General features: G+C 45.6%; 21 protein-coding genes and 4 long non-coding RNA genes across 97 annotated transcripts in view; 12 read left to right on the top strand and 13 right to left on the bottom strand.

Moving 5' to 3' along the window:
- Positions 1-1,410: 1,410 nt before the first annotated feature.
- On the bottom strand, positions 1,411-13,690 carry LOC111939990 (G protein-activated inward rectifier potassium channel 1-like). Its single transcript, XM_086863978.1, has 3 exons — positions 11,959-13,690; positions 5,375-5,591; positions 1,411-3,504 (listed from the first exon to the last, which is right to left on the bottom strand). The coding sequence occupies exons 1-3, from the start codon at positions 12,607-12,609 to the stop codon at positions 2,933-2,935; spliced, it is 1,440 nt and encodes a 479-aa protein (XP_086720104.1). The 5' UTR covers positions 12,610-13,690; the 3' UTR covers positions 1,411-2,932.
- Positions 13,691-17,278: 3,588 nt separating this feature from the next.
- Positions 17,279-40,191, top strand: MPP3 (MAGUK p55 scaffold protein 3). Of its 10 annotated transcripts, none has more exons than XM_086863984.1 (19): positions 17,279-17,500; positions 20,300-20,404; positions 21,633-21,751; positions 22,230-22,307; positions 24,279-24,359; positions 24,889-25,029; positions 25,952-26,033; positions 26,845-26,930; positions 28,355-28,429; positions 29,388-29,584; positions 31,190-31,254; positions 32,415-32,435; positions 34,162-34,203; positions 34,654-34,818; positions 35,513-35,593; positions 35,892-35,985; positions 36,724-36,832; positions 37,646-37,765; positions 38,686-40,191. In XM_086863984.1, the coding sequence occupies exons 2-19, from the start codon at positions 20,380-20,382 to the stop codon at positions 38,866-38,868; spliced, it is 1,764 nt and encodes a 587-aa protein (XP_086720110.1). In that variant the 5' UTR covers positions 17,279-17,500; positions 20,300-20,379; the 3' UTR covers positions 38,869-40,191. The 10 variants fall into 10 exon arrangements, with proteins under 10 accessions (XP_086720110.1, XP_086720113.1, XP_086720115.1 ...); XM_086863987.1 differs by having other exon boundaries at positions 38,689-40,191; XM_086863989.1 differs by having other exon boundaries at positions 36,724-36,805.
- Positions 40,192-40,610: 419 nt separating this feature from the next.
- Positions 40,611-46,803, bottom strand: LOC111945714 (ras-related protein Rab-18-B-like). Of its 2 annotated transcripts, none has more exons than XM_086864004.1 (7): positions 46,660-46,803; positions 46,537-46,592; positions 46,333-46,394; positions 44,747-44,819; positions 43,667-43,785; positions 42,731-42,797; positions 40,611-41,911 (listed from the first exon to the last, which is right to left on the bottom strand). In XM_086864004.1, exons 1-7 carry the CDS (start codon positions 46,722-46,724, stop codon positions 41,736-41,738), a joined length of 618 nt encoding a protein of 205 aa, XP_086720130.1. In that variant the 5' UTR covers positions 46,725-46,803; the 3' UTR covers positions 40,611-41,735. The 2 variants fall into 2 exon arrangements, with proteins under 2 accessions (XP_086720130.1, XP_086720131.1); XM_086864005.1 differs by having other exon boundaries at positions 46,666-46,802.
- A 15-nt stretch (positions 46,804-46,818) lies between these two features.
- On the top strand, positions 46,819-60,480 carry DUSP3 (dual specificity phosphatase 3). 2 transcript variants are annotated; one of them, XM_086864006.1, is made up of 3 exons: positions 46,819-47,019; positions 51,932-52,158; positions 56,306-60,480. In XM_086864006.1, exons 1-3 carry the CDS (start codon positions 46,898-46,900, stop codon positions 56,509-56,511), a joined length of 555 nt encoding a protein of 184 aa, XP_086720132.1. In that variant the 5' UTR covers positions 46,819-46,897; the 3' UTR covers positions 56,512-60,480. The 2 variants fall into 2 exon arrangements, with proteins under 2 accessions (XP_086720132.1, XP_086720134.1); XM_086864008.1 differs by having other exon boundaries at positions 46,825-46,990.
- A 1,462-nt stretch (positions 60,481-61,942) lies between these two features.
- Positions 61,943-68,352, top strand: SOST (sclerostin). Its single transcript, XM_023942501.2, has 2 exons — positions 61,943-64,840; positions 67,931-68,352. The coding sequence occupies exons 1-2, from the start codon at positions 64,621-64,623 to the stop codon at positions 68,350-68,352; spliced, it is 642 nt and encodes a 213-aa protein (XP_023798269.1). The 5' UTR covers positions 61,943-64,620.
- Positions 64,893-114,520, bottom strand: LOC111939939 (uncharacterized). 3 transcript variants are annotated; one of them, XR_015279452.1, is made up of 4 exons: positions 86,930-88,043; positions 83,892-84,162; positions 76,021-76,185; positions 64,893-71,115 (listed from the first exon to the last, which is right to left on the bottom strand). It is a non-coding gene; the product is annotated as an uncharacterized LOC111939939 (long non-coding RNA). The 3 variants fall into 3 exon arrangements; XR_015279453.1 differs by lacking the exons at positions 64,893-71,115; positions 86,930-88,043 and adding exons at positions 95,325-95,428; positions 114,323-114,520 and having other exon boundaries at positions 71,684-76,185; XR_015279451.1 differs by lacking the exon at positions 64,893-71,115 and adding an exon at positions 79,315-79,416 and having other exon boundaries at positions 71,880-76,185.
- On the top strand, positions 87,039-95,976 carry MEOX1 (mesenchyme homeobox 1). Its single transcript, XM_023942435.2, has 3 exons — positions 87,039-89,716; positions 93,675-93,847; positions 94,660-95,976. Exons 1-3 carry the CDS (start codon positions 89,263-89,265, stop codon positions 94,780-94,782), a joined length of 750 nt encoding a protein of 249 aa, XP_023798203.1. The 5' UTR covers positions 87,039-89,262; the 3' UTR covers positions 94,783-95,976.
- ETV4 (ETS variant transcription factor 4) lies at positions 113,921-127,497 on the top strand. 5 transcript variants are annotated; one of them, XM_086863998.1, is made up of 12 exons: positions 113,921-114,355; positions 114,429-114,525; positions 114,644-114,691; positions 118,107-118,160; positions 119,855-119,966; positions 120,471-120,617; positions 120,890-121,131; positions 122,953-123,027; positions 123,125-123,223; positions 123,555-123,727; positions 124,708-124,809; positions 125,451-127,497. In XM_086863998.1, the coding sequence occupies exons 1-12, from the start codon at positions 114,311-114,313 to the stop codon at positions 125,670-125,672; spliced, it is 1,416 nt and encodes a 471-aa protein (XP_086720124.1). In that variant the 5' UTR covers positions 113,921-114,310; the 3' UTR covers positions 125,673-127,497. The 5 variants fall into 5 exon arrangements, with proteins under 5 accessions (XP_086720124.1, XP_086720120.1, XP_086720121.1 ...); XM_086863994.1 differs by having other exon boundaries at positions 113,938-114,355; positions 123,125-123,193; XM_086863995.1 differs by having other exon boundaries at positions 113,938-114,355; positions 123,125-123,193; positions 123,558-123,727.
- A 2,178-nt stretch (positions 127,498-129,675) lies between these two features.
- Positions 129,676-144,613, bottom strand: DHX8 (DEAH-box helicase 8). Its single transcript, XM_023942600.2, has 23 exons — positions 144,100-144,613; positions 143,019-143,104; positions 142,351-142,423; positions 141,936-142,021; positions 141,202-141,311; positions 140,799-141,110; positions 140,363-140,507; positions 139,716-139,919; positions 139,300-139,387; positions 138,880-138,977; positions 138,244-138,391; positions 137,741-137,922; positions 137,145-137,339; positions 136,763-136,948; positions 136,070-136,280; positions 135,560-135,741; positions 134,761-134,901; positions 134,371-134,526; positions 133,451-133,588; positions 132,909-133,037; positions 131,895-132,091; positions 131,574-131,753; positions 129,676-131,083 (listed from the first exon to the last, which is right to left on the bottom strand). Exons 1-23 carry the CDS (start codon positions 144,209-144,211, stop codon positions 130,864-130,866), a joined length of 3,579 nt encoding a protein of 1,192 aa, XP_023798368.2. The 5' UTR covers positions 144,212-144,613; the 3' UTR covers positions 129,676-130,863.
- A 464-nt stretch (positions 144,614-145,077) lies between these two features.
- Positions 145,078-163,769, bottom strand: NBR1 (NBR1 autophagy cargo receptor). Of its 40 annotated transcripts, none has more exons than XM_023942609.2 (21): positions 163,288-163,769; positions 161,024-161,086; positions 159,700-159,718; positions 159,298-159,320; positions 158,298-158,492; positions 157,707-157,781; positions 156,429-156,646; positions 155,255-155,419; positions 154,579-154,785; positions 153,767-153,926; positions 152,965-153,252; positions 152,389-152,541; positions 151,851-151,926; positions 151,421-151,531; positions 150,434-150,616; positions 150,178-150,312; positions 149,500-149,860; positions 149,121-149,218; positions 148,525-148,594; positions 147,713-147,818; positions 145,078-147,318 (listed from the first exon to the last, which is right to left on the bottom strand). In XM_023942609.2, exons 1-21 carry the CDS (start codon positions 163,567-163,569, stop codon positions 147,148-147,150), a joined length of 3,159 nt encoding a protein of 1,052 aa, XP_023798377.2. In that variant the 5' UTR covers positions 163,570-163,769; the 3' UTR covers positions 145,078-147,147. The 40 variants fall into 40 exon arrangements, with proteins under 40 accessions (XP_023798377.2, XP_023798376.2, XP_086720087.1 ...); XM_023942608.2 differs by having other exon boundaries at positions 145,078-147,321; positions 163,288-163,738; XM_086863961.1 differs by having other exon boundaries at positions 163,099-163,544.
- LOC147649176 (uncharacterized) lies at positions 155,399-157,810 on the top strand. The gene is made up of 2 exons (XR_015279454.1): positions 155,399-155,495; positions 156,258-157,810. It is a non-coding gene; the product is annotated as an uncharacterized LOC147649176 (long non-coding RNA).
- BRCA1 (BRCA1 DNA repair associated) lies at positions 163,710-183,665 on the top strand. Of its 8 annotated transcripts, none has more exons than XM_023942664.2 (22): positions 163,710-164,315; positions 164,544-164,643; positions 165,088-165,141; positions 165,481-165,561; positions 166,101-166,189; positions 167,078-167,223; positions 168,059-168,161; positions 169,068-169,113; positions 169,580-169,722; positions 170,175-173,507; positions 174,138-174,223; positions 175,752-175,930; positions 176,112-176,278; positions 176,758-177,080; positions 177,719-177,806; positions 178,177-178,254; positions 178,730-178,770; positions 179,403-179,486; positions 179,869-179,923; positions 181,116-181,189; positions 181,587-181,647; positions 182,655-183,665. In XM_023942664.2, the coding sequence occupies exons 2-22, from the start codon at positions 164,564-164,566 to the stop codon at positions 182,756-182,758; spliced, it is 5,415 nt and encodes a 1,804-aa protein (XP_023798432.2). In that variant the 5' UTR covers positions 163,710-164,315; positions 164,544-164,563; the 3' UTR covers positions 182,759-183,665. The 8 variants fall into 8 exon arrangements, with proteins under 8 accessions (XP_023798432.2, XP_023798437.2, XP_023798434.2 ...); XM_023942669.2 differs by having other exon boundaries at positions 163,718-164,315; positions 168,062-168,161; XM_023942666.2 differs by having other exon boundaries at positions 163,726-164,302.
- A 1,935-nt stretch (positions 183,666-185,600) lies between these two features.
- On the top strand, positions 185,601-190,083 carry LOC147649177 (uncharacterized). The gene is made up of 2 exons (XR_015279455.1): positions 185,601-187,185; positions 188,224-190,083. It is a non-coding gene; the product is annotated as an uncharacterized LOC147649177 (long non-coding RNA).
- A 10,764-nt stretch (positions 190,084-200,847) lies between these two features.
- On the bottom strand, positions 200,848-216,716 carry RND2 (Rho family GTPase 2). The gene is made up of 5 exons (XM_086864377.1): positions 216,556-216,716; positions 216,380-216,467; positions 206,208-206,317; positions 203,015-203,149; positions 200,848-202,270 (listed from the first exon to the last, which is right to left on the bottom strand). Exons 1-5 carry the CDS (start codon positions 216,655-216,657, stop codon positions 202,022-202,024), a joined length of 684 nt encoding a protein of 227 aa, XP_086720503.1. The 5' UTR covers positions 216,658-216,716; the 3' UTR covers positions 200,848-202,021.
- A 7,666-nt stretch (positions 216,717-224,382) lies between these two features.
- Positions 224,383-232,711, top strand: VAT1 (vesicle amine transport 1). Its single transcript, XM_086864376.1, has 6 exons — positions 224,383-224,816; positions 225,700-225,907; positions 226,228-226,398; positions 226,486-226,575; positions 227,496-227,737; positions 228,600-232,711. The coding sequence occupies exons 1-6, from the start codon at positions 224,490-224,492 to the stop codon at positions 228,699-228,701; spliced, it is 1,140 nt and encodes a 379-aa protein (XP_086720502.1). The 5' UTR covers positions 224,383-224,489; the 3' UTR covers positions 228,702-232,711.
- A 903-nt stretch (positions 232,712-233,614) lies between these two features.
- LOC111940074 (uncharacterized) lies at positions 233,615-239,245 on the bottom strand. Its single transcript, XM_023942631.2, has 5 exons — positions 238,817-239,245; positions 238,466-238,569; positions 234,687-237,551; positions 234,147-234,355; positions 233,615-233,694 (listed from the first exon to the last, which is right to left on the bottom strand). The coding sequence occupies exons 1-5, from the start codon at positions 238,992-238,994 to the stop codon at positions 233,625-233,627; spliced, it is 3,426 nt and encodes a 1,141-aa protein (XP_023798399.2). The 5' UTR covers positions 238,995-239,245; the 3' UTR covers positions 233,615-233,624.
- Positions 239,246-239,253: 8 nt separating this feature from the next.
- IFI35 (interferon induced protein 35) lies at positions 239,254-242,341 on the bottom strand. Of its 2 annotated transcripts, none has more exons than XM_023947659.2 (9): positions 242,187-242,341; positions 242,005-242,097; positions 241,599-241,748; positions 241,182-241,283; positions 240,724-240,868; positions 240,377-240,507; positions 240,015-240,204; positions 239,649-239,755; positions 239,254-239,527 (listed from the first exon to the last, which is right to left on the bottom strand). In XM_023947659.2, exons 1-9 carry the CDS (start codon positions 242,199-242,201, stop codon positions 239,336-239,338), a joined length of 1,125 nt encoding a protein of 374 aa, XP_023803427.1. In that variant the 5' UTR covers positions 242,202-242,341; the 3' UTR covers positions 239,254-239,335. The 2 variants fall into 2 exon arrangements, with proteins under 2 accessions (XP_023803427.1, XP_023803428.1); XM_023947660.2 differs by having other exon boundaries at positions 241,188-241,283; positions 242,187-242,340.
- On the top strand, positions 239,711-243,307 carry LOC147649178 (uncharacterized). Its single transcript, XR_015279512.1, has 2 exons — positions 239,711-239,796; positions 239,927-243,307. It is a non-coding gene; the product is annotated as an uncharacterized LOC147649178 (long non-coding RNA).
- Positions 243,279-245,745, bottom strand: RPL27 (ribosomal protein L27). The gene is made up of 5 exons (XM_086864378.1): positions 245,459-245,745; positions 245,277-245,359; positions 244,744-244,913; positions 244,065-244,175; positions 243,279-243,369 (listed from the first exon to the last, which is right to left on the bottom strand). The coding sequence occupies exons 1-5, from the start codon at positions 245,625-245,627 to the stop codon at positions 243,321-243,323; spliced, it is 582 nt and encodes a 193-aa protein (XP_086720504.1). The 5' UTR covers positions 245,628-245,745; the 3' UTR covers positions 243,279-243,320.
- Positions 245,746-245,755: 10 nt separating this feature from the next.
- RUNDC1 (RUN domain containing 1) lies at positions 245,756-249,810 on the bottom strand. The gene is made up of 5 exons (XM_023948432.2): positions 249,377-249,810; positions 248,585-248,743; positions 248,119-248,317; positions 247,766-247,855; positions 245,756-247,255 (listed from the first exon to the last, which is right to left on the bottom strand). Exons 1-5 carry the CDS (start codon positions 249,764-249,766, stop codon positions 246,390-246,392), a joined length of 1,704 nt encoding a protein of 567 aa, XP_023804200.2. The 5' UTR covers positions 249,767-249,810; the 3' UTR covers positions 245,756-246,389.
- Positions 249,811-249,923: 113 nt separating this feature from the next.
- PTGES3L (prostaglandin E synthase 3 like) lies at positions 249,924-252,084 on the top strand. The gene is given in 8 exon segments (XM_086864404.1): positions 249,924-250,011; positions 250,390-250,503; positions 250,625-250,691; positions 250,978-251,076; positions 251,409-251,463; positions 251,466-251,498; positions 251,602-251,655; positions 251,885-252,084. Coding segments are annotated over 7 exon segments (423 nt in total). The 5' UTR covers positions 249,924-250,003; the 3' UTR covers positions 251,649-251,655; positions 251,885-252,084.
- Positions 252,085-252,176: 92 nt separating this feature from the next.
- Positions 252,177-259,288, top strand: AARSD1 (alanyl-tRNA synthetase domain containing 1). Of its 7 annotated transcripts, none has more exons than XR_015279517.1 (14): positions 252,177-252,337; positions 252,403-252,525; positions 252,599-252,758; positions 253,169-253,226; positions 253,581-253,737; positions 253,828-253,944; positions 254,552-254,682; positions 254,852-254,918; positions 255,106-255,197; positions 255,660-255,714; positions 256,260-256,354; positions 256,478-256,628; positions 257,142-257,255; positions 258,098-258,221. XR_015279517.1 is itself a non-coding variant. In XM_086864390.1 (13 exons), the coding sequence occupies exons 1-12, from the start codon at positions 252,299-252,301 to the stop codon at positions 256,611-256,613; spliced, it is 1,230 nt and encodes a 409-aa protein (XP_086720516.1). In that variant the 5' UTR covers positions 252,177-252,298; the 3' UTR covers positions 256,614-256,628; positions 257,194-259,288. The 7 variants fall into 7 exon arrangements, 4 of the variants coding, with proteins under 4 accessions (XP_086720516.1, XP_086720517.1, XP_086720518.1 ...); XR_015279519.1 differs by having other exon boundaries at positions 257,176-257,255; XR_015279518.1 differs by having other exon boundaries at positions 257,194-257,255.
- On the bottom strand, positions 258,175-263,598 carry G6PC1 (glucose-6-phosphatase catalytic subunit 1). The gene is made up of 5 exons (XM_023942715.2): positions 260,716-263,598; positions 260,112-260,221; positions 259,698-259,806; positions 259,374-259,489; positions 258,175-259,285 (listed from the first exon to the last, which is right to left on the bottom strand). Exons 1-5 carry the CDS (start codon positions 260,943-260,945, stop codon positions 258,774-258,776), a joined length of 1,077 nt encoding a protein of 358 aa, XP_023798483.1. The 5' UTR covers positions 260,946-263,598; the 3' UTR covers positions 258,175-258,773.
- Positions 263,599-263,987: 389 nt separating this feature from the next.
- On the bottom strand, positions 263,988-267,990 carry LOC111940130 (amine oxidase copper containing 3). Of its 2 annotated transcripts, none has more exons than XR_015279515.1 (4): positions 266,228-267,941; positions 265,539-266,129; positions 265,046-265,175; positions 263,988-264,900 (listed from the first exon to the last, which is right to left on the bottom strand). XR_015279515.1 is itself a non-coding variant. In XM_086864386.1 (4 exons), exons 1-4 carry the CDS (start codon positions 267,795-267,797, stop codon positions 264,598-264,600), a joined length of 2,289 nt encoding a protein of 762 aa, XP_086720512.1. In that variant the 5' UTR covers positions 267,798-267,990; the 3' UTR covers positions 263,988-264,597. The 2 variants fall into 2 exon arrangements, 1 of the variants encoding a protein (XP_086720512.1); XM_086864386.1 differs by having other exon boundaries at positions 265,844-266,129; positions 266,228-267,990.
- Positions 267,991-268,814: 824 nt separating this feature from the next.
- LOC111940132 (amine oxidase [copper-containing] 3-like) overlaps positions 268,815-272,891 on the bottom strand; it is a 10,107-nt gene continuing 6,030 nt past the window's right edge. The window contains exons 1-4 of one of the 2 annotated variants that reach the window (XM_086864387.1): positions 271,525-272,891; positions 270,297-270,582; positions 269,952-270,081; positions 268,815-269,420 (exon numbers count right to left, since the gene is read on the bottom strand). The exon at positions 271,525-272,891 is cut by the window's right edge and continues 1,383 nt beyond it. In XM_086864387.1, the coding sequence (XP_086720513.1) occupies positions 269,136-269,420; positions 269,952-270,081; positions 270,297-270,582; positions 271,525-272,891 (2,068 nt within the window). In that variant the 3' untranslated portion in view covers positions 268,815-269,135. The remainder of the gene's footprint in view (positions 269,421-269,951; positions 270,082-270,296; positions 270,583-271,524) is intronic. The other variant, XM_086864388.1, reaches the window with a different exon arrangement.

The following is a 272,891-nucleotide window of genomic DNA, read 5'->3' on the forward strand; positions in this document are numbered from 1 at the left end:
GTGCCTCAATGTTTCCCTACACTGAGCATCTTTATCACTTTCTCTGAAGAAGCCACATCTCCATGCTAAGGCTGGAGAGCAAACGCTGGGTTATCTTCCAGGTAAAGTTAAAATATACCAGCATCTCCTCAGTGTCGAGTGTTTTCAGAGTCTTCTCATTCTGCTACTGAGGCTGTACATGCAAGGCTGAGATCTCTGTCACCCTGAGAAGGTCCATGTGCCATTCCAAAAGCTCTATACAGCACCATCTGTTCAAGAGCCAATCAGCTCCCCAAAGCAGAGCAAAGAAAGGCAAGAAAGGGGCAGGCAAGTCACAGTGGGGGATGGATAGGCAAGGCAAGGCAAGGGTGGTCAGGCAGGGCAAGGCAAGGAAAAAGAAGGGAGGGGTAGGCAAGGCAAGGCAAGGGAGGTTAAGGCAAAGATAGGCAAGGGAACTGTATGGAAGGCAGGTGAAGCATGGGTAGGGAAGGCAAGACAAAGAAAATTTTATCTGGAAACAAAAGAGAAGAAAACACTTGCTGTGTTTCACATTCACATTGAAGGATTTCAACAACACCATGAAAAAGAGCTATGAGCTTTTCTTTTAATGTACTGTCACATTCTTTCAATCATGCACAGCTTCTGAACCAAAATTAACTGTATCAAGTGTAAATACTGGTCACAAAATGCACCCTCTCAATAACCTATTGCTGTCTCTGCCTTTAACTCACATCCTGGAAAAAGCAGGACACCCCATGGAGTTGTGCACCTCCTGCTCAGATGCATGAACCATCACATCCTTTCACTCTTGCAGAGCCCAGATTCAAAAGTGGTACCTTCATTTTCCCCTTGCAGCTAACAAACTGCGTCACACATCAGTCTTACAGAGTGCATTACAAATTTAAGAACACTCAGCACATGGCCCCACAGAAAATGTTATAGAAGAAAGGGGCTTCCCTGGAATCCACCTTTAATTTTGCAGCCTATAAACTGCACAGCCAACAAATGACTCACCTGTGTTCCCAGCTCTATGCAGGATCAGTGTCCAAGAGCCAGGATCCAGAACTGAACTCCTTTCATTAACTACTCCCACAAGAACGGTGCCAGGAAAAAAAAATCTTGGCTTTTTCCTGGGCACTGTCAGCATCCATCAAAACAACCACATGATGGAGGTGTGGGCTTGCAAAAGAAGGAACACATGCAGCCCAGCTCAAAACCACCTCAAGGGAAGAGCCAAGTGGAAAATGTCCCTGCTCTCAAAGTAACTGTGTCAGGATACAAGGATTTCCCTGATCTTCCCCTTCCAAGTGAAAACTCCTATTTTCACCACACTGAAACAGCAACACAATCCCACTGCACTAATAGATGGGGCCTCATCTCCTGGAGCTTCTCCGCTGTCAACACACACATGCACATTCCAGTAAAGAATTCTTGAGACCCAAGGTGGATGTAATTTTATTTTATATTAATTTTGGCAGTTCTGGAGAGTAGGGAGAATCATCATCATTTAAGACTTTATGCTGTCATCTAAATACTCCATACAAATACAGCTGATAAATGAAAATACAGATTTTAGCACATATATATTGTTGAAATTCGTGTTGACAACAGATAAACAACAACAAACAGCACATCTTATCCCTGCATAAAATAGCATTTTCCAGTTTCACACTGAAGACAGATCAAAAGCAAGAAATAGAGAGCTCTGCAAGCCAAGCTATTCCTAGCTTGGATACATCACTTTACCATCAAGGAATGCTTTGCCAAACAACATGGCCACTGCCACCCCTTTAAATTTGACTGACTTTTGTCCATGTAACAAGAGCAGAATTTGATCCTTCTCTTAGAAAGTGCTTTGCTAATGCTCTGGTGATGAACACCCCACTGAACACTGTTTACAAAACACCAGGGTGTGTTTATAATTACTACCAACCAGGAAAGGAAAAGCCTCTCTCACAGACAGAGGTGGATTGAGCTGAATAGCAATAAATATCAAATCTACCAAATTACTGAGTCATATATAAATGGAGAAGGCAAATGTACCAAAATGAAAATCAGCAACATCAAAAGACTACAATCCATTAGTAAAACTCTGAGATGTGTAATGATGGAGCATTATTTAGCATTTTGCCTTTATTTATTTACTTACAATGTCTCCAAACTGCAATTTCAGGTAGTTGCAGTATTAAACATGCCATGAAGCTGAGCTACCATCTGAAGTTTCCTTCACAGTGAGTGGTGATATGGTCATTAAAATTCAGCATGTGATCCACCAAATCAAATGCTGAGGTCTAATTTTGGACAGGATAAATGATCCTCATGTTTACGAGAGCTCATGTGGGTCAAATGACCCAAATGGTTATTGCACACTGCATCCTGTACCTGAATGATCATGGATGAGATGTTGGGAGCACAGAGGGAGTGTGCCACAGTCACTGGGAAAGAAGGATGCACCAGGAAGGTCTCTTTCCAACGGGGTCACTGAGAACTGGACTAGGACTGAGCAGTGTCACATTTTCCTCTTGTGTTCTGTACATCAGGAGCAGTCTGGGATCTGAGCTGCACAAAACCAGCTTTCAGCTGCTGTTACACCCTTCTAGGTTTCATCTCTGAACATTTCACTCTGTGATAAGCATCTGATCCTTGCTTTGTGAAAAATAAGCTGCACATATGGAAGACAGCGGAGATTTGCAATGAGCATGCTGATAAACATCATCAGGGTAGGAATCTCTTTGGCATGAGGGGTAACCTTCCTGCCCCTCAAAGTCCTGTTATGCTACCTAAATTGGATCTGTACAGAACAATTATACAGAAAGGATCATTCTTCCTGAAAGAAGCAAAGCCAAGTTGTGACTTTACTGTGGAACAACTCTTTCAGGGCAGCAGTCTCCAATGCATTTATCATCAACTCCTGTTTCTTCAGCTCTTAAAAGAAGTGATCAGGGTTCATTTTTCAAAGTTTGGCAGGAAAATTATCTTCCAATTTCACCTCCAGAGCACCCATACCTGGAAAATCCTTTTGTAACTCGAGCTCGCTGTTAGACTGAGTCAGAGCCTTGGCATTTATTTTTAAGGCTTTAAGCTGCATCCTGTTATCACTGTCTTCACCATCAGAGATGGGACTTATTTCTTGAATTTTCAAGAGATCTCCAGTACTGGAAGTCTTCTCTGTGTTACTGGAACTCATTCTCAGGGCTCTTGGTGGAAGGCCTTCCTTCCTCGAGCTGATCTTCTGAAGTTTAGCAGGGAGCTTGTTCTTCTCTCCTGTAATATCAGCACAGTCGAGCGGACAAGCCTGTTCTCTTCTGGTTTTCTTTTCAAAAGGGCTGTTCAAGAGAATTGACTGGGACAGGTTTTCTTCTTGCTCTTTAACACTGTAAGGAGGAGTGGGGACTTCGAACGTGGCGTGAAACTGAGAATAATCGACACGGAAAAAGCCATCTTCCAGAGACATTACTGGGAGGAACCTGTGACCCCAAAGGACTTCATCTTCTGTGTACGAGGTCCTGGCTTGGCACGTCATTCCTGTGGAAATGGACAGGAGAATGGCATTCCAATGTGAGCAAGGAAACTGCACATGGGACAAAAAATACATGACAAGGCTGACAGATAAAAATCAGTGGCAGCCAGAAAGCAAATAATTTTAGGGATTATAAAATGGGGAATTGTTCCTAGACAATCTTCTGACAGTCAACAGAGTGCCTCTAATTGACTGACTAGATTTTTAAGCAAATATTACAGATTTGCAACCAAGCCAAAGCAAAATGTAAAATTAAAACAGTATTAGCTTGTGTGCTGGTTTCAACTGAGACAGCTTTCATTTTCTTCACCATGACTAGTACTGGAAGCCTACAATTAGGTCATCCCAAAGCTTCCCTTTTCCAGGCTGAACAATCCCAATTCAGCCTTGAAAGAATAAGTAATACTGTTTTTTGGGAGAAAGAACTATTGCTTGGCAGAGGTTTACAGAATCCTTTGGCAATGATCAGGTGTTGGAGGAGACAATGCCAAATAAAAAAGGTAATTTTGCATTTCTTCTGTAGGCTGTGTTACTTTTTCTCCCAACAGTATGTCAAGACAAAAGCTGTGCAGAGACACTGAAGCTCTTTCATGCTCAGACACAGGTGGCATTATAAAGTCATTGGAGATTTTGTTCCACTTAGTGCAAAATACATCATTAGTAGCATTTAAATGTGTGAACTCTCAGCTAAAATATGTTCTAGCCAAGCTGGAAAATCTGTTACCATCTCACCACAACAGCACCCACAGTCATTTATACAAATATCCCAGGTGAGCAGAACTTTAAGACTTCCTGTCATGGTAGTCTCCAGAGGCAGAATCAGAAGTCAGTAAGCCCAAATTCTGATTTGCTCTCTAGTTACTGCCACATGGATTCTCAAGTGTAAAATGTCTCCCTTTAAATATCCAGACAGGTAATTGCATTAAGGGAGGTGATGAATTCATGCTTATCTCACATAAATGCTTCAGTTGCAGGGTAAGATGCCATGCTTCTGCAGGGATGCCATGCCATCCTCTGCAGGGATCTAAAGATGCCATACTCAATGTGAAAGAGCATTCTGCCCCAGTGGATTGTGTATTTGTTTAGGGCCAGCCTAGTGGAGAGCAATCAGACAGGGATGACTGCACATGGCTGCACCAAAGGGACACCACTTCTCCAAGGCAGGCATGAGGTAGCTGCTAATCTTGCAGAAAGGACAAGAAAGCTCTCTGATTAATCAAAGTTTAACAAATCCTCAAAAGAAGGAAGAACATCAGAATGCTGATGAGCATACTGAATGATTTGGACTTTAATGGTACTCATGGATCATTGATGAAGAGCTCCTTGTATAACTGGAACCCATTTTCATGGGATTCATAAAAGAACTGAGTCCTCAAAACAAACCACCACAAGATCAGCTGTCATCTGGACAACACCATACCCAAATTTAAAAAAGAAACAAAACCCTTCTCATATTTGCCAATAACCATGTATGCCTACAACCTTTGTGACTATGAGGTCTGAATTTATGCTGTAAAACTGGATTTCTTATTCTGAATTCAATTCAGTGCAAATTAAGCTGAAAGGAATTTTGCAGCACTGGCAACTTTTAAGGTTCAACTTCCTTTCAGAGTGGTGGTCCTTAGAACAGAAGCCTCATAAGAGTGTTGAGCTGTTCCACAAAGACTGGCAGGCCGTGTTTCTTGCTGGCCACTTTGGGAATTGGCAATGCAGAGTCCTGTGGGGAAGGGAGGTCTCTATTGGCTGGGAAGAGCCACTGAAACTCTGCAGCATATGGCAGAATATGCTGGAGCATCCAGGACTAACAGCTGCCTTGCTAAAAATATCAGCACTGAAAACAAAGACTAAAAATCAGAGCATGCAGATATGTCTTACCGGTAGTCTCAACGATTCCTTCCAGGATGACAACTATTTCAAATTGCTCACTCCTCAGTGATCTTTGTGAGAGACAGAAAAAGGGGCTCTCTGAGTTAATTTCATGACAGATGGTTAAAGGGGAAACTAAAAACAGCTGATCAGCCCCAGTTCCAAATCCAACATCCAGTTCACACTGGTCTAGTGGCAGAAATTCTCCCTCTGGTGTCTGTCTGGACTAAAGAGAAAAAGATGATTTAGTAATCACTGTGTGAGGCAAAACATAAAATCAATGCAATAAAATTTAAACCTGCCTCTTCAAACACATTATCAGCTACATGTATTAGGTCTGCAGGCTTCATAATGGAGATGTAAGTAATGCTAAATACTGTGAGGCTGCTGGTCAAGACCAATTTTGACTTTTCTTATTATGCCAGTAGATCTCATCACCACCTACAGACTTTACTGTGACACACACACACACATAAATATATAAATATATATATTTATACACTTACAAAAATGTCATGTACCACACACTACATGCCTTGTAATGGATGCTCAACATGAATATCCTGTGGCAAAAGTTCCTGTTAACGAGATCAAACTCTGCAAGCCGGGCACATTTTATTCTGTTGTTTGAATTCACGTTCCATTAGTTTTGTATGTTACTAAGTTTTGTTTGGCAGACACTGTGATGTATTAACTCAAAGGTAAACACCACAGCAATTGTACAGCACATCTGGTAAGTGGCATTTTCACAAAACCACCTGAATTTATACTGATGATGCTATCATCCCTTGCATGTACCACCTACTGCATATTATCCTTAACAATTATTATTAAGCTGAGTGCCTCATTTTCTTCCCATCATTTCATGGGTCTAATAAAAATACTGATATGGTAGCTTCTCTCTACCCCATAGGGGTCCTGGTATTCAAATTTTCCTGGTATTCAAAGTCTAACTAAAAGTTACATCAGTTGGCCAGGCAGCTCCTCACCTGATTGCTTTGAAGGTCTCTAGTGGAAATTACCCACCAAAATCAGAAGCTGTATAAAATTAGCAGCTGATATAAATCCTATTTAAAATCTTTTCTTCTTATTGTTTGATTAAAAAGCACTTAACTCTTCAAGAAGATGACTACTGATTATAAAGAAGTACATATTATTATAAGTTATACTATCATAAATGAATAAATAAACAGTTTTAATTGTGTTTGTGCATTTGTATTGACAAATGTACTGGTTCCACTGCTTGGAAACATTGTTCACTGAAAGCAAGCCAAAGGCAGGAGGTTTTGCCATCAACTTGGATCTGTGTTCTTTTAAGAAAGTTTCTGTCTTTAAAGAAAATCCCCAAGCAAATAGTCTATCTTCATATTGTCCTCACATGTACCTTAGAAATGCTGACTTTGTAACTGTCTGATATTTACTGGAGATTACAAAACCAGCTAGGCAGCAGCTGGAGTACAGCTCATTATTAAATACTATCCAGGATTTCATCTATGTGCTACATGTTTGTTTTGCCACTGAGGAAGAAAAATCCTTATTGTCTAAATAACAAAGTTCTCCCCTGCACAGGAGGACAAGAGTCAATTTCTCCTTTACTGATGAAGACAAATACCAGCTGATTGTGTGTGAAAGCATTTTCACAAATTATTTATGATTTGAAACATAAAAGTGCTGTGAGATAAAAGCCATCAACACTGCTGCTACGTACCAGTCATGACAGTCTCTGTTATATGCAAAGGTGGAATCAGCCTCCTACAAAACCATCTTTTCTCTTTTCCTGAGGCAAGCTGCAGAGCTAAGCTGCAGACTACAGCACTGCTTTTGTTGCCTGGCTGCTGCTCTTGCAGTGGGTGCACAAACTGATTGCCCAGGTATGATCTTTGCTCCAAAGCTGTATGAACCAACATCTAAATCTCAAATTGTCCCAAAGCTTCATCAAATACATTTACCTAGACAAAAAATGTGCACTTTTGCACAAGCTGTTGCCTGACTGACTGAAGAACTGTTTGATCTACACACCATTTTTCTTTGTGGAAGAGTCTTCGATCAAATCCATTCAATAGTAAACAAATCCAGCGAGGATGATTAGAGGGAACAGATCTGGGAGAAAGCAGAAGGTTGTGTTTGAGGTATTCAGTAGCTTACATACAGGATTGATTTATGCAGGGCATGGAGGATTTTTTAAAAAATTGTTTGTTGAATAAAAAATAAGTTAACCTGAATGAAGAGAGCTTAATAGCCCCAATAGGTTCAGCCTCCTAGCCAGTGACCTTTGTTTTACATATACAGCTTTACTCAAAGGATCACAAAACAAGACAGAAAACTATAAAATAACTCTGGAAAGAACATTTGTGATTCTTTGTTTTGACCATCCACATAACACAAAGAAAAGTAAAGTTCACAAGAATAATACATGTTGAACAAGGGCACAATTACACGCCCTAGCTTGCAATTTAAATGTGGTCAGATGGATAATCTATGAAGGAATCAGAGAATTTCTCCAAAAGATAAATTTTCACATCTAAGGAGGAAAAAAAAAAAAATCTTGTGTCTTTAACTTTCTGCCACTGGATCTTTGTTTTGTTTTTTATTACAAGGCAAACTTCCACTGCATCACCACTTAGTCTATTTTAGTGTCTGAACAAATACATCATGCTCTTCAAATATTCACTCCTATCCTTTATTCATTCTCTTTGTTTTTCTAAACCTGATTTGTGCATAAACATGCATATTTCCCTTTAACTGGACTTGATGCAATTATATTATTATTAACCCTCTGTCCATTCACTCATTAGGGAACTCACATAATTATGTTTTGATATCCAGGTGGACTAATTAAGCACTGCAGCAGAAAAAGTTGGATTCAAAAGATGCAGCACCATCAAGCTTAACACTGCAGCACATTGTAGAGAAATGTATAAATCTAGAAAATGCTAAACATGCTCATTGCTCCTCCCCCACTCAGACTATCAGCTTGCAAGAAGTGTTTTTATATTTTATATTACTGGAATAATATGATCTTGTTACTTTGATATGATTGTTGAAGATTTGTGTGGAGTTTTTCAGCTGTGACACTATACCTGGAGCTCTACCATACATAATTCCTAGCATCACTGCTACTTTTTATTTTAGTCTGGTTGCCCCATACTGTAAATATGACCTGTGTGAGCTGGGCTTGTTCAGAACAGAGAAAAGGAGGCGTAGAGGGGATCTAACAGAAACATTTCAAAACCTGAGAGGAACCTGATCAAGAAGACAGAACCAGGCTTTTCACAGAGGTACCTGACAGAAATGAGAGACAACAGGTATAAACTTAAACAAGGGAAGTTTGGATCGGGTTGGATTGAAGAAAAACATTTTCATCATGAGGACAGTTAAGCAGCAGAAAAGCTTGCCCAGAAAGGCTGTGAGGGTTTTTTTTCCCTAGAGATTTCCAAAACCATAATGGAAAAAGCCCAGAGTAACCTGGTCTGATCTCCTAGCTCACCATACTTTCAGCAGAAGGTTGGACCACAAACTTCCTCAAGTTCCTTCCAATCTGAACAATTCTGTAATATTAAAAAAATTATTTTTTTGCACTTTCTGCCCTACTTATCAGCTTAGTGAAATCACAATATAATGGGTCTTCTTACTTATTTCCAGTCCCTGTCACCTGCCATCTCCAAACTTCCTGTTACAATTTTTTTTTTGCTTATTCAAAGCTGTTAATAAGCACAGCCTAAAGAACAGGTGCCTGCTGGTTCTAACCCAAAGCTCACTGCCTCTGGGGCTATCATGCTTCACAACTGTATTCTTAAAACTATTGTTAGCACCTGTTAAAAACAGGCTATGATGATTTTACATTCCTCAACTTTCTGAATCAAAATGTCCTATACTAGCGGAAACACTGTATAGATTACTTTACACACCAACACTATCCTGTTTATCAGTGACATATGCAATCACATTAAGAGAAGGTACAAATATGTATTGTGATTGAGTTTTATAAAAGCAATATTGATTGCCATACCGGTGGCCGCTGCCTTAGGCACACTATAAAGGTCCAGGAATCAACAGGCAGAAAAATACAGTTCACTGTGACATTAAAAAGTCCAGGACCTGAAGTAGCACATTTTCAGAAGCTAATTCCAAATAGTTTTGTTGGTTTTTTTTCTATTTCTTGCCCCAGGATTTTGGTTTTTCCAGCTTCTCTAGCACTCAATGTAAACTAGAAAGACTTGGGTTTCTGGAAAAGATTTTGCTGAAACACACACAATCTTGTAACTTTTCCAAACTCCTCACAACTCAGTCCAAAAAGAGCCTCAGACTTTTGCATGATATCCCTTTGCCATGCTGCTGCACAGCCCCTGGACCCAAAGAAAAGGCAGCCCAGTGTGGCAGCACCATTGTGTTCTACTGAATGTATCAGGGCATGAATCACACTGTGAGTAAATGCTATTCAGAAAAACTCAGTGTACTTTACAAAGGTAAATCCTCAGAGCTCCACTGGTCTGAGCAAAACACCCCATTCACTACTAAATAGATCTCCTAGCTCAAGTACAAAAACGTGATGTGTTTCTTCACTGTGACACCAGTACAAAAGACAATTCTGGCTACCTGGTCAGGTGCAGGAGAAGTGTAGCAAGGTCAGCTGCTAGAAGCACTGCAGGGAAGTACAGAGACCAAAGCCCAAACCACAAAAAGGATTTGCTGTAGACAGCAAGTAAATTTTGGCACATTCACTGGAAGTTTACAGGACACACAAAGCTACTCCAAAGCAGCTGATAGAAATCACCAAAGGCTCCTAGAATGGTGTGTCCAGTTCAGTGACAAGGATTTACAGAAAGACACAGGAACTAATACCACGCCTTTCAGTGAGGACTGAGGGGGCAGCTACTGCACTTTCAATTTTAAATCTTCTTCTGTTCATACCTTGTGTTTGTCAAAGGTCACAAAACATCTTGAAATACAACACATGGACATGATGATCATACAAAAAAAAAAAAATCAAGAATTTGCTCACTGACTTATTGTCTGGCTTACAAAACAGCTATCCTAAGACACAATGGTCATGCAGGTCCCTCAAATGTCCTTCAGTTTTCTGTCCCAATCATCTGATTACCAGCATTGTGTGGCAATAGAATTGTCAGCAGAAAGGACATCAGGTTGTGTATTTGGTGTCTTATTTCAAAAGAAAATTAGTTGCCTTCTCTGTAAAAGCAGAAGGTGACCCCACTTTTATTCCACTTTGATCTACATTCCATTTTGAATGATAGACTTAAATATTTAGATTAGAGGAGATTTCTGCTAGAAAACAACAAAAACTGTGATTCAGCTGGCTTTCCAATTCCTACAAAAATTGCTCCAGTATAATTCCTCACAGCTTGTTCCCATATATATATATATATATATAAATATATATATATATACACACAATTTATTTTTAAATCTTAGCAAATTCTCCATTTTAAGTGTTATTCTGTAGCAAGGAAAGTTAACAGCTCAGTCTGGCATTCGGCACAGAACAGAAGGAAAAGAACCTTTCACATTTACCTACTGCTTCATGCTTGTTTATGGAGATTATTAAAAAGGCCAGAGAGAATTACCAGACAGAGAACAGAACATTTATAACAGTCAAATATGATATCCTGAAATGAATGTCATCACTGGGATCCAGCTTCTAACAGCTGAGGAGTTTCACAGATCTCAGCAAGCATAAACTCCTGACAAGTCACAGCTGCTGTGAGATTGCTTAGTCTTGTTCAGTGTTTTCCTTCATTCTACTCCAGCCCAATTTATCTTCTGGACTTTTGTGACTGCCAAACTCTTTGGTCCTGATAAATTTTTTTGGTTGGTTGTTTTGGGTTTTTTTTTGTTTTGATTTTTGTTTAATTTTTGTTTGTTTATTTTGTTTTGGTGGGCGAGTTTATTTTGTTTTTGTTTTGGGGGGATTGCTGTTTTGGGTTTTGGGGTTTTTTTTATGATCTCCCTTGAATTCCAATTTTCTTGCATTCTGAATTATACTGGCCATTGTCAGTGATTAATAAACAGATACTGGTGACAACCAAAGGGTGTTTCCACTGAAGCATCTATACAATCTCTCTGAAATGCTGTGAGGTCACTAGCTGGAACACTGGGATAAGGGACTGCAAGTTAAAGCTCACCAAGTTCCCCAAGAAGAGGAGATCAAGGTTGACCTTTATCCTAGTTTAATACCACCACAATTCCTTATTCCCAGCCATCATCTATAAAGCAGCACGCCTTAGCACCCCTCCTTGCAGCTGTCCTGCATCCTGACACAGGCATCCATCCCGAGCAAAGCGGCTTTCTGCCAGCCTCACAATCCACTGAAATTCCCCTGGGAGCGCATTTCAGTCTGATCAGACGCTTTTCCCCTACGCCTGCTTGGCTCTTTCATGGCTCCTGCTGCGGACAGCTCCTCCAAAACCTTCCACGGTCTTTCACAGCGCTCCTCACTCACATCCTCTCACCCTGCCGGGCCGGGCAGAGCTGCAGCAGCAGCAGCAGCAGCAGCAGCAGCAGGGGGAAGCCCCCCGCCAGCTGTGCCCACCCCTGCCCGTGTCACCTGTGCCACCCAGTGTCACCAGGCTCACCTTGATCAGCTTGCAGCGGATCTGGGCGGACACCATGTGGCTGTTGCGGAGGTTGCCCACACGAAACATGAGGCAGAGCTTGGCATCCCGCTGCGAGATGACGGCGGCACGGCTGAACATGAGGGTCTCAGCTCGCTTCTTGGGCTGCGACATCTTGATGAACATGCAGCCGATGAGGAACGCATCGACCACGGAGCCCAGCAGCGACTGGAAGAGGAACAGCACGATGCCCTCGGGACAGCGCTCCGTAATGTAGCGGTGCCCGTAGCCGATGGTGGCCTCGGTCTCTACGAAGAAGAGGAAGGCGGAAGGGAAGTTGTACACGTTGGCCACACACGGGCTGTAGGTGTCACCGTGCGCCTGGTGCAGGTCACCGCGCAGGTAGGCGATGCCCCACCACATGGAGGCCATCACCAGCCAGGCCACCGTGTAGGTCAGCAGGAAGATGAGCAGGTTCCAGCGCCACTTGAGGTCCACCAGCGTGGTGAAGAAGTCGGAGAGGTAGCGGCTGCTCTCGCCGCCCAGGTTCCCGTGCTGCACATTGCAGCGCCCGTTCTTGTCCACGAAGCGCTGCCGCTCTCTGCGGGCGCTGCAGCGAGCGAGGCCCACGGCCTGGTACTCGTCCCCGAACTTCCTCCGCACGGCTGACATGCCGCCGGCTGCCCGGGGGCTCGGCGGGCACGCCGGGGATGAGCCGCCAGCCCCCGGGGCTCGGGGAGCACCGGGATATCCGCCCGAGGAGCCGGAGCGGTGCTGCCCGATCGTCAGCAGGGCAGGGAAGGGCCGGCAGGGACCGGGGCAGCCGCGACCTGAGCGGGCGCAGCACGGCAGGACCGAGCAGCCGGCGGGGAGAGCCGGGCTGGGGACACGGAGAGCCGGGCTGGGCTGGGGCGGAGTGAGCGGGGCTGGGGCGGGGAGAACCGGGCTGGGCTGGGGCGGAGCTCGGGGCGGGGAGAGTCGGGCTGGGGCTGGAGCTGGGGGCTGGGGCTGGGGCTGGAGCTGGAGCTGGGGGCTGGGGGCTGGGGGCTGGAGCTGGAGCTGGAGCTGGAGCTGGGGCTGGGGCTGGGGCTGGGGCTGGGGCTGGGGCTGGGGGCTGGGGGCTGGGGCTGGAGGCTGGGGGCTGGGGGCTGGGGCTGGAGCTGGGGCTGGGGGCTGGAGCTGGGGGCTGGAGACTGGGGACTGGGGGCTGGGGCTGGAGCTGGGGGCTGGGGGCTGGAGCTGGGGGCTGGAGGAGGGGCTGGGGCTGTAGCTGGGGGCTGGGGTTTGGGGCTGGAGGCTGGAGCTGGGGGCTGGAGCTGGAGGCTGGGGGCTGGGGCTGGAGCTGGGGCTGGGGCTGGAGCTGGGGGCTGGGGGCTGGAGGAGGGGCTGGGGCTGGAGCTGGGGGCTGGGGCTGGGGCTGGAGCTGGGGCTGGAGGCTGGAGCTGGGGGCTGGAGCTGGAGGCTGGAGCTGGGGGCTGGAGCTGGGGCTGGGGCTGGAGCTGGGGGCTGGGGGCTGGAGCTGGGGATGGGGACTGGGGGCTGGGGGCTGGAGCTGGGGGCTGGAGCTGGGGCTGGGGGCTGGAGCTGGGGGCTGGAGCTGGGGGCTGGAGGCTGGAGCTGAGGCTGGATCTGGGGGCTGGAGCTGGGGGCTGGAGGTGGGGCGAGCCGGGGCTCGGGGGTCCCAGAGCCGGGGGAGTCTGGCCGAGCCCCGCGGGTTCCGGCTGTCAGGGCGGCGGGGCCCGAAGGGGACACAGCGGTGGGTCCGGGCATGGATCGCCGGCGGCTTTTTCGGCTTTTTGCTGCCAGCCGTGTGCCATCGACGCCTCGTTCCGCCTCTGGGACCCTCGGGGAGAGGCCGAGGGGTCGCCGTGCACAGGTCGGGTCACCCCAGAGCCCGGCAGCGCAGTTCGGCTGCCCTGGGTGACAGTAACAATGTCACACCGAGCCCTCCGCTGGCAGGAGGAATTTGAAAGGGAAATCGTGAGGTAGGTCGTCTCTTGCACGAAGAAATGCAAACGTGCTACTCTTCAGTCCGCATTTCACGTAAAATAAGTATTCCAAGTAAATCATAGCCTTTACCATAGTGAAGCCTTGTCCATCGGATTAGGTTGTAATTGTGTCTAGGCACTCCTGCTTAACACAGAGAAACTGTTCCAAAGACCCTTTCCTAGAAGCTTAAGCGACTACAATGCAGCTCTCCTGTTTTTGGTGGACATATTAAACCAGTAATGTTAAATTTTAAAGGTATTACAAGCTCAAAGTGGGGCTATGCTGCCGATTTTCTCCTCCACCACATTTATTATTTTTAACGTCTCTCAAAAATAATTTGTATTTTAATTCTCAGCTGTAGATGAACAGTATTATCATTCAGGTCAGTCATTTCAACTCCTGATTTTCAACAGAGCATTGTCACTACAAAACCGTAGCCTCCAGTTACTGAGATTTTAGATGAGTCTGCAATAGATGGCAACTTTGTTTTGCTTCAGTCCTAGACTGGGAATGGAACAAAGTATTCATCTGCCTGAAGTTTAACCTCAGTATTTTCACCAAATGCTAAAGCATAAACAAGCACTTTTAAATATATATGGAGAGGGTAATATTTTGGGGTTTATTTGCTCTCAGTGGCATAAATCCCAGTTTAACTAGGCTCCTTTCAGACAAGCTGAACAAAGCTGATGGAGTTTACCAAGAGATTAAGGGTTATATTCATTAAAGGCCATGGGTACCACAGTTAAACTTGAATCTTTAAGCTCCTGCAAAGCTCCCTGCCCACAGTGGAGATTAGCATGTTTTTGAGGAATGCTTCTGCATTTTGCCTTGCTCTCACTGCAGTTTGTACTTCATACAGTCACTCAAACCTGATGGAATCATCCCCTCCCCTCTCCTCCCCTCCCCTCCCCTCCTTTTTGTTAACTTGTAAAATATAAAGTGGAAGTTGTCACAATTTTAAAAAGTTAAATGATACAAAAAACAGCAACTTGCTCGATTTTCTTCTGGTAACTGCAGCAGACTGGTAAAGTATTACTAGCTGGTAAAAAACTACTGGTTTTGTAATGATAAACTTTTAATTGAAGAAAGCAGCTGATCCTGTATGCATTTAGTAATATTGCAAAACCACCCATGGTAAAACCTTAAACCATCTGCAGTGAAGAACTCAAGTGTCAAGAAGTAGAACTGGCAACTTCAAGAAGAAATAACAGTTATTTGTGTACTATGACTTAAGAAATTTTATTCATACATGAATTTTTACAGATTAAATGAAAAGTTATTTAACAATGATCAAAGCTGCCTGGTGACAAGTTTCTATACGTCTTTGTCACTCTGTTTTGATAAATTTAGCAGGTTTCCCATACTTTTACAGTCACAGCAGTGATTGATGCAGATGAAAGCACCTCCAGCTTGGGAGATGGAAAGCATTATTTTCTTTCACATTATTCTTTGTTTGGGTGAATCTTAGAATACTGGGAATCATTTCTACTTTGTCTGTATTAATGGAATTTATCACATAGTGATGCATCACTTATGAATAACTTTGCAGAAAATAATATTTACTTATACATTAAATTCTGTAGAGCACAAAATCACGTTTAGTGAATACTTTGATAAATAGCTTGGTTATTCTTTTCAGAGTAACATTCTGTGCTGCAGACTACTCTTCATATAAATACATATTTTTAAAGGATGTCTTACTCCTAATAGCTTTGCTGTGCAATGTAGCTATACTTTTAAATTATTGCTTAGTATTGCATCTGATAAGTGAATAATAGATTGTCTTATCCTTACTGCTGTGGACTTCTGAGGTTTGAATAGGTAGAGTATTCTGCAAGCTAAAACTCATCTGTTCCTAGCCTGTTTCCTAAATCATACCATTTCTTTTCTTGGAAAAAAAAATCCCAACCTACCTCTGCAGAGTCTAGCAGATCTTCTGCTGTTGTCAGGAAAATTAATCCACAGACACCAGAGGTTTATGTCCAAAAAAGGAGACAGAGAAGTACTTTTACTTTATTCAAATAAAGGGAGAGGCCATGGGGCATTTCCCTGGGGTCTCTCAAATTTTTGGAGGGTGCAGCCTCCATTTTATCCCAATTTCCTGGCCACTTGTCCCTCTCTCTTTCCCCATTAGCTGAGCTATTTGAGAGGTACAGACTTCCTGGAATGCCTGATACCTAATATTCCCCTCTAATGTATAACCCTCCTTCTTCATTTTTAGTTATTATGCAATTTATTGTTTTTCCCCATTGTTTCTTTCATCTTTCAATATACAATTTAATTTATCAGCAAACCTACAGTTTGTTTATAAAGGCAAATATCTTTTTTCCATTCATCAATCAGTGGAATCCTTTCCATGGTTTCTTTCATCTCCCAGTGCTAGTTTTATTTACCAGCAGACCCACAGCTTCTTTGTAAAGACAAATCTGTCATTCCTCTCACTGTGATTTTTAGTAACCCTCCTTTTCTGTCTGTCCATTTGCTACCCCCTTCACTGAGTGCAGATTTTTGTTTCCACCTTTAAGGCCTGGATGCCTTCTAGAGCATGTCCTGCCATCTGTCCTGTGCTGTCAGCTTCTGCTCCCTTGATTCCTGGGCACCAAACACCCACCAGCGCAATTTGCCACAGGTTGTTTTTGTGCACACTTCAAATCCCCCTAAAAAAAAAATCGGAAACTCTCTGCAGCATCCGCTGAGTCTTCATGCACAGCACACCTGGCAAAAGCCAGCTGGGGCACCAGAGGCTGTGAACACACTGGGTGCTGAGAGGAAAGATGTGTGCTAACGTCTTCACAACCAATTTGATGGGGGAAGGTTTGGGTGTTAAGGTCTCTGCAAACTTTGGGCAGCAGGTTTGTTACAGAGCACACACAGCTTGGCTCCTGAGATAAACAGAGCTCTGCACAAGGCTGGTCATCTGAACTCTGGGGTGAAATGCCAGGTTCAAGGGGGGATAATGGGGTAGGAGGTTCGGGAAGGCTGCACTTTCCTGGTACCTCAGCAATGGGGAAAGGAAGGGGCAACGTGCGCCTGGGGGTTTGGGATTAAACAGAGACTGGGATAAAAGGGACCCTCAGAGAGCCCGAGAGAGAAAAACCCGCGGGTATGTGCCCCGGTGGACTCTCTCCCGTTATTCGGATGAAGCTGAAGGACTCCTCTGTCTCCTTTTTTGGACCTAAACCTTTGGCATTTTGGATTTTCCTGCCAGTCCCCGAGGGTGACTCCAACAAGGGGTCTCTGGAGGCCGGGCCGAGGCAGCGCCCAGGTCCACCCGGAGCTCCCCCGGCAAAGCCGCGGCCGGAGCCGCCAGCTCTGGGGCGAATCCCCGGAGCGGAGCTGGCAGGCGCTGACCGTGACGGGGCGCTGTCACCCCGATCGCTGCGAACCGCCGCCCCGGGACGATCCAGCCGCCCCCCAGGCCACGGCAGCTCGGAGGAGGGAGGCAGCGAGGGAGGCGTGCGTGGAGCGGCTCTGAGGGCGCATGAGCGAGGCGCGCATCAGCCTGCGGACAGCTCCGCGCCCGGCCGGGGTAGCGTCCAGCGCCGCAGGAGCCCAGCCCGGACCGCTCCCGCAGGTAACGGCGGCGGGGGCAGCGCCGGGCCCGGGGCGCGGGGCTGCACGGGCGGGCGGGCGGGCGGCGCCATTTTGCGGCTCATCGGGCCGGGCTCCGGTGCCGCCTTGGAGGCGTGAGGGAGGCCGCGGGTGTGCTGGGCGTGCCTGGCGCTCGGTCCGAGGTTAGCGCCCGAGGCCGTCCCTGGGGGATGTGGGCCCGGAGGGTGCTCGGGAAGCAGGTCGGGCAGGGCTGTCTCGCTGCTGGTGTGCGGGAGCTCGGGGCCGGAGATGCCTCGCTCCATAGGCGGTGGAGCTGTGAGGAGGTGTGGGCCCGCAGGTATCGCCTCCGGCAGAGTCGGCGGGAGCCGGGCTCGGTGGAGCTCGCATAAAGCTCTCTCGGGGGTGGGACAGCCCTTGGCGGGGTTTGCTCTGGCCGCGGGGTGTCAGGCGGGTCCCTGCATGGCCCGGGGGGTGCCCGCCGAGCCCCCGAGCGCTGGGCCGGGAGCTGCCCCCTGACCTGGGCGCTCGGAGCAAGAGCCCGGCCCCGCGGTGCCCAGCAGGGAACGATGTGCGGTTTTAGCCATGCTTCGTTCAGCCAGCAGAGTCGTGGCTTTTTCCGTGCTAGGTACGGTACCCTGCGATAGAGCTTCCCTCCGGTTTAGACAGGAGAAAGGCTGTGTGGCCATCAGCAATCACCTATGGCCCCATTAGCATCCTGAAGTGTTTTCTGACCTAATTGCTAGGGCGATGTGAAATGGTAAACAGCAGTTGCTTTCTGAAAGCAGCTAGAGCTTTGAATGATACAATCTACATTACAGAAGCTTTATGTTGTAAACATGTGAATCACGATAGGTTTGTTCTGCAAATTAATGGGGATATGTCATATTATGCTTCTGTTTCATCTCCTGCTTTGACCCCATGGCGAGCAAAAGTTCAGTTTATTTAGCTCTTTCCGAGTATTAACAGACCTTTTTCTAGGTAAGAAAGGTGCTTCAGGCATTCAGTCTTGGGAGCAGCTGGGCAAGGATATGTTTGAAAAATGAATTAAGGTTTAGATAGATATTTTTAAAGAGGAAAAGTGTATTTGAGCCTATTGGTACTATAATGATGAGAGAACAGATTCATGGTTTTGAGACCCATCTTACAGAATATCACATGCTGGGGTTGATTTTAATACCTCTGAGAGCCAGCCCTAGGTATGGAATGCTTTTCATTCTTTGGAGTGTTCATTCCAGGCAGTTCTGTGTAATGGGATTTTTACAGAGCATGGAAGATGCCTCTAGGGGAAACCTCCATTTTGATTGCTGTGCCTAACTCGACTAATTCTGCTGCTCCTGAGTTGGCTGTCAGGTTTTTAAGATGCTGAAATGTGTGTTTTCAAGATTCCTGTGTGGGCTGTTTTTTTTTACTAAGAATCTGGAAAACAACTTGGCTTTTCGTGGGGTTTGTTGCTAAATGGCTTTGACTGTAGGAAACGCACATTGATGCGAAGATGAAGCATGCAATTAAAGTTCTATTTCTTAATAATTTGAGAAGATATAAATATGTGTCAAATGAAATGCTTTAGTCAAGGAACCAAAGCAGTTGAATGAATGGCCCATAAATTTCTTTTGGCATGAAGTGTGTGTTTGTGAGTGAAATGTTTATTTCTTCTAAGGAAAAGGTAATAAGAGTGTCTAAATGAAGGTATGATATATATAATGCACTGGTGTACAATCCATTGATTAGAGTGACATTTCAACACTCAATTTATTTACTTAGAGAACTCCAGTTATGTTTTGATGCCCAGATGGATTAATTAAATATTTAATTAATTGTAGTGGTAGAGAATACAGGGTGTAAAACAGAGGTGACTGTTGAGCTTAATATTTCACTATGTTGTAGAGAAACTCGGGAATCTAGAATATTCTCAGTAAGTAAATGCTAGTTTGCCATGCAATACTATGGTATTTTCAGGCAGCTAATCTCAAGAAAATTTGATCTGGAAGACCATCAGACTTGTTTCAATCAAAATATCAGAGACCTGTCTACAAATAAAAACACAAGGAGCATCCTTTTTTGTATTCAGCAAAGAGTTGGAGTATGTGTGCTGTTAAGGAAGTTTATTTTTATGCAGGTATTAGTCCAATGAATTTTATAAGCATGAACAAGATTGTAAGTGCCCTGAAACACAATGTTTCATCTTGGACTGGCAATTATACACATAGATTCAGTTTTGGTTTTTTTTAAATTTAAAAGAAAAAAAATTACTCTGGAGTAATTTGCTCTCAGTGATGAGAGAAATCTGTAAGAGAAATATCTAAAGCAATTTCTGAGCACTGGGAGTAGCTTTATTTTTTATAACATGCTTAGTACCTGTAACCAAGGTTGGTAGAGTGACAGTCCTGCCAGCTGTAAGGAGCTGCATGTAACTGTGGCATGGTCTTCATCAGAACCCTAGGGACCTGGACATTTCTTTGAGATGTGCTTTTAGGAAGGCCCAGGACATCTTGTGATGTGGCATCTTCCTTCATGCTCTATTTCTGCATGTGAAGTTTTCCAGTGCTTTTAGACATCCTTTCTCTTCTGTTTTTTCAGACAGTTATCCAGACCTGTTAAAACTGCCTCTCTTGACAGATACTCTCTTTAGCCTCAGCTTTATCCAAGATACAATATGGTTATTACATAACCTAATATTTTTCATTTTGTTACTTGCATAGCAGAATAACTGCAGAATTCTGCTTGATTCAGTTTAAGCTGAAAACTTGAAAAACTGCTATTTTTAAATGCCTGATATTTTTCTTGCATGCTTGAGCTTAGGTGTTATGTTTGTTTATTTCAGGACTACCTTTGAATCACAGTCCAGAAAGAAGAAACAATCCAGTTGGTTTTAGTTGAATTTTTGTCTCTAAGAACAAAGCCATGCCAGTGCTTTCGGAGGACTCAGGTAACTCAAATGAATGCTTTCAACAGAGCAGTGACTGAAATCTAATCATAGGTGTTTCACACATAAAATTAATTCAAATTGGAGTAAAATGTAATAGAATTTAAATCACTCAACTGGAGTTTTTTAGCAATTACCTACAAGAAGGAAGGTGGAGTGTAAAAGGTGAACATTAATAAAGTTTGTGAGGAAACAGTTTCCTAAGAACCCTAGAGCACCTGAATCTATTTGGATAGACCTGAATCTATTCTGATAGGCTCCTGTAGGCAAAGTTGGACCTCTCAATATTAAAGATCAGCCCATATACATTTTCTGCTTGCTGTGTCATTTCTTAATATTTTCTGAACAGGGGTTTGTAAGGTTTATTAATCCTTTTAACTTAAAATAAGTGACTTTGTTCAAGGCAGCTTTGCCAGCTTCCCCAGTATGCTGCCCAGGGGAAAGTCAGAGATATTAAATGATACTTAGGGTTAAAGTAGGAGTGAGTTTGAGCCTTCTGGATCAAAATCCACTCTAAGGTTAATAGAGAGAATAGCCACAGGAATAGATTTAAAAACCCCTCCCTCCCTTTTTTTTTTCTTTTTTCTTTTCATATTTTGTTTTGGTCTTGTCTTCCCAGATATTGTTCACTAGGAGAAATCTGGTATTTTTCTGGCTCTGTGTACTGCAAGATTTGGATATTGGTGATTTAAATACTTTTTAGAAAACTAGCCACAGGCCTTGATTCCACCACAATGGAAATCTACACCTGTCCTTTCTTCCTCTGGTCAGACCTGGCTTCTTACAGGTGCCTCAGAGGCAGAAGGGGCTGGATGACACTTGTGAGCAAAGTTACAGGGGAAGTAGAGCTGCTACCTGTGCAACAAAGAAGATTGTTCAGTCATTTTGAGAGTCTGCTGTGGCACTAAAAATTCAATTTGTAAGAGGGAAACAAAGGGTTCTGGAAACAAAGTGTAATAAACATGAAGTGGGAAACATGAAAGATTTTTTTTTTTTAAATATATATTGCTTTGTTAGCTTTTGCCTTAATATGACGCTGTGTTTGCCACTTATGGAATGTTGCAAAGTTTATAAATAAACACAAGATAAACACAAGATCAACACCATTCTCTGCAAACTTGGTGATCACCAATGTGGTGCCCAAGTAACTGTAGTGGCTGTTAAGTCTGCAGTAGGTCCTGTGAGAAATGCTGTGTGCAATATTTTTGTTCTGTCCTGAATCTAAATTTAGGATTGCATGAAACTTTGGCCCTTTTGACATCTCAGCTAAGACCTGATTCAAATCACAAAGAGGAAATGGGATTCCTTAGGGATGTCTTCAGTGAAAGGAGTCTCAGCTACCTCATGAAGGTAAAAGTTCATATTTATTTATGTGCATTCTCCTTACAATTTACTTTTTCTCTGTTCCCTTGATTTATCAACCATTTGCTTTGCCAAACTTTTTTAAAGAATTCTGTACCAACCAAAGCATATGTGTGTTTAAGAACAAACAATAATTTTGGACAATTAGCATATTTTGTTCAGAAATATTTTTTTCTGCTCTTCTTGCAAAAATGAGGATACAGTAGCCTTGTAGCTAAAAAGTAGTATGAAATGGCTGCATTTTTTCCATTATGCTCCTAAAGTCTTTACAGATTTTCTGACTGTCTGAAACTACCATGAGCAAAAAGAAAGCTAAAAGACTCATAAACAAAACAAAAATAACCCTAATAGAGAATATTTTTCTCAGATAAATTACATGCCTTAAATAGAAAAGTATTTCAATGTAGGTATATTTAGAAAGTTTTGTGTCTCTCTGTAGAAATATCCCTGAATAATCTTTTTTCAGATTCATGAAAAACTGCGTCATTATGAAAGACAGAGTCCAACTCCTGTTTTACATAGTGCAGCAGGATTAGTTGAAGATGTGAGTAAAAATTTCTTGTCTTGTAATTTTCCTATTATTTAAGCCTGCTTTTCTAACAAATCAAAGCTTTGCAATTGTACTGTATGTGAACATACTTCTCATCTTCCCCAACTGTCTTTGTAATCTGTTTGCCATGATTAATCAGGGAAATGAGAGCTCAAAAATACCGAGTCATTGAATGTCTAGTGAAGATAGACACATTCAGGTAGAAGGAAAGGATATTATTAATGACCTTCCTAAGGGAGAGGCTGCAAAAAGCATTCAGACCTGTCTTGGCAATAGGCTATCCCAGCTGTGCATTCAATCTTGTATTCAGACTTAAAAGCATTACAACCCAGGCAGCATTGCCGTTGACACAGAGTGGTTTGGGTCAGAGGGACCTTGAAAAGTGATCTGAGGCAGGCTCACTTTTCCCTAGATCAGATTGCTCATAGCCCTCTTTATCCTGATTTTTGAGCATTCTCAATGGTGGAGCATCCCAAACTTCTCTTGGCTGCTTTGTTTCCAGCAGCTGTTTCCAGCATTTCATCATGCAGATGTTCTAGCATGATGAACCTTCTTCATAAAAAAAATTATTCCTTATATCCTATCTAAATCTGCTCTTTTTCAGTTTAAAACTGCTGGCCCGTGTCCTGTCACTGCAGGCTTTGGTAAAGAGCTTTTCTGTCTATTGTAAGCCTCCTTTATGTGCTGAATGACAGCAGTAAAATCTCTCCCAGGCCCTCTCTTCTCCAAGCTGAACAATCCCAACTGCTTCATCCTGTCCTAGGAGAGGTGTTCAGCCCTCTGAACATTTTCATGATCCTCTTGTGGATGCACTAGAACAGGTCTGGGGCCTCTGGAGCTGTGCTCACTGTGCTCTCGGTGATGGGGTCATCTCCCCTGACCTGCTGGCCCTGCTTCTCTTTGTGAGGTGTGGGATACAGTTGACTTTTGACTGCAAGCACACGTTGCCATCATGTATCTGATGTTTCATCTACCAGGATCCTCAGGTCTTTCTCCTGAGAGCTGCTCTCAATCAGTTTATCCCCCAGTCTGTTCACAGAGCAGAGTTGTGTCTTAGATTTGTGACACGATGCCATGTGTCTGTGAAGTGAAATTTACTCTGCATTTGCTGGCTCTTTACATGCACCTACCATAGTGTAGGAAGGGGCAGAGGAAGGTTTGGGAGCTGGAATATCTCCCTTTTCCAAGTCAGGAGACCCCAGTGTCTCACCTTAACATGCAGAACATCCCCTCTCCCTGTTCCCACACGCAGTGTACCACCTCCACAAAAGTTTCAGCATTGCTACCTGTCAAGTCAAATAAAATTTCCATCTTCAGAATAGCAGAGAAGCTTTTTATAGAACTATATGACTTGCCTGTTTAGAACTCTTAACAGGTAAGGAAATCTCTTTTGCCTTATCCCATTTTCCCTTCCTTCTCTCTCCCCTGCTTTCTCTCTACTCCCACCCACTCTGCCCAGTGCAGAAGTGCCTCCATTATTTCTCTAATCTTTTGTTTAAAATGCTGAGACTCCAGGGCATACTTTGGTATCCAGGTTTTGCAGGGGAACAAGGGAAGTTGTGTTGCACGTTCCGCACAGGTAATACTAGATGATTGCAGGAAGGTTTAAAGTCTTTTATCAAATAGTACAAGCACAAGAGTCTTGTTTCAGGTATCATTTGCCTATTCTATATGGAATTTAAAATTTCAGAACTTGCTCCTGAAATTATATTGATAGAATAACTCTTAAAATGTATGTTTAGGGACTGTGATTCCTAATGTTGTCTTTTGTGCTATCTGATAAAAATAGCTGAAGAAACTTTGGTTTCTTTCAGGCTTTGTGTACTATGGGCTGGGGTCAGTTTTGATTTGTGCACACTACTTTGATGGATGATAGATGTTAGCAAACACTCACAAGAAATGTAAATACGTGATCTTGTTTGGTGGACTCCTTTAATTTTGAGGTTGTAAATTTTTATTTTAAAGGTAATAGAAGAGTTGCAGACAGCACCAGTGAATAATGAAGAAAAAGAGCTGCTTCAGCTGCTGTCAACACCACATCTCAGGGTAAAAACCACATTGGGGACTTTAATGAGACGCCTTTGCAGAATTGTAATAGAACATTTTGTAACAGAAAAGTTACACAGAAGCCTCCTTAGGAGAAAGGAAAAGCCTTCTGCAAACTTCAGTTCCAAAGGGATTTCCTGCACAGACCTTAGGAAGTGAAGGAAATTGAAAAGAGACAGCTTTCCTGCATAATGCACCATGCTGTCTTCCATTCCTCCCTTCCTTACTGTTTTCGGGACCAGAAAAGGAGACTTGCTTTCCATAGTCCCCTTAAGGTTTTTTTGGCTGAGCTTTGTTCTTGCCTGTATTTATTTTAAATATTGCCATATACCAGTATGAATTTTATGTATATGTATATATACCAGTATGTAGTTTATATGATGGGTAAGGTGATTGCTAAATCTTTTTTGGAGGATTTGTGGTGAGGGCAGAAAGGAGGAGGTTTAATTTTTCTATAATACTGGAATCATGAGAATGGGAATTGTAGTATTACTCCATTACATAACTGTCTTTTATTTCCTTTATGCAGGCAATGCTTGTAGTACATGACACTGTAGCACAGAAGAACTTTGACCCAGCTCTTCCACCTCTACCTGATAATTTTGATGATGATGATTTTGATGAGGAATCAGTGAAAATTGTTCGGCTAGTGAAAAATAAAGAACCCCTGGTACATATTAGATCACCCATCTCTACTCATAAAACTTTATAGTGGAAGAGTGTTATTGTGAGTATGGAGGAGATACCTGAAGATATCATCAAGTGGGCTTCAGAAACTTGGAGTGTACTGAAGCTTGTAAAGTAACAAAAATAATTTGGTAAATGATAAATGCACCTTCACAATTTTGCATTTAGGTGCTTTATGGGCTTAGTTTACAATCCCAGTTAGCACAGGAAACACAGTGAAGAAACTGTATGTTGAAGCAGTTATACTGATTATATGTATTAATTCTTTTCATACATTCAATGACTTAATGTATTCACTTGCATGAAGTCAGTGATGTATGGTGAGAGTATATCTGATACCTGTATATAGGCATTATATTGTTAGGGTCCTAATTTTATACAAATGGAAATGGAAGAACAGATTTCCTAAGGAAAAACAGTTGTATTGGGAAAGAAATCTGCTTTTTGTGTATCACTGTAGTAGAAGGGAGCAGTGACTGAATTCCTGATTAAAGCTTTGTGCCAGCAGAGGTAGGAGGAGGGAAAAAAATCTAATTACTTGGCTTTTGTTGGTTTTACATATAAAAATGCTGTCTGTTTTATATAAAGATTCAGAAAAGAAGGAGAAAGAATTTGTTACAATAAGCTCTTTTGCACGCTTGAGTGACTTTGATGACCACAATAATGCAGGAAGTGTAAGAACTTAGAAAAGTCAGCAGAAAGGAAGGTGGGTGCACCTTCCCATAATCACTTGGTATGAGCAAAACTTCATTAATGGTGGAAATCGTCAAGGAAAAAGAGGAAATCTGTAGAACAAATTAATTCCAGTTTAAAAGACATAATAGCATAAACATTATTTCACTGGTTGCTGAATTCAGGGCAAATTTCTTACATTTTTTTGGGGTGGGGGGTATGTTTTATTTCAGGGAGCTACCATTAGAAGAGATGAACATACAGGGGCTGTGATTGTAGCAAGGATCATGAGAGGTGGTGCAGCTGATCGCAGTGGTATGATTGCAGTAGTACATTTCTGAAGTTGCATTTGTAAACCTCTGAAATTTCCTAAGCATGCTCTTAGCATTTCTGTATTTCATCAGTGATCTGTTAATCTAATTACATATGTTTTTTATTAAAATGACCATTAGGAAAAAATGAAAACAGAGATGGAAGAAGTATATTTGAGCTTTGGAGGAAAGCAAAGAATGTTTTTTACCTTTAATCTAATAGCTTGGTTTATTCAGTGTATCATGTGTTGTTTTCTGTTTGCTTTACTGAGAAATTATTTAATGTCAGTTAACAGTAGCTATATATATGACAAGTACAGCATTTCTTATTGAACTGAACAAACAAACATAAATCTTGTAGAACCTCTTCATGGCTTGTTAAAAAAAAAAAAAAATTAGTCTATCATTCTTTCTGTGAGTGTGAAGTATTGATCTGTCAGTTGACAGACATGTCATTCCTGCCCTTACAGTCAGCAGCATGTCTCCTGACTTCATAAGATTTGGTCATACTCATGAAATTATTCCAGTTTTGCATACTTAATACTGATCCAAATAGTGATTTTCCAGAGTACCTTGCCACAAGTTGCCAGTCTGCATGCTGTTCTCCTTTGAGACTGCACTGCACGGGAAAAAAGTGCCAGAAGGAATAAAGGCTGTGAGGCACATTTCCAACTAAGGCACTTGGCTTTGGTACTAAATCCATCAGTCTGGATGAGGGAGGAGAGGAAGTACCTGCTAATGACTTAGGCTGGACATCAGTGGAGAAGTGCTTTCCAGTCTCTAGACCTATTTTAATTTACTTACCATCTTTCCAGGTCTTGTCCATGTTGGAGATGAACTAAGAGAAGTCAATGGTATTACTGTGCTTCACAAACGACCAGAAGAAATAAGTCAGATTTTGGTCTGCACTGATTTTCATTTCAAGATCTTTTCTGTTTGGTGATCTAGTAATTACAGTAGATGATGAAATTTAACCATGAGTTTAAAATCTAGATGCAATCCCTGCTTGTCTTTGCATTAAGAGTTTTTCTTCTCCCAGTGGATTAGTCTTCTCCTTTTGACTTCAGAAACTTCTGCGAACTGGATTGGTACCAAGTAAGATACAAATACAAAGTTAACATGTTGCTCTGTCAAGAACTTCCCTTTAATGCTTTGTTTATGACAAGCAAACTGCAAATTATAAATACATTCCTAGAAGATGATTCATAATGTGGTATGTTAGGAAGCTGAAGAGAGTCTTGTCCATGTGTTCAGTAGAGCTGTCAGTCTGTTCTTTACCAGCAGCTTCCTGGTGACATGAGCAGCTCCTTGCTTCAAGCTTCTCTAACATGAATATCCACAAATCTTGGTAGAAAGTGTTGTGGCTTTTAAGCTTCTTTATCTCTGACTTCCCTCTTGTGGCGTGGTTCCCCCTTGTCTTGGTGTGGAGTTAGGGACGGAGACTGCCATCAATTCCATCACCTAATTTCAGTTTAGATCAAATAATTCCAAGTAATGCCAATGACTGCTTTTAACATGGGGGGGGGGCAAGGGTGTCAAAACCAGTTTGAAATAGTGTGTAAAGTTTTATCGTGGGGATATTGAGATGCTATTTATCTGTCCTGTGTAATTTCTAATTACATATGTCCCATGTGAGCTAATGCCTGAAGTGTAACACTTTCCTTTTTGTGGTTTATTTCTTGAAGAAAAGCTACAAATGTTTGTCTGTGTTTGCTTTTTCATCCATGCAGAATTGCAGGCTTCTCTACAACACAGTTCATCTCATGCAAAATAAGGCATCTAAAACATAAGATAAACCCATTCTAGATTTCTGAAGGACCTAGAAGTGCTTTTTAATTTACTGTAACTAATAATTGTAATTTTCTAGCAAAGATTTCTAGAGTGAAAGTAGGTGTTTATTTTGTAGATTCTTACATTTCACTAACAAGTTAGCCACTCTATGGAGTAATCATTTTTCAGTGCAGCACTTTAAAATCATTAGCCTGCAAAAATTTAAGTCAGTGTTGTACTAAAAGCCACAGAAGTATTTACTGTCCTGTGAACTGTAGCATAGGAATTAATGCAATTGCTAAAAGCAAACAAAGGAATTTTAATGCAGGTCTTAATATGTTTTAGCCAAGTAGCTGCTGTGGATGTCTCCATGGGCAAAACACTGTTGTAGAGTCATGGAACATCCTGATATTCTCTGTAATGCAGTTAAATAGTGGATTAGCTTGGCCTATTAGAGTTCTGAGAAGGAGACAGCTACTAGCCCCTTAACTTGAATAGTCTGCATTGTATCCTTGTCCTTCTTTCAAAGTAAAAAACCATTTTTGTTTTTCTCAGGCTCAGTCTCGAGGGTCAATAACATTAAAGATAATTCCAGCCATCAAAGAAGAAGATCGTCTGAAAGACAGCAAGGTATGCAGCTGAAATAGAGGCACATCTTTACATCCCTGTAAATGCAGCATTCCTGCTGCTCCAGTGGAAGTGCCACAGACACATAATTGAGCTACAAAGAGGAGAGTGGATTCTTGTGCAGTACCCTTCTCTTCAGCAGAATTACTTGCATGACTCTTCTGCTCTCCATCTTGGCACATGTTCTTTTATAACATTTCTGAAATCCTGCCTCTTCTTTTTTCACTTGTGTAATTAAATTTAGTGTTCTGCTGTTTCCTCTCACCATGGCAGCTGCAATCTGTCCATTATCTCTGGGCATTTTGCCACTCACTTGAGTGAAAATGGACCTCTCTACAAACAGAGCTGCATTCACCATGTGATGCCATCAGCCCACTTCATCTGCCCTACCTGATCAGCAGTAACTTAGTGCTGGACTGGTCCCTCATAGGATTCCTCTGGATTCTCTGCTTCCCTGCTTTTGCTTGCTGAACTTTTCCTTGAAGCTCACAAATCACTTTCTGAAGTGGTTCTGCTGTTATGTGTTAAATAGTGTTAATATACAAATCCAAAGTTGAATAGTAGATCTTGATGCATTCAAGGAACATTTTAAGGACAGTCTTTACAACTAGGCAACTTTGCCATAAATCCATTTTTATTGTTTTCTTGCTCCTAATTTTTTTTCCAACCGTTCCTGTATTGGTTTTTGTATTTAATATAGATTGTGATCTGTGTTTCTTGGAACTTTGGTCTTTTGAGTCTCATGTTCCACAATTATGATATATAATTACTGGGTATGTGCTGGGAAGTTAATTTAGTTTTCTGCATAAGCTGCTAGGTGTCTGGATTTTTAAAGTGCTTGAAGGAGGGATAAAGTGTATGTATAGTTAGCAGTGTTAGCACTGGGGAAAGCCTTTCAAGGGCAGATATTTGAAATTCCAGACAGGACAAGAAGAAATGACACATTAACTTTCTTTTAAAGGTGTTTATGAGGGCTCTTTTCTGCTATAACCCCAAAGAAGACAAAGCCATTCCTTGCCAGGAGGCTGGGCTGCCATTCAAAAGACGACACGTGCTGGAAGTTGTAAGTCAAGATGATCCCACGTGGTGGCAAGCCAAGCGTGTTGGGGATACCAACCTCAGAGCAGGCTTGATCCCCTCAAAACAGTTTCAAGAAAGGTTTGTCAGCAAAGATTACAGAAAATGTTTGTCTTCCACATGTATATAGTGTCACTATATTGATATATTGATTTTGTGCTGGGGTTTTTCCACAGAAAATAAAGGGCATGGTCATGCCAGGGTAAATACAGCTGCTCAGGGGAAAGTGCTAAAAAGCTTCACCTTCTCCAATGATATAATAAACTTTTTAGTTTGATTTGGGTGTTTTGCCATTTTCTTAAAGCTTTGTAACACAAGGACAGACACACTTGCTAAACAAATATGTATGAAATGAAATGCAGAATATCAGTCTCTTAACCATCTTGGCTTATGGAGACACTGTATTTCACAGGCTTGTACTTCCACAGGATTTACTGTAATTATTTTGAATTTATGCACATAATACCTGATCTTTCTTTTGGCTCCTAAGAGAGTGTTTACCTTGGACTGAGATACCTTCTAGAGCTTGAAGATTCTGTGTTTTCACAGAAAGATATGTGTAGCTTCTAAAGCAAAATATCCCTCAGTTGTTGTCTTTACAGTACAGAAGTCCTATATTTGAGAAGGAATCTGTTTTAAGCTACTGGTCTCACTTTGTGATTCTTACTGCAAATCACTATAAATGTCTTCTTTGGATTGTAGGTGTTACAGAGGGGGTACCTAACACTTGAACAGGGCTGATGCTGTTGCTGGCCTGCATGATTTCCATAAGGTTTCTAATTGAGGTCTTGGCTCCACTGCATGAAAGCTCCTTTGAAACATTAGGCAAATTCTGCCTCAGCAGCAGTTTCCTTCTTCCTGGTCATGCATATATGTCAAAAAATGCTGCTGCAGTGCTGCACTGCAGTCTTTTCCATTTTTGAGACGTTGTAAACATGTAAAAAGATGTACATGTAAACATGTGAAAGGCAGGAATATAGAAATTGTTTCAGTGTCTTTCCCCTGAGTGCCTGTGTAAATGCCTGAGCAGCATCTTATGTCTGTTATAAATATTGCAAAAAAAAAACCACTTGGAAAGAAATTGTGGCTTCAATTGCCAACAGCAAGGGGTTTCTTGAGGGTTTGATTTTTGTGCTGGATTGTTGGGGTGGTTTTGGTGTTGGGTTTTTGGTGGGAGGTGTTGAGCAAATAGGAATTGTGATCTGGTTTGTGATTTTAACACTTAAGAAAATTTCACATGATACTCTGTTCTTACATTACCACACAAGTTGGGTGGCTTGGTTTGTTTACTAGTAAATAACAGAGAACTTCAAACTGATCTGGAAGAAGGTGGGTGATTTCTATGTGTGCATAGCTGCAGTGAGTGCTTTGGACAAAGGTTAACTGGTTTTCTTAATGTTGCAAAGGAAGATCATGTGGGCAAAAGGGAAATAGAAAAAAACTGTATTGATTAACCTATTGATTTCTGTGCTCTGGTATATGAAAGCATAAAATGTTTTAGAATCTTCATTCCCTTACCAGTAACAACCTAAGTCATACTTTTAAATAGTTGATTCAGAGACATTTTAAATTTTTTAAGAAAAAGCATGGTTTCATTCTTTATTTTCTATGCTATGTGTATAACATGCTATAAATTCTCTATGATTTTGAGTTTACATATCTAAAATACAATTATTTTCTATTCAGGCGACTGACTTACAGGAGAACAGCAGGCACTCTGCAGAATGCCAGAACTCTGAAGAAACCATTATGTAAGTCTGTTCTGTTCTTTCAATGATGTTTTCATTGATACTAAGGTCTCAGTATTTTTCTGTTATTTCAATAATGATGTGTTTGAGTGTATTTCACCACTGATAGATAATTGGAATACAATCTGCCATTGGTTGATATGCATGGACACAAGCTGCCACGGGGGAGGATTTGGGTTTGAGCTTTATCCAGTGTTGCTAGTGCTTGTTGTTTTAAAAAATCATAGCTATCCCTCTCTTCCTGCTCTCAAGAACATGAGGCCTTTCATATTCTGATGCCTTAAAATTTGCTAGTGTTCACACTTTTTCTGTAGTTTGGAACTTGGAAGCTGCAAAAATAACCCAATGCATACTTCTCAAAATTCTTATATGAGTGCGTGAAGCTACTCTAAACTCATGAAAATAAAGTGTAGCTTTAAGGAGGATAAAAATCACTGGAGCTGGAAATACAATCCGTATTTCAGGCTTAATGTTAGAGAGCTGGTATTAAGTCGACTTGAGAGTGATTGTTGTTTACAGCTCTGAAGTCTCTGTCACTGAATTATTCACAAAACATCTGCTTGTTAAGGGATTGTTAGTAAGTGCTGGAAAACTGAAGATGTTGTGATTACCCCAAAATGTGTTTCTGTTGCTCTTGGGTGCTTCAGCACAGGCACTGTTGGTGTGGGGGGAAGCCTGTGTGCAGCCAGGATTGTGCCACCCTCATGTAGACAAGGATCATGGAAATGGTCCCTTTTGAGTATTAGAAGTGAATTTCTGCCTTTGGTGCATGATGAGATACAGATATTCTCATGCTACAAGGAGGGAGGATGCTCAATCAAGTTATAAAATAGCATTACTGATTTAAATGAAGCTTTTCCAAATTAGTTTCCATTACATTCATATTAGGAGATGTGTAATGAGGAGTGCTGCTTAAGCTTTATCTCAGATGTTTTCAAAACAATTAAGCTGATAACTGGTTTTAATAACTACATTTCAGCCCAGAATTCTTTCATTCTTCAGTTGATAAGGAGGGTATTGTATTGCAGTACTTCTTTTAAGATAGGAAAGCCTGTTAAGCAAATTAAATCAAAAGAACCTTCCTTTCCATTTGCTCTAATTTTGCTCAATTATTTGTCCATCTGTTAATATCATCCCAACTCTGCCTTTCATGCTAACTATAGATGATCAGTCTTCTGACAAAGGTAGGTGCTCTCCTAACTCACTTTCTGTCTGAATATGAACAGCCAATGTATTTTCTAATACTGCTATGATTCCAAAGGGAACAATAGATATATTGTTCCTGGGAGTTTTTCTTTGTGAATTATTATTTAAATCAATATAATTCAGATTGATGACTTAAATAATGGTAACTTCCAAATTTCCTTCCAATTCAAGAGAAAAGATTTATATTCTGAGATGTGTTTACATGTTCTGTATGTTTCTGAGTGAGGTTCAAAGACTTGCAAGTTAAATGCAGTCTTTGTATCTGGTATGTTTAAAAAATAAAGAAATATTGGGGTTTAACATTTTAGGGCACCATTTCAGTCCTAAGTGATTTGTCTTCATTGTTCATTTGGACTGTTTTCTGTGTTACTTTAATTATGAGCAACTCTCTTGGGCTTATGCAGTTTTTGTCATGTGCAAGCTGCCTTTCCAAATATCAGGTATTCCCTGTTGAATTCTATATGCTGTGATTTTTTGTTTTCCACATTACAGTTGCTTGTTGATATTCATATTCCAAGCATTAATATACCATCAACTTTGATGAAAGTAATAATCATATTCTGTAATTAGAGTATAGCATTCATGGCCAGCTGTCAAAGCACAAGTCTGAAAGAGCCTGCCTTGAGCAGCAGAAATAAACAAACAGAACAGCTCTGATCTTAGCTGTGGATTGATGTTTCTGTTTTTTCAAAATGTAGACAGATTGTTTTGGGAGTACACATTGACATTGCATGATTACACACCTGCATGCAACTATTCATTAAAAACAAAGCCCTCTCTTGACTGGCACCTTTGGTGAAAGGTATAAATGCTATATATTTTTGCTTATGATTTGGTTTATCCCATACACCACCACCTCAAAATGAGTAGAGTTCTGTAAATATTGCAAGGGCACAGGTGCCTAAATGTTAACAAACTAGGCATCCCTCTTTCAGGAAGTATGAGAACTCAGTATTTTTCTTAGGATTGCAGTGTATTTTTTTGCAGATAAGTATCATGGTTTTATTATGCACACTTTTATGGGCCTTGGGGGTGGTTCTAATTTGAAGAGGGACAGGTTGGGGGCTTTTAATATCTTATTTTACATATATGCATATAACCAAAGAAATGAAATTGACAAATCTAAACCACTACAGCATCAGATCTTTATTTTTTTAATAAAGAATTAACAAGCAATGATAATTTACCTTGGTCAAAATGAAGGGGGTTAGAGTTCATCTTTATCATTTCTGATCCCCCTTTTTCAAGCCCACATGATAATGAAATATCAGAAGAGGCAACTTCCTTGCATAATCATACTCATTTATAAAGGTCTTAACTTAAAAAAAGAGCTCTGTGTTTGTGGAGACTTCTTTTTTACTTAAGCCTGAGTATCATACTTTTACCAGCAGCACTAATCAAATGTCATGAATACTGAAAAGCATCAATTCTGGGCACTGTAAATACCAAGATATAAAATCCTCTAGTTCAATATCAAAGTCAAGGATTTTTTCAAATATAAACCACTAGCCAAGGCAAGTATTTTTTTGGTATCAGCAATGATTATGTAAAAAATGGATGTGCAAACAATGCAGGATATAAAATTTCTTTCCTTGCCAATGAGGCAGACTTGTATCACACACATTGTCTAAGATATTTCCTTCCTCCCTCTCACTCTCCTTTCCCTGTGCCCTACCCCCCACTTCCTTGCTTTTTAATTTACAGAGGACTGTGACTGTGAAGGATATTTCAATGGACACTACATAGGTGAGTAACCAAAACACTGCACCTCTTCCCTAGCACACCCACCACAAAAAACCCAGATCCAAAATGAAAACAAAACAACCCCACCAAATAACCCCCCAAAAAAACCCCACCTCCACATTAAAAAATTAAAGCTGGACTATTTAAATTAATTCCCCATACATTCATAAACTGTAATCATAAATAGCTTCTCTTTGAAGAGGCATAATCTGACTTTGGCATAACCAATACTTGGCAGTTAAAGTTGTGTGAGAGGGATTTTAGTATAGATGGGGTGTTAGGTTTCCTGTCCCATATGCAAACATTTCTCCTATAATCTGAGCACATATGCACTGATTTGATCATAAAATTTGTGGGAATAACTCACATTTGAAGACATTAACTTGTAGCTGAACAAGCTGGAACACCTGGATAAGTGGGGACATGTCAACGTATCTTGTGTTTTCTGCACAGCTGGTTTACGCAGGAGCTTCAGGTTAAGTCGTAAAGAGAAGGAAAACAATGTAAATGAAGGCAAGCAAGCAGAGCAGGCAGATGGAGCAGAGCTCCTGACGTATGAAGAAGTCACCAAATATCAGCAGCAGCCTGGTGAGCAGCAGAGGCTGGTGGTTTTGATTGGTAAGATACCCAGTTGGTTCAAAATTTTTCACATTTCTCCCTGTTCCCTTACCCTGCACTTCCAGAGGCTTTTTTTAGGTGTTTGGTTCAGGGGGTTTTGTGGTTCTGGAGTTTTCTTAAAAAAATATTTTTCTGGTTTTTGTCAGAACTGACTCTTTTATTTTAAATTGCATTAAAAAACAAAAGAGGAAAAAAAACAAAACAAGGAATCAAACTCACCAAATCCTTCTAAAAATAGTGATGCAGGACTATTTCTGATTTTTCTGATTCACTTTCCTTTGGTTTTCACTCCAGTGTTTACTTAGGCTGTCAGAACTGTTGATGAAGAGGCAGAGGCTAGAATTATCTAACAAGATTTTGCATGCAATTTTAATTTTAATTATCAGCCTTGTGCTAAGCCAGTTTCTCAGGATGCCCTAAAATTCAAAGGTATCTCCTAGAACCGACTGCTAAGATCACAGATTTTCTGATTCAGTGTCTGCCAGGTGATTGTCCAGCAGTTGTTCAAATAATTAAATTTGTTCCTGATGATGTTCTTCAAAGCAGAATATGGCAGAGCAAGTCATGAGTTCTCTCATGAAGAGGTTTCTGCAAGCACACTCCTGAATCATATTATTTATGTGAAACTGTTCTATTTATTTTCTGCTGTATTTCATTTCACACAGAAATCTATCAGTCAGTTTTATTTTAATAGGTTGTTTGGGGGCCAAATTAAGTGAGCTGAAGCAAAAAGTTGTGTCAGAGAACCCCCAGGAGTATGGTGTTGCAGTTCCACGTGAGTAAAATTTACTGACTTGTGTTTGTTGCATCTTTATTCCATAAATGCTGTCTAATGAATATCATTCCACCTGCACTAATGATAATTTGTGTTCTGACTATTGATTATATGCATATTTTGAAGTACTTCAATTTTTTTTTCTCATTGTAATATGCTGTGTTTATATTTTGTTCATTTGAATTTGCCACTGTGTAACTTTCTTGTTTGAGGTTGTGAAAATGTGACTGGAACTAAGTAGAGAGAACGTTTGCAAAGACTGATACATCTCCCATGTCTTGCTTCCCTTCTCTTCTAGACACAACAAGGTCAAGGAAAAGTCATGAGAGAGAGGGAGTAGAATACAATTTTGTTTCTAAGCAATCCTTTGAGACAGATGTGCAGCAAAACAAGTGAGTTAATTTTAAAATACTGGTATAATTTACTATTTAAAAATATTGCTTGTTCACTTTTACATCACATGAATACCAAAATCAGGTGACAAGTTGGACAAGGTATATTAGGAGGATTCATCTTTCTAAGTAAAAACCTCTTTATTGAGTCTGGACTCGTGGAGCAAACTCAAACATTTAGCTGGAAGCAATTAAGGAATAACATTAATTGGAGGATCCTGAGTTAGAATTGAAACCTGCATAAGTCTTAAAATTGGTGAAAGTGACAGATACTTAGTTGGGCCTGCTAACTCTCAGTTTAATATGATGGGTAAATGTTTTATTCCCCAATCTCCTTGAAAGTGTGTGGTAGAGTGAACCTGTGGTTATACCAGACTTTCTATGAGCTCAAGCATGTTTCCTCGAAGTTCAGATCTTTACTAGTCTCCCAAAAGATGGGAGAATTTCAGTCCATTTCCTTGCCAGCTTTGTTCTATTTTCTGTAAAAGATATCCTTTCTCCTTCCCCTTTTTGTCAGTAGTGCTGATGAGCTATTAGTGATACATGAAGAATTGCTACTAAGCAAGGAAGGGAAAAAACCATGGAAAAAATGAAATTCCTACCCACACACCCCTGGTTTTCTGCCCCTCTCCTCCCTCTTTGACTGCTGTGACTTCAGAAAACAGCTATCAACTGTTCTAAGTTAAATATTCTTCAAATTTTTTGTAGCTGGTATTTAAAACTGTATTGACTTTTTAGATTTGTGGAACACGGAGAATACAAGGAAAACTTGTATGGTACAAGTCTGGAAGCAATCCGGTCTGTGATGGCCAAAAAGAAGGTTTGTTTGGTGGATGTGGTACCTGAAGTAAGTTCTGCAGCTTATTTTAAAGAATGCAAATATGATTTACTGCTGCCTGAGCAGAATAGGGCTCTTGGGGAAGCAGTGCAGTGGTTCCAGTTCCTACATGTCCAGCTGGGACAGCCTGGATGTCTCTTCAGGAGTCCTCACTGTGGGACTTTCCCTCGCTGTAGGACTGATGTGCATGCCTGGCCCAGCCTGCTCAAGAGAGAATACTTGGAAAAACGTTGCTTTTTTCATTCTGGTTCTGATTTTAAAAACGCTGGCCATAGCACACCCAAAAGGCTCTCATTTGTAGGATCTCAAAGATACAGTACCAGTTTTTGGGTGCAGATACAGAATAACATCATCAATCACCCCAGGGCAGGAGCATTGCAAGCAGTGCCAATAGACCTGCTCTTCATACTCCATGCCTTGAGTTAATATTTGAAATTTTGATCCAGATTTTGTAACTGAGCTAGGAGAAGACTTGTGGTACTACCTCAGATGAATTCTAAGTTTAAAATTTGCAGTGTTTGGCTGCTTAGGTGAAGCAAACCATAACTTGCCCATGAAGTCAGGTTTTTTTTATACTTTCCTCAATATTTTTTGCCCCTTGTAATCAGTGCTTTTCAAGCCATGCTCCATGCACTCTGCTGTGCCAGCCAGGACACTGGCAGGAGCCTTTGTTTGAAGAGCAAAAGATTTCTGGGGTCACATGTGTAGGACACAGGACTTCACAGCACAGTGTGTCAGCCTGTACTAGTGAAACTACTGAAACCAGTTTGAGTCTGTCATGTAGCAAAAATAAATCTGATAACAAAAATCTTCTGTTCACAGGCAGTAAAGCATTTGAGGACTCCTGAGTTTAAGCCTTATGTTATCTTTGTGAAGCCTCTCATTTCAGAAAAGAAAAAACATGTAAAATCTCACATGTCAGAAGAAATCTCATCCCCCCTTGTAAGTATTCCAGCTTCTAATCTCTTCTTTTTAGACATGAAAGGAGTATTTGGGCTAGCATTTCTAGTAAATGAAGGATCTCCTCTTTTATAGCAAGAGTTAAAGTGGGGCAATAAGTAGGTCCTGTAGCCTTTCAGATGGAACTTCAGAATGGAATTTTTGATTCCTTGCATACTCAAGTCTTAAAGTCACATGAAGCCGAATGCCAGTCTTCCATATGGATCTGGGTACCTCATCAAGGCTGCAGCCAGGAGAAGCTGCTGCTGAGCTCAGATAAACCAGCAATCATTACATTTCTGATGAGCAGCCCCATCAGATGGTGATGGCAGCTATTTCTTATATCCCCAAAGTGACACCCCCACCAGTGTCAGCCAGCATTTCAGTGGTGTGCACACAAAACCCAGTGTGTGGATGTCTGATGAGGATCAAACCTGGATCAGCTGCAGATTGCTGATGTGTAAATCTGAACAGAGTGCATAAATGTCATTGCTTTGGGTAACCTGAACTCTAAATGTATATGTTACAGAACTTAGTTCACTTGGTAAGTTTTTGTGTAAGCCCTCAAAAATACTGAACTTGGGATAGTGTGTGCAGCATTCCTTTTCAGCTTTTGAGGATATGCTTCCCATATCTTGGGTTAGGCAGCAACTCTAACTACATAAAATGAACTATAACAATTTTTTGTCCCTTCTGTAACATATTTTCCCCCCTTCCCTGAGGCCTCTTGCATTTTTTGGAACAGCTGCCAGTAGCATAATGCTCCGTGATCTCAGTTTTAATATCTTCAATACCTTTTCCTAATGGTAGCAGCTTTTGTTACATGTTCTCAGAGTGATGACTCATTGTGCTAAGATACTTTAAAATGCTAGCAACCAGAAGGACATGCTGTAAATTTCACACCAACATGTTGTGTTGATCAGCAGGATGAAGAACAGCAAGAAATTATTAATTCAGCAGCATTCATTGAAGAGCACTATGGCCATTTAATTGACACTGTACTGGTGAAAGAAGATCTCCAGAGTGCTTGTAACGAGCTGAAAACTGTTTTAGATAAACTAAACAAGGATTCATTTTGGGTGCCAGTCAGCTGGGTTAGGTCATAGCTTGTTACCATGTTTAAGGGAAAGACTGTATAAAAATGCTTTGTAAATACATGAATTAGAAAAGGGAAGTATGTTGAATTTGCTTCAGAACTGCTGGTGTTACCTAGAAGGCAATAAATAAAGACTGTATGAGGAAAGACTAAACAAAGTCACAAGCTGACACTGCCTTTTTGAGTCAGAATTTTGAATAGCAGCTGTCATTTAGAAGTCAATACTCAGGCTAAATAAGCCAGTCCAGTCTTCTACTGATCTTTAGACTGGAAATAGTGCATTTTGTTAGACTGATGTTTCACAGAGGCTCCCACACACCCAAAGTATTTTGTGCTGGGACACTGACAAGATGGAAGCTTTGACCTTTGGCCACAATTCTAGCCACAAATTTTGTGACTGGAGTTAAAACCTCAGAGTACCTGTTGGGAACAAGCTCCTTTAGCTGGGTGGGAAATGTTCTTTGGAGAGTGGTAACACCATGCCAACTACTCAGAAGTTCAGCTGGCTGGCTGGCCAGCAAAACATGCTGCCCTTCACACAGAAGCATTAATTGCAAATCCTTCCCAGTTTGGCACTAAGAACTAGGTCAGCTGTAGAAGGGGTTTTTTTATGTCCATCACATTTCCCAGTACTCCAAGTTGTCTTGCACAGGTCACAGGTGTGAGTCTGCTCATCCACAGCTTATGCCCACTTTCCCAGTCACAAAAACAACCTGTGAGTGTACCTGTATGACTGGCCAGCTCATAAAACAGAGATTTTTATAGTGTATGTGAAAACAACTGCATATGGTTCTAAAATAGGAGTTTAGAAGCTTTGTTTCTGCAAACATCTTTGCCTGTGCTAGCTGGTGGGGACACAGCCTTGACACCAATGGAACAGCTCCAAAAAGGGCACTAAAAGGAGGAGCTGCAGCTCAAAATCATCATCCTTCCAGCATTTATGGCTTCTGTTCCAAATCTGGTAAAGGTTTGCAGAGCATCTAATTGGCCTGAAGAAGAAAACTGTTAGACGACCTTGTATATATTTGAGGAGACTTGAATATACAATATTTTTGAGTGGGTCTTAGGAAGATGTAGAGCTGATTCTGGAAGTAGCTGTGCTTTAGACTTGGGGGATTTAAGGGGAGAGCATTGTACAGGTGCATGTTAGCTGTAACTAGAATTCCTGTTTTCACTTGCCTGCTGAGGTCTGATGTTTCCTGTGTATTGTGCCCTTTAAACAAGACCTTTTGGTGTACCAGTCTTGTTCCTCATATCTAACAGTAAAATGTTATTCTTGTTCCATGACATTTAGCAGAACTAAAAGTTGCATATTAAAAGCACATTTCTTACATACCAGTGTCACTGAATCTACATTATGTCAAGCCTAAAACGTTGTGTAGAAGAGTCACCCCCATCCATCTTCTCCACCCCCATCCATCCTCTCCAAATGGCAACTTTCATGTATGGTCCTGCCCAGGGGAATTTAGGTTCTGCTCCTAGTGCTACAAGAACAAGAACTGTTCCCAGTCAGGTCCCTGCACTTGTCAGTGCTGCAGCCTGGTGGCACAAGGACTCCTCCACCTGCAGTGGGCTGGCAGCTCTGCAACCACGTGCCAGCACACCCCCCCAAAAAGGGATTTGGCTTCTTACAGAGACAATTTGTGACAGATGTACCTTAATCTTATGAAAAGATGAGTGAAATATTAAAAAAACTATTTCAGAAACAGCATTTCAAACTAAGCCATTTTACGAAAATAATAAATGGCCAGATTGATCTCAGCCTCGGTCTGTATTTCAGGTTACAAACAGATTTTTATAGTCTGCAAGACATAAACATATTTACAAGATTCAGTTAAGTTAAAAAGGTAAGGGTCAGAATTTATTTAAAACAAGGTTGCTATCATAACATCTTAAAATATTTTGCATGACTAGTAGTAAATAAAGTTGTATGTTTGCTTCATGATCTAACATAGTCTAACAGTAGAAACATGCATTAACAAGCAAGGCACAAGTTACATACCCTTTAAATTTTCAGTTATTTTAATGTAAGTTAGCAAAATATAATATTGCCATTTTAGAAGTGTAAAAGACGAAAAGGTAACTTCATAGTGGGATTGGTGGAGGACAGAGTCACTCTAATGGAATGTCTCCCATAGGCAGCACATTTTCTATGAAAGTTTAATCACTGGTTGCTGGAAGAGGATGAGGGTGTGGTTTGCTGAGAACCACAGTGACTGCCAGCCCACAGCCACGGAGTGATGAGGGAATTTCATCCCTGATCCTCAGTGCAAACAGCACAGGGTCACCCACAGTGTCTGCACAGGAAGCAGGGGGATTTCCTGACAAGTGTTAAAAGACACATCCTCTTCATGGCAAGCCTAAAATTAACTAGTAACACATTATTGTCTGAGGACAATAATTTTGACTTTTTAAAACCATCCAAAGCCAGGAAGCTATGTCCACTGCTCAGGGTAACTCCTGATGAGTAACTGCATTAAGGCAACTCAAAGCCTCCCATGCCAGAAGGGAAGAGAAGGTTCTCAGTAATGATCCAGAATTGAATACCACCTTATTTATGCTAAGGCAGGAATTCCAGCAAAAGTCCATGCTAAATGTCACACAGCAAGAGCACAATACTCTAAGCAGCACTATGACTTAATAGTAAAAAATCTGAGCTACCAGAAAAATACCTGCAAACAGCAGTTGTGCAAAAGGGAAGGAGAAACTGTATTTTGTTAACAAATAAAAATGTATTTTGCTAATGAGTTTGTGTTTTGGATCTGCACAACTGATGGCACATCAAACACGGTACAGAGTGGTGCTGGGAATCCCATCCCCGCCCCTTTTTTTTTTTTCCATGTTCCCTCCAGTCAGGCAGAGCAGCCACCTGTACATTTAAGTAAGTGGACAGTGGGCAGCACACAAGCCTTTATCCTTCCGTGCTGAAGATTCCATGAGCTGGACTCCCTTCTTCGCTGTGTTCTTATCCCAAAGATCTGGAGTCTGCAGGATCTTCATGACCAGTTCCTCAAAGGCATGTTGCACTCCATCCTGTGTCTTGGCACTGGTCTCTGGAGGAAGGGGGAAAAAATTATTTTCTCTTATTTGCAGGGAGTATATTCCACTTAGTAAAGAATTTATTTTGGGAGCAGAGAGAAGATGGGAGTTTTTAAATGAGTGAACCTCCTCTTCATTCTCTCTTAAAGGTTAAAAAAACACTTAACTCATCCCAGTCTGAAGAATCACATTTTTCCACTTAGAAAGAAATCCATGGTTCCCTATTTTCTCCATAATGGAGAAAAAGAAATTATTCTCAGGTTTTGACAGTAAATCTAGAAGATAATTATTCCATAACAAAGCTGAGAAATAAAGAATACAGAGGGAATTGCATGTTGTCCCTTATGTACTTCGGTTTCTCCTAGAAATCTTTCCAAGAAACTTTCGCTTTAGAAACTCAGTGTGTTCCCCACCTTTGTATCTTCACATTGTACATTTTATTGTTGCTGTAAGAACATTGTCTTTTATGCAACAGAAACCTGGAAATGAAAGATCAGCCAGGGTTCTTGCAGACCCTGGAATTCCAGTAAGAAATTCAGTCTTCAGGGCTCTAAATTAAAATATCCTGCTAGTTTCAAGAGAATATAAAATTCATGCCTGTACAGTATACACAATAAATCTGTTTCAGAGAAAAGTGCTTCCAGTTGTAGTCAGTGCAGAAGCTGAAACCTACATCCTGAATATGAATTACAGCAAAAGGAACCCACATTAATTAGGTATTAAAAAAAAAAAAAGGTAGCAACCCATCAACCTGAAATACAATTGTACATTCATGCTTGGCAATACCAAAATAAAGATTTGAATACAGAAGTTTTAGCCCCAGAGGTGCATACCTATAAAAAGCAGTGAGTGTTTTCTAGCAAGCTGGAGCCCTTCTTTTCTCTCTACTTCACGGTCAGGCTGCAGAGACAAATGAAGGATAAGCTACATTTGCCACTTTAAAAAAGTACCCAGAAAAGCAGCAGTGCAGAAATGAGGTTTTGCTGAAAGGAAAAAAATGTGTAAAAATGTAAGAAATGTGTCATCAACTGGATTTTCCCACTCTATAGCTCACTGCCAGGCTGGCTGTCAGGGGGTTAAACTGAACAGCAGCAACATCTAAGCACAGAATCACAGAATGTCCTGAGCTGGAAGGGACCCACCAGGATCAGCAAAGTCCAGCACAACCCCAAGAACCACAGCCTGTGCCAAATCAGCAGGAAATAAATGTGTTGCTGTGCTCTCAATCAACCAGAAGATCCACACCAGAAAGGCCTATGAAAGGTTCTGAAACTGGGCACACTGGGAAGGGGCAGAGCAGAACCCAGCCCAGGAGAGCCACACTGAAAGCAAGAGCAAAGCACCTCACTATGGAACAGGCACCTAAACGTGCCAGAACAGCCCAGGAACAACAAGCAGCACCTCACAGCCACAGGGATGCACACTCTACATCCACCCAGAGCTGAGCTCCTCTTCCCCACCACTGTCAGTCTGCTCAGAAAGCAAGCAGCAGCCGTGCTGCAGTTAGGTTCAGTGTCAGACAGGTTTTGGGCAGAGTCTTGAACCATCTTAAAGGAATATCATCAACTGCATCTCTCTAGGAAAGCTTCTATTAAAATCTTTAACAATATCTGCTTCTAAACTGATAGAAGTGGAGCCTTCCCAGCTCAGCAGCTGAGTAAATTACCTCCTGGCACAAGAGCTGTGTTACAGCACTTACCTCACATTTACACACTGGGATGAATAAATAATTCAGGGAAGAATGCAAAAGGATGCATTCCCAAACTGACCTTATCGGTTTTATTGCCAACCAACATTTTCACAGTGCTGCTGTTGGTGGTGTACATTTCCAGCTCACTCAGCCAGCTTCCTAGTCCTGTGAAAGTGTCTTTTCTTGTAACATCATACACTGAGAACAGAGGAAAAGGAGCTTAACAGCTGTAGAGTCTTGGACAGCGTTTCCTTCATTGTGGCAGAACTTAGTCCACGCTTCCTAACTACTGCCTGGAAAAAATAAAAGGTACTAGGGAGCTACAGAAACAGGCACCAACCATACACTGCTCCCAGAGCTGGAACACACTGGGCTGTGCTCACCCAAATCACTCCAGGATTACAGAACACAAGAACCTCTGCGAGTTAAAATCAGATTTACCAACAGAAACATTCTACCTGTTGGTAGTGCTGAGTTGGGCCACACAGAGTATTTTTAAAAGTGTTTTAAAATGTATTTTGTCACCTAATTTTCTGTATAAGTACATGCACACATTGCTGCTAAAAGCATGGACTGAGTTAAAAGCTACTTTTGGGTGCTGGTAACTTAATAACTGCATTTATATGAATCACTAAGGTTTAAAAATCATAGAAAGAATATTTTGTACAGCAAAGTTAAGGTTAGCCTTCTCAAACCCTGAAAGGAAGAATCCCTTTGTTTTCCAATTGCTGTTGTCACACAGAAAGGGCCTAGCCAGGCTCTGTGTACAAACTTCAGTCTTACTATAATCACAATAATCACATCAATAGTTTCTGGGAACAAAAGAAGTAAAAACATCACGAGGAAAAGAACACAACACAACCCATGATTAGCCTTATTACCAGAAAACCACCCAAGTAATAACTACAAAGCTTATAATTCATCCACTCAACAGCTTGCAGCATGACATCTCTTTTTAATTTAAAATATTTTGAAGCAGTGTATTTCCTGCCAGTGGTTTTGTACATTCAGTGTTTGAGCTAATAAGCAGTAATGTTATAAAAACCATAATTATTCCTCTGATTATTTTCAATAACCTCCTTTTGCATTGATATGCACATTTAGGAGGAATAAAGACCAGAATTTCTGTAATCACGCTTGTCTTCCATTTATTTCATACCTAAAACTACTCCTTGAGCTCCTCGGTAGAAACTGGGAGTCAGTGTTCTGAAACGTTCCTGTCCTGCTGTATCCTACAGAGAGAGGGGGGAAAAACCCCAAACATACAACATCAAATACATTTAAAACAAAAAAAAAAAAGATATTTTAAACTAAACAAGATGAGCAAATTTAAAAATTTTCTGAGCAGTAAGGCTACATGAAACATTAAGATGCAAGAATGAGGAAAGCAGTCAGAAAACAACAGCAGAAAATGGTTAAGCATGGAGAGGACTTGAGTGAAAGTAAAAAGGATAAACAGACACTTGTAACAGAAAAGTAAAAAGGACTTTACAGAAATACATCAAAGGCAAGCAGCCACACAGATGGGTTTAAAACCAGCTGAACTGAATGAGATGGGGAATAACTGATTTTCCAGTGACAGACTCTGCAGGAAGGGAGAGGTTCCAAACATCTCCCTCTGCTCCTTTACCACTTTACCACAGTTAGAAAAGTTAGAAAGAACTACTGCAAGACTACAAACCTAAGTAGGCAAGAAATTTAAGATCAGTAGTTTTATTCAATTATTACTGCAGTATGTCTATCTTAAACTCATGAATAAGTAAGAATAAGCAAGGTACTAAGTACAATATGAAATTCAAAAAGACCCTCAAAACAAACTATAAGGAGGCAACAAATCACACAATTATTTTTTTTGGAAAAAAATTTATTTCCTTTTTTGTACATCTCACAGTTGACAGACTAACAGTTATATTGTAATTTATTTATTCTTTGTTTAAAAAAAAAGAAACTAGAACTGGGAATATACTTACCTAATTCAGTTCATTGTTACTAGGGATTGTATTTTAGTCCCAATTACTTAATTAGTAAGGGCATTTTCTTTCTCAAATACCTATGACCATACACATAAAATCTCTCCTTACTAAGGTTCTTTCATTCTGCTTAGAAGAATTAAATGTTTGTTTTATATTACAAATAATCCTGATCACACAGCTGCAATCTGATTTCAGTCTGCAGAGGCTGAAAATACAGCATCAGGAAGTTCAGGACAAATACTTGAGTTTGTCAGTAAGTCTAAATCAACCTTTAAATAGTTCAAGAACAGGTTTGTGGGATTTTTTTGCATGATTTTAACCAAAATAAAGCATCACACAGAGCTCCTATCCATCCCCTACGGGCAATCACCCGGCTCATTACCCAGAGCATCACCTTTCTCTGCTTTTATCCATTTCTGTGCTCCTGGCTCACACAGGCAGGGCATGCTCACTTCTCCCACATGCTGACATCTCCAAAGCTCAACACTTCCCAGAGCCTGAGAAAGCGCAGCAAAGATCACTCGGAGCCTCTCCTGGAACTGAAGGAAGTCTCAAACCTGGACAGAAGGAGCTTTTAGAAGTGTTTTTGTTTGCCTGCAACTACTGCTGTACCAGCTTTGCAGCCGAAGTATACAATCAAAACATGCGGCAGACTTTACAAAGAGAGAGGAGGAGCCGGAAAAGAGAGGGAAGAAACCACAACAAGGAGCTCTTGAAGACTGCACATCTCTCAAAACCCAACATACCCCCATCGGTCTGCAACAAGACCTACCCATATGGCCAGCTGCACTGCACGGCCCTCCACCACCATTTTCTTCACCTTAAAATCAATACCTAAGACGGAAGAAGGGGAGGCTCGTCAGAAGGAACTGTCGAACGCCTGCCCTGGCGGCCGCCTCCCGCCTCCTCGCACGGCTCCGGGGCCCAGCGAGGCCGGGCTGAGGCCGGGCTGAGGCCGGGCTCACTCCGGGCTCACCGACGGTGGGTGTCAGGCGCGGCTCGAACGCGCCGTCCGTGAAGCGCCGCAGGAGGCTGTGGGGAGAGAAGGCGGGCTCAGCCCGGGGCTGCGGCCCCCAGCCCCGCCCGGCCCGGCCAGCACCTGGACTTCCCCACGGCGCTGTCTCCGACCAGCAGCAGCTTCAGCGTGAGGCCCGCGGGCTCCATCCCGCCCCGCCGGGGCCGCGCTCCCGGAGCAGCGCCCGCTCCTCTCGGCGCTCCGGCCCCGGCAGCTGACGCGGCCCCGCCTCTGAGGCGGCCCCGGGGCCGGGCGGGGCGGGAGCGGCCCGGGCTGGAGCCGCAGCGCCGAGGGGCTCCCGGCTGGCGGCGGAGGCCCGGCCATGGCCGATTATCAGATCTCGGTGGAGGAGCTGAACGATCTCCTGTCTAATGAGAGCGGCTGCTACAGCCTGCCCAGCGCGCACAGCAACGAGGTGGTGCCGCGCATCCACGTGGGGAACGCGTGAGTGCGCCGGAGCGGGGCCCGGACGGGGGCTCGGAGCGGGCCGGGCCGGGCCGGGGCCGGGTTCCGGAGGGCAGAGGGGCCGGGCCGGGCTGGGAGCGGTGTCCGGAGGGCAGAGGGGGCCGGGGGCGGTATCCTGAGGGCAGAGGGGCCGGGCCGGGCCGGGGGCGGGTTCCGGAGGGCAGAGGGGGCTGGAGCAGTGTCCTGAGGGCAGAGAGGCCGGGCCGGGCCGTGAGGGGCAGGGCGGTCACCGAGCAGCTCCCGGTGCTTCCAGCCAGGCTGCAGGACGGGATCTGCTGGATCTCAGCGGGCCCTGTGGGATTTATTTTTTGCATCACGTCATGGTTTCAGTTATCTGTTACTGTCCTGTCCTGCTGATTCTCCTTCCCCTTTTTAGTCCATCTCTGTACATTTCTTCCCTGCGATATTGGTGATTCTTTTTGTTGACTGACGTTTTTTATATTTTATACGTGTGGTATACTGGATCCCTATTCTTGTTTTAGGTTTGTACCTCCTAAAGAAGTACAGGTCAAGATCATAGGTTGTCACTAACTTCTGAGCCAAACCAAATGATATTTGTTACTGCCAGTGGATGCAGGACATGCACATCCAGAGATGGGACTAAAATCATTCTCTCCGTAGCCAGATGGTGTCTGACAGCCACCATCTCCTTCATATTTGTAGCAGTTACCTGGAAAAAAGGAAGTCATAGCTTGCAAGTTGATTTACACAGTAAATAACTTAAAAATAACTTTGAAGGTAGTTAGCTACTACAGAGTTGTTTCCATTGTTCGGTAATTTATTTTAATTATAGGGTATGGACTTTAATATGTTCAAATTCAAGGGTGTCTAAGAACAGATAATGCATGTATAAGTTGCGCAGTGGAAAGTCTCTGTCTAGTGGAAATCTTGACCATTGAGAAGGACTTTTTATGTAGTAAGTGATAAAAAACATGTGTAGTGCAGGTTTTAGCATAAGAACAGTTCTGCTGCTAGTTGGACAAACAGAAAACATGCAGTTGTATTGTCACTGTTTTTAAAAGAATGCTGAAAAATTCTGGAGGGCAGCTAGAAGTAAGAAATAACTTTGTGGCTGAAAAAAATCATTTCACAATTGGAGCAGATAATCTTAATTTGTCAAGACTTAAGAGGCAATAATATCTTTGAAGCATCCACAGAGAGTTAAGGTAATGCTGAGGTCTAGTTGAATAGATGGATTTCCATTAAGATTTGGTCACTGCATGGTGAACTTCAATATTCTCAAACTGGAAATAATATTAATTCCTAAGAAGATTTTTCAATCAAGGGGAGTTGTGGTACATACTGCATTGTAAGTAGTGTTTGCTGTATTAGTCATTCTGAAACAATACAAATCTTGAACATAATTTCAAGCTTCATGTCCTGCTTTTGTACATTTGTTGTGTGCAATATAGGGTCACGTTTTGGATGACAAGCAACAGAGGTTTTATTACAACAAAAATTCACAGAGCAGCCAGAGTAGGGGGATTGGAATGCCAATACATGATGTAAAAGGAATAGAATTTGAACAGGAGCTCACAGGAAAAAATTCAAACCTCTGAGTGAGATTCAGAAACTTCTGTTGGTTACCTCTAGGATATTTTGCACAGGGATGCTGCTGTCTCTCCTTAAGAGTAATTCATCTTTAGACAAAAATGACAACATAGAGACATTGAGGCTGATGAGATTAAATTGGGTCATAGTGTAGAGTAACAGTTTATCCATCAAGTGACTTCAAGTTGCAGGCAGAGCCAAAGTCATCAATCTTTCAGGCAATACATGAAAATCAAAATTAGTGAAAATGCAGAGATAAAATGATAAAATACTTGGAAAATGAGGGGTTTCTATATTACCATAAGCAATTCTAACCTCATAAAAAGATTCAAAAAGATTTGTGAAGTAAAAATGTAATATCCCTAAAACAAGAATTGTATAGGTGATAGACTAGCACAATTATATATTTTTCAAACAATAGCAAAATAACAATTTGGCATGCACTGCAAGTGCACATCATTTTGTGTTTCTGTATAAATGGAGATGTATTTCAGTGTAACATCTTCATCTGGCCAGAAGGGTTGGACAGAATTCATTTTTATCAGGGTTACAGGTGACATAAAGATAGGGACAAGAGGGAGAAGTCAGTGGAGGGTGGGAGGCTTTTTATCCAGAGCACCCATTCTTGTTAAAACCAGTGTTTTGCCTGAAAATGAGTAGGTTTAGATTTCTGAACTGATGACTTAGGGAATTTGTAGGGCTTTTCCCAGATGCTTGGAAACCTGTAACAATTCTGACCATATCTCCAGAACTGTATTTGGTAAAAATGTTCTGGTTTTGAATACCCAATCTTACTTTTTCTGTATGCTTTAATGTATGTGGGTAACCCATGAAGCAATTCTTTGTTCTTAATGTGCTGGAATTGCAGATGTGTTGTAAGGAGTACGAAGGGCACTCTCAAAATTCATGTTAACTTCAGTGATTGTAAAGGGAACTGTTGGTAAGGAAACAATTTTGCATGGGCAGGACAGTGCAAATTAAAATGTGTTCATAGGCTGGCATTTTTTGCCATTAAAAGTTTGGTTTATTTGCTTATAATTCCATGTGCCAATAGTTCATAGCCTCCTGTATCCTTAATTGCTGATGAATGGTTCTCCAAAACCTGGGTTTTGTGGCTGGTAAAATAATACATCTCTGTTCAGAAGAAACACTTCTTACTGGTGTTACTCACAGGACAAGAAACTCTAAATCTTCCATATTGAGAATGGACAAGATTCTGGAGTTTTTCTCTGGCTTTTCAGGAACCAGGTGAAGCTGATGTTAGCATCTCTGCTATTTGAAGGAGCTAGCATTTCAACATCCAACATGATGCAGCTGGAATGAAATGTTAAGGATGAGAGAGATCCAAGGACTGTTTGGAAAAGGAGAAACAAATGGCATACAAATTCTCTCTTTTTCACCTCTAGCTGTGTAAGAAAATTGTCTGTAAAATCTGCAAAAATCATTCACTGAGAATGAGTTTGCCTCCAGGGAAGCTAGTCTGTTGCCAGATTCAGCCATGATTTCAGGATGGGAGTTCCTGTTGATGCCGGACAGCCAGATATATGCTGATCTATATAATATTAATTAAACCATATTCTCACCCTACTAAGCATAGGAACTCACTGCTGAATTAACACTTTCTGGTTTGGCCTTGCTCTGTAGGATTTTTGTGTTGAAAGCAGAATTCTCCAGACACTGAAACTTCTCCCCTGGCACAGCTGATGTCCTGCCAGATGGAAAATCTGTCAGCATTTGTTTGGGTAATGAAGTCTTACAAATATTTGGTTCATTGCCATAGTTGCTTGGCACAGACAGCAGAAAATGTACAAGCTTCAGTCATGCATAAGTCTTCATCTGCTTACACTAGAATTTAAGGGGTGTGGAGTCATCAGGAAGAAAGGAATTCTCAAGATATTCATGGCCTTGAATTACATCAAAATTGTGAGTGAATGGACTCAGTGATTCATATAGATGTAAACTGACTAATTTGGGTGTTTATTTTAAGTTTTTAGATTAAGTGTCCAGCCAAAAGCCCTGGATGCATTCCACCTCACAGAAACTTGTCCAAAATGGTACTGCACAAATGCTTATCTGGACTTCAGCTTAATATTAAGAGTTCTTGTATTTGCAATTTATGAGTTGAGCTGTAGGGAGATTTTTGAAAAATATTTCTGTTCCCATATCCATTTAGACACATACTGAAAGCTGTTTTTAAAAACAATCTGTCTAGGCTACCTCTTTTCACAAAATGTGTAGGAACTGAGTTAACCTTCAGCCAAAGCTTTCTGTCACATTCTGCAAATGTTGACCAGTGGGGCTTCAATTTACTAGGAGACCACGCAGTGTGATAAAACATGCAGGTTTTATTTCTTCCCAGGAAATTGACAGAAGTATTGCAACTGCCATATGGAAATAATCAGACTCAGAATGAAAAGTAGTGGATTTATGGCAAAAAGGAGTCAATGATCTCCTGATTATTACTTAAGGGTTGGCTCCTCTCACTATAGATTGCGTTCTAGGGCACGAGCAGAGATTTGTGCATGGTCAGCTGTGTTACTAAGCAGATGGGTTGTTTGCCATAGTGCATCCTGGAGCTTTTATCAAAGCTTATGGCATTATTACTGGATCTAATTAATTATCATCATCAAGCTTGAAAGGCATGATTGGTAGCATCCAGCTCAATTGTTCATTAATAGGGTAGGTCACTCTTTTAGCCACCTAAAGATGGAAACTCCTGGTTTTGCTACAATTATTGGTAAAACTGAAGGGCTATAGGACTACACCTCTTAGTGACCCTCAGATGAGTCTTCTGAAGATGCAGTAACATTTATCAGTTACTTTCTTCCTGTGACCTGATAAGAAGTCAATGCTGTTTCACAGTGCTTAAAATTGCCCCCCAAAATGTCAGTTTGGCTGGACTGCCTGCTGAAGTAGCAAGTGCTGCTTATCAAGTTCTGCAACACTGGTACCTGACAGCAGAGGCTTTTTATAACTGTTTTTATGTGGATAATGGTTAATTTTAGAAGTTAATGTGTTATTGTCTCCAGTTATTTTCCTACTTTGGTCAGAATTTTATGTTCAGAAAGTTACTGTTTTATCCCCTTGGAGGATCTAAGAGATGCAGATTCACTTTCATGTGTGCTTTCCTCAGTCATCAGCCAAGAAAGCAGCATTCTCACAAATAGTGACCATGGCTCTGAATATTTGTGTGAATTTATAACCTGTAGCTAATTCACTTCTGGGCACAGTATATTTGGCATCTATTAACAGAAAAATCAAAGGGTTTGGTTATCAATACCTAAATACTGAAATGATTCACCAAATTCTAATCGTTTTCTTGACACTTTCTGTCATGCAGGTTCATAGCCAAGAACATTATGAGGCTGCAGCGTCTGGGGATAACCCATGTTCTGAATGCAGCAGAGGGGAAATCATTCATGCATGTGAACACTAATGCAGAGTTCTATGAAGGCACAGGCATCAGATACCATGGCATTAAAGCTAACGATACACAGGAATTTAACCTCAGTCGCTATTTTGAGGAGGCAGCTGATTTTATTGAGAAAGCCCTTTCCCAGAAGGATGGTAAGGCAAACTGAAATACCTTTCTACCGTGTTTTCTGTGCACTGCATATGTTTCTTAGCAATTTTCTGTTTAAAATGGTTCTTTGCTCATATTGTAAACAGAACAACCGAGTGAAAAATTCAGATAAAGGCCCTGAATCAATGATACAATACACATAAGACAAAAGATACACAGTAAAACAGCTCAGTCTTGTGTTTATACACGGAGGGATCCAGTACATGGCAGAGGGAAGTCTGTCACTGTAGGAGTGACTTTGAAATGGGAAACAGCTGCTGCATCTTATTATAGTTTCTTTCTGGGAGGAGATGTTTTTATTTTTCCTTAGAAATGTTAAATCACATCCAAAATATTTTTTAAAAAATAAGTTAAGGGTCTAAAAGTTGTTTAAGGGCATTAGAAATAACAGTTTAAAGGCAGAAGTGATACAAGTAATACAGATACTGAAGAGTAATCATATAGCCTGTTACATGGGTTTTTTTCTAAATGTGCAGTAAGACTAGAGACTGTCACCCTACAGTTTTTATTACATTAAGTCCTTACATTATTTTATGTGTTGATTGCCTCTTTTATTTCCTAGGATTGCAGGAAAGTTGAAGGTCATATTTGCAATGTTGTTTATTGCCACATTTCTCTGTAGTGTGTTTCCTCAGAGCAGAAGTCCTAGGACACAGTGCAGTGGGACAGATGGTGTTTGTGTTGTCTAACTATTTCAACATTCCACTTATTTCTACACATGCTTAATTTCTTTCTTGCTTCGTGACTGAGCATTGAATGGGAGGAATGAGAATTCCCACAACTGAAAAAGTTGTTTCTCTGAAATAGGCAAAGGGGTACTGGAGCTGTGATGTGGGCTTTGACAGATGGAAATAAATTCTACATCCAGTTTGGTGCAGTATGAAAAATTCTAAAAATTAAATACACCTCTTGCAGTTAGCATTGTGAGTCACTGAAACAGGCTGCAAGAGGAGAGAAGGGTTTGCTGTGCCATGACTGTACCTGCTCACTTTAATCTCAATAGTTTCAGGGTCAGTAAATTCAAAGTCAGTCTGAATTTGCAGCACTTCCATTTGCTGATTCTTTCAGTCTTAGTAGTTGTCTACCACACCCACCCCTGTTTTTTTAGTGTGGTAAACAAAGAGGAGCTTTGGAGCTGGGTGATGTTGGAGCCAGTTTTAAGATTAACTGGTTACTGCAAATTGTTTGTTTTGTGTTGAAGTGTAGAGTAAGGATAGTGAAGAGGAACATAATAGTATTCTCCTTCAATTTCATTTTAGTGTTGCAATGCATGAAGTTCTGGAGGGCAGGTCTGGTATCCTGCAGGTCTGGAAGGCAGCCCCTCAGACACTGCCTTTCACAGAGAAAGGCTAGAAACCATTTTGCTTCTGACCATTTGCTGAAGAGTCAACTCTCTTCCATGTATATAATCAAGAATCTAAATTTTGCTAACTTACAGGCTCTCAAGAAATGTTGACAATTAATTGTTTTAGCTCTTTTACCATGCTAGTGATTTGCCTTGAGCTAAGAAGCTTTTGCTGTTTAAGGCAAATGTGGTAACAGGATTTCTGTTGGTGTGATTCAAAGCAAGTTGTGGTTATGATAAGAGTATGTGGGTATGGTTCAGCTGTTTCCTTGTCTCAAAAAACAATTTACTCTGGAGAGCAGACTGGGGCTACATGTCCCACTGCATTTGGGAAGGAGAAAATTCCTGTGTCTGGTAAAACAGATCAAAGAGGAAGAAGGTGAGAAACAGTAAAATCAGGATAGATTTCTCCAAGGGGGCAGTGGCCTGCTTTTTTATTTCTGGATACCTCGCTGTAGGATTTACCCATGTGGTGGCTTAACCTTGGCTGGATACCAAGTGCCCACCAAGCCATGCCAGCACATCCCCTCCTCAGCTGGACAGGGGAGAAAAGTAAAACAAAAGGCTCCAGAGTCAAGATAAGGACAGGGAGATAACCCAGCAATTACCATCACAGGCAAAAGAGACTGAGCTTGGGGAAGTTAATTTCACTTAATACCAATCAAATTAGAGTAGGGGAATGAGTAACAAAACCAAACCTCAAAAGACCTTCCCTCTACCCCTCCTTCTTTTCAATTTCAGCTTAATTCCCTATTTTCTCTACCTCCTCATGCCAAGCAGCACAAGGGGACAGGCACAAGGCCAGTGGCAGCTCCTGGTGAGGTCCGGTGGGGACAGGAGCAGGGACAAGTACCTCTGGGAGAGGGAGCAGGGCCTGTGCTCCAGCTGGAGCAGGGGGAGGTGAAGGCAGGTCCTGAAGGAGTCCTGGCCTCCTGGAAGTTCCCATAGTGGGGCTCTTTATCTTTAGCCCAGTGTGGCATGTTGACAGTGGCTGGGGAGAGCTCTGTTCTCGGGTTCTGTTCTGTGGTGGTTCCCTTTGGGACAGGTGGGTCCCCCAGGGCTCAGAGCTTTCTCTGAGTCTGCTCTTGTGTCCAGAGATCCAAGCCCCAGTGCCTAGGCCTCACCCCCAGTTATTGGAGTAGCAAAAACACTCGCTCGCGGTGAGAGACTTCTCCAGGGTCAAGCTGTTCAAGTATAAGCGATTTATTATAAGAGTAAAAGGAGGGGAGACCCGTGTCCGCCACCAGCCTTGGCGTCCACGTGGTCCGGGGGAGGGGAGAGAGACCAGGTAGAGCAGGGATGGTGAGGTTGGAAGGGAGAGGGAGGGAGTAAGAGAGCAACAGAGGGAAAGAGCAGGGAAGGCGAGAGGGGTAGGAGCAGGGAGAAGGGGCTGAGAGTTAAGAGGGGGAAGAGGGGAGAGGGGTAAAGGGAGGAGGGAAGAGAGAAGAGTAAAGAGGTAAGAGGTAAGAGTAAAAAGTAAAGAGAAAGAGAGCGAAGTTCTTGTTACAATCCAATATATCTTTTTCTATCGTGAATATTCTAATTACCAGAAACCAATCACCATGAGACACACCCACTAAAGAATTTACATACAACCTATGGGCTTCCCTATATTAACATACAGTGTTGCATTTTATACTCTACAGAGCTTTACAAGTTCTTTCCTTGCTTCTTTACTTTCGGACTCTTCTTATCAGCAGAAGGACATTGTTTTATCAATAGGGATTCTCCTCTAGCTGGCTAGGCTATTGTTCTTTGGTTAACCAGTACTCAGTATCCTATAACTCAAAGCAGGCTTTCATTTCTACTTTGATTCTAGCCTTCATATTTTCACAATCTAGTGCCAAACAATCACATTCATAAGGTTTCCCTGTTTCACCTTCCCCAACACCCAGTGGTTTCCACAACTCCATCATGGCCCTAGTGGAGAGGAGCTCCAGCCTTACCTGCAGCCTGTGAACCAGGGCTTGGGGTGCTCAAGGCCCAGAGGTGCTACCACTATCACTGTTGGCTTTGGCAAATCCTTGGATCCAGCTGGCTCTGGCCCTTTTGGACACAGGGGAAGCCTCTGGCATCTTCTCACAAAAGGCACCCCTGTGCCCCCCACCACTACCAAAATGTTGCCATGCAAACGCAATACACCCACCTAACATGTAGAATGAGTTCCCTAATCAATCAGCTGGAAGAATTTTATTGGTGCTGACAAACAGCTTGGTTAGCAATTTCTGCCTCTTGTCTCTGCAGAGTAGGCAGCTTCATCTACCTGAGTGTTAATGTGGCTTCATAAACAGCCAGAGAAATGGCCAGGTGTGATGCAGCATGGAGTTAGTGCAGCAGTTGGCAGCAATGCAGCTGAAAGGCTGGATATCTTTGAGGAGATGCAGTACATGGCAAACAGCATATTTGTTTTCCATGTATTTTAAACTTCATTTATTTGTGCTCTTTGGTACTGGTCATCTTCAGGGGCAAAGCTTGTCAAAACCACCAAAGGCAGGAAAAGTACAGTAAATAGACATAGTTTGACTCTTGTGATATAGTAGCAAATATGTTTCAGTGCAATTGTTTGACTTGCAACCCATTGTTTTTTAAATTTTGCATTACCCTTGGTCACAGCCTGTGCAGCTCCTAACAGAGCGAACAGCGCCTTTCTTCCAACTCCAGCGTGTCTCCTGTAGCATTTGGAACTCACACTTCTCGAGCTGTGAAAGGACTAATACTAATACAGTTCCTATCCTAGTTATTTCATACTGCTTTTCAGCTGTGTATTCCACCCTGTGTCCCTGCAGGACAGGTGTTGGTGCACTGCCGGGAGGGCTACAGCCGCTCACCCACGCTGGTCATCGCGTACCTGATGCTGCGGCAGCGCATGGACGTGCGGAGCGCGCTCTGCGCCGTGCGGCAGAAGCGAGAGATCGGCCCCAATGATGGCTTCCTGAGGCAGCTCTGCCAGCTCAACGAGCGGCTCCTGAAGGAGGGCAAGCTCAAGCCCTAGGACACAGCACTGCAGTGTTGCTTTTTAAGTTTCTCAGACCTTTAGAGGATGCTTTAGAGACCCAAATTGCAACCACCAGGCTAAAGCGAAACAGAATTCCTGCTTGTCTAGTGAACGTATCCTTCTTGAACTCTGTGACTGTCTGTCAAGATGGTACAAAATTGTGTCACTGTTTGGAGCTGTTGCCATAAAGAGATGTTTTTAGAGTGATAACTCCAGTGATAACAGCTGTCTTCACACATATTTCAGAGCCCCTGCAGACTCCATAGCATACGTGGTTTGCATTGACATTGAATGTGATTCATTTAAGCTTTGTCTTTAATCCCACCAGAGCACCAGTTCCCAAAAGCCCCAACACATCTCTTCACTCACTCTTAGCAGGAGCACTGTAATTTCTAAAGCTTCTTTTTCATGCACACAGGTGCCTAAAGTTTGAATGTAGGAGCTTCAAGGAATGGGAAGCATATATACAATTGCACAGATGCATTCACTTGGAAAATGAAGTGCATGCAGCATTTCATGTGGATTTATGCAATACACAGTGTGATAGTAAAGCCATTCAGAGCCCATGCTTCATGCACACTGTGTTTCCAAGAATAGTTTTTTATCTCTTGCTGTTACAATGGACGTTAAATGGTCTATTATTAAATGCTCTTTTATTTTTATTTTGAAAGCATACTAGAAAAAAATGCCAAGCGCAAATGCTGAGGGAAGAACTTGAACAAGGAAGAAATATTAGTCTTTAGAAGTGCTTGTGGTGGATGTATAATTAAGTCCTAAGTATACTAAATATAATGGCTTTCAAAGCTTGTATGGAATTACAGTGTCTTTATCTCTTCTTTACTATCACTGTTCAGTAACACAAAGTGGAATGACCACACAAGCAGATTCCTTCCAGCAGAGGTGTGCTTACAAAGCAGTTTGCAGAAGAACACTCTTGACTTCTTGGATTGCTTGCATGATATCATTAACTAGAAATGAGCATTGTAATGTACCACACTGTGTAGGAAATATTTACACTATATTCAAATAAATGATGTCTTGATGCTGTTTACTACAGATGAAATGAGTCATTGCAGTGTTGGGAGAGGGAGCTTTGTTTGCACTGTGCCTGACTTGGTGTTTAAATGTGTACCTGTGAGTTACAGCACTGTGTTAATGCAAATAATCTCCCACTGCAAAATGGGTTGGTTAAACCATCAGAAACCAGAGTGACTGTTCCATTCTCACCTATGCTTTGATGTAGTTCCAGGATGAAACACAGTGTTTTAAACATAAACACTGTATTGGTAACACATGTGATCCCAGATGTAGTTTTGTCTACTCAGTTTAGTAATCAGGAATCACAAAGGACACGCATGCATTGTTGTACTCCTGTTGTTGGGGTTCTGTGGTTTGGAGATGTGGGAGTGGAGGCTCTGTACAGCAAGGTAACATTCTTGGAGTTAAACTCCAGAGGTGAGTTTAACTTGAGCTTGAGCTCCAGTCTTACTGTTTTTCCTTCCACAGGATGGAACTGCCACATCAAGGAGCCTTTTCTCTGTTGTGTGCTTCAGGTGATGGTTGAGGAACATTCTACATGGTATCCCTGTCACATCTCCAGAGTCACTCAGTATCCAGTGCTTGCTTTGAATCAGGATGGTTCAGTAGTAATAAGCTGTAGTCAATTCCAGTAATTACATACCTGTCTGCTTTCTCCCACTGATCCATTTAATGAGGGGTAGATTAATTGCTTCTTCAAAATTCCTAGTTACTAATTTAATGTTATGTGAAATAGGAGTAGTGGCTTTAGAAATAGGAATATTGGCCTTACCTTTTCTACAGTGCTGACATTTCATACTGCAATCTAATTTATAAACTACCCTTTAAAAATTTTTATTTTAAACATAGATTTTTTTTTTTGTCTTGTCTCACACCATGTACTCAACACCTATTTGCACTATAAGGAAGAAAAGGGAAATTCATGTGGATGCACTTTATCTTTCACCTGTTACTTGGAAGTCAAAATTCCAGTCCATGAAAGAGCTAAGAAACCATTAGACCTTTGTTACTCTTGAGTAGATTGTAAGAAAGCTGGAATTTGTCATATTGGAACCAGAAAGGTTTATTAAAATTGAGTCTGTTTACTTTATGGTGATGTTTCTGTATTTGTAAGCATCAAGAAATACTGAAAATCAAAACAGAGGGGAATGTGATCTTACATTGAAGATATTTTTTTGCTTCATGGGACACTGGTGACTCTTATGGTAACTGGCCCATTTGTCTTGGTAGAACAAAACTGATTTTGCAAATGTTTTGTAATATGAGGGTGGAGAGGCAGAAGTAAGACAACATAAATTTGTTTTAAAAGTGAGACAGTATATCATATTTAAAATTACTGATAGGCAACTCAGCAATGAAACCATTTCTGCTTTTAGAGCAGACTAAAAATAGTTAAAATGTCAGATCACTGCTCCATTAATAGATCATACCCTTCCTCTCAGTCTTGCTCCAACTACAGCCATGTTGCAAGTTCCTCTGCACATTTTATCTGGCCAGGAAGATCTTGTATGCCTCTAATCCACAATTATATTCTCTGTATTTCTAAATTTCTCTTCCTGATTGTAGAAGGAAAGATTGTATAAAACATGGGGATGAGAGCTTCCTTTCCATGTAATATGAAATTGAGAATGTATTGGAAGAAATAGAACTTCTTATTCCTCTGAAATTGCTGAGCACCTGCACTTTGCTGTGAGATCTTCCTTAAAAGAATGCTAATTTAGGGAGATACATTTTAAAAGAACTGTTTGTTGCAAACAGCAACACTCTACTTCTGAAGCTGAAACTTCCTGGCCACAGCTGAAATAGTGTAATCAGGAATTACATTAATATGTTTATATTAATATGAATTGCAGTGTGGTAGATTTTGTGTGGGTAGCGTGTGGAGAAGCGATATGCATCTCTCATGGAACAAAGATGCCAAGTCTAGCCCAATGAAAGAAAATGCAACAGCTTAGGTTTTTTTGTACTTAAGAGTTAGTGAAGTTAGAGAGGATGGGAAAAGATGAAAAACTACTCATATTTTACAACAAGGAAGAAAGATGAAAGTCCAGATGGACAAAATGATGATCCATGTAAAATTCACCCACTCACACTGAACTAAATTTTTCTTAGCTGATGAATAAGTATAGAAAAGAAGTCTGTAACTAAAAATTAAGATAGAAAGCAAAAATAAGATTTTGTAGTTCTTTCTTCATCCTTTGGTCGTGCAGTGAGACTACAGCATAGATAGGGGTTGTACCTGGCATGGAGCTCTGCACCACAGATACTGCCAGAAAGACTTCATGAGAGAATGGTGCTCTGCTGAAAAGTGAACGTTGCATGAAGTTATTTCAAACTTGAAATTAATGGCATCTGAATGCAGAACTAGCAGCCACAAAACATTGTATTGTAATTCCATTTTTGGGTGTTAAGCCTGTATTAAAATTGGACATCCTTTTCTAATTATGATTGGTGATGTGAGAATTCATCTTCTTAAATGGCCTTGGAGGTGAAAGGCACCATGTATAATAATAATGAATGTTTCTGAGTTGAAAAATTTGTGTCAAATACATCTTCCTCCTCCTCAGCAAAGAACAGCAGAAAGAATATTAGCAATGTTTATTTTCATCATTTAGATATTTCATTGAGCTGCCTTCTGTTGTCCAGAACTAATCAAATCTCTGATGTCAGAAGCAGAAGCAGGACTTTTTACCTTCTTTTATTTTTTATATTAGCTCTGCTAGTTTACTATGATGTTTTTAGCACAGAGAGACTATCTAGTGGTGTCTTTCTTAGTTTAGCACAGAAGTTTTTTTTCTAAAATTACTTTCTGGGCTTCAGCAATGAGTACAACTAGAAATAGAACAAACCTGAGAGGTGTCTCTTAAGGATTTGCTGGTGAGAATTAGTGTCCCATTAATGTTTTCTGCAAATAAATCCTGGAAATTATCAAGTGTTGGTTGTGTTTTTTAATTTTAGTTCCTGTATGCCGGTGTTGCTGGCTGGCTGACCCACCAGATGGAGCTGTAGGCTTGTTATTCCTCCCTGGAGAGACATCTCAGAATCCCTGAACTGTGCTGTGGTGTGGATCCAGTGTATTCTCACTGAAAAAGACAAGCCACCAGAATGATTTAGCAGTCTCTGGTAGGAGAATAAGAATCCATTTATTTTGGCTTCTTGCAGGAGATCACATCACAGCATTCAGCCTGTTGTATTCACTCGGTAGTATGTGACATTGCAAAATTCTTCTGAGACAGCTGAAAGATGATTGGGAAAGGCTGCATCATGGAAAATAAACAAAGAAAGAAACAAACAAACAGCTGTTTAAGAAGCAAAATTGTGTCAAAAACAATTCCTGGGCAGCGTGTGAAGTTTGAGGGATTGTCCACAGCTGCACCTGTACAGCTTCGGGCTTGGATGCTGAGCAGACCCCTTTGGCCCAGGTGTGGGCAGAGTGAGCACCTGAAGCTGGAAGTGACAACAGATTTCAGAAACTGGTTTAGTTTATCTCCTTGCATTGTAGTGTTGCAGTGGCAGCATTTCAGCTGCTCAGATGCCTGAGTTCAGGAAGCAGCAGCAATGGATTCATTAGCAAAGGCTAAGTACAAGATGCCAATTAACTCCTTGAACCTGCTCCCCTGATGTCTCTGATTCCTTCTTAGAGCACTGGGTTGGGCTGAGGTAGGGTTAACTTTATTCCCAGGGTGTTTTGTGTTTGTTCTGAGCACAGTAATGACCTTCCAGAGATGTTTTTGTTACTGCTGAGTAGGGCTGACATAGAGCTGAGACCTTTTCTGCTGGGGAGGGGCTGGGGGTGGGAAAATGGGGGAGACACCTTGAGACAGCTGTACCCAAGGGACCAAATGGATCTTCCAGACCATTTGGCACCATGCTCAGCATGTACAGCCTGGGGTGGTGGTGTTATTCCTCCCCAGTACCAGCTCCACAGGGTGGGTCCTGCTCTCCCAGAGGTGGCTGAACACAACGACTGCCCACAGGAGGAATTCACTCCTCTCTGCTTTGCTTGCATGTGTGGCTTTTGCTTTTCCTATTGGAATGTCTTTATCTCATCCCATGAGCTTTTACCCTTGGGATTCTGTCCCCAGTCCCAGTGGATTTGGCTCCTGGCTGTGGGCAAACCACAACACGTGGCTGAGGATGAAATTTTTCAGCTCAGAGAAGGGAAGAGCAGCTCAGCTCTGCATATAAGGGGTATCAGTCCCACCCTGGTAGTGAGGGTTCATTCTGAGAACACTCTATCCTTGATAACTCTTTTTGGTTTTTTCCTGTGCTTCATTAACAGTACAAAAATCTAATTTTTTAGGAAGACTGCAGCACAGACCATGTCTGCTTTGCTGCAGAAAGGACTGTGAGCAGGCAAGCAGCTACAATGTGTGAAAGAATGTTTTTGTAGTTAAGGAATCTGAATGTCTGAGATTTGGGTTCATTCCTGGCATCTATTAGGCTGCCTCCCAGTTTATGGACAGAAATTTTAAGCCACAGGCTAAATATAGCTTCTGGTTTTTTCATTCAGAAATTGTTTTGGTGTTATTTCTCCAAGTGGGTTATACAGATAAATGTTAAAACAATTAATACAAGGGATTGATTGTTTATGTACTTGAGAGAAGCAACATCAAGGAGATTTTTATGTTTTATGTGACAGTTGATCACTCTAAACGAGGTTCTCCCCAGTAGGCCCACACTGACAATGGGAGCTTCTGGAAATATTCTTTAGGCAGATATTACATGAAAAGAAAATAACAGAAACTGAGTTTTGAATACATACAATTTGGATACATACAATTCTGAAGGCATTTAAATAGGGGGGTAAAGAGGTAGCAAGGATTAATTGATTACCAGCACTCAGCTTTTCTCTACTCTCCTGCTCTGCTTTTCAGCTGTACTCTGAGCTGCCACAAGCTCTGATGTCACTTTGGCCAAGGGCTCTATTGGAGAACACCCACACATCGTGGTATTCCTATCTGACAAAAATAACACCAAAATTTTGTTTAGTTCCTGGTCCTTCAAGTCCTCCACGACTCTAAGCCAAAAATACATTTACTACATGTAGGTAAGCAAAATTATGCTTAGAAGAACATTTGCAATGGCTGGAAGTTTGGTTTCCTGTGTTTGTGAGACCATCATTAACTGCTCTGACAAAAGGAGGAAGCTAATGAAGGATAATCAGTGCCACTAATGATGATGATGATGATGATGATGATAGAGAAAAAATAATCAGCATATTGGAGGCAAATGATTTGACAACAGCCTGTATTAAAGAATGCATTAAGAATATATCCTGACTGAGGAGAAAAAGTCTTGTGGAAAGAAAGTAGTATGCTGTATTCCTCCATAAAAACAGAGTAATTTCTGGGATGGTTGGATGCCTAAGGTGTGGGCTGGAGGAAAGGAGGAAGGTGAACTGACAGCAAGGGCACACTGTAGTATGAAACAATTGATTTCTTTTAGACATTCCTTGGATTATTTGGAAAGGAGAGCACTTCTGACAATGCTAATTTCTAATTTTTGGATGAGCAAAAGACTAGGAAGGAAAGCACCTTAAAATACATTTCAGACAGCAGTGTTTCAGGAAAGGAGCATTGCAGAGAGCAGCTGTGCTGAAGCTCACTCAGCACCACGGTGCCCTGCTGGGTGTATCAGTGTGTGTGGGGATGAAGGGGTGAAATGTCACCAGGTCATTGCTGCTGTTCAGCATCCAGGGCACACCAAGGGACACCACACCTAAACATTAAATTTGGTGACACCTCTTTTCTGTACCCATTCCATGCCAGAATGGAATGGAAACCATTCTGAGTCTTACAGTCATAGGAGAAAGTCAGACTGAATCATTTTTAGATCTCTTCTACAGGAAATATTTTCATGAGGAAGTCTGTGACAAGCATGGCAGTGACACATGTGTCCCTGTGCTGCTTTAAGAAAATGTTTTGTTTGCAGGAGCTGTGACAAGCTCAGTGTGGTATCTTAACCTTCCTAAAGGCTGAGATGCTTTCTGATTAAGGAATTTAGCCTAACATCATTTGCAAATCACTTGAAAGTGTATGTGACTTTGAGATACAGAAATTCTGATATTTTCACCACTATCATCTTGGTTTTGGAAGGAAAAATACCACAGATGAGATTTTGAAACATGATGCATTAATACATCTTAGGCATAAATGCCCTAGACCTAAAGTCATCATTTTTCTCTTTTTGTTGGTTATGTCATGGCTGGAAATCAGTCTGGCCAAGTTCTTGTGTTTGAAATGAGCAAATGTCCTGTATTCAACACTTCACAGAATGGCAGCAGAAACAGTAGTTTGCAATGAATTAAAAGCAAATGCAAACATGTGTTAGGTGGGTTTTCCAAAGAGTTAAAAAGAAAGAAAGAGCACATCAAAAATTATGATGTACAACATTCTGGCTGTTTAACCTAAAAACATATTCCAAGCAAACTATTTTTAAGGAAAAGTAAACACAATGACTTCTCATATTGAAATGAAGCTCTTCCCTACTTCTTCCAGTATATTTGAGAAACAAAATGTAGAGCTCTTCGTTTTGGAAAGGGGAGATAAAAAGCTACCCTAACCCTAATCATTGCCCTGCAGAGACTGAACTACTGAGCTACAGTTTCTAGATTTATTTACTTTATACAGCAAAGAGAAGAGGAATAACAACAATGTAAAAAGTCTGAAAAACCTTTGGAAAACACAACAGCCAAAGTTTCAAATATGGATGGAGGCAGAAGCAGGTTTTAATCACAATTGTTAGGAAAAAACTGCAGAAAGGCTTGTCAGGTTGCAATTCATTGTTGTCTTGTCTATCACCATTTGTTGCCAGGCTCAAAAATTAGGTAGAGATGAGAGGTTTTTTGTATAAAAGTTGTAGAATATTGTCACTAACCCACCCCCACACACCCATTTTATTTCACACTGACAAAAGCTGAGATGAATGAGTTGTCTGGCCCTTCCCACTTTGTATAGTCATTGGCTGGCTTGGTTCTAAAAGGGATTTTAAAAAGGGGAATAATGTGCCTTTGCCTGGGATCTGAGAGTGTCAGGGTGCTGAAAAGCTGGTTTGTGAGCTGCCACCATGCAGATCTCTTGGGCTGTGTGCGCTGTCTGTGTCGTGACACAAATCACATTTCAGTCTGTGCAAGGGTGGCAGATGTTTAAAAATGATGCTACAGAAATCATTCCTGAGATCACTGAAAATACAGAAACCCCGATGGAGCCGACTTTCAGCAACAACAACACAATGAATCAGGCAAAACATGGAGGAAGACACATACAACAAGCTCCAGAGCTGAACGGTAAGAAAAATATCATTATTACCATTTTGGATCATAACAATTTATAAAATAATGCTTGTTTTCATATATATTTGTTTATTAACACTTTTAGGTGTGGCCCAACTGCCTTAAGTGATAGGGATTTACATCTACTGTTGAAGAAATTTGAATATAAACATAAGAAAAAAAAAGTTGGAGTTTACTGATGCAAACATCATCTCTCTGCCCAGCTGCTCTCTGCAGATGACTCCAATACATAAAACCTGTAGTAGATATTACTTAACACTGCTCTGTGTTTTCTGAGGAAATACCACAAGTTATCTTTCCCTCTTTACTATTAGGATGGGGGAATGGGTTGACAATGAAGACAATAATATAAATTCATAATATTTAGAAACATCCACACCAGTTGTGACTAAGCTCACACATCAAAATTGGCACATTGAGGTTGTGTTCAGCTAAATGAGAGAAGTGTGATGTACACTGCCCTTTGCTGACAGACAGATCTTCAGTCAGGTTCCAGCAGCCAAAAATGCTTCAAGATACATTACCACTGCACTTGACCAAATATCTAAATTTAACAGTGATGCAAGACACCAGCCTTTTGAGAACACAGAAGATGGAAGGCTAACACCAGACAAAGGTAGCTTTAAAAAAGTTTTCCACTGGAAAACAGGGCAAGCTTGGTCCTGCAGACACACAGCATAAAGCACAGAGCAACACAGCCACAGATCAAATTTAGAATTTCCACTGTTGTGCACTGCAGATCTTAGCCAGCCTGCTTTTCCTAGGGACAACTGGAAGGCAATTGTGAATTTCTGCTGCTGCTGTCATTAAGGCATTTAAAACCATAGGGTTAACAATATTTTAAAAGAAAGGAAAAAAAGTTAATGCCTTTGAGAGTGTGATCTTAAAAGATTCTTAAATTATTTTAAGGTTCTTAAAGGATTTTAAAAGGTCCTTAAATTCCTAAACAGAGGGGAAGCACTCTGTTCCTCCCAGGCAGCCCCAGCAACCACCAGGTCAGAGCAGGTTGGGTTTTTTGGCACATGTGAATACCTTCCTTTTTTAGCCTCTTACTGCTCTGACATCAGCTGGGAACCTGCCCCACTGATTTGTGCATATTTTTCAAAGTGGAAAACACATTAACTTAAGAAATCAAAGGCTGAAGGAGACTGGGTAGTTGTTTAAAATACACAATGGTCTTGCATACTTGTTTAGGCATCTTTAAGGAATCAAAATTATGATCCAAAGTGGCCAGACATTTCTGGAACATTTGCACCAGACTATGGGTGATTTTGCACCTGTACATTTACAGAGCAGGACATAAATGCACATAATATCACCTGTATATATCACCAGCAAGTGCCTGGATATTTAACTGTCTGAGCATTATAGAGGTACAATACATCTTATCCAACACATCTTTTTATTTACAGACAGACATCATTTTCTTAGATGCTTAGGGAACTTAGTGTTACACTAAAGTGCACATGGAATTCAGTTGACAGGATTTTTGTCACGGCTGACAAAGGTTGCTTAATTTCATTAATGCAGAACTTCAGACTTTTAAAAAATGAAATCTTGTTAGCTGTGCTTTGAAAAATATATGCATACTTTGACAAATATAAATGTGAGCACTGAAAATCATGTTTCTGTACTTCACAGGAAAACCAAAAATTGAAGTATCTGTACAAATACTGTTCTGTCATTAAAGATTCAGGGTCAGAATTCTCTTTTGCTGAACTAAACCTTATACACAGTGGGGAGAATGGGCCTAACAGACACAGCCTTCTCTGTGAGCTGACCTCTGAAGGCTTTTACCACAAGTTCTGTTCATGAGTTAAAAGTGCCCTTTTGACTAAGAGAATAACATTAATGTATTTATCTAGATGAAGTTATTTGATAAACACTTAAAAATCAAATTTTGTGTCTTCCCAACAAGTCAATTAACCAAAGATGTCATTTGGGAAAAGAGACACTTCTGGGAAAAGTTCCTACAACTGGAAAGTTTCTAAGTACTTAATGCTAAGAAATTTTACATTTTCTAATGCTTCATTTGCCTCTAGTTATCCATTGAGAAAAAGGAGAGGAAAAAATCTGTAAGGTTCCTCATAGCCAGAAGATGCCTCTAGCTCTCTGAGGGGGATATGTGGGACATGTGGAATTACCACAGAGAGTAGGAAATTTGGAAAAGCTGGTGCTTGAATGGTGGGAATTCCTTAGTGCTGTTATTACCTGTGATTTCTTTAATCTGGAACACATTATGCAAGCTAAAAATCACTTAAGGAACACTTTTGTTGTTGCAGAAGAATTTAAATCTGAATTAAACATCTAAAGTCAATAGAATTAAACTAGAGCAGTGGGGCAAGGTGTTGCCCACAGGTAAATTAAGCCAGAATATTGTCAAATATTCCCAGCTGCTGCTGGGGCTGAACTCCAGAAGCTCCATTTCCCCCCTGCACAGCACTGACATGAAATGTACCTGGTGGATTTTATTCACCAGATTGTACATTGTTATTCAAGGGTCCTACAACTGGAGTAGCTGAATAGTCAGGAGCTGCATGAGTGAGCCTTTTGAGGTATTTCTCTTGAAAACCTTCTGTTCAAGACATTCAGAGAGAGATCTGCTACAGGAACTGTCGTGGTTTGACACTGGCACAACACCAGGCACCCATGAAAGCCACTCACTCAACTGTTCCCTGCCCCAGCTGGGCAGAGGAGAGAAAAATTAACAAAAAATAATCAATCAGATTATAGCATATATGGTCTGATAAGAGAATGAGATAAACTGAGCTGGAGATACCCCTTGGCGGTTTATGAACTAAGAACCAGGAGAAAAACACTCCAAGGGTAAAACAGGCTTGGCTCAGAGGTACAAAGTGACTTTATTACTAACAAAATCAGAGGAGGATAATGAGAAGTAAAATAAATTCTTAAAAACACCTTTATTCCCCCAAGCCTTTCCTCCTTCCCACCGACAGCGCAGGGAACCGGGGTGTGGGGGGTTTGGTGGCTGCTTTCTCAAAGCTGGCCCAGAAGGCAGGCAGGAATGAAGGAATTAACAGGAATGGAGGAATTAACAGCAGTTAATGTGTTCCCTGTCCACAGATGCCTCCGAGTTCAGCTGCAGGGAGATGCGCACCACGCGCTATGTGACAGACGGACCATGCCGCAGCCTGAAGCCGGTCAAGGAGTTGCTGTGCTCGGGCCAGTGCGAGCCCTCGCACCTCCTGCCCAACTCCATCGGCAGGGCCAAGTGGTGGAGGCACAGCTCCCTGGATTATCGCTGCATCCCCGCTCACACCCGCACCCAGCGCATCCTCATGGCCTGTCCCCAGCAGGAGACTCGGACTTACAAATTCCGAGCAGCCACGTCCTGCAAGTGCAAGCGCTACACTCGCTACCACAACCAGTCCGAGCTCAAGGACTTCGGCAAGGAAACCCCCCGGCCCCAGAAGAACAAGAAGCCCCATCTCTCCAGAGCCAGGAGCGGCAAATCCAACCAGCACGAGCTGGAAAATGCTTATTAGGAGGTGGCTCTGGGTGACACGGACTAGCAGCTCTGGATGTTTTCTGAACCATCAAAAGGCACTCAGAGGCCACAGCACGATGTTCTGACTGCAGTAGGTTCCAATTCCTTCTGCTAAGCTGGGTCAAAGGCTCACATAGGCAAAAATCTATCAGATTATAGCATTTATGATCTGATAAGAGGATGACAGAAAGCGAGCTGGAGGGAGCTGCAGGTGCCCCTTGGAGGTCCTTGGAGTTTGTGTGTCCTGTACGAGTAGGAAGGCAAAGTGAAGCTGTTGTGGTGACAATCACGCTTTGCTAGAAACCCCTCCACTCACTTTATGTGAAAAGAATATTGAGATTCCTTTCCCAGACAACGATGCAGGACAATTAGGGAAACACCAGGAGAGTTAGCACTCTCCAAAGGAGCCGTAGAAAGTTAGGGGTAGCAGGGATTTCAGGTTATGGTGAATTAAATCAAATTGTTGGAAAATTAACACACTATCAGATGTCCTCGTGCGCCAGGTGTTTCCTCTCGAACACAGAAATCAAAATATGACACTAGTGTTCTCAAAACAGAAGTAAAAGTGTGACAAATCTATTTCATACTTTTAATTAAAAGATTATGGGGTCGACAAATTCAAAACTGAGATTTGGCAAGTAAAACCGTATTGATTTAGGAACAATGCTTTGTTTGAGCAATTCAATAAATTCTTCTAAGTGGAGCAGATTTATGAAAAAGATGCTCCTCTCAAGCTAGATAACCTCTCTGATGATTGTCCTGTAAACAGCTAACATTATACCTAGTTTAACATAGAAGATACTGATTATTCCTTATTTCCTAGAACACATTTGACTTTAATATCAGCTTAGATACGTCCATTTACATTTTCTAGTCTGTAGTTTGGGTTATCTGGCCACACACTCTGTAGCACAACAACTGTGCAAGCCAAGCTCTGTGAGAAAGGTGGTGGTTCTGCATTAAAAGTGAGCCTCTGCTGAGTCATTAATTCCTCTAGAAAAGTCTTTAGGATATGCAGCTTTGATAAGTCTTTAGTTTGGCAGCGACTTTCCTTTGCTTAGCTTCTCAACACTCAGACTAATGTTTGTGTTTTTACATTAAAGAATACTGTTAGAAAGTGAATTGTCACATACTGCATATGTCTTGTAGAATTTATGCTGAAATAATATAAACTGTGGAAATTTGCAATGTTGATAGATTTTTCAGTTATTTTATGTGGGACCAGAATCTAGAGAGAAAAGGTATCATTTCAGAGAATGAATTACGTATTTATTTTTTTTTCCCAGAAATTATTTATGCAATGTTTTAACTTGTAGAGAATGAGAAGTAATACTGCTTTTAAAATATTTGTCTGTTATTTTTAATTTTAAATACACTGTTAATAAAGTAGAAATAATGATTAATTATAGAAAGACTCATTGATTTTCAGCTACACTATAAAGCTGATTTCCTGCAAAGCCAGGGATTTACAGGGATTTACAGTCAAGTCCAGTTTCTGTGATCAGAAGTGTTAAGGTCCTTAATTCTAACAACCTACACATCCCTAAAGAAACTCCACCCTGGAACTCCCTGCCTCATGGAAAAGGTCTTCCTGGGCAGATGAGTAGCTCAGAATTATTTCTGTATTCTCATTTCTGCTCCCCCTGAACATTTCCTGATTTGCATGATCACAACCAGATAAAGCCACCAAAGAAAACAATAAATCTGTGAACTCTCAATCAAGAGTTCTTGATTGAAATCTGATTGCTTCAGATTTTTTTAATTAAAAAAAAAAATATTAAAGTAAGTGTGGAATCCCCTTGCAAGTGCTGCTAAGCAACAGTAAAATTTTTTTACAGTTCAGTATTGTAGACCTATGCTCATTTTCATTTAGTCTTTAAGAAACATTTTCCAATAAAGTCAGAGAAAACTGAGCTTGGGCTGCACACAGCATGCAGGACTTTCAGTACAGATGTAAAGGTGAGCAGCTTTTTCAAGTCAACCAGTATTTAAGTTGTCCTTTCCTTACGATGACTTGATACATCAGATAAAAACCCAAAATAAACCATTTCACAACTGCAACAACATTTTCCAGACTTATCTTTGGCTTCATGAATTTGACACTTGGGGTTTAATTTTCAGAATTCAGTTTGAGCACCTGCAAGCCCTGCTGAAGTGAGAAAAGCAGTTCAGTTCTCTGGAAAGCTGTTCCACAGTTTCTCAAGCATCTAAAGTCAATGAAATATTGTTTTTTAAATATTGATTGTGATTAGCCAGTGAAAGAGACTTGCTTCATTTCATCTCAGTCTTCATCCTGGGTTTCAGGCAACTTAGAAGCATCAGGCCTGCTTCAGGTGTACCAGTAATGTTTTTCTCCCAAATATCTCACCTAAAAGAGGTCCTTTTAGCCCAAAAAACATGTTGTCCCATACAGTTCTTGTCTACCAAAAGTGCCAATGTTAATTAGCACTGCTGTTAACCTGCCACTCAGAATCTTGCATTTTTCTGACTCACAATGTAAGGATTTGTTCTTTGCAAGTTATAAACGCTTTTACAAGAATCCCAGTGGCTGAAGAGTCCTGGGGCATTTTTACTGCTGTATTTCCTCTCAACACCCATCCTGTTTGCAGTGATTTCTCATTGGTTTTACCACAGGTTAAAAGTGGATGATATGAGCAGTCTGCAGATATGATTGGTCTTCTGTAATCTTACTCCACTCCAACCACCACTTTTGCAATTTATGTTGTCAGCAGAGGGATAGGAAATAGTGTTTTGCTCACAGCTGGAAAAATCAAAATATGGGATGTTTCAGAGGTAGACTGCCACATTCTCCTCCACCCCCACACCCATGTGGCTTCTTTTCAGACAGAGAATTTGGGATTGTTTATTTATTTATTTATTTATTTATTTTCCCAATCACCCTTTATTTTGTTAACCTCTAATATAGATGTGCATAATCTGAGAGGAGGTAGCATCCCTAACTGTAGGTTTCAGAAAGTGTCTGTAGGAAATTTGAGTTTCTCTTTTACACAAAATTATATACTTTCAGTTCTTTTCAAAGAATGGACAGTGACCTGCTGTGTGCTCCTTCTACAAAAGCATTAGATAGTTTTACTTTGAAATCATAAATTCTTCAAACGAGAGTCAATGTCTGCATTGTCATTTTTGCAATAAAACAGCACAACTGTGCATCATTTAGGTGCTGCTGAGGTATAAACAGTAACAGGTCACTGCTTTTACCTTCCCTTGGCTGGAGCCAGCTGCCTGTCAGAACTAGCAATGCCATAATGGACAGACCACAGAAAAGCAATCAAATCGCTTTTTTCAGACAGAATTCATGATTTCTCCAATTCTGCTTTCCCACTCTGCTCATTTTTATTCCCAACAATTTGTGTAGACTGTAGCACATTCTCTACAATACACTCACTGGCTTAAAATAGTCACTGTGCTTATTTCATTTCTTTTTCTGGCAAAAATACAATTCTGCTATTATTCAGTGAAAAATAAACCCACCAGCTGAAGAAGGTACCCACAAGGCCCCAAAGATTTTGCACAAGGTTCATCTTTTTAATTAGAAATTTCTCAATAAAGAGAATAACTTTGTCCAGTGAAGTCCTAGGCCCAGAATACACATCACATGTGTGTTCTGCAAGTGTGGTTGAGAAAGTCAGCATTGTGAAATACGGAAGGAATAAACATGTATTTTTTTAGCCATATGACATCAACTTATAATTAGCTTGTTTCACTCAAATTAGTGTAGCATATGGGCACACAGAACAACTTTTCTATAATAAACAGCCTTGAAAGCCTTAAATTATCATATAACATATTTATATGTAGCTGGAATTTGGATTGAGCATGCTGTGCAGCTGTAACCTGAAATTTGATAAAATGGAACTCCCCTTGACAGGCCAGTAATGGAAGTTCACTTCTAAAATAACTCAGCATTTAAAATAAAGCCAGCACAAATTGCAGAACTTGCAGCACATGCAGCCAACGTAATTTAGTTACACAAAACAGTGCAGCTGCTCTCCTTGCAGTCCTAGAGCCATCAAAGGACAATTCAAGTCCAAGTTTTTTCAAAGGATTGACATTTTTCTTCCCAGAATTGTGGAAACAGTTTTTATCACTGAATGTTAGAGAGTCAAGCAGCAGAGTTCCATGGACAAGGCTCATGATGCCTTGTTGCCATTTCACTAAATTGGGAATATGGGGCTTTGCTGCATTTTTTTATATTATTCACCAAAATGAATTTTACTCTGGGCAGAGTAAAACAAACACAGCGTGTCTCAAGAGCAAAGGGGGGAAGTAATGCTGATTCTTCTGTCTCTGTAAACCATTTCTTATGCTGCATCCTGAACTTTCTTTCAATCCTAAAAGCTTTCACTGTTCTTTTATGAGAACGAGTTCTCACTATAAAAAGAGGACAATAAAACTAATCAGTAAAACCTGAATAGAGGTAAAACTCATCAGCACATGCCCTGCTAATTCTGCAACATAACAAACACAAAGAGAACCTTTAAAACACTTCACCCTTACCACATCCCAGTGTACAGATAACTGAACACTTCCAGGGATGGGGCAGCCACAGTTTTTCTGGGCAACCTGTTCCAGTGCCTCACCACCCTCACAGTAAAGAATTTCTTCCTAAAATCTAACCCTCTTCCAGTTTAAAACCACTGTCCCTCCATCTGTCCCCTGAGTCCCTGATGAAGAGGGCTGCCCATGTTTCCTGTAGACCCTATTTAGGTGTTGGAAGTCTGCTCTAAGTTCTTCTGGAGCCATAAACATCCATTTTAACCCTCCCAGGTGAGGCAGTGTGTGATGTGCCCCATATTGGCCACTCAGATTACAGCTGATACCAGTGGGCCTGTCATGACACCTGGGAACTCGCCCTTTAGATGGAAATTGGGAATCTTCTTATGAACTTGAGAACACATTGGTCTGTTCATGGTGTCCAGAAGGGTAATACCACCATTTTCATCTCAAAGGGGAGTAACCCCAAATCCTTGACTGAGTTACAAATCCAAAGTCATGCATCTCCCCCCTGAAGGCTCCCACATCAGGCTGTTTGGAGCATTAACCCCAAGGCTCAAGCTTTCTAGTTCATGTCTTTCCAGGCAATTTAAATATACTCTCAAACCAAGGAATAACAGGGCATTTATTTCATGGTTATCAAGCCCCTAAATTAAACAGACATCATTATCACTCCACCAACAATTTAATGCTTGCAGCATGAGGTTATTTCAATTAAGAAAACAACTCAGCTCTGGCTAAATAAATAAGTGATGTCATTCTGCATTCAGGCCTCCAGATTCTTTGGTGTAAAAACTTCCCTTAGGAGAGGTTTTGGGACACGGTGGCTCCTCTGAGACTATTTACATCTCTCAATTTCTCTAATCTCTTCTTCCTTCCTTCCTCCCGTCTATTTCCTTCCCTTTCACTAAAAACTGGCCAGTATTTAACTCTAATGCTTCCAGTCTGCCCAACATGCTTTTAGAATTGGGTGGTTGTTGGTTTCTTGTTTTGTTGGGTTTTTTTTATAACCAGAAATAAGGCTTAATTTAAGGTAATTACTTTCCCATTTGGAGAGTTTTGCTATTTGCAGGGCCTTATTTTTTTCCCCTAGTCAAATTAGCAGGAGAAGTTACTTTTAAAAGTGATAGTTTTCTCCTAAAATTGTTCTTGAGATTAAGGGTAGCGCTCAAAACCCAAAACTTCTCACTCATGTTGAATTTCTGCATGTCTAGAAACAAAAGTAGTGCTATCAGGAAATTATTGAGGGGAGGAAGAGGACAAACAACACCATAGACTTCCAGTGAAAATATATGTGTATTTAAGCCTGATCACCAATTAGTATGGGCTTCCAAATAAATTAATCTTCAAATCAGAGAGGTGTCCAGACTCCTTCTAGGAGTCAAAAATGGGCCAATTGGAAAAGATACTTTTCTCTAGAACTGTTTCTTTTCAGTAACATCTCTAATATGGCATTGAGAAGTCAGAAACAGTCATAAGGATTGAATTTCCACTTGCAGTGGAACAACAGGACTTTGTGGAATGAAAAGTGTTAATAAATGCAAATATTCAATGGAGCATTGTCCACTAATAGAAGTAAGTGAATAGGACATCCTTAGTGGGAAAACTGGCATAATTTCAGAATCCAAGCATCACACCCTCAGACAGATCCCTTTCTTCTGTTTGGAGTGTTGTCTGTCTAACTTGTAAGGATTTTAACTAGTTCTTCATTATTTTGGGGGTTTGGAACCTCAAAGGGGGCATTGGATGTGTGCAACTGGTTTGTAGCACAGTCTGAGCGGCAGTTTGCATGTGAGCAATAAACTCAGCCCATATCCAATTTACTTTTAAGCTACACAGCCCTCAAATCTGTAATTCTGGTCTGGTCAGCAGTGCCATCACCCTGTATTTACTGAAAAACACCACTATTATTTTGAAATATGTGTTACATATAGACATGCCAATGGACCTTGAATTTACAAACAGTGGAAATATAAATTCTAATATATATTTAGAGTGTAGATAGAATGGCACAGGCCAAAGGACATTCATGCAAACATTTTTTATGGGTGGTCTTTAGGGAAATGATAGTTATGGCAAAATTTATTTGGACCTGGCTCTTCAGGGAGACATCACACACAAGTCTGGTGAAAGGCTGATCCATAAAACTTTTTAAAAAAAAACAAAAAAAAAAAAACCCAAAAACCTAACTAAGAGGAAAGTCATGCCCAAGAGATAACTGTAACTGATATGGGTTTCTGTGGAGCTGTACTGATTTTTGATATCTGGCTCCTAAGACAGTATTTAAAGGACAATCACCCAGATTGCATTTCTGTAGTTTAAAAAAAGATCTTCTATGTAAGAAAGGCCAAAAAAGCCATACAAATCAGCCAGAATAAAAACATTTAGCAGTAATAACAGAAGGATTCTTCATATCTGCAGCCCATGGCAATTTAAAATTAGTTAATTTTTAAAAATTTCACTCTGAGTTACTGGGCAGTATACAGACACACTTAGCTCCAAGTAGCACATACATAAAAGATATGGATGTGAAAGAAATAAATGGAAGTAGAATAGAATAAATGTATTGCAATTGTGTGGCAATGTATTTGTTAAGGAAGAAAAGCAGGTGGAATATTAGCAAGGCAAATCAGAAAAGTTTAAATGGATCTGAGTTACAAAGTCCATTTTGTTTGACTGACTAAAGCCTTGAGTCCTGTGCATGCTTGGTTTTGCATCTTAAATTACAATAACTGGCAAGAAAAGAAATTGGGTTTTGTCTTTGATCCTCAGTTAAAGCAGACTGAGAAAATCCCTTCATAATTGGTTAATAGTTCATGGGGCTAAAATTGTTGTTGTAGCACAATCTGTGGGAACAACACAGGAGAAACATTTCCTGCAGAAAGAATGCTGAAGTTTAATTACTACACATCACATGAGGGAGAATTTCAATTTTTAGGGCCCTGTGTTCAGGCAGTTACTAGGTAGCCAGCTTGTAGTGGAATATTGATGCTTTAGTCTAATCTCTGCTGTGCCAGAGAACAGTGGAGGGGCCTCATTCTCATGATGGGGTAGGAGGAATGCTACACATTTCTTAGGTCTTATCATCATGTACATTGCTATGCCAGGCAGTTTAATTAATAACTGTCGACATCTTGTCATTTATCATTACCCAAACAGGAGGGAAGGACCCTTCCATGTGCATGCTGTACAAATAAATTAAAGTTGTCTCCCCCAGTCTCACGGGTTTGCTGCTGTCACTCACTCGTGTTGTCCTTCCTGCAGTTCAAAGAATTGCATCTTATCTTGCTCCCAGGACTGGGCAGCTATTTATGTCCTGTAAAACAAAAGCACATGCAAGTCTGGTGGATAATCAACCAGCAATATTGCTGGGGAGAATTAAATTATTGAGTTCACCAGAAAACATTTACCACTATATTTTAAATGTACAACAAGTAACATTCTTCCATGAGAAATGTGGAAACACTGCAGTCAGATCATGATGTCAAAATAAGCTTTTTCACTGACTTCAAAGGTCATCAGAGCAATTTCTTATTTTCATATTACAAAGCTAAATACTAATTAGTCCAGTGTAAGTAAATTGCTCATCTTTCTTTGGAATCACATGCAGCATGTAGGAACACTCAGAATGGCTCTGGGTACTATGCAATATTTTGTTTCCAACAGCAAAGCCTAAAAATCTTCCTCTCTATGAATGCTTTGATTCTTAATAGCAATTTGCAAGAAAAAACAATTCCAACTGAAATGAAAGAGGTAGTGTGATAGAGACACTTCCAAACACAATCCACTTTTGGTAAATAAAAATAAAAAGTTTATTAGACGTACTCTTTCGTCAGGGACACAGCATGCCAGGGACGGCACACAGGAAAACAGGAGCCCACAGATATTATTATTTAAATTATTTAAGTTTAAAAAAAAACCCCAAACTGAACTCTATTTACTCTGTACAATACACTGAATTGTGAGAAATTTTCATGTCAGATTGTGATTGCAGGCAGAGCTCCCTGTGTCTGTCCAAGACAAATGATGGAGCATCTCTGTGTTCTGGCTGACGGATGGAGCTGCCTCATGCGTGGCCCTTGAAGGGCAGCAGGAAGGGATGGACTCCTGCAGGGACTGCCAGAACCTCCCAGGCAGAGAAAGGCTGCTGGCTACCTTTAAAGAATCATATTAATCTGCAGCTCTCTAAGGTATTTGTTGAAGCCACCAGGATGATTCAGGGCACACTTTGATCAGGAAAGCAGTTAAGACAATTGTGGCATATGGCAGTGTGACCCTGTAAGGTGTCCCAGCTCTGTCCCTTAGACTGACCCTACGTGCAGGAGAGCTGCTGCAGCACTGGGAAATATCTCTTTCAAATTTCATGAAGAGAAGTCATGCACAAACATCAACACACAGATAAGTGCAAACAAGAAAACAGTGCACCAGAGCTTGTGAGATCCTCTTGTATAAAATGTCCCAGGGACAAAAAGCAACAGGCATGAGATGGACCAAAGGAAAGAGACCTTTCACGTGGCAGCCTGAGCGGAAGCCCATGGCAGACCTAAGGCTCAGGTGTCAAAGAGCTGAACTGTGAGTGCATTTTAATAATGAGAGATGTGGTAATTCTGGCCCCTTCTGGCTGCAGTAAATTGCTCTGTTTGGCTGGAGCCAAGCTGAAATAGCACGTTGGGCATGCATCAGGAAATTACCTCAGAATATACGAAGCCTCAGGCTCTAGGTGATAAGTAAGGACCCAACAAATTAATCTCATCATCTGCATTCATCTTTGGATGCTGCTCTGTGCCAGGCCACAGTGTGTGGGCTGGGGCCTATTTTTTTTCATTTGTCTAACTTAAATTGGCAGTTTGAGTTACTATGATACAAATGTTCTATTCTGTGCTGTCTGCATGGTAGATTGTTCTTACTGAAATAGGAAGAATTATCATGTCATATTTTACAGCCATGAGGACAAATTATTATGAGCCTTCTTTTGTCAACATAAATTATGCAAGTCTGGTGAAGGGAATTTATGGACATCCTCAGTCTCTTTTCCTACAATGGCAAGTATTTTTGTTAATAATTGTAATTTAATTATTTATTAAGCCATTCAGAATCCACTCACTTCTACAGCCTATCTCTGAACTGCATTCCTCACTGTATTATTAAGGCCTTTCAAGATCAAAAATCACATCTGAGTGAAATGGAAAAAAAGAGTTGCCTTAGACTCATGACTGGAACTTAGGTATTCTTTTTAAAAAACAAAAGAAAGAAAAAAAACCCCACATTTCTTCATATTACTTTATAGAGAACAATCCACCCTTCATTTCAAATAATCCATTTCTTCTTCCAAAATATGTCAGTAAATTTTACTGTCCTCTGTATGCTTCAGTGGCAGAAGCATAGGACTCTCCCTTTTTTCCCTGACACATACAGTGACTCTATTGCAGACAGAAGGAGGACAGGCAAACCCTTCTTTTACCTATATTCTATATTTCTTGTGTTCATTTTAGAGATAGCAAATGGAGGATTTGGGTGTTTTCTCCAAACCTATTATTTATCCTGAAAACTTAATGCTTTAAGGCACAGGAAGACCAATTTGTGTGCATTTTTTAGACTCTGATAAATTAATGAATATGTGCTCAAGACACAAAGACCCCACAGATTACTGTGAGAAATAATCCTTTTACTGCAATATCAGTCCTTAATGATTATTTTCTAATCCTTGGCACATAATAAAAATCATTACAATAATCAGAGGAGAATATATGTAATACATTTCATTTTCTAGCTCTTTCTCTTTGTTCTGCACACAGTAGGTAACAATCTATTTAGTAACTCATCCCTGAATGGTGGTTATGCATGACAGGTGCACCAAAAGTTAATTTTCTGTTTGTCTCTACTTTCTAGAAAGGGGGAAATTATTCCTCTTAAAAAAAAAAGATTAAATCTAAGGCATGCACAATGGGAGTACAAGTGCTTTTTACTGGTACAAACACATGAATATTTCTATTGTAAGACTCTATTTGTTTAGTTTCTTCTACCCTTTATATTTGGTAATGGATTTTTACTTCACAAAACTGCTGAAACAAATGCCTCTCAAATAAGAACACCCTGCTGGTATAAGCCCAGGGAAGGAGGCTTCCAGGCAAAAGTCTGTGGCAGATGACACAGAAGAAAAGAAGGGGTTTTCTTGTGCCAGTGTTGTATTGCAGGAGAGAGAGTTTGTGGCAGAATTCTGTCTGAAACATCCCTCAATATCTTACTCTGGTATGAAAGCCACAGTGTCTGTATAGCTCTGCTTTGGACAAATACAGAATTTCCTGCCTTCCACACTGAACTGGAGTCCTTAGATATGCTAACTGCCTAAGAAGAAACAGTAGCAGAGAGCAAATTCCAAAAGAGAAAGACTCTGTGCAGCATTAACTCTGTTGGAAACCTAGGAGATTGGAAAATGTACCATTACCTATCATAATTCAGGCAAAACCCCAACCTCACAGTCATCTGAAGGCCTAGGACTGACTCCTGTGGTGAGAAGATGATCTTTGGGGAGAGGCAATTCTCACTCCTGCAAACACAGATCCAAAGTTGGTCAAGGTATGAGAACTAACAAATAGAAGATGATTTTTTTCTTCTATGGTTAAAAGAAGTTTAACATTTTAAACTAGGGACAATTCTTCATGTTCTGAAAGAAATTCCATGTGTTCATGCATATTTGGATGGTTAAACAAATTGAAGCATAAAATGTTCACTATTTCTGTACACTGGGTGAGGCAAAGCTACTAACTTAAAAGTTTATTTTTAAAGTGGCCCTTAAAATCTATACACACTAGAATTTAGTCCATGATCCACTACTGATGATACATAAACCAAATTGACTTCTAGATGGCCTTCCAATGTTAAAGTGATAATGAAGGGGGATAGTTATTCCATCTCTGAAAGTCCAAAGCTCTGTGGCACAGATTTCTACACTTTGGCTACAAGGCCAGAGACAAATGCAATGTTGTAAGGAAAGAGGACAGAGAAGGTCAGAAACTGATTCATTCCTTAGCCTGTACAAGAGCATAACACTTCAAAATTGTCACTGAAATAATGATTGCAGCTATAGGGACTAGAATTCAAATATTAGGAAAACAACTTTGTTTTCTAATTCTCTGGGCAAGGGAAGAATTCAGGCTTAGCTTATGCTTGTACCCTTTTGTTTACACTTCTGTTTGCTGAAATACCCTGCACCAGCCTTGTACTGGTGTGTCTTGGTCATCTGCCAGTCACCCACTGGGGGTCACCATGACATCTCAGAAAACACCAAACTGATGAATTCACAAAGTTTGCTCCTTGCTCCAGGATCATGTTGGTAGAAAACTCTATCCTCTGCCTTGTTCCTCCTGTTGGCTCAGCTCCTGGGAGGGGACCAGGAGAGCCAGAGGCTGGGGACACTCCCTCAGGGCTGCTTCTCTTGAGTGACAACCCAGCCAGTTTGGCTTCAGCAAAAATTTCTGCCTTCAAACCCTAATTACTGTGCTGGCACAGCACTCTGAGTGGTTTTTCTAATTGTTTGTATTTATTTGCAAAGTCTCTACTGCACAGGGTCCTGTGATAAATATAATTCCACTCATGGCTAATTCGATGCTTTTTTGGGGGTAGAAGGGAGAGTAATTTCATGGTAAACCATAATTACTAGTACAAGAAGTACCTTAATTACCAATCCAATCTGAGGGAGTAGCTGAGGCTTGAATCAGCCTAATTAAAATTCTACTTGTTCATAATAAATAAGTGGCAATTACTAATTAGACCTAGCCTACAGTATTCTAAAAGCGTGAATTTAATGTCAGTTTGTGTTTAATTTTGGCCATTTCCTACTTGCTCTGAAATGACAGCCCAGCACAGAACTGAACAGAGCAGATATCTGAGGCCTTTAAGTCTTCTCCTGCTGTTGGCTTCTAGTGGCAGAACAGACAACTTGATAAGGCAATTTATCACTGTTGAGTGCTGAGCTCCTGAACATCTAATTCCAGCTGTAGGTGTAACACAGACACCTCCAGCTATATGGTGGAAATCATGGGAAAATCCTTTTAGCTTTCAGGTCCCTGTTTCCCACCTTTTCTGATGAAACCACATTCATTTGCATGTTAAAAATGTCTTATGATTTGGGTCATTCATGGCTAGAAACCAGGGTTTCTGATTGCTGCCAAATAAAAAGAGGAATATAATTACAATATCCTGATAGCTTGGCTCCAGCTGTTTATCAAATATGTATTTAATCACAAGCACAAATCACATTCTGCCTGCAAGGAGGCTGAAAGGGGCAGCCTCTCCTCCCAGGCCCCAGGGACAGGACAGCAGGATACAGCCTTAAGCTGCACCAGGGCAGGTCTAGGCTGGACATGAGGGAGAATTTCTTCACAGAAAGGGTGATTAGACCTTGGAAGCCCAGGGATGTGGTGGAATCACCATCCCTGGATGTGTTTAAGGAAGGCCTGGACGTGGCACTCTGCTGTGCTTTAGCTGATGAGGTGCTGTTGGGTCCTAGGCTGGACTCAGAGGCCTTTTCCACCCTCACTGATTCTGTGCTAGCAGAAGTGTATCTCCCACTCTTCTTCCCACATTTTAATGACCTACAGAACTGAGATACTTCTGTAGGCCTGAAACAACACCAGCAAACATAAACAAAGCATCACAAAAGTATTTCTTCCATGGTTTCCCCTCTTATTTTTTTTTCTAAGAACTCACTAGTTGGTAATGGGAATATTATGTTAGACCTACAAACACATTCTAACTTGTGGTTGATACATGTGTTCAGCAGATTTGACAATTAGAACATTATAGTAATAAAAATTCAGTCAAAGATTTTTCATTTCCAGTGAGCCTTACCAGTCTACTGATCTTTATCACTAATGGGGAACTGAGGATTTGTTAATTACAGCATGCACAGGTGCAGCAGCTTTGTATCTTGAAGTGTTCCCTAAAAACACATGGGTAAGGAGCAACAGTGGGAATCAGAACAGGAATCCTGTGGCATCAACCTGATCTTGCAGGGCTCTCTCTGATGAGTGAGGGTGATGTTAACCAGCCAGACTGACTGGCCAAGGGACAAATATCCAACTCAAACCCAAATGCCAGGGTGTTTCAATCTGTCAGGAGCCCCATATCCTCCTAGCTACAGCTGGTCACATGTAATACAGACTTTGGAATCAGTAGCTCCTCTTTACCCCATTTTTAGCTTTTTTCCTTTTGTTTTTTTTCCAATTTTGAGTCCTTCAGAAATAAATAGAATTCCTTGGGTTTTTGGGTTTTTTTTTTTTTTAGATCAGCTTCTGTTCTCATAGCTTCTGGGCAAATACTTCCTTATTTGCTAGAGGGCTTAAGGCCCTGGGAACCCAGCAAGGGGGAAGTGGAGGAGCTGCTCACACTCTTTCTTACCAAGCTAAAAATCACTTTTTCTATCAATCAAACCCTACATGAGGCCTCCTCCAACTTACAAGCTCCTCACCTTTGTGCCATGATCCTGCCAGTCACTGTCATGGCAACCACAGAGACCATTCCAGCTAAAGAAACTGCTAATTTCTGGGGGGGAGACACTTGCTTGATATTTTAAAAAATAAAACATCCACTAGAAAAAATTTACCTTTTTTTTGTTTGGTTTTTTTTTTTTTTTTTTTTTGTTAATCATGCATGGAACTAAAAAGAACTCAAGAAAATGTGAAAATCAAATTTTTTCTCCGTAAACCATAACTGTTGCATCCTGAGTCACAGCAGGAACCATGGTGCCTCACTGTCTTTGAGCACCAAACCACAGGAGTGACTGTCACAGTCACCTTCTAGCACAGAATTCTGTTCCTCACACACATTTCTCCAACAATAGCAACAGCCCAATGACCAGAGGAAAATTAACATCTCCCCTTACCCCCAGACAACAATCTGGCAAAAACACTTCTAATTTGCTGCAGGGCCCTGCGTTGTATAAGTTATAAAATAAAACCAAATGAGGAAAGAGCCACAAGGCAAGGACTACAACCAGGGAGAGGGGAAGCATAAATTCAGCAAACCTTGGAAGAGCCTTGTCCCTGCACCCAAAGGCCCCACAAGGCTCAGGGAGTCTGGATCTGCCCCTACTCCTGAGCTTGCCCTTGTTCTATCACAAAAAGGAGTCTCCAAAATTCTCTTTTCATAAATCCTGAGTTGTCCTGTCTGAAGCCAGGATTTCCCTCCTCCTCTGCCATTAGCTGCAGTGTGGGGTGTCTGACCTCGTGTGCTTCTCAGCATTGGCCTTTCCTACAAGAACTGCCCCAGCTGGGAATTCATCAACAGCCCCCTGTGCCCAGGCGTGGGCTTCCTTCACACGAAGGGGCTCCTCGCTGGTTTCTCTTGCCCCTCAGCTGGAAGCTCCATCATGAAGGTTGGGCAAGCAAATCCTTTCCAAGGGGTGTGGAACAGACTATGGAAAATCCATGGGAATTCACAGATTCACCAAGCAGTGGACATGTGATGCAATTCAGGTGGTTTTTGTTTTGGTTTTTTTAAATTATTTTTTATGTAAACCAAAAGAATAATGGAGGTCCTTGAGAAAGCATCTTCACACTTTTAGCCTTTTACTGTTTTATTTTATTTTATTTTATTTTATTTTATTTTATTTTATTTTATTTTATTTTATTTTATTTTATTTTATTATTTATTTCTAAGTGGAAGGAGGGGAGGGGGAAGGCACTGTTTCCTTTATACCTCAGACACAACTTCCCAGTTTTTTATTTTGCCAGAATTGCAGGTAGACATCTCCACCTCGTGGTGTGAAAACAAAGCACCCTTTGAAAATTTCTAAATTGCTATTTCATGCAAAGGCAGCAGGCTAAAATGATTTCTGTAAATTATTTTCCAAAGCAAACTGTGCTCGTGAGCACACTTACACAAAAATTCAGGGAGGAAAAAGGTTTTATAGACTATTGGCTACATATAAACCAAGGAGTTTATATATGATAATGAATGATTATCATATATAAGGTGATATGATGATGAATCATGTAACATGAGGATGCTGCATTCACTTACCCTTTCTGTATGCAAAGATCCATATGCTGCACATCAGGAACAGTTTTCTGTAGCCTTGGAACCTCGTGGAGGACAGATCATCAGGTAATGCAGCAATGAAAATTTGGTTCAAGGCTTAGGCTACAGAGAAGCACCTCGAGGGAGGCCAGCACATAACCTCTGCTCTCAAAACCTCCATCCCTCAGGACCTCTATTTCCAGGACAGAAGCTGACAGTAAATTCACTTCTCATGGGCTGCATATCTTACAGTGTTCCAAAACCAGTGAAATTCCTGCAATGAAAAGAGAACCATAGTTACATTTCATTTAAAAATGTACCAATAGAGGGAGATACTCCACCATAGCAATTAGTTCCTTCACAGCAGAACTTCCTGGAAAAGAGAATTTACACTGAACAGAAACAGGTCATTGTTGTTCTAGTTCTAAGGTGTAATGCAACACAGTGTTCTGTGATTTCAGCATTCCCTAAGAAAATGGCACCTGACTGAACTTTAATTACTAGACAGAATCACATAGGACACCTTTTATATTGGAATTTACTCTGATCTCTTCAAAACATTCTGTGACTACATTCCACATAATAATAACTTAATGAATGTTTTTATAATTTAGGCAAAAAAAAAAAAAATCATTTACAGTCAACAATTCTGGCTCCTCTAAAAGTCCTTTACAAAATTTTCATTTAATTTGCCTTTAATTGCCTTTAATTAAACTAGCTCCACTGAAGGAGATCAAAGAGCACAATGGTAAAGGCAGTGGCAAAGGGTGATCTCAAGAGAAGTAGTGCAGACCTCTTGGCACTGAAGTGGAAGAAATGTAGAAGTTTATCACTTGTCAGATAATCCTACAAATTTATTTATTAGAATCTCAAGAAACATATGGGATTCTTAATACAGCAAAAATTCAAAATGAAAATGTTGCATTCTGATCTGCCTCAAAATATATGAACCACAAGCTGAATTCTAAGTGTAGATTTGTTAATCCATATCCACAAAAAATGGTTTAAAAGGCTGAGTGTTCTGTTCCTCTCTGTTCCTTGGGGATGCATGATTCCTGTTTCATGTCATCTGATGAAAAGAACAGAAAAGTTTTGCAACCTGCCAAAAGCTGAGCTAATTTTGTGTTTTTCAAACTATCTGCCAGTCAAACTCTGTGTTCCTTTGCTGAACTTACAAAATATTCTTGCTTCAAGAGAAAGTTTCTGCTGCCTTGGACCTTGTTAAGGACATTCAGCTCTCCATGAAATAGCTACAATAGCATGCATAACATAAAGACAGGAGTCATTAAAAAAAAAGATGATTTATCAAAATTTTTGGCAAATGGTCTTTCCTGTCTTAAGGATTAATGTTGTAGCTGAGACACTATTTACTTTTATGACCTTTCAAGGGAGGGATATTCCTCATCTTTACACGGTACTGGGCCTCAAATCCACAAAAAGAACTTCAAGAGGAGAGACAAGCAAGGAATACAGAAGTTGTGTCTAGATTTGCAAGCCAAGATCTTTGCTCCTTTAGCACACAGCTGCTGAAAAAACAGAACATGCTTTGCTGCCTGTAATTTTTAAATTTCACTCAATATTATAAATATATTTCTATTTGCATTCATACTCACTTCTTAACAGTAGAGAGAAACCAAAAGACAATGTTTTAAACAAATAGTGTAAAAAAAATCCCAATTAAGTGGGAAGATAGCCAAGGTACATGAAAAACATGTATGCATCTGCCCATCCTAGAATTTATTGTGTCTAATTTCCCAATTTCAATGACAGCAGGACCTTTTGATTTTTTGTTTTGGTTTGGTTTTTTTTAGGGTTTCATGTCAATTTTTTAGGAACAAAACATTATGTAACATTAAAGCAGCTTCCAGCTAGTATTTTTTTCTTTTATTATTTCTGCAAACTTAAAGTTGACCCCCTCTTTCTTCTGCTTTTTGCTTCTACTGCTCTCTGTCCTAAGATAAATTATCATGTAAGTGTCTCTTACACTTCTTGATGTTTCCTCTACCTGAAGCAGGATTTCTCTTTTTTTTTCTTCACTACTGTGAAGTCATCATATTTAATTAATCCCGGAAATATTGACTTAGTGCTAAGGGAAACATTATCATTAAATTAGAAATGCTGGTGGTGGTGATGCCAGCTGCAGAGCAAGGCAGACACTCCGGCTCAGCACGTTTTAGGTAAAAGTCTTTGGAGCCAAAAGCATTATTTACTCACTTAACTTCAGATATTCATTATATGACTGCAGATGGAGGAACTGGTTGTTTGGCATCTTCTCTTCAACACTATTTCTCTGACATTACATATAAATTTGTGCTTCAAAATTCCCTACAAATTGATTGAAAACTTGTTCTTAGAAGTTTAGGGAGAAGAGAGATAAAGGTATCATACAACTGTGATATCACTGTTACAAAATAGCCGCTTTTTAATTTATTTCTTTTTAAGAAGGAACGCAGACTTCCTCTCTAAATCTTCACCTTCAAATTATCAAAAATTTAATACTGATTTCCTGCAAATACAGGCCTTTTAAACTCGACTAATCTGTCATATGAAATTACATCAAAATGCAAGTTAACACTTCATGACATTTTGTGCAATATCTGATGTCTTTTAATAGTACTCTTTAATCACGTGGCTCTTTACCTTGGGTTGGTAGGAGATAAATTTTCCTTTCTAGGTACACTGCCTCTATTAGTCTAAACTTTACACTTCTTCTATTCTTTTATTCTTCCAGAAAGATTGAGAACACTATTGAAATGTTCAATATGATAGATGCTTGCCAGATCCTCCCCAGCTCTCCCAGTGCTGGAGCTCTCCCTTCTCCCCTCACTCCTCTCTCCCTTCTCCTCTCTCCCTTCTCCCTTCTCTCCTCTCCTCCACAGGTTCTTGCTGTGGTTGTCCTTGTCCCTTCTCCAGCTCTCCTGCCCTCTGCTGTCTCTGCTCCTCACCTGCGGAGATCACAGAATGGACAGATAAAAACCTCCAAGATAAATCTCTGTCTCACCGCCTTCAGCTGCTTACGGCAGCGCCCCTCACAAACCCACCTCCATCCGTGCCATTTTTCCCATGCGTTTTTCAGTGCTTGACCGCAGAGATGTTGACTTTACGAAGGTTAAAGGTGGCTGCCTCAGCCAACAAACGGGGTTTAGCGGGAGGGATGGCTGCTGTTGTTTCAGGAGTGAAGTGTCACGGAGGTGCCGCGGCCCCCGCTGAGGCGCGAGTGACAGCGGCAGCTGCCCGGGCTGCGGAGCCCCGCGGGACCTCAGGGTTCCCACGTCGGGAAAAGCCACCCCGGTCCTTTTCCCACAGCTGAAGCTGCAGGAACAGCGGGGAGAGCTCCCTCAGAAATCGGGGCCCGAGCAGCCTAAACTGGAACTGGATGTGCGGGGGCTCAGGCAGGCCCTGCTCGGGCCTGAGGGGATTCCTGGGTGCAGGCCGAAAGCTGATCCTGACCCCGGTGAGCCTGAGGGACAATCCTGCTTTCTCTTCTATCCCTGCAAGGACAAATGTCTGCTGATTAAATAGATCTTTTTATAGACTGAAAACCAGAGTTAGTCTGAATTCATGCAAACACCGAGTAAGTGTTTCACTTTACAGTATATTCACTGTAAGTGAAGCGTTATACATATGACAACACACACACAGAGTATAAATTAAATATTCTGCATTGGCAAAACCTTCTGGACTCTGACTTAGATTCTGCCAGTGCCTGAGACATTTGCAGCATTCACAAATTCATCATAGCCTGGCCTGCCAGAAAAAGAGCAATCTGAGGGTCTTCCTTCTGCCTGTGAATATGAAATGCTTTTAAATGTTTACTGTTTAATGAAACGGAGCAACTGATTTAAGTATTTAGGTGAGTTCTTCCTAGAGAATGAATTAGCTATCAGATATTGAGTATTCTGCATGAAAAATTAGATTCCTGTGATAGAAAGGAATTCAATGTTCTTGTTCAGAAGGATCTAAACTAAAATCATTTGATTTCCTGGAAAAGGCCAAGTTCTAAAAACCAACAGATATAACAGGATAAACACATTCCCCACCTCACCTAGAATTCCATGAAATTTTACAATTCTGAACTATACAAAACCCAAAATAAAGTATCACTTCAGCTCCTGTGAAAAATGAAGACCTCACATCTGTTAAATCTCTGCTCCTGAGAAAACCCAGCAGCAGTGGTGGGAGAAGGGAAGGAGGCACACACAACGTGGAGCAAGGCCCGGGGGACATTTGAAATGGTTGTAAGATTCTGGAACACATGCACATGTAAATTGTCATTAAAAATATTGAGAACAACCTTGAGAGGAGTTGCAGTAACCCTGGCATAGAAGGGCTTGGGACATTCTCAGCTGCCATACTTCTGTGAAAAAGGGATTGAGAACAGATTCCCTGTTAATGTCTTCTCTGCTGGGATGGCTCTAGGGTCTAAAAAATCTGCTTTCTGTTAGGAAAAACTATAAAATGTTCAACAAAAGATTAACAATGTCTTTCACTGGCATAAAATCAGGAGATTTCCTTGCAGGAGGGTGTGTTGAAAATTCCCTAGAAAGTCGAATATAGAAAGAATGACTGTCACTGGCAGCAAACTCCAACTCTCAGCAAATACATGTGTTACAAATCTAACTAAACAAACAAACATCATTCAAAGCCTTGCATGTGTGTATAAACCAGGTTGAATAATTTTTTTTTTTTACCTTAGGATTGGGCATTAAATTATATATAATTAGTGGAGTTCTTTCTTACTTCTATTTCCCACTTTAGTTCTTGAATTTGGCGTCTATTGAATACTGTTTTAGGGCTTTTTCTAAACTCAAGATGGAGAATTTTGTTAACAGTGCAATAAAAATAACTTCATAGTGTTACAAGGAAACATTAAAGACTTTTTTGTGCGCTGCTCTTTCCCTTAAAAAAAAAAAATACAGACATTGTTTCTTTAAAAGGCTCCATCTGCAAATCCCATTAGATGTGCATATAAGGTTTCAGATGATTAATAGCTGCCTGCTTTGCTTTGGTTGGAGGGGCTGAGGGTATGTGTGTTAACCCCTCCCGCCCCTCACTCACATTTCACTTCACAAACTTGTCACTGTCTCCCCAGCACAGTATTTAAAAAGTGTTTCGCTCATGCCCAGCACTTCACAAGGAAGCAACTCATGGCAATCCCTGCAGAAATCTGGTAGCTCCAGTCAGGGCAATGAAGACCTTTAGGGTTCCTGAAGTAGCAAACCTGCAACAGCGTCAAACCCACAAGCAAACTGTTGTTTAGAGAGGAGATCTATTCTGTAAAATTTGGGAGAGTTTCCCTCTGCTTCTCTTCTGCTTTTGAAGGCTGAGCTGTCACCAGCCAGGAGCACTGAGGTGTGGACAGGACTGGAAGCAGATGGATCCCAGCAGCAGCAGCTGCATGCGCAGCCCACAGCCTCCCACCCTGCTCTGGGGGTGTGTGAGGAGCTCCCACACCGACCTGAGCACAGCTCCAGGGCTCAGCCACTATCCAGCAGCAGCACCATTCTCCTTCCAGCAAAAACCAGATTTTGCTGCTTACTCTGATTTCTCAGCCTCCTGCCTGGTGACAGCTCCCCACAGCTTTCCACAGGAAGAGCGGGCACTTGTGGAGCAGCACTCCTCATTCCAGCACTCTGACTGGCACCTGGCAGCAACTGAGGCCAGAAGAGGAATAAATCCAGGACTGGCCTTGGCTTCTGGAGAGTCAGAGAGCAGCAACCCCAGCCTTGTGAGTGTGGCTGTGGGTGCGGATGAAGATGATGAGGCACCAGCAAATCCTACAAGTGACTGTGAGAAAAAGCCACCCAAAAGGAAAAAGGAAAGCTCAGGTAGGTGATATGAAATCAGGGTTGTGGTAGAGTGGAGGAGGTGGAATGAGAACACCTGGTGAGACTGGGAGTTAAGAAAGAAAGCTGATGAGCAAAAATTTCATAATACTTGACCGGGGCAACTTTAGACAGTAACATCACTGTAACTAACTGTCTCATTCTTATTCTGGTCTTTGTATTTCACTCCTGCAGATCTTGGGTGCTGAACTAGACATTTCACTCACCAGCACAATTTGCTGTCACTGAACAGGAATCACATGGCATGTACACACACAGAACTGAAAGTCCTGGGATGTGGAATTATACATTCACACCTGCCATTTGTCTGTGCAAGAGAGAATGGCAGAGAGCAAAGATCCCTCATCTTGAGCTGCCTGTGGTAGTTGGAGATGTCATACTAGGAATTTGACATTTTATGGGAAGAAGTACGAGAGGCAAAGTCTTCCTTTAAATATAAATTCTATTCGGTCGCACTAAATGTTAAATATTTTAACCTCAAAACAGGAGGTACTAAAAGCTTGCCTATCAGTACAATGTCCAAAAATGCAGAAATTGTATATGGTTTTCATGGTGTCATCCTAGCTAGCAAAACACATTCTTTCTACAGTGTAAATATCAATAATTTCATAGTTATACAGGCTCTAACTTGCTGATATCTCAGATCCAAATCTGTGAAATATGCATAAAATTGTTTTTTCTTAAGGAAGCTGTTAAAATTTAAGATGCCATAGCATTCAAGCATACAAGCTACAGTGTAATTTTTCCCACAGCCCTGCTCCCAAGTGGAGAATATTTTCCAGTAGCCCCATTTCACAGGCAGAAAATGCATGGATAAAAATATTGATTAACTTTTAGGTTTTGCAGACATTTATAGAATTTAAGTTCATTTATACTGATAAAGGATGTTTAGGCAAAACTTTCCCAAATGCAAAGAAGTTTAAATAAAGTAATTATTTAAAAAGTGAGCAACACTTTCATTAAAACATCAGCTAGTCACAGATAAACAGCAGATTTCAGCTTATTCACATTAGAGGGATATGTTTATCCTTAAAGTGACTGATTCCAAAGCACATCTCCCTGTTTCAAGAAGAAAAAGGTGCCTTTATTCTCTCTTACTACTTTGCATTTTCTTTTCATACCTGCTGCTATGCTCTTCCTTTCAGGGAGCTGTAAGCAATGACATCCCTGAGAGGTCTGGGGTTCCACCCTTTAGTGACCACTGCAGCCCTGGGGAGAGGCAGCTGTTAAATTCAATCCAGCACTGAAGCTGGTTGGGATCCTGGAAGGAGACACACTCCTTGGGGAGACACACATCTGCCTTTGGTTCCTAAGCAGCTTCTTTTTCCCTTCCCTTCCCTTCCCTTCCCTTCCCTTCCCTTCCCTTCCCTTCCCTTCCCTTCCCTTCCCTTCCCTTCCCTTCCCTTCCCTTCCCTTCCCTTCCCTTCCCTTCCCTTCCCTTCCCTTCCCTTCCCTTCCCTTCCCTTCCCTTCCCTTCCCTTCCCTTCCCTTCCCTTCCCTTCCCTTCCCTTCCCTTCCCTTCCCTTCCCTTCCCTTCCCTTCCCTTCCCTTCCCTTCCCTTCCCTTCCCTTCCCTTCCCTTCCCTTCCCTTCCCTTCCCTTCCCTTCCCTTCCCTTCCCTTCCCTTCCCTTCCCTTCCCTTCCCTTCCCTTCCCTTCCCTTCCCTTCCCTTCCCTTCCCTTCCCCTCTTTCCTCCCTTCCCTTCCCTTCCCTGAACTTCCCTGGACTTCCCTTCCCCTCTTTCCTCCCTGAACTTCCCTTCCCTGAACTTCCCTGAACTTCCCTGAACTTCCCTTAGTCTCCTTTCTTCTTTTTAAACTGTCAGTACAGTAGGAAAAACCTGCCCAAGATGATTTGTCCTTTCACACATCTGTCATTTCTCACATTCTGTTGTCAAAACTGCAGCAGCTGGGCCATATTTCCACTTCTGGACTCTCACAGAACCTCAAGCATTATGTCTCTTTACAGTACCCTGTGGCACGCAGTGTGCATGAGAGATTCCTCTCTCATCCTGCACATCCTACTCTGCTCCCAGAAATATCAAAATACCCGTTTTAAATTACTCCCGTTGTCCTTTGGAGATGCAGACCTGTGAAACCTCCCCTTGGAAAGGGAATCCTTCCCACAGGGCTGTGATGAACTCCCGTGTACCTTGCTTTAGCTACTTGCTTATCATTTATGCCATGTGCTGAAGGCATTGGAGAGCTGCTGCAGCCTCCACGAGTCTGTGAGGGCAGCACAGACCCCAGGGGATGCCCAGGGACTGGTGGCAAAGTTCCCAGCAAGAGATCCACACTTCAAATCCTGATTCCCCACTGCTCCCTCCCAAACCACACTTGTGAGCCCCTGGGAAACGTGATAGCATGTCTGTGCTGCAAGGGATGAGAACAAAGGGGATTGTTTAACTGAGGGCAAAGTCATGGGGAGAAACTTCTGGAATTTTGTTCCTGTACATCCCCCATCTTTTTTTGTGGAGTTCTGAAGCAGCAAAACCAGTATGGAACAAATGAGACTGATTCCCTTGGAATGGAATGCTCCACTTCTGATGGCCAGAGATCAGGTCAGCTCAGTCACCTAAGACCACAGTCACACCTCACAGATTTCTCCAGTTTTACTACTTTGGCCACCAAAATGACACCCAGAAGATGAAGCTGCACATCATGGATAAAAATATTAATTGATTGATTTCTAGCTTTTGCAGACATTTGTAGAATTTAAGTTCATTTATACTGAAAAAACCATGTTTAGGCAAAATTGTTACCATTTTGCTTATCATTTCTGGGTAGAAATATTACACTAGGACACACAGAACTCCATTGCCTACTGGTTACACACAACAATTAACTTACTAATTCTCAGCATAACAAAAATACTGCTGGCATGTTTAGTTCAGGGAATCTAGCAAGAGGAGCAAGAGGGGAGAAAGCACCAAGGAACTCACAAAACTGAGTCCCTGAAACACTGGCAGTTTGGACTTTGCTCACTAAAGGAAATGCATTTTTCTTTGCATTGCTTGGAGATTCTTTGAGCACCAACTTTAAAAACACAGGAGGAAAAAAAAACCAAAAAAATTAAAATAAAGGAAAAGAAAAAGAAAAAAAGAAAGGATTGAAAAAAATGAAAAAGGGTTGCCATAGTCTCAGGCAAAGTCAGTTTGTGTTTGCTTTTTATCATAATTGGTACAGCATCACTTTGGCTATGGCTTGAAATTTGGCCTTGAAATAGGACTCTTGACTGCATTGCAGAAATGTACACAAATAGCAAACAGGTTTTTCAGGACATCACAATGACAAGGATGATACTGAGGCCAGTCATCTACACAGACACCAGATCTGCTTGTAATTTTCATTTAGCAAGGATTAGAAAAAGTTAAAACGCAAGAGTGTTCGAGGTGGGTCTGGGCAAAAACCAATTTCTCTGTTTTCTTGTTTTACTGCCTCACATCCCCGGTATTTCCAGGCCATGCACCACAGCTGAGGGTGCTCACTGCGTGATTTGTTCTTATGTCCTGCACCAAAGCTGGGCACCAAACACTCCTAACATCCTGCATGCTGCATGTTCTTGGCTGCCTGCTGCATGGTAGATCAGGGGAGGATGAAAATATGTATATAAGGAATAAAAATTAAAATGTGGGGAAGGAAACTCTTTCGATGCAATGGCAGCAAGGAATGAGAGCTTCTTTCCCACAGCTCCTGTTCTGTGACTGTGCAGACCCAGGCAATTCTGACAACCCTCCCCATCCTGACTGAACTGTCCCACCTCTGTCCTCTCAAAACCAAGGCTGGCAACACCACTCAGTCATGATGAGTGAGAGGGGGCATAAAGCAAAACATCTTAAATCTTCCACTGAGCACTTCAAGGAGTTGTTTAGATCTCTGCAACTGCACATGTTCACACACATCAACATAACCACCAATTACACAAGTGTGCTTGCCTCTTAGAGAACCAGAACTCAAGCAATAAGGCAGAAAGCAGCAGCAAATCACGGAAGGAAAGGACAGCTTTCACTAAGGAGCAGCTGCGGGAGCTGGAAGCTGAATTTGCCCACCACAACTACTTGACAAGGCTCAGGAGATACGAGATAGCTGTGAACCTGGATCTCACCGAAAGACAAGTACTTTCCAAACCCTTGTCTCCCCAGCTCCTTCTTCCTCCCCCACAACTTCTCCCTAATGCTAAAATCCAGATGTGTTACCCAAGAGTCTGCTTTTGCAATGGCACAAAGGTATTTTAAAACAAAGCCTCCACATTCTTTCAGACACCTTCGTTACATATTTTTGTAAGTAGTTAATAAATTTAATTATGTTTCTCTAAACTAAAGATAGACTTGGTAATAATTGGTCTCTACTGAGTTCTTGTTTATCACCATTCATTGGTACATATTGATATATCAAAGTTTACATATGGGATATGGATATCACCTTTGACTAACAGGAAATTATTCAAATGAATGTTTGATACTTGCATTCTTCCTGGGTCAGGTGGTATTTTGAGGTGAAAAAGAAAGACAATTATACAGAGTTCTGTGGAGAGAGGTATTTCTGTTCTCTCATTGTCATCTCATTGTCCTTATCAAGGCTAAGTGGACAGCAGAACAATTGTGTAATTATGTGAGGCAAATTAAAAATCCTAAAGCATTAGATTGAATGGCCTAGATGTTAAAAATATATGAGAGGCACTGTGCCTTATTTGACATGAAGATAGATTCTAGGCAAAGCACTTGTACTACCTTTGAGGGTTTCAGAGGAACATCTGTGGGGAGCATTTTAGAAAGAATTGTTCCATAAAGGATTAGTCAAACCTGAGAGGCTCTGTTCACCTTTTCTTCTAGAATTCCACAAATCATCTCTCTACACACGTATGCATAGCTCTGCTTATACAGCTCAGGTTGAGTCAACAAGTAATTATTTTCTTTTTATCACCCAGGTCAAAGTATGGTTTCAAAACAGAAGAATGAAGTGGAAACGTGTTAAAGGTGGGCAAGCAGTGCCCCCACACGAACATGACACAGAGGATGTGGACTCTGCTGCCTCCCCCAGCTCTGAGTAGTCCCTGCAGCAATGGGAGAGGAGTTTGGAGAAAGTCATTGATTGGAATGTGGGTGCAACTGCTTAGAATCAGCTACACAATGAGATCACCCTGCCTGCCCCAGTCCTGTAGCCCATAGTCTTTAAAAGGTGCATGATGCTTGAGGTTACCGGGGCAATTAAAGAGCACAGGGGGGAAAAAGCCAAGGGAGAGCATGATTTTGATTTTTGTCTCTCAAACTGTCTTACTACCACAGATGTGTCTACAGAAAAAAACAACAAACACCAAATAGAAAACAGAGATTCTCACCAGAAAATCCAGACTGTTAGTCAGCATATGCAGCTGTATTCTCATCCAGGGGTCACACCTATTTCCCTGGTCATACCTATTCATTCTGCATTTGGATTTGACAATGCACATCTTCCTGTGCCCTTCTTGGAGAGAAATAAATACTTTGATAGTCACTGATTTTTCTTGCAAAATGAGTTGAACACCTATATGACTAGGCAATAAGATTGCAAAATAAAATGTGAGACTAAAAACGCACACAGAAGTCAACTCACCAGTTTTAGAAGAGATGGCTTTCACACTGACAGTCCAGAAAGGTAGGTGCTTTGTTGATGGCAGCAATTTGCAGAGGGAGATTTCATCCAGGCTTAATGTAAAACTGAAATTAAATTGCGAGATCTCAGTTTCAAATATTTTTTCGAAACAGTCATTACCAAATGTCCCAGCAGGCACAGCAGAGATTGAACTCTCAACACAACAGCTAAAATATTATTATTTTGGTTTCAAGTTTTTCCAATAAACTGCCACAGCACCACCTGAAGTCTTAAGAACACCTAAGAACATTCTCACTTTAAATTATCCCTGCTTTCAACCAGAACCTCTAGTGTATAAAATTATGATGATTTAGAAAAGCATAATGCCTGCTCCCATTTCTTGTATCTTTTTTGTTTAATGCCATATTTTAAGCAGAATTTCACACTAGTGTACCACATTATGACTATTGAGAATACTGGAACTTTGGTTTAAATATTTCAAATGTAACCATTAATTGCAGCTACAGCCTTACTCTGATGCACTGCTGTTGTGAACTGTAGATATGCTGGGTATGAATTTGTATATCTGGATTCTATGTTTATAAAGCTGTTAGTGGTAATTCCACTTGTAAAAGACCTCAAATTTGATAAATATCAACTTCTTTTTTTTTAACAGAGATGCTGTATTCTTTTCAAAGAGGTGCTTATAGTACTTACTGTATCTACTAAGAGAAAACATACATTCTTCAGAGTTCCAAACTCTGATTGACAGATGAAAAAAACCATCAGTTTAGAGTAAATATTTATGCAAAACCAATTTAAAAGAATTAGTATTTTTAAAAAGAAATATTTAAAACTAAAGAAACTTGAGCAGTTTGAGCAGCACTGAGGAAGCGAGTTTGGTTACTGTCTGGTTTCCCATACTCCACTACTTGCTCTTATCCACTTTATTCAAAAACAACACACAAACAACAAAACAAAATGCCAACACTCCTCTGCCCCTGAAAAAAACCACAACAAACTAAGAAAACAGCATCAGGGATGTCTCACACAGGTCCTTCCACAAACTTGCAGTCACAGCATGGATGTAAACCCATGTAAATTCTGTGAGTACAATAAATACTAAATGATGAGTTATAATATTTAGGGGCATGCAAGTTCTCTCTCCAAGCTAGACCTACCCCTGTCTCTTCAGGTCTTTATGATAAGGAAAAAATGCCCTCAGCTTCTCCTGGGACACTTGTGGTAGATATTTAAATGAAAGGTGGAACAGAGATGGTCAGATCCCAGTTACTTCAGCAGTGATAAGGGTGGACAATGAGAGAACACCATTCTTTTTGTTAACAAACCCAATGTCAGAAACAGGTTCATAATCTCACTACTCAGGTGACATAAAATTAATTGGCTAAAATGCACAGATGAGAAGCTACAGTTTACTGTATCTTTAAGAACAGAGATTGTTTTTGGCTTTACTTCTTGAACCTTGGTGCCTTCTGATTCGACTTCTGACTAAACTCAGTAGTTTGGCTCTTGGCAAAGACTAAAGAAAGCTGTATTTTGTGAAGAACTCTGGTGCTCAGATATCCTACCCTCTTCTCCTGGAACAGAAATCACCAACAGAAATCAGGAGTTCTTTTTTACCTCTATCCTTGTAACCTCTTAAGCCATTTAATACTGTACATCACCTCCTCTCCACTGTGGTTAGAAAGTTTGCAGCCTGCAGGAGCAACTTATTTTGAGATGAAAACTTTCATCCTCTTGGCTACTAACATAAACCAAAACCAGCTCACCACCCAGAGGAGAGGCTAATAAATCTTCCCTTTCAAGTAAGTTGTCAATAGTAGCATAATGAATCCTAATTTACTTAAAAACTGATCAATGGGATCTCGGTCTGTACCCATAATTACAGCTCCTAAAAAGTCCTTGCTCTGAATTTTGAGAAACAAGCTTTGAGTCACCTGTGAGATCATCTTGTGCTTAGGCAGTTTCTTCATTAAACCATCTGCTCACTCTAAGATTTTAGTGTTTTGAGAAGGAACATTTCACTCCTGACATCAAAGCATTTGACCTCTGAACCTCTGGTGCCAAGAATCTTCCAGGGCAGGCCTGTGGTCTGGGAGCAAAGTCTTTGACCGGCACTTATTTTTCTCAGAAATACACATCAGGCTCTATTCTCCTCACAGAAGGGAGGGAAGCTACCTGGGGATGTTTGGCAATGTTTTCCACGCCTTACTCTCAATAAATAATCTGAGCACACAATCACCCCATGGCATCAGAGAAGTCTGGCAGGGATTCTCCAGGAAGCACAGGCAAGCAGAGCTGTGAGACTTTTTGCCAGTGCAAACAGCTCACAGGGAACAGGGATATCTGGATAAACACAAAAATATGTGCTGGAGTCCTTTATATCTGTGCTGCCTCTTCCAAACAGAGCAAGAGAAGTGCTTTCCTTAGAGCCAGAGACTTTATGGACTCTTTATCTATCTAGCCAGATGCCAGTGGAGCAGAGGCCCTTATTTGTTTTACAGGTTCTGTATCCTATGACTCCTCTGTTGTTAGTCCTCAGTTGCTCCATGCCATTCTACAGCTTTAAGCCAGTGATTTTTCCAGTCAGTGGAGCTACTTAAACTCCAAAGACAGCCCCAGGCAAATCCAATGTTGCTTTAGATGTGTCCAGGGATGGGGCATCCACAACTCCTCTGGGCAACCTGTGCCAGGGCCTCACCAGCCTCACAGTGAAAAATGTCATCGATTTGCTGTGAATAAGGAACCAAACCCTCCAGTTCACGCTGTCTGGGAAACAAGAGAGCCCTTTAGCAAACATTTCACAGCCAGAGATTTTGACTGGGACATATTTTACACGAGCAAAGCTTACAAATCCTACTTCCGGTAGAATTTCCTACGCATGGAAACAAGCGCACACAACAAATCAGGGCATTTTACAGAACACACCATTTTTCAATTACCCTATTTTCTTCCCTCACCTCTAGCAGTGCTCATATTAAGTTTCATCAGCCACTATCTCAAATTTTAGATAATTCCCTTCCCTTGAGGAGAGTGCACAGCCCCTTCGAGTCTGTCTTAGTTACTGGGCTGAGCGTGCTGGACCCGCACAGCTCCTCCGGACAGATGGACAGGAAATCCACTTTCTTTCAGTGCTTACAGCAGAAGGGCTTTGTCTGACTGGAACTTGCCTGGTGTGGCTGTAAAATAACCTCAGGCTCAGGCTCTTGCCTTTCAGGCTGTATTTGTGAGTTATGATGGGGCAGCTTCCCCTCAGCTCCGGGTCCAGGTGTTGGCTCCCCATCCCCACCCTCCCCACACACAATGCCACATTGTTCTGCTTTCTGCACAAAGGAAGGGCTTTCATACACTACCAGACTCTTACACCACCATTCCCTTCCTCTATACCATAATTGTTATTTTATTCTTTTAAATAACTCTTAGACAGGGATAAGCTTCCAGGGTTGTCTGGAAGCTCCTCTGGGACCAGATTGCAGAAGAGATAATGGGAGTGAGTAACAGAGAGGATGGTGACTTCATACCACAGAGCTTTGAGTCGTGTTTCTCTTTCCTTATTAAAGAAGAAAACAGTTTTTCAAGCCTTGCTGAATATCCCTGGCTTTGGAGCAGGGCACAGACACGTGACTTGACATGCTTTCTTACAGCCTTTAATTTTTAGTTCAGTGAAAGTTTATTATGGCCCATGTTCATACCTGAGGTTAATCTGTCACCCAGAATGCCACGTGTGAAGTATTTCCTATACCCAGGAATTCATCACCATGTGAGTGTTAGCCCAGCAATGCCACAGTTAAGTTGATGGTTGTAAAGACACCCAAAAAAAAAGGATTGTTTCTTCCTTTCAGTACTCACCACAAACATCCTAGCAGTTTTGTACCTCCATCTACTTTTAATTCTATATTTCTATATTTTGATGCTTTTGTATATCTACATTTCAACACTTTTCATTCTCTATTTCTTTCATGAGAGATGATCGAGAAAAGTGATGCAAATGTTGAGAATCTGTGCAGTTTCCAATCCAGAAAAAAAAAATCTATCAGATATATAATTTAGTTGCTCCATCCACTTTTCTTAGCTTTCTTTAATAGCTCATCCACTTTTCTTTAGGAGGGCAGACCCCTGAATCTGGACTGGAAGTTATTTTCCAATAAATAGAAATATAACTCTCCATAATAATTATCCACAGTTGTTTCTGTCTGAAGTTAACTGAAAAGGAGATTCTGGGGAAAAGTGGAGCTCAAGAAGACAATCTTCATTCAAGTACACAAACATCCAGTACTCTATTCTATGATTATACCTAGAAATGGCACAAAATATATATAAAGTATCCCAATAAAAAAATAAATCTATTAAAAAGAGGATAAAATAATGAGGTGAAAATAATGAGGTCAGGAAAACGTTTTAGGCACATCTCTCTGGTTTATTTGCAGGAGAAAACACAGACACAACTGGAATAAGTTTCACATTACAAGACTTAAGGGTTCTTGTATGCACTGAAGACGTGTTTATACTGCTGGGTTCCAGTCTGAATCTGGTTTATATCCTGTGAATGCTCAGGGTCCTTCATCCACTCCAGGCAGGAAGTCTTTAATGCACACACTGAGAAGACATTTTCAACTATTCAAACATTAAATAAATAAGCATGAAAAAAAGTCATTCTACTGCAATAATTAAATTCTTCCTGTGTCTTTACAAGAGTTCTGGAAAAAAACAAGCCTCCCAATCTTGGCAGAGCTGTTTAAAAAGTCCAAGAAAGCCATAAGGGAAGGAAACTCAGTGGAAACCCATCCATTTTCCCCTTGCATTTTGTAGCACCATGAGATATTTAAGACCAGAGGCTCACAGCGCTTGGCTCAGAGCAGGCGTTGTCTCAGAGACATTCTGTCATTTAAAATAGGCAATTATCAAGAAGAAAACCAAAATGCTCATGTATATGTACCCTCCTTCCCAAACTGGAAAGTGGGGACTTGCCCAGTGCTGGAAAAGCACTGGAGAGAGAACTGAGGGAACTGAGGGATCTGAGGGAACTGAGTCCTTGTCTGGTTCAATATTGATCTTCTTCAAGAGATGAAATATGGCCCACATTATCTCATTTCTTACACATCATAGATGCTTTTCCTTGTGCACTGTGAGGATTTCTCAGGCAGTAACTAGGTGAGAGAATAGCTGCAGAGGAAGCTGTGTCTGAAACTTTCTAGAACTTTCAGTGCACTTGATAATATTCTCAGTAATGTGCTCTAACTTCTGGTCAGCCCTGAAGATGTCAGGTGGTTGGACTCAGTGATTGTTGTCACAATCACTTCCAAATGAAACAAATCTATTTTAGTTGCAGTTGCTTTGACATCTTTTAAACACATGAATATGTAGGAAAAATGTAACTCACCATATGGAAAACAATGCAAGGATAATAATGTTGGACTTGTAATCTGTGTATAACTTTAAATATGGAACTGGGCTTGAATTTTCACTTTCCTTCACAGCTGCCAGGGAAAACTTGACTAGCATTATTTTCAGGAGAAAAATGATCTCTCTTTTTTACAGTCTTCTCTCTGCTGTAATTTCTTTGTGTCTCTGCCAGAATCAAGATGAGGTGACGCCAAGAAAAAGGATGAGCTCATTGCATTTAATAGTATGAGATTTCACAAATAAAAACTACATTACTCAATTGAGAAGTAGTCAGTTGTATAAAACAGGGTTAAAGGCAGGTAGTTTTAATTGGAAACAAAAAGAATTAATTCAATTCTCATGCTGGTTGTCATTAGTGAACTGATCTGATTAGCCTTCCTTAGGGATGGAATTTTAGATTATTCACCATTATTGTATTGTTACTGCACTTTTATGATAACATTAAAAGAACAAGATAAACGTTGTTGGTAAAACAACACAGTGAAAGCAGTGAATTATAAGAAAGAGTCACTTGGATTTTCCTGTTCAAATCCAAGGCATAAATCTCAGCCTCAGGAACAACAGGTTCAGCACTCTCTCCACGACTTTTCGATTTCTAGCATCCCACTGAGCTCAAGAAGGTTTTATTCCACAGAAAACTGAGCCCTTCTCAGTGGTGCCAGCTCAGAAGAATCTCTCAGACCTGAGGAAACTGTTGACCATCAGCTCCACAGCAGTGCATTTTGCAAACAGAAGCACAGTCTCTTTTACAGGTCCCATGCAGCCTTTGCCATGAGCCACCTGAAAATGAAAGAGCCTTCGAGAGGGAAGGACATTTTGGGTGTCTGTAATGCAAATCTGAGCTCATGATGAGTTTGACTGGGTGCTAGACCTTGGCACAAGGTACAACTGAATCATTTTGTGCAAGGCAGGCAGCCACAGGTGTCAAAGATCACCTCACTCTCTTATGGGAGCAAAATTTAAATAAAACTTACGGATCTGTGGTTTTCCTGTATCCTTATGAAAATCCTTTACCTATGCTGCCAAGAATGCCATGACTGCTATCTGGAAAGCAAAGGAAGATATGATCCATTCTGTCTCCTTCATTCTCCCTGCAGCAGAACTGGACCAGAATCCCCAGTGGTGCTCCCAGCGGTGTCTGCTCCAGTGTCTCACTGACACAGAATGACCTCATTTGTTATGGCTGGTGAGAACTGAGAGAAATTAAATGCAGGGTCTGTAGTTAATTGGGGTCAGGTTGAGATGATTTATGACCTGAGGAATGTACTCACTCTTTACACTTATCATACAAACAACAGTATCAATTGGACCCAGCAACCTTTGGAATCAAATTGAAATTGGGATTTTCCAGAAAATGAGTAGTAGCAGAGGCAGGACCCATGGGAGGAGGGAAGCTGGTGGGCAGATGAGGCTGTATCTGAACACAAAGCCAGGTTCTCTTCCCACTCTTGATCAGTTACCCTCCAAGTCGAGATTTATTGTGATTCAGAGGAGAGATGGAATAGGTCTATGCCAAGGAAATTTCATCTGTCTGGAATCTGACAGGAAAAAAAAAAAAAAGGTTTGTAAATTTCAGAGGAAGCTGGGATTTGTCCCAGTTGCAGTCTCTGTGTTCACTCAGCCAGCTCATGTTAGCAAGTTAGGCTCACTGAAAAATAGAGGGAAATGCTTTTCCATCAGTCAAGAACCTGGAGTTTGGTCCCACATCAGTGCAGTGCAGCCTTCAGCAGGTCCCCCCATGCCTTTTGCAGGACATCTGAAACAAACATCTTTCTTTTCTTTGTGGACTTTAGAAAAGGATTAGAGAATAGTTACTCTGTTTTCAAGTTCAGAGCATTTTATCACACTTCAGCAGTTAAGTTGAACATGAAAATAGAACTATTCAATAATGGGTTTTTTTTGGGGGAAAAAAAAATCACAGTTTCTTCCCTAATTAGGACTCTGCTTCTTCATTTTTCCTAACTTTGTGGCCTGTTTCTGATTACACAAGATGCAGCCACTCTTGTGCCCACTGAAAGCAGTGACTGATTTGGTTTGTTTGGTTTTTTTAAAGTAGAAAAATCATCTCTATTCTGCTAATGTCTATCAAAATAGGCAGAGAAAGTGAAGGAGAGAAAGAAAAATCGCTGCAATCCCAGGAGTGGAGGTTATAAAACCCCTCTCCATGGGTTTCTGTGCTTCTTATTGAAGTTTTGCTCACACACACCTTAACCTGCCAGCTCAGTGAAAATGCATCAACCCTTTATCTTCCTGTCCCCTCTGAGTGTCTTTACACTCCACATAGATATGAGCTCAAAACATGTAAAAGCTTCTTAGGAAAAAGAATGGTTGTTACAGAAGGGTGCAGAATTCTGTGGGAGGGCAGAGAAGGCTGACAAGGCACAAACCAGTCTGGGTGGAAGCATCTCTGCTGCATCCCAGAGCCTTCATCCCAGGGCACGTGCTGCAGGAGCAGGAGAGCATCAGGCTGAGATATTCCCTGCTCTCAGTGCAAGCCCAGAGAGCTCCAGCTGCACAGGGAACTCCAGGAATTTGCCTTTGCCCTTATAAATCTTCCTGGCTCGCTCTCATCTGTGGGACTGGCAGAGGATGCTGAGTGTGGCCATCACTGCATTTGGCTCTTTGCTACCTGCAGTTTAACTCCCACGCAAGCAGACTGCAATAACACAGGGTATTTATTCAGCTGGGCCTCTCCTGTGTATCCTGGGGAGAAAAGGTATGTTCTGGCCTCTTTAATCACTTCATTCTTTGCTGGAGTAAACAAGAGGAGCCACGGGGGGTTGTCTTTGCTTGTGAGGTTCTGCTGTGCACGGGGATTGCTGTAAGAGATGCCTTCACTGTTAGAGAACAAAGTTCTTGCTCTGGAAGGAGGGAAAGATGAGCTGGGGTGACTCCAGATGTTAGAAGGAATGCAAAAAAAATGACTGAATAATGGTCCAAACAACTGTTTTCCATCCCTACCAACAGACCAGGCACCATCTCAACTGGTGCATCCTGTGCTGCATCCAGGGTGGGACAATTTGTCACCACAGACATTGAAAAGGAGGAGGGAAAGTTCAGAGCAAGGCAGGGCTCTGCTGAGTTTCTGCCATTGTGCACTGGGCTTTGTCAGGCCCTGTGCTCCACCACCTCTGCAACTTTCAGAAGGAGCCACTGCAGCCTCTCATGAAGGGCAGTGCTCTGAAAAGAAGTGCTGCAATAACAATGAGCTGACAGCAGAGTTCCCTAAGAAGCATCTGGCCAACTCACTAGCATGAGTTTACACTAAAAACTCTGACAAACAGAAGCTATTGGTAGGTTCTTTAAAAATATTGCCAGAAATGGTTGAGAAATTAGTGTTTGTTTTAATTTTTCTTGTAAGCAAGCCCTGAAACACTCTTACGTGCTGACAACTACTCTAAGGAAAAATAACCATTTATTTCAAAAATTTTGATTCTTGTTTTATTTAGGGCTCCTAAGAAAGAGTAACTTCAGTTGAGTTCAGAGCTGAGGAATTTTTACACTGTTGCTGCCCTTTACACAGAAGGTGAAGACAGAAGGATGGGATCTGGCAGAGGTACAGGAGTGTCTGCAGCTGCAGCAGGACGTGCTTTGAGCTGCTCAGGAGCCTCCCCATCCTACACCCCAAAGCACACAGAGCTGCCCCCTCCCCATCTCCAGGCAGGGAACACCTCTTGGCCAGTGCCATGTAAGGAATCAAATGTGAAAGGACAAGTGTCTTCATCAATATTTACAATCAGGTTACTTGCCCCACATAAATATATCCAGAGCCAAAAAAAGGAGACACGATTTACTTCTTCAGAACAAGGGTGGATTGTTGTATGAGGCACATTTGTGTGACTTAAAATGGCTTTTAAACAGTGAATTTCACATATAATACATATTATGTTTGTCTATCTTTAGGTTTTCAGTATGGCACACACCAGGTTGTCTGGCAAAAGCAGTATGAGCCCAGCAGGGGCTTCAGTCAGAAAATGCTGAGTGCTCCAAATGGGCTCCTCACTCCTTCCCCTCACCAAGTTCTCCCTGGCAAACCTACTTGGCCAAACAACAGGACTAAACAGCTTTCAAAGAAAAGAAGGTAAAATTCTGATAAGGTAGGATCCTCTTTTCAGACTTTCAGAACCTGAAGTTTTAATATAATGATTTAATATAATGATTTAATATAATGATTACTCCAGGCAGAAATATCTCAGGTCCTGCAGCTCGGTGACCTTCCAGTCCCAGGGCAGGTTCTTTGGAAAAATAAGTTTTCTCAAATTGTAATCCCATGGATTTTTCTCAACACTTTTAAAAAGAGCAGAGGTTACACATGTTTTTCACACAGCCTTCCATTGCATAGAAGCTTTCTCCCCCCCATCTCTTTTCCTCCTACATGGAATAAAAAAAAGTCAGAGGTAGCAAGTGAAGATAAAGGTAAAAAGGGCTAAGTGTCCCTGGGGGCAGATTTGCTGTATTACTTCCAATACTTTGAAAATGTGAAAACACATTTGACTGATTCTTCTACTTCTACATGGATAGTCTCAGCTTCTATACTGTGATTTATATGCAAGAATGAAGTCTATATTGATTATCAAGACCTAGCTCTGGATAAAAAATTTTCCTAGGTACTAGACTTATTTTGCATCAGTGAACTTCTCTTCATTTTTGGATAATGAATGGGGATGGCCTAGCATTTAAAAAATAATAAAGTCATTGAATCAAATTAATCTTAGCTTAGGAATTTAATGCATAGGATGTTCTGAATTTTCTGATTTTCAGGAGGTCTGTGTTACTAACTTGTTTCAAGATGCTTTTCCCAGTTTTATTATTATTGAATTATATTCCAGGGACTGTTGGATTCCCATTTAGCTCCTCAGACATATCAGAAATTGCACTGATATGTCAAAAAAAACAAGGCACAGATTCTGCTTTTTGTCTTCTAGTCTTAGCAATCAGCCAATACTCTCTATAGGCAAACAACAGAAAGATGGTTTTTGGACCAAAATAAGAATCCTATGAAAAATGGATTTATTTTTTTTTTCGCCAGATTTGTTGGGTGGGATATTTTGAATTTGTGTTTTCCTTCATAATGCACTCCTGGGTCCATCAGATTCATCTTCTGCACTGCCCCAGGCTCAGGATGCCTCACTAACTGGGGTTTGAATGCCTCCTTTGGTACAAAAGAGCTGAGTGGTAATTCTGGGCACACTGAATCCACTGCTTGGCCAGCAGAGAAATCAGCTCAAAGCCTTGTGGGATGAGCCTGTTCCTGGAGCCCAATTCCCAGCATTTGGATACTCCAAAATCCACTCTGAGAACTCCTCAGCTGGGTCTGAAAGGTGCTGCTGCTGCATCCTTCCCACCCCATTGTTGGAAAATTATACAAAACTTAATTGGTTTTGGTAAATTTAGTCACCTTTGTCTTGGGGGAAAGGAATTTTGTATTTCTTTTCAAAGGACTGTTTCATCACTCAAGATGTGATGAGTTTAATGTCTCAGCAGACTGGGAGCAGCACAGAAGATACACAAAAGATAACAAATAAACAAACATCAACTCCAAACATCACCCCTGGCATGGTCAGAGACACCAGGTCTGGGAAAAGATCAATAAATGAATGAAGAATGAGAACTGAAATAGCATCAAGGGTGAAGGGATCAATAGGAAACTAAATCCTACAAACTGTGGAACTTGGGACCAATCAACATTGAACCAATGAATTTCCCTGGGTTTTGACTGTATAAGTACAAGAAAAATGCAGTGAAAACTTTGAGTGATGGAAGGATTTTCTCTGCACAACCCACACAATGTGTGGATGAAATAATTTCTGTTGCACATCTTGGCCAGAATAAAGTAATGCCTTCATTCTCTAACACTAAAACACATTGTTGGAGAGTTTTTGTTTTTCCTGCAGTTTTGGTGACACCATCACAGACCTCAGCACTTTTGGGCATGGCAGCAGCTGCAGGGTTAAAAGTCTGCTCCGAGTCTTTTTGTGGCTTCTTTCCAAAAGGTTTCATTTAACACCAAAGGTCTCCTTATAGCTCCCTCACTTTAATAGATTTTTCCCATTGAGTTCTCACTTTATAGACTATCATTTCCTTTTCTGCAGGGGAGCTATTTTCTGGGTCACTGATCCAACCAACTTAAAAGGGATTTCATTGATTAGATTTTATTGGTGGTTACTTCAACCATAATGGCCCAAGTTGCTAGTACCTGCTAACAGCTGTGAGTCTTGCTTTGGTACCCTGGCTCTGCACACTCTTCTACAAGTGAAGTTCCTCTCTCCTGTCTTGATTGCTTGCTAATTACTTAGTACCCTCTTTACCATCTAACTGCCTCAGTTGATTTTTATATTTCAGTGCCCCAGGTCAGCTGCATGGAGAAGTGCTCCTGACAAAATCTGCACCTCGCTCCTCTCATTTCTGTGTTTGCCTCTGGTCATCCCTGTAGTCCCACAAAACCCTCATCATACCCCAGCCAGCATTGTGCAAACAAGGGAAGATGGGAGATCACCACTTTCAAAGCAAAATGAGCTTTATTTTAATATTTTAATTTTAATTTTATAATATTTTAAGGGTTGTTTTTTTTTTTAAGTGAAAAATTACCTGACTAACATTGAAGAGTCCTCCCTTGACACTCTTCACTTTTGGTACTTCACTGCTGTGTTTTCCTGCATGAAGGACTGGGGGGTTGTGTCTGTTGGAAACACAAATTGATAATCAAGACAGGCCTTTCTTCAAATGCCTTGCAAAAAGGTACAACTCCCTCTTGACTCCTGAACAATGCACACTCCATGCTCCATCCTGTTCTTCGTGCTGCTCCAGCTGTGATCCCATTCCAGCCTTTTCCCTGATCCATAATACTTTGCAGAGTGATGGCCTGTGCATCTTTCACTACCTTTGTTTCACGGGGTAACAGATAGAATTTAAGGAGAAGTTGCTGTGATTTCTGTCATTAGAGAAATGAAGGTGCCAAACTTTCATAAGAAAGCAATTACTGCAATTATAATTACTACAACCTCCATTGCAACACAATTTAACCCAATATTTTCCTCTTTGTGGTGCACTTTGCAGGCTCTAATTAATTGTGTGTCTCTTATGAAGTAACAAACTACCTTGGCCCTCTGCAGGTGAGAAACTGAGGCACAGAAGTTGCCAGCTGACCCAGATCCAGACAGAATTCCTGCTGGAATACCAGTTGAGCTTTTTGGATTTGTTTCTGAGTTTCATGGTGGTGCAGGGAAGTGAAAGCACCCCAGTGAAGCTGCAAGCCAGGCTAAAAAATTAAGCAGGTGATACTACATAGTGTAAAATCTGTGAGTACCAGCAAGTGAAGGCTTCTCTTCACAGATTTTAAGAAAAGAACTCTTCAGAGCAATAATGCAAGTGATTTTTAACTGGTACCTCTAGCTTAATTTCCTTTCCTCTAACACAGCTGCTTTCCTGGCTCCATGCTTCTCTTTGTGCTAAACAAAGTGCAATGGCTTTATGAGAAAGGATATAATTTTCTTCCAGCTTCTTTAAAAACTGTCTGACCAACAGGCCAAGAGGGTTTACAGAATGTTGAGAACTCTCAGAAAGGAACAGGAACAGTTCAGTTGGTCCTAACCTGCCAGGAGCAGCCTCTCTGCTTCTCTTATTTCTGGAATCCAACCCTGAAGTCTTTCTGCTTCCTGCAGTCATGAGGAGCACTAAGAGTGATCCTGCAGCATCAAGCTGTGGAAACTGAAGGACAGAGGAACTCCCTATCATTCTCTTTATGAGAATTCTCTTATTATCTATTCTCTATTATCTATCTTATTACCTATTCTCCTTCCACAGCACAGAGAGAAGGAACTGAGGGTGACAGCCCACTGCTCATTCCCTTTTCCCTACAAGACCTGGACCTTTCTCTGCACTTCCTCTCCTGAGCAGAGATCTCTCTATTTGCTCTCACAGCTGTCCTGGTACATTATAGCCATGTGACAATCAATTAACTGCACACTCTATCAGAATAAAGAAGCCACCCAACCTTATATAACTCTTTTTAATTGTTTTCTTACATTATAGCATTTTGCTAAACTTATTCTGCCATAATTCACATAAGTTAATTTCTCAAAGTGCTAATAAAATAATTGCTTCCTTCCTGTAGACAGAGTGCCTGAAATGTCTTCTCTCATTCAGAACATTATAAAAAGTGGCTGTCATGAATGCTTAAAAGGACTGTTTTATTCACAAGATGATACAAAATTGTTCTCTCAAGAGTTTGTGCTGTGTCTCAGATGGCCACAAAAGTGCAAGAAACCAACCCAGACACTTCCTTTCCTACTGGGACTACCTGCACTGGAGAAAGTCACCCAGAGTTGAAAAGCATGGCAAGTCTCATGAGTAAAGGTCTGTGAGCTGGTGGAAATCTCCCATCCTATTGCCCTTACACAACAGCCTGAAAATAAAACACTAATTTCAAACCACAAGTAAATAACTCAAACTACCATAGATCCTCCTCCAGAAAGAGACTGAACAAAAGCAAACTGTGATTTACATATTTAGGCTTGAGAAAGAGAACTTCCTACCAGGAGGGCATTCTGTGTATTTCAAACATTGGTCAATAATCCATGTCTGCAATTTAGATTTCTCTGCACTTCACATCCCCCCTGGACTGATTATGCCAGATCCAGTTCTGGGCCTCATTGGGCACAACCTTTCTTTTCTATGCTTTTTGTCTCAAAATTAACGAGGATGAGGAAACCTCCAAACTGTGGAAAGGTTCCTGGGGGATGAGCAGGAAAATGAGTGAGCAGAGTGCTGGTGCAGCAGAGAAATCACAGCTGCATCAACCAGGGCATCCCCAGCACTGCCAGAGCTCTCACTGTCCCTCTCAACACTCAGCAGGCCATGCCTGGAATACAGCTTTGATCCCTGCTATAAAGAAAAAAAAGAGATGTGGACAGGTTGGAAAGGGTCCAGAGAAGAGCCACAAAAATGATCCAAAGCCTGGAAAGCTGCCACATGAGGAAAAGCTGAGAACTGAATGTTTTAATTCTTGAGGGGGGAAAAAAAAGGCTTAGGGGAGAGCTTATGACGGTGTTCCAGTGTTGTGGATAACTGCTGCAGCAGCCAGGATGCTCAGGGATGGACACTTCAGGAAGGGGATTGCAGAGCAGCCTGCATATTACCAGTCAAAACTCACATTTTCTGCTGTGCCCAGCAGCCCTCTGCAGTCTGGGGGTTAATTACCGAGCTTCACACTCTTTTAGCAGACTTGTCGATCACACTGATTTGGAAAATCCTCATTAGGATTCTGGCCTAAGTCAGACTGGATGGAAGATCACACAAACTTCAAAGGCAGAGCCTTTACTGACAGCCTCATCAGCTGCACAGGCTCAAAATTCCAGAGATTCCAAGATTAACAAGAGTCTGCTGCAGGGACAGCAAAGCTGGCATTGGTAGGTGCAATGTCACCAACACATATCCAATAAAAATCCAAATGCTGAGAACTACCTAACTTAGGACAGATGAACATTGAAGCAATGAATTTCTCTGTAAGCATCTGAAAAATCTAATAAAATTCATGTGTCATGGAATGATTTTCTCAGCACAACCCAGGCTCTGTGTGGATGAAATGATTTCTGTTGCACATCCTGGCTGGAATAATGTAACGCCTCGATTTTCTAACACTAAAAAAGTTGTTGAAGGGTTTTTTTGTCTTTCCCACAGCTTCAATGACAGCAAGGGCCTCTCTCAGTCCAAGTGCAGACCCTGTGGTGTGTGCTACTGAAAGCAGCAGCACAGAGAAGGTGTTTGTCCAGGGTGGAAGCAGTGAAAGGATGTGCTTTGCTGGGCTGAGCTGGGACTGCTCAGCAGTGCTTGGCAGGTGTTTACAGAGAGGGATTTCTGTGTTTCCTTAGGTATTGCATCAGCTCCAGGGTTGGTAACAATAGGAAATTCTAAACTCAGCACCTTACTCGTGATATTCCTGCTCGAGCAGCAGAGGGGTATTGAAGAGCAGCTGGGCTGATTTCATGGCTGATGTTAAGGAACCTGAGCTCTTCATCCAGCTGTTTGTTATTATTTTTATAAAGCTGCAGGTCTGTTCATGTTCCATTCTATAGTACAGAGAGGGGTTTTTCAACTTTCAGTGTGTCACTTTCTAAGACATTTGTCATTTGATCCTGGCTGTGTCAGCATCTCTGTCTGAGAGCTTTCCATTACACCAACCACAGCTGCTGTGGGCTGCAGGGGATGCAGCTGAAATTCAGGGTTGGGGGTTCTAAAACCAGTACAATAAATGGAAACAGTTAAACCTTAGGGATGGACACAGGAGGGGGAGGAGGATTAGGCACAAAATTCAGTTGGTGACTAAGAAAAATAAAATGTAAGTCCAGGGAAGAAACACCTCAGGCAGTGTGTGTTACAATGATGGAATAAATCTGTTGCTAATACTTTATAAGCAAGAATCAGCTCTCTGGTTTATGTATCACATCTGAACTCTTCACACACTCCACACCTCAAGAAAAAAAAGTAAATAATGGAAGGCAAATAATCACCCTGAACATTAATTGCTCACATTTGATTAGCCAGGCTTTGAAAATAAATGTGACATAGAAATAGAAAAGGCCATTGATAGCATTGACAGGACATTTCTGTCAGAGAAAAAAACCACAAATTTAAAAGATGGCATTACTGCCTGGCTGGTACAAATGACAATGAGGCGCAGAAAGGATCACCTGGCTTTCTAAACTCCTAACCAGAAAGGACTCTGGGTGCTGCTGGATCAAGTAGTCCAAAACTTTGTCAGCAGTTTATATCTAAAGGATTATATAGGTGTAATTGAAACTTTATACAGCTTTGTCCCACAGGATTAAGGATGGCAAATCAAGTATATTAATATAAAAATAAATTATTTATTATGATAATGATTAGACTAAAATATCTTCATCAGAATTTTTTACTGCACAGTATGGATAGCTATAACTACTAATACAGTGTAGTGCACTAATTTTGAAACAATATTGAATATTACATTAAAGCCAAAACTATTATGAAGTAGAGATTGATGTTGCTCACCCAGACCAACAACTCTTTCACTCAGCCAAGGAGTGAGCTTGAGAGCCATCCCCAGTCCAGGGAGGGATTTCCACACACAATCTAAGGAGAACCTGCTGTCAAAAGGTGGGACTGAGCTCTTAAAGTCCCCAGGCCATCTGTCAGCTCAGCAGGAAAATAAATATCTGTAATGTCACCTGGTGGTTCCTTCATCAGGTACTGCACCAGCTCTGCCACATTTTCATCTCACTGTCAGGATGTTTAACTCTGACAAACAGCCAGGCACCAGAAGCAGTGTGAATCCCTCCCTTCTCCATTCCCCACTGACAGCTTTGCAAATAGGCTGAAGTTTGAGTTGTTTCACCCCCACTCCAGGCAGAACATCCTGCTACAGGTGAAGACTCCACCACTGTCCTGGGCAGCCTGATCCAATTCCTGACAACCCTTTCAATGAAGAAATTTTTCTTAATATCCAATGGAAACCTTCCCTGCACAACTTGAGGCCTTTTCCTCTTCGTCCTATCCCTTCTACTTGGGAGATGAATCTCACTACACCCTCCTTTCAGGCACTTGTAGAGAATGAGAAGGTTCCCCTGACCCTCATTTTCTCCAGGATGAGCCCACCCAACTCCCTCAGCTGCTCCTTTTCAGATTTGTGTTCTGGAGAGTCTCCAGTCCCTCTGCACAGTGACAGAGGAGTGAAAAGACAACTGAGACCTAAGGCTCCTCAGACATCAACATTCCTGCTCCTGCCAGCTGGATGGGAAATTAGAACATCACAGAGTGAACAAATCCCACAGCAGAAAATCCCATCCTGTTTGGAGCTCAGAGCAGAGCCAGGGATTGAAGTCAGATCTCAGTAACAAGTTTTTATTATCACTTAACTAGTAAGGGTAGCACATGAGTGTGTGTTAACACTTAGACTTCATAAGACATTAAAAGCATAAATTTTGTAAGAACAATTTAACCAGGAGAAATATTCTCTCACAATTGTCCCATAAAACTGGATTACAATTAAAAGCCCCAATAGACTGCTACAAATCATAAGAAGCAGGAAAAAATGTGGTAAAAGTGAAGATTTAGATTAATTCACATGCTTCAGTGATTTTCTCAAAGCAGAGTGAGCTGAAATTGTGCTGCATTTGACCACGTGTAGAATGTTTGAGGATGTGGGAGCAGGTGCAGGTGTTGGATGGAAATTCCCTGGCAGTTCACAGGTGCCAGCTGCTCCCACAGGCATGAACTGCTCAGTCAGGTCCTCTGGCACAGAGGGGACTTGTAGCCTATTAGCAGAAATATCAAATATTCACTGACTAGATACTTAAACTTCACAGACACCCCTTCACAGCAAGCAGAGCAGTACAGGAAACTGGGAGGGGTGAGATCTAGAGAAAACATTAAAAATGTAAAGTTCCATTTAGCCTTACAGATAACTATCCTGTTTTCTTTTTCTCTTGAGTACCTATTTCTCTTCCAGGAGATAATCTTCCATGAATGTTTATCTTACTATCACCAGGTCCTGCCTGTCACTAATATTTTTTGGAAGATAAAGAGGAATAATAAATGTTATATAGTATCTTGGAATTTTAAAGGAGAAATTTGGGGAAAAAGAAACACTGGATGCATGCACAGGGCCCAGGAGACAGCATCTGGTATCTGGAAAAAAAAAATACACTTTTTTTTAGTGTGCAAATCCCAAGACTAATTTTTTTTTTCCTAATGGTCTCGTCCCTTAACATCTGCATGAGTAGAACTGATTTTGGCAGCCGGGGCTTTAATTATTTTCGCTCCTGTTGGATGTGTGAGATTTCTTCCAACTCTTGCTGAGACTTCCTCAGAACAGAACTGAACGTGAAGAGTGTTTGAAAATGAGCTCAGAGAGTGAATGAAATGAAAACGAGAGGAGGGGCAGGGCGGGCCCGAGCCCGGGGCGGCCGCTCATGAATGAACTCGGCGGAATTTTAGGTTTTTTTATGAATGGGAGCTCGGCCGTGAATGAACCGCGCAGCTCTGCGATGTGATTGGTCCCCGGGACAGAGGCCACGCCCACCCGGCAAAGGGTGACGGCCGAGGCGAGCGGGGATTGGCGGGCGCGCCCCGACGCGGAGCTCCATTCACAAATTCGGTGAAACAAAGGAGTGGGCGAGCCGGGCCCGTGAGCGAGGGGCCAATGGGCGACCGGCCCCGGGCCCACGGCAGCCTCGGAGCGCGCACGGGGCGGCTCCGCCGCGGGCTCGGCGTGGGCCGGGGCCGCCGGCGCTGAGAGACGGCTCCGGACGGGACCCGGACCCGGACCCGACCCGACACGACACGAGCGGGGTTCTGTCCCGGGGCTCCGTCCCGGGCGGGGGCTGGCGGGCTCGCTCCCTCCTCGAATTCCAAGTTTCGGCAGCTGCGGCGCGGTCGCCGCCGCTCCCGGACAGCGGGCTCTCTCCGGGGAGCGGCGCCGATCGCGGTTCTGCCGCTGCTGCGGATCTCGGCCCCCGGCGGCCCCCCCGCCCGGCCCGGCCCGGCCCGGCTCTCCCCTCCCCCGGTACCCCCCAGATGCCCGGGGAGAGCGGGGAGCGCCGAGGAGGATGAAGGGGTACCTGGACCAGCAGGTGCCGTTCACTTTCCCGCAGGTGAGTGGCGGCTCGGGGCTCCGGGCTGGCTCCGCTCCGCCCGGGGCTCGGTTCTGACCCGCTCCTCCCGCAGCAGCCCCCGGGCCGGGCCGGGCCCGCTGGCGGAGCCGTGCTGGGCGCTGCGGAGACTCCCGGGGAGCCGGGCGTGCCGCCGGGACAGGACTCGGAAGGTGAGCGGGGCCTGGGGCGGAGGGAGGGCCGGGCACGGCCGGGCGGGAGCGGCGCCTCCCCCGGTGCCTCCCCCGGTGCCGGGCCCGGAGCGCTCAGCGTCCCGCCCGTTCCCCGCAGAGCTCTTCCACGACCTGAGGCAGCTCCAGGAGACCTGGCTCACTGAAGGTAGGAGGCTCCTTCCTTTCCCAGCTCCGCTTCGCTTTTGCTCGAGTTGTTTTTCAGGTTCGCCCCGCTCCTTTGCTGTGTTTGCTCGGCTCCAAACAAAAGTGGTTTTTTCAGACTCGCCAACTTCTGGCTTGTGTAAATTAAGACTCTGAATGACACCATTGTGCTGGGTATTTGACTATGAATGGAGCTTGGCTGCTGGCCCACTTTCCTGGGTACAATTCTCCCTTCAGGCTATTTGTAGCTGGTTGGATTTTATGCTAATTTGTCATTTAGCTTTGTTGGTTGCCAGAACGTTGATATTTTCTTAAACAATAAAGTAGGGGTTTAATTTGGGGAACCAAATGGTTCTATTCTTTCTCCTTTTTTTTTCTCCTTTTTTTTTTTTTTTTTTTAATGTAATACTTTTGGGGGACCTTCCTGGAATTTACATATTTTTCAGTTTGGTGTCTTAATTGTTTTGACTTTGAACTTCAAGGAAAACTTTGAATGCCAGGGAGTCACATTAATTCCAAGTGAAACTAGTTCTAAACGTGGTGATTTTGTTCTAATTCCAGTACTGCAGATGATCCATTTTCTAGAAAATTCAAAACACATCCTCGAGTACCGACTCTTCATAAGTACAGAAATACTTATGATGATCTAGGTACTTAAAAATATTTAACGATAATGTAAAAATATGTGTGGCGTTTTGAGCGGGGTTATTTCCTCTAATTTTACCACAAGTGAGGGAGAATCTTGTCAAACAGTTCTTTTTTTAAGCCTTCAAAAAGATGTTTGAAGGAAGATTATTAAGGAAAAAACATCAGAAGTTTTATGTTCATTTCAAGCTGAGCTGAAACGAGGTGAGGTTGATCAGGCAGTGTTTTAGGAGGGTGAGGATTGTAAAGGTGCAGCAGGAGTTATCTGCAGGCTGTTTCCATATTGAAATATTCACGTAATTTTATCAGAGCAGAAAAATAGGTATTAATTACTGGTTGTGTAATTGAGCTGCTGAATGTGCAGGAGATTGATTTCTTTCAATTCTTAGAAGAACTTGAGCTGCCAATAAGTTTGCCTCAGAACTGATTTTTGGTAGACTCTCAATTTTAGAGATTTTAGATTTTTCTCATGTCTGATGATGTTTTTAGCTCATCAATCTGAAGAATTTCCATGGAATCTCTTACAATATCTGAGTGTTTGTAGGATGTTTTAAGTCCCCTGTGGTCACACGTGGGCTCCCAGCACCAGAGAGAAAGAGATGCTCTGCTTCTAGCCAGGATTAGTAAATGATAATGCAAACCTTACTGCATGTTTTTGGAATATAGGCAGAGTTATTATTATTATTATTATTATTATTATTATTATTATTATTATTATTATTATTATTATTCATAGCTCATAGCAGCTAATCAGAGTCCCAGTGAAATCCTTGAGAAATTCAACATGAGTTTTAATATTATAATTTATGATTTTAGCCTGCATATAGAAGAACTGGCTTCTCCCATGGTTGCTCCCATTTCCAGATTTGTAACAAGAAAAATGACCCTCTGAAGCAAACTATTTTTTTTTCCTATTCACCAGTATGTCAAAATATCTTCCTGAATGGTGAAAATATTTTTTACTAATGTCCTGTGTGTGCCTCCCTGTCAACATTTGTTCTAGAGATGAAGGCATCAGAACACTGAAGAGTACCTTCCTAAACAATGCAGAAGAAAAAGGGAAAACATAAATATGTTATTTATTATTTTCCCTTATCACATTTGATTTAGAAAAAAAAAAATATTTATTTACAGTTTTTTGTGTTGCTTTTTAAATAAAAGGGAAGGAAGCAAACTAGAAATAAGGCATCAGCCAAAAATGTTAATGAATTTAAACCATGTATACATCTGTATATATGTTTATGTGTGTCACTACATATATTTTTGTGATTTCAATCATAGGTGTATCTCTTTGTTATCTTTTAAAAATACTTTTAGTAGTGTCAGTTAACAGTTGTTTTCTCTTTTTGGGAGTCAAATAATTATTCTGCCTGTAGATGGCTCTTAAAAGAAACTCATACTGAGAAATCCTAGGCCTGGTTACTAAAAATCCAGTTTTCCTCTGCAGTTTTTACCAGGATCTGGCAGACTTGGGTGTGTTACCAAGTTGGTAACTGCATGGAATTAACTCTGAGCCAAATAATTTATAGAAGCATTCAGAGAAACAAACAAAAGGAAATTTCCTTGGAGAAAAGAGGCACAGGCAGGTGCTGTGATGGATGCAAGGAGCAGATTCACATCTCCAGGTGTCCTTAGGCAGAAAATTTAAGTTCCAGCGTTCCAGCTCTTGGAAGCTGTGTGGGAAATGGTGGGGTCAGTGTTGCAGTCTGAGAGACTGGAACAAGACCAGAGCTGGGTTTAGATGTCTTATTAATTATCCCAGGTCTTCCAAGTACCTGTGTTGGTTCGGGGAGAACAAGAAAATACCTGGTTTGCAACTATATAAAGTAGGTAGTGAATATAAAAATTGAAGTTATCTTCTGGCAAATGTCTCTTTAGACTTGTAGCCCAGGCTTGTAGCTGTGTGCAAACATCACTGCCCAGCAGTGAGAGTAGATGCTTTCACTCCAGCCTTGCCCTTCATTTCACCTCTGCTCTGCAGCCTGTTGCTTTCAGTATTTAATTCTCTTGTGACATCACCAGTGATGCCATGGAGAGCCTCAAGGCTGGGAAGTTCAAATTCTGCTCATGCAATATGATCCCTGTCATTTCCTCTATTTCCATGTCGCTTTTCAAAGCTAATTCAGAGAATGAATTTTCTAGATGCTTTTTCCTCAGTTCCCCATCTTGTATTGTTTACATTTCCAGTTTGTTGGCACACAGGTTATTTGAAGGAGCAGCAACTGCAGAGTGAAGGGTTTGGCCAGTTCCATTCTTTTTCACCACCTGTTAGCACAGTGATACTCCCTGAGGTTTATTTTTGGCATGTCTAGTCTAGCTTAGTTTCAGCTGAGATTAAGCTGTGGGCTTTATCCTTTATGTCCCTTAATTTTGACTACATCACCTCTGTTTTAGAGCTGAGTGCAATCTGTTGTCCACTCTGCTATAACAAAAATTGTGGGTTTGTCTGTTTTGTACTAGCAGCAGCATTTCCTTCAGCAGCAGTGACAGGCTTTATGAAATAACAACAATCTGCTGCAAGCTCTCCCTTCCCTGCAGTAAAAGGGATGTAAAAGTAATTGTTAGAAGTTATAAAACAGGGGGAGGATTCTCCCCAAGGTTTGTCCCAGGACACACATGTATTCATTAATCCCAAAGGGAAACTACCCTTAGTCACTAAAATCATCCCTGCAGAAAGCTCAGATCTTTCCTGCACAGATTTATTTCTGCCTTAGTGTTAATTATACTGTACAAAGTGCCAAAACTAACTCCTCCCTCCCTCTTTCTCCTGACAGCTCAGGTTCCAGACAATGATGAGCAATTTGTGCCTGACTTCCATTCAGAAAACTGTAAGTAGCATGGGGATGTTCATGTCTCTTGGGGAAGGGCAAATCCAAATTCTGGTGCCTTTTCCCCCCTGCCTCAGGCAGTTTCCCCCATGTAAACTGAAATTAAACACTTTTACTGCTTGCTCTTGTTTTCCTCCTTTCCCCAGACGTGGCCCTGCAGCCCAGCTTGGTCTCTGAGCCATAGATTTTATTTCTTTCTCTTTTTGACCTAGAACTGAGGAGAGGGATGGTCCCACATTTCACTCTGAGTGCATCAATGAGTCAGGTGTAATGTGATAGCCTGTTCCAGCTATTAGGGGCTGGAAAGAATTGGCTGCTCCTAACAAATCCAGCTTCTTGAAAATTCCATGCAGTTCAGTGTCCTGGAGAGAGCAGATCTTTCCCCCCTGAGACTCAGCTGATCCATCAGCATTTTCAGACACGCTGCATACATCCAGACATTGACAAGAAAACAGACACAGAAAACTCTTTTCTCTTCTGGCCCTCCCTTGGGTCTGGGCTTTTGCACAGATGCAGGAGTGTCGTGCCTGGAATGCTGAATCCACCCCAGGTGTGTGGAGACCAGGTGTTCTCCCCTCTCTCAGTTTGGGCAGTGCCCAGAGCTGTTTGTGGAGCTCCTCTGCTCCGAGTGGCAGCAGCTGTGGGAGCCAGGAACAACAGAAAGCTCTGGGATCTTGTGGGTTTATTTATGTATATTGAGTCTGTCGAGCTCTCTGAGTGCTGGCAAAATGGGCCAAAAGGAGTCAGGTTTTTTTTGGGGGGGAAGGGGCAGATATCCCCCTCTTGGTGTGAGAATTAATTCTGGGGGAGGATGTTTATAATAGAAGTGTCCTGTGCCATGAGAGGCAGCAAAGCCCTTTTTCTGGCCCTTTAGCCAGCTGCTTGCTTCTGAAGGGGCTCTTAGTCCTTGATGTGAGGGAGAAGTGGTTTGAAAACGGCTGGTGCAGGTTCAGGTCACTCCTGAAATAAACTCATCAAAAATATGAGGTGTTAATGGATCAGGATGTTCCTTCCCATCCTTAAAAGCAGTCACAGTGCTGAAAATCCCAGACACAGCAGCACCATGGGACATAAAGAGGTGGGAGTAAGCTGGTGATGAAGGACTGGAGATGGCCTTACTAAAAGATTACAGCTTGGATTTGGAGGGCTGATCCTTCCCTAATTTGAAAAGATGGCCTAGACTTAGGTACCTTTCTGGATACTTTCCTTCCTAAATGCTCCTCAGAGAAGCAGCAGAACCCACAGGCAATGGTAGAAGATGCTCAGCCCATCCTTCAGCCAGGACAAGCCTTTCTGAGGAACTATGAAGCAAGTTTTGTCTCCTGCTGGATTGAATAAAGCATAAGAAGTAAACACCCACATGCCACTTGCTGGTGCTGTAAACTGCAACCCACATTTGTTATTCATGAGATTCTGACAAGCCCAGGAATATCCCTCCTTGTCTGCATCAGGCACTTGCCATGACCAGTGCACTGAAAATGGAAAGAAACCTTTTTATTTTTTTTCCCTGGACTGTCACTGGTGTTTTGGATGAGCTGAGTGGTTCTGAGACCTCCCGGTCCCACATTCAGGGGTGCTGCTGTTAGCACAGCAGAGATTCAGCAAGGGGACTCCTGCATTTGGAAATGCCTGATAATCACAGCTCCCCATAAGGAAGAAAAGTGCCAATTTGATCTTTCCTTTCTCTCCTGCAGTAGCCTTTCACAGTCCTCCTGCTAAGGTTAAAGAGGAGCCCCAGAGCCCCTCGGAGCCCTGCAGCCACGAGCAGCCGTTCCAGCACAACAGCGAGCAGTGCCTTTATGCCAGGTAACGTGGCTCCCACAGACAGGGCACAGCAGCTGCTCTGAAATCAAGTGCTCTGCATTAGCTGCTGATGGAGAGTGTGGCAGCAGCCCTGTCTGTCTGCTGAGCACAGCTCATCAGCTCTGGCCCCCAGCCAGGACTGCCCATGGGCGGCTCAGCCTGTGAACATCAGCTCTGGGTTTGCCTCCTTTTTATTCTCCCTTTTTTATCCTCCCTGTCCCTCAGCCATCCTCAAACTCAGCAATCTTGACATCTACCACCTGCCTCTCCCCACTGCTTTCCAAGATCTGCCCCACACCTGACCCCACTTGTCTGAGCTGTGCTGTGGCTTCTCCAGCACAGACACCTTCCCCAGTTTTCTGCTTGAAGAAACAGCGAGACAGCAGGGAGTTTATGCTGGGGTTTTCTGGCCCAAGAGTGGGGACAGCACACTTGATGTGTTCCAGGTGCTGCCACGAGTCCTTCTTGGAGCACTGAAATGCTGCAATATCTGTTTGGCTGTTCCAGTGCCTATGACCGACCCAGAGAGTCCCCCAGCCCCGGAGTCCTGATTCAGCCACCGCTCCAACAGTTCCCCAGACAGGACAGGAGCTTCCTGACCCCTGCAGGGCCACCCCACTCCACATCCAGCTGTGGATACCTCAGTGAAAACAGGTGAGTTACTGCCAGGGGAGGCAGCCACAGGCAGGGATTGCCCTCTCTGGTGGTTGAAGGAGGCAGGGCTGCAGTGTTCCTGCATTTACAGCGAGCACGGGATCCCTCCTGTGGGACCCACCACTGCTGCCTGGGGTTTGATGGCCATAACCTTAACACTGCCACGTTCTGTGGGTGATGGGCTGTGTAAGATCCTTCTGAGGAAGTTTCTGTCCCTCAGCTGAAAGCGGAGGGCCGAGAAAGCAGCTCTCTCACATCCTCTCCCTCCTTAGCTCTGCGTATCAGCCACCAGTGGAGATGTGCCATTCCTTCCCACCCTCCCAGGGCATGGCCCAGCAGGACCCCATTGCCTACCAGTGCCAGCTTCCCAAGCCCTGCCTCCAGTACCCCCAGCAGGGCTTCAAACAGGAGCAGCAGGAGCCGCAGTACGAGCAGGAGAAGCGGGCGGGCAGCAGGCAGCAGTTCCCAGCTGTGGTGGTCAAGCAGGAGCAGGTGGATTACGTGTACGACTCAGGTAGGCAGAACTGGCTCTTCCTGACTGTGTGAAGCAGGCAGAAATGGGGTGAGCAGCTCCTTGGTGAGCATCCATCACTGCTGCTGGCTGAGCTTTGGCACAGCACCCGCTGGGAATGGGGAGTTTGTGTTGTCTGGGGGTGGCACCAGGGAAATAAAACAGTTCTGTCTCTTCACTGCAGCCAAGATAAGGCTGGGACACTCACCATGGCTTTCTGTCAGAGAGCTGAAGCCTTTACAAGATGGGAGGTAGAAGGTGATGTTAAATCCATTCAAAGCAGTTTGGGGTTTTCCCACCCAAGGGAGTATGTAGCCAATAAGGAGACTCTCAAAATTCATGATTAGCACACTCACACCATCAGAAATGAAGAAAGGGGTGTTGCCAGTTTCACAGGGAATTTTTTGTCTTTGGGGTATTTGTGAGCTGGAATGTTGCAGAAAATAAGTGAGGTCAGCTCTGAAACTGAGCTGAAAATGGTCTGTAAAGGGCAGCAGAGAGGAAGGAATCAAATATGTTGGACCTTGCATAGAAAAACTGCCCTGGATCCTTGCAGCAGGAGGCCTTTCTTAGCTCTGGCAGAGGAAGGGGGCTCTGGGTGGGCTCAGCTCAGTGCCAGGGTGCTGCTTGGTGTCCCTTGGAGGATCAGCTTCCACCTGCTACTTCCCATGGGAACAAGGCTCAGAGAGCAGAGATTTTAGGGGATGACAAGAAAAAAGTTTATAATGCCAAAAATAGCTCTCTAGATGCCAGATCCACCAGGTGATCCCCTTATTTTTCCACAAGGGATAAATCCTATTTTTCTGGCAGATCTGTCCAAAGACTCACTACCCTGAGATCACAATATCCTCTTCCAGAGGGAATGTAGGTACTTCTGGTTTCCTGGTATTTTAATGGGCATCTTGAATTGTTTCCTTTAGCAGAAATAAACACATAAATAAAAAGCTCCTATGAGGGTATCACTGTGATATTGATATTACTCTTTCACTGGGTCCTTCTGTTCAGCAAATGTGCAAACCCAGAAGATAGGAATGTGTTTTTTGTGAGAGTAGTTTATGATTGTAATAACACCCAGTCTGTCAGCTCAGAGTTTACTTCCCTTAGCATCAGCAAAATATCTGCTGGAAGCAATGGCCAGCATAGGTGTGTGAGGGAAATGTAACATAAACCTTTCCAAAGCTCCCAATTTCAGCTGTGTACAATAAATAAATTTGATACAGGAGACACAAAATGCAGTGTACAGACAGCACTATACACTACACACAGGAACAGGAAAAGACTTCCTGCTTGTTATAAACAAAGGCTGTTTTTTCTTTTTTATTTTCTAAACTATTTGTGAGAATTGCCCATCATAATGTGAAAAAAACAGGGAGACTTGAGACATCTGAAATTACATTTGTGAGACTCTCTGCAAAGCATTCAGGTGCTACTGCTCTTCATTTACATCATCATCATAGCCCTGGAAAAATGAAATGCCTTCTTACCTGGGAAAACAGCAGAAAAGTGTGTAATTATCTTAAACTGGGGTGAGAGAGAGGTTCATATGTAGCCTATTGTCCATGATTTTGTATAAAAGTGATGTAGAGGTGACTGGCTGGCTGTCCTGGCTGCTCTGAAGGATGGTGTGTGGTACACAGAATCTTTCTGCTCTAATTCATGATTGGAAGGATGATGCAGATGAAGCTGTGGTTACCAGGCTGAGCCCTCAGGAGGGCTCTGGGAGAACCTTGGTTGGACAGCTGCACTCACCATCCACCTTTGCAGTGCAAGATAATTTTGCCACCTGTGCTTTTTAAATAAATGAGTTTGTTAATTGTTCTGTAGATGTTCCTGACTGTTCTTCCATGTACATAAACGCTGAGAGTTACCCAAGCCATTCAAATACAGAAGATACATTAGGTAAGAAATGCAGAGACTGTCTTCTTTTCCCTGCACTGAATTGTCCTCTGGTACCACCCTGGCTGGCTGTGACTGCTGATGTTGCTTTCTCTTTCAGGCTGCAGCTATGACAAGCAGATGAGGTCCTTTACTGATGATGTCTGTGTTGTTCCAGAAAAATTTGAAGGTTGGAGAAAGAATGGCTTGGAGTTTTGGTGTAAGACAGGGTTACTCATCATCTTAGCCAGCCACTAGACTGATGCCTATGTAGTTCATTACAGTTCTTGTAGGTTTGTTTGTACCCAGCTTTTTGGAATCCCATTTTTTGAGCTTTCTTAGCAGCAACCAGGCCCTCTAGCATAAGTGGCTTAATGGTGATATATATCAGAGCTGCTCTTGGAAGAGTTGCTTGTGAATTGGCCACTGTTGTATGTGAACTGAAATATTCCAGGTAAACATTTGTGAAACTGAAATGTGCTGCTTTTTTTTTCCCCCTTTTTCCCCAATGGCACTGTTCTCCTTAGAAACATCCTGTTTGTTCCTCTCAGCAGGAGACATCAAGCAGGAAGGCGGAGGGTACCGGGAAGGACCCCCCTACCAGAGACGGGGATCGCTGCAGCTCTGGCAGTTCCTGGTGGCTCTGTTGGACAATCCCACCAATTCCCACTTCATTGCCTGGACTGGCAGAGGAATGGAGTTCAAGCTGATTGAGCCAGAGGAGGTGAAGCCATTGAGGTTCTCTACAGGCTCAGGGAAATCACCCACTGTTTCTGGGGCTGCAGATTCTCAAGTGGCTTTTCCTCTGCCCTGTGAAGCTTCTGCCTGCCAGTCATACTTGCTAGACCCTGAAGCAAGTCAGGGTTTTTAGAAGAGGTCAAAAACTTGAGTGACACAAATATCAGGTTTAAGAAAGGCAGTGAGTCAAATTATCCACTGCCTCCATTTCCCTGGACACTTCACTCTCAAGCTTGCAGTGACCTGTGCTGTCTTTTCATGCTCCATACTTGAGGCTGACATTGAGGTTTGGAGTTTTGAACCCTACTGATTGCAGAAGTTTTCATAAGAATCTGGAAGCAGATATATCCTAGCCTATCTTTATTTCAAAATTACTTTCTCTGAAGTGCAATTTCAAATGCTGCCATGTTCCAAAAACACCCAGTGATACATGACAGTACTGGGGAGAAATGTCCATTAATATCTGTTCATATCTTGTTCCAATTAGAGCTGCATTTAGCACTGTTCTTGCTACATATCAAAATTTATGGGCACTTTCAGTGCAAGTGAGTTGTCTTGGCAAGTTGTCATCAGCTTACAGCAGACTTCTGAGTCTTGTGGATAAAGCTGAAAATCATGTAGGAGTAGGAAGGCACAGCTCTCTTCCAGTATGTTCCCTCAGGATTGGGCTCCTGATATACCTGGGACCCTTGAAAATTAAGTGTAACATAGGATAAAGAGGCCCTTTAGCATCCTCAAGCTTTCAGAGTACTGACAGCAAATGAACTCTAGTGGCCAGAATTTCTCTGTGAGACAGTGTTTGAGTTCACTCATGTTTAAAAAGCTGCTAAATTATTGATGAGTCTATTATTGAAACGTTTGTGTGTGTCATGGTACCATCTGTGAAAAGAGAACCAGCTGGAGAGCATTCTTTTCTCTTGGGCTGGGTTCACAGACATTCCCAGAGTTTTGGTGCTTTATTTGCAGGTGGCCAGGCTGTGGGGGATCCAGAAGAACCGTCCTGCTATGAACTATGACAAGCTGAGCCGATCACTGCGCTACTATTATGAGAAAGGAATCATGCAGAAGGTCAGTTTGCAAAGCAGGAGGAAACTTCGTGCTTTAAACTTTGTGCTTAAACTTTATGCTTCTCTTGTTTGAGACAAGCAGTCCTACAGACAGAATGTCCTTGAGCTAGCCAGGGATCCCAGGCTTGCTCTCCCCAAAACTTTTCTTTGCTGTAGCTAAATGGAGAAGCTGTGAAGGAGCTGAATGTAGGCAATGAGAAATAAAACAAAGAGGAATTATTATTTCTTTCTTTTTCTGTATATGGCTGCAGTCAGGAGAGTTGGAATTTATGCAGCTTCACGGAGGTGTAATCATTCCTTCCTCTGGTGAGAGATAGGCTGCCTGGAACTTGGTCCTGTGTGGTAGGGATGGTCTGTGGCACACCCAGGACCCTGGAGAGATAATTGGGGGTGTAACAGTACAGACTGTTCAGGGACTGCTGCTGCTGTTGTTAGCAGGTCAGAGAGTGTCAGCTGGCAGCATCCCAGTTCCCAGGAGCTGTTCCAGGGGAGGTCAGAGCAGCGGAGAAACAAGAGGACAGCACAAGGAGAAATGTACAACTCTGACTGCCACGTCTCAGGGCAGGCAGATGTTTTTGCAAGCCTTCCCTGGTGCTGCCCCTGGGCCTGCAGCACTCAGCTGCCCTGGTATTGTCCCTGCAGGTGGCTGGGGAGCGCTACGTGTACAAGTTTGTGTGTGAGCCTGAAGCTTTGTTCTCCATGGCCTTCCCCGAGCAGCAGCGGCCGGCGCTGAAGGCAGAGTTCGACCGGCAGGTCAGCGAGGAGGACACGGTGCCTCTCTCTCACCTGGATGAGAATGGCTCCTACCTGCCAGAGCTTGGGAGCTTCCCTCCAGAGCTCTACAGCAAAGGCTACATGTACTAGCACTGCTGGGAGCACTGTGCTGTGGTTGTGGATGGAAGGAGATGGCTGGTTAGTGTTCAACCAGTGTCAGCATTTGTTCAGGCCAGCACCCAACTCTGGATCCCTGCTTTGGGCAGGACAAGAGCTCAGGTACACAAGTGGGTGATCACCCCACAGCAGACAGGGCTCTTGTGTGCTTGTGGTAAAACTCTCACTCTGTCAGGATGGGGCACGTTCTCAGCCCTGCAGGCATCCCAGCAGCAGAGCTACAGCTCCAGCAGCAGATCAGGTAATTGGTGCCTCAGACGTATCAAACACCTTCACAATCCCCCTCATTGCAGAGGGACAGGATGCTGCCCCACCAGGTTTGCTTTTTTTTTTATATATGAGAATGCTACAATGCTGCTGCTGACTCCATTCCTCAGTAGCTGTCCTGAACCTCTGTATGACCTGCTTTCAGCTCTGACCAGAGGAACTCCCTCTGAAAGGCCAGTTAAGCCTTCTTCCCAGGCTGCCTGCAGGACAATGGTCACAGACCTTGGGCCTTCCTTGAGGAGTACTCATTGTCTTGTAGGGTTCACACTCCTGTCTTTCACCTCCTTGCTCGTGCCAGGAGTTTCTGGTACTCAGGCACTCTGAGCAGGATGGCCAGGATCAGAACGTGCCCAAAGCCACTTTGGGGAACAGAGGAGTGTGATTGCACTGGTCTGGGACACAGATCAAAGCCAATGCCTCCATCGGGTAGAGGGACTGGGAAGCAGCAAGGCCTGAGACACCAGTTCAGTGTAGTGGTGTGACTTTTCCAAACTTTAAAACTTCTTCAACAAACATTCTCAGGCTATTTGAAGAGCTGCCAGGCTCTGGCAGCTCCTGGTGGAACACTTTGCTGCTGCTCTCCCAGGTAAGGAGGCATTACATTTTTCCAGGGTTATGATGATGATGTAAATGGAGAGCAGTAGCACCTGAATGCTTCTGCAGAGTCTCAAAAATGTTCCAGATGTCTCAAGTCTCCCTGGCTTTTTCACATTATGATGGGACATTCTCAAAGTTTAAAAAATAAAAGTGTGCCCATCCTGGCCTTGGCTAGAGAATTGTCTGAGGCAAGAGAAGAACCTGGTGGAGGTGTGATTAAAAAATGCTATACAAAGTAACCTAAACCATACATAGATCTTAATACAGGAATTCAGACTTAAACCCAAATATTTGCATGTTTGAGGGGAATTTGGATGTGAGAAAAAGGCAGCTCTCTCTGCAGTCCAATGCAGCACATGCAATTTAACTAAACTGGCAGGTTTTCCACCACAGTAAACAGTTCTAATGGGCACTACATCCTGATTAAAATGTGTTAAATTTTTTAATTAGCAGCTCCACCACGTTCCCAGTTAGACAAGGAGCAGTGCAGTGCATTCATACAGAAAAAAGTCTGTTTCCACTGCTTCAGATTGATGTTTCAGCTGCTGAATACAGAGCATTGTCAATCCTGCCAGCATGGTAGCCTGTAGAAAAAGTTCTGTATATTGACTGAAAGCTTGATTTCCCCTGATGACTCTCCCCTGCATGGCTAATGCCAACCCATGAAAGGCAGCATTCCCTGCCTGAGGAGAGGCCAGGTTCCTCAGAGCAGTCTGCTCTGCTGCTGCCTTTGCAGGCCCCTGTGCAGAGTCTTGCTGTTCTGACAGTTCCTGACCCTCCTGCCTTGCCCTGCACCTCCCTGGCCAGCACGGTTCCTGTGCTGTCCCAGGAATGAGGGTGGAGGGGAACCCTTCCTTTGGTATAACTGCCTTTACTATTTATGAGTGTAAAAATACTACAACTAATAAATTGGTCTTTGGCCAGCACAACTTCACTGATTGATCCTCTTTACTTTCTGAGTTTGCTTTGCACTTGTCCTTGGCACCAGCTCACAGCTTTGACACCTCCATCTGCAGGATTCCCAAAGACTTTACATTTATCCAGTATCCTTTGGGCTACCCCTCTGCCCTTGCTTCCAGAACAGGAATTCAGGGAGTAAATTCATACATTTCAATGCAATTTTAGCTGCACATTTCATTCAGGTTTCTCAAGTCAGGGCAACAGATCAACAGCCACAGAGCAGTTCCAGGAATCAGCAAGGTAAGGTTCCCCTCGTTGAGGGGGAGTCACCTCCAAAGCTCAGAGATTCGTAACATCCAGATCAGAGAGCTGGGAGTCAATAAATACACTCAGCATTTCCAGTTCAGCTAGACTGGTATGGGAGTAATAGAGTCCTAAAGTCCTCCTGCTGGTCCTGAAAATGACCAGGAGCTCCCATGAAGGAGATAAAACAGCTCCCACACAACTCAGAAACTGAGAACTTGTGCTTATTCCTAAGAACCACATCTACCTGCCTTCTAAATTCCCTGCAGGGTGGTGACTCCACTGCTGTCCTGAGCTGCCCATGCCAATGCCTGACAACTCTTTCAATGAAGAATTTTTCCTAATATCCAGTCAAAACTTCCTCTAGCACAACTTGAAGCCATTTCCTTTTGGACTACCACTGGCAGAAGCCAACACCCACCTGGCTCTAACCTCTTGTCAGGGAGCTGTAGAGTGAGAAGATCCCTCCTGAGCCCCCCAGCTGCTCCTCATCAGACTTGTGCTCCAGACCCTTCTGAGAGAGATTAAAATAGTTAATGGCTCAAACTTTGGTTAAAATCACCCAAAGGCTTTGTCCATTCTAGCAAACTGCAAAGAAGCAACTGCACCAAAGCCCACCCCACTCCCCACAACAGGACCCCTTGACAGGAACTAGAGATAAGATAAAGATGGCCTTATTGTCCAGTTATCTCAGGTCTAAGGTGCAGTTAACAAGGCTGGGGGACAAGGATGCATCCACAAGGAAAGGCCAACCCAAAAATTAGCTCTGGCTGGGCTCAGCTGCAGAGCCCACTCATTTGCTGTGGCCAGGTTTGCAGATTCTCCCCCCCCAGGCAAAAGGGGAAGGGAGTTTTTGAGTGCAATTTCCAAAGGTCTGGAACAAGGTGGGGAACACCCATCCCCTGGCTACAAGGCAGGTAAGAAGGCTACAAGCCCCTGCCGAGTCCTCCCTTACACAAACTGGCTCTGTTGTAAAACACACTGCCCATCCCCAGGTCACATTCACATGAGAGGCAGTCTTGGAAGGGATCACAAGTCATCAAAGACTCCCACAGAGTGCCCCAGACTTCTGAAGATTGCACAGGATTGACAAGTGTTGCAGGAGAACCAGTCTGTTGTAAAAGCCAGTGTAGAACTGTCCCCCCAGCAGGAAAGTGCATGGGCATTCCCATCCATACCTGAATGTTTATCAACCCTCTGAAGCCCATGTTTTGTGGAACCACCAAGACCAGAAGAAGAGAATCAATGGGACACCACTGGATCCACAACATGAATAGCTTTTTACTTAATCTGTCTCTCTGTCACTCTCATTCTCTCACTCCCCACTTCTCCTTTTCCTATTTATTTCTCTTTTTCTACCTCATATTTGCAGTTAAATAATAACCCTACAATTGACTTCAGCATGTGGTCTTGTTTGTATCTTAATTCAGGCAGAAACATCTCTCTAACAATTGCATCATAACACCTTCCCCAACTCCATTGGCCATCTCTGGACACTTTCAGCACCTCCACCTTTTTTGTAGTGAAGGGGCTGAACTGGATGTAGGATTTGAGATGTGGCCTCAGCAGTGCACAGCACAGCCACAGGTTCTGGTGGAGCTGTAAACTCCTGAAGGCTTTGCTGTGCCTGCCTTCTTCAGAAAGAGCAGCTTGCTGAAGCTTTCCCAGGCTCTGCTCAGAATGTTAGTAACCATTCTCCTGGCCTCTAGGGAACTATGGAAAGTATCAGGTGAGAAAGCAAAGCAGGAGAGGAAGATGTCTCAGGGGAGCTGAAAGAGTTCATGGCACCTCAGTTCTTGCTGAGCTTTGGCTTCATAGTACCTGTTTCTAGTTCCCTTAATTAGCTTTTAGCATGTTTTGGAGGCACTTCCATTCCTGTCCTTTTTGCTTTGACTCTCTGAGTCCAAACTTACAAACTTTGTAATTCCCTTTAATTTTATGATGATGTAATATGAGGAAAAACTCAGGACATTTAACAACAGCCCTGCTCATCACTGTACAGACAGGCAGTTCCATTATAGCTACTTTTCAGTGTGAAACATTCTTCCAGTTCACTGTGTAAAACAACCAGTCATCCTGATTATCTTCCTTTCAACAATAATTTTAGCAAATGTCCCAGCTTTGGAAAAAAAAATAAGGTTTTTGGAGCTATGGAGTCAAATAATTTTCATCTGTTAGCCACAAAATAAAGTATTTTACAGATAGTTTGGGCATGATATAGCACAAACTGGGCAGTCAACTTCTTTTTAAAACAAGAAACTGCTACACAAATTTTACAGACATTTATCTGTAAAAGCTCATTCTATTACAAAAACCCAACAGCTGTGATATCACCAAACATTCTAAGTGAAAATAAAGCATATGGTCCAAAAGGTCCAAACATTTGTAACCACTTACATTTCCAGATGGAACTGTGCTGCAGAGGGGATGTGGTAATTACTAGTTGATAATCCCTTCAGCACCCAGGGGATGGGGATGAAGGGTAAGGCTTGCAGTCTGACCTGTGCCATTGTCCAAATATATTCTAGCTGGGTTTCAAGATTTTTTTGTACCTTATCCCAAAGCCAGAGATACTAAATATCTCACCACAGATGACTTAAATAAAAGACAAATAGTTACATTGAATGGGAAAATGCATAAACTTGGTAAAACAGAGAAGAGGCTGCTCCCAAAAAGCAGTCACTGACCAAGAACGTTAAGTAGAAATAAATCCCTTTTAGCAGGGTAAAGAAACAAACTATTCCAACTTCTGTTTGTCTGGTCACTCAGAACCCAGTCAGGTTGGTGAACAACCAGTTTTAAATCACCATTTTTTGTGTTATTCAGCTCAGTACATAGACTTCTGAGTGTTAATTTTGTCACTTAAAAGGGGAAATCACTAAAGTGCTCCAAAACCCACTTCTGAGAGGCTGCAGTGGCCTGTGCAGCTGCAGCACATCTGGGGTGCCCTTTGAGCTCCTGTTCTGCCAAGGCTGACTGCCTGCTCATTGCACAGCTGAGCTTTATGGCAATGTCTGTCTCCCAGGACACTGGCAACAGTGCAAAAGTCCCAGTCCCACAAATATGAAAGCAGCCAGAGCGCAGGAGGGAGCCGAGCTCATCGCCGCCGGAACGCACGGGATATCCTCCAGGCGTTGGGCTCCTCGTAGCGGTTGTAGAGGGGCTCCAGCCGCTGCTGCTTCTTCTGCTTGCTCAGCTTGGTTGGATCAGAGACCTTGAAGAAAGCTGGGGCAAACTCCACCAGCCAGCGAGGATCGATGGTTGTCACCTCCCGCATGTATTCCTTGGTGGTCAGCACCAGCTCGTGATACACCACCCTGTGAAAAGGGACAGCAGTTCTGGAAATCAGGTTTTTCTAACAAGAAGCAACAAGACAAGGGCTGGAGTAGCTAAGCTTGCACCTTTTAAGCTCCAGTGAAGGCTCTAGAACCATCCAGAGGAGCTATCCCTATTTTCCCTCTCCTACTTCAGAACTACTCTTCAGCACAGAATTCCTTCATTCCATTTAAAACAATGCTCTCTCCCTCTTCAACACTCGGTGTTTTAAACTCACTTCAACAATAAAGAAACACACAGCTGCAAACTTCAGGCCTGGCCTTGGCTCCAAAAGTCAGTCTCATCTCTGCACAGGCACTAAGGTCAGCAGCAGAAAGAGATAAAAGTAGACTCGAAACTTTTCTCAGTCTGCTGACTACTAAGGAATCAGCAGCCTCTGCTCAGGTCTGTACTCCACAAACAGCACACACCACGATTTTCTGTTAGAAAGTCCAAGAGAAACAGGAAATTACATACTATTGCCTTCCTTACCACTCAGGCTGCCTGTTGAAGAGAGCACTGGATGGGTGGATGTAGACAACTTGCTGGTCAATGAGTGTCCTGTACCCTTCCTGGGGATCCTTCTTTGCTGCATTTCTGAAGAAGCCACTGCAAATGGCCTTCTGGACCCGAACTGTTGCCTTCCCACAGGACACCACATCCAGCTTATGCCTGCCAGACGAGAGAGAAAAAGATCAGAACTCTCCAGATTTGGATGCAGCTACCAAGATCAGTTTAGCAAATTTTCTTTAGCTATTACAATGTAAGAAAGCAAGAAACAAAGTCAGTACTTGTCCTCCTTGACAGGCTCACCTGTCCATGATGCCCAACATCTGCTTGCGAATGTCCTGTGCCCGGCGTAAGGATCGGGCCTGGATAAAATTTTCATAGCACCAGGGATTTGAAAACTTATTATTCTTCCAGGAATTGTACACAGCCAGCAGCGTGAGGTGGTCACCTTCTGTTTGATGGAACTTGGCTTTCTTTTGATCAGCAAGTGCTTGTTTATCCTAACACATAAAACATACATCAATCAGGTATCTACATCACAGACAAAATCCCTGAACAATATGAATGAAACAGGTTCCCTGCCATTCATAGCATGAGGTTTTAAACCTGTCATGAACAGATGACACAAGACAACACAGAATGTTTTTTTCAATTTCAGTCCCTATTTTTAAAAGGGCACATCAAAGTAAATGGCTCATTTACACTGCAGGAAGCATATGCACACACTGCACTAACTGGTTTTCTTACTGCTCTAGAAATAACTTGTTATTCATCAAGAAATGTGCTGAAGCAGTAGGTTTGAGTCTGGTTATCCACTCACCTCTCCCATCTGCACATAAAACATTAATCAAATGCTGCAGTTACATAGATCAAAACTGAAGTTAACAGACTACCCTGCAGAAGAAGTAATGGATCCACGACAAACCTGATCCCACCACAGCAGAGCCTGCTGCTTACTGACTTAAAAGAAAGCAGCACAGGATAGAGGTGCCATGAAGAAATACTTTCTGTGTATCTGAAAATGCAACCTGAATTCCAGAGCTGGGACTGACTTGATTTAGGCTGTATGTGTTTGCTGGGAAATGCAAGAGTGATTTTAAGACTTTTCCCTTCTACCTTCCCATCTGCAAAGAAACTACCAACAGCATGGCTACAGGCCCTTAAATGAAAAGGAACATGAGAGTGGTGATGCACAAGCAAATATTCTGACCAAATCACAGGTTTCTTTTGGCATATATGCTCACTCTTAACCCCTGAGGCATTCACACCAAACCCACCCAGACTGCAGCACTACTGCCCCTTGGCTCGGCTCCTCACCTTTGGCCTGTAGAACACATTCTGTACAGACAGCATGGAGACAATGGTCAACATCTCCTCGCTGCACCCCAGATGCACAGACATGATCAACATCTTACACAGCATAGGCTCCAAGGGGAATTCTGCCATCTGCAAGAAACATGTTTCAGGGCATTCAGTCAGTGAAAAACCCTGAATCTCCTCAGTGCAAAAGAAAGCAATGCCCTTTCTCACATATTTACTTTCCAAAGAGGTTTGCTTGACCCAGAATAACTTTACTCAACATTAAGCAAATTATCTGTCTGTATTCACTATCACAAGAATATCCCAACACTTACAGGAAGTTCTGAGACATTAATAAAAGTAAACTTATGAATAAGGAGAAGCACTAGTTGCTCCTGAAAAAGCAGAAGGTATGTAACTGTGGTAAATGAAAAGCTACCAAAAAACCACAAGCTAAAGGAAACCAACAATGCAAAGCAAGGCCTGCTGTGACAGCTCTCATGTCATCCCCTGAAAACTGGCAACCCAGGCAGTGGTAAGAGGTATTTTATTTCACCTACCCTGCGCCCAAGTCGAGTGAGCAGCCCCTCATCATCCAGAGCTCCCAGGGTGTAGAGCTGCTCCATGGCAGTTATGAGAGTTTCCATGGGGGGAGCATCCATAAAGTCAAAGGACAGCAAATCGTTGATGCCCATAGCCTGGGAGGGATTGGAGAAAAGGCAAGTTAAAACACTCAGGAGGAAGATGACAAACTCCAGCCAGAGATAAAATGCCACAGTGAGGCACTACAAAACTTTAGGCAACCGCAGCCTCTTGTCCTTATCCCGATTGCAGGTGCTGCCTTCCTGCACTTGAAATAATGAGCACTGGCCCATGGCATTCTGCACTACTCAGCTTTCTGGTCTGTTTCCTTGGTACTGTTCCACACATCCCCCAGGCAAGATGATTCAGTTGAGGAGAAACATAAGCTAAAAGCTGCTTTTGAAGATTTCCTGTCTTGCAAGCAGCGTGGCCTGACAGCTCCACAGGACGTTCAGTATGTTCCCAGAAAGGGGAATGGCAGCAGCTTTCCCAGCTGTGACTGGGTTAATCCAGTTCACAGACTTCCAGAGGGGTGGTACACACTTAGACATGCCCAAGTTTGCAGCTCTAAACCCACTCTAAAGCTCTGTGTCCCATCTGTTAACCATATAAATGTACCCTACACAGAAAATGTTACTGCTCTTGAGATTTCTGTTTCTCCTACCTCCTGTAAGCAACTTTTCAGTGCAGCTGAAACTCATATCCAACAGAATAACCCTCAATAGAAAAACACAGGAGCAAGCCCAGTGCCTGACAACTGCTTTTGTTGAAGTCTCCCTTCTGAAATAGCTCTGTTCACTGGAAGGATCTAAAATTACAGCACTAATTCTCAAAGGCAGAGACTCATTTATTGAAACACTTACTGTGCTGGCTTGCTACAAGCTGGTGAAATACCTACCTTCAGGGAGAGCACTGTGCTGGCCAGATTTGTTCTCTGGATTTCAGGCACGTTGGTGGTTAACATCTCATCTCTATATGCACGTTCTGTGTATAACCTGTAACATTTTCCAGGGCCCGTTCTCCCAGCCCTTCCTGCACGCTGCTTGGCTTGAGCCTAAAGACAACAAGGCATCTCAGTGAACAGGTAAAAACAAGTAAAATTAAATGGTTATTCACAATTTTACTTGTATTGATAGAAAGGCTTTCAATACAACACAGGGAAGTACATATTCTGTAGGCACAGCCTTGTGGGGCTATCAAAAATGTGCTTTTCTCATTGCCTCAGCTTGGACACCATATTGGCAAGATACACAACACCCACGGAGAGAGCCAAACACAGCATATCTACCTGAGAAATTGGTGTCACCACCAGCTGGTCAATTCCAGTCTTGGAGTTATAGACTTTCTGCTTCACAAAGCCAGGATCAACCACATAATATATTCCATCAATAGTCAAAGATGTCTCTGCAATGTTGGTGGCAATGACAACCTGCAAATCACAGTTTGAGTCAGCACCAGTTCTGTATCAGGCTGCCAAGCCAACCCCACTCAACTTCATCCACTGATATAATATGAGTAGTTTGTTATAAATGCAACCCCTGCCACCTAATGTTGAAAGGAGAAGCGTGTTCACAAGGAACAGAAGAAGTTATCTACAAAGTTGGACAGGTTTTAAGTATGCACTTTGTTTAAAGTTTGGGCAAAAAGGGAAAAGAGCATGATAAAATCCACATTAAAAGCAAGAGAAAGCTTGTAAGCAGACTGCATTACTTCAGGGAGATTTTTTACCTATCACTTAGACACCACCTGTATTTGGAGAAAAATCTTCCTGAGAATGTATCTCTAGATATTCACAAGCTGTTTGGTAGGAAATGTACCTCCATTCTACAAGAACTGTATTTAGATTTTGGATTTACTGAAGTTAAAGACATATTAAATAACACACCAAGATACATTCCACATAGAGATTTGCTACACCATATGTTTTTACATGTGTTCAAAGGCTTAGATAACTTGCTATGTATAGAAAGAAAATAAGTTTTAAGCTGTAAATTGTCCTTTCTCCAAAACCTGTATCCTTTCAGCAGTGTAATACACCCCACTATTAAAATGTATCAGAAGATGAAAGGGCACATAGGTGAAATTACCTTTCTGCTCCCTGGTGGGGCTGGGTCAAAGATCCTGGTCTGCATTTCACTGGGCAAAGCTGAATATACTGGTAGGATAATTAACTCTGGAACATCAGGTCCTAGAGATTTCATCCTCTCATAGAGGATTTCACAGGCAGTGTCAATCTCTTCCTGGCCAGTTAGAAAGACCAAAATGTCACCTACACAGGAAGTAAATTAAAACAGCCACAGAGTCAGTTCTGTTTAGTACAACTGCTGCATCACCATATTCCCATTCCTCATCTTTTTTATTAATGAGGATCCCCCACTTCTGCTAGCCCTGAGCAGCAACTCTTAGCCAGAGGAAACAGACTTCAGTCTTACACCCAACTTTTTCAGCATTTTAGTTACTCTATTTGCAAACAAGAAAGAACAGTCTGAAAGGAAGACAGCATTTTGCTCACATTACTAATATGATCCATGACTTACAGAAAGACCTTGCTCAGAGGTCTTTAAATCACCAATAACCCAAGACCATTCTCTACTCACCTGGTGGCTCTGTTAAATGGATCTGCATTACTGTAATCAGACTGGCATCCAAATAATCTGTCTCTGGCTCTTTTGTGTACAGAATTTCTACCGGGTATGTTCTGCCAGGAATTGTGAAGATTGGTGCTTCATAGAAATACTGAGAGAATTTCACAGCATCCAACGTTGCTGATGTCACTATCAACTTCATGTCCTGCCTTTTCTGGACTGTCTGCAGGAGGACAAAGTTCTCAAGTCATTTATTGCCTTTGGAACTACTAAAATACAGCACTTGACCGAAGTCAGACAGATACAACCAGTAATACAAGGTGTTTTAATGTCTGAGGAGAGGGGCAGCTCATCCCAGTACCCAGAATTTCAGAAAACTGGCCACTGAGATCCCATTTGAAGCCTCCCTTAGCAGAATTATCACAAGAAAGCTTTTAGCAGAGAAGGATGAGCAAACCAAGAACACTCCCCTGTTCACCCACCATTATGAACATCCAGGAAGGCAAATTCTTATTGTTTCTGCTGCATTTTGCTTGCTCTGCCTTCACACAGAGGCTCATTTCACCAAGATTCAGATCATAAACCTTAAGAGCATCTGCTCTTGAAGTAAATGTATGAACCTGACTTGTGTGACTTCACCTTTGCCTGTGCTCTCCAAACCACACAGAGGACACTGAAAGCAGTAAAAATCCAGTGCTACATTACCTTCTTCAGGAGCCCAAAGAGCACATCTGTATGTATGGTCCTCTCATGGGCCTCATCCAGCATGATAATGGCATACTGGGTCAGATCTGGGTCTATCAGGCACTCTCTCAGTAACATCCCATCTGTCATGTACTTGATGACAGTCTCAGGGCTGGTGCAGTCTTCAAACCGAATGGTGTAGCCAACCTGGAAGGAAGAGTTGCACAGAAATGAAAGTTACACAATTATCAGCCTCATTAACTGCCACTTTGATTATTCCACAAACTCACTTTACAGCCTACAAGGGAATAGACAAATGGACACACACACACAAAAAAAAATAGATCCAGTACTGATTTTTCCTCATGCTTATTTTGACATGTTCTTCAAAATTGAAATTCACCTCTTGTCCCAAGCAGCAACCAAATTCCTCTGACACTCTCTTCGCTACAGACATTGCAGCCACTCTGCGAGGCTGAGTACATCCAATCTTTCCTCTTGAGGTATATCCTGCCTCAGCCAGGTATTGGGTAATCTGGGTTGTTTTCCCAGATCCTGTCTCTCCAATAACAATCAGAATCTGGTTGTCATGCACAGCCTAGAAAAGGTCAGAAAACATACACTTGTCAAAAACTTTTAAAAAATCAAAACAAACCAAACAAAAGCAGCATGGGCTATCTGGGACTAGATTGAGCAGCTCTTGCTTTTGCTTCAATTGACCCAGACCAAAAATCATGTAAATATTCCTACTGATCAAGTCAGTGTTTAACTGCTCAGCTGACTTATCCCTTGCTCACATGATCTTAGTATCAATTTTGACTTACATCAATAAATATCTGGGACATCATTAAAGTATACATATATATATATAGAGTACTTTTAAATACATTTCATGAAATAAAGTTCTGCACTTAAAATTATCAGCTGTCAAAAAAGCTATACCAAAACTATTTTAAATTACTGCTTGCTCAAACCAGAATGTCTTTTCATGAGTCTTACTTGTATCAGCTGCTCCTTCAGTCTGAAGATTGGGAGACTTTCTCTCTGTTCAATGATGGAAAGCTGTGTCTTCTTACCATAAGAAGCTTTGTTGCCACCAAATGCATGTTTCTTCCACTCTGGGATATCATTTGGCATCATCCCAATACCTCGCATGTTTGCAGCTATTTGTCTTCCATCCACTAAAAGAGAAACCAAATTTCATCATTACATCCAGATTCACACAGCACAGAACCCTGATGATCCTGCTCCAACTGCTCCATCATCCAGGCCTTCTATTCTGTGTGTTTAAATGCTTTTTAAATTCCTACATGTATACCCCCACTATTACAGGATATACCTGTACACTTCCCTTGACATTACTATTTCCATTTCAGTGGAAAAGCATTTCATCTTTGACTCACTTTTTTTAAAGTGTGGCAGATAAACACAGTATCAGTACATTTCTCCTGGGCTCCTCACGTAGCACAAGAAAGGCACAGTTTACCTGTGCTCAGACATACCATCAGGGAGAGGATCCACCCAGTGTGTGTTGAGGCCCATGGGGATGGAATCCATCTCTGCTTCTCTCTGGGCTTGTTTAAGTTCTCGCCTCTCTTTAGCTAAAGCACTTTGCATCATTGCAGCCTGGGACAAGGAACCATCTGGATTCTGGAGAGCAAGAAGAAAAGACTTCAAGCACTACCATTCCTTCGGTTATCTTTTTTTATCAAGCACCTTCTAAAAATGCTTTATAAATGTTAAATTTTGTTTATTAGATTTCCAGGATATTTCCATCAGGCTTGCCTCATGAGCTTTCACAGTCATAACTAGTATGGAGCATCCTTACACTGCCCACTCAGGACTGTGGGCACAACCAATGAAAAGTATTTCTTTATTACCTTCTACTTTCAAATGGTAAGAAAAAGCAGGACAAAGACATTTAGTTTTAACACACTTGTGCAAAATGGCATTTCAGTCCCACTATTCCACCCTAGTCACCAGTTAAGTTAGAACCCAGCTTTATTTGGAAGGAGCTTCAGTTCAGTGATTACAGTTTTCAGGGCTCTCAGTAATGTAGTGGGATATTGGTTGTTAAATTCACAATTATTTTTTTCATTTAATCAAGTACATTTGTTTTAGCCCTGGAAATCTCTTACCTTTACTATTTTAATGGGACTCATATCCATGCTCTGTTTGGTGTGACCTCGAAGAAATGGTGGCTCCTCTTCAACTAGCTCAATCTCAAGATCCTCATCTAAAATTCACAAGTGACAATTGTTACAGAGAAGTTAAATATCTTTCAGGTACATAAAAGTGTCTCTTCAAATAATTCTTTCTGTGTACTCTTGATTATGAGGTACTTAACAACTTTAAAAGTGAAAACACTGCAAATAAAAATGCTCAGGGCACATCCAAATGCCACTAATAATAAAGTCAGAGGAACCCGAGTTCCAAATGTACAAGATGACAGCAAATTGTGAGATGCTTTATAGTTACTTCTATCATCAATATCTTTTTGAATCAAAATACATCCAGAAAGACAAGGAATTTACAGCAATAAGAATACTGGGAAATACCTTCTTCATCATCAACTTTAGGAAGAATCCCAGTCTCCTCATCAAAGTCAGGAAACTCTTCCTTGGAAAGCACATTAGCTGCAATCATCTGGGAACAGAATGAATACAACATGAATACATCACCATGAACGAACACAACTCATGCCTGTGACTCAGTTCTAACTCCATTCCTGTAAAACAGGAACAAAGGAATGGTTCTGTATCCTGAAACACCTCTCCCCAGCTCATCCAACCTCTGACCAAACCGTCCTTTTGTTACTCCAAATAGCACCAAAACAGTACCAAATCAGAAGACAGCAATTCACAGTTAAGGACTAAGTTACAGAATCAATTAACCCAGAAGCTGTATCCTAGTTCATTAAACTCCCATGCAACTTTATTGCCTGACATCCCATTTCCCTGAATGCAGCACACACCTGTTTTATTTCCCACTTCTCGGGGTCTGAAATGCGGGTGAGGCGTTTCCGTTCCAGGCTGTCGTCCTCCACCTCGGGGGCGCTCACCAGGGACAAGTGACTGGGCCTGTCTGGGTTCCTCATGGATGTTTCCTCATTGATTTCTCCAACCAGGTTCCTTCTACGGTTTGGGTTCAAGTCTTCCCCAGTGTCTTGATCAACATCCTACATTAGATGAATTGATTAATCAATCAGCTCTACACCTCATCTATTAACTCTAGTGCTTTCTAATGCCAGTAACAGCCCATTCACAGAAAATCCTGGTTTGTAGACTTTTCAGGTTTTTCAGCTGCTACTTCTGGGTAAGACATCCTCACACTCTACTCTGTCTTGGCAATAGTAATAATTTAGGTTAAAACTAGAAGTTTTTCTCCTACTGAAAAAGGAAGACAAACAGCAACAGCTTGAGGTTTGCCTTGCCTCTTCAATAATCATGTAAAGAAATTGTTAGGAACATTACAGTAAAACTAGGAACCTAGAGGAAATGTAATACAAAAAAGTAACTCAGTTTTTAACTCCCAGTTGAATGGTTATGTATTAGTTGTCATCAAAAAGAGTGAAAAATAGCAAAAAAATACATCATTTTAAGAATTTTAGCACCTCTGTACCTTCATGCTCAGGCTGGTTTTGGATCCAGTAAAAGATAACACTTTGACTTTCACTCTTTGGCCTTTGCTCACAACATCAGCAACGTTGGCAACCCGTCCTTCTCTTCGCAGCTCTGAGATGTGAACCAAACCCTCCCAACGTTTCCTGGAAGTGAAATAGAGGGGCACAAGAGGGGCACATTATTACTCTGACAGCCCTTCAGATCACTCAGAATCTATATTAAAATATTTTGCTGTTAACAGATTGTGTACAAATTGTTCACAAACTGGTTTTTGTAATAAGAATTTTATTATTCTCTGCTGTCAAATTTATTTGTCTGAAACAGTCCTTCAAAGCCTAGAATACTTGCTGGTAGCCTCATCACCTTTAAGGTACTAGCAGAAAAGAGAACTCAGCTGAAATAGTACCAGATCTATTGTAAACATCAAAGGGTACCTCAGTCCTTCCAGCTGCACAAAGCACCCAAACTGCATTATGCTCGTGACTTTGCCGTTGTAGATGTCTCCAATGGAAGGCTCCTCAGCTGGTGGACGGTCTATGTGCTTGTCTCTCCACCTCTCATGGCTCCTCTCAAGGTACTTTTCCCGATCCTTGCGGTCCTTACTGGGACTCCAACTTCTGCTCCTTGACCGGTATCTGGATTTTCCCCTGTTCCTATCCCAAGTCCTGGAACGAGACCTGGACCGAGATCTGTGCCTTCGCTTCCTGTCCCTGCTACGACTTCGGCTCCTCTTCCTTTTCTTCACTCTAACAAATAAAAATTATATCTTTGCAGTGGATTTCCACCTCAGGCAATGACAGCAGCCAAGACCTTCCCCCCAGACACACAAGCACCCACCGATGGTCACTGCTCCTCTGCTTGCCCTGCTTGTCTGCACTAGGCATCAGAGCTTCAAGTTCTTTCAGGGCATCAGCTGCCACTTTCACATCATCTTCATCCAGCATATTCTGCAAGAACAGAAAACTGTTACCCCTTTCTGCAAAAGGGCTGATAAACAGCTTGTCACGAAGTATTAATCTACAGAATTATTCATCATATGTGTATGTATTTAGAAAGAATGCAAGATAAAAGAAAATCTGACTCAATATGTGACAAAGAAAAAAAGTAATAAAGAAAATAATAAAGAAAAAGTAATAAAGCACTCTCCTGATTTGGCCACAATATTGAGACAATTATGCTTTGATGCAATAGAAAGTTCAATCTCAATGCCCCTAGTTATTACAGAAATACAAATGCAAGTCCCTCACAGCAACTGAATCTACAACATTTTTAATTAGTTTGTAACATATCATTACTTTGAATATTATGTAAGGAAGGCCAGGCTACAAATTTCATGTCACAAGAGTCTCATCTTCAAAATATTCTGCAATATAGTATCAACATGGTAATTGCTAACAGCCATTCTTTTTGGCAACGTGCAGTAATACCAGCCTTCTCCCTCTTCCACGTTTCAGGTCTCAAAGTTCAAAATTTATCCATGCATTAAACAGAGAAAAAAGGTTGGAACTAACTGGGGAAAAAAAAATAAGTTTTCACACAGTCACAAAAGCAATCTGAAATGACCACCTTACCCTGATGTTGGGATTGTCTGGCCTGCAAAGGGCTGGATACAACTCCCTCAACTTCTCTTTCTCTGATTTGGGTTTGACAGCTGCCTCTGAATTTGAGATTAAAAAAGAAAAAAAGAAAAAGCACAATGAAACACAGAACTGCTACAACAATTCCCTTTTGATTTTTCCATAACTGAATATAAAGTTTGATTTTCAACTGAATGCAATGGTTGACACAGCTTTTACAGAGATTCAATTCAAGGAATACTGTGGTACCTTCCTTCAAACAAAACTCTCATTAGTAGTGAATATGTGAAGACTGAATGAACAGCAAATACAGAATATCAACAGCAGGATGCATGGTGCAACAGGATTTGCCTCACAAGATTAAAACTGCATCAGCCTCACCAAGCACTGAGCCACTGGCTCCACGTACCTTTGCTGCTGGATGGTTTTGGTGGAGGCCGCATTGTCTGTATGAGACGTAGCAAGTTACTAATGAGGGAATCCTGAAAAAAAAATATCAGTAAAATACTTCAAGAAATGATTGCAACACGTTCATTATTAGAAAACACAAGTGAGGGTTTATTCACAGGGCAAAAAGCCCCTCAATTCTGAAGATGCTGGTTGATTTTTAGAAACTGTCACAGGAGTTTGTGTACATCGTAAAAAGGAAGAAGTTGAACTCAAAAACAAAGATAATTTCATCTAAATTACTTTTCTGTTAATCCTTTTTAATCACCTATTTAATCCAACTACAGTTATTCCTGAGGAATCAATAAATACAGCATATAAGCATCATAAGAAAACTTACAACAACATTTGCCTTCATAAAAAGTTGTTTCTTCCACGTTTTATATGCTCAACATAACAATAAGCAGTTTGAGTTCTCAGGAAGATGCTTTTCAAAAGCTACAAAAGTTTTAAAAAATATGAGGGAGGGGAAGGCAGGGGAGACAGGAATATCAGAAGCAAATTAGTATGTAGTTTTCCAATTGCAGAAAACCATTAGTAACTCCTCACAACTCTCTCTTTAAAACAGAAAGCTCTACAAAACATAACACAACAAGAATAGTAAATAAATAATGTTCAGGTGTCACTTACAGTGAACTCAGCACCATTCTTCAGAAGAATTGCTTTAAATGTGTCAAACGTGGTATTTTTCTCGGCAAGACTTATCACAAACTCGGCTGTGAGGAAAAAGCATCAAGTAAATTGAAATAAGTAAAGCAGTGTAGGGACTTGTCCTGGGGTGACTTTATGATACTGGTATCCCTAGTCGTCTGGTTTATGTTATATATTAAGTTCTGCACCTTTAAGACTGGCTTTGAGGGCAAGAGAGGGGGAAGAAGAAGCCGCAGTTTGTGTTAATGAAAAACATCACTCCCACACATCCTGCTCCTGGACTGTGGTGTCTGCAGCATGGACAGACAGAGGGACAGAGCTTCTCTCTGGCTTTTTAGTTAGCTTTAGCTAGCTGAGGCAGAGGAGTTCCCTGGACCTTTGTTTTTTTATTTTTTTTCTTGGATCTGTGCAAACCTGCTGTGGACTGAACACCCAGCCAAACCCCGGGAGCTCACGCCTGTGGCCCACCGGGGCCTGGGCCTCGGCACTTTCCAGCGCTGAAAGGACTGATAAGAACCTGAGTGAGCTGAGCTACACCACATGAAAAGGACTTTTCTTCCTAGACTTGCCATCCCATCGAACAGCGAGAGGTTTTATTATTTAATGTTATTCAATTTCTGTTAAATAAACAGCTTTTTCCACTTCTCTCCAAGGAATTTTTTTTTTCCCTTTCCCGGACCAGTTGGTGGGGCGGGGGCATTTCCCTGGGGAAACCCCCACTTGGAGTTTTCCTCCCTAATTTGCCCTAAACTAGGACAGGACTGCATGTGGGGACAGAAGCTGCTCCGGGGGTACGGGGACCAGCCAGGCCCCCGTGGCTGCTGCGGGCCCGGGGAGCTCCTGCTCCTCTCCCTCCCTGCCACCCAAACTGAACCCTTCCCTCAGGCTAACCAGGTTTTTCTTAAGAAAAATGAAGGATTTTAACATCTAAATTCGAAAAACACCTTCACAAAACGCATTCGGCCCCACGGAAAGAGCTACTACGGCGCTCCGATGCTCACCGGCCGCCGTGTCCGGGGACGGCCCGGAGGTGCCCGCAGGCCGCGCTCGCCCCGCTTACCCAGGTCCTTGTCGTTGATGCCCAGGTGGTTGTCGAGCTCGGTGCAGACCTTGGAGACCAGCGACAGGTACTCGAGCTTGGCGAGTTCCTCGGCCGCCGCCAGCTCCGCCATGGCCACCACGGCCGCATCCGGGGCGCGGCGGAAGCGGCGCCGTGACGGAAGCGGGGTGGGCGGGACCGGGATACGGGGCGGGCCCTGAGGGACAAAGGGGCGGGCCCTGAGGGACACCGGGCGGCGGGCGGGGTTTGCTGGGCACAGAGTCTTGGTGGGCTGCTAGCCGGGGCGAATCGGCGCTGCCGTATAAAAGCTTTTCCTTAGCCAAAGCGGAAAGGCGTCTCCAGCAAAGGCCGATGAGCTGAGGCTACCCCGAGTGTGGCGTTCGGGGCCACCCAGCGGGCAGAGCAGAACGGGAGCGCACCCCGGGCCTTGCGGAAGGAGAAGGCTCAGTGCGGGCCCCGCTCCTGTCCCGGCCCCGCAGCCCGCCCCGGGCACGGCCGAAGGAGCTGAGGGCACAGGCCGTGTGCTCCCGGCAGGGGCGAGGGAGGCCAGGGCAGGCGAACAGACTTGGCTGCGGTGCCCACCGCCCCTGCTGGTCCAGAGCCCACGGCAGCAGCGAGGCCAGGAACCCCATCCTAAACCCCAGCCCCAGGCGGCAGCAGCAGGGCCAGGAACCCCATCTCAAACCCCAGCCCCAGGCAGCAGGGCCAGGAACCCCATCCCAAACCCCAGCCCCAGGCGGCAGCAGCAGGGCCAGGAACCCCATCCCAAACCCCAGCCCCAGGCAGCAGGGCCAGGAACCCCATCCCAAACCCCAGCCCCAGGCAGCAGGGCCAGGAACCCCATCCCAAACCCCAGCCCCAGGCGGCAGGGCTTGGAACCCCATCCCAAACCCCAGTCCCAGGCAGCAGCAGCAGGGCTTGGAACCCCATCCCAAACCCCAGCCCCAGGTGCCCAAAATAAGATACAGAGGTCTCATCTGCTCTATAGAATATATTATAAATTATATCATGCATCCATTAACAAAATATACAAAGCCAACGGAAATATATCTATCTTAAGCCAGAGCATACAGCATCTAAACTCTAGTAAAAAGTAACCTAAAGAGAATAGCATCTCACACTTGCCATTTCAACCCGCAATTAAGTGTTCCTCCTCAAATGTTTTAGTTTTATAATTCATAGAACATGTGAATTCATTCCAAGTATGCATGGCAAACGTGGGTCCTGCTGGGCCTGAGAGACCCAAGCAAATAACCACACTGCTTCAGTGTCATCAGCTTCTGCATTTCACCCTTGTGCTTTCCTCCTCCTTGTTCTAGAGTTGGCATTAGTCAAAAGCTACTCAAAACAACACACCCAAGTTAAGGTGGAAAGTTACAGAAGGATCTTTAACTGGTCCACAGCACACAGTTGTACTGGTATACAGAGATGGGAAACACCGCAAAATACCTCTACTGTATTTCAAAATAAGCATTTAAGAGTATATCTTCCACAATCTATAAAAATAGGTTTAAAATGAAAGTGGTATGATACATTTGTTTCCTTGAACTATTTTAATGGTATTTTATCTCTATGGGTACTAAGTCTTTTAAAAAATTACTGCTAACTTGGTCAGCCACAATACTGACACTGCTTCAGCTATACTGTGACAAAACAGAACACTGGTTTGAAGCAGGAATAATATAAAATATTTTAGAATCAATGGTTTCTTACTACAGCAAGGAAAAATGCTGACTTGAAAGTAAGAATGTAACCAACACTGTCACCTGCTGAGGGACTGAAGTCTGAGGAGTTATCTATGGATACCCCCACTGCACAGCAGTGTCTGGTGCTCATTTCTTGTCATTCTTCAGAATCAAATCTCTCAGCACATTTAGAAGGGAATTCTTAGATTTCTAAATTAAATATGGGCTTCTAAAAAATCTTACGAGAAAAATGAATTCTACAGATGTGCCTATGGAAACACAGGACCAGCTAAAACCATCAGAGGAGACTGTACATTTGAAAGTGCTTAAGTTAATGCATTTTTCAAACTCTAATGTAAAATTCTGTGATCCCTGCTTCAAGCATTCTTTCCATTCCTGAACATTACCAAAATTTGTACTCAAGTTCAGGTCTGGATTCCTACATATTCTTGCATTTTTTAATGTGATATTAACAGAGTAAGATGTTTGCATTTAGTAGTGAAAAAAGGTAATGGTCAAATTTTTAATATTTTTACAAAGAGCCTGTAAAGATTCCTAGAAAAGCCTTTCCTACCCATACACTCTGTTTTTAACAAAATATTTTATGTAGGTTATACTTCTACTGTTAGAGATCTGGTGTGCACTCTCATTACTGATTCAATTGCTGGTGGTAATTCTCCTGCTTCATTCCGCTACAGCAAGCAACAACTTCACTGGTGTTCATCAGTTTAACTGCAGTTACACTTTCAGACTTCTCAAAAGTCATTTGATGATATAAGATGGCTTTCTTCTATGAGTAAGTTCTTTTTCTTAGAATAATTCATAAGATTTAAATTTGTCAGTTTACTATCACACATTGGAAAACCAATTACTAAATCCTCAGAAGAAACTCCTAGTTTCAGGCATCTCTTGTAAATTAAGCAGGACTACATTTTACAGCAGCATTTTACACTGGTTTCTATTCCAAAGCTAACTAAGCCAAAAAAAAATTTCCAGCTGCCTAAAGAAAAAGTGTATACACAGTAAAATGGGAAGTTCTCATCTGAGTACAAAGTTTAGTTCTACATGATTCCCTGGTAAAAGGATTTGATCTGAAATTAGATTTAAAGTCTACTCATTTAACTATGAGATTCAAATAATAACTGAAATTCTGGTATCCATTTCAAGAGATGCCACAAGGGTTGCTTGACATTTCCATGAGGGTAAAAAAACAAACAAAAAAAAGAAGTCAAATGCTCAAAGAAAAGCCAAAATTTTAAGTCAAACCTCCAAACAGAGAGCAGCTGAGGAGCAGCCTGCTACTCTTGCAATCTTTAATTAGAGTTTACTCAATGAAGACTATTCCTCTCTCCGCCAGGCAGGTTTAGCACCTACTGCACCAGTCTCTGTTACTGATATGAAGCAATTCAGTTACCACTTCAATCATGTTATTGTTGTGTTTCTTCAACAGCCTCAAGTTTAACTGCCTGTCACAGAATCCCATCTCACACAGACTGGACAGCAGAGTGGCAGTCTGCTCTTCTGGAGCTGCAGGCTGCTGAAAACAAAAGACAGTAAGATAAGCTAAAAAAGGTCATTTACTTTTTGCCATTTGAACTAGAGGCCCTGCATTATACCAGACTCAAGCTGAGGCACAGAGGCTCTTCTGGCCTTTAAATGGCATTTAAGCCATTTATAATCCCCTTTATTGCTCACTTAGAAAGGTGAGCTACTACTCTTACATGATGCTACAAGAGACATGCTTCCATCCCTATAGTATGGATTTCCCAGTCTGCTGAGAGCAGCAAACCTCAAAGGGACACCATCAGATTTAACATTTTACATTAACTCCAATATAGCATATTGATACACTTAAAAAACATGCATATACATTTATGGTTGTCTTAAGATTCTATGAAACTCATACAGCACACAAGAAAGATATTCACCTGTTCAATAATGGGTGGTCCAGCAAATAACGCTTTGTAGGCGGAAGCAGCGACTGACAAAGCTCCTTTCATGAGTTCTCCAGCAATGCTGCTTCCTTGAGGGTACCTGTGAAGAGAGCAGGTGCTGCTTTAGGGTCAGTAAAGCCAAGGGTTTTTTTAGTGAAATGCAAGTTGCTGCCTGTTGAGGCAAGGACTGTTGGAGACAACAGCCTGTGATCCAAAGGAATCAGCAATCTTTGGGAAATAAGCTATACAAGAACTCGTTATTTTTTCTTGACACCTTCTATTAAATTGTGGGTGTATGATTTCCATGAAGTGACCTTTTGTAAAGAGTTTCATGTCCTCATCTAGAAGAGAACATATCTACATGAAAGCTGTGCACTAACACATCCATTCAGGGTAGAGTAATTTCTATTTGTTTTCTATTAATACTTAAGTTACTTAATATTCTACTCAACGTTTTAACTTACTGCTCCAGTCTCAGTATTTTAAGACAACTTTATAGCTAACTTGTAAAATCCCCATTCTAAGAATGCTGACATTTTCCTGATTAAAAAACCACAGAATTTTACAAGCATTCAACTTGAGCTCTTCATTAACTTTGGCTTGCCAGTTCTGCATCCTTTTGATTTGTGCACAAGTAGAAACCAAGATCTTATGAAAATATAACATGTTTGCTTTAAGAAGGGAGGCCTCTCTCCAAATTAATGACTACATGAAATCTGCAGGCCAGAGCTTTTTCCTACATGTCTAATTAAACAGTTCTCAGTCAGAAAAAGGTGCTTGTGAAGTCACAGCTTCAGCTTCATTACCTCGGGTTTTCTGAGAACTTAGTGAGAAATGCAGAAGATCCTGGCCCGTGATTATCTTCACCACTGGGGTCTGGAAGAGGAACACAAAATGTCAGTGTATCCAGTTAAAGACAGTTAAGCTGGAGAAACGCAACACATACATAAACAGCAAAAAGTTTATCTCAGTCCAACACTAATACTCTGAGTTTAGTTATGCAGACCAGGTATTGTAGTGAAAGCAGTCAGAAGATTTTCAGAACCATATGACTGATACATCATTTAACAAGAGAAGAGCTGCTGTCTCAGTGACTGTAACAGCAGCTTAAATACATAGCTCATTAATTCCAGAGCAAGGTAATTTTCCACATGCCTGTAAGTACTTTTGAGTATCCTCTCACCATTTCCTATAATAGATGTTCTTAACTGATCCACAAAGCCAATTATTTCTTTATTTGCAACATCCATATAGCAAAAGTTTAACACCCAGAGAAAAACTAAAATCTTTATTTGGTAGATTTTCTGCTCTCCTAAAGAGAAATGAGACATCAAATTCAATACTAGGCATAAGGAAAAGGTGATAGCAATAGTCTGCACCCTTCATTAAATACTGTCAATACCTTCTCTTTGTATTTGATCATGAGGAGCAGAAGAGATATTCTCTGAAGCTGGTGTGTTTGGATCTTGGAAGATAGAATTCTGAAGAGATGAAAGATTCCTGAGAACATAAGGCAAAATCATCAGTGTTTTTATTCTACATGTACACACATAAATAAGTTATGGTCAACAGAAAAAACTTCACATGCTCCTCTCTCTCCCTCCCTTGCACTCACCTACATCAGTGAGTACAGGCTCTATAAAAAGTTGCAGGGTTTAAGAACATTTACCTCAGTATATGATAAAACTGTTGTTACAACAATTCTGTTTGGAAAGTGCTAGACCTTGCAGACTCTACAGCAATACCAGCATCACCATTTTGTTCTCGTCTCCAAATCATACCTTTGTGCCTGGGGTAAGCTGTCCACAGTCCCTGGGGTTAATGGTCCTGCAGTCAGTGCTGGGGAACTTGTCAGTGTATCACTGACCCTCTGGATCTGCGGCTGGCTTCCTCCTTCTGTGTTCTCTGCTGCTGTTTCAGGTTCTCCTGCCTTTTCTAAACCAGGCTGAGAAAGAGCTGAACTATACATGGAGTCACCCAACGGCCGACTGGTGTCAAAGCACTCTGGGAGAATAATGATATAATCCTCTGAGGAAGCAGAGGAGCACTGACTCTGAACATCATCTTTATCATCTTCCTCTTCATCACAATTGCCAGTACCACTACTGGGGCTTGTGCTCTCATCAGACAGTGGAAGATTCCCTAGTAGGAAAAAAAGTGAGGTATTAACCATAGTCTATTTTCTTTGGACAACAACGGAGACAGAATTGTCCCAGTTGTAAAAGACAAGTATTTAGAAACAAGTGTAAACCTTAGCTGCTGCCATTAATGGTGTAATTTTCCCTTTTGTGGGAGGGTGTATGTGAAGAGTAACAGATCTTAATGTTAAGCCTATGCAAATACACTGCAGGTATTAATGCTTCTAGTAAAACCAGGAGCAAGAGCTATATAGAGAACTTAAACTTCTTACACATGATCTTTTTACAACTTTATCTTACATTCAAACCCATTTTACTTACCACTGGAATTTTCTGTCACTGGTTCTGACTGATGAATCTTTGCTTCCTTTTTGGAAGTGGAATTAGTATTTATCATAGGAGAGTCTTCATTTATCATATTGCAACTGAAGGTGTCTTGCAATGTTTGTAAAGAGTCTAATAAAACCAATCAGGGAAAACAATCAAATGGTATCAAGCACCTGAGCTGAGCAATTTCTGCCTCATGTCTGACTGCAAATACATCAAGCCAGCGTAGGCAACTAATGATAGTACTTACTTTTGGGGTTTTTTTGTGGGGGTTTGTGGTCAGGTGCAGCATCCAGGGTCAGAGATCGAATTACAGTTTCACAGACAAACTGAGTCCCACTCATATCTTCCTCTCCTTCCTCCTGGTTCAATGCATGTTCAGCTTTCACTGTCACCACAGAGGAGTCCACAGAAAGGCAGGTTTCTGCCATTCCTTGGAAAGGGAAACATAACAGATTTTACCACCACAACAAGGAAATGTAACTATATGAAGAATTTTTTAGACTAGCCACAGCTAATATTGACTTTGTGTGCAAATTCCTTCTAAAAATTGAAAGATTTTTTGAATTTAGCTCAAGTTGAATGTGGAAGTGATTGAGAAGTACGGGGAACACACCTGGAGTGTTTGGAGTACAACCTAGTCTATAAAGGGCAGATTGTTAATTCTCCCAACAATTCTAGTGGTCAGATAAATCAAAAGAAGCGTTTGAAAGAACTTCATACAAAGGCATGCAGTAATATGGAACAGCAGGGAATGACTAACATGGAGGAGGGTATATTTAGATAGATACTAGGCAGAAATTCTTCCTTTTGAGGGTGGGGAGGCCTTGGCACAGGTTGCCCAGAGAAGCTGTGGCTGCCCCATCCCTGGAAGCATCCAAGGCCAGGCTGGATGGGGCTTGGAGCAGCCTGGGATAGGGGAAGCTGTCCCTGCTCATGGCAGGGGGTGTGGAATTGAATAATCATTAAGGTTCCTTCCAACCCAAACCATTCTGCAATTCTATGATTGCTATTTCCAAATCTATATATATTATACTGTAATATATACCTCTGTAATCAACCTCTGTAATCACTAATGTAGTGTCAGACTCCAGGTTTATGAGCCAAACATTTTATTTTTTTTTTCAAGGAAGAGGAAGACAGTAGTTAGAATTCCTTTTAGACATCAGGTTTGCTGACTACACAGAAGTGACAATATCCTCCCTTCACCCCCAAGCTCCTCAGGACTACTGCTTACCAGGCACTAGTTTAAATCCACTCCCCTCGTTCTCCTCCTCTATCTGACCTAAGCCAGGTTTCTCCAGCAAGGGGCTGTCACGTGGCAAAGGGGACATGCATGGAGTCATGTCTGGAAAACACAGGGAGCAAAGACAATTGGCACTAAAGGAGAAGGAGCCTCCATGAGGTAACATTTTTAAAATTTATTCTTTTTAAGGGACATTCTTTCAAGACTGAAGAAACTCAGTTATTTTGCAAGATAATCTGATGGAATAAGCAACTAGCTTTGCATTACTCTGCCTCTGGCTGTGCAAAGAAAATGGCAGCATTCCTCAACACCTGGAATGTTATGTTCTTGGGGATATGAAGGTGAAAAGAAAGCCAAGACTGAAAAACACAAAGGATAGCTATCTGTGCTCTAGAGAGCACACAGAATACGGGAGCCTTACCAACAGGAGTATTGTGTGGCACTCGCTCCAATTCCTGCACAATATTGATGTCCAACAGCTCAAAGGACAGCAAATCCTACAGGAAAAAACACACAGCTTCCATGAGCAAACTCTGAAACTGAATCCTATCTGTATTTGGCAGCACAGACCGCACTGATGTACAAATAACACTTTGTTCCTCAACACAACCTCAGGGGGCAGTTTTCCCACAACATACATTTACATCATTGAATATGGTGCACAAATCAGGGCAGCAAGAGATAAATCTAAGAACTCCCTTGTTAGGGCCAGAGAAAGACTCAATGCTGACTCTTTTTTGAGAATCTTAATCTTTCCTACACATACCCTCCACATAATGACAGTGCCTAATACCAGTTTGGGAAAACAGCTCCACTATATAAAATGCAATATACTCTTTCTGAAAATAGTGGCCAATTTTAGAGCTCAGAAGCTTTATTCTTACAGAGGTCTACCCACCTACCTAGGCATCAAACCCAATGTGGTTTTCTTTACATCTACCTGAATTTTAACACTTTACCTGTGCAGTCAGTAGATCAACAGATGGGATATAAAATTCTCTCTCACTTGGCAGATTTTTGATCTTTAAAGGAATAGTTGGCAGAGATATTTCAGCCTGCTCTGCAATTTCACCTATCAGTTGAGCACCTGTTTCTGTCTTTAAGGAAGCATCCTGCAAAAACAAAAAACCAGAAGCCCCTTAGCCACAGTAAATAAAAGATCACATGGAATCTAAAGCCTGAATTTTGTGTAAACACACAAGTAATTTGAAAGACATTTCAATCAATTCATTACAGAGCTAAAAGGACAAGACCTAACAAAGAGAAATGCTGCAGTGTTTCAGTTCAACCAAGGAAGAAGACAAACAGCTGCAACAGACTGATAGGTAATGTCATGCCTGTCATAAAGAACAACTACTTTAGAACTTATAAATGCAATATATGTTGTATTTCCTTCCTATTAAAAATAAATTTAAAAGCAAACAGCTAAAAGAATCCCCTGGAATAGTTAGATAGGAATACTTTGCCAAATAATACACAATGCTCCTTCTCCAAGGCAATTCTGAACTGCCCCAAATACCAGGTGAGTGACTTGCCTGTTTGGTTGTGCAAGCTCTGCTCTTCTGACAGGAGTCAGAATCCTTCCAATCACCTTCTACATAGTCAGCAGCTGGAGAGGGATCCACAACAATACTGCACCAGATCCTTGGCCCAAACTGTTCCCCTCTGTGCGACAGTCTCCAGTGAGAAGTGTAAGTTCCTTCTATATTGGGAGCTACAAACTCAACTGAAACAGTTCCTACTTGTCCAGATGGAAGGGATGGCACTAACACATCTTTTTTCTCAGAAGATGCCAAGGTCAGATTACCCCACATAAGTTTCAACTGAAATAGACAAGAGAAAAAGCCAAAAGTTAACTTCTCAAGCTTCTCTGCCAAGTGTGGGCAACAGAAAGCAGGGCTGCTCTGCTGAAAGGCCTTGCAGATACCAGGCATGGGGAAGACAAGCTGCCAGTACACATCCTCACATCAGTCACTACCAACACAAAGATAGCCTCATCTTTCAACACAAATGCAGCCACTCACAGAACAAAGGGATTTGGAGGTCAGAAAAGCAGAAGAGCAGTTGTAAACAGGGTCAAACTGTACCATTATAACATGGGGGACACACTATTAATGGGAAACATGTCCAGTGATGGTATTCTGATTTGCTTTCTTCCTATAGTCTACACCTGTGAAGAGTAGCAGTGATTCTGGCACAGCTTATTGCCCCAGAATTCCCAGCTGTGAATCAACAGGCCAAAGGAAATCTTAAACAGATCCTAACAGAGAATTTACATACAAATGTTATCTTCCAGAATGATTTTAGTCTGTAGAAGGAAGAGCTAAGGCAAGATACCTTTGTGTCTGAGCTCCATTCCACATTGCCAGTATTTTTCATTCGCCAGTGTTTGATAAACTTTGTTCCTGGCTTCAAGTGAGTACCATCAGGCAAATTCTCATCCACAAATACTGCACTTAGTGTTGGGACAATTGCTTGGAAGGGTTGATTAGGATTCCTGGGATTGGAGAGAGGAAACAAAAAAAACAAAATACACCAAAACTGAGGAAGTTCAGCTGCTGATTAATGTTAATTTGGCTTTTAAATACCCTAAATGGAAGGGATGAATTCAAGAAACAAACTATACAAGTTTTACACTGCATATTCATAAACTCAAAGGGAGTGGGAAATGCAGAGCAGCTGCCTGCCTAGGCTGCTATCTAATGAACCTCAGCTTAAAAGCACATTAAAAAAAAAAAGAAATAGCACTGAACATAAATATATAGAATGTATTTGACTTTATGCAGACACAATAAAGCAGGAAGAGACAGCCTTTTTTAAAACTGGCAGCAGTGTTAATTTATGCTGTATGAGCATGCATGTGTATGTATAATCCTAGGCACTCCCCTTCCTCCTAAATCTGCATAAATCACTAAGTCTCTGGTAATAACCATCAGTCCCTTTTTTTTTTTTTCTTTCTCCTACTCTCCTCTCAACTAAAAACATTCTACATTGCAAATTGCATTTAGACAGAATTCTCATACAGTCAAATGACAAATCATACTTCAAATGAGTAATTTCATAACCTTCCTCCTGTTACTTTAACTTGGTCTCATAACAAAAGGTCAGGCAGCGCAACTACCAGATGCCCAGTTAACAACAAGCCTTACAGGAAGGTATTAGGCTGAAGACTCTCAGATTTCAGAGTAGGTGAGCCATTTGTTTCCAATACATGGATAGAGTTCCACAGATGAATTTTCCTGTGCAATTTTAGCTGCTTTTTGAGCTCTCGGACCTCTGCTTTTCGCTGTTTCTTTTCTGCTCGCAACCTTTGCTTCTCTGCCTTCAGAAATCTTTTGTCCATCTGTTTCTGGAGCCTGCAAAGCAATTAACACACTTTATTACATTAAACTGATCAGAATTTATTTTTAGCCAATGGAGTCTTAGTCTCAAGGAAACCCTTCATGAAATATACCATACTTCTAGACTGGATACCAAATGATTTTAAAAGAACATCCTTACAGTTGCTTTTGGAACTATTTTGAATGGTCACTGAAAGAACAAAAAAAAAGGCAGACATAGAATGCTCAAAGAAAAAGCATGTTCTTAAAATTTATTACCCATCTATGACAAAAGTCAGTCTTTTCTACTTTGTTATTAAAAACACTGTAAGATTTATGATTAGGCCCTTTATGAGTATGTAGCTATTTTTAACTACTCACAAGAAAGTTTGAGTACCCTTTCCATTTCTTGTTATCTCTAAAATAAAATAAAAGCTGAACCTCAACTCCAGCACAGATTTCACTTGCAATCAGGACAATCTTGCCAGGTATTGCCAGCATTTACCTGACTTGCTCCAGAGTAGCAGGCAGGCGTGGGGAGAGCTCTGCCAGGCTGTAACTGTCAGCAGCACAGGGGATGGGTCTGCGCAGCTTTAACAAGACGTGGTTTGGATCATGTGCATATGTTCCTGCTTCACACTCTTCACAGATATTGTAGGCTGGGCAAAGACTGCAAAGCAGAAAAGACAGAAGGTTATCAAGAGGCAAAGAATTTCTGCAGAGAAACTTTGTATTATGCCATCACTGTAAGTATTTCCCAAGTGACAGCAGCTGGATGTCTCACTTATAGATCAGTATTTGGTGCCATGTGGAATACCTACATGATTATCTCTCTCTTCCTGGAAAAACTGCAACACAGTTCCCACTTCTCTGAACACATATTGGAAAAAAATTGATGCTTCCTTTAGCACAAGTGACTAAAATTGTTGCTACAAAGGGCAGTGCATTTTACCAAAATCCAGGGCCAGAAACAGCACCATATTTATGAAAATACAGAGGCTAAGTCAAAAAGCATTCAGGAATGCAAAGCAGATTGCTCCTCCAGGAACAAGGCTGATAAAAAACAGATTATCCTCTCCTGACAGTAAAAAAAAAAATCCAAATAAAAACTCCTGTTGGCATTTCATCCACTGTTTCTGTCTAGTCCCAAACTGCTGATCTTTACAGCAATTGCCTCATTCAAATAAAACTCTCACTTTTAACACCTCACTTAAGACATTCATCAAAATCTACTTCATATTATTAGACAGACAACAGTGCAATCATTAAAAAAAGTATGACCTACCTTAGTCTCACTGACTCGAAGAACCAAACAAACAACTATAACAGACTAGCAGTTCCAAGCCTTGCTTTTTTTGTTTAGTTAACCAAACAAAACATTTCCTGTTACAATTACTGCATGTCCTATGCAGATATGGTGAGGAGCCATTAAGAATACAGTGTACTAAAGTTCTCACACTTTAACAATTGCCTTTTTCCAAAATAGTATTAATCTTGCTTTTATGCAGATAAAGTCTAGTGACCACAGGAGAGAACATCAGCTGTTGGTGAGACACATAGCAGACATTCTACAGCAGGCTGCAGATTAGGAACGTGGTAGTATCTAAGCCCAAGGCAGTTTCTCAGACTCACTCTCAGGCTGTGCATGTCAGGTTCCCCCTGCTCCCATCACACTCTACCTGCACTGGTAGCGCACCCCAACGATGCGAGCCTGGCAGCTGCAGCAGGAGATCAGCCAGTCACACGGGCTGCTGCTCCCCAACGGGCTCTCTGAAGGTGCAGCTGCTGCTGGAACTGAGCTCTCACAGAAATCTGGAGGCTGATTGCGATGAACAAGCTTCTCATACAGCTTCTGCTCCAGCCTCTCAACAGTCTCCTTAACTACTTGTTCCCTGAACTGGAAAGAAATTAAAGCGGTCATGAATGAGAGCCACAAGTTTGAAAAGTTGAGTTATATTGTCACAAGTCTCCCAATCTTGTCAGTAGTCACAGACTACTTCAGAGTCATTTCCCCTACCCCCAGCACACTCTTCATAAAATTAAACAAATACCACATTCAGCAGAGAGGACTTTTATTTTAGAAAATACCAACCCAGAGCTTTTAAGAAGTCAAGTTAAAAATCACGCATTTGTGCTTACAATATTGTTTTTCTTCCATAAGCTTGCCTGAAGGGAAGGAAACTCATCTCCAAAACAATTACCCCAACTCCCAAACCCCTCTGGACTCTCTACCATTAAGTTCTGATTTGCCTATTAGTGTTTTACACATAACCATGAATTTCCCCTATTTTTAGTTTGTATAAATATGTGGCAAAGGAAAGGAGACATTAGAGAAAAAAGCTTAAAGATAAATGCACATAATTTCAAAAACTTGCTAGCTAATGAATTCTTTGCAGTGATATTAAACTGCTTTTCAGTGATGTTTATTAACTGTTCAAAACAAGTTAACATCCACATCTTAACCTGTAGCTAATGGTCAATGGCTGCCTGAAAGTATTTTCTCAAAGTCAAGAAAAGTAAGGTCATCAAATGCTCTGCTTTCAACCACAGGAAACCAAAAGTATTGCCCTGCAGAAACTGGGCAATCAAGAGCCTACAAGAGCACCACTGTTCCATGCTCTCCCACAATGAGTGGTCTGCAATTCCTATGGCTGTCTGGAGCACCACAAGGATTCTGTTATAGGAGCTACTTAAAACCACACTCAAGCTAATCAAATGCATAAACTAAACATTCCACTTTTCACAAGCTGTATGGAGCAAGTTCATAGTTTTGGGGTTTTTTAAGGTACCCTTCCACTGTAGACACAGTTAGACATCTAGTTCTCATTAAGATCCTGGCCACAAGTCCTGATGGCAAGAGTGTTCAGATGTCCAGAGTCAGGCATCACAAAGATCTCTTCCATGCACAACTTTTTATGTATTTAAGTATACCAAAACTTGCAAGACAATACACTTACTGTTTCCAAGTAGCTAGTAAACCATTCTGGAGGATTTTCATTTATGATTTCTGGTCTGGTCTGATTTAACTTTTGCTGGGAAAAAAAATAAACAACAAAATAAACACAAAGGATGCAAATTTTTTGAAAAAAACTCTCAACACAGCAAATTAACTGCTGAAATAGCTTTTAAGTGTCTTTATATAAAAATACTCAAAGTTCTTCAGAAAACAGTAGAGAAGCAACACAAAATAGCCACTGACATTTTCCTGAACCATTTCTGCCTCATTAGCATTTGAGTGTAATTACACACCAAAGAAGTCAAGTCAACCAGAAGTTACCAGATGTCAATGAGGGCTTCAGAAGATGAATTGCTCCATTTATCAAAATACTTAACAATGGGCAACATGAAAGCACCTGTATTTCTAAAGATAGCATCAAATTATCCTCTTGAAGACATTCAGACTATTTAGTGAGCTTCAACAGGTGCAGGTAACTGAAAACAGAGACCAGCTTCTGAACTCAGTTTTATATATGGCTAAAGAGGACAATCAGTCTAGAAAATGAATTACATTTTTTAATTCTTTGCATTAATGCAGCTCAGTCTCTTACCTGAATGGTCAGCTCCTCATCATTTTTTAATTCTTCCTCCAATCCCTGAGCTAGCATGGAATGCAAAAGTGGTTTCTTCTCATCTTTAGGAAGCACCAGCTTTTCTGTCACAATTTTTTCATGTAGTTGCAAATCACGAGAAGAGTTCTTCTCATAGACATTCATCTGAAGCTGATTTCCTTGTTTAACTGCAATCTAAATAAACAGTACATACATACACCATGTTTTCCACTCATAATCAGGATTAAAAATCTGTAAAAATACAGTATTACACTACATTGGAGAGTTTGGGGAAAGACTAACAGACGCAAAATGAAAAACTGAGAGAAATGCTAAGGTAGAGTCAGCTGATGCTCTACTTCTGAAAGGTTACTAATATGCTTATTAAAAAAGTTTATTAAAAGCCAAGATAATCATGCAAATATCCTAGTGGAATTTTCCAGCCTACAATAAAGTGTTCATAGGAGCCAGTAAACAATAGATTGTGTCCAGCAATTTATGATTATTTTGAAATTATCAGATTTGAAATTCAAACCATAAGCAAAATGTTTTGAAAGACTTAATAACGTAAAATAGAAACTTAAAGAAATGCAATTCTTATTTAGTCTAACTGCTTATAGAGTAACTAAGCATGGACTAAGTTTTAATTATATACTCTGGCAGCAAAGTCTATGTGGCAAGTTTTTTGAAGGGTTTCACTAAAGCCAAATATTTCCAAATATGGGATTACTGTTGAAGGGTTTGAGAAAGTCAGTCTCTTAACCAACCCACTGCTGCTCAAGGTCCTGAATTCCAACTGCATATTCAACTAACTTATAAAAATGAACATCAACCAGGATGGAAGAAAAATATAATAAGACATTCAAGCTACTGTCCAAAGCTAGAAAACAGCTATTCTGATTTCCTGGGCCAGGTAATACTGTTTGTTTTTTTTCTCAGCTACACCAATTTTCATTGGAGAAGGATGAATATATTGAAAAAAGTCAAAGAGCACATTTACCTTCAGAGCTTCTTCATATTCCTCTAAAGAAAAATAGAAAGAAATGTGAATGGCCCCTATCTCACCCAACAGATGTAAGTTTAGCACACAGTATTTAGAAACCCTTACATGACAAGGGGCCTCCCCTACCTTCTGTAAATTCTCTTAAAACGGTGCAAGAAATTGCATACACAGCAACAAGCACTCATTTTCACAGCTAAGAGCCACAACATTCTACAAATTCAGTCACTTCCAATTTGTTTCTATGGATCAAGTATTCTTTCCTTTGGGAAGAACTTGATGCCAAATCATATATAAAATACAAAAATCAAAAAGCAAGCATTCTCAACTGCATCTTCAAAAAACTCAAGCAACAGTTGGGATCTCTTTCTTGATTTGTAAATAAATAAAGCAGCAGCTCACCTTTGCTGTTCACAGAGACCTGCAAAGAGAAGTAACAGTGAGCAAGAGCAACAGAACCAATTTTGCAATTCTCTTAAAATTAACATACTTCAGAATAAACATACTTTTATTCACAGTTTCTAAAACACCAGTCCTTTAGACATTTGTTATTGCTGCCGTGTTTAATCATTACCCAAAGCTGTGGTGCTTTGAAGCAGCCCATGTTTGCTACTGGATGGGCACAGGAGGCAGTTCTGGCACTGCTGGCACCCAGAACAAGCATGCTCTCCTCAGAAAGTCAAAGCCTGTACGCCTGGGCTCACTGCACAAGTCCAGAGCTTGGCCCCAGTTGCTTTAACTGCCCAGTTAAGGGTTTCAAAAGACCAATGAAGTGTTTCACAAGCCCATTATTCTAAACAAATTTATTTATCAATTCTGCACATAGAAGTCACTAATACAAGAAGCTATTTAATCTCCACAGCAATACAGGATTCTGAACAATGTTTGCTCAGTATTTCAGAAAAAGCCTTCATAGATGCATCTATGTATTTATATATTATACAGGCTGGAAAATAAAGGGAGAATCATTCTCTGAAATGTTACTGGACGCTTCTTGACATTTCCCCTTAGGGGAAAAAGTAAGAAGAACCCCCATCTCATTTTGTAGAGCTATGATCCAAGCAGTGGAACACTGTATCTGTAAAAGGTCCATTCTGTGTGAGTTACACTCCCCTCTGAATCTCCAGATAAACAAAAATAATATGAGAGGGTGAGACTGTGCCAAGCAGGAAGTTACTCAACAAGGACAACTAGAAGTAACCAATTTGTTTTCTGAGTCAGTAATCTGCTTGGAGATTACAGCAATTGCATAAAGCAAGCAGAGGATTTGAGTACACCAGATCACTGAAGCAAACATATGCTAATGACAGAGGACCTACATTTTCCAGAGAAAGGACTCTAGATTGAAGAGACAGGGCTTTACCACAGCTGCAAACACAAATAGTTACAACTACCTTATTCTCGTTAATAAAAAAAAAATAAAAATTCCTCAACAGAAACATTTCTCCCTCAGAGCACAGAGAACCACTGGGTGTTTCAACAAGGTGAGAAAAAGAAAGGCAGTAGCTTCTAAAAATGTATTTTAAGATCTGTATGCTGCATTAAGAGTAAAACTACAAGCCTATCAGCTATTTTCTTATTAAAAAGGCAAACATTCCCCCACTCCCATCTGCATAACAGACTCTTCTGAAGGACTCACTACAAATCATCACAAGGCAGAAAGTCATTTCTGCCACCAATCATTTTTTGGTTGACTTATTGGGAGGGTGGGGTGTAGGTATTTTACCTCATCATTATCCTCATCAATGTATTTGATCTGAATGTTGTCCAGGTCAAATGAAACTTTAACCTGTAATGAAAAAAAAGAACACAAAACCACAGTGAGGCAGAACTACAGAAGCCCACAGTTACTAGTGATTATTAATTTGGAATAACATTAAAACCCTTCTATCCCTCTCTTCAGTTTCTCAGTTGAAGCAAACACTGCTTTACCAAATCCATTCCTCTGGAGCTGAACTCCTCCCAGTGCCTTCCCTTCAAGTTTTACTAACTTCCCCTAATGAAAAGTATAAACAAATTTCTTTCCTGTTGCACCTTGCCTGGTTAATGTTTACTCCAAAATAAATAATAATAACCTTCCCATTCTAAGAGGACAAGCTCAGGGTTAATAAACTCAGTCATGGTAAACACTGCAAAATATGAAGGCAAAGGCAAACAGTCACTAAATTCCATCTTTTACATTAAAAAGCACCTAGAAGATAGCTCAAATAGGTGATCAGTGTTTTTTCAGCCTATCAAAATTAAGAGACTAAAGCTGAGCAGTTATTTTGCATTTTACATTAAAAAGGCAGAATGAGCAGCACCAAATGAACCATAAAACGAAAGCAGTTGTTTCCATATGCTATCTTTGAGGCTCCTGTACATTTTTGTACCAGGTTCCTACAAAAGCTTCACTTTTCCCAACTCTCTGAAACAACTGACACATGTCCTGCTAGCCCAGACCTAAGAGAACAACAGCAGCAGCCTCAGCCAGGAGAGGCTGCCTGGGGGAGTTACACAGCCCCACTGGAGCACATGGACACAGGGCACACACGGACACATTCTGCAGTGAACGTGCTCGGGAAGAACGTGCTGTTCTTCCAGCAACACAGCCCAAATTGTGTGAGTGCAGTCAGAGAACCAGCTTGTTTTGTCAGGAAGAAACTGTGCTCTGTACTTACATGGTCTAGCACCACAGATTGTTCCCCTAAACTCAAGGCAGAACAAGAGTTCACCTTACCCCTTACAAACATCCAACACAGTTAATAAAATATCAAAATATAAGAAAGACACAAATTTAACTGATACTACCTTGAAACAGCAATTCACACAACAGAGACAACCCGTGGTTCTATTTTGGTCAGGGAAACACTGTAATAGAATACCACACCTTGAACAAACACACCCTGGCTCTCAGAATACCTAAGATTAAGGGCAGTACAGTGCTTACACAGTAATCTGCTTCCAGCTTTGATGCAAGCAGGATTCTAACCAGCTCAGACATTCCTGCAGGGTCTACTTGCACTAAGTAAATTCAGTATTTTAAGACTGAACCAGTGCTTGCCTCTTTGAAAGGACTGAAATACAACAAGTGAAGATGATGCAGTTCAAATTTTGAACTTGAGCAATTCATAAAGCAAAACCCTCCTTATATGTATATTCAAATATACTAGCCAGAAAAAGAGCTGAAAGACAGAAAACAAAACAGCAACAAGATCTCTTCAGATGGGACTTTGAAAGCAAGCTAAAAAAATAGAACAGTTGCTACAGAATTAATAACAACAACAACAATAATAATAACAATAATGACAGTTTCATCATAGCCAAGGGAATCTTCACAACACAATTCCACCCTACGCCAATACAGGAATTGTCACTAAACAGCCCTGAAAACAAGCACCCAAACAAACTCTTAACTACACCAAGTGATATATGATACAAAGACCCTCATAAGCAACTGCCCACACATGCATGGCCCTGTCAGGCGCTGTTCTACCCAAACCAGCACACACAAAGCTCGGGGAACCAAGGGACCAAACAAAATGTATTAGTGACTCAGTACCCCAGAGAGCACAGACAAACCGTCAGAAAAGCGACAGACGTGTGTCATTTCACCAAAGGTACTTCAATAATAGGAAACAACAGGAATAGAATGTAATTTACGGAGGGATACAGAGCCAAACTAAGGGCCCATATCTGTGGAAAAGGGCAAAGAACACAGCTAAACAACCTGTTCACACAAAAAAATAAGGGCCCTTGAGAATCTTTATCCAAACCAGGCCGTTCACGTCAGTCTAAGCACACAGGAGCAGTAAACCATACCGTTAAGGAAAAAACATAAATCAAGATCGCAGCAGTATGCGCCACCAGTTCTATCAGCCTGTGAAATGCGGGACACCGCTTTGGAAGACGCTGGGCCCGCAAAGCCTGGCTGGCACGGCCAGCACCTCACCGAGCCGGCTCCCCGCGGGGGACACCCCGCTCCGCCTCCCGCGGCCAGCCTGCGCTCACCATGGCCTCCACATCGGCCCATGTCGTGTGTGCTGGGTCGGCCACGAGGAATGTGCGGGTGTCGCGGCGGCAGGTGACGTGCAGGGTGACCCGCGGCTCCATGGCGCGCTGCCGCGGGGCCGGGGCCGGCGGCGCCAGCCCTCCAGACAGGCACAACATGGCGGCCCGAGGGCGGCCGGCCCGGCTCCCGGTGCGCGCGGCTATTGGCGGAGCCACCTGCCACTCATCCGTCCCGCCGCTCTGGTTGGTCGGAGGGCGGAGCCAAGAGGGCCGCGGAACCATAACAATAAACAGAGCCGGGCGCGCGCGCGCGCACCGCGGCCACGCACGTCCGGCGACTGCGCCGCGGCGGCGCTGGCGTACGCCGTGACCACGTGGCAGCGGCAGCCAATCAGCGACCAAGCGCGGCCGATGAGGCCGGCCCGGCCCCGCCCCCCCGAGGCGGAAGGAGCCCGTCAGAGGGCGCTGCGGGGGCTCGCGCCGGCCCCGCGGCCCCGGATTGGCCGCGCGCGGCGGGGCGGGAAAGGCGCGAAAGACGGCGCGCGTAACGGGCTGAGGGGTGACGGGCCCGGCTGTGTCCCGGTGCTGACCGCACCGGCACCCGCACCCGCAGCGACCGCACCCACCGCACCCGCAGTGACCGCGCCGGCACTGCCTTGGCCCTCACCGCATCGCCGCTGCCCGCACCGGCGCTGCCCGCTCTCCCTCCGCCCGTGCCTGCGGACAGGCCTCGCTGCAGGGCCGGACCCGAGCTGCCGCGCCGGGAAGCTCGGGCGCTTTCTCTTTGTTGTCAGGATTTACGACGTTTGCTGCGGGCTCTCCCCGGTGCTGGCCCGTGTGGGTACGCCCAGGCTCCTCTGCACAAGCCTGCCTGCCTGCCTGCCGCTGTCTTCGCGTGCTTTGCCACCTTCCCGGCCCCTCGCTCTTGCTGTTCTGTGCTCTGCGCCCTTGCTGAGCTTCACCTGAATAAACCCTTTCTGTGCGCTCTCGACAAGACACTCGATTAATTTTATCTGTAAGCGCTCAAAGTAAGAACCCCTCTGTACTGTAAAGTATTGCTTTAAATAATAAACTTAGCTTTAAAGTAAGTATTTAATAAGCGTAGCATTAAAATAACTTTTTTAAGCTATAACAGCAACGTATTTGATGCCATTGTGGAGCTAGAGGAGGGCGGTGTGGGAGAGAGCATAGTCATGGGAGGCAGCAGAATTTTTTGCAGCAACAAAGCTGATAATACTTTCTTTTTTTTTCTGTAGAGTATTTTTGGATGTGAAGGATGGACTTCTCAGTGATTGCTATTGGACAAGTACAAAATGTGCTTTCAGCTATGCAGAAGATCTTGGAGTGCCCAATATGGTATGTCAGGGAATAATAACAGTATAGTTAATTTTTTGGAGGTGTATTTTTTTTCTCTCGTTTCTTTGAAAATACTTTGACAGTTCTATGGCTTGCCAGAAAGCAAAGAGATTTGTGCTTAGGATTAAACATACTGATGTTTTGTAAGGCTCAAATGAGAAAGTGCAAGAAAAAAACTTGTATTTTGCTCTTATATTCTAGTAAATTTTGCTTTTCTCTTAAAACCTGAATGTGTCACTCCTCTATTCAGTGAGGGGAAAAAAATTATCTGATTGGATTATTGTTTGTAAAGCCATGTGGGTTTTGTCTCTTGTCTCTGAAAGGTAAATGAGGTCTGTAGTTCTTTAGTGCAACCAGCTGCTGAAATAGCAAAGGTTCTGTTTGAAATTTGTCTCCCCAATGTCTGTAACCTCTGTGCTCTTGTTTTTGTTTCTCTCTTTGTAGCTTGGATGTGGTACAAGAGCCTGTTTCAACAAAATGCGATCACATATTCTGCAGGTAGGTTTGAAAACTTGCAAGTGCGATGCAGTTTTTCATTTCTATATATAATGGTTTTGGGTTTATAATTTTTAATTCCATATATCCTGGTTTTAATTGTCATATATGCTTCTTCAGTGCTAATCATGTATGTATACTGTTTTGATAACTTCACATGTAGCTACTTGAGGGGAAATTCTGTAGGAGAACTGCAGCTTACAAATGTGTCAGAGGGGATCAGTTAACTCACTGTAACACCAGAACAAGAATGCATGCTTGATTCACTAAGTGGTGAATGTGCATACTCAGGGAAAATAATATCCTTTTCTTGTTACCATCACAAGTGTTCTTTCTTTCTAGGTTCTGCATATTCAAACATATCAGCAAAAAGAAGAAAGGTGTGGTAGAGTGTCCTCTGTGTAAGACTGAAGTTAGCAAGAGGTGAGGAATGCATCTTTGTGAGGGGGCTGGAGGGTGAGGTGTTTGAACTCTGAGGAAAGACTAACATTTTAATAATTTTAATTAGGCTTAAAATATATTAGCATAAGACTGAAATATAGAAGAAAAAGTTTTTTAAATAAGCTGTTTATTTCTAAAGGAGTAAATGTAGTATCTTACCTCAATGTGAGCTTTTTCCAAGTGATCACAGGTGAGCACACCCCTCTTAACAAATGTCTTTGCTACACTGGCGTTTAATCCTTGCAATCCTGACTTCTCTTCTAAACCTATATGAGAAAACCATAAGTTCACTTTCGTGATAGTTTCAATTCCCATGGTAATGGTTGTTTGGGGGAATTGTGTTGTTATTCCTTGGCAACATTTTCATATTGTCTCATCTTCCACTTTGGAGTTTTATTCCTTTTTTGCTTCAGCCAAAATTGTAAAAGTATTTATACTTATAAATATATTTATTTGTATTTATTTGTGCAGTTAACCTGTTAATTTGTCTTAAAATAACTGAATTACTAATGCTATTTCAGAAGTCTGAAAGAAAATTCCAGATTTAAGCAACTAATTGAAGGATTGTTGGAAACAATCCATGCTTTTGAGCTTGACACTGGAGTGAAGTGTAAGTATTGTAAATGTATGCCGCCACTTTTTTTTAAATAAGGTTTTGACATATCATGATTATTTATAAGGTGTCCCATTTATTGTGCAATCATAAATATTGGAAGAATTATCAAAAGGCTTTTTTCTCGGATGTAGAAGCATAAGTTCCATTAAGTTTCCAAGATGTTCTTAGAAAAACCTCTTGAAGAGATTTACTGTTTGTGTTTGATGACTCTAGCCAATCTTATGTTCAGTTTCTGAAACATGGATGAATGTGTATCAAATCATGTTTAATCTGTAACTGTGAGGAAAAGTCCTGCTTTTGATTATGCTCAGCTTTGCAATTTCAGTTTGTCAGTCTCAGAGCCTGAATTATTAGGTGCTGTAGCTTTGTTTGTGAATTCATCCCACTCAGATGGATCCTCAGGGAATCCAAATTTCCCTTTCCTAGAATCAGTGCTTTGTTTAGGGTCTTGTTAGGGTATTGGAAAGTCAGACATGTCCCTGTTTATATTTTGGTAAACCAGACATTGTGGCTGGGGGCAGATGGTGGTGTTTTGTGTATTCTGTTATAAAAAATGGACTTTGTTTTTTAATTCTCTTTGACTTGCTCAGACATTCTAAAATAATTAGAATTAGATTCTCCTCTTGCTAGATTATCTATATAACCAAATTTGATTGAGAAAATTAGTTGTCAGGGTCAAGATTTTACTTACTATTTGAAGAGTGATCAGAAAGAATTATCAGACTAGCAATTCAACAAGATTTTCTTCTTAGATAAACATTTTAGCTGTATATGCATTAAGTGCACAGAGTATACACAAGTCTATTTTGTTAGTATATAATACTTGAGTCATATTCAGTGTAAAATAATCTTTTTTTTTTTTAACCTAATAACATCTTTCAGTTTTAAAGAGTCATTACCTTCATAAAACATCCACGGAAGTCACTGCTGCTGAGTCCTTGTGTAAAGAAAGTTCTGTCATCCAAAGTAAAGGCTTCAGAAACAGGAGAAAAAGTGCTAAAGGAAATGGACAAGAAAACTTAACCTTGGTAACTGGTTTTTCCCATTTTATTTCCGTGGATTGTTTAAAAATGTATTTGGAATGTGTATACATGCATATACATAAAAGAACAAAGCAGAAGATTTTGGGTTGATCTCCGGTTGTTGTTGTTTGACCTGAGTGATGGTCTGGACAAGGGCATCTACATATTTTTGTCTTCAATGAGACAAAAAGATATATATGTATAAATATATACATATCTATATACATATATATACACAAATATGTGTACCTACATGTATTTATACAGACATATATATGTATATACATATGTATATCAAATCTTGTCTTCTTGAGAAAGACGTTTGCATAAAATTACCTGAACTTATATATAATGCTGCCATAACACAGTCTGTTACTGAAACTAGGCTTGAAAACTTGTCCAACCTGCTTGTTTCATGAGGCTGTCTTACTATTTGTGGAGTTTTTACCTTTTTAGGGGTAAGATCATAACTATCTAACATCCTATATCTTTGGTTTCATAAGGCATTACCCAGCTTGGAGTAATTTTTGTGTGTGTGACTTTCCATGGCATGCTGTTCCTGTTTTCATCTGCTTAATGCTGAATAGAATGTTAGGCAGTACAGAATGTAAGATCACACTGTTAATGATTTGATCTGTTAAATGCATGATACATTGTTTCTATTGACACACTTCATTACTGATGTCAATATGATAAATTACTTGTATTGTACTGTGCATAGAAGCTACCAGTACATATGAACTAAGTAATTATGTCAGCCCTCTGTTAAAGTTTAAATAGCTATGATTTTTTTTAACACCCCACTGTTGTAAGTAACTATTCCTTTCTATTTTCCTGTCAGCAGGAAGCTAGTGTGAATATTCAGCTTACAGATGCCAAAATGTGTCGCTCAAGAAACAAACCCCAGAAATCTGATTCTCAAAAGGGTACTTACATAGACTTGGGTAAGTTCTCTTTTAAATCCACACTAATTGATCCTATGTACAATGCTTGCAAAGTAATGAAAGGTGATTATGTTCAAAGTCTTTATAAGCCCTAATTTCTCCTTAACACCCAAAATGACAACAAAAGGACAAATTATGGACAATTCCAAATCGGTAAATCAAAAGGGTTTTTTACATAATTTATTATATCATGGCAAATAATGCTACTGTAATGAATCCTTAAGCCTTGGTGTAGATCCAGAGAAGATTTTTACACATGTGCAAAAAATATAGCTGTTACAGCTAAAGGTAGCCACTGTTTTCTGAAGAATACTAAGCCTTGTCACCAGTGCTTGAGATGAGAATGAAATCTTTGAGAAATGAATATTTTTTTGCTATTTATCCTAGCTTTTCAGAATTTTATCTGGTGTTGGCTGCTATAAGAAACAAGACAGATGCCATGCATAGCTTATTTTTTATGCTGTTCCTTCAAGGAAGGAATTTCTGCTTTTAATGGGTAGAGTTTGTTTCCTCACTGTTTTCCTTATTGCATCTGCCAGGATCAAAGGATCTCTGAGAGACATTTGAATATATTTCTCCTGACTTTCTGCTCAAAATTCTAAATACATTTCATGTATAAATTTAGAAATTAGAAAGTAACTTTTAGCTAATTAATCTTATTACCAGGCTGTTACCAGTAACTGTATTTAAACACAGTTTTATGCTGGAACCATGTAGATAGTTATACATAGAAATCATTATTATTAGGTAAAATACTTCACAATTGAACTTGGTTTCATCTGCTAAAAGTTGAAAGCATGTAGCTCTAGGAAGGAGTAGGTGTGTATGTAATGATAACCACTGAATTTGGCAAGTCACCTTTCTCTGAATGATTCCAGCCAGAGTAACAGATTTTTTTGTTTTCAGGCTCTGAATCATCTGAAGAGTTTTTCAAACAGGCAAGCAAAACTGGGTAAGTAAAGATGATTAAGGAATTCATATTTTCTAAAGACAATTGTTCCATATTCTCATTTCTTGTGTTCTAGTTTCTTAGCATAGGACTGATATAATTCTTAAGCTGACAAATGGTTTTCAGCTTGGAGGGCATGAGGATAGAATGGGTAGCTGAATCCCAACAGTTTGCCATGTTAAATGCTTTAAAACTGTTTTATAAGTGTTTTATTGCAGACATAGATCTTCCATAGAAAGGTAGGCACTGTGCTTTAGAAAGTAAATACTGAATTCAGGATTGCAAGAGAGAATCTTTTAGATTCTTTTAGATCACTGAAGAAATCTGGTTGTGGTGAGAGTCAGTGTCAGTAACGTAGCTTGACTTCTACAGAAATTATTTCAGAGAGCAAAAAGGGAGAAAAAAATAAGCATCATCTTCTGTCTATTCTGGTTTTATCTTAATGAGAGCAGATTTCCTTTCCTTACAGGTTTGAAGACAAAGTAACAATTCAGATTTCTTCTCAAGAAAGGCTGGAAGAACTTGAGAGTGCTGAGAAGGGGAATGAAAATTCTTGCAGTGCACAGCCTGACAAGCTGTGTGCCAAAGAAACAACGCTACCAAATGTCAGAGGTGTGTTGTTATTCTGGTGACAAAGGTGACTAAGCTTGGAAGAGACCACAAGTTAACATTTTTATTTTGTATGATTGTGTGTGTGTGTGTATATATATACATATATATATGCTTGCTATCTTGTGTAATGTAGTTCTGTTGATGCCTACAGCTAATACTAGACTATTCCTGTAGCCTAGATACTTGAAATGTGGATAAGTTCTATGTACAGGAACAGAAAGGAAGAAAAGTATCTTGATCTTGAACTTAAGCTATTCTACATGAGCCAAATTACACATGAAAAAGCACTGATCTTTTTGCCTTTCTTTAGAGGGAGATTTGTGCAGTGCAATATTCTGGTTAGGGAGGAAATAGGAACAGTTCTTTTAAAACAAAGTAGCCATTAAGCTTGTTATTGTGCTTGTGTGTGTAAAATAGAGGTTAATAATTTACTATACCTGTAAATCTAACAGGTGAAAGTGATTTCTCAAAGGAATGCTTGAGCAAGAAAAGCACTCAGAGCATTGCTGAATGTGCCAAACCTGACCAAGTGAATGTGACTGAATGCCAGAGTTCTGCTTTAAATATCCTTGCTGTAGACCTGCCCCCAGAGCAGTGTGACAGGACAGGTGATGCCACAGTGGATGGGGACACAACATTCAGAAAGAACACAGAAGAAATGGATAAACAGGAAACCCAGGACAACAGTGAAAGCCAAGAGTTTGATTTAGAAGACAGCTCAGAGAGCAGGCTGGATAAAAGCAAGGAAATGGACGCTGATGTACAAAGTATGGAAGCTGTAGAGGCATGTGAACCTGAGAATGACTCTTCCCAGGACAATGAACTTCCTCTGGAGAAGCTGCCTCAGCCAGAGACACTTCACTCTGCCACCCTGAATAAAATCTCCAAGAAGAGACTGAAGCAGAGCATTCAGAAAGTCAATGAATGGTTTTCAAAAAGTAATGAAATTTTGTCTTCCAGTTCTTCCCTGGATGAATCTGCTGCATCAGCTGATGTTTCAGGTGAAGGAGAACTGTGTTTATCAGATAAAGGGTCTTGTATTTCAGAAAAAACTGACCCTTTGGCAGATTCCATGGAAATTCCAGCAGTGGAAGGAAAAAAGAGGTGGTCAAAACAAACAGTAGAAGACATCAAAGGCAAAATATTTGGAAAAACATACAACAACAGAAGGAGGAAATCAAATGCCCCTTCTACCTTGAGAGACATTTTGCCTACTAGGAGAAAGGAAGATGCGTCTGCTGAAAAGTGCCTGAATGATTTCAACAAAGACAGACTCAAACAAAAGAGGAAGACTGCCTGTGTCCTGCAACCTGAGGATTTCATAAAGAAAAAAAAAAATACAGAAGAAGCAGACAGGGGCCCTCAAAGTCTTAACTGGGGCCTTGGAGATGCTGAAAAGAACAGATGTGATGAAAGTGTTTCTGTTAATGAAAGTCACTTCTCTCAGAATAAGGCAAATAAGACTCTAACAGAACTTGAGGAGGGAGGGGAACCCACATGCAAGAAAGCTTCTGACAAGGTCACTACCAAGCACTGTGATGGGGAACCAGAAATGGATAACTGTGATCAGAAAAGCACCAAAAAAAGAAGTTCTGCAGCAAAAAGATGCAAGCATTCTAGTAGAAATATGTGTGCTCTGCAGTTAGTAGTGGACAGAAGCTCTGTTTTCCGTGATCCAGCTGAGCCTCAGATCGATAGCTATCCGAGCAGTGGGGAGCCCAGGAAAGCTGATTCTGAGCAAAATCCAGTCAGGCGCAGCAGAAGGCTTCGGGTCCTTTCTGAAGAAATGACAAAAGAAACAAGGAAAGGAGTAAAGGGAGCAAGAAAGAAAAACAGTGATTGTGGAAGGTCTGTCTCTGGAGACCAAAGGAATGTGGCAACTCACTCTGCTGAGTGCAAAGACCTGTGTGATCCTCAAGATGAGTTGAGTTACAGGCCAGTCACTAATTTGGAGGGAGGTGATCTGGAAGCAAATGAAATGCAGGTTAGTCTAAAGAATTTATCTGACACTGCAGAAACTGGGAGAAGTCTGTTCAATCCTTCATGTCAGCCTTCAAACTGTGGCTCCACTGTGCCTGATACGTGTTCTCAAGACAGTGAAATACTAGGTAGCCCTCTCCTCCTACAACTTCCTTCAGTGTCTGCTGGGAAAACTACTTCTCACCAGACTGAAGAGGTGACTGAATCACCTACTGCTTTTTCCCAGGAGTGTGGGCATGATTCACAAAATGTTCCGGGGGACTTAAAAACTGAAAAGTTGCCAATGGCTAAAAATGTGTTGGAATTGACCAAGGAAGCTGAGGACAGTGACTTGGACACACAGTATCTGCGAAATATATTTAGGCATTCAAAGCGTTCCTCCTTCAGCCTTTTTCAGACTCCCAGGCAGGCACATGCAGTGAAAGATCCTCCTCCTGAAACCTCCAATCTATCATGTGCTGCTCAAGTAGAAAATAAAGGTGGCAAACAGTTACAATTGGAAAGCTTACAAGAGGAGAAAGCAGCTGCTCAAAACTTGAGCAGAGTTTCTGAGAAAGAGAAGACGTATGAGTCTGACCATGTTGATCCTGTGCCTTGCTTTGCTGTCAGCACAAGAGAACACAGGGATGACATTTCACAGGCTGCAGAGGAAGGGACTCTGACACCAGCAGGAGTAGGGACTGCTCAGACTGAGCACAAAAATGGATTGCTACAAGAAGAGCAGGGCAATGAAAAGCCAGTGTCAAATGAGATAGGGATAGAAAAGTTGAGACACAATCCCATCAAAAGTAATGAAAGCCAAAGTGATCAGAGTAACACAGATGATGATTCCAGACAAAATGATTTAAACACAGGCCAGGAAATCAGCTTCAGTTCAGAAATCAATCAGGCAGGAAAGACTGAAGTTGTTGATTGCAAAGGACCAGTTCTACATTTTCAATCCCCATCAATAATTTGTCCTGCAACTTGTCAGCAAAGCCCAGCTGAAATCAGCTGTGAAGTCACTAGAACAAAAAGTAGCAAAGCAGTAGTTCCTGTGAAGGGAAATGAAGAACAAGCAGCCCATACTGTTAGCACAGCAATGCCCAAGTGTTCAACTGCAGAGGAGGAACCTCTTGGAGAGAATCGTGACCTCACAGATTTGTCTGAAACCCCTAATGGCTTGCTGTGCTCTGATACTGATATTGAGGAGAACAGCAGCTTATGTGAAACTGATAGGAAAGAACAATCTGCAGTGTTTGTAAAAAGTGACAATGCCCTGGGAAAAGAACTGCTCAAGAGAAATGCAAGTTCCAGGCCAAGGTCTGGAGGTATTCAAAAGTCTCGAAGACGAGTGCAGAAACTGCCATCTTCAGATGAAGAGTCCTGTGAGGATGAAGACTTACCATGCTTTCAGACATTAATATTCAGCAAATCAGCAAGCACACCTTTGCAGACTGATAAACAAATGTCATCTGTGGCAGAGCCTTCAGTGTCAGAGTGTCCAGTGAGTCCCAATGTGTTGCCTCACAGTGTGAGTAACGACAATATTGTGCAGGAAGTGCCTGAAGTTGCCCTAAGTAATGTGTGTGTTTCACCAAGCCAGGAGTCAGAATGCTCTGTCAGCTTATTTTCTTCCCAGTCCAATGTGTCTGAAGAACCACTTAATGGAGCACAAGAAGTGAAGAAACATTTACCAGAAGCTCATGTGTCCAAACAAATGAGCAGTGTAAACAACAGTAAAGAAACTTCTCAGAACTGCAGCGGAGGGCTGAAGACAACCAAAGATGAATGTCAAGAATTTCCAGACATTGGAGCAAATCTAGGTACAAACCAAGATTTTTCTCTCTACAGCTGTGTTTGTTATGTCCTTACACCAAGGTTTTTGGTGTTTGCATGGAAAATTTGCTCTGTATTTATGGGGTCTGTATTTCTAGAAGAAGGTATGAACCTTAAACAATCAAACAAAAAACCCTCAGTGGTTTATTTCCTGAAAATTCTGTTCTTCCAGTGTTCTTTGTTCAGAGCACAAATGAACAGACTGGGCACTAGAGACTGATAGATGGGAATTCATGTTTGAATTGAAGGAAATGCTGGTTCTCTTACTGCAATGTGATATTTGCATTGTCAGCAAAATTTCAGCCTATGCAGGCTTTTTCCCCAGATGAAATGTTTGTTGAAATTGGCTGTGGAATTTTGTAGTGAATATTTTGCTGGTTTTATGGCCTTTGTAAATATTTAGGACTCTTTCATCCATGTTGAAACGCTGAATTCTGTTTACTTTATCATGTGTGGTCCTTCTAACTTCAACATTTTAAAAACTTTTCACTTCAGTGTTCTAGTTATTAGTTCTCTAAAACCTCTACGTGCTAAGAGCTGATGGATGATGTTGGTTTGTTGTTGTTTGGTGTGGTTTTTTTCTTTAACCCTGAGAGATTTTTTTCATCTTCTTCAAGGTGAAGCATCTGGATATGACAGTGAAATAAGTGTTGTAGAAGATTCCTGTGGGCCATTCTCTCAGGGGGAAATCCTCACTACACAGGTGGGTGAGTTTATGCATTGAATGCCAGAAGCAGTTTGCATTCCAGGAGATAAGCAAGCTGTGAAGTCAATGCAGTGGAAAACTTCTTTCATCATAATTCTTTGTCACTAAATTACTTCCAAAAGCATAATTAATGAAGATCTGTAGAGCTGCTTCTATGCCATTATTTGTCCAACTTTTCCTTGTCTGGTGATTTTACACTGCAATGGCCAGTTTGTTATGTGCTTTAGGGCTTAATTGTGGGAGATGCTAATTAATGCATCTCTACACTTGGCCAATGCTGGAAATTTCAGCTTCCTATATTTAAAAGTTTTAATTGTAGGAATTTATAAGGATTTGGTGATAAGGATTAGATTTGTTACAATATGATATTTAGAAGCACGGAGACTTGTCTTCTCTGTGTAAAGATTAAATCAAATAATTCTGTATTAGAATATTATAGATACAAGTCCCAACAGGCAGTGGCTAATGAAAGGTGTGTCTAGCAGTGTTTTTTTTTATCTGCTGTTAAAATCCTGCTGCTCATTGGCCTGAATTTATGTATTGGGTGATACGGGCTGGGGGTTTTGTTCAGGGTTAGGGACTTGGATTTTTTTGTTTTGCTTTGGGGTTTTTCGTGGTCCTGTGTGACCTTAAGGTGTCTTATGCCAGCTGTCTCTTCAGCATTATCAGCCCTATGGGCTTTATGCATATCAAAGAAAAGTTAATTTCTTTTTTGTGGGTGCTTCTTCTATTCACAGCATCAGTGTAAAATGTAGTTAGCTGGCAGGACATTGTTTCCTCTTGTAGCTTCATGGATGGAGATCCTGGGATGTGCCTAGGATGATGGGTTAATAGCAGCATGGATGAGGGATTTTGGGTTGTGGTGGTGTTGTTTTCTGTTTGTTTGGGGTTTTTTATGGGTTCAGTAACAGAGAGGCTCCACACGGTGCCAGTGCTGGAGCTACAAATGGAATATTCAGTTCTGTGGAAATTGCTTCATCATGTAAAGTGAAGGGTTTTGGTTTTTAAAAAGGTCCTTTGAAACCCTGAGCTATTCTTATGAGGACCTGCCTATGGCATGTTTTTGATCATGTAATGTAATTTTTGAGGGGGAACAAAAGGAGGAATATTATGAAATGTTTTAGTCCTTTAAATGATCTTTGGGGCTTTTAGTAATGGTGGAAAATGAAGACTCAATTTAAAATTTAATAATGAACATCTTAGATAGAGCTACTAATGGAGTTCAGACAAAATTACTTTCAAATAAATTGGTGCAGGAGTTCTGTTGTTTTCTGATTGATTAAAATCTGAGACATCTAAACTGAAATAACCTGACTGGCAAAATGAGTGTGTGGTTGTTTAGGTGTTATTGCTTCTCATGTGGGATGTGTGCATTATTTGTTGCATTAAAAGCACCATAGTCACCTTTTGAACACGTGGCAAAGACTTAATTCAAAACTATTATGCTATTTCTAATTTTCAAATGTTTGTTAGAGAAATTAATCCTGAGTTTGCTTATGCTGGCATTCCTGTGCCTCTTTTGCAGCAGAAGAATGCTATGCAGAAAAGCCTGAGAAAACTTCAGCAAGAAATGGCTGTGCTTGAAGCAGCGCTAAAGCAGAATGGAAGTCAGACCTGTGAAGTTTTACCTGTCCACAGGGAGCTGCCACATTCCAGTACTGAGGGGGCACTTGAAACGGATCAAATAAGAGAAGGAAAAAACAGGTCAATGGTTTTGTTTGTAGTTTTGGGGGTTTTTTATGTTTTTTTCTAAGTTTTTATTAAAAAAAAAATTAAATTAAGTATCTCTGAGCTTCTGGGAAATTACAGTAGTTACACTGTTACTTCATTTTTCTGATACTTATAAGAGTGAAAAGTGTATTAAAATCAATTTCCCTCTCTCAAGGTCTCCAGAATTGGTTCTCCCATCTTCTAAATCCTCTTCAACAAAGAGATCAGATCTGGAGAAAGGCCCTGAGTGTGACTGTGTTCTAAAGAAGGAAACTCCCTCTGAAAAGACAAAACCTGTGCAGGAAGCACTGCAAGAACACAGGCAGTGTCAGCTTGAGGAAGGTAACATTTAAGAGAAACCCAGTGCATTTTGATTCCTGGTGGTTTTCTTCTCATGTTTTTACATATCAGCATGATAGAACTTTTTCCTGTAAATCAAGGATTTTTATTTTTATGTTCCTGGTCATTTTCAGAAGGTGTTACTGCTTTGGTAGCCCAGCTGCATGGCTGCCCAGCAAATGGGGTGTGGCAGCATTTTGACAATAAATAGGGATTTTTCTATCTAAATCTTCTAAATTTAATTTAATATCTTCTAAATTCAGACACTTTGACAAATATGCTGCTAAAAGTTTCACAGGTGTTCTACTGTCTTGGCTATAGCTCAGGAAAAAGTAACGATAGGGGCAAAGATGAAGTAATAAACACATAAGGTGAGGAAGTAACTGCAGAATGTAACCCTAAAAGAGACAGCAACAACCTTCTACCATGAATACAAGAAAGAGATGCAGTTTTCTCAAGGAGTAATTTCTCTTTTCCTTCAGAAAATTCGAAGGAGAAGAAATCTGGGACCGGGCAACACAGTGCATCTGTCTCATCACTTTCTGGAAATGTGACCCAGTGTCCAGAGAACTCTTCCTGCTCTGTAAGGCTTTTTACCCCTCAAGCTGCAGAAGCCACAGATGAGCCTGTTGTAGCTCAGAACACTGATAAAAGCTGTGGCCCAGGACACAAATTAAAGAGAAGTGGATGCTTTCCTGTACCTGTTCTGCACAATGCAACTGGGGAAAAAAATTATACAAGTCCAGTTGTGACCAAGAGGAAAGAAATGTCAATTGTGGCATCAGGTCTGAATCACAGTGAGCATGTAAGTAAATTCCAGAATTTTGAGATCACTAGTTAATAATTCCTGATTACCACTCTAGTCCTCAATCTCTAAGTACAATAAAGCTAATCTGGTAGGAATTGCAGGTGAGTAATGCAGCAACTGGAGTCAAACTTTATCACTCCAAAACAGTGAGAATGCTGCCAGTAATGGCACTGCTAAGTTTAATGGAATTTGCACTTTTTAAACAATCCCTAATGTCTGGGAGAAAAACACATGATAACAAAGCCAGAGGACTTGTAGAAAGCCTTGGGGCTGGGGAGGGGCTGTTTGGGGTGTTTGGTTCAGTGTTCTCAGATGATGCTGCTTTACCCAAATTCTGACCCATAGTGAGCATTTCTGTAAGTAGCAATCCTGAGTTGCTAATAAACCTGTTTCTCCACTCAGTTGCCAGAAGGATTTGGCTTTTGGGTTATAAAACACACACCAAGAGCTCTGCATTATTTTAGTCTGTTGAATGGTGCCAAAACTGACAAGGAAATGTACATTCTGTGTGCCAACACATAAAACTGTTACTTTAAAATAACTATTTATTATTATTACATTATGCTTCTTCAAACTGGGGCTGTTCAGGGGTTTAAAATTGTTGCTAACTGTTAATTTTCTTATCTACTTTTCAGCTGGTGGTCCAGAAGTTTGTGAAAAAAACTCAGAGCACCTTATCTAATCACATTACTGAAGGAACAACCCATGTCATAATGAAAACAGGTTTGTTGGGAGCTAGGGGACCAAATCCTCTATTGACAGACAATCTAGAATTTCACCTTTAGTCTAACCAACAAGCAGACAGGTCAGCAATAAATTTAACAAGTTTGATTGTTTCCTCTATTGTAAGTTTTTTGTTTAAGCTTGTGAGTTTTTCTCATTCTGTTTCACAGAATCAGTGTGAGGGCAGTTTTCCCTTGTGTAATTCAAAGTTAATATCAGTTGATATTTGTTTCTGGAACCTTTGTATAGCTTTGATATTTTGCTGCTGCACTTAGCAAAAAATGTTTGCTTTTACATACAGAAATACCCTGACCTGTGGTTTTTTGCTGATGGCAAAACTAAAGAGCTCTTACTGTTGTTTGCTCTGCAGATGAAGAGCTGGTGTGTGAACGGACTCTGAAGTATTTCCTGGGCATTGCAGGAGGAAAATGGGTAGTTAGTTATCAGTGTATGTATAACTGGTTTTGGACATAAATGCTCTCTGTCCTTCTACCATGAATGCAGCCTGCACTTGTTACAGTAAAGAAGAAGGATCTCTTCATGGCTTATCTTCTGATGTTTTGCAGTGTTTCTTCTAAGTACTTCAAAATAAATTAAGAAACACAAACAAGGAGCAGTATCAAGCTCCTTACACCTGTGAATTACTTACTCTTACTTTTTCTTTCAGATAGCTACACTGGGTTGCTCCCCACCATGGCAAAAGCCTTTTGTACCTCTTAATTTAAATCTTGGTGATGCATGGCATCAGTCAGTGTAAAATTAGTATTATTTATAAATGGTAAAAAAATTCTTTAAGTACTTTCAGTGTTATACTGTATTCCTTTAGTACAAATACATTCAGTTTAATATAGCAATGAAGTCAGAATAGTAGTGGAAGAACCATTTTCCTGGATAAAATTACTTGTTCTGATCTTTTTATTTAGGGATAATTCAGTCTTTTAAAGAAGGAAGAATACTGGATGAGGTAGGTGTTTTATCTTGAGGGAAATGTCCAATGGTTAAGTAATGCTGTTACATGATGGACTTAGGAGTTTATTTGCATTGTATAGACAGATACTGCCTGAACATTTAACATGGAATTTTAGCTCTGAAATCTGGAGTTCTAGTTTTACCAAATGCCAGGACCAAAAGCCACACTTGAGCTCTATGCATTCATTGGTGTTGAAGACACAGTGAGTCCCTATTATTTTTAACAGGTTATAGATGTATTTTTATAAGTGTTTCTACTGATATTAATAGATTATAGCATAGAGCAAAAGATCTGTTCTTTGTTGAAAGAAGTGATGTTATGTACAGATAATTTCTGTCAAATAAGACTTTACTGATAAGACAGTTATATTCTTGGTGTGTGCTGCTTCTTTTGTTTAGTTTGCTACACTACTATACAGTTGGAGTATAATTTGTTTCTTTAAAAATTGCAGGGATTTCATTACTCCAGCATTTCTCTTGCAAAGCCTTTTTAGTTCATATTCTGAACACACTTATAGATTTTCAGCTCTGAAATCTGACATCTCTTCCTGTTTTGAAGCAGAACTCTCTGACAGGAAAGTGTTCTTAGTCTCTAAATTCTGATTTCTTGCTTTTGTTATGTTCCAGGAGAACTTTGAAGTCAGAGGAGATGTAATCAATGGGCGAAACCATCAAGGTCCTAAGAGGGCCAGACAGGCCCTGACTGAAAAGGTACAAGCACATCAGGGATGCAAACTCTGACTGTTTCAGATGTGTGGCTGTGCTGGCTGAGTATCTGGAACTTCTTCCAATTTCTCTGCTGTTCTGTACACACAGAGTTGTACAAATTAAGCATTTTTATACATGAAAGGTGAGCTCTGTCAGCAGCAGAGCAGATATTCTGAAGGGGCTCACTAAGCTAGGAGTGAATGCTTTCTCTTTAATATTCTTGTGGTTTGTAGGTTTGGATATGTTCTTTGGACAAAGAGCTTTAGATATGCTTTGTGAAATAGCCATGGCTTGATAACAAACCCTGGAAGTGCAGTGAAAACAGCATATAAAGCATTGTCCTTTAAAACCCTGTATGAGCTCTAACATGTTCCTTGCTTTTCAGATCTTTAAAGGCTTTGAGATCTGTTGCTGTGGGCCTTTCACTGATATGACTACAGGTGTGTCATTTTAGTGGAGTTGGATGAATGGTTAACATAAAAATACCTGGAGGGGCACTGTGCATTCACCAGAATTTTACATTGATTTCTTCTTGGGTGATTTTTTACCTCTTTTCCTCTGGAACTTTTAAAATACCTACATGGGGTAAAGTGTAGCTAAGTAATTTTATCCAGTTCTATCTCCAAAGGGAGTGGAAATGGTGTTTTCTTCTGTTTGGATGTCCTCAAACAACCCCCTGGCAATTTTGCTGCATTTCAAACCAGGACTTTTATCTAGTTTATCTCTGATTCTGTAGCACTGAAGGAAAAGCATCAATGTCATGCTGCCTGGCAGTTGTTAGTGATGCTTTTGATCATTCATATTTGAGCATTTTTTCTTCTGTCTTAGTAAGCAGAAGAAGTATCCTAAGTATCTTTTTTCTAGCAGTTGACACAACCTTATTGTAGCCTTCTGTCAATAGGAGCAAGTGTTAAAAGTGAAATACAACAAAGCTAGAAGTTAATATAAAAAGAAAAAGCTGTTCAGGATAGCTTCGTTTTTTACTTTTAAAATTTAATAAAGTGTGCTACAAATGTTTGAAACTTTAATTATAATTTTTTTACTTAAAATATTTGTACCTGACTTCCCATTTATGTGGCTTATTCAGCAGATACTCTCTGATTTGTCTAATAAAACTTTTTTTTCACTGGGTGAAATATATTTACGTTTCTTGACATTTACAGTAATTGCTGCAAAAGATGCAGTGCTTTCACCTGCTGCAATGATCCTCAGTTATGGCTCTTATACTTCAGAGACTTAATCTTCTTCACTACCTATTCAACAAATTGGTGCAAATTAAGTACTTTGGCTACTTTTGTTAATAGAAATAATCACAGTTCTAATTTCTCGTTTTTAATTTTCATTTCACGTCCTGCATCCTTATGATAAGAGGAAATAAATTTAAGTTCTGGGCATGTGCTCCAGTGCTTTTTCAAGGTTTTGTTTAGTGCAGACCTGTCTAGGGGGGGAGGGAGGAGGGGAGTTGATGTTCCCTAGCAGGTTTGACAGTGAAAGGACTCTTTTTCTACTGAGGCTCACATCTCTTCCAAATGCTGGTGGTTTGTGAATTGGAATAATCACACAAGGTCTTAGGCAATAGTGTCAGCTTGGATGTGACATAAACAACTGACTGATTTCATCTGATTCCTTCAGAGCATCTGGAGTGGATGGTGGAGCTGTGTGGTGCCTCTGTGGTGAAGCAGCCTGACCTGTTCACACACACAGCAGTAAGTGCTGAGGAGTTTTTACCCTCCCAGTTGCCAGAGCTGCCTGCACAGCCTGCCAGTGCCCCTTGGTTCTAGGCCTGGCCAGCCTTCACTAGGAGATAAGGCTCCCTTGTAGTGGAGAAATGATTGGTGTTGTCCAGATCCTTCATTTGTCTTGAAATCAGCTCTGAGCCTCCCTTTTCAGTTCCAAAAGCCTTTTAGTGACTGAGTGTAGTCACAGCATTTCTGGAGAGAAATCACAGAAGAATCTTAGGAACTTTCTCCCTCTACTACTTAAATTCCTCTAAAGTGAAACTCTGAAGCAGAATTAGCCCAGTTATTGCTCTCTGTAGATAAATATGAGAATTATGTAAGGTCAGACAACAATAACATTTTATTTTTTATCTTAAAATCCTAGAATTCTACTGCTGTTGTGGTTGTGCAGCCAGATGCTTGGAAGGAAGACGTGGATTATAGAGGTAAAGCAACACTGTCCTGAGCTGCCCTCTGGTACACATCAAGTGTCTTTATTACATCTGTCCTTTTAATAGCTAAATATCAGAGGGCTGTAGAGAAATCAAAACTCTGCTGCATCTGGAGATGGAATATCTTGTAAAAAAAATCTTGAAGGACAAAATATACTGTCTCAAGGAACCAGCAATAGTCTTAAAAGCTACTCTGACAGACAAAAGCTATTGCCTCAGTTGTCCTCTGTGTATCATCAGCTTTACAGAAACTTTTCTAATTTAATAGTTCTTAAAAGGTAGGGAAGGGTGTCCTTGGAGGGCCAGTAAGATCTCTGAGAAAGCCTCAGATGGAACAAGATTCTCTTGGTCTGAAAAGGTCATGTTAAAAAGCCTTAACAGATGTAGTTTTGCATTTTTTTCTTTTAAGCAAAATGCTTGGGGGAAACAAAGAGACTTTGAAAATGCAAGTGTTCCAGCCTGACTCAGAGAGAGTGGGGTTCTGGAAGGAATGGGAATAGTCAGACTACAGTGAAGTCCAACAAAACAGTGCAGCAGGATGATGATGTAAAAAACCCAGCTGTTTCCATGGCACTGGAAAAATGAGAAAATAGAAAGATCCTGGATTGAGGAAGAACAGTCTGAAAACACTTCAGTAATTTTCTGTCTCAGTGAGGCTCGTTGCTTGTCACATACTCAGTGTGTCTGAGCAGACAGGAAGCAAAGCTCTGTCACCGAGATCCTAAATTAAAAGACAACAACTGCATCCTTTGTTTTTAGTGTTTATGTTGTGCTGTTCACTGCTTCCTGCTTGGCCAGTGGCCAAAGATCTCTTCTCTTGGGAGCAGCAGCAATACCTGCCCTGCTGAAGGGAATGGTAGTGCCACATCTCTGGTTTTTATCAAGGCTTTTAAAATATTGCAGATAAAGCAAACAGCTTATTCTGAAAGACATCAGTGGACTCACCTTGTTTGGACTCCTTGATAACAGCTGTATCATTTATTTGTTTCTTTGTCTTGCAGCAATCCACCAGCAGAGCAACGTTGCTGTGGTAACTCGGGAATGGGTCCTGGACAGCGTGGCTTGCTACGAGTGCCAGGAGTTCAGTGCTTACCTCCTGTCCTAAGGGTGAACAGCAGCTCTTATCAATAATAAAATTACTTCAACAACATTACTATCTGAAGGTGGAATTACTGTTCTTTAAAGCTTTACATTAAGTTAAAGATCTATGAGATTATAAATGTTAAACTAATCTTGAAGGTTAGAAAATGTAGTATATGACCTCAGAGAAATGGTGATTTATTATTTGGCACTGCAGCCAGTTTCTGTTTAGACACTTGGGCACATTTTGGAGACAGTCATTTAAAAGAGGAATGTTGGGCTCAGGGTTTGAATTAAAACATACTTTAAATATATTAAAACTCCTGCACTCTGGAGTAACCTCCATATTTTTGTTTTGCTTAAATACGGACCCTGAATACTTTTTTGTGATTATTAGTGCATCAGCCTTGGCCATTTATTGATTATGGTTGTGCTGAAAACTCTACAAATAGCTTTCCTATTGTGCATCAAAGTGCCAGCTCACCTTATCCAGAAACCCTGGTCACAGGTATGGTCCCCAGAAAGGTAAACAGAAGGCAAAGCTGAAAACCAGGAACTGTCAGGCTGATTTCTGACAAGTGTATGTGGCACTGTGGAAGGATAACAAATAGAAGCATTTTAGTATCCTGGTGACCCATGATAAGCCCAATAAGAATCTGCTTATAATAGACTCTGCTTATAAAATGAGGCTGCAAAGAAATAGGTTTTTTATGAAAGAAAATATCTTGCTTGTTTCTGTTGCCAAGCAATTCAATTTCATACCTAATTTTGTACTTTGAGAGCAGAGCTGCTTGTTTAAAAAGAGGAAAAAAAAAATGTAGCTAAGTTCAGAAAATTGTTTTGTGGTAAGATGCTGCTGTCTTGGAAAGTTAGAGAAAGTATGTTTATAAATATTTGAATACACAAAAGAAATAAAATTATTTTGGCAAGTATTTACCGAATTGTTTAGCTTTTATGTGAACCAATTTCTTGGTCTCTGCGTTGAGGCGTATGTGAAAAAATACCTTAGTCCAACCTCCTGAAATGGGGAAGGAGGTGGAGATTTAGGAGAGAAAGTAAAAAATGTAAATGGGAGTTTCAGAGACGCAATCAGAATTGCAATTGCTATCAACCTGAGAAGTGAATGTTGTCAACTTCCTTAGAGCTGCCAAGTGCAGGTAGGCTGATCAAGCATTGCTGCTGGCACTGGGAGAGCTGGAAGCATTTGCCACACGCTGCTCTTTCCTTCTGTGTGACAATATTCCAGAAGTACCAGGCTGCTCAGCACAGCCTCACTTGCAGCCTGATGCTCCTCTTATCTCCACAGCCCATGCTGGCAGTGGGTATTTTGTAATCTACATTTCAAAGGACAGCTGGAGGCAATGACTAAATACTGCCTGTTAGATGCAGGGAAAAGGCCAAGCAAAACTGTTTTGCTGTGGCCATTGTGAAATTGTCCCCCAGATACTGATGGAAAGATTCTTTCTATCAGGTCAGGTACCAGCTCCAGCTGGATAATTGTCCACAGGGATGACACCCATGGTGCTGCTCTTCCTCCCTGGAGGTGACTAGCTCTGTGGAAGCTCTGTTTCTGTAAAGTGTTATCTGTGAACTTTTGTAGTGATCTCCAGCTCATGTAAGGTTTGAGTGAAGTGGAATGACTCCCAAACATCTGAAGCCCAGATATCCTTCCAGAGGAGCAGGCGATGCAAGGGGAGCTGATGGGGCCTCTCCTGCCATCCATCTGCACTTCTCCACTCAGATTTCCAGCTTTGGTAATAAAGCCACAGCACCTGGAGTTTCAGAGCACTCTTTGGGTCATTCTGTATGTCAGGCTTGAGCTCCATTCCTTCTCTGCTCACGTGCCAGAGCAGATTTGTGACACTTTGCAGGGTAGGGAACCTGAGGTGGAAGCAGTTTCCAGGTGTGGCTGGGCTGCACACACAGCTTGGGCCGCTGCTCCTGTTCCCTGCAGGGAGGGAGCCCAGGAAAGGTTGGTGCCTGCTGTGCTTGCCTGAGGCTTTGCCATCAAGTAAGTACCAGGTCTGTCTTTAAAACTGCTCTGGGTTTGCAGCTCAGCTTTTCTCCACGCATCAGTGAAGTTGCAGAAGCCTGAGTTGTGTGTTTGATGCAGCAGCTGGGCCCAGCTGCAGGAGGGATGTGATGGACACGGGCCCTGCCTTTGCTGGCACCTGCTCAGGCTGAGCCCAGGTTCCCAAAGCTACACCAGGGACTCTGAACCTTCCTTCACCTTCTCTCTAAGCTATTAATTGCTTAACTAGGTTTAAAGCAAAGGAGAGGGATTTGCTACTTTGGGGCAACAAAGTGATAGGAAAGATGAGTGCTAATGTCTTTTCAAACAATTCCACGGGTGAGAGGTGAGTGTTAACAACTTTGGGAGGGTGTTGGTGTCTCTACCCCCTCCAGCAGGTTTGTCACAGTCCAGGCAGTCTCACTTCTGACCCAGGCAAGGCTCTGCACAAGCCTGAGTTTCTGGACTTTGGGGTAAATCCAAGTTCAAGGGGGAATAGGTGGAAGGCATTTTTGGCAAGGTTGCACCTCCCAGCACCTCAATGGGCAAAGGGAGAGTTTGGGATTGAAGGAGGCCCGGTGACCTCTCTCTAATGAAGCTGCAGGACTGTGCTGCCTCCTCTATGGACACTGGCTTTTCACAGCCTGATTTTTCCACACAAAAGCACATCCTGAGCCAGTGCCAGCAGACCTGCACAGGGCAAGGCTGCCTTTGTGTAGGAACCACTGGCATTGCTGTTTCTCCTTCCCCCGAGGTGACAATCCCTAGCACCTGATCCTCACCTGAACATTTTCACCTGCTGCCTGGCTGGGCCATGCCCTTTTCTCTTGTCCTTCACCAAAGCCTCCAGCTCTGCAGAGTGACAACCACAGCTGTAGTATCAGGCAGGCTCTTCAGGAATATTTATCCTGGCTCTTGTCTGGCGTAGCACCTGACTTCTGGAGCAGCCCAAAGCCTTTGAGATGTTCTGGGGCTTTGTTTCTGCCTTTTCACCAGGACAAATGAGTTGAAGTATTGCTGTGGGAACAGATTCTGTTCACAAGCTGCGGGGACAGGGAGGCAGAAGTTGTCCACAACTTTTTTCTAACGTGTGTTAATTAGGCATAACTTTATCTTGCATTCTTATGAGCTGTGATGATGTGGAGGGCAGCAGCCTGTTCCCAGTTCAGACTGTCCTTTACATTTTGCTGCTGAGCACTGACAGAGTTCACTTGGGTTCCAGTTGTGTTGTTGGGATAAATTTGTGATTGATTTTGCTTCATAACTACTGTGAAGGCTGCAGACTGAAGCCATGGGGACAAGCTTGTGGACTGAGGGGGTAATTAAAGAGCAAAGTAAAAATAACTTGATAGTTAATAGGCCTTTGCCTTTGGCAATGTTGAATTTTGTTGCAGGATTCTAGTGCTTCTCAAGGGGAGTTTGTGACCTTTAGAAGGACAAACAGCAGGCTGTCTCCTGGAGCAGAGTGCAGCACATCTGGATCTGAAATGCTGGAGCAGTGCCTCTGCTGCCTTTCTCTTGCTCTGCCTGACACTGAACCATGTTGCTGCTTCTCTTTTGCCCTCCTGGTTCCTTGCTCAGAACTCTCAATCCTGCAGCCACAGCTGCTTCCCCTGGAAACACCTGCCCAGCACTCAGCAGACAGATGTGCTGGAAGAACCCACGTGCTGGGTTTACCTAGCCTGAAGAAGGATAAAGCTGTAGGGGGTGGGGGAAAATTGAGAATCTTTAATACCTCTGCCAAATTATGTTTTTAATACAACCTGAACATGCAGGATGGTGGCAGCACACTTTTTCCCACTCTGCATCCTGATTTGTAGACTCACACAAGGTGAAGATGGCTGTGGTGGTTTGACAGGAAACACCTTTCACACCCCTAACAGGTTATGGAGAGCAGCTTCTGCTCAAAGGAGGTGGAAAGAGGTTTGGTGTCTCTGCTGTAGTGGAGAGATTTTAAATGCATTTACTCATCATTATGCAATTGTAAATGAGCTGCTGTGAGGCTTGCTCTAAAAGAATATTCAAGTGGCAAATCCATTTATCATGTAGGAGGCAAAGGAAGGAAACAGCAGCTGGGATTCCCACAGCAGGCTCTCTTCTCTGCTTAGTGTGGGGAAGCTCTCCATGCTCCACTCCCTGCTGTGACATTTCATAGACCATTATGGCTTGGAAAGGGAAATTAGTGCAAAAGTGCATCTCTGATTTATTTAAACTCAACTCCCCTTACAGGAGCGAGTGGGAGTTCCCTGCCCATGGGATGGATGGCAGAATTTGGGGGGTGTGTTTAGTATGGCCCAGAACTTGCAGAAGGGAAAGCTGGGTTCCAGCAGGGCTGCAGCGTGGTGTGGCTGGGTCTTTCTCTACAGCCCCACAGTGGAGCTCAGATTCCTCAGACTCTTCTGATTTAGAGAGTGCCTGAGCCATTTGTGCTCTGCTGGCAGGTGAGTTGTGCTGGCATTGTCCAGATTGTGAGGGCCAGCCCCAGCTATCAGTGGTGGGAATTAAAACCCTTTGCATGTGGGATTGCTCATTCTCTCCTGATTGGGTATTACTGTCCCTGCTTTTCTATTGTTTCTGTGGGATTATTTTCATCTTGGGTCTGGTGGCAGTTTTATTTTCTGATGTTATGAATAAAACTTATAAAAAATAAATAAAGAAATAAAAAAAAAAATAAAACTTGTGCATAATCTGTAACAATCCCCCTTGGTAGGAAATGCCCGTGACCTCACCTGGCTCACAGAACTGGGTGTGATCTGAGGCCAAGCAGTGAAGCTGCCACCCAACCCCTTCTAAACCTCAGCTTAGATGGAAAAGCATCAATTCCTGTTTGCTTTTAATGCAAAGAGCACTTCTGCAGAGCAGTTCTTGTTCTGCTGCGAACCAAAGGCAGCAAATTCCAAACCCATCAGGCTCTGAGCCTTTAATGTTGAGAGTGCTGGTAAGATGTGGAAGGCAACAGGTATTTATCTTCACAGGCACCTGAGGAAGGGCATGTTCCACAGCCTGTGGCTTATTCATGTGTCAAATGCTGCTGTAACATCTAATTTTTTTTAAAAAAAAAAAGCTTTTGGGAGGTGATTTACTGTGAAGTTCGGATTTTCAGCAGAACACAAAGTCTTTTTCCCTAAAGCAGCATGTGACACAATCATACCTTCAGATCAGCAGCCAGGCTCTCTCTTCCTTCTTGTTCACTAGTTAAATCCTGCAGCACTCAGCCTTTGGAGAGGTTGAAGGCCTGAGTAGAATTCAAGGCAGTCATCTGTCTTGCATGGGCTTTGGATGTTAGGGTGACATCCTTATTCCTTAACCCAGCTGCAGAGGAACAATCCAGTACTGAAACTGTCAGAAGTCAAAAGGCTGCAGGAGAAACTCTTGATAGAATTTTTTTTTTTTTTTTTTTTTTTTTTTTTTTTTTTTAATGACTTACAAGTCTGGTTATTGCAACTTTTGGTCTTACTGGATTCTTTTCTCTTCCCCAGGTCAGTACCTAATTCTTGGGTGAAAAGCCCAAAAGGAAGGCTGTGCTCAGTTGGATCAAGCTGTACAGAGAAACAGTTCTTTCCTTCTGCTCCCTGTGGGGATGGCACCCTACAGTGTGAGAGCTGGCTTCCCTGGAGCTGTTTTATTGGTCAACAAAATATTGTGTAGGTGCACAGCTCATTCTTCTGCCTCTCTGGAGAAGCAACTGTCCCAGCTCCCTGTGCTGTGCTCTGTCTGGCAGGATGCACTCACTGCACAGGTCACGATCCAGCAGCCTGGATCAACCAATGAAATCTGAGACTGCGCCCAAACAACCTCCAAATTCCCTTCCCTGTCAACCAGAAAGTCCAGAAATAGGAATGCTGCTTCATTACCACAGCATTTCCATGCCTGTGCCTTGCAGTGTGTGCAGAGCCCTCCCCTGTGTCCAGGCCTTTCCAAGCTGCCTGCTGAGCACTCACCTGCACCCATCTCACAGCATCACCTCTCCAGCAGAGCAGCGCCCTGCCATGGCCTGAAGGGCTCTCACTGAACCTCCAGCAAATGGGAATCTGTGTCGGGCTGGAAAGTCAGAGATCTGCGTCTCACTGTGCCAGAAAACCTCCACAAGCTGAAGGGCAAGCCAGAGATAGAAAAGCCACCAGCATGTGGCTGTTGTCCTGCTGGTGAGTGCTGCTAAAATGCCATGGCTAAGCCAGATAAGACCATTTCAGCTCCAGCTGGTGCTGGTGCACAGCTCAGTGCTTGCAGCCAGTTCTTCTGCTCAGGGCAGGGCCCTGAGAGCCTGAGCTGTGCTGGGGCTGCTCAGCCCTGCCAGCCACAGCAGCTCCTGCAGCCCTTCAGCTGGAAAGGTGCAGAAAAGGAAGAAATCCCTAAGAATGAGCCTCTCTTGAAGCTGGCAGAGCTGCTGCCAAGATCCTTTTCAAGCACTTACCAGGCAAGATTTGACAAAGGGCAGACTGGTCCAAAGGGAACGCAGTGAATCAGGGCAGCTATTTATACTCCTGTAGGGATGCTGGGTCAGCCATTTCCCATGAGCTCTTAATTCCTTTGTTCATTTTCCCCTATTCATAAGGACGTCTCTAGAGACTTTCTTAGGAGGTGTGTGGAGGCTTTCCCCCCCTGCTTGCACTCTCACATATTTCTCATTCCTGCCTTGAAGGACTTTGATTTACTGAGGCTTTATTTCAGCTTAAGAAATGTCTTGCAGAAAAATCATCAGTACTGGTGAGAGAAACACCTCAAACCAGTTCAGGATTAGACAAACACATATCAAAAGTTTATACTTTAGAGGAAGAGGAAGCCTCATCAGGAGCCAAGTACTGACAGACTGTCATCACGGCTGGAACCGAGTGTGGGTGAGGAAAAACATCAAAGAATTTTCTATAGCCTGTTTCTCACCTGCTGATTGTGGTTATTTGTCAAGTCAGGGAACCAGAGCCTTTCCTTGGACTGGGGGGCAGTGACACACAGAATCTCAGAGGCTGATTGTGGAAAAGCTGCCTTCCTGCTGCTGCTCTGGGGAACTAAGATTTTATAGCTCATGCACCTGATCCCATTGCACATTAGGATGCCCTTTTTCCTTACCAGACTTTTTCTCTAGATTAGCAAATGAAGAAAACTTATTTTCCCTTGTGTCAGGGAAAAACCCCGTGCCATTCCCTATAAGGGGTGCAGGCTGTTCAGTGTATCCTGTACCCATTCCTTGAGAGCAGCCAAGCACAGAAACACCAATTTTAACTTTTAAATGATAAACTAAAGTTTCTATGTAGCCAGTGAATTTAAGAGATATTTGTGTAGTGAGTCTTGCAGCTAATATTTCTCCTGAGAGTTGCAGAGAAGGGGGAAAGGAGACTGAATTGTCTCAGCCCTTAGCCAAGCAACCAGCCGTGCATCTGTGCAAGAGTGTGCTGGCAATACTAATCAAAGCTGTGCTGGCAGAGCCCTGCACAGACAGCTCAGGGTTATGGGAGCAGCTCATTAATTTGCTGATCACCATGCAGTTTTCTGAGAACCACTGACCCCTTCTTAATCCTAATTTGACTCTAGCACCCAGACTGCAGGGGTTGTAGTTTCTCCCCTGCCCTGGTCCCACGGCGAGTGAAATGTTTTGTGCTGTTAGGAGCTGGGAACCTGACTGGCTGTGGGGAAAACACACACGGGTAAAGACAGACTTACCCTGACCTGCAGGGCATTGCTGTAACTGCCCACAATCACAGAGGATTCTGACAAAGCAGCCCAAGCCTGAACTGCTCCTCTCAGCCCAGGATCGCTGCCGCAGGCTGCGGTGGAAGCGCCACCAGAGCCCAGGAGGATTCCTGGGGCTCCAAGGGGCTCCAAGCCCAGTCCTGCTCCCTTCCACTGGGAGAGACTTGGCTGGGAAAGGGTTCCCAGGGTGAACTGCAGCGGGCTGGGGGCTGTTCTGCCCACTCCCACAGCCACAGCGTGTCCCTGAACAGCTACAGGCAGCAGGAACCGTGTTTCAGGCTCAGTCACAATTTCAAACCACCACGCTGGGCTCGTTCCATGACCTCCATATTAACAAGTCAAAAAGAAGGAGGAAATTTTATCTGTGTCTTGCACATCACTAATGATGGCCTTTGTGCCTCCCCTTCCCACCTTTCTGTGGGGATAAATCAAGGGCCAAGAATACACTCATGCAACACAGGCAGGAGCAAGAGATTCAGGGAGGAGGTTCTGTTCATGGAGCCCCTCCAAGCCAGGGCCTGGCATGAAGTCATCTGCCAGAAAAAAAAAACATGTTTAATTACCTGCATTAATATTCAGGTCCCGAAGTCCTCAGCATTTGTATTTATTCACTTGTATAAATGAAAGAAGCTTTGCAGAGCATGGCTGCTGACAGCACGTTCCCCCGAGGCCCTTTCTGAGGGAAGCATTTGCCATTTTGCATACATACATACATTTCAATTGATTACCATGGGTTGATTGATTAAATGAAATAGGGTGATTAATTGACAGCTGTAGAAATCAGCTAGGGGCAGAGTAAACACATGGAAAAGACAGGTGGTTCACTACTTTCAGTCCAGTTTCACCTTAGATCAGTGGCTCTTTGTCATTTCTTACATGGGGGGTTTGCTTGGAGCAGGGCACTGATGTGACAGAGAAAAGAACTTTATGGCTGGTCACTGAAAAAACAAGGCAGGGCCATTGTCAGGTGCCCCAGTGTCTCCTTCTGGCCTCAGATCCACTCTGAGTTGGGCAGCTCAGCAATTTTCTGTTTGTCACAACTGTGGAAGTTTAATGTTCAGAGCTGGGAGCAATGCTGGATTCTCGTGCTGCTCCCTTCCCATCCACCTACAAACAGGAACTGCAGCCCCACCCTGCAGTCCCCACACACCAAAACCATCTCCCCATTGCCCTCTCCCTGCAGAGCTCTCACCCTGCTCTCCATCTGCACCAAACTGAAGCTGCTGCTGTGTTTGACACCCCCCCATTCCTGTGAGAGGCAATTCCTCAATTCCCAATTTCCTGCTGAGGGATCTCTGCCCTTGCCATGTCCCACAGGACAGCCCTGGCTGCCAGGCTGCTATAGATACATTTTATATTGTTGGCTTTTCACAAATATTAAAATGAATGTTATGTGTATGAGAATGAGAAATTTTGCTGTATTAATATAGTTTTCTTTATTTCTGTTATTGATGAAATTTAGAAATAGTAGTATAATACATATATGTTAGGCTATGGCATAGTATTAAAATAAAAACTGCTTTTGTTTGTATAACCCAAAGACTGAGGAAAAAAAAATAGCTGGAGAACTCCTGCATTTGTAAACTATCTTATCCAGATGAAGACAGCAGTGAGCAAAACTCTGGGGGGAGGAATTTATTGCATTTCTGGTGTCAGAGAATGTAAATCTCGATGGCACCAAGAAGATTGATCTATTGGGAAGGGGGCAAGAGAAAACTAAACAGAAAAACACCAAAGATCCTAAGAAGAATGTCTGAATATGTATGAGAATTTATGGATATGTAGCAGGGTTCTGTTTTTAAGGGACAATCCTTTGTTACTAAGGTGTGTTCTCTTGGCTGAATGCAGAGACACCCGGCCTTATCTGAATACTTTATTTTATTCTCCTAATTGTCTTTTTTATTAAACTTTTAAATTCTATAAAAATTACGTAAGCCTCATTTTTCACAAGGGGATACAGGCAGGGGGAACTTCCCTGAGCTCCAGGAGCCCCTGAAAAGAATTGTCTGAGTAAGAACCTCCACCTATTTTTGCCTGCAGAGCTTTCTTGCTGTTCTTTCTTTCTGAAAGAGAATTTTACATTTTTAATATAAATAATTAATATAAATATAAATTCTTTATTAAATCATTTAAAATAATTAATTAAAATAATTAAGATGAATTTCAAATTAGAGACCTTAAACACAGAATTAAGTCCTAGGGTAGGCTAGGTGGAAAGGGAAAAGCCCAGCTTGAGGAGCAAACATTTACTACCAGACACAAACTGAGAGGGTGTGGATAGGGCAATAAGATAGAAATAAGCATGGAAAACACATCTAGAGTGGTTTTAAGGATAAATTCACGGCTTTTCAGTGCTCAGCAGCACTGACACACTCAGGAGGGAGCTGCAGGCTCTCTGTGGTTTCCAGTCCATGGGGTTTGTGCATCCCTCTGCTCCTGGCTGTTCTCAGCTCCGGCCTCAGCGGTGCCAGAGCTGCTCCTTCTGCCACCCTGGGAGCTCCTGCTGGCTCCTGGCACATGGAAAACACTGCCTGGCTTCACTCTGCTCCCAAATTATCACCCAGCTGCCCAGGAGGATGGTTCCTCCGGTTTTCATTTCCTTAAAACACACCTGGAAACACCAGGACCTGAAGGAGGTTCCTGATGGGTATTTAATGAGCTAATCCGCTTCTGCCAGGAATTACACAGCATCTCACACCGATTTTCCTTCTCCAGACAAAGCCCACAGTGAAATCTGGAGCTGAAGCTGACTGGGGAGCCCAGAGGAGCTGGATGCAGAGAGAAACCTACCTTCAGCTTCACCTTCTTGCATTTCAACCAAGGCACACTATCCATGTGTTTTACACTTGAAAACTGCTAAAAAGGCTGTTCTGCCATGAAGTGAAGTACAACAAATCACAGGCAAACAATCCTGAGTCCTTAGTGATTTTTGCTGTTTGACTGCTCCTGCCTGTGCTTTGAGAATCAACAATAATTAATATCCACCTCTGGATGGATGAGAGGAGCGCTCTGCACAACGCCATCCTCTCGCCACAGCGTCACTACAAAATTATGTTATGAAGATTTTCTCTGAAGTTTAAAATAATTTTAGGTAGACATTGCTAAAATTATTAAATACTGTGATTTTTAGGCCAAGTGGCAGTAAGCATGATAAAACTCTTCGCTTTTTTTTCCATTCCCAAGGGAAAACACAGTCAGAACACAAGTAAAATATTTTGAGTTTTGCTTGGAATTTCTGGTACATGTGACAAACTTCTTTTTGTGAGAATATTTAATTGTGCTGTGAACAAATTTCTAGTCTTTTCTGTAATTTTTAGTAATTTCTGGATTTTCTTGGACATAATAGCATTCCAGCAGCCCAATTCAAAGCTGAAGCTGTGACCTCTGAAGGTCACAGTTAATAAGAAACCTGGCACAGGCATCACTCTGAGGATGAGACCCTGGGGTCCTGGTGGACTTGGGGGCTGCTGGAAAGATCTTTCATCACTAATAACTCATCACAGGGGTTACAGTGGAAGCCAGAGCAGGAATATTTGGTTGGATCTTGGTTTTCCAAGGCTCACAGGCTCAGTGATGTCACCTGACTGTGTGATTCTGTGATTTTACTCTTTCCCACATAGCAGTAGGGCTGTGCCACTTCCTTCTACACTGTCCTGCTCCACCCCAAATTACTGCCAAGGATTTAACCACTCCTGAGCTTTCAGCAAGAGAGCTGCACTGAGTTTGTGCTCAGGAATTTGTGGCAAGAACAGGCTCCTTGCAGTGTCAGTTCAGGCTGCCCTGTGGCTGTCAGGGACTCACTCTCGGTGCTTTGCTGAACTCAGTGAGAATTAATAAGATATTTATTAAAGAGCAGTCAGTCTGTGGACTGAGAAGGTAAAAGATTAACCTGACAGCTGCTGCTGAACTTAGCAGAGACCAGGCCTTGCCATGGGCGACTGTCTTTACATCCCTGTGCCATGGTGAGTGTCTGTCATGTGCTGCCTGGGAAAATAATTCCCAGTCCTTGTTCCCCTTGTATTCCTCATCACAGGCTGACTGACACTATTGGAAAATATTCATTGATCCACATGGGCTGTTCCTGATGGCCCATTGGCTCGAGAGGCTCTCCATCCCCTCCTCTCCACAGGTATCTGCCTTGTTGAATAATTTTCTTGTGATGGGTTGAGAAATGACAATGAAATACAAACTGGGAGACTGACAGGGAGGAGATGTCAGAAAGAGAAAACAGGCTCAGCTGTTTTCTGCTTGTGTGAGGAAGATTGACCAGGCCTGCTGGGGGTGAAGGTTTGCATCAGTGCCACTCTGTGGAATTTCACTGAGGTCTATTCCTCTTGGAATGAAAATGGAAACCCTGTCAGAGGTGATGTGTTTATTTGTGCACTGTGGATGTAGAGGCCATTAAAGTTTTCACACATCAGATTCAAAAAGTTTGGACAAAAAGTAGTATTTCCAGTTTGGGAACAACATTTCATTGCTGTAAACATGCAACAAGGGAGATGTATTTTCTTGGCAGGAAAAAGAATGCCCTGTTTGCTGTGCTGACCATGTGAACCCAGGGGGAAAGTCAGGAGCTCAGCTGAGCTGTTCTGAGCACTCAGCCTGGCCCAGGCTCCAGTGAGAGCCCTCACATCCCTGCCTCTGTGCCAGCATCTTCCCAGGTGACAGGTGGGTGACAGGCTCTGGTCTCCCTGGGGTCTTATCTGCTCTGGCTTCTGGCTTTCTCTTACACTCACCTGTGGTGGGATCACTTTCAAATGTGCTTCCATCAGCAAGTCTGAACACAGACTGATCATCTCAGAAAAGACTCTGCCTGAATGTGTTTAATGCAAACATTTGTTGAATAGAATAGATCCTACAGTCACTCAAAGTTGTCCAGGTGTTGTAACAATTGGAACAATAAAATCAACCTTACAGAAGTGCATTGTATTGGGTTTTCATGGTCTGGTTTTTTGGGAGTGGAGGGGGCACAGAGGTGGCTTCTGTGAGGAGCTGCTGGAAGCTTCCACCACATCCAGCAGAGCCAAGCCCTGGTGGCTCCAGTGATGGATGTGCTGCTGGCCAAGGCTGGGCCAATTAGAAAGAGGTGGTGGCACCTCTGTGATAACAGATTTTAGAAGAAACCAAGACAAAAGTTATTGCACAGTTTTGTGACTAGAGAAGAGCAGGAGGACATGTGAGGAGAACAATCTGCAGGCTGCAAGGACAGTGGAGAAGGAGGGGCAGGAGGTGCTCCATGTGCTGGAGCCGTGATTCCTCTGCAGGCTGTGGTGAGACCACGGTGAAGCAGCTGTGCCTCTGTAGCCCACAGGGATCCACAGGGGATGCAGAGCTCCATCCACAGCCCATGGAGATCCTCAGGGATGCAGAGATCCATCCACAGCCCATGGAGATCCTCAGGGATGCAGAGATCCATCCTCAGGGGATGCAGAGATCCATCCTCAGGGGATGCAGAGATCCATCCTCAGGGGATGCAGAGATCCATCCTCAGGGATGCAGAGATCCATCCACAGCCCATGGAGATCCTCAGGACATGCAGAGATCCCCCACACCCTGTGGAGGAGCCCCACACCACGGCAGGGGGATGCCTGGAGGAGGCTGTGATCCCGTGGGACACCCATGGAGAGAGGGCCCTGCTCCCAGGCTGGAGCAGCCTGTCCTTGCAGGACTGCTCCTGCGGAACAGAGACCCATGCCTCAGCAGTCTGGGGGGAGTGTTGCCCGTGGCTGGGACTCAGGTCACACAGAGCTGCTGTTTGTGAGATGAGCTCACATCAGAGAGCTCCTGGAGAACTTTGTCCCTTGGGAGGAACCCCAGTGACTCCCCTCCCTGAGAGAGGGAGAAGCCTCAGGTGATGAACTGAGCAGAACCCCCATTTCCTGCCCTCTTGCACCTCTGGGGTAGAAGGGAGGGGTGGGGGGAAATTGTTTTTAAAGGCTCATTTTCTCATTCTCCTGGTCTGATTTTGTTAGCAATAAAGTCACTTTATTATCTCTAAGCTGACCCTGTTTTGCTCTTGATGGTATTTAGTGGTATACAGTATTTAGTGAGTGGTATTTAGGTTTTTAGTGAGCAACCTCTCCCAGCCCTTATCTCAACCCATGAACCCTTTGTTATATTTTCTCTCCCCTGTCCAGCTGCTGAGGTGAGTGAGTGAATGAGTGAGTGAGTGAGTGAGTGAGTGGCTTTCATGGGTCAACCACGACATGCATGTATCCAGAGGTACAGAGGCACCTGCCATTACTAAAAATAGAAATATAATTAAATAATAGAGTTTGGAAATTACAAGGTCATATCAGAACTAAAATTGTGACACTGATGGTTTTGGAGCAAGTGATCTCATTTAATTCCTGAAAGGGTAGAAGCCTAAACAGTCTGGAAATGGATATAAACATTACAAAATATACTGAAGAAAGATGCCTTCTAAAACTGGAAGAACAGCATGCTTAAAAACTTCAAAGCTGCAATAAAGAACATGGGTGAGGTCAGAGGGATGACTTACATTTTGTTACATGAGTAAGTATCAGTATATATATGTGTATATATATATATGTATACATACATGTATCAAACATTCAGTGCTAGACTCCTGATGCTGCAGTTGCAGAAGAAATGGAATTTTAGCTGCTTTTGATTTCTTTCTATTTCTCTTTCCTTTTCCCTTGGGTCCCCTGATTGGTAATCTTACAGGTCATGGAGCTTTATTAAAATAACACACCGGGAAGACATTATTAATTATTAATAAAGGCTTTATATATTTCTTTTCAATAATTTAAACTCATTATGGTCAAAGCTATTACATTAAACAGCAGATCAGTTAGTACAGATGGGATTGCTGACAGAGAATTGTCACCATAATGTTATCCTGACTTGGAAGGTGTCCATTAATTAACACTTAAAGCCCACATTGGAGTCATAAGAGATTTTTTCTTGCCATCTCACATATAGTGAATATCTCTCATTAGCAACCTACTGGAAGGACTATTGAAGAGTTGGTGACCAGTGCCATGGCCTTCCATGAGCCCTGCCCTCCCCTCACAGGGCATCAGCACTGCTGCCCACACTGCTGCCCTCAGCTCCTGTAGACACCCTGGGGCTGGAAGAGGATGAACAAGTTATCACTCTTGGGAGCAGAACAATTTCTGCTGTGGCCCAGAGGGGCTGGCTGTCCCTGGCAGGGAGCTGCTCCGTGCTCCCCATGGATGGGGAACGCTTTCTTTGGCAGGACACCTGCACTGGAAGTGTTGCTCGTTAATTTTTCTTCAGGCACTAATTTGGGGCCTCAAGTCCTCCTCACTTGCTGTGTCTTTCATGTGTCAGTTCCATTTCTTCCATCTGCTTGTTTTTGTTTCTCTTTCCTGTGCTGACTCATCTGCCCTCGCCAGGCAACTCCTGGAGCTCTGGAGCTCTGCACTGCAGCTCCTCCATCCCATGCTCTGGGTCCAAGGCTTGTCCCTCACCAGGGCAGGCACAGAGTGGAGCTGGCACTCAGGCAGCTGGGAGGGAACAGGGATTGCACATCATGTGAGCCACAGACAGCTCTCACCTGCTCCAGCTCTTGCCTGCTCACCTGCTCCAGCTCTCACCTGCTCCAGCTCTCACCTGCTCCAGTTCTCACCTGCTCCAGCTCTCACCTGCTCCAGCTCTCACCTGCTCACCTGCTCCAGCTCTCGCCTGCTCCAGTTCTCACCTGCTCCAGCTCTCACCTGCTCCAGCTCTCACCTGCTCACCTGCTCCAGCTCTCACCTGCTCCAGCTCTCACCTGCTCACCTGCTCCAGCTCTCGCCTGCTCCAGTTCTCACCTGCTCCAGCTCTCGCCTGCTCCAGTTCTCACCTGCTCCAGCTCTCGCCTGCTCCAGTTCTCACCTGCTCCAGCACTCCCAGCTGACCTCAGCTGGAACTGAGACCAGTGCCTGGTTTTTGCTATTTGAGTCATTCCTTTAGGGAGCCTGGTTCCCTCCACTGCTGATGCAGGAGTCCAGGGTATCCCAGACAAACTCCATCCCCAGCTGGCCATGAAGCTGCCCACTTGTGGCAGGACAATTCCTGTGCTGTCCAAGCACAGGATCCCCACCCTTACACACAGAGGAGATGCTCTGGGTGCCCTCCCTGCACCCAGCAGGCTCAGCAGGCCCTGGGGCTGGCCCCACGAGCCTTTTCCATGGCTGCAGAAGCCAGAATCCCACACCCTGGCCTCCAGTGGCATTGTTGGGTCACCTGGTGCTTTACAGCAGGAACTCTGATGCTTGGAACGGGACCATGGCCACATCCCCCACACATCTGTCTCTGCTTTCTTTATCCCAAATTACCTGCTATTAACTTCAGCAGGTTCTTTAGAGGAGGTTCCTATGTTGACAAGGGGAAAATCCCTAAAGTTCCACTGACTACTTTTCTACATGTATATGTATATGTATATGTATATGTATATGTATATGTATATGTATATGTATATGTATATGTATATGTATATGTATATGTATATGTATATGTATATGTATATGTATATGTACAAAAGACTCCCAGACTTCTCCCAACAGGTTCTGGCTTGGTTTGGAGGAGAAGGGACCCAACAATGGGTTCATTTGGTCTGTTCTGTGCTTGTGGCTCTCCTGTGCTGCTTCAGGCTTTTTTTGCCTTTTCTATTCTTTTTATTTTGCTTCCTGTTTTGTCTTGCTTATTCCTCTCTAGAGAAGGAGAGTGAGGAACCCCTTTGAAAAGTCTGGTTAAATGAGCTACTGTGGGAGTCCAAACCCTCTTTAGAGACAAGAAAGTTGGTGGAGAAGCAAGTGCCAGAAGATGAAGCTGCTTGCTGAAGTGTGGCTGCAGAGAGCAGCCTGGGAGTCCCCTGAGGAGGGGCAGAGAAGGGGATGGGGGCACTTTTTTGCCCAGAATTCAATCCCACTCTGAAGCCACAAGCCCAAGCCTTCAAAGAAGGCTTCAAGCAGTGAATGTCTGGGATGTACACAGGTGCACAAGTGTGACAGGTGCATGTTTGGGCAGCATTTGCATTTTTGCTTTCATTAACTTCTCATGGGCTGCACATTTCTGTGTCCAAATCTACTCTGGTCATGTCTGCATCTGAGTCTGGTCCTGCTCACTCTGGCAGAATGCACATTTTTTGGATGGCACCTTTTTACTTTTCATCTTTTCTTTGACTGTTCTAGAAGCAGCTGGGCACAAATTACTTTCACTCCAACATCCTGATTTCATACCAGAGGCCTCCAGCCAGGTAGAGCTGTGCTGAGGGGGGTGTGAGGTGGTTAGAAATGACACTGCCCTCCAGTACAGAAAATAAATAAATGAGAACAGAAGTTTTCAAGAAAGATCCCATCCTTCTTGTGTAACCCCAAACAGCAGCTGCTTTTCTGGCACTGCAGCTTCACCTGATGTGCAGAGAGATCACATGGCCATGGAAGGCAGAGGGAAGACCATGGAGAATGCAGCTGCCTCTTCATAGAGGCAATTTAGAGTTCCATGTCCTACTTCCCTTATTGGGAAATCTTGTGGGAGTGGGCACTGCAGATTCCCCTGACTGTGACCAGCCTTATTCAGGAATGCCTGACTGAATTCTCAATGAACTCTCATCTACTCTGATCATCTAAACTGATCAGTGCCTCAGCAACTGCTTTTGTAGAGACTGCCACACTAAATTCAAAAGCCTAAAAGATGCTAGAGCACAGTACAAGGGAATGCTCTTGCTTTGTGTACATGGGAAGAAGGAAGTCACAGTGACTGTGTGACATGAGGATGGTGAGAACAACTGCAAACAGGTTATGAGGAGTGGGCAATGACTGCTACCATCCAAGCAGGGATCTGGTTCTCTTCAACAATGTTTGCAAAGGCTCTGGGGGACCTAGAGAGCTCAAGAAAAGCATCAGGATGCTGAGGATTGTTCTCAATATACTGCCTTGCTCAGTTCTTCCTCCTCTCAGACTGCAGATGGGCATTTCCATGTTCTTGCAACCTGCACACAGCACAAGTGTCCAGTCACTGATGGAGCTTTTCTTGTCCTGATAAATCAGCAGCCCAAATTCCCCAAAATGCCTTCACGATGCTGCTGCAGTCTAAGACCTAAGTGTGAGAGCAGACACAAAATACTGAGTAAAAGCTATTGCTGCAGTGAAGACAGAGGCAGCTCCTGTCTGCTCAGGCTGCTGGATCAGGCATAGACAACCTGCAAATGCCCCACAATATTTAAGGAGCTGGGACAGAGGGAGAGGTTATTTAAGACAGGTGTTTCAGCTCCAAAATGAATACATGCAGATGAGTCCTCTGGGTTTTTCAGTGAAGGGTGTGCACAAGCATATTTCAAGAGCTAGAGAGAGAGATTAGGATGCAAAGACAAGTTGGGCAGTAAGGGATTTTGAGAGGATGCATGGTTTGACTTAAAAATGAACACAGCCGAGCACCACAAATTTTCCAATGATGTTTATTTTTCCTGTAGCCCACAGACACAGCTGGATCTGGCAACAGAGCAGATTCTATTTTTCCATAAAGTGTCCATGTGACATTAAACCCAGGCTAATACTGTCATCAAAGGCGTTCAGAGAGGGCAGCAGCAGAAGCAATGGGAGATGCTGGGAGGACATCAAGGCACAAGGGCAAGGAACATCTCCTCTCCCACTGCCACAGCAGAAACAGGGTGCAGATATGCATAAAGTCATTTTTCTCATCATTTACCAGACAAACACAGCACCATGCAACACAATCTGCAGCTGGAAGTGGGTGGGGCGCAGGATATGGATTGTTATTGCAGTTATTGTTGGAAGCCATGTGTGCAGGACAGCGGGAAGAGCCCAGGGAGTGCCCAGGTGTCAGCAGCTCCCACAAAGCTCCCCAGGGGCATTCACTTGCTGAAGGGAACCACGATGCTCAGGATGCATCTACTGGGACACACCTCTCCCTTGGAGCCAGATCCACTCAGCTGCATTTCAAATGCAGTTCAAGTACCTAAAATACCATGGAAAGAGACATCTATTTTCTTGCAGGAGGTGGATTACTGTGGTGTTTCATTAGGTTAAGGTTCCTTCCCAGGGTGCCCTCCCTCCCAGCTCTGGCCCAGAGCTGCACCTTCCATGGCACTTGCTGTCCAGCCTGGCCAAGGGCAGCATCACCTCAAACATCATTTCCCTTCTAAAGGAAGATTGGAGGAATACCTTCTCCTGATCACACTCTGCTGCTCACAATCTCCCTCCTCTCTCCAGCCCAGGTCACACACAGCCCCCACCCCACACTGTGTGTGCTGCACACGGGCAGGGCCTGGGCTGTGGGGACAGGAGGGTGACACACACACACACGGCATCGCTCCCTTTCACTTTGTTTCACCCAGTCACAGACCTTCCAGCACCCGAGTACTCCTCTGCCAAGTGGTTCCTTCATCCCAAGCAATCTGTACAGCAGCAGCCAGCCCAGAAGTCTCCACAGTGCAGGGCGACTCGTGCAGCCCTGCTTGCAGCTGGGACCTTTGCTCAGCCCTAGAGACTGAGAAAAAGGCTTTGGAAAGGCAGGCTAGCTCCTGCAGCCATGCCCTTGTCTCAGCCAGTTACTGTACAAATGGACAACACACACACATTATTTACAGCCCATTGTTCACATGATGGAGCAGCTCTTGGCTCGGTCTTTCCTGATCTCGGTGTCACTCAGTAAGTCTGTCCTGCCAGGCATCTGTGACGCCCGCTTCAGTCCCCGTTTGGAGTTGCTGCGCTTCAAGTTCTTGTGCACCCTGTTGACCGAGGCCAGCGTGGTCACATGGAACACGTCCCGCACGCTGTTCTCCGACACCTTGGAGGAGCACTCTGCGTAGGCCACTGCCCCGATCTGCCGTGCCAGCGCACTGCCCTGCAGCCCAGAGACAGCAGGAAGAACAGGGAACAAGGTTAGGACACCTTGCTCTGCAAGGAGCAGCCTCTCACACAGCCAGCAGCCCTGCCAGAGCACAGTGGCACCGCTGGCAATCTGGAAACACAGTGCAAGGTTCTGTGGGAGCTCCAGAGGCGAGAAGCAGACAGTGCTGCTGACCACTGGGCCCTGGGTTGCTGGCACTTTGTCATTCACACAGTGCCACCCCTGCAGCTGAGACACCTGGGCAGCCCCCCTTGCCTGGACAGTCACCAGCTCAGAGTGCAGCTGCCCCTGCACCAGAGTCTGGGTCTGTCACCAGCCTGGAGACACTGCTGGGTCCTCTGGAGGCCTCTGGCAGCAGCCCCTGAGCCTTCCAGCTGTGGCTTCTTCCCCCTGCAGTCTTGTCCCAACACAGAAACTACACAGGAGAATCAGTGGGAGCAGAAAGAGCTGCACCAACCTAGGAGATGCAGAAAGATAACACCCCTCCCTTTAGCTGGTCCAGCTTGTCCAATCAGACACTTCCACCTGCTTTGAGGGAACTTTTTGGCTACTAACAGGGTGGCTGCTCAGCAGAGCATCAGGAATAAGTCAGGGTTTTCCAGAGCTGGGGACAAGAATGCTGTAAACATGAGCAGCTCCAAGCCCCTGAGGCATGACCAAACCAGCTGCAGAGCAAGACCTGGGTGCAGTGGCTCACAGAGCACAGCTCTCTCCTCTCTGAGCACTGCCCAAACACACCTGCTCATGTGTCACGGGGATGAGGCGCTGCTTGGAGAGCTCCCGGAGAGTGTTGAGGTCTGTCCTCATGTCCAGCTTGCAGCCCACCAGCACAATCTTCGCGTTGGGGCAGAACTCCTGCGTCTCCCCTTGCCACTGCAGAGGAAAGGAGAGGCTCTGGTGTGTGTGGCTTTTCCAACCAGGGTGTCACAACTGTTCAAACACTGATTAGCATATCAGGGCTCTTTAATGACTGCCCCCATCGTGGATGGGAATGGCCAGAGTACCCCTTGGACAACTTTATGCTTGCCTGCTCCAGATTATGCCCCGCAAACCTGCCCCACCCAAGCGGTGGTGCCCTGTGTGAGGCCATGGGAGGCCAGTCCTGGCTGTGGAAAAACAACCACCACACAGTCTAGTGCTCAGATCTGGGACCCCAAGGGTCAACACGGCCAGTGGGGAGCTCTTTGCACACTCACACACTATTTATTACTGGGAGACACCTGTTGAAGACATTATGATATTCAGAGCATAGCTATAGGCAGGGAAATTAAGAATTGAAGCAATGCAAAGAAAAGGTCAGGGCAAACATCCATGTCCTTGATATAAATGGCTCCTTTCAGAGCTCCCAAAGTGAATGCCTGATGTCAGCTGTGTCTGCAGCAGTAAATAAATCCATCACCTGTGACCTCCCCTGGGGGAGACCTGCACAGCTCCATCAGCATGTCAATGCCCCAGTTACTTATCTAGTGGTACTGAAGTAGGAAGCAGATAATAAATAGAGATTAACCCCAGCTGAAGTCATCACTTGGAATTAGCAATTTCCTACTGTGATAACTGGTGGTTAAACATATATCCTGGGCAATTAGAAGCAGAAAAAAAAGCAAACCACCAAGCCCAGTGTCCACAACCTTGTGGGGAAGGGGGTGCCAAGAACCACCCAAATGTCATACAACCAGTATCAGACCAGAAAATGTGCACAAAATATGAAAAATCTCGTTTTCTCTCAGGAGATTGTCTTAGGTATCTGTTTGCCAAGGACACTGGTTCCACATGACTCAGGCACCCCAGCCCCATGCTGGAGATCATGGTGCTGCAGCCACACAGCACCAAAAGCCTCCACAACCTCTCAGTGAACAGATCCAGTTCTTTTGGAGCTGGAATTCAAGCACCCTAATTTATGTGAAGGATTTGAGCTACAAGGTCTGTTCACACCTGGCAGAGGTCGCAGCTTCGTGGTGACACAGGGCTCCCTCATCTATGGACAGAGCTGTGACCCTCTTCCTGCATGACTGACACCTCTGGGAGCCCAAAACCTGCTGTGCTGTCAAGACTTACCAGAACCAAGGCACCACTCCATGAAAACTTGCTCTGCATGAAAGGCAGAGCTGCTTGCTTGTACTCCCTCAGATGGCTCTGCCCCTTCAACTGTACATGCTGCACAGCAGCCCAGCATCAGAAGGGCAGCATTAATAAAGATTTCCTCTGTTGAATTTTTGCCTGAGGCTTGAACAGGAAATGTTATTTTCTTTATTTGCCTGATATCACAAGCTAAAACCCATTTCAGCTTCATGGTGTCTTAGGAATTTTTCTCACCGCAGCAAGGCTGTGAGCCTGCACCAAAGGAAACAAGGCATCTACTCAGAGGCACTTAAGAAATCCCCTGGGATTTAGGGTTTATTTTAAGTTACCATATCAAAAAAGCATTGCCTAACAGCACTCAAAACATCTGTGAGGCTGTACAGGGAAAGCCATGCACTGAGCAGGGTGGACTCACATGAAGAGTGTGCAGAGAGAAATAACTCCCAGCCCCACCTAGTTATTGAGGGGTTTGTATTTCATTAAGGTATAAATGATTCACTTGCATTATTATTCTGCTGACTCCCAAACTGAGCAGTGAATTCTTTGAGGCCACATGAAACACCCTCCCCTCCACCCAGCCTGCTTGGTACCCGGGACCTGCTCTGGAAGCCAACACTGAGCCATTGACCAATTTATCTGAAGGGTTTTTGTCCCCTCACCAGGACACTCCTGAGACAAAGATCCACTTCTCAGCCCTCCCAGCAGCTGAGTAAGAGGCACTTGCTTCAGCACAACATTTGGCAAAATGTGGAGAGGCCAAGAGGCCAGCCAGTACAATGTGACACGTTCAGGCCGTGGCCACTGCAGCCCTGGCAGCCTGGGGCTCTCTGAGGAGGAACAGCCACAGGAGCCACTGCTCTGTGGTGCTTTTCATGTTTGGTGTCTCAGTGTCACAAATGAGATGCCAGCCAAGGCTCCCCTCCCAGGACAGGATGCAGCTGCCAGATGCTTTCCTGCACAGCAGAACCACAGCTCCCTGAATTGCATGGAAGGAAGCAGGGCACAGCCAGGACCAAGGGATGCAATCCACCAGGAATCCACTTACCCTCACTCCTCTGAGCAGCACTTGGAGCTGCTGGACTTCCCTCCATCTCAGAGGAAAGCCTTGTGTGGGACCTTCTCCCAGAAGTGACCCACTGATACCAGCCAGGGGTGCTCCACAGCAGATCCCCAGCCCTGTGAGGCTCTCTGGGACCTGCCAGCTGGAATATCAGCTTTGCGGCAAGGCACTGAGGTACAGGTAGAAAACCCTCAGCTGCTCCCATGGAGCACGAGCAGGCTTAGGGCCCTGCCTGCTCTCCAGGCCAGTGGCATTGTGCCATCTCATCTTATTCATTCACGGGCTTGAAATTCAGTGGCACAGCTCATTATTTCCCTTGACAAGCTATAGAGAACTGATTGCTGTCTTTTTTACTATGCAGATGCTGAACTGAAGGGTGAGCCAAAAAACTGAGCACTCTGCTTGCTTGGAAACAGGCACCAGGGGCTACTTCTCAGCTGCTGCAGGCAATCCATAGTCACTGGTGGTTCTGCTAACAGTGATCCAGAATACCTTCCCAGGTCTTAATGGAAAACAGAACAAACACCCCACATTTCTCTCTGTCCCCACATTTGTATGTGTGAACACAGAGAGACCCCACACACATACTGCAATCTGCCAGGAGCTCCACCATTCGATGGGTTCCTTTCAAATGGAAATATCTTGCATTCTGCACAGACCAAGTAGAGCACCTGACCTCCTCCCCTGAGCACACCAACTCCAGCAGGGTCAGAGTTTTGAGCCCTGGGAAGAGCCCCAGGGCACAGGGAGCCCAGAGCACCTCTCTCACTGCCCGAGGGCTGGGGGACTCACCTTCTTGAGCACACTGTCCAGGGTCTCGGGGCGGCTGATGTCGAAGCAGATGAGCACAGCATCAGAGTCAGGGTAGGCCAGGGGCCGGACGTTGTCGTAATAAGCTGAGCCTGTGGAGAGGAGCAGGAGCAGCACAGTGAGCAGGCCCCAGCCCCACTCCTGGGCCAAGGCAGGCTGAGCCCCTCAGCCCCCTCTGCCAGGCAGAGAGATTTAATTCCAGTAAGAACTGGGGACACTGCCACGTGATGCAGACCGCTCTGTTGAAGACAAAGGATGTTAACCCGAACTTTGGACCGGTGACCACACATCGTAAGGGTCAGCAGAGTTTGACTGGCAGAGGATTTTAGTTCCTTTGTTTAGGCATGAAAGTCAAAGGTTTTGTCCTTGTTTCCTTATATTTATCCCTTGACAGAGTGAAGAGGCAAGTTTTGCATCCCTGTCTCTCCCTGGAGAGCAGCAGGTGCTGGTGGAGCCGTTCTGCTGGGGATGCTGCTCACGTAGGAGCGACCAGCTCAGCACTCACGCCTGGATTCCATCACTTGTCATGCCAGTGCTGCACCACTAACAGGGGAAAGGTGTGGCTGAGAGAAGACAAGGAATCTGCTACTGCTGGTTTTTATCCTCCCTTGCCATCTTTACACAGGAGAGCTTGCTCACAGGTTGTGGGAATTTGTGACAGGTAAAAACAAATTGCCTTCTTTCTGAAATTGCGCTGGAAAAAGTCAGATTCTTTTTGATATATAGAAGAAGTGGCAGGATTTAGTGAAGGCAATGATGATGATTCTGCATTCCACAGGAATTCTGTGAGCTGGAAAAGAGCCCAGCCTGAATCCTGCATGGCTTCTACAACACACACGTGCACAGGCACACACCTTCAATGCAAATTTCAGGTAGTAAGGCCACTGTGCCATAGCACTTTTATTTGCATTGCGCTCTGTTACCTCAGCAAACAGTCATGGAGCAATCAGCTCACTGCTACTTAAAAACTCTGTTTTGGTTTTATATCACAAATACAAATGACTTAAACTTCCTGGAGGGATGAGAAGCAGATATTTATGAAAAGAAGAAACAGAGACACACGAGTCCTTGTTGAATCTGCCTCCCCCAAAAGCAGGATTGCCCACCCTAGGCCGAAGGAGCCAGACATGCTTCCCTGCTGCAGCTCCTTGGGATGTCTGGACCTGGCACTTTCCCACCCCAGAAGAAAGGTACAGCCCAGGTGTCAGGTGGCTCCTTGATGAAGTTCAGCACCTGGTGAATTATGGATGATGGTGGCTTATGTTTCTGGAAGGATGGAAATCTGCCTGGGCTAAGCATGAGAGGAGAAAGGGCTGATTCTCTGCAGGAGCTCCAGTCCTAGGTGCTGTGTGCACAGGGGCTCCAGCTGAGGTGCAGCCCAGAGTGGGGCACAGTTCCCAGCACAGTGCTGCACCCCAGGTGCTCTGCAAACACCCCGGGCCCCTCTGCAAAACTAACCCTGGGGAGCAGAGCCTCTGCCCAGAGCCCACATGGGGCAGGCTGAGGGCTCTGTGGAGCCTTCCCAAACCCTGCCCACTGCCAGAGACCAGCCATCCAGCTCAGACCATGGCACCAACTACAGCAGAGCTCCAGAGCTCTGACCAGCCCAGCCCCTGCCACTCCCACACAGTCAGGGGAAGATGCCCTGAATTGGATGTGCAATTTGATTCCCAGAAAAATTTGCTACAGGTGTCTCCAGCTCTTACAGCCTCTCTTTGCTCCCCCACAGGAGCAAAGGCACCTGCAACTCTGCTCCTGTGGGGGAGAGATGGGTCTCTGTCCCTGCAAAGTCACTGGGAAGGGAAGCACAGAAGAAGCAGACTTTGATCTCTGCAGAGCCCAGCCCTCTTCCTAGATGGAAAGACCTGTTCCTGATGGAAAGCAGCCGGTCCCTGCGGCATCTTGGACAGCTCTGGGGACAAGGATGCCAGAGAAGGCAGCACGGTGAGCCAGGGTGACCCAGTGTCCGGGCACAGAGGTTTCTGACCTCGCCTCGGGCTCCCACTGCTGCAGTTCACACCTGGCAGAGTCACACCACTCCCCATGGCACACAGAGAAGACCCAGCCCTGCTCACCCAGGGCTGCTTTCACAGGCAGCACCAAGCACAGCAGTGCTGAGCTCCCCTTTGAACGGGGTTTTGTCTCATGCTTGGCATGGGCTGACAGGACAGGATGGGATGGGAGATCCAGTGCTGATCCGCATGCCTGAATTAGCCTGGTCCTTTATGTGAGCCCTGCCCTCTCCCCCGTGCACACAGGGGTGTCTGCCTCCAGACAGGGGCCCTGGTGCTGGAGGAAACGTTCCCACGCACATCCTCTCCCTGCAGCTTCTCAGTTTTACATAAACACTTCAGATAAATCTACCCCCTCCCAGCCAAGGAATGCTCCTTTTGTAGGGGTAGTTTTGGCTCATTCAGCACAGACATTGCCACAGCAAACTGTATCATAGCAACCTGCTGCTCCTCAGCAGCCAGCCAGCCCTTCAGCAGAGAGCCACAGCGCTGCTGCAGCCCCCCACTATCCCACAAGACCCCCACCAGCTCATCCCAGTGCCAGGAATCATGCCAGGAATCATGCTCTCATCACCTGGGACCACAGGAGGAGAGACTGCTGTGCTGGCAGGAGGAGTTGAGGGAAGGGAAGCACAAGGTAAAGAACCTTATCTTTTTAATGAAATCAAAATTTGTTTCACATTCATTAACTTTCTGGTCCAGCTCCAAAGAGCAGGGGGCAGCCCTGGCACCTCAGCTCACAGCCAGAAGCAGCAGCTTCTGCCCACCTCAGGAGACCGACAGAAACCAACGGGGACCCACAGTCAGTGCTGCCCTGTGGGGCAGGAGAGCTGCATTGCTCCCAGCCAAGGCAATCCCCACTTTGCTCTGGAGACAGCTCTACTGAATCAGGAAATTCTGTTTGGGTGATTAATCTTCTAGGTTTTGCATCTATTACTTTTTCATTACATATGATAATTAAAAAAAAGCAAACAACAAAACACCCCAAAACCCCACCTAAACAACCCAAAAAAGAGCCAGTGCCTTCAACTCCAGCTCTTCAGTTGTACGGATTATGAGCACTTGACACCTTACAGATACTCCAGCAGGACACTCCAGAGACCCACAGTCTGGCAATTCCAAACACACACAGGAGCCCAAGGCTGGTGTGTCTGCAGATTCAGCCTTCCTTTACTGCATGAGTCATTCTCCCACTTGGCATCCAGGTCTGCAAGACACAGGACCTAAGTGCATCTCATGATTAAAGAGAAAACTGGAGCAAGACTACAACCAGCTGAAAAATAAAATTCACACAGTTGTCTGAAATTCAGGGGTGGATACAAGCATGAGTAGTTCCTCTTTCCCCTTGGCTGGATCCTGGAATGCCTGGCACCGCAACTCAGAGGTGCCACTCTTGGGCAGGGAACAGAAATATGCTGTTTCATCTATACCAGCATTGTGCTAATCTTTCTGTGCTCCTTATTAGCTGTTCTAGAGATAATGAGCCTCCTCACATAGGCACCCTCCATCCAACAATAAGGCATTACAAACCAGGAAAGCCAGTGTGCTTGCAGAGCCATGATCTGTTCTGCAAGGGGCTCCTGAAGCCCAGCTCTGGCTTAAAACAGAGATGAGCACTGCCAAGACCTAAATTTCTCGGCAGCACACTTGTCTTGGGGGGCTCACTGTAAACTCTCCCCAAAGAGCCAGCAATGTTGAGACACGTGCTGCTTTCTGCAGGGACTGCCAAGAACAGCCTTCATGGAATGAAACAGAAATTCATCCCAGCTTTCTGGAGGGCTACACTGACAAACCACAAAGTTTTGGGTCACTTCCCCACACAGAGGTGACAGATGAGCACCAGCCTTTACAGATGACAGAGGATGTCCACTCTGCCAGACAGATCCCACCCACGGTCCAGCCAAGGTCTGGGTAAGGGGACAAAGCTGCCAAAGCAGGACCAAGTCAACAGCCCCAGGGGTTCCACAACCTTCTGTCCTGGCTGAACTTTGACATTTGTCTTGCTTGTGCAACATCACTGCAAACCCCTGAAGTATAGGTAAGGAGGAAACTGCTCTGTGACATAGAATAAACACTCCTCTGGGAAGTGCACGACTGAACAAAACAGCTCATCAGCTTGGACAATTAACCTCTGCTCCTAATTCTTACAATGCACATACAAAAATTAGTGAAATACTAAAGAGCCCAGCTGGCATACCTTCAGGATGAAGGGAATAGTATTTGCATAGGCTGAGGTGGCATTTCTGGGCCCCTCTCCAGATCTTATTACTGGAAGCCTGCCCCTCAGGAGGAGGCTGTTCTGCTGGATTTACCGGTGGAGGCATCCCCAGCTCAGACAGGCACAGAGTGCTACTGCCTCATCCCAGTCCTGTGTCCTGTCTCACATATGCAGCTACCAGTGCTCCAGAGAAGCTTGCTCAGATGCAAACTTCCCTCCAGCAACTGTGAGGAGTCCCTGAAAGCTCCTTGTAGAAGTCCCTGCTGGCTCCTGGGGGAGCATCACGGAGTGTCTGGAATGGGAGGACTGGGTCTGCAGCTGAGGAGCCCTCCCAGCCTTTTCAGAGTCGTGCCTGCAGCAGCTGACCAGGGAGAACAATGGGGGTCACAAGTCCCTTCCTGGCACTCTTGGCGTGTCACAAGGACAGCTGGCATTGCCACAACCTGCCTGTCAGCCTTTCTACAGGGTACAACAAGGACCAAGAGTGGCAACAGCTTCCTGCAGCACAGCCAGCACATGCTCTGCCCTTGGGGAACACGGCTGAGGGCTGAATGAACACAATTATCTTGGTGCAATGCTGCACATTTCAGGTTTACTGTTCACAAGCATGAGATCCTCCCCAACCATTTGGCTGCCAGATAAGGTTTCTTCCCACAGGGAAGGCTGGGCCTGTACACTTGCAAAGTTTAATGGAGTGGAGATTTTTATCTTCAGAATCTGGGGCAAAAGGAGCAGGAAGAGCAGAGCATAGAAGAGAGCAGATCACCTCTGAGCTGTGGGAAAGGGGCCTGCACCTGAGCTGGGAACAAACCCACTCCACAGAACATCCTTCCTTGTCCACGAGGTCACAGCAGCCAGCAGGGTCAGCTAGTTGCCACTAAAAGCAATGTTCCTCAGCACCTTCATATCTCCCAGGACATCCCATGGCCCCACAGAGGCTGAGCCTCTCAGATCTGTAGGGGACAAAGGATGGATGATGCCACAGGACAACCAGCCTCCATCCCAGGGCCACACAGTATTGCAGCGTGCCCCCAACACTGTGCACAGCCCAGAGATGATCCTCCTGGGCACTGCCCTGCCCTGTCATGTCCTGTCATGTCTTCTCAAAGGTCCATCCTCCACCCACTTCAGTATCAGCATTTCTGCTGCAACCCTTTAAAGTTCTGTCTGACTGCTTACAGACCTGTGTAAGAATGTGACCCAGCTGCATGTATTTTTAGGATTAACTACGTATTTGTGCTGAGGCACAACACAAGCATGCTGGTTTTAGGCTCTCAGTCTGAACAGGAAGCATGGGAGGAGCTCTTTTGGTATGGAAAAGGCAGCTCCACATTTTCTCTTTGCCTTAGAGTGCAAGTAGCATTGAACTCTTTCTGAGACAGAACTTGTTCTTACACTTTGGAAGAGGCAGCCATGGCAATCCTGGAGCTGCACACTGGGAATCCAGGCACAGACAGCCGCAGCATCCATGGAGATGCCATTGCTAAACTCAGCCCCTTTCAGCTCTCTAATCTCATCAACATTCCTCAGTAGTTCCCTTAAAAGAAGGATCTGTTATCACAGCCTGTGGGTTCCCACACAGGCCATTCCAAGGCAGACTGTTTGCTGAGTACAGGCAAAGAGGAAGGCGGAGGGGGATTTGCAATTCACAGTGTTATTCTTGTCTTGAAAGCACATCTGCTGAAGAGACAGTGGCTGTGGAAAGCTGGCAGCCACACAGCTCCTCTGCTGTGAGCTGAGCAGGGCACTGCTGAACCTGTGAGCACTGACCTCTGCAACACTGCAGGCTGCAGCAGACACTGTGACTCTGGACCACGCTGCATCCTGATGGTCCACAAAGGAAAGCCCCCTCCAGCAGCTTTCCAAGGCAACAGTGACCTTGTGCAAGGCACAATGCCAGGCTGGGTCTCCCACTGAGCATTGGCAAAGATTCTCCTACCAGAACTAGGCAGCTCTACTCTGCAGCTGAATCTGCATCAGCAAAAGATGCATCAAGCAGCTCAATGGCCTCAGGTCACCCCCTGCTCTGCCTGCCTGCACTTTGAGGCCACAGACACAGTAGGCAGAGCCTCCCAGCATAGGGGGTGAATAAAAAGCAAAGAACTCAGTCCAGGCTGCAAGGCACACTGTAGATTCTTCACCATTATTAATTGGAAACCTAACAAAAAGTCCACCTAGAGACAGGGTAAAGCCTCAGACCTGCCACACCCAGGCCTTGCCAAGGCACTGGGCAGCAGTGTGGCTTGAGCTCCTCTCTCCCCTTGCTCACACCCAGTGCCAGGGAAGCTCTGCAGAACAGGCAGGGCATTGGGCCAGTCCTGTGTGGGCAGCAGCTACACTGGCAGTGCCAGGTCACTGTGGGAAACACTCCAAGCAGCAGGTCAGCCCGCTCACTGAAGGCTCTCGCTGCCAGAGACCTGCTGAGCACCTCAGTGGCTCCACTTCCAGGGCTCTCAGAGCTGGGCAGACCCACGGGCACTCCCTGCTCCCATTGCACTGCTGAGAGAACCTCCCTGCCCCTGCACGCCTGGGGTAACAAGGCTCCCTCCCAGACCTGACGCGCTCAAACGAAACTCGCCCACTCCTTGCAGAGCATCGCTAATGATCACCAGCCATCCACCCTCCTCCACATGCAAGGAATAAAGCTCTTCCTGATGGGTCCGGGGCACTGGCACTCCGGGTCTGGGAGGCACCCAGCCCTTTGGGAACAGCACTCCCAAGCCCTCAGACATCCGACTGAACAGGAGTTTCCCCCACCACAAGATACCAGTCCTGTGCAGAGGAGTTGTTTCTGTGCTGAGTGTGTTCAGCCAACACAAAAAGAATTTGCCAGAAGAGGAACAAGAAGAGCAGGAAAGCAGCGTGTCCTCCGTAAGGCTCATGAGCAGAGGTGCCAGGGCATGGCCACAGGAGCTGCAACCATGTCTACCCCATCCAGTCTGCAGGCTCTGCACCCCTTCCCTCACAGACAAGATGTCAAACTGCTTTTTAATAGAGGCTTTAGCAAACAGGTTGTAGCACAGGCTTCCCACGGGACAGCAGGCATGGGACATTCCTGACATGCTGTGAAATGGCACCTGAAGCAATTTTACTCCCACGGTCTGTCCTGAGCTGGGACACAAAGGGAAACAAACATGAAATGCAACCAGCACCTGGATTAGTGTGCTCCTCCTCCTAGGTTAGAGTTAGGGGTTAGTCCTTCTCCTCCTGCAGATGCTGGACAAGGAGATTTTCTCCCTGGTACATTTCTAGATCTAAGGCATATTTGAGACAGTGCAGAGTCCCAGCATTTGCTCTGTCAGAGCACCACAGGTTTCACACCTGCAAAGGATTCTCAGTGCTGGAAACTCTCCAGAGTCACCCTCCAGTCCCAGAAAACCTTATCAATGGACAAAGAGTTAAAAGACATTTAAAGAAAATCAGAGGTCTCAATACAATTTGGGAGCCATTCAGTTCTCCATCACTTCTTTCCACTGTGTCAATATTCCTCTAATGAGAGCTCCTGCCTGCCAGCTGCCAATGTCACAGCCTGTGCTTGCCACTTAGCAGGAGGGGTCAATTCAGCTCAAAAGGCTGCATTTTCCAACACACTTCTATCAGCCAGGCTGACAGGACACAGGGAGCAGACAATACCCTGGGCTGTACAGGGCTTGCCAGTGGGATGGCTGAGTGGCCAGGTAGACTGCAGCCACACTCAGTCATCAGAAAGGGAGTTTTCCAGGTCAGACTGCACTTTCCCCATCACCCACTGCTGGGTGATGCTCAGCTCACTCTGTGCAGCTTCCAGAGTCTCCAACTGCTTCCTCAGCTAAGTATGGGGCAAGGGAAATGAATAAAAAAAGTAAAAAAAAATATTCACCTCCTCTCTCCATGTCTCTGCTGATTTCTCAGGGAATTTCGATTCCAATCAGTAATCTAAGAGATGAAGAGCATTTAAAATAGAAAGTGTTCCCCTCTTCATGTCAGGACCACCCTTTCTCAACATCTCCTTTTTCACTCTTGCTAGGTTGGAATTTGTCATGAACAATAAACCCCTACATGAAAAGCAGCTTAAAGGAAAGAGGTAGCACAGAGAGAAGGGAAATGCCCACCAATGCCTGTCATTGTCCATGGGGGGAGCAATGAGCTAGTCCTGATCCCTTCAGCTCAGCTGGTTCAATTCACTATTGGGCAAAACTTCTTTTGCCAAAGCTCCCATTTATAAGGGCCTCTGAAGTCTAGTGGAAACTCAACAGCAGTTTGCAGTCTACAGCTAAAAATTTCAGTTTGATTACTAGGGGAAACTGCTGTATAACACTTAGCAGGATTGTTTATTAAGAACTAGCTCTGGTGTATTTCAAATCAAAGGGGATTTATCTGGAAAACTACCTCATGAACTCTATCTACAGCAAAGCTGTTAAAAAGATCTGACATTTTTCATAGCAGAAAAAAGAATCAAAGCCCATTTCCTTTTGGCTGCAGAGACAAATATTGGAAAAACATCTTTTGTCGCAAGGAGAAAAAATGAACGTGTGACACCATCAGATGCAGGTGTCAGATACATATTTTAAGGACTTTTTATCATGTCCTTTTCTTTAAACATTTGTAAGACCAAAGCAAGTCATTCTGGAGAATTCCTGAAAAGCAAACAATGCTTCAAATGTGCTTCCACACACTCCAAAGATGAAGTTCTTTATATCAAAAGAGCAAAGCCGTTCAGTGCCCAGCAAATATAACCCACCACATCCCCTTCCAAAGCTGCAGAAGCCCAGGGTTTGGAACTCCCCCAGCCATGGGGGTGAACAAGCTGGATCAGCAAGGATGGTTTCACTGTGACCACATCTGAGAGTCTCCAAACACAGGTCAACCCAGCACCAACCACCCTCCAAGGGCTTCCACCACTCTGAGCTTCCAGCACAGCTCCTGGTCAAACGCTGAGAGCCAACTTCATCCACAGCCCCAGCAGCTGCCCCTGGAGACAGTGTCCTCATGGTTCACATCACAGCACACAGCTTGTGAGCAAAGCTACAGCTAATTCCCTTTTTGTCTCCAGGAATAAAAATCAGCAAAGCAAGGTCTCCTGGGTCAGGAAGCTCCAGAAGAAGATTCCAACATATTTTACATGTTTGAGCTAGTCCAAGACTCAGTAAAGCCACTACTCTAGGTAGAGCTATGCTGATCCTATAGCTGTTACTTAATGAATGTAAAATAACAGCAAGGAATCTGAATGAACAACAGGAAAAGAAAGTCCTGGGTTATGTTTTAATTTACTGCTTCTCTTGGACACTGAGACAACTTCATTTGTCATCAGAATGCCAGAAATTATGAGAATATGGGGAAAGAGCATCAGCAAGCACATGATGTATATTCATCAGCAGAGCACAGCATTCAGCTGCACAGCCTGTACCAAAGGATCCAAAGGTAAATTAGAAAGTGCATGTGAACTTTGTGGGATGCCAATATTTCTATTAGCTCTGCATCACTCATGCTTCCACTGAGGCACGAGCAGGCACAAAGTTTGGGACGGGTCTTGGGCTGGGACAGCTGTGCCCGACACTTTGCGCAGAACCACAACTGAGGACACGAAGAGGCAAAATCAAACCAAGCCAAAAAGACGCCGGAGAAGCCCAGAGGCTCTGTGGCAGCGGGCAATACCAGGCCAGGGCATTCCTCCCGAGGCCAGGGCTCCCTCCTCCCGCAGCACTGTCCCCGCTCCCCGTTCCTCCCCGGCCCCGCTCGCAGCCGCTTCTCTCGCTGCTCGCTGTCCCCTGCACATCGGTGCAGCACCCAGAGGCCCCGCAGAGCTGCGGGACGAGGGATCGCGCTCCCGGCGCTGCCCGGGGCCCCGGGAGGCTCGCGGGGCTCGGAGCCGCTGCCCCAGGCCCGGCCCGGGGGTGTGAGGGACGAGGCCGGCCCCGCCGCCCCCCGCGCAGCGCCCGGCTCACCTGAGGTGTCCCACATGTTGAGCTCCGTGCGCTGCTTGTCGATCTCGAAGCTGGCCGTGTAGTTCTCGAAGACGGTGGGCACGTAGCTCTGGGGGAGCGGAGGGGAGAGCAGAGGTGAGCTGAGGTGACGCGAGGCGCGGAGCCCGGCCCGCCCTCCTCCCGCCGCCCTCCCGCACCTCGGGGTAGCAGTCCTTGGCGAAGACGTGCAGCAGCGCCGTCTTGCCGCACTGCGTGTCCCCCACCACCACGATCTTGCAGCGCGCCAGGTGCCCCTCCATGGTGCGGGGCCGCCGCGCCCGCGCCGCCGCTTTACCGGGCCGGCCCCGGCCTGGCCGCGCCCCCGGCCCCGACGGCACCAACCAGGCGCGGAGCGGAGCCGGCGCTGGGCAGGGCCGCGCCGCCACGGCCTCGGCCCCGGGAGCCGCCCCCCGCCGGCCCCGCCGCCCCTCGGGGCGTCCCCTCAGCTCTGCTGCCTCTCGTCACCGGCCTCGGGACGCGGCGTGTGCGGAGGGCGGAGGAGCCGGGGTGCCCGGCCGGAGCTCGGCCCGCACCCCCGGGGCGCCCCCCGGCCCCGCGCCGCGTCCGCTGCCCGGGAGATGCTCCTTCCCCCGGGGCCCCCAGCGCTGCCCAGGGAACGGGAGCTGTTCCCTGAGGAATTCGGCAGAAACGGGGACAGCCGGCATTGCGGCCCGCCCGGTGCGTTCGAAGGGTGCCGTGTCCCCGATGTCCCCACATCAGCGGGGCAGGAACCCAGCCCTGCGGCAGCTGCAGGACCCCAGGCCCTCCTCACAGCCCTCTGCAGAGAGGGCAGCGATTTCTGCTCTCCATTCCTCCTTGAGCACAGGCAGCACATCTATAAATTACAGGCAGTGATTTTAATTAGCAGGCTTCTCTGCTGATAATACTTTGCTGGTCACACTGCAGAAAGATTCACCTGAATGGCAAACAGACAGGCTGCCTGTCACAAAATGCAGTAAAAATTGACACAAGGAAGACAAAGAAGGCCTGGAGAAGTGGAAATGAAAATGTTTTGGCAGCGAAACAAGAATATTAATGGACTGAGGGGGCAGATTGTTTATGCTGAAATCACAGTCTTTTTTTGTATATAAATATTGGTGCTGTGCATGGTGTTGGGACGAGTAAAGAGCAAAGATAGGGTGGAAGGCATGGGGGGGGGGGCTGCCATGCAGGTAAACCCAGTGGTTTCAGGTGCTTCTTGGCCTTCTGACACCCCTGCCAGCTGAGCCCCCTGGAACACACCAGCCTCATTCAGCATTTTGCTGAGCTGGATGCTTCCACGTGGTCACAAACCACGCAGGTCCTGCATCTCAGGATGCACCTCCAGGACAGGAGCCAAGTGTAGCAGGGCTAAAGGTGTGTCTGTAGCACATTCAGCTGGCCAAATGGGAATTCAGGAACCTCATCATCACATACCAGAGAAGACCTGAAAGCTGAAGGGGTGAGGCAGTCCTGGAATCCTTGTAGCTCCTGTCCTCAATTGATCTGATTCCTGCATTTTGTGGGCCAGGAGCTGGCTCAGTCAGTTCTTTGTTCTGCAGCTTTGCTGTGGGTTTTGCTGCAGTATCCCTGGGCCTCACAGCCTTGTCTAAGGCAAAATGATGAGTGACTGTCTCATGCTTGTTTCCTCCAACCTTCCCTGGGGAAAGGCGCCTGTGAAGCACTGTGACAGGTTTTATAAGGCCTGTAGTGATTTTTTGCCTTCTTATATGTGCGCATGTCCCTCCATTTTTATGCAGAAGAATGGAAAGAAAAGTTAATTGTCTTGTGACTGCAGGTAAAGGAGTGCAGGGTATTCACCAGTGTCACCTGGAGCAAGGTTTTCCCCTGGCCAATGCCCTTCCTGACACCATTTTACCATGTTTCTCAATAGGAATTGGGTTTTTGCTTCCAACCATCTGATTGTTGAAATCCTGCTTCAGTGGAGACATGACGCTCTCTGCAGGGAGTACTCAGACCTCTGCAAACCCAACAGCTACATTTTCCTTCAGGAGTGAGAGAGAGAGACAGCAAGCTGCCCCTCTTGCTCAGAGCTGCTGGGCACCATCATTGCTGAGCCTCACATCCCCTTCAGTGCAGAGCACCCCTTGGCAGGCAACACTTGCAGAATAGATTCAACAGCCCTTCATCATGGTGTGAATTTTCCAAGTAGGCTGCAGAGACATGCTGTGACTGTCACTGTGTGTGGAGAGGCGACAGATGGCTCTCACACATTTGCTCCTGGAAGTGCTTCCCCAGTGGCTGGATCCTCCCTTGCTGATCCACCCTCTTGGGGTCTTAATTGCTATTATGAATTAAATTGATTGTGTTATATTTATACCATTTTCTGTACAAAGAAACTGGAAGACATCCTGCACTGGGAAAACATGCCACAAGAAGCCAGCTTTCACTGAAGGACCCACAACCTGAAACCTGGAGCCTGTGATATCTTGTTCTGGTCTGCAGAGCCCCGAAGTTTGGTCCTGTACTGCCAATCACAGGCTCTGGACTGAACTTCAAACACGGTGAGCAAGTGAATTAGGGAGTGAGCAGTGTCCTGTAGTCTGTCACATGGCCATGGTCCCTGCAAGAAGCACAGCTACACCTGGTGAGAGGTGCACTGGTGTCACCCTGGGATCACAGACAGAGCTCCTGCTCATCACACCATGCAGTGACAGTTTCCTGGATTTTTGTGATGATTGTTCACTTTTTACCCATCTTCTCTTTGACATGTGTCTCAGTGTGAAATGTCTCATTTCCCAGCCTGGGACAGAAATAAGGGACACACTTTAGTGTCTCGCCAGATCTAGTCTTAAATATCTTTTTGGACTTGTCAAATATGGGGAAGAGCTAGAAACCATCCAGGCCAAACTGTAGAGTATTGCTAACTATGAACACTTGGAGTTAAATCTTTCAGCCCAGAGTGGTGTCTTATTTGATGCTTTCCCCTAGAAGATAAAGAGGTAGAAAAGCAGTAGAGGTGCAGCAAAAGAATACAAATCAGCAGCAATTAGGAAGGTTAAAAAAAAGAAAGAGAAAAAAAATCCCAGCCAAATCCCCTTTCATGTGTCCAGCCTGTTTACATTCTGGGCTAGAATAGTGCTGATCTGACTCGCTGCTGGCATTAATGAAGTTTGCACCTCTGGGTGAGCAATTTAATTTATCTCAGCAAGCCAAAGCTCATTATAACAGTCCATAAATGTTATCAGATGAAAGCAGCATCCTTCAGCAATCTCGGGGATTAAAGCAAGGAGGCATTCAACTGCCAAGGCTTCTGCTGGAAAGACTGCAGTCAGAACATGTGTGCTAGAGGCTGAGGAAGCACAATGCTGCTCAATTACTGCTGCGGATCTCTCTGTATCGAAACAGTGATCTGGAGCCTTGGAAGCACGCCTGGAGGTGAGCAGCTCCCTTTTCTCCCCCTCTCTCTCCCCAGACATCTCTCCTCAGGGTTCATCAGGCCCAGTAGCAGCTGGAGAGAAATGAGGGGTCTGGGGGACTCCATAGGTTGTCCACAGCTGGTCACTCTCCTCCAGGGAAAAGGAGGCTCCTTGGAGAGGCACTGCAGCATGAAGAATTAAAAAGAGACTTAGGGTGGGAGGAGGAAAACAGCTGATTCAGTCCTCTTGGATGTAGAAACCTCCTTGCCACACACGTCCTGTCCTGGGCTGGATCCAGCTACTTGAACTGCAGCTCCCAGAGCTGTGCTGGCCTTGCCCTCGCCCTCGCCCTCGCTCTGGGTGGAGGCAGTGCAGCACCCACACATGGTTCCCATCACTCCCTTTCTGCCAGGGCTGCCTGTGTGGCTGCAGCTCCAGCGCACGGCACCAGCTGTCAGGGTGGCAGAGCAAGCCCAGCTGAGCGTTCCCTGGCAGAGGTGCTGAGTGGAAATGGCTTCTTCAGCAGTAGGAGTGATCTCCACTGCCTCCACTGCCTTTGAAATCATACGTTCAGTTTTGCAACTCATTTTCATGTGGAGAGTTGTGGAGGTGGGGTGGACAAGGGATGAACAGAAAGAAACCCTCAGATCTTCCGTTTCTTTTCCATTGAATTTTAAAAATGAATTGCATATCCCAAACACAAATTGGAGAAAAAGCAGTTTTTAAAGTCTTCCTTTCTGCAGGCCCAGTGAGGCAGCATCCTCTAGGCTGTGTATGCCTGTGCCTGTGAGGCTGAAGGCTGCTGCATCTGAGGGATGTGCTTCTCTGCAGGGCTGCTGCAGCCGTGCTGGGCTCAGGTGAGGGTCTTTTCTCTGCAGACCCACTGCTGTGCACTGATGTGTTTCAGTCCCACCCTTGCTGCTCTCTGAAGAACTGCTCATGTTCCTGGGGTGAGCCAGGGAAACACCGAGCAGCTGGCGCTGCCGAAGAGCAGCAGTGCCAGAGCCTGCCAGGAGCCAGGGCCCTCGGACAGCAGCAGAGTAGGTGATGGTGCAGAGAAACCCAAGGCACAGCCACGCTGCCCAGTCCTGCCTGCTGTACCCCAGAAAGCCTCAGCACACAGAGGCAAGCCTGTGCATTTTCAGGGAGGTAAGGCACGCTCACCAGATGATGGGGTTCTCATGGATGCGCAGCATGTGGATGTGCTAAGCCTGTAATTCTGGGACTATAATTGTCAGTAAATTATTGATGTTGTGGCGTAAAGTTGAAGCTAAGGAGACTTCTCATTTCACATGATTTCTCCAAAGACTGCAGTGGAGAAAGTGCCTCCTTCTAGAGGAGGACACAGTGGGGTGCAGTTCTGTGCACACCTGGAAACTGGCCCCACGCCAGCCATGCCATTCACGCATGCTGCACATCTGCAGCCTCTGCTGCTGGGTTTGTGCAGGGGAAGAGGCTAGAGAATTCCCACAGCCCATGCATTGTGGGAATGATGCTCTGTGCTCAGCCTCCTGCCAGTGTGAGGAGTGAGCTGCCGTCCACTGAGCTTCAGTTTGCACTTGACAACTGCCTCAATTTGTCTCTGTGATCAAAACAGCAGCACAGGGAACTGCAGCTGTGAGTGGCAGGTATGTCTGAGGGGTTGTATCAGATCTCTTCCACCTGCTGCTCTACCTGTCAAATCTAAATGTAATTTACTGTGATACAGGCACAGTGTCACCCAGGAGGCACAGCATTCCTGGTACGTGTGATGCAGGTGGGACATCTTGTCTGTGTCTTCCTCTCTGTGCATCCTAACACGCTGCATGCATGGGTGAAATAAAGGCAGAACAGAGGCAGGAGGAATCTTTCTCTTGAGTTCCCAACAAATCCAAGTAGATGGATCAAAGTCAACATGTGCTGTAGAGCCAGGATACCAAACTGTATACCCTGAAAGCATGGGTGTGGGTCCTGGCACCCCATGGGGGCTGACTGCAGCCCCACAGCTGCTTCCCAAGCCGAGCCCTTGCCCTGGCCTGCAGCTGGGGGCTCAGGGAGCAGGGGGGCTCGAGGAGCATGGGCAGCACCAGCAGAGCAGAAGAGGGGGCTGGTGGCACCAGGTCAGGGTCAGAGCTGGAATGGGGAACCCTGTGTCTGAGCACTTCACCTGTGCAGTGGAGCCACCCCATGTCTGGCAGTCAGCCCCTGGCCAGCAGTGGGGTCTCAGGAAGCCCTGCCCTGCGAGGTAAAGCTTTTGTGGGCCTGAGCCTCTGGGGTACTGTGCTGAGAGAGCCCTGGGAACTGGCACAGGCAGCTGCCTGCTGACAAGAAAACTGCTGCCAGTTGTGGTTTTTTTTAATCTTCTGCCTGGTCATTGTTAAGATGTCCTTGAGGGCAGGGGAGAGGGACTGCTAGAGCCCTTCATAGAAATAAAAGAATAAGAAACTAAGGGCCAGGCAGGGGAGCTGGCACTGCTCCTACTGTGGCACATCCTCCTCAACCCCTTTGAGGGGATCAGGGAGGACTGCAGGAGGCTGGAAAAAGCAGGACAGCAGCTTACAGAGAGGTGCAGGGCTGCTGGAAAGCTGAGTGTCTGGCAGAGAGAGAATGAGAACAGTTACCTCAGTGGTCTGTGCCCACCTCTGGCTGTAAATCACAAGTCAGCACCATTCAGGAGGGCCCTTGGCCCTGTGCTTCTGGGCAGCAAAAGCTCACATTTGGAGAGCTTGATGGAAAATGGGTTAGAGCAGTGAGCACCAATTCCACTGGGAAAAACAGTTTTCTCTAGCTAATGCTCCCTTGCTGTTCTGCACCAGTGTCCTGTGGGCAGCTGCCAGGATGTGCTGGGGATCCCAGGTCTCCAAGCTCAGAGTTTGCCAGCTGCAAATTCCCAGCCCCTGCCAGCACCAGCACCTCCCTGGCTGCTCCCCAAAACAATTGGCTTCACACACCAATTCCAGAGCAGCAGCAAGCCAGGACTGACCTTAACCCTGCTGCTTCAATGCAGTGAGAAAACTACCCCAGCAGGACACAAAGTGAAGTGGGCAAGGATTTACAGGGGAAATGTTACTGACTGAGCTGATAAGGAAAAACTGACTCAGAAACACGAAAGAGACCAATGCAGGAAGAGAGTCCTGCCCAGCCACAGAGACCTGCCACTGTGCAGAAATGTCCCTGTCCTGTCCAGTCTGCTCCAGATCTTCACACAGCTGCAGCAGACTTGCAGAAGAGGAATCTGACTTCCCAAGTCCAGTGCCTTCACTGACCATTCAGCCTCTGGGGATCATCCCCTGAACTCTGGGGTCAATGGAGGCTCCCTTTGGACCAGCATGTTTCATCCACCACTGTGAATATAAATCACTGAAAGAAGGAAGGCTAGGAAAGCTCCTAGGCAGAGCAGTAGAAGATAAAGGATTGCTTTGACTGCTTCTTTCTAATCTGGGATGTGGGAAATGTTCACACATCAGGAAGGCACATCTGTATTTCTCAGAGCTGACCAATGGCAAACAAAGGGTAAAGCTGGACTGTGGTGCTGTCGTGCAACTGGACTTGAGTCTCCTCCTTGTTCCCACTGCAGCCACCCCAACAGCCATAAATCTGCCACACAGCAGAACCACACGATGTGCAGCCTGCCCCAGGCTCTGTCCTCCTGCCTCCTTTCCTGTCTTTGTGCTTCTCTTCCTGAGCAGTCCCAGGCTCTGTCAGCCTCAGGGCAGCCCGGAGTGTGGCCCTGCAGGACACAGTCACGCAGAGCTCCTGCAGCCCAGCTCAGCAGGCCACGCTGGGACTCCTGCAGCCCACAAAGGCCTTGGAGATGCCAGGGTTTGCTGATCCATGGGCCAGCCAGAGCTTCACGGTGCTGGGAATGCCCAGCCCTGTGCAGGCACTGTGCTGGGTTTTGCTTGGCTTGGGAATGACACAGAAATTTCCCAGCACACTGATTATCCTCCAGATGGTTTGTGTTTTCTTTTTGGGCATGGATATTTTTCTGCTTCGGGGGTTCTCTGATTTGCTCGCTTGAGCAGTCACCCTGCAGTGGCTGCAGGTTGTTAGAGATGGGTTCACCAAAGCCAGACAACTGAGGTGTGGATTCTACTGTGCTCTGCACAAAATGGCACGGAATCGGCATTCCCGATGGTCAGTGTGGATTCTGGGAGCCGAACAGTGACCCGAGCGGTGAGCTCATGGAGGAGGCTGATGTCTGCTGGCAGAAAGAGAGGCTGGATCCAGCGATCTGTCTGCAAACACTGCCTAATTTATTTTCCTTTAGCTGCAGGACTAGAACTCTGCTCCTCCCTCCGACCTGTGTGTAGCCGTGCCTCTGTTGCCCGCAGCCATCGCAGGGCCGCGAGCAGAGCCACGGCCACTAAACTCCCCACAAGTGTCAGGATTTCCGCGCTATCAAGTGTAGAAGTAACTCAGGGGAAATGATGCTGCAGCGAAACTGCCATTTCAGCCATGTCCCCAGGGAGGACGCGAGCAGCGTGTTTGTTCGAAAGGAATCATTTAGAGGGAAAAAAAAAAATAAAAAAAAAATAGGAAGGAAGGAATATAAAAGACAAAAAAAAAGAAGATGGTTCGTGGCGGCGGGGGCTGGGGGAGCGGGCGCGGGGGCTGACCGGGAGCACCGCCACGCCCGCCGCCGCCGCTCCGCGCTGCCCCGCCCGAGCCGCTCCGCCCCCGGCCGCGCCCCGGCTCTTCCCCGCCCGCCGCCGCCGCCGCGCCCGCAGCCGCTCTCTCCGCTCCGCACCGCCATGTCCGCCGAGCCGGCCCCGGCCTCCGCCGCCCCCGAGCCGGTCCCCGGCCCCGAGCCGCCGACGGGCGGCGGGGAGGCGGCCGAGCACCGGGCGCTGGTGCTGACGGGGTTCGGCGGCTACGACAAGGTGAAGGTGCAGGCGCGGCGCGGCGCTGACCCGCGGCCCGGAGAGGTCTCGGTGAGCGTCCGCGCCTGCGGCCTCAATTTCGCCGACCTGATGGCGCGGCAGGGCCTGTACGACCGCCTGCCGCCGCCGCCCATCTGCCCCGGCATGGAGTGCGCCGGGACCGTCCGCGCCCTCGGCGACGGCGTCCGCGACCGACAGGTGAGGGCGGCCCGGCCCGCCGGCCCCGAACCGCCCCGCAGGTGCGGCCCCGGCCGACCCCGCCCCTGGCCGGGCCCGGTGCCCGCCGCCCCCGGCGCTCCCCCGGCGCCGCCGGCCCGGGACCGGCGCTCCCCGTCGGGGCGGGCGGGCCGCTCGGCCCCGGCAGCGCTGAGTCCCCGCCGGGAGCCCGTCCGATCCCACCCGCGGAGGCTCCGGGCGGACAAAGGCCCTGGACAAAGGGGCAGGGCGGGCAGGGATCCCCCGGCCGGCCCTGCTGCTCCGGGGGGACGGGAGCGCTTCCACCCGACGGGCCGGGCTGAGGGGCCGCAGCCGCGGGGAGGAGCTGGGGACGGCCGTGTGCCTTAGGTTCAGGAACTTCTCCTAAGTTTGAACGTGCATTTTCCATGATTGATGCTACTAAACGTTTCCCAAAGGCTCCTGCCTCTTGGCAGGGTGATCCTTGCAAGGAGCAGCAGTAATATTTTTCGGTGTTTAGATTTCTGCTCCCAGCTTAAGCAAGGTGGGCAGGACATGGTCCTCATCCCTCTTGCCTTGGTGATCCAGCGTGGATCCAGTGGTTGGTTTGGTCAACCACAATTTAGGTTTGGGTGCCACTACAGAGGCAGAACCTGGAGTGCCTGTGGTCTCTCTGAGGTTCCTGGTGTGTGCCCAGGTCTGTGGGGAGAGGTGCTTGCTCCAGTCTCCCGATCAGGAGGGAGCAGGCTGTGGTCTCCTGCCTGAGTCCAGGGGTGCTGCAGTCTCTGCAGACCTCTGCACAGAGAACTGTGTGTATGCACTAGCTCTGACATGCCAAGGGCAAGGGTCTGATGGCTTCTGCTAGCCTTGGGGGCTTGTTTCAGACCACCTTGTCCTCTGATTTTAGGTTGGCGATAAGGTAATGGTCCTGGCTAGGTCAGGGCTCTGGCAAGAAGTTGTGAATGTGCCGGTCACTCAGACTTTCCCAATGCCTGAGGGGATGAGCTTCGAGGAAGCCGCTGCTCTTCTTGTTAACTACATCACTGCCTACATGATTCTGTTTGACTTTGGAAACCTGAGACCCAACCAGAGTGTCCTCATCCACATGGCTGCAGGTAAATAGTTCTTGCCAGATCTCTTGGTTTCACCATGCAGTTTCTGAATAAGTGACATGGGTGAGAAAATGATCAGAATGGGACTGGACTGACAAAATGTCACCTAGCAGAGATGCAGGCTTTGTGCTGACCCCATTTCCCAGCAGCTGGGGTCAGTCTCTCCCAGTGTGTCCCAGGCATGAACCTCACCAGGCAGAGCCTCTGTTCCCCAGGCTGCTGTGCTGTGTGGTTGGTACAGGCAGGGATAATTTACCTGCTCAGAGGATTTTCTGACTGCTGGGGCTGTTTGCTTCTAAATCTTTCTCACTGCTGATTTTCAGGTGGTGTGGGAACTGCTGCCATCCAGCTGTGCAAGACTGTAGAAAATGTCACCATTTTTGGCACAGCATCTGCCTCCAAGCACGATTCACTCAAGGAGAGCGGAGTTGCTCACCCCATTGACTACAGAACGACGGATTACGCAGAGGAGGTCCGGAAAATCTCTCCCAAAGGTATGATGTGGTGGAGGACTTCTGCAACTGTCCTGCATTTCTTTCAATTGCAAAGAAACTTCTATTTACTTCTAATTCCATCTCTAGGTGTTGACATTGTCCTGGACCCTCTGGGAGGATCTGATACGTCCAAAGCTTTTAACCTGTTGAAGCCGATGGGCAAACTCATCACTTATGGTGAGTGTGAGCAAAGTGCCCAAAGGCAGGGGCTGTGTGATGGTGGAATGGGATCCAGAGAGGAATGCTCCATGTCTGGGTGCATGGCTGTCAGGGACTCTTCCTCATTGCACTATGTGTTGCAGTTCTGTTATTTCATTAAGATCTTCAGGATGCTTTGGCTTGGTGAAGCACTGAGGGGAGTGAGATTTGTGTCTTGTCCTCAGAGCTGTGTTCACAGGCTCCAAGGCTCTTCCCTCCAATGGTGAAATCTCTCTTGGGGTAAAAGCTGGTGCCTGCAGGAGAAGCTGGAATGCCCTCAGTGAGGAATACTGGCATAGCTGCTTTGTCTAGGCTGAGTTAATGCACAGCCTTGCTTTTCTTTCAGAGGATGTGTGGGAGATGAGGTTTGAGGCTACTGAATACTTATCTCTCCATTCCCCAGCCCTGGAACACTGTGATTCTGTCCCATAGACAAAGCCCTCACACAGCCCCCAGTAGGATTCCAGACACTTGCACCAGTGTGCTGCTTTGGTTGTCCCAGCCGCTGCAGCGTGTCATTCCCCTGAAGATGCAGGGCTGTAGGAGAAGGGGAAAGCTGTCCTGCCAGCCTGGCTGCATGTCACTTGTAACCCTTTCTTACCTCTGCTAGCACTGCAGTCTAGCTTCACTGCTGCTGCCTTAGGAGGGCCAGAGAGAGTAGTTATTCTGCATTTTTGCCATATGAGTGCTGATAATCCAAATTCTGTGGATCTTGAGGGTGAGGCAGGTGCCTGTTTCCATTGCAGCTCAACTGGACAGTTCTGCTGGGATCCAGTTCTCAGCTCTGTCCCTCACTATGCTGAGTAGCTGTTCCCCTGTGCGTGGTCTGAGCTGTTCATGGGATGCCCATTGCCTTTTGTGTTGCGTTCCAACCTATCTGTGGCTTGTCTTCTTTTAAGGTGTAGCAAACCTGCTCACTGGGCAGAAGAAGAACCTCATGGCTATGGCTAAAACCTGGTGGAACCAGTTCAGCATCACTGCCTTGCAGCTCCTGCACCAGAACAAGGCTGTGTGCGGCTACCATCTTGGATATATGGATGAAGAAGTTGAGCTTCTCAGAAGCGTTGTAGCCAAGCTGGTTAACCTGTACAGTCAAGGCAAAATCAAGCCCAAAATAGACTCTGTGTGGCCCTTTGATCAGGTGAGTCTGAGCTGACCTACAGGCAAGCAGTGGTACAGAGTCAGCACCTTGTTGATGGTGCCTGAACTGTTGCAAATGTCAAATAACCATCTGTTCTTGGACATTCAGCACCTTATTACTTTTAAAATATTAAGGCTGAGTAAAGTGGCTGGGCTATTCTGCTCCAATGCACAGGGCTGGGCAGTGCCAGACAGTGTCCCTGTGGAGCAGGGCAGGGGCTCAGCTGTGCTCCATGGGCAGCAGCAGCCAGGAGGGGGCTGGGTTATCCATCAGACTGGAGTATGCCCTGAGTATTCTGTACCCTGTAATTAAGCAAACAGATGGGGAGGTTGTTGCTGCCCTTCCAAGAGTGCAAAAGAGCCCAGGCAATGAAGCAGAATGAGGACATTAGAAGGGAGCAGCAGGTTTTTCACCGGCTCTGCTCTGCTCAGAGTTATTGCATTGATGTGTCCAGGCAGAGTCAGGCTCTTCCCTTGGGAATCCTGTGCTTGGGCAGGACTTGCTGTAGGGGAGCAAAGAATATTCTGTGCATATATTGTTTTGTGTAGCTGGTGAGGGCTTTGTTCTCCTGGGAGGTGGCTGGATTCCTCCCTTTGGAGAGGAAGCTGTGGTGACACACACTGCATTTCCACATTTGTGTGAGCAGAGCATTGTGTGTTAAGGCTGTGGGAATTCTTGAGTGTAGTTTCCTATGGGCCTTCTGGGGTGGTTGCCCAGGTCTGTCCAAAACACACCTGTGCAGAGGCACCTGGATGCTTGGGACTTGATTGAACTGGAAAGCTGCCTCCCAGTTATGCCTCAGGAAGAGCAGGGATGCACCCTGCAGTGGGTGGGGGTCTCACCAGACGCCTTTTGCTTCCAGGTGGCAGAGGCTATGAAGCAGATGCAAGAAAAGAAGAATGTTGGAAAAGTCATCCTGGTTCCTGAAGCACCCAAGGAAGAATCTAAGAAAGTAGAGAACTAAGGAGAAGAGATGTATGCAGATTATGAATTCATGGTTTAACTCCCTGATCTCTTTGGGACCTAGAAATGGACAGATCAGTATCTTCCATCTTTCACCAGTACAAGAACATCATGGTTTATCATTCAGCTGAGGTTTGCATGCTCTTGTTGTGACTGACCCTTTGCCAGATATGCCTCCTGCTCTCTCTTTTGAAACCTGTCTGTTTCATACTGTTTTCTAACCACTTGTTTCTCCACTGAATTTCCAGACTAACCTTATTTTTCTCTGGCAGTGAGGCTGAAGCTTCCAAGCAGTTGGTGACTAACAACTGCACAGCCTGTCACTGTAGAGTCACGGCACAATGTACTGTAACAACTGCCAAGTATCTCTGCAGAAACTGAGCCCTGCTGAAGCGTTTGCACTGTCAGCTTTGGGAAGCCTGTTCAGCAGAGGATTGGCCAAATGTAGGATGTTTCCTCCACAGCCAAAGGAAAACCACAGCTGGCCTAGTTTAATTCCAGCAACTTCTGTTCAAAGTAATCCAGCTCTATTCCCTCTGCTTTTTGTAGGCCACTAACACAACCAGATAGTAACAGCTCCTGTTGGTTTTGCCTTGGCCATCCTGGCAATTTGGAGTCTATGGCATATCATACTTCATTTGCAGTCACTTCTTTGTGCAGTCAGTAAATACCCTGACAGGCTGGGCTGGGCTGTGTCTGACTACAGAAGCAAAGTTTAAATTAGGTAACCTGATCCTGTCCATTTTCTATTTCCAAATTGTATAGAGAGATCTGAGCAGTGTCTGATTCTTAGAGACCATAAGGACTCAACTGTGTCACAAACGACTGAAACAATTGATGTTGGCTCTGTGCTTTATTATGTTGGGCTCCAAGCTGGTATTGTTAGGGCTTCACCCTTGTCTTTGTATTTCCAAGGGCTGCAGTGTTGAATTGGACTTCATTGAGATGGAAACAAAATAATCCCGTTATTGCTTTGTGCAGGGCCCTGTGTGCTGAGGAGGTGTTGCAGTTTGGGAAGTAACTTTCAAGTGCCAGTCCTGTGGGCTGGCTGCCCAGTAGCCTGGGCTGGCTCTCCCTGTGGCACACTGGTTAGTGAAGCTGTTGCCAGGGTGGCAGTTAGATGACAAACAGCCCAGCCTCTTGACCTGCACGTCCTGAGCAGTTTTCCCTTGTGTCCCAGCTCATTTGCTGCAGCAGGGCTTGAGTTTTCTTCCCCTAAATCTGTCTTGGGGCTCCAGCACTGAGGGTTTAGGAGCTACCTGGGATGCTCCTCCCAATACCAGAACTGTGCTTCTCTTCTGCTTTTCTTTCCTTGTGTGTATTTGGGAAGAGAGCTGTGTTAGAGACCAGCTCTGTGAGCACCTTGAGTCCTGGGTGATGCTGTCCTTCCCACTGGACCCCACTTGCAGCCCTGGGCAGCTCCGGTGCTTACTTGTCATGGGATGTTGGTGTGGTGGGCTTTTGGGCTTCATTTTGGATTTGAAATGGTAAACCCAAGGGCACCAAGAGGAGCTGTCCATCATGGAAGAACTCATGTTCCAGAAGCAAAACCTTGAGACTAGAATCCTGCTTAATTAGCCCACAGGGAGGTCCCAAGGCCCAAGGAGGGCAGGTACCCGCTGGGCACAGGGCCAGGCATGCAGTCCCACCACCAAGAGAGCCACACAGGGCTGGGATTCCTCTCTGGCTTCTCCCTCAGCCTGCTCCAGTGGGACTCCTGTTTGTCAGTGCAGCTTGTGGTTCAGGTGCTTAGGCTCAGTCCAGAGTTCTTTAGAAATGCGTAGGCACAGCTTCCAGGGGTCCTGCCCTGGCTAACTTTAAATATTGCAACAACCCTGTTCCCCACAACCTCAGAGGAGTCTGGAGTCCTCTCACAGATCCTTGTCAGTTCATCTCTTCAACTTCATAAACACAGGCTGATGGAACTCTCAAGCACAACTTTTTACCTTTCTGAATCCAAAATCTTGCTGCTTCTTTCAACCTGCCCTGTCGTGCTAATTTAGATTGAATCCAACAGTGTCTGATGCTGCTTTACCAGGTGTGAAAACAGGACTGTCTAAATTGCTAAAGTGGAAAGTCTGCACCTGTTCCTCTGAGAAACTGGACTTCACCTTGATGACAGGGCAGCGTGCTCAAAAGGCACACAACCCCACACATCTTCCAGAGCTGCAGGATTGTAAAAGGGAAAGTTGTTATGGTGTGTTTCATTTTAACATCCTCTCCCTGCTTTATTCTGAGCCAACCCCGTGCTCAGTGCCTTACGTGGATGGCCTTGGGTCAGGCAGGGCTCTCACAGCCCAGGAGCCTCACAGCTCCCCATCAGACCCCTCTGTCCTGCTGCCTCCTGTGTGCCACGGGAAGCAGCATCTCGGTGCCTTCTGCTACATGACTAGGAAGTCACTGGGGCCTTTTCCATTCTGGCCTTTCAAAGTATTGCCAAAACCCTGTTTTGACTCTTATTAGCTCTGTTTTGTGAACACTGGTGATGTCGTTGGACTTTCCGTGAATTAGCTGTCCTCTCCCCGGGTGTTCCAGCCTTTCTGAGGCTGACCTGATGGTTCTGTACCCCCCAGTCCATAAGACCTGTTGTAAAGCCTTTGTTTCTCCCCCAGGGCAGCTGTTTGGCTCCAGAGTCAGCCTTGAGTGAGGCTTTATCAGCTGCTCCAGCCTTGGCTCTTTGGAAACAATCCTGGCTCTCTTTGGGCTCTCATGTCTTCTACCCAGAAATTCCTGAAGTCCTTATCGAGGCAGGAATGCCAAGCAGTCACTGCCTGTTCGAGTTCTGCACTGGCTATTTTGTGTCTCTCGGTAGCAACAGTGTTTTCTACAGGAAGACCAAGATTAAATGTAACCTTGCAATCCTCTGCCCCTGCTCTAAGCTCTGCTTTAGGTGGGGTGTGGTTAGTTGTGTTTTGGTTTTTTACTTTACTTTTCTATGGGCCAGTAAGTATAGAACCTATGTAAAACAACTTCAAGTGTCTTAATCAAGTTAACCAGCCAGTTTGTATACTAAGGACCAAAGCAAAAAAAAACCAAAACGAAACCCTAGGATAAAAATCATTCCATTCAATGTTGCTTGTTTAGGGCAGAGTTGTGCTACTGAAGAACTGGGAGATTCCTGTACTTATCATGTGTGCCATTCCAGAAGTGCAATTTAATGTTTATTTTACTGATTGTCTGGCTCAAAGGTTGTGCCATGAGGAGTCCAAGTGGAAGTGTAAGGAGTTGATGAGCAGAGGAGGCACTCACAGCCCTGCCTGCTGCGGCGGGCTCGGCACAAGGGCCTCTCCTGTCGCTGCTGCAGTGGCCTCCAGCCTGGTGCTGCTGGTCTTGGACAAAGTGCAACTCCTTTGCTTATCACCTGGCAGTAGTTGCCACATTTTTGACTCTTTGGTTTCTCTGAAGCTCATTTGTGTTGCAAGCTGGCTGCAGGAGGGGGAGGGAGCAGAGGTAGCCTCTGCTTGCACAGTGGAGTGTGGCCCCTGCCAGGTGCTCTGGGAAGGAGTTCAGCTCTATGTTTTGTTCCAGACACCTGTATTAAACTAGAATTGATTGGCCAGGGAGAAGTAAGAAACACTGTGTGTGTGAGGCTTCAGCTGGTGCAGGATCCTGGCCTGCTGACAGCTGCTATCATAGGTGTTAAACCACTCTGGTTGCTTAGTCTCTGGTGTACTGAGCCCTCGTGACGGCAAAGTGTTATTGGCAAGTAGTACATGAGCATGATGTGAAACGTGTTAGACTCTGAGTGAGCCTCTTACAGCATATGGTCTGGTCTGTACTGTCTGAATTGTGTTGATTTGCAGATTTGTGATATGAGTGATGCTCATCCTACAGACACATAGCAAATCTTTTGTTTAAAAAATATATTTCGCTTTGTGCGTGTAACCAAGTTGGACGGAAGACAACTGTGCCACTGCTGTTTACATGACTACAATGTGTACTGCTCCTCTGTCAAATGTTACCATATGCCTTATGTGTTTCAAATGTTAATTAAAAGCATAACAAAACCTTGCACAGTGTGCTGCTCAGGTTTCTGTTGTCACGATCCTTCTGCCCACAGCTCAGGGCAGGTTCAGTTAACAAAGTGTGACACTCCCAGCATGAGGAGATGCCTCTGCTCACAGGAACAATTGTTAATTGTTGGCTTGAGTGTTGTTCCTGACACTTCCTGGAGGGCAGCCATGGTAATTTTTCTTTGTGAAACCTTTAGCTGGGCTCTGCACTTGGTATTGGGGTGTCTCAGTAGCCAGGTGGGACTGAAGTGGGTGCCTGGGCTGAGGGTAAGACAAGGCATGAACAGCCACTACCAAACACGAGAATTAATCCTGTTTATTTGTCAGCATAGAGCCTGTCCCTGGGGGGCAGCTGCTGTGGGTGCTGAAAGCTGTTAATGTTCCCCTCAAGAGAGCACCAGGTCACCTGCTGGCCTCAGAGCAGGTGCTGGGGAGGGGCTGGAGCATGGGGCTGTCTGCTGGGGCCTGAGCTGGCAGCGTGAAGAGCTGACACTAAAGACAATTCATCTCCAGCCCCAGCTCTGGCAGCAGCTGAGCTGGAACCTGCCCGTAGTGGCAGGAGCTGGAAGAGACTTCCAGAAGCTGGGGCTGGACTAGGTGCAGACTCCTGCCCAGGTTTGTGTCTGCTACTGAAAGCCACATGGGGCTCAGCCTGCAGTCAGCTCTGTGACTGGCTGGCAGGACACACATCTGAAAGGAGCTGGAGTTTCTGGGAAGCCCTGATCCATGCTGAGGCCTGCATGGGGCAGGGATGGGATGCTGCTCTTTGCTAATGTACAGATTTCTGGCTACATCTGGGGAATACAAGAGCTCCTTTGACAAACACATGCTTTTTCCTGAGCTGTCTCTGTTAAGCTGCAGTTTTCTCAGCAGGAAAAGAAGACAAAGGGAAGCCACAGGCTGTGGGAGAATCACATAAGGCCCAGTTTATTCAGAATTATGCCGACCTCATGGAGGTACTGGGCATCCGGGTAGCCATTCCTGTGGGGCAGAGAGAGAAGCAAGGTAAGTCCTGCTGATGTGCCAAAACCACAGTGGAAGCAGCAGCCCTTTATTTTTGTCCCAACCTTTCAGCAGGGGCTGAGTGGATGTCCTGCTGCCTGCAGGCACAGCTCGTACCCAGCACTATCATGGGAAAGGCTGTAAGTGAACAGGGCCCAGAATTCTTGTCCATGGGGAACTTACAGGTTTCCACACCACTTATGGCTGTGGGATGGGCAAGGGCTTTTGCTCCAGCTGGAGGGTGCCAGGGCTGGTCTGCCATGCCATAGCTGCCCTGCAAGCTGAAGCAAAGGGAGGCACCAACTCTGCCACTGTGGGGAGTGGGGAGTGGAAGAGCCAGGATTTGTTGAACTGGAGCCCACGGTTTTCCTCCTCCAATTGCTAAAAAACCCACAACCATACCCAGAAGCTTAGGATGAGCTGGGCCATACCTGGCTTTGCCTCCATCCCAGGAGGTTTTGTGGGGGATAAGGCCCCATGTTACTCTTTCCTCTCCATTGCAGGACTTGATCTGGAATGTCAGCCCACGATCAAATGCTTTCTTCAGCAGCTTTGCTGTCTTCAGTCCTTCCTTGTTATCAGGCAGAAAGGCACAAAAATTCCCCCCTTTGTAAGGGTGTCCTGGGCGAGGGTCCCCAACCTTAGAACAGGAATAAGACAATTTAAACAACATCTGGAATGCTGTGCCTCTGAGGGGATTTCTAAGGTTTGTCTAGCTTGAAAACTACACTGATGACCATGATCCCCATGGGCCAATAGTCACCGTCAACTAAAACCAGAGCTCACAAATGCTCTTGAGAAGCAGCAAGCTGCTCCAAAACCTGGTGTAGAGCTTTTTACCTTTCATAGGTTAATGAAACATAGTCTCTGCACCTTTGCATGTGGGGCAGGGAGCTGTGGCTGCTCTTTTCCCCGCAGCCACCCCCTGTGCAGGCTGCAGTGGGATGGGGAAGCTCTGTGGTGCTACCTACCCCTTGCACGCCATCAGGGATGCTGTAAGCAAGCTGAAGTGTTGGGTCCCGATAGTATCCAGGCAGGCTCTGAGACAGGGAGGAGATCTTCACTGTCCCCAAGATCTTGCTGCCTAGGGCAGCTGGGGGGGAACTGCAGCAATCTGGCTGTGTATTGTCTACTGCAAAACAGGTCCTGGACAAGGCGTGACCGCAGGGGCCCTGGCAGGTCACACCTGAGACCTGGCAAGCATCACACTGGTCCAGAGGGATCATGCTGCTTTCCTGTCCAAGGCTGGGGTCTCTTCTCTGCTGTGATGGGAGGTCAGGCTCCTCCTGCCCATTTCTCCTGCCTCCTGGGAACTGGTCCCTTCCCTGATCCATGAGCTGTGCTGCAGGTGCCTGTTGGGCCACAGCTGGTGGTGGCTCAGCAGCCATGGCCCTGGATAGCCAGGTGGCCATAGAGTGAGGAGCTCCATCAGCTGCAGGTACTGGACAGTGCTGCTGTCTCATTGCTTCACTGTGGCCTCCTCTGTTCTTGTCTCTTGCAAACTGGAATCTGTCTGGCAAGACTTGTTTTAGCCGGTTGGTGTCAGGATCCCCCAAATACAGTTTTATCTTCCACTGTTCCTGGGGCTCCCTGAGGCCAGGAGGATTTGGCTTATCCCCTCCACCAAGGCTCAGAAGGTTGATTCCTCCTCTCCCAAATCCAGGATCAATACAGCCCCTGGCCTCCTCCTGTCCCCAAACCTGCTGGAACCTCCAAGAACTGGGGGACCTCATTTCCTCAGCCTCTGGCACCCAGGGAGCCCTGAGCACATATGCAGGGTCTGCTTGATTGCTGATGCTCAGTTGCTGTAGGGAATTCAGGCTGCCAGGATGGGCTGCATCCAGCACTGGGCTTCTGCTTGGCTGCATGACACTTGATATCCCCATACTCTCTGGTCCAGGAGGAATGGATGAAGACTTCATGGCACAGAGCCTCCTGGAACAAAACATGTGGAAGGTCTCAGTCAATCCTGGTAGCACCTCCTTGGGGCAGGCAAGATGGAGCCCGTACTCGTCTATGTTGAGTCCAACCTGGAAGGATTTTCCTCGCAAGAGGCTGCACAGTTCACTCAGGTCACTGTCATTGGGACCATCGACAGCGAGCTCTGAGTAGCTCACACTCTGACACACCAAGTCAGGGCACTTCTGCACGAGACGTTCCAACTTCCATTTAGCCTGTAACAGCCTTGTGCTGTCTGCTGCCTGCAGAGTCAGCACTGTGCAGTTCCCAGTGTGGAGCTCTGAGATTTGCACCCCTCCAGCCCTGCACAGCTCATCAATAGTGGCATGGCAGACATCTTTCAGGTAAAACCACTGCAGAGAGTCCAGGCTCATTTTCTCACTGGCCCTGCTGCTGCCGTCTCTGCAGTTGTTGCTTTCCCTTGACCTTGGTAGGGAGAAGCTGTTGGACCGTCGCAGCAGAGACCTGCCTGCAGAGGGCTTGGAGCCTAAAGCAAAAGAGGTCCATGTCACATCACAGGCATTGGACATGCCAACAAGGAAATGGGGCTCAATGGGACCCAAGCCTTTGGAGTCCTCAGGATGCTGAAAAGTGCTGTTTTCTTTGCCTAAAAGGGGCAACGACGCTTTTTTTCCTATGAGCCTGGTGCCTCTTTCTGCATGGTCCCTTTCTGTGGGGTTGTTCTGCTGAGGCTCTGCTGCTGACCCCAGAACTTTACCTGCCACAGGGGTGGGAGGCCGACACTGCTGGGTTGGTGGCTTTGAGGCACTCAGACCAGGAGCATTTGTCTCTGCTGAATGTTTCCCAGAAAGCTGCACCTCTACCACCGATGGAGAGTCCTGATTCAGCAAGAGGCCATGGCCAGCCTGAGACCTGTCAGCTTTCAAAGCGCTGAAGTTGGCAGCTAGCTTGAACTCACCTTTCAGCTCTGGCCTGCTTGGGCTAAGTCTTGTGGCTGAAGTGTCCACAGGCACTTTGGCCAGGTTTTGTGCAGCCTCTGTGGTGCCAGAGGGCTGGGAGCTGCTCAGCGTGTCACCCGTGTGTGCTGCACCTCTCCTGGTGATGGAATCCTGAAGGAACTGCTTGGCCTGGGACACATCAACAAGATTTCCAACGAGATAAAGCTGCTTCACATCCTCATGGCAGAGCAACTGGGGATACAGCTTCTGCAGCTCACAAGTCAGAGCACTGAGTGCCTCACTGTCCGTTCCCAGCTCTTCCTTAGCAACCTTCTCCTTGCACAGGCTCACCTCCAGCTGCTGGTAGAGCTGCTGCAGGGCCACGTGGGCCTGTCTCAAGGCATCTGTGTCCTCAGACAGCCCTCCAGATGGCTGGAGGTACAACACAGTAATGCCATCGCCACTGACATCCACCACATCCACGTGATGTCGGTGCAGCACACCTTGGTACTCAGCAGCACAGAACCTCTGCATGTACAAGTAAATGTCCAAGTCCATTGCTAGGGAAAAGTCCTCCAGCTTCCCCATAAGTTCCACAGCTTCCCCACCCACTGGGCTCTGAGGTGATGGGACTTTAGCTGCCACTTCATGCTGCTGGTCCGAATTTGGCAGTTTTGCTGTCTCTTGTGCTGACTCAGTGGAGGCAGGCACTTGCTGGTCATCATGCATTCCCATCTTTTTGGCCCCACTGCTGGAAGCTGGCACAGGGTTCTCACCAATGGCTTGGCTCCTGAGGTTCACGCTGTCTAGCAGGTCTCTGCTGAAGGTCTGCAGCTCAGTGAATGATCCCTGGACTATGCAGTGCATATTCTGCGAGTCAAAGCTGAACTGTACATTGCTGTAGTCTTTGTGCAAGCCCTTCAGGAGGGTTTTTCCCAGCTTGCCATAGTCAATTGTCATGCACACATGTATGAAGATCTGCAAGGAGATAGCAAGGGAGTGAGAGAGCAAGGACCAAACCTCTTGTGCCCTTTCAAAGGCACAGGAGAAGGCAAATACACCTGGCCCCTGCATTACTGTGAAAGAAGAGATGACAGATTCTTCCACCTCTCTCTCTCAGCATCCTACTTTGAGGAGAAGATGGACCCTGACACAGACAGGACCAAAAGACCCAGACTAAGCAACTCCTGCCTTTGTCAAAAGCAAAAATAAAGTCAGAGGGGGAAATTGCAGATATAGGGCCACATTTCTACACATTGAGAGCTCCTCAAAAAGCCCAAACCCATGAAATCCACTATTGTTTCTGCATCTGAAATGCAGTTGCTCTCTTGGCCTTGTAGAGCTTCACCTCCAGATCTTCAAGCAGTTTTGGCACCACAGGCTTGCAAAAAGATTTGCAAGGTCAGGCTAATTCCCATGCCTTTGTTTTTAGGGCTCAGACATGAAAACATGAGCATGGCTACTGCCACAGTCTCTTGAGACTGGAGGAAGAGGCAAGAACTCTCCAGTGCTCCCTAGGCACCAGCATGTCTGTATCCTAAGCTTTCCTGAGAAGGAAAGAGGAACAATACACTGTATGTCCAGCTGATGACATGGCAAAGGCATTAACAGGATCCTCCCCCATGTGGCACCAGATGGACTGGTGAAAAGTGCCTGTTCTTTCCAACCTGACTAACCTTCATTTGACAGACACAAATGCCAGATGAGTGAGCACACAGCCTGCCTGCCTGTCCCTGTGCTATTAGCACAGAAAAAAAAAATCTTCATTTGAATATGAATGAAAATGGATTTAAGTGTAATTAAAATGAGAGAGTGAGGTCTCCCTTTTTGAGCTGTCTGCCAGGCACAGAGTCTGTGTGGGAGCAGCTGGGGCTGCCATGTCCCCTCAGTACCTCATCAGGGCTCAGCTCTGCGGCGTGCAGTGTCACCTCCAGTGGGTACCGTGTCTTTCCGATTGCCAGCACGTGGTTTTTCACCTTCAGGATCCTCTGGGCCACTGGTGGGAAAAGCCACCCGGACCCACATCAGCCCAGCCAAAGGACAGCAGTGGGGCCCTGGGGGTGGATATGGGATGATGGGGCTGGGGACAGCAGGACAGGTAGGACAGAGGATGGCAAGATAGGGGAGGGTGGGCGAGGTGATGTCAGGGTTGGGGATGGTGGGACAGGGGAAAGCAAGACAGAGAGGCATGGGGCTGGGGATGGCGGGACAGGCCGGGCCCCCGAGGGTCCCATGGGCGATACCTTCTGGCGCCTCGAAGGTGATGAGGGCGCAGGGCGAGGAGCCGGGCAGTACCCGGATGTCGGCAATGTCCCCGCCGCCGTTGCGGGACCGCAGGAAGTGAATGGTCAGCTTGTCGGCCGCCCTGTCGGGAGGCAGCTCGGCGGGGAAGCCCTGCACCCGCACCGTGCGGCCCGCCATGCCCGCGGGGGCGGCTGCCCGGGCCCCGCCACACCGGGCCCTCTTCACCAGGCCCCACCCCAACCCTGCGGCCCCGGGCCCGCTCCGGCCTCCGCCCCGGCGCCGCGGGGAAATGAAAGCGAAAGCGGAGCCGCCCCGCCCTGGGCCCCGCGGGACTGCGCGGCCCGGCCCGGCCCCTCAGAGCGCGGCCGGGGAAGGGCCCGGCCTCCCCCCGGCAGCGCCCGGCCCGGCCCGGCCCCAACACAACAGACACGGTGGGTGCCCTCAACAGACGCTTTAATCTCGCCCGTGCCCGCCGACCAACGGACGCACGGAGCTCCTGAGGCTCGGGCTGGCCAGGACTAGCCCGTGTCCTCCACGAACACGGCCATCCCTGTCCGCCCCGCCGGGACGTAGGCGAGGGCATCCACCTCCCCGCCGCCGCGGCTGGCCTTCTGGAAGTGGATCTCCAGGGCGTCCCTCATGGACTCCACACTCAGCACGTCGGGGATGCCCAAGAGCAGGACAGTCCTGGGGCAGCGGGAGGGCTGGAGCTGGACAGAGCAGGGGGTGAGCTGCAGAGCAGTGCAGGGAGAGGGGCTTCAGGAGCCCCCCGGCCCGTGCTGCCTCAGCCCGAGCTGGTGGGTGCTGCTTGCACAGGGTTCATGCCCTTACCTGCATGTTAGAGATGTCTGCACTCATGCATGGTGATATTTTGACTTTGTGTGTCCCTTTCCCAATGGGCACCTGAATAAATCCTTTTTCAATCAGCTGCTCTGCCACTGCATATGGAGAGGAAAGTCCTGAGCTGCCCAGATCCCAGGTAAGCTCCAGGGTTCTGTTCCTGGCATAGGCACCAAGGCTGACAGTGCCCAGCTCAATCACCCAGCACAGTTTTGGGGGAGACAGGATAGCCTGGGGCTCACTCAATCTTCCCTGTTCCCCAAACACAGCTTCATCTGCTCTCAGGAGATTTCCTGCCTGAGAAGACTGGGCTATTCCACCCCTGCCAGCCACCCAAGCTCAGCACATCCCACACACCTCCATCCTGTGTGAAGGTCAGCACCACCTGGTCAGAGTCCTCCAGGAACTCCCTGCTCTCCACCTCGCTGCCCCCATTCTTTGTCTTGCTGAAGAAGAGCTCCAGCTTGTCCAGCAGTCCATCCTTGGAGATGTCCAGGCTGGGCAAGTTAGACACAAGGATGCTCCTGCTGCTCTGAGTCAGCCTGATCTGTGGGTGGCAGTGGCCAGTCAGTGCCAGGGCAGTACTGGCCCCAGAGCTCAGGAGAGCAGCGCTGGCTGTGGCTGGTAGCTGTGCCCTGGTCGAGGCAGGCTCAGACAGGGGAAGCAGCGTGGCCAGGGCAGCTCCTTGGCACAAGGAGCTGGGGACCCACGGGCCCTACCTCCAGGGCAGATGGCACCAGGAGCTCCACTGGCACTGCCTTCACTTGCATTCTGCACTGGTCGAGCTCCTCCAGTTCCCCACAGCTCAGCTCCACCGTGTGCTCCCTCAACTCAATGATCCTCTGGGCAACTGTGGGCAGGGAGAGCCCACAACACAGGGGAGTGACTGCCCACTCCCAGCACTTTCCAGGACAGGACACGGCACAGCAAAGGTGTCAGAGAGGAGGCACAGCCCCACACAAAGCAGGGAGAGGGGCAGCACCAAACTCTGGCACAGGGAGGGGACACAGGGCAGGCCCCAAAATGATCGAGCACCTGGCCAGAGCAGTGTTCTTCTCACACTTACCCTTTGCCTCCTCAAAGGTGATGAGAGCTGAGCCCCCCGGCAGAGGGTAGCGGATCAGCGGGGTGAGCATCAGCTTGTTCATGTCGTCCTTGTTTACTGTGAGTCCCTTAAAGACCATTTTCTTTTCGGGCAAGGCAGATAACATCTAGGTTCAAGTACAGACAGCACCTGGAGGAGACTGGACCCTGCACAGGGCATATCCCTGCCAATCCACAGACTAGAAATAAACTCATGGCTCAAATGAACAGCTGGAGAACCTCAGCAGAGTCTCTCCTAGTCTCTCTCTGTGCCTGGAATCCCAAAGCCATGACCAGAGCTCCTGGCCCTGGCAGAGGAACTGCCTGCTAGCAGGAGCTCTTCCCGTCATCACAAAGTGCCCAGCTGCATTCAGCTGCAGCTTCTCTAGCCAGGCTTGTGCCCTTGCCAGCAGACCCAAGTGCCCACACACACTCTGTTACCCTCACAGGATCATTCCAGAGGACCCTCAATTCTTCCAATTTATTTTTCAGAACCTGCTTCTCCTGCCTCAATCTGCTGTTCTCCTCCTTTATTGCAAAAATCTGGAAGGAAGGAAGGAGAGAGTGGGAATTAGGGAACACCAGGACACAAGGGGCTGCAATACACTTCTGTTCTGAGCACAGCACTGCTTTGGGCACAACTCCACCCCATTCTCCTGCTCTTGACTGTCTGCAGCTCTGCCCTGGTTCCTCTCTTTGAGAACAGCCCTCCCCTTGCTGCTGCACTGCACTTCTCAGCACAGGCCTTATGTTTCCCATGAAACCTCTGCTGGATCCCAAACAAGTGACCTCAGAGCAGTGACCTGCCTGATGCCCTGCCACCCTTCCAAGCCTAAGACACATCCACTGAACACTGACCTGGCAGGCTCTTTCTTCATCTCCATTTAAACACAGCTGTTGCTCAAAAATTTTATTAAGTTCTTTCTTCAGCTCTTGTGTCTTTTGCTCTGCAGCTTTTTCGGCTATTTGTAGCTTTGCATGGTCTTGCTCCAGAGCACTGTAAAACTCCTGTGAGAAGCACCATCAGACAGCAAGACCCTGACGACATTGTGTCACCCCCACCAGCCATCCAGCCCCGGCTGTGCCTTTGGGAGTGAGCCTGGACCCTAGAACAGCCTCTCCTCTACATGGGATTTACTCCTCTCTGCCGCTTCTGACTCGTAGTCCCAGAGGAGACTGGAGCTCCCTCCTGGCCAGGCCGGAGCGCAGCCCGGACAGTTGGGATCCGGCCGCCCTACCCCTCTCTCGGCACAGCCGAACCCACCTTGAGCCGCTCGACCTCCCTCCGGAGCTGCTCGGGGCCCTCCGAGCCCTCGTCCTGCGGGCCCTCCGGGGGGAACAGCCGGATGAAAGATTCCTAAAGACAGGAGAGGTCTCAGCCGCGCTGCGCCGCCCCCCGCCCGCAACTCCTGAAGTAATCCTCCCCGTGGTTCAGCTCTTCCTCACCTCCTCCGAATCCATCCCCGCTCGGAGCGGAGCCCCGGTGAGCCCTGCCCTGCCCGCAGGGACCGCTCTCGGCTCGCCCCGCGCTGCCGGGACCCCGCTCTCGCCTTTCGCTTTCGTTTTCTTGGCCTCGCTCCGCCCCGGCCCCTCCGAGCGCAGCCCCGAGCGCGGCCCGGGGGCGGTGGAAGGCCGGGCCCGTCCAGCCCCGCCCGATTCCTCACCACCTCCATCTCCCCCCCATCCCGGGCCCGCTTAACTCGCCTTCCCTGAGCACCCACCTGCCCTGCCAGCAACAGCTAACACAGAAATAAACTCTTCCTGCTCCTTTACAACCCGAGCCAGCCCCTGCTCCCCGGCTGGCCAGCAGCCAGCACTGCCCCGTTTGGGAAGCTAAAATCCACAGGTTTGTCACCACATAAATCACTGGGCACTTAGCCGACACCCAGAACCATCCGTTTGCCTTCCCTCTCTCACAAGGATCACCTCAGTTTTGGGAGTAAGAGATTTGCCCTGTGACAGGAATATCAAGCACCCTGCAGCTGCAGAAGGGAAGTGCAGCCCTGGCCATGTGGATGCTGAATGTGAGATCAGCAGTGTCTGTGTGAAACTAAGTCACATAACCTTCTCACACTGGCCTGAGAACTTGTGAGGAGGAACTCAAAACAGTCCTTGGAGAAGGAAAACAACCTTTGCAGGTGGTGTTTTTTGTCTCCTTGTTGTTTACTTGTAAGAAACAGTCGAGGGGTGTTGTTCCTAACTGTCCAATGACAGTGATATTAGCTTGATGACCAACAAAAGTTTTTACTTTTTCAGATCTTTTTGGAACTGTCTATAAAAGAGGATCTGGAAGACTAAAACAAGCTCCCTTTGCAACTAAACTCGAGAGTCTCTGCTGTCACCATCCCATTTCTAGTACAGTGTGACATGGCCACACCTGGAGCAGTCCAGAGGTGACACCTGCACCCACGGCTTGGGCTGCACAAATGCACTGATGCTCATCTGGACTGCAATGGCTTTCCTGGCTCTTAGACACACAGAGGAAGCATGACCACACCACAAAGGCCACTGCTTGTTTGTTAAATAACAAAAAATTCATAGTTTTTAATAAACATTTATTGATGCAACCCTGTTACACCTTTAGAATCGCAGCTTCTGGAAAAACCACTTATTCTTGCCAGTTTTGTACCTGAAAGAGAACACACAGGTTAGAGAAGGATGTATACTAGCAGCTAACAGCACCAAACCCATACCTGAGCTGTCCCAGACAGACAGAATGCAGCACTCAGCTCACCCAGAGGCAATTCACCCAATGTCTTTGGCCTGGGCTACAACTAAACCCACTTTAAATATTGAAATTCCAAGGGAAGCAATTCCAGGTCCCAGGTTTCTCATGAAGGACACCTGCACTGTGTAGTTTCCACCCCAACAGGCACAAGCACAGGGCAGGGCCATCCTGCAGGACACCTGGTGTGGCAGGGGGAGATGCCCGTGGAGAACATCTCGGGGGCTGCCTGAGATACTCTGTATCCCACTGAGGTCACACAGCTCCTCCCTCTGAAGGAGCTTCTGAACAGAAAACTGTAAAGAAATATCAGCAACCCAAGCACTCCCACGCAAAGTGTCAGCACTGCCCTGGCCCACCCAGGCCAGTGGTAAGAGAAGATGGACTGGCAGCACGTTCTCAGATCATCCCTGGCTCCTGAAGGCCCTGCACGTGCTGGCACAATGCTGCACACACACACAGGTGGAAAGAACACGCTCAACAAACATGCATGCAAAGAAGCTGGGGCACAAGTGCCAACTTGGAGACTCACAGCCACACCAAGTCCCCACCCTGGGGATGCGCACCACCACCACTGAGGAGACAAACTCCCAACTCACCTTTCCTCAAATTTCACCTTGGCTTCACGTCTTGCTTTGCGTTTCAGAGCAGGATCCCTGAACACATCCTTATTGACCACAGTTTTGTCCAGGGGAATATCCACAGAATACCTGGGAGAGGGCACAATGGTTCAAAAGGGGCCTGGTACATAGCACAGGGCTGAAAACCAAGCCAGGATTGGTCAAACACTCATCCTAGTGTCCAGTAAAGGAGTTACAGCTCCTCAAGTCTCCTCAGTTCAGGAGTCACCAAACCATTAAAGCAGTCTCAGTTCAGCCTATACAGGGAACAGCCACACTTTTTCTGAGGGATTCGCAGCTGTGTTCGAGCTGTTTCCACCACCAGCTCTGTGGTGCCTGGGAGCTGCTCTGGGAGCTCTGAGGCACAGTAAGAAATGGCCCTGCCAGTTCCAGACCCCCACAGCTGTCTCAAACTGCTCACCTGCTGACACCCCTTGAGCAAAGGGAAGATCGGCTACCCTATTCCAAAAGTCCATTAGTCCACTCAGCCCCAGACCCCAAACTCCCTGTTTTTGCAGGGCCTGAGCCTCACATTCACTCAGCCACATCATTAACAGCCTTGGTAACTCCCGGTGTTCAGTAGAAAACACAAGAACCACGAAAGCAGCCAAGACTCCTTCAGCCGTGCCTGCAGCAGCACTCCCGGGGCCGCACTCACCGAGTGGGCATCAGGTGGTTGTAGTTGTAAACCTTCACGAAGGACTTGATCTTGGATCTTTTAGCGATCTTTTTCTTGCCCATGGCAGCCGTCACCTTACGCGGGTAGCGGTCGATGCCGGCCACCAAGGCATGGCTGTAAGGCCGGTCCGAGGTGCCATCGTCGATGTTCTGAAACCAACGGGCAAAACCGCGGCGGTAGCACCGAGGAGCCGCGGCCGCGCCAGCCCCGCAGGACCCGCGGCCGTGCCGCCCCCGGGCTCCGGCTCGCCCCGCAGGACCCGCGCCCGTGCCGCCCCCCAGGCTCCGGCTCGCCCCGCAGGACCCACGCCCGTGCCGCCCCCCAGGCTCCGGCTCGCCCCGCAGGACCCGCGCCCGTGCCGCCCCCCAGGCTCCGGCTCGCCCCGCAGGACCCGCGCCCGTGCCGCCCCCCAGGCTCCGGCTCGCCCCGCAGGACCCGCGCCCGTGCCGCCCCCCAGGCTCCGGCTCGCCCCGCAGGACAGCGCGGAGCCGCCGGCTCAGCCCCACGCTCACCTTTACGATGACGGCCTTACGCCCCGAGTAGCGGCCGGCCAGCACCAGCACCACCTTCCCCGGCTTCATGAACTTCCCCATCTCTGCGGAGGCAGCAGCCGGCAGTCAGACCGCGCCCGCCATCCCCGCCCCAGCCGCCGCCGCCGCGGATGGCGGCGGATCCCGCGCCCGCCCGCACTCACCGAGGCTCCGCTGCGATGGCGCCCAGGCCGGAAGAGAAATGGAACGCGGCGGCCCCGCCTGTCGCTCAGCGATATACGTCACTTCCGCCGCGACACCGGCAGCCACTGCCGTTCGGCCGTGCCGGGTGTCCGCCCCACTCCGCCCTCCCCTGGCACGGCCGTACCGCATGTCCGCTTCCCTCCGCCCTCCCCGGGCACGGCCGTACCGGGTGTCCGCCCCCCTCCGCCCTCCCCGGGCACGGCGGGCGGCGCGTCACAGCCCCGGTAACGGACAGAGCAGACGGGATGGCGGCAGGCTCAGCCCACAGGTACTAGAGCGGTATTTAATATACCCCGCGGGACACCGCGCTGCGCTGACCCCAACACAAAAGCCTCAACAAGGACCTGGATCCGTTGGACAGAGCGCCCCAAGGGACACAGACTGCGGAGCTGCTGGGGGAGACCCCGGGCACCTCTGGATCGGCCCCCATCGTCTCCTAATCCACCCAGGGGAGGTCAAGTGCCGTGTGACCAGGCAGCCCCCAAGGTGCCTCCACACCTGCCAGCTCTCTCCTCCATGAGGGATCGTGTGCGCACGGTAGAGCAGAGACTGTGAGAAACAACCACAAAGGAGCTCAGCTGCACGTCCCACGGGCGTTCCCCCACCAGCAGGCCCCGTGGCCAGGCCTCTGCCCCCCGAACAGTCATTGGCCACTGGGCAGGGCAGTTTGGCCAGAGAGCAGCAGGGAGTGGGCAGGGTGAGGTGCTGCCCAACCTTCAGCCTCCAGCTGCTGTGCGGGGGCAGCATCGGACAACACACTGCCAGCATGACACCCTAAGATTTCCCTAAAAGCAGGTACCAAAGAGACAAACTTGGTCTTACAAAAGCCAGGCTTCTTGAGCCCAACAGCTGCCTACTAGTGGAAAACGAATGATCTACAATAAAAACACATCAAAAAGCATCTTTGATGTTTTTCAGCTGCCGAACAGCCAAGTCAACCGGGAGGTTGAACTTCAAGTTGCTCAGGCGGCTGAGGAGGGTGAGCGCGCTCTCAAAGCCGGTGTTGGCCATGTAGCTCCAGGGCTGGTAGTGAGACTGAACCAAAGCTCCAGACTTGCAGATGAGGTTGAGCCATGAGACCAGGCGCTGCTCGTTGAGCGCCATGCACACCAGCGCCTTCAGCTCCGAGTCCGCGCTGCGCTTGAAGGGGCCGTGCTCGGTGAGCACCGTGTGGATGGCTGCCAGCAGGCTCTGCTTGGGGGTAGCCACCACTGCTCCTGTCACAGGCAAGGCGAAGGACTGGGAGAGCTTTCGAGCTGGGGATTCCACGAAGGCTTGTCCGTTCTTAGCGTTGTAATACTTGACAAAGAGTTCCCAGGGGTGCATGGTGCGCGGCGAGGGCGTGAACGCGGGAATCAAGCATGCGATGGGGGCCAACACCAGGCTCATGCCCGGGGAAGAGGCGTAGAGCCCGTGAGCCATCAGGTCCCGCAGAGCGACCGTCAGCTCCCTGCGCACAGCCAGAGTCAGCTCGTCTCTGCCTCCCAGGGGAACGTCCTGCAGCTCAGAGGAGCAGATAACATGCTCTGTCTGCTGGTGTTTCAGGGCAAGCTGCCTCACCCGCTCCACCGACAGCTCCAGTTTCTCAATTAAGGGGGAGAAGTCCTGGTTGTCTCGGTCCTTCTGCCAGAGGGTGCGAGGGATCTGACCTGTGGCACAGCCAAACTGGCTGACAGCAAAGATCTGCAGCACGGCCAGCACGCGGCGCATGAGCTGCAGGCCAGTTTCTTGCATCCTTCTGGCATCTTCTGGGTTCACTGACCAGGTGAGAAAAGAGAAAAACACACTCTCATTAGGAAGTCAACAACTCTTCTTGTTGGTAGTGCAAATATCTGAAAATCCCTTCAGGCTAGCATTCTGAGTAGCAGCAGATGCCTCATGCTACATTACTGTATTTCCAGCAGGTTCAAAGGATAAGTAGGAAGGTGTCAAAATCTAAAGAACACTGGATCCCCCCAGCTCACTGTACCTGCTCACAGGGCTCAGAGCTTGAAGAGTACAAATTACAGTGTGTTTTGTACCGAGTATCAGCAGTCTCTTCCTGACCTCCACTGAGAACTGAGCCCACCCTCCATGCCACATGCACAGGCTCTGTGACTACTCTGATGATCCCATGGACACAGAGTAAAGGAAAGGGTAAAGGAAAAAGACACAGGCCTGCAGCAGAGGGAGTGCAGAAGCAGAGAAACCAGCTGCCAGGGAAAAGCAGACAATGAATCCAGGGAGAAGCTGTAGCTTTGGTGAGTGCTGAGCCCAGCAATGCCCACCTCTGTTCCCAGAAAGCCGGGTGCTGGGTTTGTAGGAGCCTCCACAGTCACAGTGGCCATCTTCTGCCTTGCCAGAGCTTCCAACTTCATCTACAAAAAATATTTCATATCATTATTTCACATTTGTGAATTTCAGCTACATATCCCAAGTATTAAGGTCAACATTCCTCAGACCCCTCTAGACCTCTTTCATCACTCTTATCAATACTTTTCCTCGCCATCAATTTAGAGAGATCTGCATTTTTCTGTGACCCAGCAGCTGTTGCTGCATCTCCCAACATCTGTGACCTTCCTGACTATGTCAGGGAATTACAAAGCAATTCAGTCTGCTCGTTCAAAAACTCATCACTGACCCTGAATGAAGTTGATGAACATTTCAAGGTCCCTTATCTGGGTCTTCAGTTGTTCCACCAGCTGCTCCTTCACCCTGGCTGGATTCACAATCTGTGCTATGGCAGCATCCACCCTCTGCCGCAGTTCCTCTGGAGTGAGCGTTGCAAAATCTTCACTCAAGTCCATATCCAGCTTCTTTATCAACTCATTTATAATCATCTGCAAAACACAAGTGAGCAGTGAGATTTCACCACGTGGCACTGGTGCCCAGGAGCTTCAAGTATCCTTTCCCAGAGGTTCCCTCAGAAACAGAACACCTGTGCTGCACAGAAATAATTGCAAGACACAGAAGAGGTTCACACATGTAGACAAACTCCTGATACTCTATTATAGCTGCTGGTGGGAAATACAGGCTGATGAGTGCCTACAGTCTGTAAGACACTCACAAGGGCTAGGAAATACAGCAGGAGGATTTCTGTGCCTTACCCGTTGTCTTTCCATAACCACAGACTGTGGTAGAGAATCATAGCTGCCCTCTTGGTAAGCAAAGGTCTCTAGGTCATCCAGCTGTGTCTTGAGCTGCAGGATCAGCTCTCTGTGCTTCTCCTTCTGGACCTCAATTTGCTCCTGCTTCTCTTGCTCACCCTGAAAAAAAGTTATCAGTAAGTAAAATCGAAGACTTCTTGTCATATCCAAGCCACAGAGAACAGGATTATGACATGAAGAGTATCTCCTGCAGATCATGTACATCATGATATGATATGATGATTGCATAGTGAGCACTGCAAACCAGCCTGAGAGAGAAATGTGTCTGAGCACCAAGCAGAGGTACCAACTACATCACCTCATCTGATAAGGGATGGGAAGCACCTCTCCAGACCGCTTGGTGAGAAGAACCCTCATCCCATCCCACAAGGCCAGGATCCAGGAAGAAAGTGGCCAAAATAACATGTACATATCACAGATCCTCTGAGTCACCTGTGCTGTGCCAGGGCGTGGAGCGGTGACACACCACTCAGGCCTGCAGAGCACATCGCTGCGAGCTGGCTCCGAGTCACCAGGGGCCTGTGCACGGCTGGTGCTGAGCTCCGTGCAGACTCGAGCACCGCGGGCACCGCAGCCGCCGAGCCCCTCCCGGCAGCGGGATCGCTGAGCTCCCGATGGGCTTCAGCGGGCTCAGGCCCATTTACCGACCCCGGGGCAGGCGGCGCGGGCCGGGGAGCCACAGGACGCCGGTACCCGGTGCTCTCTACGCTCAGCCCTGCCGCGGGCACTCACCGGAGCGCCGCCGAGACCGTGGGGAAGCGGCGCGAGGCAGCCGCGGAAGGCGAAGTCCTCGAGGTCGCGGAGCAGGCGCTGCTGCTCGGCCGGGCCGGCCCGGGCCACCTGCCGCAGCCGGAACTGCACCTGAGCGAAGTGTGAGGCGAGCGCCAGCAGCGCCCCGTGCAGCCGGCGCCGCTCGGCCCGCAACCGCGGCACCGACTCCGGCGACTCTCCCCCCGTGGCCGTCTCTTCGTCTTCCTCATCCTCCTCCGCCGACACGGCGCCCACCGGCGCCCACCGTTCGCCGGGGCCCAGCGAGCCGCCCTCTCCCTCCATAGCCACCGCTACCGCCGCCGCGCCGCCGCCGCCATCTTGGCACCGAGGGGCGGGAGTGGGCGGGGCCATGGGAGGGGCCAGCGCGCTCCCTCGCGGCGCGGCGGCGGCCGCGGGGGCGCGCACCGGGGGTGGGGCCGGGGTTGTTGTCCCAGGATTGGCTGTCCCAGGATTGGCTCTCCCGGGATTGGCTGTCCCGGGATTGGCTGTCCCGGGATTGGCTGTCCGGGGTTGCTGTCCCGGGCCCGGTCCCGTACTCAGCAACCGCGCCCCCGGCCCGAAATAGCGCGGGGCGGGGTCGACACCGCCATGGCGAGGTGAGCACGGCCGGACGGGACAGGCAGCGCCCGTAACCCATGCACAGCGCCCGGTGCCCGGCCGAGGCACCACCCGACAGGACCCTCGGCCACGGAGCAGCGGGGAGCGGCGCCGGGTCAGGCGGAGGGGAGCGGACACGGGCCGGCCGGGCCCCGCCGACTGCCCGGCCGGGGGCGTGCGGGGCGGGAGAGGGGAGCGTCACGGGGCCGGTGTCCACCGCCACCGCCCGGTCGGCACCCGCCCGGCTCCCACTGCCAGCCCCGTGTCCGAACGGGCAACACGTGGCCGTGCCTCGCCCCCCGTGCCGGCCCTGCTGAGCGCTGCTGGGCACCGGGAAATGCCCGCTGGTGACACCCGCTGCTCTGCTCCTCCCCAAGGCAGCCTGCCAAGACATTGTGGTACGACCGGCCGCGGTACGTGTACCTGGAGTTCTGTGTCGAGGACAGCTCGGACGTGAAGGTTGACATCGAGGATCACCGGCTGGTGTTCAGGTGAGCTGCCACTGCCCTGCCGACCGACACGGCCCTGCTCAGAGGACCGGGAGGACACTGAGAGGACAGCACGCGTGGCCTCGGCTCACTCCTAAGCCTGGTTGTTAAAATGTTTTGGCAGTTGCAAAAATGCAGACGGTGTGGAGTTCTACAATGAGATCAATCTGTACGCCAGGGTCAACTCCAAGGTGAGGTTTACCGCCAGCAAACTGTTCTCTGACAGCTTCTGTCAGGCTCAGAGTCAGAGGTGATCTGTGCAGTCTTGAGCACTGATTAACATGGAACCTGCCCATCCTGAGAGCTTCAGTGGGCTGAGCCTGAGAGCCCCAGCCCTGGGGCTGATACAGTGCTGCCTTGAGCCAGAAACAACCTGTCTCTCTGGTTCTGGGACCCCACAGCCTGCGCAGGGCTGAGCTTTAACCCTGTGCAGAGGGGAGCCCGGCAGACACTGAGGCACCCCTGATCTCTTGGCAGGACTCACGGGAGAAGCGCTCTGACCGCTCCATCACCTGCTTTATGAGGAAGTGGAAGGAGAAAGTGGCCTGGCCGCGCATCACCAAGGAGAACGTCAAAGTGTGTGTGGTGCCTGGTGCCTCAGTGTGTGTGCTATCCCCACGCAGCATCTCGTGCCCCCTTGGAACCAACCTGCCCCCAGAACACACACAGGGGACCCCAAGACAGGAGCTCCCAAAAAAGCCCATCCTGATAATCACCACTAGTTCACAGACTTCTGCCCTCCAGGAAGGATGTGGCAAACCTTTTCCTTGACACACTAAGGATCAGGATCTGTGACCAGGGACTCGTGCTTCCTGCCCCTCTCCAGTCTGAGCAGGCCCCTCGCCTGCACAGGAGCTGTCTCTGGGCTGCAGGTCCCTGCTCTCAGGGGATGCTCTTTGTGCCCACAGCCAGCCTGGCTCTCTGTTGACTTCGACAACTGGCGAGACTGGGAAGGGGACGAGGAGGTGGAGAGGGCCATGGTGGAACAGTACGCAGAGGTGAGCTGGGCCACCGGGCTCAGGATCCTGGGGCACATCCTGGGGTGTGTGGGATGGGGGGACGCCAGGCATTTGGGAATCCAGCCTTTTGTTTCTCACCCAGATGCTGGAGAAGGTGACAGAAAAAGCCCCCCCACCAGCCATGGATGACCTGGATGTAAGTACCACCGGCCAGCTGCTTCCTGATGCCCTGCCGAGCACAACCCAGCCTCAGCCTTCCGCCGCCTCCGGAACAGCGGCAGCACCTCCCGCTGCACCCCTCGGGCAGCCTTTCCTGCAGCGGGCGTGGAAACGCTTCCCGGGGCAACTGGCTGGTTCCACCCGCTGCAAGCGGGGCTGGCCCGGTCTCGGCCCAGTCCCTGGCACCTCGCTCCTCCCTCCCGCAGGATGACTGACGCCCAGGCAGCCGGTGCACGGGCGGCGGGCACCGAGGAGCAGCGCGGGCAGGATTCTCCGAGGGAGCGGGGCCGCCTCAGCTCGTGCGTCACCGCGGGCAGCGCTCCCGACCCTGCGCGGCGGGCACGGTCCGGTCTCCCGTAGCCGGTTACCCTGGCGGGGCACGGGGCAATAAACGTGAACTGCCGCAGCCGTGTGCCGTGCGCTCGGGCCGCCGCCGCACCGGGCACCGGGAGCCGCTCAGCGCCCCCGGCCGCGGGAGCGCGCGGCGCCGGCGGGAGCGCGCCCGCGCCTCACCGTGCAGGCCCCGCCCCCTCGCGGCACGGCGGCCGCCACCGCCGGTCCCTGTCCGTCCGGGGCCGCCCTCGCCGCCAGTCCCGGCTCGCTTGTACCGAACGGTCGTGATGGTGTTCCGGTGCCAGCGGGACAGCTGGGCCCGGCAGGTAGCGTCGGGCCGGGGCCGGGGCGCGGGGCAGGCCCGGGCGGGCCCTCACGGTCTCTGTCTCAGTTCACCACCAGGGTGGTGTCGTGCCGGGCGGCGGAGCTGCGGCCCGAGGGCGGCGGGGAGCCGGTGCGCGGGTTCCAGGTGGTGCTGGAGGACACCATCCTCTTCCCCGAGGGCGGCGGGCAGGTACGGGCCGGGCTAGGCCGGGCGGGGGCCGGGCCGGGCCGGGGCCGGCGGCGCTGATGTCCCGTGTCCGCAGCCGGATGACCGCGGCCTCATCGGGGACGTGCCGGTGCTCCGCGTGACCCGGCGGGGCCCCGAGGCCGTGCATTTCGTGCCGGCCGCGCTGGAACCGGGCGCTGAAGTGCTGCTGTCGCTGGACTGGGAGCGCCGCTTCGACCACATGCAGCAGCATTCAGGTCCGTGCCGGTAGCGGGGGGCGCCGATGGGGCGGGGGGCGGTCAGCGCCCGGCCCGTCCCCTCCCTGCTCAGGGTAGGGAGAAACCCGACAGCTCTGTGTGCACAGTCTGTTCCCGGGAGTACTGAGGGCAGCAGGTGCCCCTCTGCGACCTCTCCTTGGCGTGTAAACAAACGCAACGAAAACAGGTTGGAAGGGAAATTCAGCCTGCTTCGTAGCCCCCAGCGAGTCCTGCAGTGCTGCCGGGAGCCGAGGCTCGAGAGGCCAGAGCTCTGTCCTTGCTGCTGCTGAGCACTGGCAGGAGCCCCTCAGCACCCAGCACTCGCCTGGTTTGGAGAATGTCAACGGGAATGACAGCCTGACTGAAAATACCAGTGGCACTCAGAGCTAGTGCTTGCACATTTCTTCCAGGACAGCATCTCATCAGTGCCATTGCAGAACAGATGTTTGGATTCAAGACGACTTCATGGTGAGCAGGATAAAGGTTCCTTTTGACCCCAGTGTTCTCTTGTTTGGCACATGCCACCATGCTGCCCCACACAGAGCCTGAACACTGAAACGCCAAAAGCAATTTGGACATTTCACTTGAGCTCAGATGTTGTGGGAGAGCTGACTAACCTGGAGAGAACCTGTACAGAGTGTTGGCTCTGTCTTGTCCTCCTTAAGTGTTTGGTTTCCATCTGGTGCTCTGAACACAACAGTGAGAGGAGGGAAGTCTGTTTTGTTTCAGTCACCACATTCCCAGCAGTGGAATTCTGGTTCTGCACCAAGGGACCTCCCAGCTGGTCTCAGCTACAGCAGCCGATGTTCTTTCTTGGTGCAGGGAGCTGGGCCGTCAGCGAAGTGTCATTGAGCTGGACACCCCCTCAGTGACAGCCGAGCAGGTCGAGGCCCTGGAGAGGAGCCTGAACGAGAAAATCCGGGACAGGGTTCCTGTAACAGTGAGGGAACTGGCTGCAGATGACCCTGAAATTGAAACAGTGAGTGGTGGGAGAGAACTGATGGGATTCGTGGGACCGGAATAACTGAGCACAGATGTCACCTTCTTTGTCACTCTTCTCCTCTGCCAGGTGAGGAGCCGGGGGCTGCCTGATGACCACGTAGGGCCAGTGCGTGTGGTGGACATCAAAGGCATCGACTCCAACATGTGCTGTGGGACTCATGTCAGCAACCTGAGTGACCTCCAGGTGGGTGGCTGCAGCTGGGCTGCCTCTGGGAGCCACACTCCACATGGAGTACAGCCAGAGTCTGTGGGATCCACAGGCTGCTTGAGACTGTGCTGATGAGGAAAGGGGTGTCAGCAGCCTCAGGCTGAGGGAGGCTCACACACAGGCTGGGCACCTCAGATGCTTTTGTTTCCTTGTTGCAGAACTCAGCCCTGTGTGCAGCAGTGACATTTTTGCACTGCCAGGGGTGTTGGCCTTGTTCCCTCTGCTTAAAGCTCTGATATTTTTGAGTGTTCATTGTGGATGAGAAATTTCCTGTGCAGGGAAATGGTGATAGAATCCTAGACCTGCCTTTAAGTATTTGTACTTTCTCAGTCATTGGTTAGAGTCTTCCCAGCAGAGACATCCAGATGCCCTATACAGAGTGCATCTCATTGCTAGAAAATTGCATAAATTCCACTGTACCACTATCCCTTTTTTTTTGTATGTTGACCTTATGGCTGATTTTAATCAATTTATTTTCACTAGCAGACAGTCAAAATTTGCCACAAGGCATAATCTGGTAGGAAATGATCACCTGTGTGAATTACCAAAATGCTGTTGTGACCAGGTTGATTTTCTTTTTAAGGTTATTAAACTCCTTGGCGTGGAAAAAGGGAAAAAGAACAAAACCAACTTGGTTTTCTTGGCGGGAAACAGAGTGCTGAAGTCAATCGAACAAAGCCACAGTACTGAGAAGGCTCTAACCTCCCTGCTCAAGTAATACCCTTTCCACTTCTGTTAATCTTCACTCTTCCTCCTGAGAGATACCACATAAGCCTCAGGGTACATGTTGTGGGGCTGTGTATGATGTTGCCTGTTTTGCTCCTTTAGGAAATCCTTCCTTTGTCCTTCAGAACAGTGATCCAAAATCTCCCATTTCTTTCAGAAATGGGCCAGGTGAGCACGTAGAGGCTGTGAAGAGACTGCAGAGCTCTGTGAAACTGCTCCAGAAGGTACAAGAATGGCTGAGAAAAGTGGGTTGTCACTATTTCCTGTACACCTTTAGCTGTGGTAACTGAGAGTCAAATCATTGGCTTCCATTTTTGTGGCTATTATGGAAAGTGCTCAAACCTCTGGGAACACAGCTGTGTTCACACTGACTGCTGCAGCTGCAGTACAGTTCAGTTGCTTTTCTTTCAGAATAACCTGAACCTGCTTAGAGACATTGCTGTTTTGATAGCCCGGGACTTCAAGAGCAAACCTGCTCCAAAGCAGCTGTTTGTATTGCACAGGTATGGGGGAGCTCAGGGAGGAGGGGGCAACAATATCCCACACATTTTGTGACAGTTGGATCTCTCACATTTGTGCAGTTTGTTTTCTCAAGGAAGAATGTAAACAAATAAATGGAATATTAAACTGCCTTGGCCTACTGCAAAGTTGTGTAATTAAAGGAAGTTGTTCATAATTCAGTCACTCAATTCTTCTGGTTTTGTAGCTGAGAAATTAATCCATCTAATGTGTCCATCTAATTCCCTGTGCACTTGATATTTTCAAATAAAACCAGGAAGCTCTGTTTCTTAAAGATAACACATAATTCTCAACATGTCCATGGGAGTGTCCAGTGAGAATTTACATAGACAAATAAGAGCAAGAGGCCAAAATCCCTGATCAGGCACTTGGTTTCTGATTGAGATTTTGTACTCTGGAGGGGGGTTTTGCTTCTTTCTGAAGTGTTTTTTTATCCATCCATACAGGAAAGAGGGTGATTCTGAATTTATGAACATCATTGCTAATGAGATTGGGACAGAGGTGAGTCACTTATGAAGACTAAACTGATTTTTCTGGTTTTTCACCCATTATACACAGACAGGGACTGCCAGGCTGCTGTTCCTCACACAGTCATGATCTGGAGCTCTGGTTCCTTTGACAGGTACCTGAGGTGACCTGTCCCCAGCAGCTGCAGTCTGTAGGGCAGTCCCCAACAGTGAGAATTCAGAGCACTGAGGAAGAGCCTTAACCCCCCAAGAGTTGTACAGAGTAGAAACAGGTTAGGATAGGATTAGGCAGGAGTAGAATAGAAAGAACAGAAGGTTTCAGTCACAATCACCTAATTCAACTGCCAACTGAATCTTTTTAACTTGGTATACTCCAGTATTGTTCTGTCCCAACAGCACATGACTGAGTACAAAAAGTTCAGATGCCACTTCCCTTTTACTTTTCTCAAGCAGTCTCAGTAGTGCACATAGACTTCCAAATTGTCAGTTTGCTGTTTGTGTCCTGTGGCCAGTGTCTGTCCTCTTCTTGGATGAGGAGGGCACTGATTTATCTGGAACAAGGCCCATCTCTGTCCACAGGAAACCCTGCTATTCCTGACTGTGGGAGATGAAAAAGAAGCAGGACTCTTCCTTCTAGCTGGACCTGTTGAAGCAGTTGAAAATTTAGGTCCCAGGTAACATGTTTTGTGATTTAACTTGAGTTAGAATTCTGATGTTGCAGACTGAGCAGCCAGGCACAGATCTGTGTGTGCTGTCTGGAGCAGGTTGGGCTCCAGCCTGTGGTGTTGTTGCTGCAGGGTGGCAGAACTGCTGGGTGGGAAAGGAGCTGGGAAGCGTGGCCGCTTCCAGGGCAAGGCAGCCAAGATGAGCCGGCGAGGAGAAGTGCAAGCTCTGCTCCAGGAATTCATTAGCCATCAGAACCCTGGAGCATAAGAAACAATTCTCAAAGTAGGTTTGTCTTCCCTTTGTTTGCATAGGCCCCGTGAGCTTCTCTACCAGAGAATAAAGACCTGAACCCAACAGCTGGTGTGCACATGCTCTGCGTGGGCTGGTTTGGTGCTCACGGAAATGGGGAGGGGATCTGCCATCAATGCTTTGCTGCAAGGGCTCATTACTCAAGACAAATGGTACAGGGATTAAAGTAGCCGTTGGTTAACCACTTTGTAGGGTTCCTAAATCCAGAAGGGGCCTCTTGCTGGCAGTACTTTGGGGCATTTGGCTTTGTGCCAGTTGCTGAGGAGGAGTTGCTTGGCACGAATGCTCAAGCAAGAGGCAGCTGGTCCTCCCAGACACCTTGGGCTGGGCAAGGGCAGGGAGTAGCTGGAGAGAAGAGCAGGTGCCCCACAGGCAGATCATTCCCCACCATGTACCAACTGCTTTCCCCTGATGGGGTGCAGTTGTTACTGGTCATTTTTTGACCATCAGTAGTTTCTCAGGTTGATGAAACTGTAAACTCCCTAGGGATCAGGCAGATCTGTCCCTGGTGTTCCCTCAGCTCACCTTTCCTGCCCAGGCAGGCCATGGAGCTGCTGCAGTCTCCTCTGGAGGATGTGGCGTCACAACGGGGCACAACAGGTAATTTGAGAATTTCCCCTTCCCCTTGCTAGAAATGGAATGACAGGTTTATTCCAGATGTTGGTAGTACACAGAGAAACAGAATAAAAGAAACCTCCATCCTAGGGGAAGTTTATCTGCCATGAGCAAGGGGATGGGAGCAGCCCCAGCAGATGGGGTTCCCAGCTGTGACTGCTGCATGGCCACAGCCTTGGCTGAGCTCTTGGGATGGTGTCAGAACACAGGAACCACCACTGGGGCCTGGAACTGGGTATGGGGTCAGAGCTGCAGGGCCTGGTGCTTTGGGAGCAATCCTACACATGCACACAGTCTGGCAGGAAGAAAGTACCTGCACCTCCCTATCTATTTTGGACTGTCTCAGACTGAGGATGTTTACTGAGAAAGTAAACAGGGCTGTACTGCCTGCACAGCTCAGAGGCTGCAGGTTGAGCCCACAGGATTTCCTGCTGCAGTGAGCACTGGGCTGGGGTACTGAGGAGGGAGGGGCATGACCCCAATGACCCCAACCCCACACCGCACCCAAATGCCAGTTCTGTCCCCAACACCCTGGGGGCTCAGCACAGCCTCAGCTGAGCCAGTTGGTCTCAAAGCTGAGCTTGTTTCTGGGAGCAGTGAGGTGACACAAGTTTGTTCCTGGCACAAAGTGCACCCAGAAGCCTTGGATAAACAGCACAAAAAGCAGCTCATTGGCCTCACTGTGCTGTCAGTGTTCAGCTGCACCTCAGGGCAAAAGGTAGAGGCCCAGGGCACTAGGCATGAGGCTTCCCAGTGGCTTGAGCGTGTCCTGCAGGTGTTGAGGGTCTTCAGCACCTGCCAGGAGAAATGTCCTTTACCATCTGCAGGCCATGCCACAACCCTGCATCCAGGAGCTGATCCCCCATCCCATGGCACTGGCCAGCAGGACACTCAAACTCGCCAGCCTAAATAATGTTCAGCTTTAATAAAATCCCTCCTGTGCACAACCCCACCCCATGTCCTGTGTGCACAGGTGTGTGTTACGCATGTACACACATGGGCGTGTGTGCACCCTGCACTGCCTCACACACAGGTGAGCACCAAACGTCCCAGGCCTGGGGGGGTCTCTCCATGTCACAGTGTCTGCCCATTCCTGTCACAGAGCTGCCTCTTCAGCCGAGCTGAGAACCCTGCTCGCTGTGGTGCTGTCCCCAGCCCTGCAGCATGGAGGTGGCCTGTCCCCACGAGCTGCAAGGGAGTGCAGGACCTCCTGCTGCTGCTGCTGGGTCCTGGGCAGGTGACTCCCAGCTGTGGGTGAAGGAGGGACAGCAGGGGAGTCCTGGGCACACAGGGCTCTCTGTGCCACCAGCCATGAGAGCAGCGTGGCTGCCACTGTGTGTCCGTGTTGTGGGAGCCACCCGGCAGCAGCACTAGCCCAGCCTCCGTGGTCCGCTCCCAGGGCAGAACCAGCCCGTGCAGATTCAGCGGGAAGCAGACAGCGGCTGAGGTGCAGCCAGGGCCTGGCAGCTGTCCCTGAGCCCAGGGCTGGGGTGTCTGCCTGCCTTAGGCAGCCTTTTTGTCCTGTGTGGCCAGGAGCTGGGAGAGGCAGTAGGGGATGAGGCCGACAGTAGCCAGCGGCACGGCCGCGCTCTTGCAGAAGGAGAGGGCGTAGAAGAGCAGCTGCATGTGGGAGGGTGGCTTGAAGGCATCGAAGATGTGGAGGATGAGGAGGGAGGCAGCGATGCAGCCCAGGCGGAAGGGCAGCTGCTGGCCCTGCTTTAACCGGGAGCTCTCCTGGTACATATGGGAGTTGAGGGCCAGCCCCAGCCCGAAGAGGATGCCCAGGTTACGGAGGAGGCTGGCAAAGGGAGTGGTGTCAATGTGGACCCACTCAGGGTGGCTGCACCACTTCTGTGCCTTCTCCAGCGTCCAGAGCAGGTCCACGCCGAATGTCCAGAGCAGCAGGTAGAAACCCAGGGTGAAGCTGAAGAGGAAGACGGTGATGCCCAGGTACCGCTGGAAGCTGGCATTGTAGATGCAGTGGACATGCTGGAAGGTCTTGGCCACGGCCATCCCTGCCGGGGAGGATTGGTCAGTGCTGTGGGTACTGCAGTCCAGCACAGTGGTGCTGCAGGGCAAGGGAAGGGGGTCTGATGCACTCACCTGAGAAAACCCCTGCAATCACCTGGTGGGGGAAGTGAGCAGCAATGAAGACTCGGGACATGCAGACGCAGACCTGAACTGCCCAGAACCCAATCCAAAGCACTGTCCACAGCACCCTGGGAGGGACAAGTGGCCATGTCAGTGCCAGGGCCAGCTTGCACTGCCATCATGTACTCCAAACATCTGGCTGCTGAGCCTGTCCCCATGCAGACCCTACCTGAGGTGCTGCCAGGCCACAGCCTTGTGCCTTGATGGGCTTGGCTGTGCCTGTCAATGCTGGGAGCTGCCTCTGCCTAGAACAGGTGGTTTTGGCACACAACTTACCAGTATTTGAATGTCCTTGACTGCTTTTCTCCTCCAGCAGCAGAGAGGAGAGCCGTCACCATGACATAGTACACGCCTGCTGCACCCATGGCATGGCCAGATGGGCTCCCTGGGCAAGAAGAGAGACCCAGGTCAGACTCTGCATGGGCCAGAGCCGAGCACAGGCAGCTGTGCTGAACCACCAAGGGTCAAGGTCTGCTCTGTGCAGGGGCTGCCCTGCCTCCTTCCCCTGCAGGCACAGCTAGTGTCCCCAGGAGCTCAGCAGTAAGGGCCTCCTTCCAGAGCTGTCCAGGGGCATGTGCTGCCTGCAGGCTGCCAGCCACAGCCCTGGCCAGGCCAGCACCCCCACTTTGTGAGTGCAGGTCACCCCCTGCCCCTGGCTGCACACCCCTAGCATGGCTTGGGGAACCCTACCGGGACCAGTCTCGCAGGTGAGCGGGAACTGCTGGATCTCTGGTGCGGAGTTGTTGCCATAATAGTCTGTGTCAAGGACCCACCAGTATGGTCTCTCCCCAAAGAGGATCCTGAAAAGAAAGAAGGGATCTAGGGAGGTCCTGGGCACAGCTGCAGCTTTAGATCTGCCCTGGGAGATGGAAGTAGCTAAGGACCCACAAGTGGTCCAGGGCATTCTGACAGACACAGCACCCAGCTGATTGCTTGGTTCTGACAGCTGGCACTGCTTGTCCATGTCCCCATCCCCGGCCCTGAGGGGAAGGAGCAAGAACTTCCTGGAAGCAAGTCAATATGACCTCTTGTAGACAGGGGCTCTGTGAAGATCCCCCCACTCAGCACCACAGCCCTGGCTGAAGGGAGGTGCAGAGGCTCCATCTCTGCTTGGCTCTGGGAAGGGGGGAGCTGTTGCTGCATGGCTTGGGAAGGAGTGCCCACTGTCACTGTTCAGCTGGGGCTGAACTCTGTTTTTTGTTCTGCTCTGGCACTGGGGCTGAGAGCACCCATCCGGCCCACATTAGCCCAGGTGTGCCAACACACAGTGGGAGTGTTGGCTGGGGGCACTTACCACTTGAAGACGAGGTTGAGCCAGTCTCCAATTACAGCCACCCAGATGAGCCTGATGCCCACCGCTTCACTGAAGTGGAACCAGATGGGGAAGAGGACAAAAAAAGCATTCCTGAGATCAGCAGCATAAGAGATGAAGAGGAACCAGTCCTGGGAGCCCTGGAAGCGCTGCTGCAGCCAGTGTGTTGTCCTGATGCCTGCATCATGCAGGAGGTTCATGTTGGCCTCCATCCTCCTCTGCTGCCGCTGCCCTCAGTGTGGCTCTGCCTGTCCCGTACTCCACTGTGCCACTGGGGTTTTATACTCTGCAGGGTCTTGTTTGCAGCGGGCAGGTCACTGTCCCAGCACTGATCTTTGGACCCAAAACCACTCTTTCCAAAGGTACATCACCAGGGGGTTGTAACAAACATGTTTGGAACAACTTACGTAAAAGGGGAAAACAGGCTTCGAGGGCACGTGGAGTGCAGTGTGCTCCAGCTCCAGCAGCATCCCCTGCCCTGCCCCATCCCCTCACTCAGGGGGATCCTGCAGGCCTGGCTTCTCCAGCTATCCAATACAACAGTTCAGCTCTGACTGAACCACAGCCTTGCTCCATTACTCTGTGTAATGGAGTGACAGTGTGTGTGACAGTCCTGCAGAGCTGCCATGTCCAGGGTTGACAATTGCTCTGGTCTCTCTGCCATCCCCCGTGAACCACCACCAGAGCATGGCAAGGATGTCCAGGAGCATGGAGTGGCTGCATGGAGCAGAGGACAGACTGCCCACCCCCCTCCTCATTTGCCAGGCTTATTTAATCAGGACTTTGCATAATGGGAAACGTTCAAAGCCATTGCTGGAGGTCCCTGCAGTCCCAGACAGCCAGGCCTGGGATGCTCCTGGCTGCCAGCCATGTTCTTCTGATCTCTAGTGGGGGGCTAAAGGACCCTTGCAAAAAGGGACAGCACTTCTCCTCACAGCACTGCTCCACTGGGTTAACCCCTCCTGCCCCATCAGACCCAGCTGTAGGTACAGAGCCAAACACACAGCTCATCCTGCGAAGCCCATGGCCATCCCCTCCACCCCAGCTGCACTCTGCTGTCCCTGGCACTGCAGCTTTATCCTCCACAGCTGCCAAAGCATGGACACACAGCCCTGCAGCAGCAGCACAGGGTGCCCAGCCAGCACCCACCGCAGCTGAACAGGCAGCGAGGCATTAATGATCAACAGCCAGTGAAATGCATCACTTATCTCCCCCCTGAGAAAATTCACGTCAGGATCCTTGAACCCCTGCCCTATGTTGTTTGTCTCTGTGAGAGCTGTGTCCAGTAGTGAGCCCTGCTGACAAATAGCAGCACTTTCAGGCCCCATCCTGCCCCTCTGCCCATGCAGAGCCCAGGGAGCCATGGGGTCTGACAGGTAAAACACCAGCAAACCTCGCTCCCTGGGACATGGGCATGGGTGCCCTGTGAGACAGGCAAAGGCCACAGACTCAGCCCTGCTGCAGGCATGTCCTATCCAGCTTGGCCTTGCTGCACCCAAGGAAGGTGGTCCCAGACCCTGGACTGAGCTCCTGACCTGCAAAACATCCCAACAAAGCAGAAGTTTGTACAGAAATGGAATTACTCTTGAAAAGCAAATTCCCCAACAGCTCATTCCAGGGTCGTCAACTGAGAGTGGCTTTGGCCAGCGTGAAGGAATGCAACAGACTTGGCTTCCGTTCCAAAAATATTTTGAAACCATCAGCAATAAATCCTTCACAGGAGATTTCACAGCGGAAAATGGGGCAAAAGGTGTTGGGGGATGGAAAAATTCACTGCAGGAAAACTGGGGCCAGAGTGGGGAGAGGGCAGGAAGCAGGATGGAAGCAGTCACCTCCTCCCTCCCAGCACAGAGGACAGAGTGGCTCAGCCCTGCTGTGCAGTGCCAGGAGCACATGGCACTGCACAGGACAGTGCCAGAGGTGCCAGGGGCACACAGTCCCAGTGCTGCTCCATGGCCTGCCCTGTGGGTGAATGCCCAGCCCCAAAGTCACTGTGTGGATCTGGGGCAGGGCAGGGAAGGAGCTGAAGCTGCCCAGGCACTGCAGCGTTCTGCATCCTGGCTGCTCTGACAATTGCTCAGGGTCCAGCTCATCCCCTGTGCTCTGCAGCCCTGCCAGCAGCACCTTGGGCATGTGCACTTTAAACTGGCTGGCTTTCCCAGGGAAGGAGCGGGGCCAGGCTGGGAGAACCCAATTTCTTGCCCCGGGTCTGTGCACAGCAAGCCCAGGAGCAGCTCCCAGCCCAGGAGCTGTGTGAGGGCAGCAGCTGGCTCTGGGACACGCTGTGCCCGTGATTCCCAAGGTTCCAGACGTAGCTCTGGCCAGTGCAGCACCAGTGGGTGCTGTGCCATGTGCAGTGCCAGTGTTTGGTCCAGAATGTTCCCAGACAGCTGCAAGGTGCAGGCTGTGCTGTGGCAGCGTGGTCACTGCGTCAGTGCACGAGCAGAGTCCAGGCAGCACCGCACATGTGGGCACGCAGTGTTGGGCTGGGAGCTGTCTGGACACGACCTCCCTCTCGCACTGCTCCTGGCAGGAGCCTCTGGGCACAGCTCCTGCTGTCACCCCAGGGCACCCAGGGACCGCTGCAACCTCTCACTGAGCCATGGCCTGAGCTGCCCTCTCCTCCCATCACCTCTCCCATGTGCTGCAGCAAGCTGAGCTGGCTCCCAGGGGCACATGGCAGTAGGGCTGCTCAAGCCCCTCACAGCACGTTCTGGACAGACCCATCCACTACAGCAGGGGGTTAGAGGGGATGGATAGCCACCATGCCCCCAGGGACACTTTGGTGAGTGCTTAGCCATGTGCCAGGGCTGGCACTGGCCTCACCAAGCTCCTTGGTGTCCCCATCCCAGCCTGGCACGGTGGGGATGGGCTCTGGGCTGTGGGATCCTGCAGCCCAGAGCTGCACATGCAGCCAGGGGTGTAGAATCAAGGGTTCCCACATAGGGGGGCTGAGCACATTGGGCAGCAGCCAAGCCCAGAACTAATTAACGCAGCTCAGAACAACTGTTAAACATTAACTCCATCAGTTGCTCCATATTCCCTGGCAGGAGTCTCCTGCCAGCACCGGGGTCCAGGAGCATTGCCAGAACACGCTCACAGAGCCATGCCGGGCACTGGGGTGGCCCCACATCCCTTGGACCTCCACAGAGCTGAGCCAGGGCCATCCCCAGCAGGGCAGCAGCTCCCACAGCATCAGCTGTGCTGGGGTCTGGCCCCAGCCACAGGAGACAGAGCAGCACCCGTGAGCTGTGTGAGTTTGTTAAGGAAAAACACTCGAGTGCCTGTTTATTGGGAAAGGCAGACATGGGACAGCCCAGCCATGAGCTCCAGCAGCCTCCCAGCGAGCCCAGTGCATCTCCATCTGCAGAGCTGGCAGCAGCAGCCAGAGCCTGGCAGTGCCTGGGCCCAGTGGCCTTGATGCTGCAATGGCTTTGTGGCTGGGAGGATGTTTGAGCATCCCATGGCAGGTCCACAGCAGCACCACAGCCCTCACTCCTGCCACTGTGGGCAAAACCTCAGCTCCTAGGGCAGCTGCAGCTTTGTGCTATGGGCAGCCTTGGCCAGCACTGTCACCCTGGGTACACCGATGATGAGGTGGTGGAAGCCCCATCCCAGAGGAGGGGAGTGGCTGTGGGCATGTCACAGTACACAGGGTGACATCCAGGATGAAAGAATGAAATCACTCCCAGGGCTTGTTTTTCAGAGGTTTTGGGTCCTTCTTTGGCAGAGTTGCAGCACTGAAACAAGAACTGAGCTTCTCCCAAAACCTGACCCTGAGCATATGACACCCTGGGCAGGTCCTGCTGTGGGACAGAGACCCTCTGAGCACCCACCCGAGAGCCAGCAGCACCCCCTGGCCCTTCAGAGCCCACCAAAAGGCGGTGCCAGGCTGAGGTTGAGGAAGCTCCCAAAGTGGAAGGGGGGCAGGCGGGGGGCACAGGCAGCAGCAGAGGACAAGCAGGCAAGGGGATTGGCTCCACATGCCCCAGCATCATGTTCACTGCTGAAGTAGACACTGTCAGATGAATCCACCGAGGGATCCTCATTGAAGTAGTTGTAGGGCCTCAGGAAAAAGCCGACACCATTTCCCACAGTCACCGTGTTGGGGATGTCTTCAGCGTGAGGGACGTGCAGGAACCCCACAGTGATCCAGGCAACCAAGTCCTGGGAGAAGAGGAACGTGTGTCAGGCTGAGCAGGACTCTGCCAGCCTGGCAGCTGCTCAGTCTGACTCTGGGACAGGTGCAGCTTCTGTCCACGATGGCCCCCACAAAGTTCAGCTTCTCTCCAGCCCAGGGACTCCAGCTTACCTCGTTGGTGATGGTCTCATTGTTGATGAAGTCAGCAAAGGCAACAGTGGGTGTCCAGGGGTCATTCTGGTTGTAGATGCTGGTGCTGGTGGGCTCCTCCTCCTTCCGCCGGGTGACAGCCAGCTGGTACCTGCCAGCACAGGGATCAGAGGGGCTTGTCCCTGTCCCTGCCCAGCACAGGGCAGCCATGGCACTGGCAGCTGGGATGCACTGACAAACTGGGGCTGGATGCATCCCTGGTCTGCCCTGGGGCAGGGAGGGAAAGGGCTGGGAGGGCTGTAATGGGCAGCAGCCCCAGCATCTTCCAGCTTTGCAGGGGATCCCTTGCTGCCTGTGGCTTTTCCAGCGTGGCTGGGAAACATGAATGCATCCAGGTGCAAACATTGCCACTCAATGCCCAGTGCACTCCCTTAAGCCACAGCTACTTCGCCCCCACACAGCCGTCCCCAGCGTGAGCTCCATCAATTCACCAGTGAGACTGGTCTGTGCTTACCCCAAGCATTTTCCAAAAGGTGTTCTGTCCTCATGGGAAGATATCACAACCTGGTGATGCCAGTGCTTCCCTTAGGAATTTGTTCTGCAGCCTACTTCCCCTCAAAGGGAAAAACACATGGGGCTGCTCTAAATTAGTCTGACATGGGGTCAGATTCCTGCCTGTGAACTACCACAAGCAGATGTTATTGAGCAACATCTCAAGAAAATTTCAGAGCCAAAAGCTATGTGTGTTTGCTGTTTAACCCTTCCCTGACAGCCTCCCTCCACCAGGAGCAGAAACAGCTCCACAGCTCTGGCACCCACCTGCCCCAGCTGATGGAGCGCTCCATGGAGCTGTTGGTGGGCAGGTGCTTCCCAGCAAAGCTGATGATCTGGATCCGGTAGCTGCGTGGGTGCTCCCACTTGTTGGGATTGGGGCTGACAAAGGACAGGTAGCGGGGCATGGGGACATTGAGTGGGAACGCTGCCTCATCCTCCTTCTCCAGCCTTTGCCTGCGGAGGTATGGCCGCTCAATGGTGTTCTGTGCGCTCCAGGGATCTTTGACAAACTCGTACTCCATATCCTGGGTTTCCAGGGAGTTCAGCTGCCCTGTGAAGCAGAAGAAAAAACCCTCTCAAGCTCCGCACCCCAGGCAGAGCCTTTGGCCACAGCAAGCCACAGCCACGCACAAAGCTGGCCAGACCTACCGTCAACATCCAGGTCCACCTTGTAGTGGATGTGGTGGAGGTGCATCGTCCCCAGCGTGTGGGGCCCAACCCTGTTGCCATAGTCAGTGCCTCGGCCATGGAAGAAGGAGGAGCTGATGTAGCCAGTGGCATGCACCCGGACCTCCACGGCCCCGCTGCCGTGGAACATGAAGTCCCAGATGTAGTCATAGTTAATGAGTGTGGAGATGGTACGGATGACCAGCGAGGTTTTCCGCAGCCCGCCGTAGTACAAGGACTGTGAGTCGGAGAAGTGGCGCCTCAGAGGGATGGCAGAGTCATGTTCAAAAATACAGAGTGAGTTTTGGTTGGTTTTGGGAGTATCTGCCTCTGCCAGGTAGTGCCGGTCCACGTAGGTCGCTGTGTAGGGGCAGTCCAGGCCCCGGACCAGCTCGTAGGCAAACCTGCCGATGCCAAAGCTGCCGTCGAGGTAGCGGGTGGACATGCCCCCGGGGCAGTTGGAGCCGTACAGGGCTAAGGCTTCCTGCAGACTCAGCTCGTAGACAATCCTCTCCCCACGGTACCTGATGTCAAAGAAGCGCGGGCCAGTGTTGGGGTTCATGCCGAAGGCGATGCTCCAGCCCTGGAAGGTGATGTGGTTGTCCCTGACGCTGTAGCGGGGACCCTGGGGTTCAAACTGCAGTGGGCCCGGGGACCCAGGTGGGTGCCGGGGCTTGATTGAGCCCAGCACTGCATCAGCCCGGGGCTGCTTGAGCCTGACAACCTCCAGAGTACCGGCCACAAACTCCCGTTCCAGATCCCCCGTGCTGGCGAAGTACCGGCCGTTGTAGAAGACCTGGCGCAGCTGCCACCGGGAGACGTGGAGGTCCCCGTGGTCCACCAGCACCTCCAGCCCCACTGGAGACAGGTAATAGCCAGTGCCAGCCACGTTGTGGAAAAGAACAAACCAGGTCACACGGTCACCAGACTTGAAGCCCCGAGGGGCCGTAGTGAGGACAACCAGGCTGGTCCCGTCAGACTCACAGCACACAGCGAGGAAGCGCGGTGCCTTTTTCAGCTCCCTCTGAATGAGGGCGTTGATGTCCGCGTACTCCTTGCCGGTAACGGGTCTGCGGTGGTATGGCACCTTCCCCCCGTACTTCTGCACCGTCACGTCTCGGTGGTACGCCGGCGTCGGCAGCGGCCCCACCACGTACTCGGTGATGTTGGGGTCTGGCTGGTTCCCAAAGTACAGCACAGCCAGCGCCTCTCGGCGGGGACGAGCCCCCGCGCCGTCCAGGAACCGCAGCACCTCTGCCTTGCCGGGCACCTGCACATCCACCGAGGCGATGCAGTTGTCCGAGGGTTTAGCGCGGGAGGCCTCAACCAGCGGCACCCCGAGGTGTCCCTGCAGGTACCGCACCACCTGTGACAGCTCCTCAGCTGTCAGGTCAGCAAACACCAGGCTCTGGCCGTCTTCCATCTCCTCCTGCTGCGGGGGCAGCTGCTGGCAGGTTCTGGGGGTCCTTTCTCTGGTCAGCAGCACGCAGACCAAAGCGAATATTGTGGCTAGCGCCAGACCAAGGAGGATGAGCACAGTTTTCAGGCTCATGCCTGCTGGGACACTGAGTGCTCCCACAGCCTGGCAGGACGCGTTTCCAGCTGTGGAACCCTCCCAGCAACTCACCAGAACAAGGGGCTGGGTTGGCTCAGGTTTATTTTCCTCCCCTGTTTTCTCAGCAGGGAACAGCCTGGAGGAACTCGCAGGGAGGGTGCAAGGGGACGTTCTCACACATTGCCAGGATTTGCTGGGAACCATAAAAGGCAACTTTGCTCTGCTTCCCTAGAGGATCATAATTTTAAGTAAGCTCAATGTTTGTACATCTGTCCTTCCCCTCTGCTTCCAGATCCTACACTGCAGAGCTTGGAGAGGATGGATCCAGTCTTTTAGGGGAAAAAAGCACATCTGTCTTCTTCTCTTAACCCCACAGATGCTGGGCAGGCAGCAGTGGCTGTAGAGACAAACCTTCCCCGTGCAGAGCAGAGCTGAACACAGCACCACTGCCCATCCTGACACAGCCCTGCCATCACCAAGCAGCACTGCCTGCTGCTGCCAACATCCCCATGGTCCTGCAGCTGGGAAGGAGGGGACAGCACTTAGTCACTTTGCAAGGGTGCCCAGTGATCCTGAGTTACATCCTAGCACAGGTGGGGCTGCGAGGAGGGGAACAGGGGCACCAGAGCCCAGCCAGCATCCTGGCAAACAGGGAGTGGCACTGGCCATGCTACATCCCCAGTGGCCATGAGACCCCTTCCTGCAAGGTCCTGTCTGGATCCCTCCCTTGTGCCCAGCACTGAGGGCCTGAGAGCCACAACCTGCCCAGTGTGGCCATGACCCAGCCTCCCCCCAACAGCAACGGGGCTTGGTGCCCGTGCCCACCTCAGTCCACACCCCTGAGCCCTGGGGCACGCCCCAGCTTGTCCCTCCTGCCCTCCAGCTGGAGAGCCCCGTGGCCTGACAGACACCCAGAGCCACCCTACTGGGCTGGTTTGTGGGCACAGGAAACACGGCAGAGACCAGCATGACACCCCAGGAGACACTGCTGTAAGAATGAGACACTTGAGAGCATTGGACCAGCACCATTTTCATTATTTTAACCTGAGATATGCACTACACAGCACTTGCTTCTACAGCAGAGGAACAGAATTTTCTCCTCACTTTCCTCTGGCGACAGACTCAAATTCAGGAATTAACAGGTAACGTAGACTTCCATCTCACATCATGCTAAGAAAATCATGCTTCCCTTTTCAAGAGCACTATCTCAAAAGCAACAATAAAATGTGAAGTCATTAGACAACTGAAAACTGAGACAACTTCACTAAAAAGCTGAAAATAAGAGACAGAACAGTCAGCCTGGTGTCTCTGACACATCTCCACCGTCCTGTAGCATTAAAGCCTGCTCATATTTTGAAAACCATCAAAAGTGAATGGGGGGAAGTTTGGCAAACAAGAGGCAGCTTTGGGCAAGCAGGCAAGAGGGTTGATTTCACATGCTGTGAAGTCCTGCTCGCTGGTGAAAAACACACCATCGTGGGAGTATATAGAGGGGTCCAGGTCGTAGTAATTGTAGGGTCTCAGGAGAAAACCGACTGAGTTTCCCACGGTCACGGTGTTGGGAATATCCTCAGAGTGTGGAATGTGAAGGAAGCCAGCAGTTATCCAGGCAACCAGGTCCTAGGCAGAGAAGAGCCACAAGCCCAGGGTTACTTCAGGAGCTGCAGCAGCAGTGACCAAAATACACATGAGGTGGTGGGGAATGACAGAAGAGAAGGAAAGGGAGCCCAATGGGCACCAGCTGGCCACGTTCCCACACACCAATCTCCCCTCTCCTGGGAAAGAACTCCTCCCTTCCCCAAAGCCCTGCCACAGCCATGGCTGCAGATATCCACACATGGAAGGGCCCTTGCCTTGACCTCCGTGGCCTCACTCTGGCCTCACAGAGATTTTCATAATGTTTTGCCAGCATTTCTCCACAGGGAGAAACAAGCTTCTGCTCGGCTCACACTCTCTGTGCTCTCTGACCAAAGTACCAAGCAGACACACAGAAAAGGGGATGCTCAAACCCACTTTCCTCTTTCCTCTGGGCTGCTGCTCTCACAGCTGGGCCCATTGTCCCAGGGGCTGTGCTGGAGTCTCTCTGCTCCTTGGGGCTCCCACTGAGCCTGGGGCTGGGTGTTACATTCCAGCCCAGGGACCCCAGCTTACCTCGTTGGTGATGGTCTCGTTGTTGATGAAGTCAGCAAAGGCGACAGTGGGCGTCCAGGGGTCATTCTGGTTGTAGATGCTGGTGCTGGTGGGCTCCTCTTCCTTCCGCCGGGTGACGGCCAGCTGGTACCTGAGGACAAGAAAAGAGATGGGAGCAGCCCCCCGAGGCAGGGCGGAGCTAAAGCAACTCCTGAAAGCCTGCAGAGCACAGGCCTGCTCCAATGGAGCAACCCCAGAGGAGTGCTTCCCTGTGCCTCCCATCAAGGGACATCCAGCAGTGCCTTCCCAGCTGGCAGGGCTGAGGGGGTCTCTGAGAACCTGCCACACCAGCCAGAACAGCCTGACCTTGCCCAGCTGATGGCCCTCTCCATGGAGCTGGCTTCAGGGATGTGGTCCCCTGCAAAACTGGTGATCTGGATCCTGTACCCTCTCTGGTGGCCCCACTTGTTTTTGCTGTTGGCCGCGAAGTAGATGTATCTGGGCATCTTGGACTGGAGTCGGAAGGCAGCCTGGTCTTCCGTGTCCAGGACTTTCTTGGTGAGTCGTGGCCGCTCTATCTGCTGCTCTGGGCTCCAGGGAGCCCGTGTCATCTCGAATGCCATGTCATGGGCCACGAGGGAGTTTTTCACCCCTGTGAAGCCAAAACAAAGTCACTGAGGAGAGTCCCCACAGTCCCCTGTTCCCCAAGGACATCACAGTGCCTGCTCTCCCTGTTCTCCCTCCCTGCACCCTGGGCTCTGAGCACAGATCCTGCCCAGGAGCAGCTGCTGCTCTGCAGCAGTGGCAACCCCATATGTTGATTTATGTCTGGACACTCATCCAAACCAGGCAACACCACTCTGCAGTAGACACTACAAGAGACAAGAGATGAGCCTCACCCCAAGACAGAAGAACAGGTTTGCTTCCCATGCAAGCATAGTCTAATTAACTAGAGCAGAGCTTTGTTACTGCTCATCCTGCACAGCCCAGGTGCTGCACACATTTGCACATCACAGACAAGAGCGGTGTTGTGCTGTTCTCAGGCCCTGCCACAAATAAGAGATGTAGGCCCAAGGTTCAGAGCAACAGGAGCAGCACAGGAGCAAATGGATCTGGGGACAAGGTGGCAAAAGGCTGCTGAGAGCATTTGATGGCCAGTGCCTGTGCAGTTCTGGCAGAGGGGTTATTGCTCAGCACCTCCTGCCTGCCCCACCATGGAGCCCCTCTGTGTTCCCCTCCTTTAACATACGAGTTCTCTGCTTCCATAAAAGTCATTTCAGAGCTGAACCTGTGCCCATCTGTGAAGGTTTGAACCCCACAGAAGAAGACCCATGCACAGCCAAGCTCATTTCCTTTCTTTTTCTCACATGAACAAAACTTCTAAGCCCACACCTCCCCAGCAGTGTCAACAGGGACAGTCTGATTTCATCTGTCTTCTCCCTGTTCCTGCAGTTTGGCCACTACCCACTGCAAGCACATCCTGCCCCACAAGTGGAAAGGAAAACCTGTATAACCACCAGAAAAGTAAAGTCTTTTGAGTCTAAAAGTATACGGAGAGAACATTTTAAGAAGGAGACACAAGATCCAGACCTACCTCCCACATCCAAGTCCACCTTATAGTTGACAAAATGGGTGTGGATCGTACCCAGGGTGTGCTCCCAAAGCCTATTGCCGTATCTCAGGCCATCCCCGTGAAGAAAGGAGGAGCTTGGGTAGCCTGTGGCCTGCACCTTGCCCTCCATGGCCCCGTTCTGGTAGAAGATGAAGTCCCACACGTAGTCATAGTTGCCCACGGTGGCAATGGACCGAACGACCAGAGCCGAGTTGACCAGCCCCCCGTAGTAGAGCGACTGCAAGTTGGAGTAGTGGCGCCTCAGAGGGGAGCCCAGGTTCTGCTCAAAGATGCAGAGCGAAGCCTTCCTCCTCTTGGGCCTCAGGCTGGCGGACAGAGAGTGCGTGTCCACGTAGGTGGCCGAGTACGGGCAGTCCACCCCTCGCACCAAGGGGGAGGTGTAGCGGCCCAGGCCAAAGCTCCCGTCCATGTAGCGTGTGGACATCCCTGCCGGGCAGTTGGAGCCGTACACCGACAGCGCCTCCTGGACGCTGATTTCGTAGGCAACCCTCTCCCCCCTGTGCCGGATGTCAAACAGCCGCAGGCCTGTGCTCACACTCATCCCAAAGGCAAAGCTCCAGCCCTGGAAGAGCACGTGGTTGTTCCTCACGCTGTAGCGGGGACCCTGCGGCTCAAACTGCACCGGGAACAGCGCGGCTGGAGGAGCTCGAGGCTTCATGGATGAGAAATCCCCATCCCACGGGGCCTTCCTCACCTTCTCCACGCTGATCCGACCCTGCACGTACGCACTCTCCAGCTGAGCCATGTCTCTGTAGTACTGCCCATTGTAGAAGACCCTGCTCACAGCCCACTGCGAGATGTCCAGGCTGCTGTGGTCCACCAGCACCTCCAGCCCCACCGGGTGCACAAAGAATCCACTCACGTTCTGAAACAGGACAAACCAGGTGACCCGATCTCCAGACTGGAATCCATGAGGGACTGTGGTCTGAAACACGATGTTGGTTCCATCGTATTCAAGGACTTCTTGCAGGAAGGTTGGTGCTGCAGCAAACGCCTTCGTCTCCAAGAACACTCCCAGCTGCTCGTACTCGCTGCCCAGCGTCGGTCTGCGGTGGTACAGCACCTTCCCCCCGTACTTCTGCACCGTCACGTCTCGGTGGTACGCCGGCGTCGGCAGCGGCCCCACCACGTACTCGGTGATGTTGGGGTCTGGCTGGTTCCCAAAGTACAGCACAGCCAGCGCCTCTCGGCGGGGACGAGCCCCCGCGCCGTCCAGGAACCGCAGCACCTCTGCCTTGCCGGGCACCTGCACATCCACCGAGGCGATGCAGTTGTCCGAGGGTTTAGCGCGGGAGGCCTCAACCAGCGGCACCCCGAGGTGTCCCTGC

The sequence above is a fragment of the Cyanistes caeruleus genome, chromosome 27 (genome assembly GCF_971803275.1).
Source record: "Cyanistes caeruleus chromosome 27, bCyaCae1.hap1.1, whole genome shotgun sequence".
NCBI lineage: Eukaryota > Metazoa > Chordata > Aves > Passeriformes > Paridae > Cyanistes > Cyanistes caeruleus.

What these genes read in the sequence shown, in the direction of transcription:
- LOC111939990 (XM_086863978.1), bottom strand. Translation starts at nt 12,609, where the DNA reads ATGTCAGCCGTGCGGAGGAAGTTCGGGGACGAGTACCAGGCCGTGGGC. An exon ending in TCCGCTGCAAGCTGATCAAG is followed by an intron (nt 5,592 to 11,958) that starts GTGAGCCTGGTG and finishes TTTTCTCTTTAG; the next exon opens with TCCAGACAGACACCAGAGGG. An exon ending in AGGAATCGTTGAGACTACCG is followed by an intron (nt 3,505 to 5,374) that starts GTAAGACATATC and finishes CCATTTCCACAG; the next exon opens with GAATGACGTGCCAAGCCAGG.
- MPP3 (XM_086863984.1), top strand. Translation starts at nt 20,380, where the DNA reads ATGCCAGTGCTTTCGGAGGACTCAG. An exon ending in AACTCTGAAGAAACCATTAT is followed by an intron (nt 31,255 to 32,414) that starts GTAAGTCTGTTC and finishes TGCTAACTATAG; the next exon opens with ATGATCAGTCTTCTGACAAA. An exon ending in TTTCAATGGACACTACATAG is followed by an intron (nt 34,204 to 34,653) that starts GTGAGTAACCAA and finishes TTTTCTGCACAG; the next exon opens with CTGGTTTACGCAGGAGCTTC.
- LOC111945714 (XM_086864004.1), bottom strand. Translation starts at nt 46,724, where the DNA reads ATGGAGCCCGCGGGCCTCACGCTGAAGCTGCTGCTGGTCGGAGACAGC. An exon ending in CAGTGCAGCTGGCCATATGG is followed by an intron (nt 44,820 to 46,332) that starts GTAGGTCTTGTT and finishes CTCTCTCTGTAG; the next exon opens with GATACAGCAGGACAGGAACG. An exon ending in ACACTCACTGCTTTTTATAG is followed by an intron (nt 41,912 to 42,730) that starts GTATGCACCTCT and finishes CCCTTCCTCCAG; the next exon opens with AGACCAGTGCCAAGACACAG.
- DUSP3 (XM_086864006.1), top strand. Translation starts at nt 46,898, where the DNA reads ATGGCCGATTATCAGATCTCGGTGGAGGAGCTGAACGATCTCCTGTCT. An exon ending in CGCATCCACGTGGGGAACGC is followed by an intron (nt 47,020 to 51,931) that starts GTGAGTGCGCCG and finishes TCTGTCATGCAG; the next exon opens with GTTCATAGCCAAGAACATTA. An exon ending in AGCCCTTTCCCAGAAGGATG is followed by an intron (nt 52,159 to 56,305) that starts GTAAGGCAAACT and finishes GTGTCCCTGCAG; the next exon opens with GACAGGTGTTGGTGCACTGC.
- SOST (XM_023942501.2), top strand. Translation starts at nt 64,621, where the DNA reads ATGCAGATCTCTTGGGCTGTGTGCGCTGTCTGTGTCGTGACACAAATC. An exon ending in ACAAGCTCCAGAGCTGAACG is followed by an intron (nt 64,841 to 67,930) that starts GTAAGAAAAATA and finishes CCCTGTCCACAG; the next exon opens with ATGCCTCCGAGTTCAGCTGC.
- MEOX1 (XM_023942435.2), top strand. Translation starts at nt 89,263, where the DNA reads ATGGATCCCAGCAGCAGCAGCTGCATGCGCAGCCCACAGCCTCCCACC. An exon ending in AAGGAAAAAGGAAAGCTCAG is followed by an intron (nt 89,717 to 93,674) that starts GTAGGTGATATG and finishes CTTGCCTCTTAG; the next exon opens with AGAACCAGAACTCAAGCAAT. An exon ending in TGGATCTCACCGAAAGACAA is followed by an intron (nt 93,848 to 94,659) that starts GTACTTTCCAAA and finishes TTTATCACCCAG; the next exon opens with GTCAAAGTATGGTTTCAAAA.
- ETV4 (XM_086863998.1), top strand. Translation starts at nt 114,311, where the DNA reads ATGAAGGGGTACCTGGACCAGCAGGTGCCGTTCACTTTCCCGCAG. An exon ending in GCCGGGACAGGACTCGGAAG is followed by an intron (nt 114,526 to 114,643) that starts GTGAGCGGGGCC and finishes CGTTCCCCGCAG; the next exon opens with AGCTCTTCCACGACCTGAGG. An exon ending in GAATGGCTTGGAGTTTTGGT is followed by an intron (nt 123,224 to 123,554) that starts GTAAGACAGGGT and finishes TGTTCCTCTCAG; the next exon opens with CAGGAGACATCAAGCAGGAA.
- DHX8 (XM_023942600.2), bottom strand. Translation starts at nt 144,211, where the DNA reads ATGGCGGAGCTGGCGGCGGCCGAGGAACTCGCCAAGCTCGAGTACCTG. An exon ending in AGAATGGTGCTGAGTTCACT is followed by an intron (nt 142,424 to 143,018) that starts GTAAGTGACACC and finishes TTTTTTTTTCAG; the next exon opens with GATTCCCTCATTAGTAACTT. An exon ending in ATGTGTTCTACAGGCCAAAG is followed by an intron (nt 132,092 to 132,908) that starts GTGAGGAGCCGA and finishes TTTATGTGTTAG; the next exon opens with GATAAACAAGCACTTGCTGA.
- NBR1 (XM_023942608.2), bottom strand. Translation starts at nt 163,569, where the DNA reads ATGGTTCCGCGGCCCTCTTGGCTCCGCCCTCCGACCAACCAGAGCGGC. An exon ending in GCTACTCTGGAGCAAGTCAG is followed by an intron (nt 154,786 to 155,254) that starts GTAAATGCTGGC and finishes ATTGCTTTGCAG; the next exon opens with GCTCCAGAAACAGATGGACA. An exon ending in GCCACACAATACTCCTGTTG is followed by an intron (nt 151,532 to 151,850) that starts GTAAGGCTCCCG and finishes TGTGTTTTCCAG; the next exon opens with ACATGACTCCATGCATGTCC.
- BRCA1 (XM_023942664.2), top strand. Translation starts at nt 164,564, where the DNA reads ATGGACTTCTCAGTGATTGCTATTGGACAAGTACAAAATGTGCTTTCA. An exon ending in ATCTTGGAGTGCCCAATATG is followed by an intron (nt 164,644 to 165,087) that starts GTATGTCAGGGA and finishes CTCTCTTTGTAG; the next exon opens with CTTGGATGTGGTACAAGAGC. An exon ending in GTCTGAATCACAGTGAGCAT is followed by an intron (nt 177,081 to 177,718) that starts GTAAGTAAATTC and finishes TCTACTTTTCAG; the next exon opens with CTGGTGGTCCAGAAGTTTGT.
- RND2 (XM_086864377.1), bottom strand. Translation starts at nt 216,657, where the DNA reads ATGGAGGGGCACCTGGCGCGCTGCAAGATCGTGGTGGTGGGGGACACG. An exon ending in CAACATGTGGGACACCTCAG is followed by an intron (nt 206,318 to 216,379) that starts GTGAGCCGGGCG and finishes TCCTCTCCACAG; the next exon opens with GCTCAGCTTATTACGACAAC. An exon ending in TGGACAGTGTGCTCAAGAAG is followed by an intron (nt 203,150 to 206,207) that starts GTGAGTCCCCCA and finishes TTTCCTCTGCAG; the next exon opens with TGGCAAGGGGAGACGCAGGA.
- VAT1 (XM_086864376.1), top strand. Translation starts at nt 224,490, where the DNA reads ATGTCCGCCGAGCCGGCCCCGGCCTCCGCCGCCCCCGAGCCGGTCCCC. An exon ending in ACGGCGTCCGCGACCGACAG is followed by an intron (nt 224,817 to 225,699) that starts GTGAGGGCGGCC and finishes CTCTGATTTTAG; the next exon opens with GTTGGCGATAAGGTAATGGT. An exon ending in GGGCAAACTCATCACTTATG is followed by an intron (nt 226,576 to 227,495) that starts GTGAGTGTGAGC and finishes TCTTCTTTTAAG; the next exon opens with GTGTAGCAAACCTGCTCACT.
- LOC111940074 (XM_023942631.2), bottom strand. Translation starts at nt 238,994, where the DNA reads ATGGCGGGCCGCACGGTGCGGGTGCAGGGCTTCCCCGCCGAGCTGCCT. An exon ending in CAGAGCTGAGCCCTGATGAG is followed by an intron (nt 237,552 to 238,465) that starts GTACTGAGGGGA and finishes ATCTCCTTGCAG; the next exon opens with ATCTTCATACATGTGTGCAT. An exon ending in TGGGATGGAGGCAAAGCCAG is followed by an intron (nt 233,695 to 234,146) that starts GTATGGCCCAGC and finishes TCTGCCCCACAG; the next exon opens with GAATGGCTACCCGGATGCCC.
- IFI35 (XM_023947659.2), bottom strand. An exon ending in GGGAGGTCGAGCGGCTCAAG is followed by an intron (nt 241,749 to 242,004) that starts GTGGGTTCGGCT and finishes TGCTTCTCACAG; the next exon opens with GAGTTTTACAGTGCTCTGGA. An exon ending in TCTGGAATGATCCTGTGAGG is followed by an intron (nt 240,869 to 241,181) that starts GTAACAGAGTGT and finishes ACTTGAACCTAG; the next exon opens with ATGTTATCTGCCTTGCCCGA.
- RPL27 (XM_086864378.1), bottom strand. Translation starts at nt 245,627, where the DNA reads ATGCGGTACGGCCGTGCCAGGGGAGGGCGGAGTGGGGCGGACACCCGG. An exon ending in GCCATCGCAGCGGAGCCTCG is followed by an intron (nt 245,360 to 245,458) that starts GTGAGTGCGGGC and finishes CTGCCTCCGCAG; the next exon opens with AGATGGGGAAGTTCATGAAG. An exon ending in AAGGTGAAATTTGAGGAAAG is followed by an intron (nt 243,370 to 244,064) that starts GTGAGTTGGGAG and finishes GTTCTCTTTCAG; the next exon opens with GTACAAAACTGGCAAGAATA.
- RUNDC1 (XM_023948432.2), bottom strand. Translation starts at nt 249,766, where the DNA reads ATGGCCCCGCCCACTCCCGCCCCTCGGTGCCAAGATGGCGGCGGCGGC. An exon ending in TGGTTATGGAAAGACAACGG is followed by an intron (nt 248,318 to 248,584) that starts GTAAGGCACAGA and finishes TGTGTTTTGCAG; the next exon opens with ATGATTATAAATGAGTTGAT. An exon ending in CCGGCTTTCTGGGAACAGAG is followed by an intron (nt 247,256 to 247,765) that starts GTGGGCATTGCT and finishes TCACCTGGTCAG; the next exon opens with TGAACCCAGAAGATGCCAGA.
- AARSD1 (XM_086864390.1), top strand. Translation starts at nt 252,299, where the DNA reads ATGGTGTTCCGGTGCCAGCGGGACAGCTGGGCCCGGCAG. An exon ending in GGATTCAAGACGACTTCATG is followed by an intron (nt 253,227 to 253,580) that starts GTGAGCAGGATA and finishes TTCTTGGTGCAG; the next exon opens with GGAGCTGGGCCGTCAGCGAA. An exon ending in ATGACCCTGAAATTGAAACA is followed by an intron (nt 253,738 to 253,827) that starts GTGAGTGGTGGG and finishes CTCCTCTGCCAG; the next exon opens with GTGAGGAGCCGGGGGCTGCC.
- G6PC1 (XM_023942715.2), bottom strand. Translation starts at nt 260,945, where the DNA reads ATGGAGGCCAACATGAACCTCCTGCATGATGCAGGCATCAGGACAACA. An exon ending in CACCTGCGAGACTGGTCCCG is followed by an intron (nt 259,807 to 260,111) that starts GTAGGGTTCCCC and finishes CTTCTTGCCCAG; the next exon opens with GGAGCCCATCTGGCCATGCC. An exon ending in GATTGCAGGGGTTTTCTCAG is followed by an intron (nt 259,286 to 259,373) that starts GTGAGTGCATCA and finishes CCTCCCCGGCAG; the next exon opens with GGATGGCCGTGGCCAAGACC.
- LOC111940130 (XM_086864386.1), bottom strand. Translation starts at nt 267,797, where the DNA reads ATGAGCCTGAAAACTGTGCTCATCCTCCTTGGTCTGGCGCTAGCCACA. An exon ending in CGCTCCATCAGCTGGGGCAG is followed by an intron (nt 265,176 to 265,843) that starts GTGGGTGCCAGA and finishes CTGTGCTGGCAG; the next exon opens with GTACCAGCTGGCTGTCACCC. An exon ending in ATGAGACCATCACCAACGAG is followed by an intron (nt 264,901 to 265,045) that starts GTAAGCTGGAGT and finishes CTCTTCTCCCAG; the next exon opens with GACTTGGTTGCCTGGATCAC.